Source organism: Opisthocomus hoazin, chromosome 8, assembly GCF_030867145.1.
Source record: "Opisthocomus hoazin isolate bOpiHoa1 chromosome 8, bOpiHoa1.hap1, whole genome shotgun sequence".
Taxonomy (NCBI): domain Eukaryota; kingdom Metazoa; phylum Chordata; class Aves; order Opisthocomiformes; family Opisthocomidae; genus Opisthocomus; species Opisthocomus hoazin.
Window position 1 is genome coordinate 3504692 of NC_134421.1, and position 256516 is coordinate 3761207.

Here is a 256516-nt window from a genome sequence, read left to right on the forward strand (position 1 = left end):
GCTGAATTTGATGAACAGAGACATGTCCACGTGGTGGCAGCAGAGGAGGAAAGTGAGACAACATCTGCAGGAAACCCCGGAGCTACACGTTGGTGACCTGAGCTGGAACATTTCTTAGTTAGATGCACACCTAGATGCACGCATCTTCTGTGAACCGATGCACCGAGCATCTGTGACTAGCCACATCCAGCCAGAAGACGTAAGTCTACGCACCATCGCAATGACAAGCACGTTGTCACCTGGCACTGTTTAGGAGTGAAGCTCCAAAGAGGGAAAGCAGACGTCTAAGCTTAAGAGCACGCCATGCCACCTACCGTAAAGACCCCTTTTTCTTCCTGTGCCTCACAGATTGCCTCAACACCCAGCAGCATCTGGAAGTGAGGAGCAGATTTCATCAGCTGGAAACAGCAGCAGGATCAGGCAGAGGGCAGCAAGAACTGGCAGAGGTTTCCTTCTGCACCCCAGAGGTTCAGGCACGCTGTGGTGTGCAGCTTGCCATGTACGTTAGCCATGGGGCATCCACCTGTAACGAGTCTCTCACTATTGCTAGTAAATCTGGGAAACAGAAATCTCAGCTTTAAGGAAAACTGCAGCTCACTTGCTTTTAATTAACCTGGATAGAAGAGCTGAGGGGGGAAAAAAAAAAAGCGTGGGGACCTGCTTGGACTCGCAGCCTTGTATGGGAACCACAGGACAAGGGTGGTCCATGTTGAACCCAAACTGTACAGCATCCTTCACGCAACAACCTGGCCCAAATAGCTGTTCCCTGGCTCCTCACCTTGTGCATGCACACACTCATCTTGTTTCTCCCAGGAAGACTGCTTCAGCTGTCACAGGTCACAGATATAGAAAAATGGACTTCATAAAAACAGAGGCAGGCAAGAAAAACCCTCAAGCAACTAAATCAGGGTTTTATACTCTGAGAAGTACCTGATATAATTGAGTCTGATGCATCTTTTTAAAAGTCAGCTCTGCTTTGCCTCTTGCAAGCCAGGTGGATGCAGCCTTTCTTCTGCCCCACCAGTCTGAAAGGCTCTTATAGCTAAATGAAGCACCCAGCAGTCCCCAGGCTCCCAACTGGTACTGGACTGTGCTGGTATTTCCAGCCAGGTCACCTCTGAGCAGGTCTCCCAAGGAGCTACGAGGGAGGTGTAGGCTACAGCACATGCTTTTGCTAAATTTAGTGCTTTTACTTTGGTCCCAAAAATGTACTGAGTACGGCCAAGCTAGAGAAGGGAGTGGTAGAGTAAGGTGCTCCTCTGGCTTTTCAGAGGAACGGTATTTCCTCACAAACTGCTGGGATGAGGAGAAGGACAATTATGAAGGAATTCAACTCAAATTGCCCCTATGTGAGTGTTTTCATTTCCTGATCAGAAAGCGAGAACAGCTCGCTCCCATCTGGCTTCATGACCAGATATCCCAAGCAGTGCTGCGGTCATGGGGGAAGACAAGCTCCTTTTCCAACCCACACAGTGCCAGCAGTAGACCAACAACAAAGCAAAGGCCCCGGCACCAGTTTCCCAAGCGCTTCCAGTTCCTCAGAAAGTTGTGCCTGTACCTTCATGTGTGATGGGGTATGTGTACCTGGGACACAGGGAAGCAGAAACATAGTTCTCCATAAGGGCCGGGGCTGAGAACTGACATTAATATTTAGGGTAGCTCTGTATCACGGAGATCCAAAACCCAGTCTGAACATGATCTGCAATTGCCATTAACTAGGATTCCGCTCCATGGCCAGGACAAGAAAGGGAGGAAACAGCAGTGATTAGGGACCCTGGGTCAACTATTATTGACTGTCTTCAGTGATCATCAGCTGCAAGTCCTCAGGACCCAGTTCCACTCTCCAACCTACTGCTAAGGCTAAAGAGCTGTCACTCCACATAAAACTTCTGTGTGCTCCTCCTATGAAATCTGCTCTCTTGCTTGCAAGTCTAACTGTGGAGACTGTCATGATCTTTGAGTACGGTGTGCTCTTGATGTCATGCCTACACATACGAGTCGCCATTCTCTGCACAGACTCCTCGTGCCTCTTCTTTGGGATTATTCACCATACCTTGTGATGTCCAAAGTCTCCTGTTCCCCTCTAAGTACTAAATCTGATATGCAAGTGCAAATTAAATACAATTTAGGGTGCATGCCGGACACATTTATCTGAAAGCAGTGGAAAGCAGCACGTCGCTTGCCAGGAGCCTCCAGTTACAATTTGCTGTAGTGAGCAGACACCTACCCATAACATGCTGATTTCCAGAAGGAAATTCAAAGCACAGAAACCTAGCACAACTCTACCTTGCTGGTCAGAGGCAGCAGCAATGACCTATCTAAACTGCCATAGACTGGACCTCCCTTGTACATCAGTGAGGGCAATATATGGCAATAGCATTTCTATGACATGGCTTAGAGAAGGGAGAGGAAGGACCTGGAGCTTCAGACCGTGCTTTGGAACAACATAGGAGAAGGATAACAAGGATGGACATAGCTTAACAGAGGACAAGTCAATTAACAACCGTATCAGAAAGTGCTGTCAGTTTTAAAAGGCATTTTTGAATCGAAGAGAAGCCAGCTCCTACCAGCTCTGCTGAAGCCCCAGGCGATTTCCACCTTCTATAATCACTTTTTTCAATGGACTGGATAGAAGTCAGTATTTACCAAGCCAGAGACCACTATTCTCTCAAAAAATCACACACTGAAACTATTTATGCTACCCTTGATGCACATGAATTTCAGGACCTGCTAGTCAGCAATAGATTTTTGCCACTTTTTTCTAGAGAAATATGGCATTTAATAGGTCCATTTAGCACTAGCAACCAAGCAGCTGTGAGGGGTTCTTGAGCAGGCAGGCCCAGCTAATTTCGAAAATGGATTGCTCTGTGAAGGAAGGATAGCACTTCCCAGATCACAGAAATGGTTTACTGGCCCAAGCCTCATATAAAATAGCCTCTTGGTGAAGAACTAAACAGTTTTAAAAGGTGTCAGAGAAACCATTGGGCAATAAAAAATCACAGAGCAAACGTAAAGAAGTGCATCCTTTCCCTCCCCGACTTTTTTTGCAAGTCAGCTAAACGAAGGGAGAGGAGAGACTACACCACGCACAGGTCAAATCCTGTGTGTATCTCGAGAAGAAAAATAGCAGCTGCTCCTTGTTTGTGCGTGGGTACATCCATTCTGTAACCAAAGAAAACACACACACAAAGAACTGGCTCTTGCAAGGAAATGCAGACACTAACACGCAGCTCCCAGCCACTTCAGGCTATTTTGCTTCAAGGGTATACTGATATGCTTTTTTAGTTCATCACTTTTAGTTACGTTAAATGTAACAGATTCTTCTTTGGAGGCCTTTTAGTCCATAGGCAAATATTACAGATTATTTTGAGCCTTAAAAGAAAGAAATCCGAGCCCCAATATTAATCATGAGCTATTCTGGGAGAAGCGTAATCAAAAATTTCAATTTTGTTTGTCTTTTTTTCTTGAAAAAACAAACAAAACATCACACCATCATCTTAAACCAACACTTGCTAAATTAAAAAAAAATATTGCTTATACAATCAGCAGCTTGTAGTTTCTAGCTAAGCTACTTTTAAACAAAGAGAAAAAAAAAATCCCCAAAGCGAGAACGGTGGAACAGGATAATAGCTCCACCGCAGTTAAGCAGAACATGCCTCTCTGATAGGAAAATCATGCAGCAGCTGCTAATGGAAGGACATTTCTGGAAGCATCAGAACGTGCTGTGTTCCCAGCTACCCGAGAAATTCTCATGAGAAGCCTATTTGGGATGTCATAGTCCCGTTTCTTGTGCCGTAAAAAGCTCTCACACAGCGTTCAGGCACACCCAGCTAGTGCCAGGCGGGAGCCCTTCCTCTGTCTCCAACCTTAGGACACAACCCCAGAGCCCACGGAACGAGAAAGCGAGGTTAGCTTGAACTGCAGCTTGGGCTGAGGGAGGAGTTGGTGGTTGGGAGAACTTCCTCCTGGTTTTTAATTCCTCTCCTGGCAATACAGTCAAAGGGCAGGGAAGAGTTATAACTGGTGCAGCATGCACTGGTCTTGTCCTCTTCAAGCAGAAAACCATCAGTGCTGTGGGATTTGTGCGCAAGGTATTTCTGAACAGATGAATCAGGAGTAATATTTGCAGCGTGGTAAAGCCACTGTCCTGGAGAGCAGAGCTCTTCCCCCATAAAGCAATGCTGTGTAGATTAATTCACGACCTGCTCTTGCTTCAGACAAGTCCAGAACTAGAGGAAAGAGCTCATTAGGGTTCACGCTTTGGGGAATTACTTGTTAGACTCTAATTATGCCATAATTTCCCCCACCATCTATGCCTCCTTATTCGGTATCTCAGTGCCTCTTCCTTCAAAAGGTGCAAATATCTCTTGGTTCTGCTGTTCCCTTTCCCCCAGTGAGTATATTTACAATATAAGAGCCAGACTTGCTTGTGAAAAGGTGGAGAGCGACAACTCCTCTGTACAAAGTGCTGCACCTCCCGCTGCACTGGGGCTCTCTGTTCTCCTACCAAACGTCTCTGCATCAACCAGATGGTCCAAAAGGAGAGGAGCATGCAGCAGATCTCGAGGAATGACATAAACAGCAGATACCCTACGTGTTCATTTCAATTCTAGCTCTGCGCTGAAGTCCCAAATATTTTATATTATATATTTTATATATTTTATATATTTTATATTATTTCCTTACCCAGCCACTAGTTACTGCTGCCCCATCCCTTACGACCGGGCTGCCCATTACTAGGTCAGTAAAGAACAAATGATCAGATGAATATTAATTTCTTCACTCCAGCTTTACCAGAAGCTTTCCAATACTTCTCCCAGTGAAAATTCAGCTACCAAATCCCCTGTGGCAGGCCAGGGGTTTCTGTTGCCACCACGAGCGTGCCCCAGAGCCCGGTTTCAGCCTGCAGCTCTGCCAGTCTCCCAGGGTGAGCGCAGGACCATGCCTGGGATGAGGCTGTCACTTCACCGGGCAGCATGCCCACTTTCACAGAATGACAGAATGTTGGGGGTTGGCAGGGACCTCTGTGGGTCACCCAGTCCAACCCTCCTGCCGAAGCAGGGTCACCCAGAGCAGGCTGCACAGGACCTTGTCCAGGTGGGTCTGGAATATCTCCAGAGAAGGAGACTCCACAGCCTCCCTGGGCAGCATCCTCAAAAGCTACTGGAAGGAACAGATTGATGCCGGTTGTATTCCCATGAACAGTGGCTCTTACAGTCCAAAAAATTTTGTATCAAGGGAACAGGTATGACACAGATGACAGAGATGGAACTCATCTAGTAAAGGCCGTGGTGTGTTTCCGAGCAATGTCATCAATGCGTTGCACAGTGAAATGTCAAGCTCTGAGGAAAATTGCTCGTGAAAGAGTTCACCAGGATCTCCCACAATATCTGCTTTAGAAGCTTTGTCCTTTGCCCAAATTTTCCTCTCAGATGGGAAGAAATGGGGCTGTTTGTCACTCAGCAGGCTCCATCCCTGTTGCACAGCTCCATAAATGCACCTTCTTGCATGTACGGAAACCAACAGCTAACTCACTTCTTGTCCATGATCTGTGCACTACATGGGACAACACAGATTCTATAAGAGATGTGGTTTTCCTTCTTTCCCTCCAGCTGGAGGCCAGTCCCTAGCAGCAGATCCCAGGGGTTGATAGTGGGACCAATGCTTTTAAACATCACAGAATCACAGAAAGGTAGGGGTTGGAAAGGACCTCTGTGGGTCATCTAGTCCAACCCCCCGCTGAAGCAGGGTCACCCAGAGCAGGCTGCACAGGACCTTGTCCAGGCGGGGCTGGAATCTCTCCAGAGAAGGAGACTCCACAGCCTCCCTGGGCAGCCTGTGCCAGGGCTCTGTCACCCTCAGAGGGAAGAAGTTCTTCCTCATGTTCAGCTGGAACTTCCTCTGCTTCAGTTTGTGCCCGTTGCCCCTTGTCCTGTCGCTGGGCACCACTGAAAAGAGTCTGGCCCCGTCCTCCTGACACCCACCCTGCAGATATTTGTAAGCATTTCTAAGGTCCCCTCTCAGCCTTCTCTTCTCCAGGCTGAACAAGCCCAGCTCCCTCAGCCTTTCCTTGTAGGAGAGATGCTCCAGTCCCTTCCTCATCCTCGTAGCCCTCCACTGGACTCTCTCCAGTAGCTCCTCATTTTTCTTGAACGTTCCAGCAGCGCCTCACCTTTCTTGAACGTTCTTTACAGACATGAGAAGTGGTTACCAGCATTTCGGGAGTCCTTCAAACAGGTTTTCTTCTCCCTAGCTCCCTGCCACCAAGAGCGGGCATGGTGACTCATCCCACCCCTGCATCTTTGAAGGTTTCATGGGTATGTTATTCACCTATTGCCTTGCACATCTTCACCACAGGAAGCCTCCCTGGCCTGTGATAGAGCACTGAATTACAAACCCTAAGCTGCTGTGTTTGCACAGCTGAAGACACATTAGGGAAATCACATCTTTGAGCCAAAACCCACAACACTTTTGCTGTCATGATGGCAGAGCAGTTTTTTACATTTCGTTATAACACGAGAAGACAATCATCAGCAACAACAGGCTGACAAAATACTGCAATTTGCAGCTCCGCTAGTTCAGGAGAACTATTATTTTTGTAAAGATTGACTGATGTTTTCTGAATTGTGCTAGAATATGAGCTTTTCTTTCCAAAAGCTGCATGGGATGGGGACAGGACAGAGAAGGATTTGTTTTAAGCAGCAGAGGGACTAGCATTTGGTAAGTCGAAAGATCACATGTGTAACTGTTGAATTATTAAACTTCTGTACCTAAATGACCTGGTGTGAGGGCAGGCTGTAGTTCTTCAGCCATTTTGGCAGCAGATAGTTCCCTAGTTCACTTGGCTAGACAACAGCCATCAAGTTGTTTTCTCACAAACACGCCTATGTTTGTATTTCCATATGTAAGTGGACCGCGATATAGAGCACGGAGATGGAAAAGAGCCTGCTGTCTTCTGCTGAAAGGACAGACGCGTGTGTAGAGCACAACAGCGCTGAAAGCAGAGGAGATGGATGGAAGCAGAGGTTTCCTGGTTTGTAATTCACTGATGCACGCTGATACAGCTGAGCATTAAAACCTTTCTTTGCAAATATGCTTCACTTACAAGTCTAGTTTTTAGCTACCATATTGTAGGAAGCTTTAGATAAGCCAGACACCACCTTTCCATCCCCCAAGAAATGATATTTAAACCCTTCCATTTCAGAAAAAAACCCAAGCTTCTGGCAAATGGCATTGTGGCAGTATGGCCTTCCTAATATGAGCGACCAGGCCAAGAGCTTGGCGTAGATAAAGCTCTCTGAAACCTGAAGGTGTATTTACAATGGATGAGCCACCGCACCAAATTCCCGATTGCTTCCTTTTTAGCGAAGTAACACTGCAGCTGAAGCAGTCCATCTTAGCTATCCTTTCTGCCGCAGCAGCTATTTCCCTTGGTAAATCAGGTTCTCCGAGATCAACGGGGCACACCAATTTTATTCTGACAGATGAGTACCAGCTGTGTAAAGGGCTTGACACTAAACACGCACCCGAACCCTGGAGGATAGTATTTCCTAGGCACCTTTCAGAAACCGAATTTATATCAGCGCTACAGCACCACAAGCTTCGCTGCAGTAAAGAGGATTTCTGAAACCAAGTGCTGAAGTTTGAACTTCCAAATGGGAAGGTTTTGCAGGGAGGTGACCCAAGTGATGGACATTAATCCAGTGTACATCACAACCTCTTTACTGAGGAAAAACACCAAAGCCCAATACCCTCCTGTTCATGTTAATCAAGCATTTTGGTTTGTGGCTGATGAAGTCCAGTGTTTGTAGGCAGAAACCCTGGTGTAGGCTGTTGGTGACTCTGGATGGCCCTTGTCGCTGCCCCAGCTTGCAATACCAACCAGCTTATAATGCCCATCAATCACACAGCTCAAAGGCCACCCAGAGTCTCCCTGACAGAAGGAAAAGAGGAAGGAGAAAGAAGGAGAAAGCAAGGAGTTACCAGCTATCAGCAGTGTCAAAAGCATCCACATCCAGGAAGCCAGAGGAGGGCATGGCTCTGGGTCCTGGCTGCGTGCAGTGCCACATCTCCACCCCATCAGTTACATACCATGTGAAGACCTGCCCTCGCAGCTCTCCCGCAGGTGTTGGCCTCTTCAATATTTTGTCCCCTGTAGTCCGCACAGTCCTCGTGGGAGAAGAGAGAGATCTCTGCTTGCTGGAGCCTGGCAGCCAGTTCTTCCTCTGGGAAATGCAATACAGTCAGTCAGGGAGGCTGCAGAGGTAGGAGTCATGGCCCTACAACTGCTCCTGGTAGCCATCCAACACACTTTTGCGGGCAGACCCCAGCCTGGGGGTGACTTCCCTTTGCACGTGTGTTATCCCTATGTTCTGCGCCAGAGGCATTCAGGCACGCGGACCCCACGTCTCCTGGCAGAGGGGTGCGTGACCATTTTGAATGAGGAGGTGGTATGGCTTTCTTCAATTTGAAGATGAAGGGGACAGGTTTCTCCTCCCCAGCCACCGAGCTGTCCCAAAGAGACACTGTCACCAGGAGATACGTGACCACGCTGCTGGGCACTGGGGGTGACAGGGGCCAGAGGCCCCAGGCTTTGAGACACCACGAGAGTGACCTCATCTCCCTTGAGTTGGTTCCCCTTCGCTTCGTCTCCAACTTTGCCTTTCCAGAAGTGGCAGCTTTCCGTCAGAAGAGGCAGCCCGGCTCCTATCTGGAAAGCGTTTCGCATGCTGCAAGCCACTTCTGGGGACCTGAGGGAGCCTCTCCTGGCGCTGCCCCCAGTCTGAGCTGTCACTGCCCTCGATAGGGTCATAGGTGCTCTCTCGTCCCAGAGTAACCCATACTTACTGCCAGCGCCTGTCTCTCCCCATTCCGCTGTTCAGCATCTTGCGGCAGCACTTCCATCCTCCCTGCTGTGCAGCGAGCAAGTTGTCACCACAGAACCACCTGTGTTGGGAAGCAAATTCCCATCCACACCAGGTACAGCCCCCCTGCTCTCAGTTCTGTCAGCCCCATGCTTTTCGTGCCTCTTGACTCGCTGCTTCATTTCCCCCTCCTCCCAAATATCCCGTAACCAGACTGCAAAACAGAGGAGACAGAGCTTTAATAATGTATGTGTTCCCTCGCTGTACTCACTGGATGCCCAAGAGCGCTGTTTTAATGAGTCAAATCTGGCTTTCTCCTAATACCACTGTCTGAGGCCACGGCACAGTCAAACTGAACATCTTTTGAAGGATGTTACAAAGAAGATGAGAGAAGAGACCCGCAAAAGAGGCACAGACCTAAGTGGGTTGAGGGAAGACACTTTGCTCAGGCCACTTTGCCCCAGGACCTCGCTCCTTGAGTGCAGAAGCCTCCCATCATCAGTGCACGTAGTTAGGCAGTTCCTGGCAGGACTGGGGCATTTTCTTTGTGGATGCTATTAACAAGACATGATGAGATCCATATGCTTCTAGAGCCTTCTTATTCACGTGCTCTGTTCTTGTGCACCGGCTCTGTTTAGATCACAGAATCACAGAATGTTTGGGGTTGGAAGGGACCTCTGTGGGTCACCCAGTCCAACCCCCCTGCCGAAGCAGGGTCACCCAGAGCAGGCTGCACAGGACCTTTTCCCGTCAGGGCTTGAATATCTCCAGAGAAGGAGACTCCACAACCTCCCTGGGCAGCCTGTGCCAGGGCTCCGTCACCCTCAGAGGGAAGAAGTTCTTCCTCATGTTCAGCTGGAACTTCCTCTGCTTCAGTTTGTGCCCATTGCCCCTTGTCCTGTCACTGGGCACCACTGAAAAGAGCTTGGCCCCATCCTCCTGACACCCACCCTTCAGATATTTATAAGCATTTATTAGGTCCCCTCTCAGCCTTCTCTTCTCCAGGCTGAACAAGCCCAGCTCCCTCAGCCTCTCCTCGTAGGGGAGATGTTCCAGTCCCCTCACCATCACATTTTCCTACTGCTTAACATTCGTCTTCAGTTCTTCCCCTTTCCTTCCCCCAAGTTGCACATAACAAACTGGAAGAAGTAACTTCTCTCAGCTCTGTCCAAGCTTTGAGCATTACTCTATAAAACCTAAGTTATATACTGCAGCAAAATACTCCTCTAACAAGAGCATTCTGTAGTTTAGACAAAGGGTACAGGCAACTTCTAAGTTTTCTCTTTAAATTTCAGCCCCTGCTATCCCAGACATCACTTTGGTACCAGCAGATAGGTGCATCCATACTAGTGCTGTGCATACCAGGCTCTGTGGAGAAAAAAAAAAATCAGAACAGCTCCCTTGGGACATGTGTGCTCATTTTCGGCTCGTTAACTTTAACGGTCATCGTGCAGCTGTGACAGGTTGGGGAGACAGGTAGAATAGGTGATCTCTGCTATTCTCTAGATCATGTCCAGCCTACACTTATACTTTAAAGTCACAGGCAAGTCTGCTTGGAGGAGGCTGGCTCAAAGCCTGTTCACAAGAGCAGAAGCGTTCCGAACCCTCGTGCTGTGTTTTAACTGGAGAACGGGAAGCCAGCCTCCCCGGAGGCTCGCTGTTCATTTCCCTCTTGGCATCCCTCTGTGTCTAAGACATGCAGATGCCTTCTCACCCCCTCCCCACACACATACTAAACACTGTGCCCCATGTCAGAGCCTTATTATAATCATTAACCCCAGCACAGCTGAATATGGCGGGCTCTAAGCAGTACCTGGCTGGCTGGGATTCTGCAGCTCCAGGAGTGCCAGGTCGTTTCTGAAAGGAAGCCCACCAGAACCATAGAGGGGGTGTGCATGGCCTTCACAAGCACGGGGTTGTCATCCTTCACATTTGAACAAGAAGTATTTTTCCCCCAGAACTGTTCTGTCCAAGCACTGGGCAAAGAAGCAGCAAAACAGATCCATTTTTCAGTCTAAAAATCCCCATGGTTCAGACGACGGGAAGAGTCCAAAGTTCACTTGTAACATTTGCTGCCAAGCAACGCTCCTGCTTCAAGCCTTGTAACCCGACATCCCAGGGACACTTTTGGGAATCCCAGCTGAGGTATCAGCGCTTTCTGTGCTGCTCTGATGGGGAACTTTGACTTCTACCTCTGAAGGCTGGCTGCTGTTGGAATTAAGGCAGGGGGTCCAGAGGTGAGTCAGTCGCAGAATGACAGAATGGTTGGGGTTGGAAGGGACCTCTGTGGGTCACCCAGTCCAACCCCCCTGCTGAAGCAGGGTCACCCAGAGCAGGCTGCACAGGACCTTGTCCAGGCGGGTCTGGAATATCTCCAGAGAAGGAGACTCCACAGCCTTCCTGGGCAGCCTGTGCCAGGGCTCCGTCACCCTCAGAGGGAAGAAGTTCTTCCTCCTGTTCAGCTGGAGCTTCCTCTGCTTCAGTTTGTGCCCTTTGCCCCTTGTCCTGTCAAACACAGGAGCCTGTCTTTTGAAGTCACTCACTTTCTCAGGAACCATACCTCAATACAGGCGGCGTTTACATCGAAGCTGCAGATCTGGGCTCTGCACCTAGTTTGACAAAACGTTCAAGACCTATGCCGCCGTGGTGGGTGTCTACATACGACAGAGATGAAGGTTCAACAGAAGCATCTGGTACCTCAGCCTAACTGAGGCCAGTAGGTACATAAAGGGGAGAGGGGGTAGAGATGTAATACAGGCGTCAGCATTTTGGAGGGGCAGAGGACCTGCTCTCCCAGGACTCCACTCATACAGTAATTACCAGGTACACATCAACGCCCATGCTCCATCTCTAGTGCCACCATCGCTAGCAGCACAGAAGGCTGCATGGGAAGGTTTGAGCTGCTGAAGGGCAGCTCTGGATGTATGTAGACATGTGGGGAATAGTAAGCCTGTCTGTGTTAGCTAGGACTGACAAGACAGCTTAGAAATTGTCCTGTCTGGAGACTAGCAAACCCCTAATGCTCTGGGGTGAGAGGACGCTGCCCACCTGAAGCTACAGTGTACAGCTGTCAGAACCCATTTTTTATGAGTTGGAAAGCTTCCACAGAAGCATTGCCCCTCCTACTGCAAGCTGGCCAGCCAGGGCCACTTCACCCACCCAGGGCTCCCCACATGGGTCCGCCAGCGATGCTGTACGTGTTGCAGGCCTCTCACAGGGAATGGATCCACTGCTGGAAACCCACATTTCTCTGGAATTACTTCCTCACTGTTAGGATATTTTGATTTGGTTTGGGGCTTTTTTGTTTTGTTAAAGAAAATTGGTCATGGCTGGGTGAACTGACATGCTCCAATAGCAAACATGCACCAGCCTTGTTCTGAGCAGCCATGTCCACTAAAGGTTCCACAACAGCCTGCTGGTGGGATGGAAGTGTCTGTACTGGAGAGAGTTGGGAACGCTTTGCTCCCATTTTCCGTGCAAAAGAGCAGAAGTTGTCCATACATGCTACACCGAAAAATAAAGACCTCAACTAATACCAGTTGAGGAAGGACTTGAACCTTGATGTCCCAGGTGTGCTCAGGCTGGCAACATGACCTGGGTAAGCAGCTCTCCACAGATTTTTCAGGAAGTCACTTTCTGCAGGTGAGAAGCATTTCCTGACCCCTTTTTTTAGTCAAACCTGGTATTTATGAAGTGTTTCTATTACAGTAAGTCTCCATTTTCTAAAAGTAGTTCACTAAAGCGTTCCGAACCGTCTCCAGTAACAGCAAATGAAACAGTGCATAAATAACCTGTTATCCCATCACCACCAGCTTTCACCGATTGCCAGAGGTGTCAGCATGAGAGAGGAAACAAACAGAACCAGAAGTGAACAGTATTTACTTTCCTCCGAAGCTGGTGATACTGAGGATGAGTCTAGGGTAGGAAAATGCTTTAACAGAAAAGAAGTCCATTAAAAGCTTGTCACTGGTAGAACTGGTTTGGAGAAACCTACTGAGATTTTTAAGGGCTGAGGTACAGAGCGTCTCCTATTTCCCCTCTTTTGGTGGCACTCTGGATCACACCGTGGGAACTAACCTTTTTACAACAGGCTCCCTCTATCCCTTCTGCATGCACCAGGAAAAGGCACAAGCCTCTAGTAAGGGCAGCCGAGCTCTCGAGCATGAATTAGCACCGATGGATTAAACTGTTTGGCATTCTGCTGCCTGTTTACAGTGTCAGCTTCCAGGCAGCGGTTATTAATTAATCAGAGGTCACTTACATGCTGAGACCAACCCTTCCTCCCAATAAGCATCTGTTCTAAACAAAAACAAGCCAACCCAAAAATTGGTTCAAATAAACAGTCATTCCTCGGGGACATTTCTGTATTTGGCTCGGTGACAGCAAGAACGGCAGAGATACGAGGACTCCCACCTAGCGTGAAGCGCCTGGGGTGAGCACTGAATTAACTTGCTGCAGTTTTGGATACATCAGAGCACGGAAGAATATCTTGAAGTGATCTCAGACAGTAGCTTTAGGGGAAGCACATTCAGCAAATAAACATTACGAATGTCCCTGCCTTTAGCCTTCAATACTATTTTAACAACAGGATTGTTTTGTGGCAGAGGCAGGGAAAGACCAAGGGCGTCACTTACACTGGCTGCTGCCTTCCAGCACACTCGGTCTCGGCTGCTCGTACAACTCTCGAAGAAGGATTTTGAAGCCTCTGCATCCCACAGATTCATCCGTTTTGAAATGCAGGGTCGGGAAGCTGCTGCTGGAGAACATGCTAAAGGACATTTTCTGGCCACGTAAGTCTGCTGGTAGGAGGCAGAAGAAAATACTGCAATTGTAGTCATTGCCAAGTAGTTTGAGACACAGCCCCTGCGCTTGTTTCCGAGACAGACTTTTTAATCCAAGCTTTCTGATGCTCAGAGGTATTAATGGCTGCGAGGGTTTCTCTGAGGTCTTTCAGGAGGCACATCTCTAGTAGCCTATGCAATAGCGTTCCCTAGCCAGGCTGAAGAGGTGAAGCCTAACCCAGTGGCCAAATTGTTCTCATGCTCGATGCGAGTGCATCTCTCATACTTTAGTGAGATAAAGACTGATAAAAGTATCCTCTCGGATACAGCCACGGTGCTGGAAGTCAAGAGATGCTGAGTCCAGGCTGCTTCTACTGAAGTAACTGTGGGTGACAAGAGCTGCCCTCAACCTCTCTCAGGAAGCCTGCTGCCTCCTGGCCCTGCCCTGCAGGCACTAATCAGTGTTGCCCTCCTCCCTGCCTCCCACACCCCACAGCTGAAGGGAATTTCACCACCTTCATTCAATAAAAGGGGTCAGAAAAGGAAGACAGTAAATGAACATGTAGTTCAACCTACCCAGAAGCCTTGAAGAGAGGTGTGGTCCCTCAAACACTCAAATGATCCCAAACGCAATCCGCTGCATCCTCAGGCACAAAATCTTTAAGCCTTCTGCTTCTTTACTGAAGTAGAATACATTGTCCAAGTGCAGTTCAGAATGTCAGGGTAAATTGCCAGGGTAATTGAGAGATGCTATTTCAGTGGCTCCAACTGGAATTAGATCAAAGCCTGGGCACTCTTAAAACAAAAAGAGAAAACTATCGTATCACAAAGAAAAACCTGTTTCTGCAGGAATTTCCTTAAGCAAGCCTACTACTATTGGGCAAAGAAGAGATCTTCGTGTTGGGTTTGAAATTCTGTTGGTTGAAGTGCACATTTGCATGGCTTCAAAGCACAAGTTCTACATGGCATTCACACAGAGAACTGTTTGGCCAGGGAAAGGGCTACAAGACTTGGGAAACTGCTCGAACTCTGTAGAGTGATCTAGAGGCCAGACACCGAGACCCTACACACACAGAATCGCTTTGGAGTAACCTTTCCTAATGGGCCAAGTTCAAACTTAAAAATTCATTAGCCAACTTGGGAGTAACCTTTCCTAATAGGCCAAGTTCAAACTTAAAAATTCATTAGCCAACTTGGGAGTAACCTTTCCTAACGGGCCAAGTTCAAACTTAAAAATTCATTAGCCAACTTGGGAGTAACCTTTCCTAACGGGCCAAGTTCAAACTTAAAAATTCATTAGCCAACTTGGGAGTAACCTTTCCTAGTGGGCCAAGTTCAAACTTAAAAATTCATTAGCCACTCCCAAAGTGTTTACTTTCTTACTAAAGATTATTACCTTGCATTTACAGTTGCCACAGAGCTGATCAAACCGCAGAATGCCATGTTGTATGCACGTTCATGTTTCAATTACATGTTTTTGTGGAATAGTCTGCGCTGTTTTCAGCAGTTCCCTAAATAAAACCGGCTACCATCGCACTCCAGGTTACCGAGGTGAAAGGAGAGCAGCGCTGACAGCATACGTCCCGGGGTGATGCGAGAGAGGAGACAGAGCCTGCTGGAAACACGAAAGATGTGGAAGCTTGACGGGGCGTTTAAACTTCCACCTTGAGGGTGTCTGTGGCTGAGCAGCTAAGAACATGCTTCAGGCAGCCTGGTCAACCTGGCTAAAGCTCAAATCCTCACAGAAAGTGCAGAGACAGGTTCAAGCATCGTGGATCCAGCCTATTTGAGATTGTTGGAATTAGCGAAGGTTTGGGATTGTTTGGTGGGGTTTTGTTTTATTGTTTTCCTTCAAGCAGACATTCATTTCTCCAAGCATACACAGCAGCTCTGGCAGCAGGAGTTGCAAGTGAATACAGCAGAACAGGGATGTGCTGAGTTAAGAAACTATATCTAGTACTGCCATGGCTGATGTTGCTGGTGACGTCTCACACCCAAGTGCTCACACTTGCCTGTGACAGAGGTTAACCTCCAAGCCACAAGTACAGAACGTGCATAAACGGAGGTGGGGCAGTTTTGGTTTTGTTTGGGTTTTTGGGGGGTTTGGTTTTTGTCTTTGTTTTTTTTTTAATAGGCTTTTTTCTCCTTCCCTCTCACCAGCTTTGTGGAAAGTTAATAGCAGCCTTACTTTGTCAGCAGCCTTGGTGTTTCCACATTCCAGACCTAAAAGGAAAGCACTGCCTTACCTGAAACACACAAAGAGAGAGGAGCTTACAGGGCTATTTCTGGTGAGGGGAGCCTGAGCCAAGAAAAGTTTTGAGCCAGGCTGCAGGTGAATGGAAAAGGCACCTCCTGGTCTTCAGAGCTAGGGCTTGAAGAGCATCTTGGAAATAAATGTGTGTGCGCACATGAACAAGCAGACAGGTGTCTGTTAATGGTGCTGTAAGTCTGACGAATTTTAATAAGATAAATTGCTGCGATATACTTCTGAAGCCTGACACACTTGCCTGATATGTGAACAAACAGACATGCTCGTTCACAGAGCAGCAAGGAGCACAGGTGAGACAGGAGAAAAGGGGATGGGGGAAGGAGATGACACGTGGCTCATGTCCCTAGAAGTGCAAAACGGTTTTCTTCCAAGAAAGCAGGAAAGTCAGACTGGCCACATCTCGCCAGCTCCCTAGTTTCTTTGATCTGAGGCATCAAAGCTCTAATTTGCTTAATGGTGCCAGGGCAGTGCTATTCACAGAGAGAACTATCCACCATGTCACCAGCCGTACCCTGGCCTGGGGAGCAAGAAAACGAGGGAGATTTCCTTTGGTCCTTAAGCTTAGAGCCTAATTAACTGCATAGCAATCTGGACATCTGGCAGAGGTGAGGTTTGGGGGGGAGCAGTGGGAACAGCAGCACCCAACAGCAGTGTTGCATACTAGGTGAAGAAGCAGAAGAGAGATTCTAGAAGTAACAACAGATGGACAGGGGATTCTCATTTTGTAGAGCAGAATGGGGAGGAGCATACAGAGAGCAACCGCTAAGTTAGTCATCTCTTTTTGCAGGTTTATAGTGGGGAGGCACAGGAGTTAGATCACTCCTTATGCATCTTATCTCTTATTCTTAATGGACGCTTATCTTCAGAACAGATAGATCTGAGACTATTTAATAGATCACTCAACATCTTCAGAAAACATCTAAACAGCATGGAAGGTTTTTGGTCTTAAATAACACCTTTTTTTTTTTTTTTTTAACTGTAGCAGCCATATTTTAGGCTCTGCTTCTCCACCCTTACCCCAAAGTCTTCACAGACTTCCCACATAATATATCCTGAACAGACTAGGTCAGGAGAAAGACTTTCATGGCTGCCTTAGCCCTGGAAGTGAAGGTCACTGTCACCACCGAACCTCAAGATTTTATGGGGTAGAGGGAGGCACCTCATCATACAGGCTGAGGGAGTTGGGGCTGTTCAGCCTGGACAAGAGAAGGCTCCGGGGTGACCTTATAGCAGCCTTCCAGTACCTGAAGGGGCCTACAGAAAGGATGGAGAGGGGCTTTTCACATGGGTGTGTAGTGATAGGACAAGGGGGAACGGCTCTAAACTAAAAGAGGGCAGATTTAGATTAGATATTGGGAAGAAATTCTTCCCCATGAGGGTGGCGAGGCACTGGCCCAGGTTGCCCAGAGAAGCTGTGGCTGTCCCCTCCCTGGCAGGGTTCAAGGCCAGGTTGGATGGAGCTCTGAGCAACCTGGTCTGGTGGAAGATGTCCCTGCTCATGGCAGGGGGGTTGGAACCAGATGATCTTTAAGATCCCTTCCAACCCAAACCATTCTATAATTCTACGATCTCATCACAACAGTTGCCTGCAACATAGCCCAGGATGGGACGCAAGCCTTCCACTTGACCCTTTTTCTCTTCAGGGCTGTAAGGCTAAGCCTTGCAAAATGCAGTGTCGGAAAATATTTCCCTTTCTAAAAGCCTCTGAATGATGGCATTCAGCTTTGCATTCACGCATTGGAGTACAGACGTGTCCAAAAGACAACCTGCTATACTTGTAACCAGAGTGGTAACTATTTGTTTGTTCTTCAAACAGAAAAATAGAGGTGCCCATTACAACCACTGCAAATCACTAGCGATGAGTGCGAACTGCATGGACTACTTTGGTCAGAAGAAATCCCTGCTCTGACAGGCAGCCCCCACCTCAGGCTCTTTTGTGCAAGACACTATGTGACGCCCACAAGATTGTGGGATATCCGTATTCCCTGGGGAATATGTCACTTTAACAGTACCTGAGACCTGGCACTGAAGAACCTTGAATCCATGAGTGCCTGAACATAGCTATATTTCCAGTCTATGGTTTCTCCTCCTGATACAGGAGATACTTGCACAGCTTCGTGTCCCCAGCAATATCTCATCTAACCAAGCCAATATCTCCTTAGACAGGGTGGGTAGGTGCCTGCCCTGGTGTGGCAGGACAGTAGGAAAATCTTCCCTTCCCTTGGCCCTGTCGCTTTGACCGCCTGCCTTTAGCACCCAGAGGCAGAGGCACACCGAGCAAGTCGTCGTGCTTGCAAGTTCAAACCTGGGAAAGACCAACCCAGAGAAACTCGTGCTGTTCTGAAGCACAGCCATGCCATGATTTGGACCTCACATCCAAAACATTTTATTGCAACAGTATTTCTAGGAAGTGAAAGATAATGAGCTAGCTGAAGTAGCTCCAAGCATTACCAGAAATCCCTCCTGGAACATGGAAGTGTGCCAGGTAAAACTTCCCATCTGTCTGCAAAAGGAACTTAGTTCAGCTCTGCTATTTCTCTCACCCCAGCGTTAAGGGGAGCTCTCTCACCTATTACGTCTTTGGTTAGTCCAAATCCTTCATACACCATCAGCTGGCCATGACAATTAGACAGATTTCTTTCAGTCCAGAAGTCCAGGACTTCAAGCCAAATAATGGATTTTAATGGGGCTACAATTCTCCAGTGGCAGCCGCAGCACAAAGCAAAGAACAAAGTCACAATGCCGGCATATTTTACAATTGGCTCTTATTTCCTAGGTATAGCTATCAAAATGTGAGCAAAGGCAACAGGGATGGTAATGTGCATTAAAAAGAGAAAAGAAAAAAAAAATTAAAGATGGGATACTGGTCCAAATCTATTTCAGTCATATTATTCATTACTTCTGAAGTTCAGCTTTCAAACGGTTCAGAAGTCTGTGCTATTGCCACGTGAATGGAAAGTTATCTCTTGCCCTAACTAAGCACGATAACGGGGGAAGAAAAGGAAACAGATGAAAGTGCCAAAAGATTTTTAGCGACATAGTTTAGCATTGCCATTGTTAATCCCTCGGTTACACCACGTTCAGGCCTTGACGTTCTTTGTGAGAGCTTCACCCAGAGGTGTCCAATTTGTCTGTTCTTTGATGGAAAGAAGGTACCGGTACCCCTCAGCTTTGCTAATTCTCTTTGAGGAACTTGCCCAGTTTTCTAATTGGCCCTGAAATACCTAGGGATTCATTAAAACACACATCACAGATATTTTCAGATTTTCATGTGGGAGTTACAAAAGCCAGAAGAACTTAGGTGCTCACCTGGTAGCATTTGCGTATCTCATGGGGTATGAGAGACTGGATCATTCCTTCCCGATCTGTAAGGATGACATCATGCATCGTGACAACTCTGAGCTCGTCTCCTTAGGATCTTTTTGGGGCATTGCCAGGTTTTCGTCCTGGAAAGAAGAAGAATTCAGAGCATTAAATTCAGTTTTAATATTAAGTTTTAAATGGACTTTTGCCGGGGACTACAGCAATTCCTATATGACATGTCACCCCCACGGAAAAGCATGGATCATGGGTGAGAGCCAAAATGAAGGGCAGAATCTTGAAATACCCATTTTAAAAGTTTATCTGGAAAAAGATATGTTCAATTAGAGGACAAACCAATTAGGAAAGCTACTATGTTCCTATTCTACCAGGCCAGAACTTGTTTGTCATAATCCTACAAAACTCACTTTAGCCTTGTCTCAAGCTTCAGTGTTTTGCATATCAGCCAGTTTCATCCAGGTTAGAGCTTCGGAGAGCTTTGATTTTTCATATGTTTGGAGAAATCTGTCTGTAAAGTCTCCAGAAAGCCCACAAAAGCATCTTGAAAACAAGTACACTCTTGAAGTTTTGGACAAGCAGGTCAGTTCATCTTTAGAGAAAGTCGTTGTACAGCTTGACTGTACCTTGGACACTGATCATCAGGTATTCAGTGCTGGAAGCAGCAGAGCCAATGGGGCAGAGCACCGTCTTCACCACAGGTCCAGGACTCTGGAGAACCACAGGAGACTGCACGGTACCACATAGCATGGCTAGAAGCAACTCCAAGCACAATACCACCACTGTAAAAACACCATTTGAAAAACACAGACAAAAGTCACACAAATTATTCTGTGGAAAGGCAGACAAGTGAGAAACTGTTCACATCTGCGAGATGTTCAATGCTGATAACGTGGCTGCTAAGCAGTCACCTCCTGATGAGGCAGCGGGCAGCACCTCCAGTCCCTGTCCTGCAAGAAGTGCCCTGCAGCTGGCCAGCAAGGGTTTGTTCAGTTCATTGCACAGTATCAGCTGCCCAAAGTCTACCTACAAGGCTAGGCATTTTGTTTGCTTTATGTGTCCTGAAAAACTGCTAGGACTATTTAAGGGTTCATTCTTGGACTGAAATTGAAAATGGGATGAGGCAGAGAATTTTTGCCATTACTCCATCTCCACTGATAGGTACTTTCAGTTAAGCACACTAAATTGTTTTCAGGTTACTTACTGGGTCTCGGAATTTTCCAGCGTCTTTCCCACCTGTCATACCATCAGTCTAATGTTTTAGCTCATGCTGATGTTAAAGCCCAAGTCTACGTCTTAGGTTCCTCAGTAAACGTAATTTTGTTTAAAGACAGGCAGTCACTGACTTCTGTTGCTCACCGGCTCTAGAGAAGGAGGGCAAATAAAAAATAAATCAGGCTGTTTCAATACGTTGGCATATAAACAGACATAGGAATCTAGTTTAATATACCCAACCTTGAAAAACTGCCAGCCATAACAAATGCTATTACATAGCAGAGAGTCTGTGTGCTGGAGGATGCTCCAGGGAGCTATCTGTTAGACTCCTATTCAGGGAAAAGTTTGACTGATGGTCCCATTTCTGACAGTATTTTCCTCTGTCCTGTATATAAATAGTTATGATAGTTAAACTGTTATTCGCAGCTGTAATAGACATACTTTTAGAATTTTTTGGTGTGCTTTTATAAATAAATTCTTGGAGGAAGATAAGAGCAAGGAGTCCTCTAAGAGCTCCTCTGCTGTCCTTTCACTCCCAACTCAGAGCTAACTGACATACTAAACTTTAGATTTGGTGGGTGGTTTTTTTTTTCCTTGATGAAAAAATATTCCTAGCATGTTCCATTACCCTAAAGGTCTTAATCTGGAAGCATTACTATTGTATTTGGTAACAAAAGGGTGTTCTTGTTCAAGTGTCAGGGAAAACCACCTTATTTCCCTTATATGAGAGCTATGATGATCATGCCCATAGCCCTCATCTACAGCCAGACAGAAGTTAAATAGGGCCTCTTCCCTAGAGCATTAGCCATCACCAGTGGTAGGATGCAAGAGGATGAAGGTCTACACAGAATAGCTATTACCCAAAAACTTTCTCCAGAGGCATCATGTAATTTTGGAAATATTTGGAGAACACGTACACTAGAATTCACCCACAGGACTCCCAAAGGCTGATGGTGAATTTCTCCACCATGCTTTGTCTACCAGGATGTCAGCGTGGATACCTACCTAGGAGAAATGCGTCTGTATAACTAGTTTATAACATCTGTAATCACAATAAATTAAACCTATACAGAGGCAGAATAAAGGGGGTTGAGGGAGGGGAAGAAACAAACGCACTGAAGAGCTGGGAGGAGATGCTGGGAGAGGGAACATCTTCACAGGTCAGAGATCCTTCAGCACACCTGGTAAAACCTCTGCAAGATCTAGCCTTGATGAGTTTTCCCCCATTCCTTCCCTATTACTTCCCCCCTCCCCGTTTACATTTTGTGCCAACAAGTCCCAGTTAGTTCCTTTTGCTTTCAAGTTGCTGTCTGTTGATGTCCCTGCTCCTTACCTTGCAAAAACTGGTGACTAAGAATTCCTTCGTCACCTTTCTGTGCCATTCACAGCAGTTTATAAAGCCACTGCAAATTTGCCTCGGTGATCTTTTCCAGCCTGTTGAGTCTGTTCGGTTTCTCCCTGCGGAGAGCCAGACCAACCCCTGGATACCTGTCATGCTCCTCTGTACTTCTAGATCCTTTTCAAAATGACTGTGTGCAAGAGGGGGACGAATTAAATCAACCCCCTCCACAGTATTAAAAAAAATTGGTTTCTCAGGTTTGTACAGTAGAGCATGTTTTATTCTTTACCCCTTCAGACATTGACACCTTATTTTGTATTTTCATGGCTATGAATTAGCTCCAATGACTCTACAATGTTTCAGTGACAGTAATGAAATTAAATCCTATCACTTGTGTACATAAGGGCACGATGGTCCTCTACTCTGGCCCAAGACTTCAATACAGTGAAGGTAGAGATTGATTTTATTTCTATATAGAAATGTTTCTATACTACGCAGCTTGTACAGCAGACAAGAAAATTGGCATTTAACTTGCTACTTCAAACAGATGCAGGAGTGTGCTACTGCCCTGCATCTTCTCTCTTCCACATTTTCCCCTACTCCGTGGACAGAGCCTTTAAACCAGAAAGCAAAAAGCATTTCCTCCATGCGTTTTGAAATGGCCCGACTCACTGGAGCAACCTTGATGCGCTCCTGCTCCCTGCCACGCTGCACCTTAACTAGATTTCACTGCACTGCACAGTGTGCAGTACATGAGCAAACCATACGTGCCTCCAGAAATCTGAACTTTTGGGTGAATCACAGAATCATGAAGGCCATTAAAGCTCTCACTTTCATTTTGTTTTAGCTTTCTTTTGATTCTGTGGATTGTGTTCGCCTAGACTGGTGTCTCAGTGACTGGACTGCACCTTGGCAGGGTCAGGGTGAGGAAGACCATAGCCCTCTGCACAGGAGATGATGTATTTTCTGGCATAAAGAGCCACACTCCTGTTTCTCAGACGCTAACGCTTCAGTGTCATCCATTCCACCTCCGAGAGGCAAATAATATGTACTGTCACTGCATCTCATTTCGTTGTCTCAAAGGGTATGGAGGAAGGGGGGTTGACTTTGAATAAGAAGCTACCAACACAGGAGGAGGTCACAAGTCACCTACATAGACAAGCGTCCGTAAGGGTTTGCCCAGACACCTCAGCTTGTTTCTTAGCGCTCCAAGAGGGCTGTTCTCCTCCTGAGTCAATGCAGCACACTGACACAGGGATTAAGGTCTCCAGACAAGTTTGCAGCCTGGGCTCTGAAGCTTAATTGAAGATTGCCACACATTGGGGCTGTGCAGCTGGGGCTGGAAACCCTTTCTGAAGCTGGTCCAGCTGAAAGTGAGAGATTTCTAGGACTGAGCATCCTCAGCTGGATGGTTTGTTGTTACCTAGCACTTTTCTTCCTTGTTGTCTCTCTTCATAAATCCCCAGAAACTCCTCTTGGCAGTTCTGTGATGCTGTTATTGACAGAGGCTTTACTATAATCCTTGCCATGACTTCAGAGACAGTCAGAATATCCAAGAGCACTCTGCGCTTCCCACGTATCCTGACGAGGAAGGAGCACAGATAAACCCCCAGGGCTCTTCTAACTCCACTTCTGACGCACATTCTGTGGCTAAATGTGCACCTCAGTGATAAAAGCATTAAGAAAAGACAGTAAGAGCTTTCTACAAAACCTGCCGGTTCTGCCCATGATTGAAGATAGTCTAGCAGGTCAACAAAGTTAGTGGGAAATGGTTTTCCAATATTTGGGTTTCTATTTTTTTTTTTTTTTAAAAACCTTTTCCCCACCTTGCCCCAGTATTACTGGACTTGCAGGAAGTCTGAATATCCTGATATCACCGGCAAGAGCACAGCAGCCACTGGAAAGGCCAAAAACCAAATGGATCTGATAAAAAGCTTAACCCTAGGTACAGCAGATCTCTACATATATATTTAAAACCCATTCCCATCAGCTGGATCTTTTCTTAGGGCCCGGCATGCAGCCTGGTACAAGCCTGCAGGAGTTCTCAGCCTCGCAGACCCGGGCAGCAGACACAAGCTCGGCAGCACACAGGAGCCAGCTGCTGTGCCTTAGAGGAAAGCAGACTTGCCTGCAAACCTGCTCTGAGCTGTGCTTTGAATCAGTGCCTGGAAAACAGATAAACAGATACCAGGTTTGTCAAGTCCCTGGGCTAACAAATACTCACTACTGAGGAAGAAATGTAATTTTTTTTTTAAATTGACCTTGTGACCAGCCCTTGACAAGAGTTACAAAATATTACTGCACTCTCTGGTTCTCCGAAACACAGGAGGAGAACAAGCTTAGCCCGTGGCTGCGTGCACACACAGCGCGTTCAGATGCAACACTCGTTAAATAAGAGACCAAACCAACAGGGGAATATTTGGGAGCATCTGAGTGGTCATAACGGAGCAGGAGGAGAGAAAACAAGATCGCTAATGAGAACTGTATGTCCCTTTAGCACCAAGCATAATTGGGTTGTTTGCTTCCCAAGGCAGCGATTTTTGAAGTCATACCCTCCGCAGAGCAGCTTAAATTCTGTTTAAGTGTGCTTCCTCCCACACCGACGCTTATGAGTTTTCTGCTCAGATGGGATGGCTGGCACCACGCCGTGCCTCTGCGTACCTGCCCGGCGTGCTGAGAGCGTGGAGGGGGGAAGAGCTGAGCCCTTCCACTGGGTAGAAAGCCCTCAGGCCCAGAAGGGAGATGCTGAACATTTGCCTCTCGAGGCAGGTGCTGCAGTGGGAACGGCAGAGCTTGTCAGAGGGCTGTGGGAATTGAGGGTTGGCTTAACCCGCAGTGGAAACTGCCTGGACAAGGTCCTCTACAGCCTGCTGTAGGTGACCCTGCTTTGGCAGGAGGGTTGGACTAGATGACCCACAGAGGTCCCTTCCAACCCCTACTATTCTGTGATTCTGTGAAAAGGGCTCAACGATGCTGAGTTACGGGGAGGGTACCGTTCCTCCAGGAGAGCCGGCCTTAAAAAAACAAAAAACCAAACAAACCTCTTCCACCACAGTCCAGATTGAAAAGCGACCAGTGACACAGAGTCACGCAGAGTGACACAGCTCTGCACAAGGGCGAGGGCTCCTGCGCGTGCTCAGCACGGCCGGAGGACGTGGGCCCTGTGCTGGCGTGGAGGGGAGCAGGGAATGGCAGCGCAGTGCGGGTGCGGCGGTGTGGAAAGGGTGCAGAGCCCGGCAGGCTGAGCCACAAGGGCTTGTCTCTAGGTTCCCTTTGAAAAAATGTTTTTGGATTCAGAGTGGCACCCCAGTCCAGGTCACTACAGCACCACGCGCTCGATGCGACTTCGAGCTCGCCCAGCGACGAGCGGCTCAGCTCCAGCACAGGCGAGAGCCTTGCACGCATTGCCAGCCCCTGCTGACAGCCTTGGAGCTGCTGCACTGCACATCCCCGAGGAGAGAAAGCATCCCCACCTCCTGTTGCTCATCGCTCCGGGGGGACCTATTTTTATCTCCGTGGTGTGATGTCTTGGAGCGCCAGCAAGGATTGCCAGCGGGAAGGGGAGGCCAGCACACACCATGTGCCAGCAGCCTGGCTGCAGCACGAGCCTGCGAGCAGAGCCGGTCACACATCCTCTCCTGAACAGATCGCTTCTTCAAGCCGTGAGCAACAGCATCCTCCAATTCGTCACCAGAGCTAATGTCACCCGGTAACGCAGGGGTCCTTCAGCCTTTTCATCAGTCTTCCTCCAACGCTGTCGCAGCATCGGGATGTGGGGAAGCATTTAAATGCTTAAGAGGCAGGAGGAGGCACAGCAGAAGGAGAGGGCTCTTTGCTGTGCTTTGAAAGCAAGCAGCGAGCTGACAGAGTGCTTCACCGGAGACCACAGCTCTCGTTATGCTAAGTACATGCATACGAGATGAAGTAACTGTCACTGCCCTGAGAAACTCAGTCCAAAACACAGAAGATAAAAAAAAAAAATAAAACAATACCTCATTCCAAGGATGGTAAGGGAGAGAGAGCAGATTAAGCAACATACCCGAGTGCACAGGAGACCTGCAGCTTCAGCGTTAGTGGGTCCTGGCTCCTCTCACTCACGCCCACAGCTTCCAGCTACAGCAGAGTCTTTCTTCCCTTGGCTCTGCTCACCAGCAGGCCTCCCTCCCCTCTCCCCACGTTTGCACAAACACACACACTCTTACGAAGACAAAATCTGTGTCCACTTGCACCGAGATATTAGGAGACTCAGACGTGTTACCAGGCTCTACCCAGAGCTGCTCCTGAACTGAACCAGTCCCACCACCTTCTGCAAACCAAGCACCGCAGCCTCCGGCACGCAGCAGCTCCACACGGTTCTGCAGTCACCCTGCACGCACGCCTCTCCCGGCAGCTCTGCGGGCAGCTTTGCTGGCTGCTCCTGTGCTGAGGTCTCCAGAGCACTGCCACTTCCCTGCAGCGTGCTCTTTTCAGCATCTGAGTAGATGCACGGCGTCTGCATTGCTACTGGAGGGAGCCCAGCGGGGGGCTACGAGGATGAGGAGGGGACTGGAGCATCTCTCCTACGAGGAGAGGCTGAGGGAGCTGGGCTTGTTCAGCCTGGAGAAGAGAAGGCTGAGAGGGGACCTTAGAAATGCTTATAAATATCTGCAGGGTGGGTGTCAGGAGGACGGGGCCAGACTCTTTTCAGTGGTGCCCAGAGACAGGACAAGGGGCAATGGGCACAAACTGAAGCAGAGGAAGTTCCATCTGAACATGAGGAAGAACTTCTTCCCTCTGAGGGTGACAGAGCCCTGGCACAGGCTGCCCAGGGAGGCTGTGGAGTCTCCTTCTCTGGAGATATTCCAGACCCGCCTGGACAAGGTCCTGTGCAGCCTGCTGTGGGTGACCCTGCTTCGGCAGGGGGTTGGACTGGGTGACCCACAGAGGTCCCTTCCAACCCCGAACACTCTGTGATTCTGTGCTTGGAGACAATTTAACACGAAACTCAGGAACAGTCAGCACAGCCAAGCACTTCCCGCAATAGAAATGCAATTCCATGAAGGTCAGATAAAGGAGCCAATGGTCAGTACCTGGCTCAAAGAGCCCTCAGGGCTTTGAACCTTTTGTATGAAGCCATACGTAAAAGCTGTATGCAATGCTACAGCCTCCACCTCTGGGAAAGATTTACAGCTACAGAGCTGAACAATTCCCTGCATAAACTGCCTGACCTACAGGAAATCCATGAAAGACATGAGAGCCTTCAGAAAGTCAGCGGTTAGCAGCCAGCTCTGTCAGATCCAAGGGTATGGACGATCTCCAGCCCGCTCACAGCTTATCTGTGGGGATGGTCTGGCTACCATACAAGTGATAACTTGTTTTGTTAACTGGTTGTGGTTTAGAAGAAAGTTCTCCTTTTAGTCAGCACCTGTACTAACATTTCTGTTGGGTCAGTGTGGGACTACGAACGATGCCACAAGGGAGAAAGACTACCAGCTGCAGCACAAAGCAGGACAGTCCAAGTGACCCGAGAGTGGACCGCTATCCACAACGTGCTCTTGTCTTTAATATATACTTTAATTTCCTGCTCATAACTGCAGCACACTTTATTCAGGATACAGGAACAAAATTTAAATTTATTCCTGTTAACAGAAGTCCTCCATTTTCTGCTGGCAACAACAGAATAAAATACAGGATGTGCAGGAACACAAAAACTCTGTCCAGGATTAGGTTTTTCCTCTTTCTTAGAAGCTCTGTGGGACAATCACAGCTATTCACTACATGGAGAATTACATTCTTGGCTGTGCGTGTGCACACGCAGGGAAGGAGGAGGGATAAAGCTCTGGAAGACATAGGTTTCGCATCAGCACTTTCCCAGCTCAACTGCTTTGAGCCAAAGTGAAACATTTCTCTAGAATGACAAATCAGTTTTGTCTAACACGGAAAAAAGACTCGAAGCTATCTGGTAGCTCTCTGAAACCTCTCAAATCCCACCAGATTACACAAGCTGAAGTGGTGGATTTCTCCATTTGCCAACGAAACTCTAAAGCCAAATTCACCTTGACCTGAGGAGCTTCAGCAGGAAAGAAACTTCTGGGAAAGAAGCAGCGTGAGCTGGTGCAGGGAAGCAGTATGACGATGCTGGGTTCACATAGGACACCTCAAACAGTTTTGCTCCCCTCATTTCTCTGCCTGGGGGAGCCCCCAGTTTAAGAATGGGAGCCTCTTCCTTTTGTAAGATACCCACCACTTTCACGTAATCAGTCCTGATTCACTAGTGTATGCTACTCTTTCTCTAGTGAAATTTGTCCTGCAGACTTCTGAATGCAGTGCTGATTACATCTACCTAGGTACACGCACAAGCTCAGCTTACAGCGTTGTCCCAACCTACTCCGCCCATCGTGTGGGGCTGGGAGGCATTTTCACAAAAAGCCTTTTTTTTTTTTTACTGATAAAAATATCTGTCCAGAGATGATATTCAGTTTGACACTCAGAAGTGTTCAGTACAAGTCTTCTGCTTCTGAAACTCCCATACTAATTTTCAGTAAGTTTTGTTGAGGGGGAAGGCATGGGGAAGAGGAGACAATGGAGACTTTCTGCAGGAAATCACCTAGATTTTTTTTTTTCTTCCTCAAATTGCCTCAAAAAAAATCTACCGGACAAAACCTCAATGCACTTAGGATATTTTATACAACGGGGTTGTATTTAGGACTCATCTCACTTAGACAAATAAAACTCACCTTCCATCAGCAGTCTCACCCAGTCCAGGAAAACCCTCACCCTTGAACGGACCCCTGGTTTCTTCGGGCTGGCACAGCCCCAGCTGACAATGCCGTGAAGAGCAAGCAGACCATTTTCCTTGCCGCAAACCAAGAGGCCACCAGAACTACCCCAGCAACCAAGAGAGAGGATCTGCAGCTCTGTCGTTTGGCTTCCACGCTGCTGCGGCGAAGAGCAGAGCTGTCACAGCCCAGGTCTGCCCAAGAGCAAGACTCCGGCAGGAACAGGGCAGGCAGCCGCTGGCGCAACTCAAGCCTGCAATGAAGAGACTGATTTAAAGGCTTGCTTATCAGCGTGGAGTAAAGAATGAGCACAGGCTGCAGACAAAATATGATTTCATAGCGCTCTTTAGTGTTACACATAATTTATTTGTCCGTCATAAGGTTGCGGCGTCGAGCAGAACCTGCAGTTTAGCTTGACAGTGCCTCAGTCAGAATTACTTTGCCTTTTGCTTACTCAGCTGTTCTTACCTGCTTGCCTTATGATTTCAGGGAGATTAGTTAGTTCTTGGACAGCACTCTGAATACAAGAGTTTTATAAAAACAGCAGAAGTCGTAGTTTATCTCAACAAGAGTGCCATGAAAAAGAGTTCCAAGCAAGCTACAATGGGAAACATTTCACTGGGATGAGAGACGGGACTCAGGAAGTGCAAGGGAAGGTCATCCTCTCCTCCACAGGTCTGATGGGAATTACCATCCAGACAAAGATTACAAAACTCTGTGGTCCCGCTTCCAAGCAACACTGCATATCGCACGTATCTTCCGTACAGACTGACTGCGTCTGTTGCTCTTCGAAGTAGTGTCCACTCCAGGGAGAGCAAGTTTTTTTTTGTTTTGTTTTGGTTTTTTTTCTCTTCTCGAATAGTAGGGGTTGGAAGGGACCTCTGTGGGTCATCTAGTCCAACCCTCCTGCTGAAGCAGGGTCACCTACAGCAAGCTGCACAGGACCTTGTCCAGGCGGGGCTGGAATATCTCCAGAGAAGGAGACTCCACAGCCTCCCTGGGCAGCCTGGGCCAGGGCTCCGTCACCCTCAGAGGGAAGAAGTTCTTCCTCATGTTCAGACGGAACTTCCTGGGCGTCAGTTTGTGCCCATTGCCCCTTGTCCTGTCACTGGGCACCACTGAAAAGAGTCTGGCCCCATCCTCCTGACACCCACCCTGCAGATATTTGTAAGCATTTCTAAGGTCCCTTCTCAGCCTTCTCTTCTCCAGGCTGAACAAGCCCAGCTCCCTCAGCCTCTCCTCGTAGGGGAGATGCTCCAGTCCCCTCACCATCCTTGTAGCCCTCCGCTGGACTCTCTCCAGTAGCTCCTCATCTTTCTTGAACTGGGGAGCCCAGAACTGGACACAGTACTCCAGATAGGGCCTCACCAGGGCAGAGCAGAGGGGAAGGAGAACCTCCCTCGACCTGCTGGCCACACTCTTCTTGATGCACCTCAGGATCCCATTGGCCTTCTTGGCAGCCAGGGCACACTGCTGGCTCATGGTTAACCTGTCGTCCACCAGGACACCCAGGTCCCTCTCCGCAGAGCTGCTCTCCAGCAGGTCCGCCCCAGCCTGTACTGGTGCATGAGGTTGTTCCTCCCCAGGTGCAGGACCCTGCATTTGCCTTTGTTGAACCTCATCAGGTTCCTCTCTGAGTTGTTGGAGCTTTTAACTGTCCCTTGCTACATGCTATGCTCCCCCTTGTCCTCCCCAGTCCATTTCCCTAGATGGTCTATGGACACCCGTATGCAGACATTTTCAAGAGCGCTCACCTTTAGTTTTACCTCACCTGACAGAAGTCCTGGCCTCTCACAGAAACAAAGCCAGCGCACAGCGTCCTGGCTGGGATCCCTCCAGGGTGACTGCGGTTGTAATTTCTCTCAGTCTCAAGTACAGGCACTCGTGTCAGCTGAAACCGCCTGCTCGGCTCCCATCTGCCTGGGAAATAAATTGGAGGTTAGGTCTGGGCAGAGGAATATAATACAGGATGGAAATGTAAATTCTGCTCATAATGGGCAAACATGCAAAATTAGAAGACCCATGATCCTCGTTGATCCCCCACGCAGACGCAGTGCGGAAGGAAGAGGAGGATCACGTCTCTGTGCTGTCGGGCAGACACGCTGGCCTCACAGCAGCGTCGTACTCCAGAGGGACGTCTAGCTGCACCAGGGCAATGTTGGAGTCATAGCTCAGCACGCTGAAGTGGGGACGCACCACAGTCTCATGTGTGACCAGGGCAGAGAAGGAACAAGCTGCCCTTTAAGTGCATCCTGAAACCACACATGGAAAGGAAGAGGGCAAAAATCCCACAGATGATGACCAAACTCAAAATAGGTCATGAAAGGAAACAAACAAGGTGCAAGGACTTTGAAGACAAATGCCCCACTTCTCCATTTTTCACTGGAGAAGATTGCTGGGACAGACTACGTAGACCTCCTGAGCCCAGAGGGAAGGCTGACCGCTTCACTGTGCAAATACAAGCTGCTAACGTCTTACAGCAGACTAGCAGTCACTTGTGCTTCTGTTCCACATGTATTTCTTCCTCTTCCCTATTAGGAACAAAAAGTCAGCAAGCTCTTTATAGACAGATATATTGCTCACCACCAAGAGAGTAAGATGCTGAGGATACTCAGTCATCTCTGTTAGATTTTAAGACTTTTTACTGCTAGTTGTAAGCACCAGATAGAAAAAGTACTTCTATAAACTGGAAGTTAGCTGAATGAGACCAGAGTTACTGGATTTCCTTTCTCGTTCCTCAACCTGTGCTACATATCTGTCATTTCGCCTTGCTGTCAACGCTGTTTTATCTGTGCATGTAGATCTGTTTTGAGAAATATTGTAGGGGCAAACACATCAAAGTCAGCATTTTTAATGGTATTGCTTGGGTTTGACCTGTTCTGTTGACTCTCTCAGGGCTCTGTCATGGTCTTCTACCATCACAGTCCAGTGCAAGGGTTTATTTGATCTGTATAATGAAAGCAAACATATTGGAGCTACTTACAGTCAGCCATGCAGCTTCCTTATTCAGCAGTCATGGATACCTTCTGGCTCTTCTCTAATTAGCCACTTATTCCCAGGACTGCTGAGCAAGAGCTTCTCCCCACGACAAATAAGTTGCATCAGTTCTGGCTTTGCTACAGCTCTGAGAGCAGACAGTCCAATTAACTTTAATGGATCTCCTACAAGCAAGACCAAACTGTTGCCATCTCTAAAATCGGTGATCACAGAGGAAGGGCAGAAGGAAGGTTTCGTAGAGGACATGAAAGTGTGAATATAACTCATAGCTCTCCAGTTGTTTGTGCCCAGCCTGGAGGAGCAGGGGGAAGCACACAGGGAGAGGAGCAGAGATGGCCTGGGAATGTCCTGGGCACGCTCACAGCTGCACACAGTGGGCGGCTGTCAGCAGCCATGTAGGGCTGATGGCAGCCCCATCGCATTGGTAGTCTCCAAGGAGCTGTAGGGCAGCTTGCCATGGCCAACAGTGAGAACAAACTTCCTGAGCCTCGCTAACATGCTTGAACAGCCACTGGGGAGTAACTGGGGAAGGCCACAAATATCTGCAAGAAAGCCAGAAAACTAGTCATATTTTCACAGGCATGTTTCTTGTTTTCCTAGATAACCTCACATGGTGGATACAGCAAGGCCAAAGATGCAGGAGAGACCAAATTTGTCTGCTCTGCCTGGAAGTGGTGGGGGAAGGAAAAACAGATAGGTGAAAGCTTGAATCGTAAGGACTTGAGCAGTTCAAAGAGCAAACAAGGTTCAGGCACTGAACGCAGGTCACTCTCATCCTCTACCCCGTGTCCCCACTCCCAGTGGGAAGTGCATGCAACCAGACTGGAGAGGATGTACCACATATATGGAGAATCACAGAATGTTCAGGGTTGGAAGGGACCTCTGTGGGTCATCTAGTCCAACCCCCCTGCCAAAGCAGAGTCACCCAGAGCAGGCTGCACAGCACCGCGTCCAGGGGGGTCTGGAATATCTCCAGAGAAGGAGACTCCACAGCCTCCCTGGGCAGCCTGGGCCAGGGCTCCGTCACCCTCAGAGGGAAGAAGTTCTTCCTCATGTTCAGATGGAACTTCCTCTGCTTCAGTTTGTGCCCATTGCCCCTTGTCCTGTCGCTGGGCACCATTGAACAGAGTCTGGCCCCATCCTCCTGACACCCACCCTGCAGATATTTATAAGCATTTCTAAGGTCCCCTCGCAGCCTTCTCTTCTTCAGGCTGAACAAGCCCAGCTCCCTCAGCCTCTCCTCATGGGAGAGATGCTCCAGTCCCCTCCTCATCCTCGTAGCCCTCCGCTGGACTCTCTCCAGTAGCTCCTCATCTTTCTTGAACTGGGGAGCCCAGCACTGGACACAGCACTGCAGATGGGGCCTCACTAGGGCACAGTAGAGGGGAATGGGAGATGGGGCACCTGCCTGTCACTTTTCGTCCATGCAAGAAGTGTACAAAAGGGGACCTGAGGTCAGAAACCATCTGCCTCGCTGCATAATCCTCTTATATGTTAGAGGAAAGCTCTTCAGACCAGATCAACTGAGCAGAATTTAATTTCTTTACCTAAGGGGACATCCTTCAGAGGCAACACCAGTGCAGTTGGTAATCCTGAATCGTCTCTTCTTGCCTCCTCTGCAAGAGAAGAAGTAAGAGTTAGCCCTGAGTCGGGTCAATAGCTCTGGCTTGTCCCCTGAAAAAAAGTCCCCACTCTGGAAGGGAAAAGTTATTCATCCCCTCAAGCAGCGGCTGGCACACCTTCATGAAAGCAGAAAGCAACAATAGCAGACTAGCCCCCAGGATCAAGACTCTCCTCTATAATGAGATTTTCAAGCGGAATATCAGACTGACAGAATTAACGAGGCTGCTTGCTTCAGGTTACAGAAGTTAGTCATCTTATTTCTCAGCAAGAAATAAAACCAAACTTGATTCATCTCCCTTATTTAGGGAAGGAAGCTTTGCCATAAGTAGCTATTCTGTTTGAAAGTTACCTTGACAGAATGCAGCAGGATTAGCCTGAAAAATAAGCTCAGGTGTCTAAGAATAGCTGCAGATGATGCAGACATTGTTAGACACAGCAAGCGTCTCTCTACTAACCTGAACGAACAAAAGTGAGCCAGGCTCTGAACCCTCTGAAGCTGTTCTCCCCATCACTTTCAAAATGTACCAGCATAGTATTCCCTGGACTCACCACTGGTTTGGGAGTTGAGAGTCCACAGAGATTAGCGGTGGGGATGAACAAGAAGCTCTGTTTCTAAGATGAGAAATGTCATCCTGTAAGCACTTGTGCTTTAGCTAACCTAGGTTTCTAAAAAAACCAAAACCCTAGAGTCTTGGTGACTTTCTGATTCGAACAAGAACTTCTGCAGAAGAGGAACCTGCAGAGCAGTGTTAATCAGGGACATCAGTAAGCAATAGTAGCCAGAATTAATCTACTACTCTTATGCTACAGGTACACAAAAGTAATGCTAATTTTCTCACAGTGGAATTACAAGTAATCTTCAACAGACAGTGTGAACGCCCTTCATTGTACAAAAAAACCCCACACTTGAGAATTGCATTTGCCACCGCTGAGGGGTGCAAGCAAAGCCTCTCTTAAATGGTCCACACATACAGGTTGAGGACCTAGAGACCAGCTGCTAGAGTTCTCTTCTTCCTATTGAGAGCAATCAGCTTGCACAGCATCTGGAAGTCCCATAACTGCAGCTGGATAGAAAGCTTGCACTGTATTCCAAAGGAGCTTTCCTGTAAGAATCTGAATTTCCGATGGCAAAGCTGTGCTGGGAAGCATCGAGTGAAACACTCCGAGATGCTGAAAGCTCTCCCCTGGAGGGTTCCAGATCCAAATTTGTCAGCCTTCTTCCCCCACTTAAATACTCCTTTTCCAATGGAAATCAGACTTCTTTTTAAGGGAACTGTAGTGTCAATACTTTTTCAGCATTCGGTAACCTCATGCAATCGAAGTACCACCACAAAACAAATGGGGAAAAAATAGAAGCAGTTTGCCAAAGATCACATGCCAATGGTAGGCCCAGGACTGTTCAAGCCTCTGATGCAGTTCGTTCAGCGTAAAGAAAAGAGCACCAGCCCCTCGCTATTCTACTCTGTCTTTTGGCTGACATAAAGGCCTGTAAAGAGGTAGCCAGAATTCAATTCAAATGTCTTCACTTCTGAGCACCAGACTGCTTTTCACCTTAAGAACAGATATCAAGCTCTGCTAAAGTCAGTGCGGTGCCTGGAAGCTGTTTTATGAAAAAAGCTGGGGTGTTACAACATGCTTTCCTTTCGTCCAAGTAGGAGGAACATCTGCAAATACAGATGTTTAAACAAAAAAAAAGGGAAAGTGAAGAACATTTATTTCACTAAAGTTAAAGATTTCTGTATTGATAAAATTGAAGCAGATTTAAAGTGAGGAATTAAAAAATACTTCCTCTGAAAGTGTGGGAAAGCAATGCCTCAGGTTAGCAGTTTTTCATTAATGAAATTCCAACAAAATCAGTTCAGTTCATAAAGAATTCATACCCATTTCAGTGGAATTAGAGACCCGTTGACAACCGCTTTTTTGCTACACCTTACTTTGAACATTTGTCTTCTTTAGTAACACTTCGTTCCAAGTTGCCCTTGCTCTCTCCTTTGACAGAGAGATACAGAGTGGAGGCCTGATCCAGCAGCACACACTTGTGTGCTCTCTGGCTCTGCAGCAGAACATGATCTATGGTCCTACATCCAGCCCCGCAACACCAGCCAGCTCTCCCCGAGAACACATGGCCTTGGACCGGGATGTGGGATCTCCCGTGCCAACGGCAGGCTTGGCAGGACAGATGGGCAAGCCACAAGGCTACTGGAGAAGCCCTTATATTGCCCTTTTAGTAGCACCAAGTACCATGTTACCAGAGAAAGGGTATTTTGGTGATAAAACACGCCTGTTTTCAGGGGGATTTCTCATATAAGATTGACTGGAACAGTTAGTGCTCACCCAACTGGTTTTCTTCTTCTTCATCACTGTAAATGCAGCTGGGCTAAATTCCACAGCAGTCTTCAAACTCCACCTGCAAAGAGGACAAGCAAGAGGGAATCATCAAGACTGCAACACTTACCCTTCTTAACCATGAGCTGGAGAAAAGCTAGATATCAGAGGAGTTAGAACATGACCGCCCTTGGCGAGTGTGTCACATTTCACATCTGAACAGCCTGTTGGCACTCTTGGCCTGACTGTTCCCTCCTGTGCAGGGCTACAGATAAGCCTAAGATTTGCCTTAAGGGATTTCAACTGTCATTTTTACTGCATCCCATATGGAGTGCCCTTCCAAAAGCTTTTCCTTCAAGCATGGAGAGTGTGTGGGGTTTTTTTGTTTGTTCGTCTGGGTTTTTTTCATCTAGACTGCAGGTTCTCACACCAAACAGAGCAGCAGCAACCCAAGCAATAGGTCTGCACGTCCTCAGGTTTAACTCTCATCCCCGGGTTGAACACTGGTTTTCCACCCCTGAGCCAAGGCAGCAGGCAAGGAGAGATGTTGCTGCTTTGAACAATGTAAATGGCGACGTGACTCATCGTGGGCTGGGATGAGCTCAGTGGGAGGCTTGCTGCACACAAGCAGTAACAGGCAATAAAAATAAAGCGAGATGCTGGCGCTATGAGCAGAAACTCTTATGAGACAGCCCGTGCACGATGAGAAGCAGACACCTTGGTGTGGGGCTAAGGAGTAGCTTGGGGGGTTTTGACACCGCCCTGAGCAAAAGGCTGACTGTATTGTTTGCAGCATGCTCTCTATTCTTCCTTTACCCTCAAATCTGTGCTGGGCTTCAAGATAAAGCTATTCTGAGATGAGATTGGTACCTACAGACTTCAAGCACTTAAAACAGTCGCAGCCCCTCCATACATGAGTTCGGAGGTGGTATCTAATTGACAAAATATGCCCTGCAAAGAAGCAGTGACCTGGAAACCTTACAATTTAGTGTCTTGTGTGTCACAGATGTTTCTGGCAGGGTTTTATTGAATCGCTCCCCTGAACAGTTCTTAGTGCAGAGGTTGAAGTGCAGTTTCTCCTTTTATTACCTTTACGACATACTCTGCCGGACCCTCAATGAGCCAGGGGCACTTGTGTGCCTGGGATACAAGCCAGGCTAATTAGCAGTATCAATCTTTCCCTCTTCCACTAACACTGCGACACTAGCAGAGCCCAAGCCTGCAATACTAAGATGAAACAGGAGACAATTTAACAGATGGGATTATACGGTACCTTTAATAAACCCATATCAACCACTTGATTTTTAAGGAACCCAGACACACTAGGGACAGTTGTTATTTTAAGGGGGTGGGGAGGGAAAAGAAAGGAGTTTCTACAGCATCAGTGAGGTCACCTGCTTCAGAGTCCTTATGGACAGCCATGAAGGTGAGCTCAAAGCCACAGCCAGTGTTGTTCCCATCAGAAACAAATTTAATGGGACCAGTCTGACTGCCAGCAGAGGGGCTGGGGGGACAACCTGGCAGGATTCACCTGAGGGATACAAGGAGTTGGTGGCAAGGGTGGGCTGAACGTACGTTTATTCAGGCACAAATCTCGCAGTGGTTCGTTAGGCTAGATCCCATCGGGAAGGTCTCTTCTTACATTGAGTGGAAACACTATTTGGCTTTCATTACCTATAAAATATTTATAGGCAGTAGAGAAAAAATGAGATGGGACTTCATCCAAAACAACCATATGAACAACCAAATATTCCTTGAGGATGAATCACATGGCTAAGGATTAACATTATTATCAACACATCGCCATTAGTACGAAGTCAGAGTGCAGCGGCAGCCAGTATTCACAGGAAATATTTATTCCCTACTGGTTCAGCATTAAGTGCAGCTTATGGAGGGACAACAGGCCACATTTCTTTTAGTCTCATCTGTACAGTTACCCAGTAACCTGCATGCTTGTTGTGCTGTATAGCCAGTTTTGATCCAAAGAAGAGCCAGCCTTCGGAGCTGCGTCTCCAAGGCGCATGACACTTGCTGGCTCTGCTAACGCATTGGAAATTTGTCTGGACATGCACCAGCTAAGCAATGCTAAACCCTCGGTTTATTCTGATAGCTGGGGTCCGTAGGAGCAAAATAGGTCTGTTGGAGACAAGGCAGAGACGGCACAGAATTACATACAGCTGAAATACATTTTTGAGATGCCCACCACGCTACACTAGATGCCATCAGAAATATGAACATGTCCCTCAGTCCCACCTGCCCTGCTCTGTTTGGGTGTTGTCTGTAGCTCTTTAAATTCATAGGGCAAAATACAAAAGGCTTCTCAAAAGCCAGCTAGATTTGCTGTTCTTCATGACAACGAATGACAAGAAATTACTCCCAGTAACCCTCACTCCAAGGCACCCAGACCGACTGATCAACTCTCTTCTGCTCAAACAGATGGACACATAGTCACGGTCACATCCAACTTGGCTCTCTACATCTAATTTAGTGAAGTGTATCAAGGTGATTTTGTCCAGCAGCACTATTATATTCCAGGTGCACAGGCTAGAAGCAAGGCACATATCTGCGTGGCTGAGCTTAGCCCTGGTCAGCCCCACCGCTGGCTGGGAGTCTCCAGCAACTGCTTTCCTGCAAGCATGCACCAGAAGCTGACAACTGATGGCACCAGCTCCACCTGGTAAATTTTATCATCTTCCCTCTTGGCATAAGCCATCTGGGAAGAGTTACCAATAGCAGAGGATGGCTGTGAATTTTCTCAGCACTCAGTGGGGACTGAGGCTTCCTTACAGCAGCGATAGCTTTGTGCTGTGTGACTGACACCGCCAGCCCGGTTCACCTCGTTCCCCCACCTCCTGCAGGAGCTGAAAGCTTCTTGGTGTGAGCTGACATCGACATGGCCAGAAGAAGGCTACAGGGTACAACAGATCTCTAGCCAGCTGCAGCCATTTCGTGAGCATGGCTCATACGAAATCTGTATTACAGAATCACAGAATCGTAGGGGTTGGAAGGGACCTCTGTGGGTCACCCAGTCCAACCCCCCTGCCGAAGCAGGGTCACCCAGAGCAGGCTGCACAGGACCGTGTCCAGGTGGGTCTTGAATATCTCCAGAGAAGGAGACTCCACAACCTCCCTGGGCAGCCTGGGCCAGGGCTCCGTCACCCTCAGAGGGAAGAAGTTCTTCCTCCTGTTCAGCTGGAGCTTCCTCTGCTTCAGTTTGTGCCCATGGCCCCTTGTCCTCTCGCTGCACACCACTGAAAAGAGTCTGGCCCCATCCTCTTGACACCCACCCTAGGTATTCCAAATATTCTATTTGGTATTCCAAATAGACTTTGTGTCTTCCTGCCTTCCCCCGCAGCGTTCTCCTGCCCAGCAAGCGTAGCTGGGGATTTGCACTGCAGGGAACACACAGCCTCTGTCTTCCAGACACAGCTGAGTGGTGCCTGGGCTGGTGGTGGTCAGGGCTTCCTCGCCCTGGGAAGCACTTTGGTGGGTGCCCCAAGGAAAATTCAGTGTTCGGGTACCATAGCCAAACTAGTTACCTGTCGCCAGGGTAATTATCCTCCAAAGTCTGGGGGTACCGAGTGCGGCCACTTTCTCCAAAGAGCAGGATGCCCTGGGAACTGCACTCCGCGGAGAGAGGGCTTGGCGCAGCAGCTAGGGCGAGGAAAAGAGTTGTATGGGACGTCACAGTACAGGCACTGTCGGTCAAGGCACTGACTATGGCACTGCAGTTGTTTCAAACAGAAAGTGCGTGACATACAGCTGAGAGAAGCCTCAGATGAGACCACACAATTTCTTTCCCGAAGTCCTACTTAAAAATCCCCAAACTTCCAGGAGCTGTCCCACCGACACAGTGGGCTCGCATTCTTTCAGCCTGCCAAGGGCTGACGTGGCTACTCCAAGCTCATTTTTAATGAAGCATCACTTTTATGCTGGCCTTCCCTTCATCTTCTGTGGGCGCTTGGTCTGAATCGATCTCAACAGCTCAGTTTTACAAAGGGTAATGCACCCACGTTGTAGCTCCTTGCAGTTACCACTCCCAATTAAGAGGCACCTTCTTAGCTGCAGACAGTCCCCCTTTGAAAGCATAATCATTAAGGATCCCTAGCAAAGCCATAATAGATTGGGTATTAGTTAATACCAACACCTCAACTTTGATGGCTACGACAGAAATAACACCAGCTCTTTAATAACTCGGATTAGCCTTGTAATCATCCGTACAGAAAAATACAAATGGCCAGTGGGGAGCTGCTAGACCTGTGCCCAGCTATGAAAGGCACTTTTGACAAGCCACAAAAACCGCGGCACTTAATGCAGCGTCCCTCTCCCCATGGGCACTCAAAGTCGTATTTGATCAGGAGATAACCCCCAATTCAAGCCTGCATGCCGTTTCAGGAGCACAACAGCAGTTCACATCTTGAGCTGGCAAGCCCTTAAAGCAAGCTTTTATTAGAGCGGGGCTGGTATGTGGCACTCGAGGGACACCTCGCTGAGCTGGAAGGGCTGCGTTCAGCCAGAAAAAGAGCAGCTTGAGCAGCCTTCTGCTGTTCCTTCAAGGGTTGCAGGGCTCAGACCTGCTATTATAACAGGGCTTCTGGAGGGGGACTTATTTGTTTAAACCTTTGGTTTTGCCATCCCAAATTATAAGATAATATACTTTGCTCGTGATGAAGCAGCTGGAAATTAAACGAAACTGCTGTGGGTGGAAGGGAGGGAGGCAGCAATAGCAGGGCAATTTGGGTCCCTACGGTGCTAAACAGACAGGAGAGGAATAAAACCTCCCAGTGCTCACACCTACCTGGTGTCATGTGCTGGGCAACGAAGTCCACGAACGCAGCCACCCGGGAGAAGATGCTCGGCGATTCCCGGGCCGGGGTGCTTCTGTTGAGGGTATCCCATCCTCTGTCGCAACAGACCCCTCGGGACACCACGCTGGCCAGAGTCCAGGTGCCGCTGGTCCTCGGACACGCAAAGTGGCCTGCAGAGTCACCCTGTCCAAACCCCCCTGGGGATGAAACGTGCCATTTATTCCCGCGCCCGCAGCCCTGACCTGCGGTGGTGGTGCGTGATGGGCCAGCTTTACTGCGGAAGCCAACACAGCCTTGCTTGTCCCCAGTCACAGCGGCCTGGCACCGTCCCTGCTCATTCATCTGGTCTTGTTTAATCTAAAACACACCAATCTAAGCTCTGTTGTTTCGCTCCCCCGATCTGACTTGCGGTTTGGCAACCTGCCCTTCCCCGTGCCGTACACAAACCCCTTTTTTCCAGGAAGAATGTAAAAAGGAAAGCCATTTCACTATCATCAGCTGCAGCGCTGCTTTGAAAACGTCCACACAAGGTATGACAGAGCGCAGGGAGCTTCCCAAACTACTGCTTGGTTAAAAAAAAAAAATATTCATGCAAGTACACCCCAAGGAGGCTAGTGACAGCCTGGTCAGCAGCCTTCCCTAGGGCAGGGCAAGACTGGCCCAGCTCACACTGTTAGGACCAGCAGAGAAGAGCGTGGCACTGAGCAAACTCCCCTGTTGCAGCCCATTGCCCAGTGGGACTCTCTGAGCAAACCTAGCAGAAGGTTTGAGCGCGTGTAAGGGGACATCAAGGGAGAGGTGAGAGCTGTCTTCTTTCCAACCTCCTGACAGCATTGCCCACATGCCAGGCTCCCTTGCCTGCTGCCCGGAGTCCCACCACTGAAGGTCCCCCACTGGTGTCGGCAGAAATGGTGGCACTTGGGTGCAGAGATGGAGGTCCTGCTGTTAGCAACGGCCAGGGCAGGTCTAGGCAAGGGGGCAATCATGCTTCAGTCTCCTGCCCACATCCATACTCGCACCCGCAAAAGTCTCCTGCCTTCATTATCCTGAAGCTCCTTGCAAAGCCCTTGCTCAGCAAAGTGCCAACAGCACTCTCGTTGCTGTTGCTTCTGTTTCTCCCCAGGAGAGACGAAGGTTTGCAGGTGGACAGGACAAGCCTGCTGCCCAGCAGAAGCCAGGGCAGACAAGCATGCATCCCCCGCTGTCGGGAAAGCCAGCGCAGAGCATGGAGCCCTGCACCGGTGGCAGGTTCCTCCCCTCAGCAGCATGCTGCAGGTCTGGCTGCCCCTGAGGGGCAGCTCCATCTTCTGCAGAACTGGACCAAGCAACCGGGCCATGCCCAGCATCTGCAAGACAGCTCACCCCTCTGGCCAAACAATAGCCAACAGCCCCATTGCCTAGGAGCCGCATCCACCCCTTCCCCAACACCCCGGCAAGAGGAGCGCGGGGTCCCACACCAGTTGCCTGCCTGGAGCGGTGATGTTTTGAAGCACTTTGGGGTCAACTGAGCAGAGGCATCCAGCAAGGCAGGTAATGGACTGGTTTGCCTCCAGCCAGTGCCTCAAAACAGGGCTGGAGCAGGTCATTCCCCTGCAGTTTGGACAAGGGACATTGCTTTCTTCTCCCGTGCACCCTACTATGGGGCTGGAGGCTTCCAGGGGCCGGGACAAAGCTCCCAACGAGCTGCTAGCATGTGAGACCAGCCCTGGCCGGGAGACAGCGTGCTTTCTCCTGGAGCGGTGCTGGGGAGTGGGGAACAGCCAAGTCTCCTCTACCGTGGATGAGCCCCAAACCACTGGGGACACAAAAACAAAAAGCAACGTTCACAGACATTCCCATCTCCTTTAAAACCTACCAGAACTCAAGCAAGCCCAATTCCTTTGAGGAAACAGCGTTCTGATATCTAGAGGAGAGAGTATAAAAGAGAATACATCTTTACATACGAGGGAACCACTCCCACTTTTGTAACACCTTGCAAGGACGGTTCTGCTGGCAAGAGACTCCGATACACGCTCATGAATATGCACAGCAGCTCTGCCAAGCGCGGCCTTCGCTGACGTGCTCCAAGGTGCCACGCTGCGGGACAACGCCGACCTGCGCATCCCTACAGGGGCTGGTCCTCGGACAAGGAGGCCTGCTGAGTAAAGGGGTACCTGAATTTTCCATCTGGCAGGAGTCACCTTCTCTTGCATTTCTGTTGCTGGAAGACGGTGGCTCTTTTCCCTTCTCCATTACCCCTTATTCCTGCAACCGTGACCAGAAGACCCTGCCCTTTGACTCACCCTCAGACACCTTGCCCAGCCACACGCTGCGTCCCAGCCTGGAAGGCTTCTTCACTGTGGGGAAGGCAGATGGGCTGAACCTCGTCCCCTGCAGAGGAAAGGATGCACAACTAAGCGCATGAACCCCATCCTTCCAGGAGCATGGCTGATTTACAGGTACAAACAACAGCCTTCAAGTCACACCATTCCATTCCTCCCCTTCCCAAAACACCGCAGTCACCTGTTGGTATTTATAAAATGAGAATACAAGCTGAAGTTAGTCGCATGTAATTGAATTTACAGATGGCAAATTCAGAGACAGAGATCAGGAAGATTGTTAGCTACCTTTGAGAGTTACCTTATGCAGGAGGTTACATAGGAAGGGGACAGAAGAGGAGGAACAGCATGGCAGGGATGAGGAGACCAGCTTGCCTCTGTATCGGTCTCCTGTAGCGTGGGAACAGGCCAGTGCTTGTGAGAAACTCTTTACATCGTTCTCCCCAAAGACCGGCACTGAGCAGACCAGAGGAGTCATGCAGGACATGGAAAACTCAGAAGATTCAGCTCCATTCAACCCAGGCTCATACTGGTTAGTTTTTCCTTGATATTGGGGGAGAAATGGATCACAGCTCACCTTGCCTTGATGGGACATTGGCAGTGCCCAGCCTCCAGAAGGGCTGAGCATGGAGCCCTGTAGTTCCCTCAAGGGTTGTCCACTCGGCTCAGATGCTGTCAAGCCCAGTCCACGCCTGGAGACGTAGCTGTTGAGCCACAGAGCACAGGCACAGAGGCAGCCCTTGAGCAGCCTTCCTCACGCCGCCTGCCAGGATGTCTGCGCCCCGAAACGAACATTTCTTGGGTCTTCTTTCCCTTAGTCTTGCCATTACGGGCAAACCGTAAGGATATCGCCATCCAAGCCAGTTATTTGGGACATGACATGGACAGAAGGCCGTTTTATGTTGGTTGATCTGCCATCTGATGGCCACAGGCAGTCATGGCCAGTTGGCTGTAACCCATCATAGCTCTACACAGCTCCGGGAACTGCCTTTGAAAATCCGAGGAAGCTGGAGACTTGTGCCATTTCTTCAACTCCAACACCCTAAAATTACCTCCAGAGGCTTTGCCTTCACCTGAAGCAGTAGTTGGAGAGAGCAGGTTTTAATCCAGCCTGCTTCTAGCCCGCTGCTAGCCGAGCATGACTGCCAAGAGGAAGCTGATGGCTTTCCAGCAGCTAGACAAGAGCTAGCTCAATGGGGCCGAAGGAAACCACACTGGTACAGCTGGTACGAGGGCAACACAAGGGCACACAGGAATCTGGTGCACGAAGAAAACATGGGTACATCCAAAGCACAGACCCTGACCGAGGGATAAACTTCTGAGACAATTAATCAAAGTCCTGCAGCCAGTGGAACGCGGGGCGAGACAGGGATGCTCTGCTCCTGCCTGCCCACCCACTGCAGGTGACTGTCCCCCGCTGTCACCATCAGGCTCTTCAGGAGTTGCCTGGTGGGGGGAAAAAACAGCCCCGTGGTGATGAAGGAAGGGGCTGCCGCCACAGAGCAGACCCCGAGATGGAGTCTGCAGCCCAGCAGTGCGCTCCTGCCCGGGGAACTAGGATTCTCTGAGGTCCAGCTGGAAAAGCTGGACTTGCTTTTAGATGAATAAATAGGTTTCTTGTTTCGTCTGCTGTTCACATCAGGACAGCGCAGAGCTGCCAGGAGTCTGGGGAGGTGCCAGCAGGTTTCATCGCAGCCAGCTCAGCAGAGGGAATAGAACAGTTTATCTTTCGCCTTGGGACTCCCAGAAGCCCTGTGCCATTTTTGGCCGTGAAACATCAAGCTCAGCCCTTGTTACCCGCAGTTTGAGATCCTAAAAGGCACATGAAAAGCCTTAGAAGCAACGGGAACTGATTGCCAAGTCATTCTGCCCCCATAAATCCTCCTTTCTAATTTTGTTATCGGTGCGTTTCGAAGATGAGCAGAGGCCCACGTTTGAGAGCTTCACAATTATTTCAGGAGCTACGCGTGGTTTAAATCAGTGCTAGACAAGTGTGCGCCCGTTATGGTTTTTCTGCATATTTTATAAGCAATATAACGTCACAGTTCAACTTAGAACAATCTGCTCCAGCAGATTTACCTCTTTTAGCAATTAAGTAGATCACTATGCTATCGAAGCAGAGTTACCCAGTAGATAGATGGGCAGTAGATCCCATTTTTAGCAAACCAGGTCTTTAGCAAAGGAGTTTACCCTCCTCTAGAGACGCAGCAAGTGCACTGGGGCACAAGGTGGGACAGTTTTGCCCTCAGTGGGAGACATGAACTGGGTTCATCCATCCACCCAGTACCAGGCACTGCCAAGAGACACCCACCAGAGCCACGCAACTCGGTTGTGTTTTGGCCGTCAGCGCTTCCCGTTACCAAATCTCACAGCACAGGGCACAACGCAGCAGCGGGCTCGTCTCAGCGCCTTTGCAATTAGGGCTGATTAAAAGGCCTGCCTGAACTGTTATGGAAACAGGACAAAACCTGGACCTGAAGCAACTGCCTTTTTGTTGCAGACTACGTACACCTGACAGCCCAGAAAACCCCAGTGCTCAGACAAGAGCTCTGAAGCCTGTTGATCACTGATTTTATAGTTTTATAGTTCTGGTTTTGTTTTTTAGGGTTTTTTTTTGTTTTTTTAAAAAAAACAACCCGCCCTCAGTCTCTTCTCTAACCTCCATGAGCTTGCACCCCTTCATGAAAGTCGAAGTGCTGTGAGATACCACCACACATCTCCACCCATGCCACCGTTGGAGGTGGCAAGTCCAGGCAGCCTGGCTTGATGGTGTTGGTAGGCATGTGCTTGATGACTGCTGCCTGCCCCAAGTGCTTCGAATCAAGCTATGGGAGGTTCAACCTAAGCCTTTGCTTCAATGCTTTGTAGTAAACTAAGATTTACACCACCCCACAAACCCTTCCTCTCATTCTCTAATCGCTTCCAGCCACAAGTACCAGACCCACTAATGGCACAGCTCAGCTTCAATCCCCAGAGGCTGTTTACTGGAACTGGAAAGTTCCCATACTTCTCAGCAAGGTCTGACACTGGGATTGCCTGGCAATGCAAATGCTGCAGTAACAGGAACACAGGAACAGCACCGGCAGCTCAGCACTGGAGAGTAAAAGCACTGGCTCGTTTTGCATTGAATAGAGAAACAAGGAGGTGCCTCATTATCAAGGTTAATCTTGCACATTGAAATTTTTATTCCGTAGCAGCTTTCTCATTATTCAGCATGAGTCCTCAAAAACGATGCTCAAGTGGAGCAAGAAACAGATGTGAAGCTGACTGGGCTGCAATCACATTATAATGGATTATAACAGGGCTGGCAAAGGGGCCACTTATATCATTGTCCCTGCCCGTTAAGAGGTCCGTAGCATGACCTGTAAAGCTGCTCTTGCATTAAAAGTACAGCAGCCCACGTGACTGCTAGGAGTAAGGGGACAGTTGCCAGGAAGCTGCAGTGCTTCTGCCTCGGAAAGGCTTCTCTGGTCTTCGCATGGAACAGGACATTTGAATTTGATTTGCAGTCCCCCTGTGCGAGGGAGCCCTCTCCCCAGGCCTTGGGCTGAAGCGTGCGGAGACCCAGCAGGAGCAAGGAGGGTGCTGGGGTGCTGCCCGAGTTGCTCCAGGACCCATGGCAGAGCACCAGCCCCACACAGCCCTGGGGGGGCATCTCTCACCCTGACTGGGGACCACAGACCTGGGCCCAGAAGCCCCCCCATGTCCTAGGAAGAAATTCTGCTGCAAGAGGCATCAAGAGTGAGGAGGTGAGGCTGACCACACAGTAAGCAGCAGTAATAACCACATCTTCTCAGACCAGACCACCACTACAGAAATGGAAACGACCCAGTTTGAGGGGCACCTTCAAAGAAAAGGTCAGGTACCTTTTGAGATGAGTTTAGTCCTGCTTCCTCCCAACGTGTGAAATAAAGATCAGTCCAGAAAAGAACTTTTTCCTCCCAGTATTAATGTGTGGGATTCCCAGCTGAATCATTTCCAAGCCACTGCTGACTCTTGCCAGCCACCTTCAGCCCCAGTAGTGCCATGAGAGGAATGAGACCCTGAAGCATCCCAAAACAGAGAGGACTGGACAGACATCTCACTCGTCGTCTTTGCTTTCCTGAGTTTCCCAGACTTGATGGTAGCCAGGGGTCCAGAGGATCAATCCCCCTGACCCCAGCAATCTGCCCTCTCCCTACACCACCCCCTCCTTAGCCCCCCTGCCACTACCTGCACAGATTTTCAAGCTGCCGCCCATGCAGAGACTGGGTTTAGGGGTGAGGGAGATGGCAAATGCTGTTTGCCACAGGTGCCAATGTTAGCTCTGGCAACATGCAAACGAGTAGTACTTTTCTAAATAGAACCATGCCCCACCAAGTCACTCATAAAGCATTGTCCCACAGTCAGCGCTCTGTGCTTTTTCCACAAACCACCAGGCAAGGTAGCTTTCCGCTGTGGCAGGGAACCACGGAGGTACCCTCCCTACACACCACTGCAGCCTCTTTCTATACCATAAAACCCAGCAAATCCTCAGCTTGTGCGTGCCACAGAAGCTCTGCAGCTCCATTAGCTCACACCAGCCAGAGATCTCACCTCAACAATTAGATCAGCTCATTCCCTCCCACTTTGGTAGGGGGGTCAGCCTGGGAAGCTAGGCAAGAAGGACTTCTAGTCCAGCTTCCACTCCTGAGCAAGCAGCGTTCAACAACCTGAGGATGAAAGGGAGATGGCTCCTGCCTCTGCTCCTCCTTGCCCAGGAGGAAGGCAGCGCCCTGCAACACAGACCTGCCAGGGCTGCCCTCCAGGCACCAGCTCTCTCCCACCAACAATTCAAGAGAAGAATCCCAGTGGCAAAGCGTCCTCTGGGTTCTTTGGGTCAACAGGACAAACTCCACACTTCAGGCCTACACAAAAGACAGAAACAAGAGTGTTTTGCAGTGAGACCACCCCTCACACACTCAAATGCATCACCTCAGGCTCTTCTGGCAGGTAGGGAATGAATGAGACAAATCCCAGGTGTCACAGCTTTCCTGGCTGCAGCCTGAGCTCCAAGCTGCAGGCAATTACATGGAGACAAATGAAAACACATGGAAATTGCATTTCTTGATAAGAAGCTGCTGTGTGCAAAGCTGAGGTCTCCTATGAGGTACTTTCATGATGTGTGTGCACAGTCATAAAAAAATCAAATTTGGATTTCATCCAGTAGCCTAATTAATCTTAATAAAATGCACCTGAGACTTACAAAATTAAGTAACAAGTGCAACTGGTTACAGTGATGCCACCAGACTTTATTCAAAGTTTATTATTTCAAAGCCTCCTGAGCAAGTAATCATGAAAGATCTTGTCTCTGAACTGAGCTGGCCCAGTACTTGGTCTTTTGTCTGAAGCACATCACAAGGAGACAGAGCTTTCTCACACCACTTTTGGCACTGCAGAAGCAGAACTCTGGTGTGAGGAGTTGCAACTGGTTCCTTTTGCCTCTTAGAAATGTGGACAGTGAGCATGGGGAAGTTTGACTTGGAGCAGGGTCCAGCCAGGGGTGGCTGCCTCTGGTTACGTTTTAGATGCTTCATTGAACTGGGCAGTCTGAGATAAATTCGTGGCCATCACATTGATGTTCTCCAGGAACACCTGCCTCAGCCCTCACCCAGCAGCAAGTGATGCACCCACTGATGGGCCTGCCAGCCCCCACGCTGGGTGCAGGAGGAAGGGGTGTGCTGCTCCCCTTGGTCAGCTCCAAAACGCGATTATCACAGCAAAGCTCACACAGGAGGGGTGATCTCAGGTACCTGGGACACAAAGAAAAGGAACCAGTTGCAACTCCTCACACCAGAGCTCTGCTTCTCCGGGCTGGGTGGTTTCAGGAGTGGGGCAGCATCAAGCTTCTGGGTCATTTGTTGAGAGGAGGACAGCAGTCCTTCCTCCACTCCCTTCAGCTGGCCTGTGTCTGCACCAGCTACAAATCACTTTGTTAATCACTCCTGTCCAATGTGTTTCTTATGCCAATAAGGGGGGGTCCCCTGCCCCTCCCAAGCCAAGGCTGGGATAAGAGCTCAGTTCCCAGCCATGCAAACACAAGCAATAGAATGCTCATGATTTAGGAGGTACTCACACCATGTTTGCTCTGGCAAGAGCCTGGAATAACTCACTGGAGTCACCAGTAGACCGAGTCTGGATACAAAAGGTTGCCATCTATCACAACCACAACACCACCCCTCCAGGCCTCTCTAACTTTGGGTCCTGTGTACAGGCTTGAAGGCAATTCTACTTGCTTAACCTTCTCATTAGGCTGAAGGGCATTAGAAAGCCCACCAGTCTCTCACGCCACTTCACCCAAGCAGCAGTGAACTGAGGAGCCCACATCTTTCTGCTCTAGACGGACAGCCAACCACCCCAAGACCTCAGCAGCAGCAAGTGGGACTCACCCCACAAGGTTGTGGGGATCCTCACACAACTCCTGCAGCACTCCCGGCTGTAGAGGGGTTAACTGAGCTCCTTGCTGCCCTGCTCAGCCCAGATCATCTTTCTCTCTCTCTCCTTCCTTCCTTTTTTTTTTTTAATAGCATTTTATCACATTCCCAGGGCACACTCTGGCCTCAAAGCATTTGACTATAGCAGAAAGCTCAGTCACAAGATCAGGCACAATTTTCTAAACCATTGACCTGGACCAAGCGCTGCCTAGCTTTTCCAACAAGAGACTGTGGTGGTTTTTGCTATAGCAGCAAGTCTACTGGTGAAGTAGAAAATAAATAGACTTTATCAAGGGAGTAAATGATGGAGAAAGCACCATTCCCTTAGGTGGGGAGAGAAATAACATTAGCAACAGCAGGAGGACCAGCATCATACTGGAGCAGGGTGGGAGGAATGGAGATTAGCTGGTTGCCCCAGCTGGGCAGACCTTTTTAGCACTAGTTTCATTACCAGGAGTGACTGACTCTGAAGATCACCATTCTTCTGCCCAACTTGGCCCCCTTTGCAGGCTGCCCTGTGCTTATTTCCCCTCTCTTTCCTAAAAGCATCCCTAGGAAAGAAATATTCACAGGGATGTGGGAGCGGGCCAGACAGGGAGCCATAAATACAGTAGCCACTGCAGGAGGCTGTGCAAGAAGGATTTGAGAACATGCTGCCGTACATTGCTCTCCCAGACACTTTTTCTGACCTGACTACCCCAGAGTCACCAGTCAGCAAGCTCAGAGAGACCAAGCTGTTTCTCTTCCTCACACAGCCAAGGGACCAGCCCGCAGCTGAGCAGCCTGCCTGGGGAGCAGCTCGCTCGCCACAGCAGCCAAGGAGAGGGCTACAGGGAGCTGCACCTAGACAGAGAGGGTGAGCAAGGCTTCCAGACCCAGCACAGCTACAGCAAGGGCAGCCCAGAATCGCTCCCCAGGGGCAAGCACACCAAGCCCCGGCACGATTTGTGAAAACTGACTGGTGACATTCGCTTATTTGGTACCTTGCAAGAACAGCTAACACCAGTGCTCACTGCTGTAGCCCCCACAGCCCCCACCCCACGCACAGGACTCACCACAAGCAGGGACACCAGCAGCAGGAAGGACCCTACTCCCACCACGACCCAGGGAAAGCAGCCAGCTCCAGAGCCCAGGCTGTGCTCTGCTACACACAGGAGAAACAACAACCTTCCTCCTCCCACCTGATGAGCCCCTTTAATAGATGAGGGGCCAATCAGTCCTGGCAGGTGAGGCTGCCGGGATGCAGCTCAGGTGGGTTTGGAGGCTTTCCAGCCATGTCTTGCTGGGGGTCACCAGCTCCCCCAGCTCTCCTCTTTGCAGTTTGCTTTGCTCCAAAGGGAGAGTGGCAGAATCTGACGTGTGTGTCCCCCCCCCCCCCACCATTGCCACCGGCCCTGAGCTGCCTCAGCCCTTGTGGTTTCAAACCAATGTCACGGCTTTTGCAGAGGAGGGTTAGCCCAGGCAAGGGTGAGACCAGCCAAGTTCCTCGCCCCATGGTCTCTCCTCGCCCAGGCCGGCCGGGAGGAGTGTGTTTGTAAGGCACGGTGGTGTGTTTGCCTCTTCCTTCCCACTGAGCCACCAGTGCCCTGGCTGCCAAGAAGGCCAATGGGATCCTGGGGTGCATTAGGAGGAGTGTGGCCAGCAGGGCGAGGGAGGTTCTCCTCCCCCTCTGCTCTGCCCTGGTGAGGCCCCATCTGGAGTCCTGTGTCCAGTTCTGGGCTCCCCAGTTCAAGAAAGATGAGAAGCTGCTGGAGAGAGTCCAGCGGAGGGCTACGAGGATGAGGAGGGGACTGGAGCATCTCTCCTATGAGGAGAAGCTGAGGGAGCTGGGCTTGTTCAGCCTGGAGAAGAGAAGGCTGAGAGGGGACCTTAGAAATGCTTACAAATATCTGCAGGGTGGGTGTCAGGAGGACGGGGTCAGACTCTGTTCAGTGGTGCCCAGCGACAGGACAAGGGGCAACGGGCACAAACTGAAGCAGAGGAAGTTCCAGCTGAAGATGAGGAAGAACTTCTTCCCTCTGAGGGTGACGGAGCACTGGCACAGGCTGCTCAGGGAGGTTGTGGAGTCTCCTTCTCTGGAGATATTCCAGACCCGCCTGGACAAGGTCCTGTGCAGCCTGCTGTAGGTGACCCTGCTTCGGCAGGAGGGTTGGACTGGGTGACCCACAGAGGTCCCTTCCAACCCCTACTATTCTGTGATTCTGTGAAATATCTCAAGGGTGGGTGTCAGGAGGATGGGGCCAAGCTCTTTTCAGTGGTGCCCAGTGATAGGACAAGGGGCAATGAGCACAAACTGAAGCAGAGGAAGCTCCAGCTGAACATGAGGAAGAACTTCTTCTCTCTGAGGGTGATGGAGCCCTGGCACAGGCTGCCCAGGGAGGTTGTGGAGTCTCCTTCTCTGGAGATATTCAAGACGCGCCTGGACAAGGTCCTGTGCAGCCTGCTCTGGGTGACCCTGCTTTGGCAGGGGGGTTGGACTGGGTGACCCACAGAGGTCCCTTCCAACCCTGAACATTCTGTGATTCTGTAAAGCATGGAGCTGCCTTTTGGTCTTGGGCAAGGATCCGCGGTGCCCGCCGGGTGCTGCGGTGCTTGCAGGCACGCGGGGCCCCGTTGTCACCCCCGCAGAGCAGAACCTCCAGCCCACCTCGGGAGCTGTGGGGCCTGGGGTAGGCAAGCGGAAAGGCCCCTCTCTCTCCTGCGACAGTAACAACGCCGAAGTCCAACCATATCCGCGGGCAATGGAGGGAGACAAGACCACCATGCTGTATTCCTTGTTCTGCTGGAAGGGCAAAACCTGCCCGCTGCTCCACGGGGCCGGACCCGGGCCATGGCCTGGCCGTACGCCTTGTTTCTTCGTCAGTACAAACGAGTAGCTGGGCAGGGGGGCGTTGGGTAGCAGGCGCCATTGAGAAACCCTCCACTCTTGGGATCGGGGAGAACTTCAGGGTGTATGGGCTGACTGCAGAGCAAGCGTGCCGTTCCCTTTCACGCTTCAGAGGGGTTTGCACACACCAAGATGGCAGGACACACTATGGCTTGTGTTCAGGGCTTCTGAGTCTCCTTCTGGTCCATTTTCAGGAGAGGTGTTTTATCACCGTCACGATCCCCTGAGTAAACCCAGGCCCCGGGAGCAGGCAGGAACATCTGGGAATGTCTGCCAGGAAGGAGGGAATTAGAATAAAGCTAGTTTCTTTCTAATTTCTGTTCTGTTCTTCTCTTTGCATGCTGTAGACTTGACACATTCCTGACATATATGTATATATACATATAAAGCCTGACATGAAGAGCTTATGTCAGTATAACATGTCCAATCATCAAGACCGTGTAAGTATCAGCCCTCATCCTTTCTCACTTTCAGGCTCCAAAAAATACCTGCTCCAATACGTTTATATGGCCAGACTCAAATATATGTGCCGCATAGCTGCTCCTCCATGACCAGTAACTGGGGCTCCTTGGGCTGTAAAATGTTTAAGTCAAGTGGAGGAAGAAAGTTTGGCCCTTCCACCTCCAGAAGAACTTCTTCATGGTTGGTCCTAAGGAACAGACTGACCCTATAGCCAAGAAAACAAAACCAGACACGGCACTTAATTTTCTTACTTTTTATATAAAATAGACATTTACATACATTTTCTTTTGCAAAGACTTTGAGCATAACTCCTTTATGTGAAATCTAGCCATAAACCCCACAGTGAACAAAGCAAAGACTTTGCAAGTTCCTGTACCGCTGACATACATCCAGCTGCTTGCTAAGTGCAAACTGATTTTTAAAAGATTTCTAATCCATGGGCTGTATTCTTGCTTTTTTAAAATAGAGATGCACAACTGATTAAAAAAAAACCCCACCTTAGATACAGAAATAAGAACCATATGAACAACAGGCAACGCCAGCAGCTCCCGCATGAGAGGACCAGGCAGCGCGACACCCGCTTCAGGCAGAGATTTCTACAGGAACACAGCTGTAGAAGCCCTAACTTTTACAGAGGATCCCACTGGGAGTATTTTCCAGGAGAAAAAACTTTCAGCAAGTCAGTACAGACATGGCAATGAGCTTTTGCACAAAGTTGTCGAGATTACCTGAAGCAGCTTTGCCACACTGAAACACTAGTGAATGCCAAGCACTTTTTTTTTCTTTTTTTCTTTTTTTTCAATATTTTTTTGCCGCTGGGTTTTAATCTACATGAAAGCAAAATGGTGCATTTTGAAACTGCTGGCAAGAGACTGAATGTTGGGGGGAAAAAAACCCTCTCAGGGCTATTTTTTTTCCAAAGATTGTGCATAATTACATATACGAAAGCTAGAAATTGAGCACTTGGTCAACTTCATCACAGACAGATTGAGGAGACTGAAGCGCACACCAACTGTTTCACCGAGCTGGAGGACAAGTGGGGCAAAAGATCCTACAATTACATTCCAAATGGCCTAATTATTAAAATTAGAATTACAATAATCCTCCTTTACCAAATATTGTACACTATATTTGGCCTGGTTTGTGTAACTGTTGAAAAGCTTTCTTGAGATAATTTTAGGGGTGTCCAGCCTCCCCTGCAAGTTCAGCTCTTTATTTTGGATTTTTTTGACTTTTAGACTTCTTCCACCCATGCGCGTGCACGCACACCCCCCCCATCCTCGCTGAGATCTCTGGAACGAAGGCCATTTGCACTGCTGCACTCACTCGCTGTTTGGCCAAAACAAGTTGCCTGCACATTTGTAGGAAAATCTATTTGAGGAGTCCAGGAGAGAGAGAAAGCCCCCCCCCTAATGCACCATTTATCCCAGGGGATGGAACGGGAATGGAAGCAAAGAATGCTGGACTTCAAATGAGCAAGAAAATAAAACGAAATCCTTCAGTTGAAAAAAGTATTCATGGGAAAAGGAAAAAGCAACACAATTGTTGTGTTTTTCATTTAGGATTCAGACGCACAGTGAGTACAGAAGAGCCCCGTCTAACCGGCTTTGCGTTAATTCTTTAATATTGGTGAGCACTGAGGTTTAGCCAACGCAGCTCGCAGAGGGAGCGAACTCTCCCTCGCCAGACAGAGCTTCAGCCATTCATTAATTTGTAATCTCTGCTAACCACGCCGAGTTGGCAGAAAACAACGTATTTAGAACGCATCATTTTAGAAGCTGTGCAATGCTAGACGCAGAGGCCATTTCCTATGATTAATTAGAATAATATCCAGTTTATCACAAGGTAAGTCGCTCTATTTATCTTCCACAATAGCATTCCGTTTTGGTGGAGGGAACCCATTTCATATCGTAGTCCATTCTTCTTCGCCTGCAATAAACCTTTCACAAGATTAATGTCCTGAACAAACACAGCATTTCAGCCTGGATTGCCAACAACACAGGGAATCGGCTCAGAAGTTCACAAGGGTTTAGCTGCTTCGGTAGCTCATGGCCTGAATCGTTCTCCAAGTACCCGGCCAGTTTACAGACCGTCACCCTGTGTAGATGGGGTATGAAGCGCTGGTTCAGGAAAGCTGGGTTCATTGCTGAGCCCTCCTCTCTCTCTAGCTACCGTCAGCCCGGCTCCAAAATGTGGAGAATCGGCCTTTTGGCATCTAAACATAACCTGGTGCAACTGGGATTAAACTCTGTGGGTATGTTACCTGCGTAATTACAGAATCACAGCATCACAGCATGGTCGGGGTTGGAAGGGACCTCTGTGGGTCACCCGGTCCAACCCCCCTGCCGAAGCAGGGTCACCCACAGCAGGCTGCACAGGACCTTGTCCAGGCGGGTCTGGAATATCTCCAGAGAAGGAGACTCCACAGCCTCCCTGGGCAGCCTGGGCCAGGGCTCCGTCACCCTCAGAGGGAAGAAGTTCTTCCTCATCTTCATCTGGAACTTCCTCTGCTTCAGTTTGTGCCCGTTGCCCCTTGTCCTGTCGCTGGGCACCACTGAAAAGAGCTTGGCCCCATCCTCCTGACACCCACCCTGCAGATATTTAGAAGCATTTCTAAGGTCCCCTCTCAGCCTTCTCTTCTCCAGGCTGAACAAGCCCAGCTCCCTCAGCCTCTCCTCGTAGCAGAGATGCTCCAGTCCCCTTCTCATCCTCGTAGCCCCGTGCTGGACTCTCTCCAGTAGCTCCTCATCTTTCTTGAACTGGGGAGCCCAGAACTGGACACAGTACTCCAGATGGGGCCTCACCAGGGCAGAGCAGAGGGGGAGGAGACCCTCCCTCGACCTGCTGGCCACACTCCTCTTGAGGCACCCCAGGATCCCATTGGCCTTCTTGGCAGCCAGGGCACGCTGCTGGCTCATGGTCAACCTGTCGTCCACCAGGACACGCAGGCAAGTGGATGAACATACGCCATGCCTTCCAGCCAAACGGCCTCCCTCGCCGGGAGGATGGTCTCATCTTTCTACATCACTCTGCAAGTGAGACAGTGTCGCAAAAATGGCAATCCTTCTCCAGGGTCTGGGAGGGGGGCACCCAAAGCTATGTTATACTTCTACATGTGCACTGCTTTGAGGAGGTCAAGATGGCTTTGATCAGGTTGTAGGACAAGAACGAGACAATCATTTCTACCAGGTCTCTCAGGAAAGACAAACTAAGATTTCAGCTGAAGCTAAAAACACAAAACCAAGTCATTCCCCTCACAAAGCACTGCTATAAAAAATACAACTTCTTTTATATTTCAAAAAATATGTTTCATTGGCCACAATTTAAAGCCACGCTGCTGCGTGGCTCGTAGAATATATAGTATTTATTTAATATATCTTTATGAGACGAAGTTTATAGCTGATACACATTTTTAAATGAGACGTATCTCCCCCCACCCCTATCCCCCACGCTTTGGGCAGCCATCGGAGCACCCTGCAGACGCCTGCTGCGTGGGGGCTTTGCAGGGCACCGGTCGGGGGCTGCGGGCAGGCAGCCAGCCTGGGCATGTGGGGCTTCGCTGAAGGTGCCCCGAAGGCAGGCTTGCTTTGGGGAGGGGCAGAGAGCTTCATGGTCCAGGTACCTCTGAATACCTCAGTAAGGAACCACCTACCAGCTTTGCAATGCGTGGTGGGGAACCAACTGCTCTCAGAGGCCATTTAAGCTCTGGTTTCCCCATCCCACGGGACTCTGCTGGCACGACCCCATCTCCTCCCGGCCACCCCGGCAGTGCCAGGGCTGTGCAACGCTACTCCGTGCACGGCATCAAGCAGAGCGCCTGCGCTGGGCACCTGCCGAAACGTCAGGTCAGCAAGTCCACAGCCATAAAAGTCATGTGAAAAGGCAAGGAAGGGTTCCTGACCCAGCCCCAGGACCTCAAACCTGCCCTCAGCCCCGGAAAGCAAAGTAGGCTGCTTGGGCTGCGCGGAGAAGGAAAATGCACCAGCAAAAGACTTGCTTATTTTGGACCCAGCTGCTCCCTTGGGAAGCTGGTTCGAAGGGAGAGAGACCAAAGACGTGTCACCACCTTCTCCCCACGATGGTCTCTCCCTCCCACCTTTGCCCAGCTGTAGGCACTGGCCGGTCTCCTTGGCCAGTGGGGACCAGTACCTCCCAAGTCCAGCCTCATCTCGGTGGGCGCACAGCCATGGCTCTAGTAGGTCCACAAGCCCCGCCGGGGCAGACATCTGCACCAACCTGGACTCCGACCTCCAAACACAGTTGGAGTCTCGTTAATAATTTGTCGGTAATTTTTTGTAACGTTTGACCAGCAGTAGTGGCCAGACACTCAGCTTTTCAGGCGAAGCCAGCGGAGCCACCAGCGCACAGCACGCTGAGCAAATTTGGAGCTTGACGAGGCGCCATGGCCAGCACCAACGAAACCCAAGCGCCACATGGGTCACTGCCACACAGGCTTTTCCTGACAGATGGGTCTCAAGGCGTCGCATACCTCACCTGAACTGTCCTTTACTAAGAATGCCAAACCGTGGGCTGCTCTTCTGCAGGGACTGGCCACCATCAAGCTCAAACATAACAACTTTTATGGCAGTTTCCTGCTGCAAGAGGAACAAACTGATGACATACCCTGATGCCCAAACCCAAAGGCAGTGGCACCGAGCGTGATGCCACCAATGCCCTCCATGAACCGATACAAGCCCTGAGGGACGCAGCAGAAGTGCTGTCACTGCAGTGGCAGTTTGGTCCCACGTGCTCTGCAGCACATTTGCTTTAGACACATCCTTTGGGGGAATTCTTCAAGCATGCCTCAGCGGTCCTGCGTTTTTCGAACCTCAGACAACACAAGTCACAACGTGCAGCCATGTGACCAGCTGTGAAGGATACTGCCCGATTCGTATAAAACAGAGAAAATATATTAATTATTTGATTATTATAAGTTAAATAAATAAAGCTCAAAAATAAAAGCCCCCATTCTGAAGAGAATTTGTTTTCCCACTTCAGTATTTAAAAATATAGATTTATGACTGCTCAGCTACAGGTCATTTTCTGTATCTTTTGGGGGAGGGGGTGAGAACACTTTGACAAAGTGTTTTGTCACTGTTATCACCCTGATAAATGGGCTTTGCCCTTGCACACCCATAAAAAAGCCTCCTTAGTAACTTTCCAGGCTACGAAACCATCCCTAACCTCTCTGTGACTTTACCTGCTATATTGATCAGACTGGTTGATTGTTTGGTTTTTTTTTTACTGGGGACTGGACAGGACAAGTAATCCTAGAGCTGCCCAATGCCTTTGGGTGCTTCCAGTTTTTTCAGAGTAATAATTATTTGGCCTAGAGGGAGAGGGCAAAGAGTAAAGCCATGTGATATTTGACAGTCCCGACATCATGAACCTGAATTATTACAAAATGACTACCATCTTATGAGTAAAACATTCAGCTGAGGTCGTCCCTCAAGGATCATTTGTCCTACTTGTAGAATCATCCTTCTAGGGTGATATTCAGACACTGTTTTCCCTTTCTTTAGAATAATTTTCAAGTCACATTTAGAGCTGTAAAAGTGGTCACCATCTCCTCAGCATTAACCCCTTGAAACCCTTTATGTGACCATTATGACCAGGAAATGGCTCAGAAGGACCTGGCAGCACTTGCAATGAAGCCCATCAGTGGTACTTCACATGGATGAGGCGAGCCTGTGATGAGTAACAGGAGGTGCTACTTCACCCCTGCCGCAGTGGATGAGTGCTTTGTCTCCACGGTTTCCCCAGTGACAATCAAGACATTGAAGGTACATGTCCCACCCACACTCCTGGTGTGATTAAAATGGGTTCAGCCTAAACATAAATCTTGATCAAAGGAAGGTTTTCATCCATTCTCCAGCACATCCCACATGAGCTGAGTTTCTCCTGCAACTTTGGTCAAACGTAAGCATGCATTTAAAATTTGCCTTCCGTAATTCTGAGTCCTATCCAAGTTCCTCCACCATCGCTTTGAGCAATGGGCTTCCACCGTACTCTTCTCCAAGGGGCGTGAGTTTCTTTCCACTGGTGACTGAATGCTATGTCTGGTCTTTCTCCTGGACTTCCTGAAACCGTTTCTCCAAGCGATCCAGTTTGGCCAGATTCTCCTTCAACAACTTGCTGTTTGGAACCAGCTGTAAGGCTTTCTCATAGTAGCCACGGGCAGTGACGTAGCTCCCCTACAAAGAAAACGAGCGACAGATCTCATTCGCATTCCCTGACGCAGAAAGTTCTTCCCTTGGGAATGGTAAAGACCGCAGCACAAAGCAAAAAGAGCTTATAAAAGCTGATATTGTTAGGTAACGGGAATACGTCCTCATTAAGAGATGGATCACCGAGTGACGTTAGCCTAAATTTGATCAAATACACGTGTAAGAAGTAGATTTACATTTTTCCGTTATGTTGTACCAGAAGAGTTAAATTTTACTCAGCAGTAGGATAGCTTGAGGATATCACACAATGTGACTCCTTAAGACCCAAATCATAATGATATGCTAAAGTATTCAAAAAGACAAACAACCACAGGATGGGCTGTCTTTTTCCATAATTTTATGCCAGTATTCTGCATTAGACTTCTTTATTAAATTAATTAGGTAGAGAGGAATCTTAAAACTCGACTCGGGATGACATTTTTCCGAGGTAGGTCAACAACTGAAGCGGGAAAATTTGAGAGATGAGCAGGTTGTTCCTTGCAGCCTGCCCTCTTACGAATATGGGATTTACATTACAGGATACATATTCACAAGCAAGCCGGCTGGGAAATTCTAGCTGGGGTAGACAGACTTTCCTCTTTTTCAGACAAAACATGTCAGGGTCATTCTCTGTTCACAAACATGTGGCTCTTGGCAGTCTGAAACAAATTCAGCTTTCTGGCCTGAGTAGTAGTAGTCTCTGCAGATGACAGCTTAAGGAAACACAAAATTGTCATACCTTGATGTGCTCAATGCCTCCCATATTCATCCAGGCCTGTGCTTGGTCTGGGTTGAGCTCCACAGCCCGTTTATAGCTCTACATAAATATGAAACATTTTTAGGTTAAGAGTCTGACTCTGCAAACAAAACCAGTGCTGGAAAGGAAAGAGAAATTAAGTTTTTTCTCCTTCAGAATCCATCTAAAATACAATTTTGAATTCTTCTCACGTACAATGCACACGCTGAATTTCAGTTTCTTTACAGCAGAGACAACATAACATACTGCTTCATGGCTGAGCTCATCTCGCAGGTTTTCCCTGCCCACGGCACCGCACAAGGAGCCTCACCAACCCCTGTGACCCTCTCCCTGCCACCCTGCACGACTGGGGTCTCCTGCAGGTCAGGGTCATTTCCCTGGGCAGGCACCTGCCAACCACAAGCCATGTGTGGACTGTGATGCTCCTTATCTGCAAGGCTTTAATTCAGAGCTGGCAGCAGACTACGGTACAGCCACCTGCGTGGAGGTTTCACCAGGACCTGAGGGCAGTGCTACCCCTCCCCATTGCTTCTGCCAGCAGGACGAGGGAGGTTCTCCTTCCCCTCTACACTGCCCTGGTGAGGCCTCATCTGGAGTACTGTGTCCAGTTCTGGGCTCCCCAGTTCAAGAAAGATGAAGAGCTACTGGAGAGAGTCCAGCGGAGGGCTACGAGGATGGTGAGGGGACTGGAACATCTCCCCTACGAGGAGAGGCTGAGGGAACTGGGCTTGTTCAGCCTGAAGAAGAGAAGGCTGAGAGGGGACCTTAGAAATGCCTACAAATATCTGAAGGGTGGGTGTCAGGAGGATGGGGCCAAGCTCTTTTCAATGGTGCCCAGTGACAGGACAAGGGGCAATGAGCACAAACTGAAGCAGAGGAAGCTCCAGCTGAACATGAGGAAGAACTTCTTCCCTCTGAGGGTGACGGAGCACTGGAACAGGCTGCCCAGGGAGGTTGTGGAGTCTCCTTCTCTGGAGATATTCAAGACCCGCCTGGACAAGGTCCTGTGCAGCCTACTGTAGGTGACCCTGCTTCGGCAGGGGGGTTGGACTAGATGACCCACAGAGGTCCCTTCCAACCCCTACTATTCTGTGATTCTGTGATTCTGTGACTCTCAAACAGCCCCGTTTTTATCATGTCACAAGAGGAAAGGATTCAAATCGTGATTAAAGCTCTCTAGAGATGCTGTGAATATTCAGAACTATCCCAATAACATAATTTTATTTCTGTGCTGTTATTCAGCATCAACATAATTTCTGAACCATCCAGCCCCCTGCTCCAAAGGATAAGCCAATCTCTCAGCTGTTAAGTAATGATGTGAGATATAATGACATGGTTGGCTCTCACAGGTCCCCAAACTTCCATCTGAGCCACCTGGAGTTGGCCATCGCCAGCAAGAGGGGCTGGGGCTGGATGGACCAAGGGTCTGGTCAGTGAGAAAAGGCCTAGGTTCCTCCACAGTCCCACCACGACTCTGTAATCCACCTCTGAGAGCAGGGAGCTGTATTTCCACCCAGCAATGAGGAAAAAAAGTTGCAACAAAGTCTGGCAAAGTTAGCTGCCCCATAGCTTTAGCTGTTCCACTGGTGAACTGCTGAGCTCCCAAGGCCAACAGCCAGGTTGCGTGCACCAGGGAGTATTAGACACAATGAGCTAACTCTGTCTTTTCACCTGTAAAACTGCCCATGGGGCTTAGAGCAGTCTTACCTCAAAAGCCTTGTCAAGAAGATTCTGTTCTCTTAGCTGGTTCCCTTTAGTGAAAAAGAGCTCTGATAAGACTTTTGGATCCTTTGGTTTTAGCTGCAGAGCTTTTTCTATAGCTCCAAGTGCCTGTGAAAAAGCAAGAGAACATTGCGTTACCGTGTTCTGCGCCTTTCCGCTTCTCACGCTCTCCTCACCACTAGGGCCTTCAAGCACAGTTAACCATGAGCCAGCAGTGTGCCCTGGCTGCCAAGAAAGCCAATGGAATCCTGGGGTGCATCAAGAAGAGTGTGGCCAGCAGGACGAGGGAGGTTCTCCTTCCCCTCTACACTTCCCTGGTGAGGCCCCATCTGGAGTACTGTGTCCAGTTCTGGGCTCCCCAGTTCAAGAAAGATGAGGAGCTACTGGAGAGAGTCCAGCGGAGGGCTACGAGGATGATGAGGGGACTGGAGCATCTCCCCTACGAGGAGAGGCTGAGGGAGCTGGGCTTGTTCAGCCTGGAGAAGAGAAGGCTGCGAGGGGACCTAATAAATGCTTATAAATATCTGAAGGGTGGGCGTCAGGAGGATGGGGCCAAGCTCTTTTCAGTGGTGCCCAGTGACAGGACAAGGGGCAATGGGCACAAACTGAAGCAGAGGAAGTTCCAGCTGAACAGGAGGAAGAACTTCTTCCCTCTGAGGGTGACGGAGCCCTGGCACAGGCTGCCCAGGGAGGCTGTGGAGTCTCCTTCTCTGGAGATATTCAAGCCCCACCTGGACAAGGTCCTGTGCAGCCTGCTCTGGGTGACCCTGCTTCGGCAGGGGGTTGGACTGGGTGACCCACAGAGGTCCCTTCCAACCCCTACTATTCTGTGATTCTGTGATTCCCTTCTTTGCCCCACACTGCTAAGACATGTTATGGCAAGAGTTTTTTAGATGCCTGCGGCTGGTGGGCAGTGGGGCTGACAGCAGCAGGAGCAGTAAGTGATAAGTAAACCACACTGCTTAGCTTCAGTCCCGGTACCTAGACAAACCGAAAGTTTTAGTGAAAAAATAGAAATCTACGGGATGTGTGCTAATGCACGCGATGTCTCTGGAGAGGTGGAATGTAAAACTCAACCTGAAAGATGCGTGTCAGCCCTCGGGACAAGGGTACCCCGTGGCCACGGTACCTTGGCATAGTGCTCCTGCTTGCTGTAGATGGCTGACAGAAGGCGGTAGCACTCCAGACATTCCACATCCTCGCTGAGTATATGGTTCGTCATCTTCTCAGCTTCCTTCGTCCGCCCCATCATTGCTAAAACCTGAGCCTACGGAGCCACATGATAAAGGGTTACGATCTTCAAAATCTCAGATCTCCTTCACAAACGATCCTGCGCCCAGCACCTGGTGCTCCACGTTTGTGGCCCTGCCCTGGCCGCGCTCGCCCCACACTCACCAGCGCCAGTCGGACCTCTTTGTTCGAAGGCTGCAGCGACGCCGCTTCCCTGTAAACCTGCAAGGCTTCTTCATACCGCCCTGTGTTGTAATACAGAGCCCCCAGCGGGGACAGGACTTCAGCCTTCCGGGAGACCTTCAGGGCCCTGGAGTTGGGGAACAAGAGATGCTTCCAGGTGGTGTGGGGATCAAAGCCGAAGAGCGACACGTGGCTGGCGCTGGGATGGAGCAGAGAAGCTCCGCATGGCACGCTCAACCCATCCCAGGGAGCACAAATTTAAGGTCCCAGGGAGGTAGGAGAGTGCCCACCGCAGCAACCCCTCTGGCCGCCTGCAGCAGGGGTGGGGATGGCTGACGGTGGCAGAACCTGGGGAGCGGGAGCACAAATTTGGATGCCAAAAAGGCACCAAAACCCCCCCCCCCCCAAGCCCACCCTGCTGCACAGTCGGTGTCAGAGCCTTCGTTCTGGGAAGGGCTGGAGTTCCTGACGGTGCCAAGGTTTTGGTGCTGGGCTGTGCAACAGTTATGGCTGTTACTGGTGTAGCACCCAGAGACCAGCTTCAAGCAGGGTGGGAGTCGTGCTAACAAGCTGCTCATGCCACCAAGAAACCTTCAAATTTCTCGTTAGAGTAACTCCCCAGCCAAAAGCAGCAGCGTGTCCATCCTGGGGGCTTGGGAACAGTCCAGGGAAGCCAACACCACCCGAGTCCATCCTGCCTCTCCAAGCACTCCCCAGAAATAGCCAAATAAGCACAGGTAGATGTGGTTTCAAAAGGATGGAGAAGGAAGGGAGGAAAACCCAAATAGGCACCGACAGACTCACATATCAGAAGCTCTTTAGCAGAGACAAGCCGTACAGGCGAAGGAAGGAAACCTCTGTCTCCTATCCCAAATTCTTACCGCTTGTACCACGCTTCGGCCTCTTTGTTCTGCCCCAGGGAGCGGTGAAGCCTGCCCAGGTTCACCATGGCCACGTGGTGAGCAGGGCTCAGGTGGATGGCCTGCCTGTAGTGGGACACAGCTCGCTCGGGAGCCCCTGGAGAGCAGAACAACTGTTAAACGGGAGCCTCAGAAAAATCCTTTTGCAAATTCAGCACAGAATCACAGAATGTTTGGGGTTGGAAGGGACCTCTGTGGGTCATCCAGTCCAACCCCCCTGCCGAAGCAGGGTCACCCAGAGCAGGCTGCACAGGACCTTGTCCAGGCAGGGCTTGAATATCTCCAGAGAAGGAGACTCCACAACCTCCCTGGGCAGCCTGTGCCAGGGCTCCGTCACCCTCAGAGGGAAGAAGTTCTTCCTCATGTTCAGCTGGAACTTCCTCTGTCTCAATTTGTAACAGCAGCAATGCTCTGCGTTTTCTTTCATCTGCTGCTCTATGCGCGGCAACCATTCTGAGAACGAGATCCCACCTCAGCCTTTTGAGATGAAAATTGCTGTCCAGACTAAGATTTAAGACCCACTATCCAGAGACGATCCTGAGAAACAGATTTTCTAGAGGTGGGATTTTGCAAGTGGAGGGTACAGTCACCAGAAGACTCCTCCGATCATGCTGGGGGGGCCACAACCCTCATGCTAAGGACAGAGCCCACCCCAGAGAGAGGCTGGGGCACAGGTCCCACACCCTGGCTCACTGGAGAGACGGGCAACGGAGACATGGAGAACAAGCCACTTGGTATTCCCCACAACCCCACCAGCGCTGCCAACGGTTTCCACTCCTTCCCAGCGGTCACTATTCCCTCCACCCCCGCGGCGCTGGCCCTGCTCCGCGCGTGGCTCTGCGGGACTGGGAGCTGCCCACCCTCGGGGCAATCAATCCCGGACCGGAGGTTGTGCAGGTGCCGGTTCTGGAGGGCGCAGGCAGGGCCTGACGTCACCCAGTGCCGCTGCAAAACACGGCACCGCACGAAAAGAAAGGTGCCAGGCCACCAGCCCAAATTGTGTGGGTTTCTTTACGTAAATCATGGCTTTCCTCAAGAGGGATCTGGCAGTGCTTTCTGCTAAATAAACTAACGGGGCACAGGTTCCAGCACTTCAGCAATGCAAATATCATATTTTTAACCCCGGAGCTCGTTTAATTGGTTTGCACGCTCTAGACCAGACAATCTCCTGATGAAAAGCAACGCTCACGGAGCTTTCTCCACCAACAAAGCTTCTGAGCATCGGCATTTTTTAAGCCAAATCACTTCACAGTGTATTTAATTCCATTTCTAGCTGGAAAGCAGAACTTGAAAACAGCCTGCGCGTGTTGGGGCACTGAACATATGCTGCTGTGGAAATTTTAGCTTCAGAGCTTTTCAGATCTAGTTGGGTTTTCCTGAGACTGTCTGTGCGATAGAGAAGTAGCACTGACACTTCTCAGCATCTCCTTTACAGGAGGGATGTCTGCAGGGAGTTTTTGAAGCACTTCAGTTTCATCCACGGCCAACAACAGATCTTTCAGAGGAGGACTTTTCCAAAACACCCAGCGGCAGCCTTGATCTCCTCCCACCGCTGAGCAGGCAGATGTTTTGGAAAATCGCATCCTGAGAAGCCGCTGGGCACGCGCCTCGGTCCCTAAGCCAGGCAGTGCCTCCGCTGCTCAGCACACAGGGTACCGCGCATCGTTAAGCGAGACGCACGGAGCGTCTACGACCACTGCAGAGCTGCCTGGAGCTACGGCTCCCCAGAGTCGACCCTTGCTGGAGGCTCGTTGCACAAAATCCTGCCAGTGACTTGGCGCGGCGCTTCACGGCATCTCCCGGCGCGCGCCGGGGCAGAGCTCGCCACCAGCCACGTCCTTCACGCCTTGGCGTGGCTCCAGGAGGGTTATTTGCACATCACGCCTGAAGTACCAAAAGTCAGCGGGGTTTTCTTCCTGTTGTTTGTGTGGAGGGAAGTGCAGGAGTAAACCAGGAAAAATGAGTTTTGACTTTGGCAGAATACGTAAGTGTAAAAAAACAGAAAGCGCGCTGCACTGTGTTTGAACCACAGCTTTTGGCAGGAATAGCGCAGCGTATCTGGGTTGGGAAGCAGAGATGAGTACAGCCTCAGAGTGAAATCACTGAGGAATTTTTATTATTCGCAAGCTTTAATTTTGCCAGGGCACAAATTCAGAACCTCAACCTCTCGTCACTCATGCCGCGCCGCCTTTTTCGATTACAAATACTCATTTTGCCTTTGTGTTTATTTCGCGCTGGTGCGACAGACGAGCGACGGCCGAGCGTCAGCTTGGAGGCAGGACTGACGGACACCATCACCCTCTCTATCCAAGCACCACCGGAGCCAGGCACAGTGTGAAAGGGGCAGGATGGGCAGCAACCACGTACTTTAAGCCTACGATATTTCACCACTGAGTCTCAGCTCTGTTCTGGAGGGACCGGAGTGAGACAGTAGATTGGTTTCCACCAGTCATTTGTCAAACTTAGCCTTGCTCATAAAGCTGTCAATAAAGCCGGCAACCACAGCAGCATTTTTTTGTTGTTGTTGTTGTTATGTGGACGCCAGGAAGTGCCGGAGCCCTGGGAAGTTGGATGGGAACCAGGAGCCCAGAAAAGAAAGGCTCCGGATGTCATTAGGGAGCTCCTGAGAAATCAGTTCACCCCACAGTATCTCCGGTATCGTTCTCACAGATGATGGTGGTTTAAAAGCCGTGTTTATTTTCCTAGTGGTGGCACCCCGCCTCGATAGTCACAGAGCTGCTTTGTCACCAAGCGGTGCTGCAAGTGCTCCGCAGACCCTAACAATCCACTCGTGTGCCAGGGATTTGGGCTGATGGAGCCAAGCTCTCCTGGAGAAGGGGTGCTGCCCGGCTGAAACTGAAGAGGACAACTGCCCGTGTGAAGATGGTGAGAAGCATTGAAGGAAAAAGCCGGGCTGAATGCCACTGCCACACAGTGCCTGCATTGATCACAAATTTCAGTACGCTGTGCCATCTCAGCAGCACAGGGAAATTTATTTCCAAGCCACAGCGGAGGCACATCTATTGCTCTGGAAGTCTTTGACACCCTTTCAGATGTGTACTGTTGAATAAAATAAATCAAAGTAAATAAGGTAGAGAGGTGAATCCCTTGCTGCTTCTCACTTACCGGTATCTACTAAGAAAACACCGTAGTTGTTGTGCAGATCGGAGCTCTCTGGACAATTCTCTATGCCAGCCTTGTAGACCTCCTCTGCTTCCTTCAGCCGTTCCTTAAAAGAGAAGGAGATCTCTTAGCCATGGCAGAAAGGGCGTCAGCGCCATTTGCCGCCTACCTGCATTTCGTGACAGCCCCCTCCCTGCGCCGGGAGCTCAGGGTGCCAGCCCACCCTGCCTGCCGGGACGCCCAAATTTCACCCCCTGGCATGTATGTGACACAGCTGCTGTCTGGCACCCCGGAGCAATTCAGACAGCTTTCCCCCATACATTCGCAATTGGAGCTACCTGTGGGACAAAAATAAGCTGGAAAAGGTGGGTCCTGTGCAGTGTCAGCGAGCCCCGGCTGGGCACGCACCCAGCCTGGAAACACACAGCGACAGGGGTTGTGTTGGTTCTGCTGAGAAACATCTGTCATCTGGGAGCTGACAGATTTTAATTGATTTGTTTAATGAGCATCTCGCTGGCCAACTTCTCCCCTCTGGAGCTCCGCTGTTCCCGCCCTAAGCATGGGGAAAAATATAAGGAACAAAAGCTTGGCTGGGGGATGGGGAGCTTGCGCAGGGGGTTGAGGGGAGCTGGAGGAGGATGGGGGGCAATGAAAGAGTGAGGAAAATCTGACAGCTTCAAACTAAGCGTCGTCAATGCACGAGATGCAGCTCACCGGGACCGACAGGACGTGCCACCGCACCGATGGCCACATGCACTAAGCCCGTACATTTTGCACAGATTTCAGGGAGGTTTGTTGGCGCTGAGCATTTCCGGAACACACGGATCTTTTCTTTGGGAACACCCTGCCTACAGAAGGTGTCCCGCTGGCTGGGCTCCATCTAGCCTGAGCTACGGGCAGCCCAGTCCTGAAATGAAAATAAGGTGTCTCGTCTGGATCAGCCAGGAACTTCATAAGGCCTCCATTTGCCTCCAGCCAGCCAGTGCATGCCCACTGCCTGCACGCTCGTTAGCCCGCGTTATCACGGTCTTCCTCCCTGCCTAACCTCAGAGCTTTGCTGTTGGGTGTATTTATGGAAGGAGGCCGTGACCAGCAGAGGCAAGCACGGTGCAGAGAGGTGTCAGGCAAGCCTCCAGCACCAAAGATGCCTTTTTCAATTCTTCCCCTTCCGTGGAGCGGCACAGCTCTATGGCAACAAACTCCACAGCCTCCTGATGATGCTCCCAAGCAAAAGCAGCCATCCAGGTCTCCGCTGAGGAAGGCCTAGAGCCACCAAGGCAGATCTGCTCGGTAACTGAACCCACACTGGAGTAAGAGGTCGGTCCATTGCCAGCTATGGACTCTCCTCTCCTCAAGTCCTGCAAATCCTGGAGCCTCCAGGGCTTTCTCTGGATTTAAAGGGTGTCCGTGACCGCAGCTTTTGCTCTGTAGCTGCTTAAACATGTGGACTCCTTTCTCACCTCCTTTTTCAGAACTGGAGACCTGGAATTAATCGCATTGGAAGAGTATGACTTGATGAAAGCACAGGGTTTGCCATGGTTAAATGCTTTCACATTTACATGATAAAGGTCAGCCAGCAGAAAAGATAAAACACAGAAACACATTTTTTGAAAGTGCTTAAGTTTGGGTATTTTGGATATATTTATGTGACATCATTACGCTGCGGGGTCAGGAAAAGTGTAGCAATCATCAGAGTTGACTAAAATGAAGAGCAATTTTTGAGAAAGCATCTGCGTCACTGAGACACAAGCATATTTTCAAAGCTTTCTGTATTAATTTATTTTCCTCTGATTTTAACTCTCAGCCAAGGAATGTGGCTTTGTGTGCATGTATGTCAGTTTTCTTAATTTTATTCAGTGACCATAAACCCAATCTTTAAAGCACGGAAGGGCTGTGTTAAACTGGATTAGCAGTGTCCCACGTCAAAACGTTCACGCTCACCAATATTGAGCACTTCCAGCATTTTTATCATGGCTGCCTTGCTTTTTTTGGCACCTAACACCCTGACCCCACATGCCTCAGGCTCAGCACAGAGCCTGGGATGATTTCTCTAATAAAGTGTGCGCATCAGGCGCAGTCACAAATCGGGGAGGGTGGCAGCAGCTCTCTGCGCCAGAGCTTTCTCCCTCACAGCCCCTCCTCTTCTTGGGAGAAGTGCTGGAAGTTCATCAAGGCTTAATTCTCATTAACACTTCATAACGCCGCTCCCAGACCTTTGTGAAACATTCATCAACCTCACAAAATTCAGGAGATCGGCTTAAAAAATGTATGAGATTTTTATTATATTAGAAAAAGTTATGCCTGTGAGGATGTCTCGGTTGAACTCCAGGGGTTTTAAGGCTGGTTCTTTTATGGCTCAGTTTTCCAGCCTGGTTATGCCTGAGTCGGCTCTCCTCTGAAGCAAAGGGGGTTAAAAAGTTTCTTTTTCTTAGTGTAAGGCTCATATTATTGCACACACACACACACACAGTCACTTGAATCCAGAAACCAGGGCCTGAAAAGAGCCATCAGTAGTGTGAGATGGCTGACGAAACCGCAGGAGCTGGGAAGAAGGGGCTGTTCAAGTGCGTCGGAGTAAATCCCGGGGAACCAGCATCACAGGAGTGCTGTGAAAACGGTCAGCAAAAATGCTGGATTTCTGATATTAGCACCGCTGCAGCGATCGTGGAATACAAGGAAAAGACCACCACGTTGTGACCGAGCTACGACACCAAGCAGAAAGAGCAGGAAGAAGATTTGTAAAAGGGACAAAGAAGCCAAACTTCTATACAACGTGGTGGTGGCTTTTCCACATAAGCTCTGGCTTCAGAATAAAGCATCAAGGAGAGAAAAGGGCAATTATATCGAGTTACAGACTAATTCCCTGGTGCATGAGACATTCCTCTTCAGAGTATTTTTCTGGCTGTAAGGAGCCATATTTCGGATTCATCGCCTTTAAGGTAGGGGGAAACACGCTGCGCAGCACCGATCAAGGCAATCCCAGCACTGCTCCACTGAGCCGCATCCGCCTGTTTCCCCCCTTCTTACCCTCAGCAGCAGTTTGTCACCAGCAAGGTCACCTCACTTGAGCCCCTTTCTCTCACATCCCGGCGAGAGGGAACCAGCCTGTGCTCCCTTCCCCAAAGCTCCGCAGCGATGCCGCCCATCCAGCCTACTGCACACTGCCTGGCATCACCCACACCCCCACAGCTGAGACAGGCTCCGGGCCACCAGCAGACAGAAAAACACGTTTGTAACTTTTAGCCATTTCCGACACTACTGCTTGGACAAAGGGAAGAACCCAAAACCGAAAAATGGGGTCCCCTCGTCATCCTGCGGGATGAAGATGCCAAACCTTCTGGCCAGACCCCTCCAGGAAGCGCGCGGCGTTAGGGTGGGCGTCCGCAGCCCACAGCCCCGGGCAGCAGCCCGTGGGCGCAGGACAGCCCCTGCCACGGTCACTAGGATGGGTGTGCGAGGCAGGAGCCGCACGACCAGGTAGTCGTCTGCTGTGGCTGAACATCAGAAGGTGTTAAAAGCCTGCAGGAAATTGCTATTTTCTGAGGAAATTGCACTACCTATCTTTTTTCCTCGCCACTTCTTCAAGTCACAAGAGGATGAACAATCCACAAGTAAAAGCAGGGAAATTATTGCTGGACTTACTCATGGCATTCGCTTTGGGCAGAAGGCCTCGGGACTCTGTAATGGTTTTATTGCTCTGTGACCTCACAATCAATGGTTCTAATTAATAATTTCAATTAATAATAAAACCAGGTATAACTGCGGAGGACTCATTTCCTATACTTGCAGGAGACTCCTCACTGACAGCTTATTCAAAACACAGTTCCCATTCAATAAGGTTCTTCTTTCAAGTCATACACCATATTTCTAGGTCTCTGCAGCTGACATTGATAATATTCAAATATTTGAAAGTCACTTAAAGGGGAAATTAAACTAGCACATCTTTCAGTAACCCTTATATATCCTGGGTGAATTTTGCGGAGTGCCTGCATCATTAAAGAAGCCTAAACCAGAAGAAGACTTTTGCTTATAGTTCTGCTGAAATTTTTCCACTTCCCTTACAGAGAGAAGGTTTCACTGACCAGATTAATGGAAAACAGTGAAAGACGGTACTCTTTCGCTTTGTCTGTATTTGCATTTGGCAAACTTTTAAGGAAGCTTTAGCATCCCATGCTATGGAACAGCTAGACCTGAAACTTGGAGGAGAAAAAAAAAAACCAGTTTTCAAAAGGTTTGCAGATGTCTGCTGGAGCTATGCAGTTACAAGGACCTCGTCATCCACCCCCACAGCCCCAGACTGGGGCCACTGGTTGCGGCCGCAGTCCATGGGAGCAACGCCCGATGCACAGCATCCCTCATCTGCTGCTGCAGGGGTGGAGGAAAGCAGGGCTTGGCAGTCTCCACGTGGCCACCTACACTTCATAGCTTCTTCCGAACTCCAGCATTTTGTGCCTCAACACCCCTTTTCCTCCGCGGGGACAACGTTTCACCTCACAGAGACCTCGCAGAAATAAATTACCTAACTACGGAGAGTAGGGAGAGCCCCGAGTAACGAGCATGGGGAACAAGCCCAAGAGGAAATGAGTAATCCTGCCTCCAGAGCACAGCCTGGGCCACGCGCAGTAAATAAGGCCTGGGGGCACAGACTGAGCAGTGAGGTTAAATAAAATATCGAACAGCTGCTCATTAAGAGTAACATGAAGCTAGTGAGCCTTCCCACTCCCTGTACGTGATCACCTGCCATGGTAATTACGGGCCATATATCGCTGCGTCCGTGCAAGGGGCAGAATTCAGGCCGCAGAGGCCACCTGGTTTCTGACGCTTCCGAGCTTTGGCGTGATTTATTCTGAGAATTCCAGGTTATCTACGGAGGCGTGCGTGTCTGAGGGGGACGCGCTCGCCTGTTCCGCTGTCACAACATTCACGGCGCAACGGATTAAGGCTTCGCGGGGAGCCGCAGAGCTGCGGAGAGGATATTTACTCCCAGCTTCCACGGCGACTTAATGCAGAGCCATCTGGAAAGCTGGGCAGAGAGGAACCTGATGAGGTTCAACAAAGCCAAATGCAGGGTCCTGCACCTGGGGAGGAACAAACTCGTGCACCAGTACAGGCTTGGGGTGGACCTGCTGGAGAGCAGCTCTGCGGAGAGGGACCTGGGTGTCCTGGTGGACGACAGGGTGACCATGAGCCAGCAGTGTGCCCTGGCTGCCAAGAAAGCCAATGGGATCCTGGGGTGCATCAAGAAGAGTATGGCCAGCAGGACAAGGGAGGTTCTCCTTCCCCTCTACACTGCCCTGGTGAGGCCTCATCTGGAGTACTGTGTCCAGTTCTGGGCTCCCCAGTTCAAGAAGGATGAAGAGCTACTGGAGAGAGCCCAGCGGAGGGCTACGAGGATGATGAGGGGACTGGAACATCTCCACTACGAGGAGAGGTTGAGGGAGCTGGGCTTGTTCAGCCTGAAGAAGAGAAGGCTGCGAGGGGACCTTATAAATGCCTACAAATATCTGCAGGGTGGGTGTCAGGAGGATGGGGCCAAGCTCTTTTCAGTGGTGCCCAGTGACAGGACAAGGGGCAATGGGCACAAACTGAGGCACAGGAAGTTCCGTCTGAACATGAGGAGGAACTTCTTCCCTCTGAGGGTGACGGAGCCCTGGAACAGGCTGCCCAGGGAGGTTGTGGAGTCTCCTTCTCTGGAGATATTCAAGACCCGCCTGGACAAGATCCTGTGCAGCCTACTGTAGGTGACCCTGCTTTGGCAGGGGGGTTGGACTAGATGACCCACAGAGGTCCCTTCCAACCCCTACTATTCTGTGATTCTGTGATTCTGTGATCATGTGGGTGTCGTTACTCACTGCGACTCTTACTCGGAAGAAGTCACCTCTAAAGGGTCCTGGGAGCTCTCTGCAGACAGCCGCGGACCCACGCCTGCCCCAGCACCCGTGCGAGGCGAGGGTGCTCCGTCAGGACGGGCCGGAGGCATCATGGCTGCGGCGGCAGCGCGTGCACACGTGCGGAAGGCACGAGAGCTCGAGCGACGCCCGTTACCTGTTCGGCCAGCAGCGAGGCCAGGCTTGAGTAAGCATCTGCGAAGTCTGGGCCGTACTTGATGGAGTCCCGCAGTAAGATGACAGCTTCGTCCTTCCTCCCTTGGGACCTGCAGGACAGGGAAGGAGGGGAAAAAAAGGAAGAAACATTCCTGTAAGCACATGTTTAGGTCATCCCACTGACTAACTGCTTCAAAGAGATGTGAAAGTCCCCAGCTTGACCTTTTCAGCAAAGACCCCACGATTCACTCGCGTCTCTTCTCCACAGCATCTCCTCGGCCCATCGCTGTTTCTGTATGTTCTTCTCCAGAGCTGGGAGGACATAGGCTGTTTAGGTTAACCATGAGCCAGCAGTGTGCCCTGGCTGCCAAGAAGGCCAATGGGATCCTGGGGTGCATCAAGAGGAGTGTGGCCAGCAGGACAAGGGAGGTTCTTCTTCCCCTCTACACTGCCCTGGTGAGGCCCCATCTGGAGTACTGTGTCCAGTTCTGGGCTCCCCAGTTCAAGAAAGATGAGGAGCTACTGGAGAGAGTCCAGCGGAGGGCTACGAGGATGATGAGGGGACTGGAACATCTCCGCTATGAGGAGACACTGAGGGAGCTGGGCTTGTTCAGTCTGAAGAAGAGAAGGCTGAGAGGGGACCTTAGAAATGCTTATAAATATCTGAAGGGTGGGTGTCAGGAGGATGGGGCCAAGCTCTTTTCAGTGGTGCCCAGCGACAGGACAAGGGGCAATGGGCACAAACTGAGGCACAGGAAGTTCCGTCTGAACCTGAGGAAGAACTTCTTCCCTCTGAGGGTGACGGAGCCCTGGCACAGGCTGCCCAGGGAGGTTGTGGAGTCTCCTTCTCTGGAGATATTCAAGACCCACCTGGATAAGGTCCTGTGCAGCCTGCTGTAGGTGACCCTGCTTCAGCAGGGGGGTTGGACTGGATGACCCACAGTGGTCCCTTCCAACCCCTACTATTCTGTGATTCTGTGTTTGGTCTGCTATTCTGGTGACTGTCATACTGAGCACTATGCAACGGTCCCAGTGAAGACAAAACACTCCCCAAATACTGCGTTCCTCAACCCCACACACTGAAGAGCAAAAAGTATTTTATTTTGGCTCTCTGGCAATCAGTACCGGCCACATGCTCTGCTGAGCCATAACCACTAGATTTTGTAAACTTCTCCAGTCCTACCGTACATCTCCTCTCGATATTTCTCTTCATGGCAAATACATAAAATTCTGCCCTATTTATCCCATCAGGAGTTAAAAGATACACGAAGGAGAAGATAGCAAAGGCGTCCCCAGGCATGCAGTACTGCACAAGATCCTCCCAGCACTGCCCTTTAGGAATTGCATGCCCTATGGGAAGGGAGGCTGTTGGGGTAACACCAGGTTTGCAGTCAGCTTCTGGAGGTCTGGCCCCAGTCATGGGATTGAGGCACCGAGTGACCTGGGAACAGGACATCTGCGCTCACCAACCTTGCTCTCACATCAGTAGGTTGGAGACATCGTAACCTTGGCATTTCCTCAAAAAAAAAAAACCACCATCTTTGCATGTGCCTAGACAACAAGTGCTCTTATAGATCCACAAATGCCTTTGTTAAATTAATACTTTGAAATTAAAATATTGCTAAGTTCAGTCTGCCTGGGATCTCTACATGATTCCTTAGCAGGTCCACAATTAGGCTAGAGGAGTCCGTTCTTCAGCTCCTAAGGATTATGAAGAGATCGTTGAGAGACGGCTATGCTGATGAGCTAGGTTTTTCCCAGCACTGCTCTGCATTTATTGCCATGGAAAACGGAAAAGGTTTCCTGAACAAAAACCTAAGGATGTTTATTTATTGGAGCTACAATTTCTCCAGTATCGCTCTGTATTTCTTTCCTTGGAAAAATGAGAAGGTTTCCTGAACAAACATCTAAGGCTATTTAGCTGGACCTGGAACAACATTTTCCTTGTGTTGGGTGTACAAAGAATCTGAACAGCAGGGCTTACAAAAAGAAACAAAGGGCTCTGGGACACAGAAAATACCGGAACACCTTGCTGCTTTGGCCTTAGATTTCATCCGAGTGACACGGTCAAGTAACCAGATCTTGTTTATAAGGTGCAAATTTCAGCTGATAATACGTGTGGCTTTGCAGATTTTTTCCCTTTCTAGTCGTGTAACTGGGAGAATATTTCGCCTGTGCATGAAGCTAAGTAAAACCAGTTGTGCGAGTCTTTTTCTTCTTCCAGTGGTGTTCCATAGAAATGACATGAATGAAGCAAAACCAAACAAAGAACCACTTTTCTCCTACACTAATTAAAGACTAGCTGGCTTGTCAATTCATAAAACTTTTGGATCCCTTGGCTGGAGTTTCACAACACATTTTTGTAAATCAAAACCAGATGACTGCTTTATAAAGGTATTGATGTTTGGCAAAAAAAATGTAGGAAATGCCAGCTACAGAAATAAAAGGATTAAGCGATCCACTCGGCAGCAGTAAAAGTTCCCCTTAACCACAAGCACGCACTCCGAATGTGGGGCAGCCCTCCTCATTACGCCTTCTTTCAAAATGACTTTTTTTTTTTCCCCTTTGATCCAAGAACAATGTTTGTCTCCTGAACGCGGGGGTAGAGAGGGAAAGATTACGGCATCTTTTTACGTGACAGACTGAATTGCGTTAAAAAAAGCAGACCCAGTAGTTTCTCAGAGGGTTCGGGCCTGCAGGATACCCAGCGCTCTGGCCAAGCACTTAAATGCACACTTAACTTTTATGTATGCAATCTGAAAATTAATGGCTGGCTGAAGTGCTTTCCTGGCTCAAGGCCAACGCTGTGCAGGATGGAGGCCGGTGCTCGTACAAATCTCCTGCAATCTGGGAGAGCACAGAGCACTGGAAGAACAGTCTGATACACTCATTTACCATCAACTGGGGATCTGCCGCAGGAAAAGCTAGGTAATGTATACAGAATCACAGAATGACAGAATGGTCGGGGTTGGAAGGGACCTCTGTGGGTCACCCAGTCCAACCCCCTGCCGAAGCAGGGTCACCCAGAGCAGGTTGCACAGGACCTTGTCCAGGTGGGTCTTGAATATCTCCAGAGAAGGAGACTCCACAACCTCCCTGGGCAGCCTGTTCCAGGGCTCTCTCACTTTGACAGAGAGGAACAAATTCACCTGACACGAAGAGTCTATGATCACTTAATCCAATTTTTCCCCAAATCACCTCGCCTTACAATGCCCCCTCCTGACTCCCTCTTCCACTGGAGCTCGCAGCCTCCCCTCCACTGTCCACGTGCTCAAGCCAAGAGCAAGGAACAGCTCCTTCCACCATGAGCATCTCTTCCTGCAAGTGCCCCGCAGTTGGAGAAGCATCGGTTTACCCCACCTCGCAGAGGTCTGGCGACGCACGGGGCTGCGTGTGGGCTGTTAGCACTGGAGCAAATTTCATTTGCAACAGAAAGAGTAACCTAGGAATCAGAGGAATTCTGAACTTTCAAGATTTGTTTTGTGCAGTTAGTTCGGCTGCATTAAAGCCAGAAATACAGAACTCAGTAAGGGCTCCACAACTGTTCTGAACATCTCATTTTGGTTTTAGACTATAATCCAAGGGGAGGTTGCAGTGTCTAACTCTGCCTGTCTGAGAGGAAGCTTCTGTGACTCTCTGGGTTAAAACTGATTCAGACAGTTTAGATGCAGTCCTTTGCCATCCATCTACACTGTGTGGATGACACCAACCTGGGGCAGTGGGCCATACACTGCCAGGCAGGGCTGCTTTTGAGAGGCACCAGGCCTCACGGGAACCTCATGAAGCTCAACAAAAGCAACTGCAAGTCCTGCACTCAGAGTGGGATAACCCGGTGCACAAGCACAGGATGGGGAACAACCCTCTGCAAAGCAGCTCTGCAGAAAAGGCCCTGGGGATCCTGGTGGACAACAAGTTGACGATGGGCCAGCAATGTACCCTACATGGCAAAGACCACCAACAGTGGGTCCAGGGAGGTGATCCTTTTGCTTTATATGCTACTGGTGAGACCACATCTGGAGCAATGTCTGTCCAGAGTTGGGCTCCCCACTGCAAGAAAGGCGTGGACATACTGGAGGAAGCCCAACACAGGGCTACTGAGGTGGTCAGGGCTAGAGCACCCATTGCACAAGGAGAGGCTGAAAGAGCCGTGTCTGTGCAGCCCGGAGAAGAGAAGGCTCCGTGCTGCCTGCAACCATCTGGTCCGAGGATACGTAGAAGCCAGAGCCAAACTCTTTTCAGAGGTGCATGGGTGACAGAGCAAGAGGCAACAGATGCAAGCAGGAACATGAGACGTTCTGATTAAATATAAGGAGAAATATTTTTCACTACAAGGGTGGTTACTGGAACAGGTTGCCTGGAGAGATTGTGGCATCTCTGTCCTTGGAGGTGTTCCAAGATTCAGCTGGACACAGCCCCTGAGCAACCAGATCCAGTTACACTTGCTTTCAGGAGTGGGCTTGACCAAATGATCTCCAAGAGGTCTGTTCCGACCCAAGCTATTTCTTTAATCTACTGTAAAATTGACACTACCAGAGGTCTGGGGTTTTTGGTAAACCCACTACAATGTGTATGTGACACTGACATATAGCTACACGCTTCATGCAGCGCAGAGTATCCCAGCCAGAGATCATCCACGGAGCCAGATGCAGGACCACTGAACATCATCGCTCTGTTTGCTCCTTCGGATGGAAGGGAGGAACGTTTCACTCCACGAAAGATCTGACATCTCAATACACGTAGTATCTACCTGATGTTTTTCAGCATCTTCAGACAGTCACACAAGCCTGTGTCAGCACACTGACAGACACACGTATCCAGAAGCCTCTATCAGAGAGGGCAGACAGTCCTCCTTCCTCTGAATAGACAGGTTTGCTAAACTGGGACTAAATCACGGCAGCAGATGCACAGGACATGTCGTGCGTTACTCTACAGTCAGCAGAGAATCAGTCCTTCGAATCAGGTCCAGAGTTCAGCGGACGTCGTTTCTAGGCATTTCACTTTCCCCTTGAAGATGCAGAATCACAGAATCACAGAATAGTAGGGGTTGGAAGGGACCTCTGTGGGTCACCCAGTCCAACCCACTGCCGAAGCAGGGTCACCCAGAGCAGGCTGCACAGGACCTTGTCCAGAGGGGGCTTGAATATCTCCAGAGAAGGAGACTCCACAGCCTCCCTGGGCAGCCTGGGCCAGGGCTCCGTCACCCTCAGAGGGAAGAAGTTCTTCCTCATGTTCAGACGGAACTTCCTGTGCTTCATTTTGTGCCCATTGCCGCTTGTCCTGTCACTGGGCACCACTGAAAAGAGCTTGGCCCCATCCTCCTGACACCCACCCTGCAGATATTTGTAAGCATTTATAAGGTCCCCTCTCAGCCTTCTCTTCTTCAGGCTGAACAAGCCCAGCTCCCTCAACCTCTCCTCATAGGAGAGATGTTCCAGTCCCCTCACCATCCTCGTAGCCCTCCGCTGGACTCTCTCCAGTAGCTCTTCATCCTTCTTGAACTGGGGAGCCCAGAACTGGACACAGCACTCTAGATGAGGCCTCACTAGGGCAGTGTAGAGGGGAAGGAGAACCTCCCTCGTTCTGCTGGCCACACTCTTCTTGATGCACCCCAGGATCCCACTGGCTTTCTTGGCAGCCAGGGCACACTGCTGGCTCATGGTTAACCTGTCGTCCACCAGGACACCCAGGTCCCTCTCCGCAGAGCTGCTCTCCAGCAGGTCAGCCCCAAGCCTGTACTGGTGCATGGGGTTGTTCCTCCCCAGGTGCAGGACCCTGCATTTGGCTTTGTTGAACCTCATCAGGTTCCTCTCTGCCCAGCTTTCCAGCCTATCCAGGTCACGCTGAATGGCAGCACAGCCTGCCAGTGTATCTACCACACCTCCTAGTTTGGTGTCATCAGCAAACATGCTGAGGGTACATTCTAACTCTTCATCCAGGTCGTTGATGAAGAAGTTAAACAAGACTGGGCCCAGTACTGACCCTTGGGGGACACCACTTGTTACCAGCCGTAACGCTCTCAAAGCGTGTGAGAGTTCTGAGGCTTTTCTTCATAAGAAGCAGTGCCCTGAATATTGGAGTGCTTTAGGTGTGGGCAGACACAGTACTGCAAATAAGAAGTTCCCTCCTGTTCTTCCTGCAGCAGAAGGCCGAGATAAATATTTACTTGAAATGTTCGTAACATTTTATTTCTCGTCTCTTTACAGAACATCCCACAGGCTGTCAATTTGTGAGGTATTCTGAATGCCATTATTTATGTCATTATTTTAAGCTGTATCTCCACAAAACCGAGTCTGTATAGACAAGTTAAATATTTATATAATGTGAAACTTCAAAACAAAACACAAGAAAGCAGCATCAGGCAGCTCGGTGTCACTGACCACGGAAGCGGAGAAAGAGGTTTCTCACTTTTAGGTAGGCCATCTTTTGGGTCTATTTTAAGCAAGAAATATGCTGGTATTGTTTAATTATCTACTCTCCAATATTTATATTAGGCAAGAAAATGATGACATACAACTTTATTTTAGGATACGTAAACAAAACCAGAGGCTTACGCAGCCATTACCCTGCAATGCTTCCTGAGAACATTCATCTTCTGGCACGTAGCTATCTTCATTATGTGCAAACAGAAAATGGAAACCTCCTTTTTAATCTAGAACTTGAGCAGAAAAAAACCTAAAAAATTCCACCCTGTGGTCTTCATAACAGATTTTTGCTTAAGCTTAAATCACAAGCAATGGGTGCTTAAATAACTTATTTAAAGGGAATAACAGGCAGATTCCCACATGGGGGTAGCAAACTCCTCCTTCCAAAATCCTGGCGTTCCCCTTTCCCAGCACTCCAGAGGAGCTGAAATCTAGTATCTGCCATCAGATTCCCATGCCGCGAGCACGGGTGGGTCTAAGGAACCCAGCAGAATTCCGGTGGGAATTCCCCATGTCAGACGGTTTGGTTACGTGTCCCAGCACAAGCAGTGCTGGTACTGGCCGTGCCTTCAGATCTGGATCTGCGCCACGCACTGAAGCCTCTGCAAAGAGGACAGCAAATGTCTTTATGGCTTGACCATTTATCCTCTCCCTGCCATACGTTTAAAAGTCAAAAGACTCTTCACAATGACTCAGAGCACAGCCAGAAAGTAATGTCTGCCTGTAATATTCTGCAGATTTTCATTTATTGCCTAGATTATACTAGCATTTAGTGTCTGCCAAATACTGGTTGCCCTATATACATATATATAAAAGGATAATTTGGAGAGCCAGGTAGAAAACATAAACAAAGACAAAGTTGTAGGAAGGGGAGAGCTTGAAATCTCTGCCTTGTTCGCATCGCTGATGACACCAAACTGGGAGGTGTGGTAGATACACCAGAAGGCTGTGCTGCCATTCAGCATGACCTGGATAGGCTGGAAAGCTGGGCAGAGAGGAACCTGATGAGGTTCAACAAGGGCAAGTGCAGGGTCCTGCACCTGGGGAGGAACAAACTCATGCACCAGTACAGGCTTGGGGTGGACCTGCTGGAGAGCAGCTCTGCGGAGAGGGACCTGGGTGTCCTGGTGGACGACAGGTTGACCATGAGCCAGCAGTGTGCCCTGGCTGCCAAGAAAGCCAATGGGATCCTGGGGTGCATCAAGAAGGGTGTGGCCAGCAGGACGAGGGAGGTTCTCCTTCCCCTCTACACTGCCCTGGTGAGGCCTCATCTGGAGTACTGTGTCCAGTTCTGGGCTCCCCAGTTCAAGAAAGATGAAGAGCTACTGGAGAGAGTCCAGCGGAGGGCTACAAGGATGGTGAGGGGACTGGAGCATCTCCCCTACGAGGAGAGGCTGAGGGAACTGGGCTTGTTCAGCCTGAAGAAGAGAAGGCTGCGAGGGGACCCTATAAATGCCTACAAATATCTGAAGGGTGGGTGTCAGGAGGATGGGGCCAAGCTCTTTTCAGTGGTGCCCAGCGACAGGACAAGGGGCAATGGGCACAAACTGAGGCACAGGAAGTTCCGTCTGAACATGAGGAAGAACTTCTTCCCTCTGAGGGTGACGGAGCCCTGGCCCAGGCTGCCCAGGGAGGCTGTGGAGTCTCCTTCTCTGGAGATATTCAAGACCCGCCTGGACAAGGTCCTGTGCAGCCTGCTGCAGGTGACCCTGCTTCGGCAGGGGGGTTGGACTGGGTGATCCACAGAGGTCCCTTCCAACCCCTACCGTTCTGTGATTCTGTGACACCCAGTTTCCATTAGAATTAATACTACTCTAATACACACTGTGTCCAGGTGCACTAGGTTTTTTCGGAAGTCTAAAAAGAAGTACAGAAAACGGGAGCAAAATGGTGCGGGAAAAGAGCAGGTAGAGCCTGAGAGCTTTCTTTTCATGAGTTTAGCACAAACATCACACACCTGTACCACGCTCCAATATATGGCACCACAGCGGGATGCAGAGCACACACAGTCCAACAGGACATGCAAGATCTTAACTGCCACGTCAGGAAAAACATAACATTGCACACAAAAACAAGCGGCAGCTCTAAGAGATTTTCCCACATGTGCCCTTCGTGCTTTGCCAGTGCAAGAAATGCAGTTTCTACCCATCTGCTGGGTCACAAGAGCCCATCAACAGGACAGATTTAAGCGTTAATGACATGGGATGTCCTGGTGCTGCTTCTGGCTTACGTCTTTTTGTATTAATATTTTATATTAAAAAAAAAATCACAGAGAATAATAACTAAGGCAAACATGATGGATTAAAAGGACAATATGTATTTTTAAACAGCATTGCCACTGAAGATTAATTTCAATCAACCAAATTTGTTAAATAATACAAAGACCTTCCATTTCTCTTGTAAAAAGACTGTCTTTACCATTCTCCTTTCTGGTGATTATTTCCAGTAAAGCACTCACCTACTTTCTACCTAAGAATTACTCAGCTGCCATATGCTAACCCCAGACCATCAGGTTTACTCGTAATATTCTTCTGCTAATTTCTCCACTACTGAGTAGACAGGCAGAACCTCAGCAACACACTTACTATCTGCCATATAAACTCACACTCAAAGTAACATTTCAGAACCAGAGAGATCAAGTGTGTCTCGAGGAGACGGTGCCACTTTAAAACCAGTCCAATGCTAAAGCCCGATCTGCTCTGAAAGATTTACCAGACACCTATTACCAGCAAAATAAGTGCAATTTATATTAGGAAAAATGTACTTTTACTGCTGTAGTTTATGCAGTTCTGTCAGCAAATAACAGGCTATCCTCACAAAAACAATGGATTTTTTTGCTGGTGCAAAATAGTAATGCAGGAATAGATTTTTTTTTGTTTTTCTAACTGCACCCCTAGCAGCTCTCATCCTACTGGCAAATCTGCTTGTGTAGATTTAAGTTCAGTCTTTTGATATGGTTAGTCAAATTAATTTCCATGATTACGATCGTCTGCTATTCTCCTTGCTAAAGCCTGACACTCTAAACAACAATGAGGGAAATTATTTGCTGATTAACTTGTTTCCTTGCTCAGCAGAGTAACGGTATAGGGATTTAAGTCAGCTTTCCCCTCAAATCCAGATCCACCCCCTCTGCAATGGGATGAACCTTCTGCTACTCCGAGCACCTGAGAGTTAGGTACTTCTGCCTGAAGTACACAACATCCACACAGCTAACGAGGTATTGTGGGAATAACGAGGTAAGTGGGAACTTGCAAAGAGGGATTTGCTGGATCTGTGTTACTTATTAGATCTGCATCAGATACCTGTCTTGGAACAGCATGGCTTGCTCCACTGGCAAGGCTTACACCTCTCCATTGAGATGAGCGTCTCAGGTGACCAGTTGGGTTTAGGCACCTCATTTTTCGATGCCTGATTTGGAGCAAGTGAATCCCCTCCAGCTGAAACACAATTGTGAACAGCTCCTGAAGTGATGTGGCAGACAGTAGAAGGATATTCAAACTAAGCCTCACCTTTGTGCTGGCACTCTTGGCCAGCAATGAGAAATAATGCCATTCCTTCACCAGCTGGCAGAAAAAACTACTTTGGTGATGTGTGTAGAAAAAACGTGAACTTCCCTGGTGCCAGTTCTGCTTTCAACTTACTTGAGCAAGTTGCCGAGATTGAAGAGAGCTCGATTGTGCTGAGGGTTTAACTGAAGGGCCCGTCTGTAGTAGTCCTTTGCCTCCACCACGTCTTTGGTCAACGTCCCCAAGTTGTTGAGAGCGCTTGCGTGACGAGGGTACAGTCTAGGAAAAATGAAATACCAAGTCACAGACACTCCTTAACTGACAGATAAAGCTGAGGTCACTAATGTTGCCACCACTGCTGTTTGGCACTCGGTAAAGCAAAGGATGCAGCTGGAAACACTGTCTTCCCTTCATCTGCTGCAGGTCCTGATGGGATCCTGAGGAACCTTTTCAGCTCCCAAAGAGACTGCGAATCAGATCTTCTCCTACAGTTCCTGTACGCCTCCAGGGCAAACGGGAACACCGAACAGCTTTGAAAGCCTATTTTACCCTTCACGCAAAAGGTAAAGTGACTAAAGCAGCTTGAATGTTTTTATTCAAAATGTTTCTCAAACAAGCAAGAACTGCTTTGTCAAAAACATATTTCCAGTGGAAACATATTTTGACATACACAGACACTAACACGACACTGTTTAAACTGATCTGCTTCTTTTTGTTTTTTTAAAATCAGTTTTCCACAATAAAAGTGATAATAGGAAAAGGAAACTTGAAATCAACAGTGCTTTCAGGACCAAGCAAAATGACAAAAAAAAATCTGGAAACAGACTGCTTAACAGTATGAATTCCCTAAGCTTCTAGTTGTATTTTTTTACCACTTGGTTCAGTTCTTCCAACTCATCTGTTGATCTTTACGTCGCCCTGTTTCAGTTATAACACTACGCACTGCGCCCAGTGCACCTGCTCAAATTCTCCACGAATTAAGCAGCACACCATGGTCCACTCCGTTGCTGAAATTCTCAAATTTGTTCTCCTACATTAATATTTTGGTTTGTAGGTCTTTCACCAGAGAACTCCAAAGGTGAAAGTGATCCAGGGCAAGATCTAGCACTTGGAACCCTTTGTGCCATAGATGGGTGAAAACTGAGGTTCATGATGATAAAGAAATAAATCCGTGACAGTAACCCACAGAGGTCCCAGCCAAGCTGGGAGACCAGCTGCGTGAGAAGGTCTGATGCTCTGGTATGAACCAGCGCCCAGGTGCTTGCCCACAGAACTCCTCCAGAGGAGCATTGCATCTGCCGTAGGGAGGAAGCAGGTTAAGAAGGTCAGGGCTTCGGTTTGAGAAGATCTAGATGCAATTCCTGCTGCCACTATAGGTTTTCTATTTAGGACCAGGACAAGTCATCTGACATTTCTTTGCCCTAGGTTCATGAGAAAGTAACGTGGTTAATGACATTAGAAGTAGTTGGCTATGATAGCCCAGGGTACGGCATGAGGAGGGGCATTTAAAGGAGTAAGAAGGGATTAAACCCCTGTAATACAGCCTGACGGTAAAGTTTGCAACTGTTTTTAATCTAAGACTTTCCATGGTGGGTTTTTCTGCCTGGAGTTTTTTCTTGTGTCTGTTTTTCTTGTGCCCTGGGATTTTCTGTGCTTAAGTACCATGAATAATTTAGCATTTTATACACTGCTGTAACATTTCTGTGTCACATTTTTGCTCCACCACATGTAAGTGATTTTGTCAAGGTCTTACTTGGGGGTGGAGCTGGGAACACATGCTGGAACTCCAGGAGAAGCGGACATGCACCAGTGAGAAACCCAGGATGCTTCCTATGACTAAGAGAAGAGCCCAAAGACCTTTTTCCACTCAACACCGAGCCTAGCAGACAAGGCTTGCAAAGCCACATAGTTGAGGAGAGATCATTCAAGGATGCAGCCACAGATGTTTTTTAAAACTTAGCCTATTATAATGACAAAAGATGAACATATTGACCACCACTCATAGTAACTAAGGACTGCAGACTCTGTCAACACCTCTCCCACACAGATAAGCATCCCCTCTCACAACCACTTCTCCTGTTCCAAGCCCTAGGTGCACTGCCCCATCAGGGCATTGCCCCGTGTCTCTGTTCACCCACACTACCTGCGTTTGCCACTCAAGTGATTTCTAAAGAGGTCCCTAATTGGTCTTGTCGCGGAGGAGCAAAGAGTAGGACATTCATGGTGAGATTGCAGTTGGCACAGAAATGGTATTACTTTCCATCACTGAAGCTACCCAGTGAGCCTGATGTGTTTTGGGATGCGAGAGGCCGCCCGTGCTTGGAGCAGCATCAGCAAAGGACAAAGATGGTGAGTGCAGAGTCTTGACCTCAGCCCCAAAATGCACTGGTTATCAAGGCTAAACCACCCCAGCTGAAGAAGGCTGGGGCAAATGCTTTCCACAGCATCAGCAGGGGAATAACAGAAAGAACCAAGCTTGCTTGCTTTTCACCACTTGGGACGTAGCTTGGTGCAATACTTTGACCAGGATCTTGCGTGTAGAACATGCTGTCTACCTTAGAGCAGAGGGCTCAGCCTTGCTTCCCATTTCTTCCATGGGATTTTGACATTGTTTGGGACCCAAAAAAGGTCTGGGAGTTGTATTTTTGAGGCTTTTTTTTCCAGTTGGCTATGATAAAAGCCATGCACTACTTCTGTCAGTACTCACACATAAAAACCACTCTAGTATCTGACATGAAGTTGCTTCAGTTATGAACAGGCAGAAGTATTTCAGGCAATTCTTGGGAAAGTAAGAAACAGATTAACATTTTACAGCCCAAAACCTGATGGTTTTGCTCTCAAACTTTCAGAAATTAATTCTGTTCTTGGCCTCTAGTGCTCCCACGACATTTTAGGTCCAGGAGATTTGCTTGCACCAACTTGGAGAGGAATGAAAATCCAAGATTAAAAAAAGAGAACTGATTTCACCTTTAAATTGCACAGTTCTGACCAGCAGCTCCATAAATACACTTCAGAGCTCAGCGCTAAAACCTCTCGACAGCAAATCACAGGGTGCAGGCATGTGTCCCATGTATCCCAGGCTCTATTTCTTGTGTTCTACATTTATTCATTACACCTCACTGCCCTTTCCAAGAAATGTGAGTGAAAAAAGCAGAACCTCAGCTAGCACAAACTGTCGGCTTAAACCCGCTTAGCATCTGGCCTGAACAACGTCCGACATTTGCAACTTTACATATCTGAACAAAATGTTAAGAGACAAATCAGAGCACAGTGAGATAAGGCAGTGGTGCTGGGCTTTGCTGTTCTTCACAGTTTTATCTGGAATATTACTTTATGACGGTGGCGGAGCAAGTTGCCACTCAACTGAGTTCAGCAGAGAGCATAACCGAGCCCTAAGAGAGCATCACCTCTAGCAAAGTAACCAGAGCCAGAGCCTGAGCCCACGACCATCCACGCTGTTGTACCAGTAACGTGATCCCTGTTCACACCACCCACCCTCCAACAGTCCCCAGGAGTGGTCCAGGGCTAAGCCCAGACCAGGGACTGGTCCCAAAAGCCAGCTTGGGCTCAGCCACTGTTTCTCAGAGGGTACAAACACTTACTGAACACTTGCAGGCCAGTTTATGCCAGTTGGGGCTAGAGAACAGGGATCAGACCCATTTTTATTTCTTAATATGGATGCTGACTAATTCAAACAACCCTCTGTTCATGCATGCCGACTGCTGTTAACAACAGCTTTCTAGGGATAAAAACAGAGTAGAACAAAGTCTTGTGGCTGGATTTACAGAACAGCGTAAAAGTTGACCAGAGCTGACTAATTAAAGCAACATTTACTCAAGAACTCTCACAAAGTTCCTGCAAAACTCGCAGATACACCATCTGCAAACTGGTTTGCTTTTGCTGCATGTAAGCTATCGTTTTAACGAATGGAGGCACACGTAGATTTTTTTTTTTTTTTTGCCATTTTTATGTTATCAGGAGGTTTGTGCTGTTTTTCAAGACTTTTGGAAGTGGTCCCAATGATTCCCGAAGTTTACTTTGCTTATTTTGCCAGTAAGCTCTCTGACACAAAGGGTGCCTCTTCCCCACATTGATTTCTTGGAAGGGTCAGAAACACATTACCAGGACAAAGAGGTCTCCAGTTAACCTGGAGCCTCTTCGTGTCACAAGAACGGTAATACTCAGAACCCCGACCTTGTTTTACAAATAGCCAGGACAGTCGGAACACGTCTACCTTGTTTGCCACTCCTCTTACAAAACAAAGCTTTCTATCTGGACACACAGGGACCTGGATTTTCTTTGTCACCACCACTGATAACGGTAACAGTCTGCAGGCAATATCCTTCTTGCCATGCATCTGATTAAGTGGAAATTCCTCTAGGCTTCACCTAATCAAATGCAAGTGCTGCATTATTTATGAAAGAAAGCTGAATTTCATTAAACTTCTTCTACAAGAAGCAGTTCGTGTAAAAAAATCAATTTCTCCTTTCTTTTCAAAATCAGAATAATTTTCTTTAAAAACCTACATTCACAGGTAATTATAACAGAAGTCTTGAAATGGCAAAATTACTTTTAAAAAACAAAAGAGACCAACCCATAAAAGTATATTTTAAATCAGACCGGGATTTCATTTCTGAAGTGAAGACAAGCGAGATGTTGCAGAATGAATAATTCAGATGATTCCTCCAATGCTGTACCTGCAATTGTCAGAATAAATTCAAGCAGCTATCTCAACTATTACAGGTAGAGACTGCACAAGAACTCCTGTTGGTAATTATCCCCACTTCTTTTAGGCCAGCAAAATTCCCTCTAATAACGCTGAACAAAAGCCTTATTGACTTGCACAGTCGAGAGATTTCCAGTTTCACAAGAAGATACCAGGCATAAAACACTGTCAGCGAAATGCTGATGACCATTTATTTTGCTTTTAAATTTGATGCTGTTATTACCTGAAACATTAGTTTAAAAAAAAAACCAACAAAAAGAGGGGTTTTGTTTGGCAACACATCTGAACTACAAGACAATTTCCAGCAAAAAGAGAAAGGGAGGGAATTTGTTGTCATGGCTACAACCTGTAATCCACCGAGAATTTGAATTCTTTTAATTCCCATTGAGAGAGACCACTTCAACAACTGGCAAGCCCTGCTGGCAGTCCTGCCTTTAAACGGCCCTTAGTCTGGTGCCAGAGGGATTCAGGGGGCAGAAGGCATCAGCGTGGCTGCTCCCTGCTCCCTTTTCGGAGGGTTACGTGGTTCTTGCACGGGCAGCGCTGTGCAGGGGCAGAGAGCAACAGGGGATGATGGGGCCAGGCTTTCCCAGGACACTGCCAGGAACAGCACTGGAAGGTCTGCAACAGCGGCTTCCAGGGGTCCGGGCAGCCCCCCCCCACGATAAAAGGGGTTGGTGAAAGCAGTCGAGATCCACCTCGCAGAGCTGGGACAGCCCTGAGATGTCGCGCACCAGGGTGACTCTCCCCGATGCCCCAGCCCAGTGCCCAGCCCCTCCCCACCCTCCAAGCGCTGATGATAAACCTGCTGAAAGCATGTTCCCAGCGACGGAAAACATGAGGCCTTCAAGCCATTATAAAAACTTATAAGCTTATAGATTAACCTAACGGCCACGCCACGGCAGCAGCAGCAAGAAAAAAGCAGTCAGCATCATCTTGCACAATATTCAAAGGAGCTCCAAGCGTATTAATTTCTGCTAGAGAGAAAAATCAGCAACGCGTTCGGCTGGGGAGATCCAGCACGCCTGGTTTTTGTCAATGAACCTTTTGATTAAAGAACGCCTTTCACAGAATCACAGAATCACAGAATAGTAGGGGTTGGAAGGGACCTCTGTGGGTCACCCAGTCCAACCCTCCTGCCGAAGCAGGGTCACCCAGAGCAGGCTGCACAGGACCTTGTCCAGGCAGGGCTGGAATATCTCCAGAGAAGGAGACTCCACAGCCTCTACGTCGGGTTGAATTAAAACTTGATGTAATTGTGAGACCAGTCACCCAAGAGGGAACAATCCTGCACTGGCAACAACTCGGGCCATGGCCTCACAACGGCGTGGCACCTTGTTCCAAGAGCTGCTCTACATGATGTGGAGATGTGCAGGACACGGAGCCAGATCCTACGTCTTTCTTAAAAAAACCTTCAATTTGCAGCATTTTCATTCCTTTTGTAGAGGGAGAGATGATCCTGCAATATTAAGCAGCAGCTGGTTTCTCTTGCAGAGCTTTAGTAGCTGCATCAATATTTCCTCAAAGGTAACACCCTTCAGCTGTGGCAGGCTGGGATTTTTACCTTTTTTTTTAAAAAAAAAAAAAAAAAGTGGAAATCCTGTTGAAAGTCAGGCAAGCGAAAGATCTAACACTTTTGGGTTCCTTTGAAAGCATCATCTTCACTGAAAGCATGACAAATCAGCCAGACTCCTGGCTGTACCACGTACTCCGCTACGAGGTGGTCTGGCTCAGTGCTTGATACACCGCTAGGGAGGGAGCGATCCCATCCCAGCATGGTGCCAGGGGGTCTCATGACTTCTCCAAGTGGTTCTGTGGCTCCTGTTACAGTCATTACCAGTGTTACATGGAGGTCTTGATGGAGGTCCTGCTCAAGAAGTCAGTGGGGGGTGGGGGGCCTGATCACCAGTGCCTACGGCTGTTTCAGACACCCACCCACGGTGTCCTCCCCTTGCTGCTGCTGAAGGGCAGTGGAGTCTGTTACAGATGCCTTGGCTACCCCAACCCACCTCAGATGCCTCCTACCTTCTAGTGGGCAGAAGTCACCCACATTTCAGCACCGAGCACCTACAACTTGGACACTGTGAGACAACACTCATCTCTGCCACAGTTTCCCACGTGGCCTAGGATAAGTTTGTCTCACAGGGTCTCCATGCCTCATCACTAAAGTGACAAGAAAAAAACTTCCCTTCCCCGTACTGTTGCCACCCCACTCACAGCAGAAGCCCTCTGCGGTGATGGCAACCTCCGGCTATAGCCAGTGGCCGGCGCAGCAGGATCTTGATCTCAGGTGGGATCTCCAGAGGCCAACTCAGTATAAATAGTAATTGCTGAACCACAGCCAGGGATCGGTGGAAGGAAGAAAGGTCCTGGCTGCATGGCTTCTCCCCCTTCCGCAGCCCAGCCGGTGGGAACAGCAGCCCGCCGGCGCCCTGCTGCCGGCAAAGCATTTTATCTGGGTGAGCATCCAAGGCTGAGCACAGGGGACAATAGCTGTGCTGTACCCTAATATTGAGGGAAACTTCTCCAGGACAGAGATGTGAAAAAAAGAGAAGCTGAACAGATTTAATCTGTAAATTGACAAAAGCCCCATGAGTGCTTTGAGCCTGGCATCCGTTAAGAAAAACAAACCAAAACCTATCCAGAAGCAAGTCATTCAAAAACCAAACCTCTAGCACATTAAACAGCACTACAATTTACAAATTTTCATCACATTTTCAAACCTGGGCAGGCGTAGAAGCTTAAGAGTTCGAGTTGAGGAGAAAAAAAGGATTTTAAGTCAAACAATGCCTCAGCTAAATATAAATAAATAATATCTTTCCTGCTAAACTCGCATGTTCCCTGCAACGCCAAAGCAAGATCAGGTTATCAAACTGGGCTGCCCGCTCATGCTCTCACATAACGAATTTATGTAGGATCCGTGTAAGTACTGAAAATCCCAGAAACCACCCAAGCCTAACAAAGGAGTAATCATTCACAACGCGCCTGACTTCCAGCGTGAACAGTGCAGGCACCTCCAGAGAGCCCACAGAAACCAGCAGGACACCACAGCAAACAGGGGACCATCGGGTGAGTTCTTCAACCAAGCTGTTACGTAAGGGGATGAAATAATACACATCACGCCGAAGCAGATGGGGTGAAATCACGCCTGTCATCTCACAAGGTTCGCAGGTGCTGGAGGAAGCCCTGCAGCCCCATGCTGCCACCCGTGATCACAGAATCACAGCATGGTCAGGGTTGGAAGGGACCTCTGTGGGTCACCCGGTCCAACCCCCCTGCCAAAGCAGGGTCACCCAGAGCAGGCTGCACAGCACCGCGTCCAGGCGGGGCTTGAATATCTCCAGAGAAGGAGACTCCACAGCCTCCCTGGGCAGCCTGGGCCAGTGCTCCCTCACTTTCTCCAAGGTGTCTGGGGGTTGCCTCAGTCCTTGGTGTAAATCAGAGCAGCCCCATTCCAGCAGCACCCAAATTGCTCGAAGGGGCCGTGCAAAAGTCCGGGGATAAGCAGAGTGCCTCAGCTACTCCTGCCAAGCCTTCACAGAAAGTCTCAACGTTATCCTTGACAGACGTGTGCTGGGAACCAATCTTTCTGCTGACCCTCGCTAAGGACCAGCAAAGGCCAGTCTCCAATGATTTAGCACAACAATAATCAGTGCTACCCGGTCACTCTTTGAGCAAAGTTTTCATAAAGACGAGGACAGCAGGCTAGACAAAAAGAAATGGCTGCAGAAATGAGTAATTAACCCTCAGAATCGAAGCCCTCATTAGCCAAAAGTGAAAAGCAGACTTGAACACCTGCAAAGTACAGCCATAAGTTTCTCTCTGCATAACCCACATAAAAATAGATGTCTTGTCCCAAGAAGGCAACAGCTTTGCAGCATCCCTGGGGAGGCATTTTCCATTCCCCAGATCTTTAGCTTCAGTCTGCGGGATGTAAGTAGTCAGAGCAACGCCGCAGAGCCTGAGGAAGGCTATAGAGAAATCGTTCTCATAGCTGGTGGGGGTTCTTCTCTAAGAAGATGCATTTGAAAAGCCAGCAAGTCCCTGAAGGACAATGTGGAAGGACCTGCACCCACAACAGAAGCCACGGTCTAGGAGGGGACCCTGCCTCTACATAGCGGTGTCCGGGGGCGAGTTACACATCCAGCTTCTATCGCTGTCAATGCAGTTACGCTGCACATACACTGCCTCTGCATCAGGGCTCGTGGTTGCATCCTGGAGATATTCCAGACCCACCTGGACAAGGTCCTGTGCAGCCTGCTCTGGGTGACCCTGCTACGGCAGGGGGTTGGACTGGGTGACCCACAGAGGTCCCTTCCAACCACGACCATTCTGTCATTCTGTGACTTACAACAGTCTGGTTTTGAGTAAATCAAAGCTTCTGCCTTGATTGATCGGTATTTGACCACTAAAAAGCCGAAAAACCGAGCAGAGGTGGAGCACATCCCAAAACAAGCAGGGATTAGCGCTTTACAGAGAACAGGTTCAAAATGGAATCACGCTGCCTGAAGCGGTTTGGCCATCACCCCACACACTGCGTTGCAGAGGCCATTACGTCTCCGATTCAAATTATCAGGCAGCCTTTTCAGCCATCAATTACTATGAAATCACTCCACAATTTTGCCTTCCTTCAGGACGTCCACGAGAGCACCAATCAACCCAGAAGCCTGTTCACAGAATCACAGGAGGACGGGGCCAGACTCTTTTCAGTAGTGCCCAGCGACAGGACAAGGGGCAACGGGCACAAACTGAAGCAGAGGAAGCTCCAGCTGAACAGGAGGAAGAACTTCTTCCCTCTGAGGGTGACGGAGCCCTGGCCCAGGCTGCCCAGGGAGGCTGTGGAGTCTCCTTCTCTGGAGATATTCCAGACCCACCTGGACAAGGTCCTCTACAACCTACTGTAGGTGACCCTGCTTCGGCACGGGGTTTGGACCAGATGACCCACAGAGGTCCCTTCCAACCCCCACCATTCTGTCATTCTGTGACCTAAGTAACGTGGAAGTGTCAGAAGGGCACTCGCAGTTTCGGAAGCAGCCCTGGCAGTTGCAGCAAAGCAGCGCTGCACATTTCCCCCTCGCTGTAAAAACAGGCTAACAAATGGTGCCGGTATTTTAATTCTTTCCAGAAATAAACCACAGATGGTATCCAAGGCCACCTGCAGTCCACGCTGAGAGGCATTTTCAAGGCACACACACAGACAGACACACACACACACATAAAGGGCTGTATGAACACAATTTTTTTACTGCATGGAGAGTGCAGTTTAACCAAATTTAAACAACCCCACATAATGTTGATTTAAGATGTATAAAAATCCAGTAAGTCTGTGGGAAAGCTTAGCAAGAAATCTGAGTCTCCCTTACAGCATTAGGGCTTTATTTCTAAAGTGGAATGAGGAGAAAGAGCAGCCTTATTTGCTCCTTTTCTACCCATTCCAGCGACGTTATGCACCAACTTTACTACCTCAGTGAGAGACACAGATAAGGCACCCACACTGCTTCCTCTTCCCTCCTTCCACATCTAGCCTGCTTCTGAGTACGAAGTATAGATAAGCATGATCTTATACCACAAACCAGTATTCCCAGTTTCCATGCTGTAAGCGATGCCCTAAAGCCATATTATTTGCAAACTGCAAGAGCCAGACCACACATGTTGCAGTACCAAGTGCTTTCATACTGGTTCATCTGTCTCCTGGCCCGCTCTCTCCTCTCTCTCAAGGCTGAGCTTCAGAGCAGCTCCCTGAGCCACAAAGCAAGCCAGCGCGAGGGTTCCTGCTCGCTGCCCAGAGGCTCGGGTCTCTGGGGGATGCCAGAGGGACAGTGGAGGTTTCTGCACAGATCTGCTGATGGCAGGCTGGTCCTCTTCCTGCCCTGTTGCCCAGGGAGGTTGTGGAGTCTCCTTCTCTGGAGATATTCCAGACCTGCCTGGACAAGGTCCTGTGCAGCCTGCTCTAGGTGACCCTGCTTCAGCAGGGGGTTGGACTGGGTGACCCACAGAGGTCCCTGCCAACCCCTACCATTCTGTCATTCTGTGATTCTGTTCAGTCAGCAGTGTTTGGCAGGGAAAGTCCAAGAGGAACGTGTGGTTATGAACCTGCTGATAGACACGTACCCACACGCAGACACAATGCAACCGTGTGCACTCTCATCCACACACACCGGTGTATTTCTATGCATAAACTCCCAGTATTACATATATGGTGGATACCTCTCGCAGGACTCTATACCACCGGATGGTCCACCGATGGTAAGAGTCAGCCCACACACACTTGCCCACGCATCCCTTGGGAAAGAGCAGCACCCCAGAGAGCAGCTTCGGGTTGCCCCAGGGTGCCTGACGCTTGCAGGGCCAGCCTGAGCCACAGAATCACACAGAATCCCACAGAATGGCAGGGGTTGGAAGGGACCTCTGTGGGTCATCTAGTCCTCCCGCCAAAGCAGGGTCACCTACAGCAGGCCGCAGAGGACGTTGTCCAGCTCTCTGTCTCTCCTGGCCTTACGGTCTGTATTTCTTTCATCCCAGCACTTTTCCTTTTTTAGTCCCCCAATCCTAGTTCATTTCTGTGACTTTCATCTGATAAAAACCAGTTATGAAGAAATAATTCAGTTCACATTCGACCATTTTGAACCACTTGATGGTCACAGAGCCTGCCTTTACACAAAGATAACTCTCCCCTACTATGAACTTACACACAATACTCTTTCTGACATTTTTTAATTAAGGGCAAATCTATGTGTTTTATGCCCAAAAGTGCAAACATGAAATTTTAGATGTTGACCTTTTGCCAGACACAGAAATGCAGCTTGAATAGCACAGAATTATTATTAGCTCATTTAATCCCCCGGCTACAGCAAGAAACCCAGCAACCTCCTTCAGCCCCACCGGCCATTGCTCACATCGATCGGCCACCCGGGGCAAGCATGGCCCTGGCCACAAACCTGGAGATGGAGAAGGTAAGGCAGAGCTGCTCTGGGAATTCACGTGTTGAACGAGCGCAGTTGTAGCAGGGAAGGCGACTCGTTTTTCCCCCTCCATGGTTAAAGGGGTTATTAAAGACGTACCAAATGTTCATCAGGTGGGCTTTAAGGCTCTGTTGTTCTCCTCTCTCTGCATGACAGCTCACGAGCCTTCCTGAGGAACGACAAAGCAGTCTCAACAGCAAGGCCAAGCAAACAAGGCTTGGTAGCCATTGACAGCAGCAAAACAACGTCGCCACTAGCACATCGGAGCTGCTCCTTCATATTTGCCTGAGGCTGCACCACCTCACATTCTCACTCACAAACACGAGAGTGGCGAGATGAGTTTTATTTCAGACAAGACCAGCCCTGTTTGATCTCCAGCAGCAGGGGATCTCCGAAATTCCTAGCAACAGCCACAAGTCTGCAGCAGAAGCAGCAGCCAGAACGTTAAGGCCGGCTTTCAGAACAGCCACGGCCAACTCACAGCTCAGACAGAGCATTTCTGGCCTTTAGCTTTTGCAGGGAAAAACCCAAAGCAGTATCTCCCGGGGTCGCTACCACACGTCAGGCAAAACAGCAAAGCAGTCTCATCCAGCAGTGGGTTTTTCTTGTTTTACTGCAAGGTTTCTACCCCGCTGCTCTGCCTGCAGAACACCGGCCGTTCATCAGGTCTGCTTTCCGGGTAACTCCTCTTGCACCTCCCGAGGGCTCCGCTCCCATTCACCCTTCAGGAACCCAACACACAAGAGGAGCTTCTCCTACGTACACAGAACTTTTTTCTCCTCGTTCTCCCCCTCTCCAATTCAAACTTTGCTCTCCGTTTTTGCATTTCATTTCCATTTCCCCCGCTCTTGGACAGCAGGATTTGATTGCACCAATCACCTAAGCCTAAATCAGGCCGCCCTGAAGTTAGCAGAGATCCACCAACATGTGCCAGCAGAGGATCCTGCCTGCCTACGGCAGCAGGAATGGGAGCAAGCGATGAATCAGAATCACAGAATGGTGGGGGTTGGAAGGGACCTCTGTGCTGTCATCCAGTCCAACCCCCTGCCGAAGCAAGGTCACCCAGAGCAGGCTGCACAGGACCTTGTCCAGGCAGGGCTTGAATATCTCCAGAGAAGGAGACTCCACAGCCTCCCTGGGCAGCCTGTTCCAGGGCTCCGTCACCCTCAGAGGGAAGAAGTTCTTCCTCGTGTTCAGACGGAACTTCCTCTGCTTCAGTTTGTGCCCGTTGCCCCTTGTCCTGTCGCTGGGCACCACTGGAAAGAGCTTGGCCCCATCCTCCTGACACCCACCCTGCAGATATTTATAAGCATTTCTAAGGTCCCCTCTCAGCCTTCTCTTCTCCAGGCTGAACAAGCCCAGCTCCCTCAGCCTCTCCTCATAGGAGAGATGCTCCAGTCCCCTCATCATCCTCGTAGCCCTCCGCTGGACTCTCTCCAGTAGCTCCTCATCTTTCTTGAACTGGGGAGCCCAGAACTGGACACAGCACTGCAGATGGGGCCTCACCAGGGCAGTGTAGAGGGGAAGGAGAACCTCCCTCGACCTGCTGGCCACACTCCTCCTAATGCACCCCAGGATCCCATTGCCCTTCTTGGCAACCAGGGCACGCTGCTGGCTCATGGTCACCCTGTCGTCCCCCAGCACTCCCAGTCCCTCTCCGCAGAGCTGCTCTCCAGCAGGTCAGCCCCAAACCTGTACTGGTGCCTGGGGTTGTTCCTGCCCAGGTGCAGGACCCTGCACTTGCCCTTGTTGAACCTCATCAGGTTCCTCTCTGCCCAACTCTCCAGCCTGTCCAGGTCACGTTGAATGGCAGCACAGCCTGCCGGTGTATCCACCACACCTCCTAGTTTGGTGTCATCAGCAAACTTGCTGAGGGTACACTCTAACTCTTCATCCAGGTCATTGATGAAGAAGTTGAACAAGGCTGGGCCCAGTACTGACCCCTGGGGGAAGCAGGGGATCAGCTTCCCTGGAATTTAGTCTCAGCTGCTGTTATTTCACCACGTAACCTGTGCACGCTTCAACATCCTTTCCCACGGCTACGGCTACTACCTCACCTGCCCACCTCACCGGAGCAATGGGTCGCTTCGCTAAGCAGCTACATGGCAACCGACCCTTCTGGCAGAGAAGCAGCGCAGGGAAACGCATGGTTAGGTTGGTGGAATGGTAACGGCGAGCGGTTCAAGCGGCCCAGTGCGGACTGACAGCATCACTTTTGTTTAGGAAACAGTTCAACTCATTCACTGGAGATCAAGCAGACCTACACCGTCATTTGGCACAAGCTTTAGAAGCGAGCTGGAATGATGGATGAGCTATCACCCACGTGCCTCAGATGGAGCCGGTACGAGGCGGTGATGCTCTCCCTCTCCTACCTCCCGGGAGCGCCCGGGTGGCGATGGCGGCCGCCCATGTCCTTATTGACTCCATTTCCTTCTTAATTCCCTTATCGATCTGCTCACTGCGCGCTAGGCAGGTATGATGTTTTGATCTCCCGTACTTCTGACGGTGCTGCCGCTGGATTGCGAAGCCTCTTGAGTAGCTTGCAGTTTCTGTAACCTGGGCAGAGTGGATCCACCGAGAGAGCAGACCCCCGGTGAGGTTACCCGAGGGAAATCAGGGAAGCCTGTTGTGTTAGCACCTGAGCTGCTGGTCTGCCTACTCCCCGATGAGGACATTCGTGGAGCGAGCGGTGCTTCAGCTTCCCAGCTGTTCTTCCATCTTCAGGTCAGGCCAGTGGCCAAAAATACCCTGAACCATCAAAATCTGGTCAGGATATTCCAGCTGCTACTTCCTTCTCTCTAATTGTAGAGTAATTGGTCTACAATCAGAGCAGTGATTGCACAGCTGGAGTCCGTGAGGATGGGTAAACAGCTTGGTCGTGAAATCCGTTCTTATCTGCGCTGTCTAGGGTCCCCCACTTTATCCACCACCACGTTGCCTGTCCCTCATCCATCACCTTCCCCTACACACAACCCAGCCTACACACAACCCCAGGTGTTTCAGAAGGGGTATGGCTGAGGGGAAAACACAGAACACAATTCTCAGCAGGAGAACACGCTACTGTTGCATTGCTTATTACACAGCCCCCAAATAATTTCCCTGTGACAGGGGTGGGAAGAAGGGGTAAAAATAAAGAAAGCGTAAGTGCAGAGAGATGAGGTGGTGGGACCAAGTAACGCAGCTTCCCAGGGATGGAGCCAGCAGGAGACTCCCAGCTCCTGGTCTGCACTGCGGGTCAGAGAGCGAACGCACAAGGCGGGGACAGGGGCTCGCTTTTCGAAAGTGCCGGTTAATCCCAAAATCACTGAAGCAAGTGGTGCCAGCGAGACACCCGAGCACCCAGAGAAGAGCACAGTTGGTTCTGTGTGGCTCCAAGCCCCGATCAGGCTTCAGATGCTCTATAAACAATACCACCAGCACAAGCCGTGCCATCTAATAAAGCTGAGGAAATGTTTACAACCAGTTCTCAAACCAGACTCTTGCATAATTGAAACACTGCGGAGCAGAAGACAGCATTATAATGATAATAAATGGGTGCTGCTGAGTTCGAGAAGAGCAAAATCTTTTGTCAGCAAATGCCATTTGCACACGGCAGAGCCAGTGTCGGTAGGAGCAGTTATGTTACTCTGTACACTGGCACGTTCACTGGTGGGCTTGGATAATTTCTGTCGGCTCCTCTTCTTTTTAACTCGCACTGGGCTTTTTTGGTAAGTTGGAGAAAGTTCAGAGACTAGCTACAGGAACAACTGGAGGACTGCAGAACCTCACGGAACGCCGAAAACACCAGCAGCTACATCTGTGGGTTGTATCAAACAGGAGGAGTTGATCACTCTATGGAAAACAGACTTTTGGTAATGGGATCTTCAGCGTGGCATTCACAGATGTAAACAAATCCAATGACTGGAAGCTGACGTTAAACAAATCAGACTAAAAATAAAGGAGCACATTTTCAACAGCCAAGGTAATTAACCTTCAGTACGATTTATTGATGGTTGTGCTGGATTTTCCATTCCTGGAAACATTAAAAAGTAGGATGGAGGTTTTTCTAAATGACTTCCTAAATGCCCAGCATGGTAATACAGAACAGGATGCCACTCCAAAAAGCTAAAAATCACCTTCACCCAGGCTCAGGCCCTCCTCGGTGACAATGAACTCCTGTCCTGCCAGCTTAACCTGGGGGGGCTGGGAGCCCTTGGGAGTGGTGTAACCCTGTCAGCTGGCCAGAAGACAAAACATAGATGTCATTTCTGGAGTTTCCTGCCACACCACATGTCAGGAAAGAACACTTCTTGCACCTCCTGACATGCCCTATGGAGCTAAGCTCTGCCCTTGCTGTCCATCGGAGCTCTTCTTCACCTTGTCTGTCCTTCCCACATATGCTTTTCTTCCCAAATACATTATCTGCACCGTCCATGTTTGCTTTCCCTTGCCACCAGCCCCACCCCACGCCCCTGCCTCCTTTTCCGTGCACTCCTTCCCCTGAGGGGGTTGTCCCTTCTTCCAAGCCCCCAGGATGAGACGGGAGAGGTTTGGGGAACTGGGGTGACCTGCTTGCTGCACCCAGCGCTGCCCGGGCAGCGGGGAGCAGCCGAGGCCCCGGCTGAGCTGCACTAACAGCACCGGCAGGAGCAGCGAGCGGAGGGAGACCACTCGCAGGGACTGACCCCATCCCGCAGGTGGTCTGGAGGGTCCTTCAGACACACCACAGGAGACGTCCCATCTTACAGCCCAGCCCTGGGCCCAGACGTACCACGCATCTGCAGGGAAGGCAATTCACCCTCCTGCTTCAGCCTCCTCCGGTACAGAACCACAGTAATGATATTTACCCTGCTACTGCACAGGAGCATTTTCAGGATCAATTAGTTTAGTGTTCATGCAAAGCTGTGTGGACAGAAGCCTCATACAAGTAGTAAGTGCTATTATTATTACTGCACTTCAGATGGCTACAGCACCGGCATTTTCCAGGCACGCACCATTAACAATTTACAAAGATAAATGGCCCAGGAACCTGAAAATGCATTTATGACAACCACCTCCCGCTCACCAGCATACATTCCCTCGAGTAAATGACACCTCCTTGCTCAGCGTGTAGCTACGGCAACATTTCTATCGTCTCATGTGTTGAATCACAGAATCACAGAATAGTAGGGGTTGGAAGGGACCACTGTGGGTCACCCAGTCCAACCCCCCTGCCGAAGCAGGGTCACCTACAGCAGGCTGCACAGGACCTTGTCCAGGCGGGGCTTGAATATCTCCAGAGAAGGAGACTCCACAACCTCCCTGGGCAGCCTGTGCCAGGGCTCTGTCACCCTCAGAGGGAAGAAGTTCTTCCTCATGTTCAGCTGGAACTTCCTCTGCTTCAGTTTGTGCCCATTGCCCCTTGTCCTGTCACTGGGCACCACTGAAAAGAGCTTGGCCCCATCCTCCTGACACCCACCCTGCAGATATTTATAAGCAAGATGTACTGAAGTTCCACACACACACACGTGGAGCTGGAGGGCAGCCAGGCTCCCCCATTTACTGACAGGCAAACACCAAGCCAGGGAACTTCCCCAGCCCCGGGAGCTGAGGGTGAAGAGCAAGCAGCTCTCCCCACGCCCGGCGGGGATGGCTGGGCCAGGGGCATGGCCGGAGCCCCAGCAGGCCCTCGCGGGACTTACTTGAGAGCAGTTTTGTAGTGGTAGATCGCCTCAACGTTACGGCCTTGGTCTTTCAGAAAATTGGCGTAGTTGTAGTGCACCTTGGCGTTGTGGGGCAGGGTCTTCACTCCCGAGCTGCAAAGAGGAACAGAAGCGGGACGGCGTTAGCGGGTGGCGTTACCTCACCTCCCCCCAAGGTCTGTCTTCTTTTCACGGTCCCTTTTCTGAGAAGTTTACTTAGATTTTGAGTGCCTGGTCACCTCCTGCGCACTCGTGCCAACACAACTCCTGTTACAACCCCGAGCTCGCCCCACGCATCGGCACACCACGTGCCATCAACCTGTGGCAGAGATTCAGCTTGTCCTGGCTGCTGTCACCACAGGCACCTCTAGCACCAACACCGCAACGCTTCCTGTGGCCAGATGCTGTCATATTTCAAAATCTGAATTATTCAATTGAAACACCTTAAAAAGGCTAATATTCACGGGGGAAAGTATGTAGTACTTTCTAGACTACAGCCATCACAGCCTCCCTGCTTAAACCTCGGCGTCATGAAGAGCCTTATGAAAATCTTGATTTAAATCTGTCGGTGGAGGCACCAGAAAGAGGGTACCTTTTCCATACTCATCAGCCACTAGAGGGGATGCACAGCATACTCTGAGTACCCAGCCGGCACGTAGGCACTGAGCGGGGTACGGCCAGGAGGCGAGGGCAAACGGGACTCTCGCCCTTAGCTGGCAAACTGGACGCTCGCATGTTATAACCCGTGACTGTGCGCACGTGGCTGCACAGCCACCCTATCCCTCCCCTTCACCTCCCCTGCCACGTAGAGAGGACTCAACGTTTGGAATTAACAATGAGGGCACAAAGGCAAGAGGAGAGGAGCAAGCATATCACAGAATCACAGAATCACAGAATAGTAGGGGTTGGAAGGGACCTCTGTGGGTTATCTAGTCCAATCCCCCTGCTGAAGCAGGGTCACCTACAGCAGGCTGCACAGGACCTTGTCCAGGCGGGTCTGGAATATCTCCAGAGAAGGAGACTCCACAGCCTCCCTGGGCAGCCTGGGCCAGTGCTCCGTCACCCTGAGGGAAGAATTTCTTCCTCGTGTTCAGCTGGAGCTTCCTCTGCTTCAGTTTGTGCCCATTGCCCCTTGTCCTGTCACTGGGCACCACTGAAAAGAGCTTGGCCCCATCCTCCTGACACCCACCCTGCAGATATTTGTAGGCATTTCTAAGGTCCCCTCTCAGCCTTCTCTTCTCCAGGCTGAACAAGCCCAGTTCCCTCAGCCTCTCTTCGTAGGGGAGATGCTCCAGTCCCCTCACCATCCTCGTAGCCCTTATTGACTTAATTGCTTATTGACTTAATTGAGAGCACAGAAGGCAAGGTCTACCTTGCACGGCTAGAGGAAATGCCGTTTCAAGGTTAAAGAGAGAAAGAAATCACAGGAGCACGTACGCCATGGGAACATATTCCCTGCAAGCATCCAAAGAAGTTGTTACTCCATTTAACGGGGGACTCCTCTCCAGCACATAAATAGGACTCCCCAAGGTAACGGGAAACGAGGATGGATGAACCTGCTCATGTGAAAACAGGCAAAGTGCTGTTTCTCGCTCACAAGCAGATCGCTGCCAGCCGCTGTCTTTTCTCCCCCCATCATCTCTGACCCTTCTACCTCCGGTAGGAAAAGCAGGGCCCAGGAATTTCCCAAGCCTGGCTGCTTTGCCTTGTCTGTCTCTCCTGTTTAACTTTGGTGGGCATGGCAGTTGACTGGGGTCGCACACCCTCTCCCAGAGGGCTGGGAGAAGGCACCCACAGCTGCAGAAACCCTTTGTCGGGGATGTCATTGCAAAACGGCGCTGGAGAATTGCAGTGGCAAATAGGATAACTTTTCGGTTATTTGCAGCCAGTGGTCTCAAGCATCCCTAATGCCTACTTGTGAGAGCTTCCAAAGCTTCGCCCACGGCTGCCTTACAGAGCTCAGCACAACACAGCCACGGTTTGCCTGCTGAAATTAAAACTACACCCTGCGTTTGGCTTCCTAATCAGCAGGTACTTCCAAATTACTTACTGGGAGCACTACAGGAATAAGACATTTTGTGACTAATCGCTGAATTAAATCAGTTAATTGATGCTATTCTTAAGAGAATGATTTTCTATATTAGTTTTCACAAAGATATACCGCACCAGCAGCCAGTAATGTGTGACTGCCATGGCTGTGTTAATTTCCATTGGCCTTGGGAGCTATTAACTACACACTTACAACCTCTGGGCATTACTGGAATATTAATTCTCATACAGAGAGGGTTTCACGGCATCAGTGCCAGCGTTAGAGGCAGGGACACGGACAGGCCCTCCGAACGGCTGCTGTCTCCGAGCTATGTGCTCTGAGTTGCTGGCTCTGCCATAGCCCCTGCTGAAAGAGTGCAAACCGAGTTAACGATGAGGAGTACATTACATCTGCACAAGTACCGCGGTTCTAACGAGATACAGTTTTAACAGTAAGATGCATATGTTTAAATATTTTCATTCTAGACTGTTTGCCTTTAAGTAGAACTTCTTCTTAATCCTGCCGGTCCCATTTATTAAAACATCACTCCTAAAGCTTCTTCCGTCCGCGTGCTTTGGGCGGGGGGGACACAGGACAGACAGAAATCGGTTCGGGTTCTTACGATGTCCCCTTCGGCATCACGCCGCTCGCACTCCCTGACCCATTTCTTCTCCTCGCATGGGCAGGGAGGGGGGTGTTTCATTTTGCAAGTGCGTGTAGCAACGACCGGGGCTGCTCGGAGTCTCTGCACTGTGGGAGGTAGCAGCAAGCACGGCGCTGGATGCAGAGGGGATTTTTTAGGAGAGTTTAGGTAAACGCTCCTGCTAACTGATTCTTGACCAGCCGAGAACGCTGTTTGCTCGTTGACGGAGGAAACAATCATGTCCATAGCGAAAGCCAAGCAGGAAAGGGTGGAGTATAAATAACAAAGCAGAACACAATGTTTTTCCATTTCTGCTTCCCACAAGCCCCCAGATTCTCACAATTTCAATCTAATTTTCCAGTGTGCCCTTCCAAACTCTCCTCTTTCCCTCTTCCCCAGCCCAACACACACGTGCCCTTCTGAAAACCTACGGCACCAATCTGGCTCCAGCCAGAAACAAGCCCACCGAGATCGGACGTCACTTCTCTGGAGAATTTCCTTCCCTTCTGACTTCTACGGCAGCAGTACACGATGTACGTGGAAAATCAACAACAGGCAACCCCTTTTACGTTACACTTCCTCTCCATGGAAAGGCAAAAAGCCTATTAGCTGTAAACCAGAGAAATAAAACACCACTGGTATTTTCCAACCTCAAATACCCAAAGCGTTACCCAAAGACCACTTCAGCTGGGAAAGGTCTCCTGCGGTCCCCTCTGTTGTTTTCCTCAGTGCATGCTCTGCTCTGCAAAGTGACTCCGTGCAGGGCAGAGGCTTCATTGATTTTCTGAGATTTCCACATGAAAAGCGCTCAGTTTGCAAGGAAATGAGGCTGCTCCTGCCTCAGCAAGAGCCCTGGGAGACGGATGGGGTCTCCTCTGCTTTGGGAATCACTGCCATCAATAAAGGTTCCCTACAGCAAACGATTCTCTGGATGACACAACCAACCGCTTTCCTCGGCCTCCTACCCTTGTATCGATTTCACGGATACCAGTGTTGGGCCATATTCAACTGTTGTGCAGAAGATGCACAAAATGCAGTAGGACTTGCTCTCCTCAGCTGAGCTAGCTTTCAGGATTAACAAAATAGCACAGCAGTAAATACCACCTTTGGGGCCGGATTGGTTTTTGCAGATTACTGAAGTCAGCAGACCCGACTTGGGAGGGAAAGCTGCTGACTAAGAAAGTGCCACTTTTTATACAGCTCCTTTGCAGGTTCCTACTGTGTTTCCAGGCTCTGTCACGAACATGGGCAGAGCATGCAGATGCTTTCCAGGAGCAACAGGAAACATGGCAGCTTGACAAGCCTTGAAAAGGTCGGCACAGCGGATGCAGAGGTTAGCCCACAGCCTTCACCTCCCTCTCCCTGGCTTCAGCCATTAACACCGACTGCCGCTGGAGCCTGACCTCCGGGCCTGTGCCTTCGCTCCACAGGGTAGTTCCTTAAATATTTAACAAATAAGCCCTACCTGCCCACCTGCCACTACAGTAAGACAAACTGCTCGGGGCTTCTAGAGATCTGTTAGAATCATGTGCCTCAAATATCTAGATCTCTACTTATCTGGCCGCTGCTTCTCCTTGTGGTTCATTTGCTTCTCGTTTAGTCCTCACGCATACACTCGTGCACCCGCGTGGAGATGCACCCTTTCCTCCAACACCAGCATCCTCCGCGACGCTGCTCCTTTCAGCCAGGACCTGGCGGATTTCTACCTCCAGAACACTTGGCCCCTGGGCGGGAGACTGCGAGTCAGGATGGCCCAGAGATGGCAACAGCGATGCCGCGCAACGTCCAGGCGAGGTAAGCCTTGAGAACAAGGCAAAATGGGGTACGAGCACAAAACCAGTAACATGCTGAGTATATGAACGTCTCCTGGAGCAGCGCAGAGGAAGCGCGTGTAACACAACTGGTCTCAGCCAAGGGAACCGAGACAGATCAACCCCGAAGAAACACATCCAAGCAAATGGAGGAATGGAAATTAGAGGTGAAGGGAAAAAAAAAAAGTAAGAGGAGGGGAAAAAGCAGTAATTAATTAAAGCAGCAACTGGAGAAAGAAGAAAGAACCACCAGGAATGGGAGTAAACATTGTCTCAGCACATACCTCTTAAAAAAAAAAAATTCAATACACAGAGACTACCAAATAGGTTGATTTATGTCTCCTTTCCCATATCTATATATTTGCTCTGTTTCCTTATTCTTTTCCCTCGTACTTCTTTACTGTTGCTTATCTCCGCCTCCTGCTTTGTCCTTTCTAATTTATTGCTTTTGCACATGCCTCCATCCACTTCTGCCTCCTCTCCTCATCACCCTATATATAGCCTCCTCCTTCTGCCCCAAAGAGTGGACCTCCCATTCCTAGGATGACATTATCTTCTTGCTATACTATTCTTCTTCTGCATTTCCTTTCCACCAACAAGAAGAGTCCTACCATATTACAGACTCATGAGAGATGTATAACACCTATCACAGATGATCTTAAAAGGACAACAAAAAGGCCAATATGGTTAAATAGCATAGTAAAGAAGGCTATGAGAAATGAAAAAAAAGAACTTTAAAAAGTGAACGTTATAGCTACAGAAGGGAAAAGGAAAACAGTATAAACTTCAGCAAGTTAAACACAAACCATAATTAGGCAGACCAAATGAGATTTAAAGAAAATCTTGCTAAAGCCATCAAAGCTAATAATGGAATACAACAGATATAGGAAAGCTGCCAAAGAACCCTTAAGGCAAATAGATGACGGAGGTCTAAATGTAGTGCTTGAAGAAGAAAAGGCCAAGGCAGAGAAGCTAAACGGATTATCTGCACCAGTGCTCACTACAGGGGAACTGACGGAGGTTCCCACACGGGAGCCTTTCCTTACAGGGGCAAGTCCAAAGCACTGTCTCAAACCACAGTGGCAGTAAAAGAGGCTTTAAAACAAAATCAACACCAAGAAGAGTTCTAAATCCTTTGAGCCTAGTAGTATGCATCCGAAGGAAATCAAACGTGAAGCTGCTATGGGCTGCGGTACATAACCTAGCATTTAAATGTGGCCCAGTACTAGAGGAACGGGAGGTGTTGAACATGACGTCATTTGGCTCCAGGGGAGAGATCAGACCAGCAAGTCTGATTTCTGCTCCAGGTAATTGGGGGAAAACCTTAATAACAGACTAGTTCTAACAACTTCTGGATAACTACAATCCAACAGAGAATAATTAACTTTGTATTTTGCAGAAAGAAGTTAGGTGGACAGATCTGTTGTTCTTTGATGGACTCAACAGGTAGGTGGTACTGAAACTATGGAAAGGCTTTCTGAAAATCCAAGTATAGCCCAGTCAGTCAGAATCCCGTACATCAATGTTGTGCACTTGAATGTTCAAGAAGGCTTTTGATAAAATCCCTCGCGCTAAAGACTTCCAATTTCTTAAAGGCGTTATCGAGTAAGAGGGAAGGTCCTCTTGTGAATCAATACCTAGTTGAAAGACAGCAAGCAAAAAGAGCAGGAGTACGTGGACAGTTTTTACAGCTGGAGAAGACTTCAGGTAGGATTCCCAAGAGACATGCACTGGCATCTGAGTTGCTTCACGTGTTCACAAAGCATCTGGAAGAGGGAGTAAACAGCGAGGCAACACGTTTTGCTGATGACACCGATGTGAACCACACTGCACGAATGACAGCTAACTACAAAGAGTTGCAGAAGGATCTCACGGTACCGAAGGCTGGGCAAGAAGATGGCAGATGAAATGCAACTCTGGTACAGGCACAACTATGAGAGAGTGTGTACACACATGCTCTAAATCGGCATAAATGTGCACAAAGATTGATGTCTATAAACCAGACACTTCCACTCACAATAGTTATCTTGGAGTTCCTGTGGACAGTGCTGTGAAAATATCACCCAGGGCTTAGGAGAGGTCACAACAAGGCAAGTGAAAGATTAGGAATTAGTAGGAGAAGAGAACAAAAACCAGGAAAAAAAACTGGAAATGAGACATGAGCATTAACAGGCAGGGTAATTAACTATTCATGTAGCTTATGAAGATATGCCACAGGTCTTTGCTCGCTTGGAGCTCTTCAATCCAAAATGCAGGGGTTGACCCAGTGAATACTCCTTTTTCAAGTTACTGAGCTTTAGTGAAAGGTCTGTTGTGTGAACACCTAAGACCTGTGTTCTGGTGGTGGTCTGGCTAAACAGGCCTAACAGCGCTGCTCAGCACTGAAATCTCGGTCACTGGGTTGCACACATGGATGTGAGGTTAGGATTTGGTCTTTACTGATGAAGAAAATCTAGAACATTACTGTGCTGCACATATCTCTTGAAAGGTGATTCTGTTCTCCTTCTCCAAAGGACAGATTAGAGTTTGAAAGCATCCAGTGAACGCTGGCAAGCAGGATCAGAAATGCAGAACAGCTTCCACGCGAGGAGAGCTCAAAACCATCAGACTCCAGCACGAAAAATAGACAGCCGTGTGTGAGGGCATGGGGATAAAGGCATGGCAGGCAGAGGACGAGTGATGAGCTGATGGTCACTCACTGCTCATTCAGCACACCAAACAAGATCATCAGGCAGCAGGCTCAGAGCACACAGAAGGGAAATCTTAGCACACACTGTGTAATTTAATGACAGAGCCCAGCGCACAGGATGCTGTAGAAGCCAACACTATAAATAGATTTGAAAAAACAGTCGGAGACATTAATGGAAGAAAAGTCCATCAGTGGCTGTTAAAAGCAAAAAAAGCAAGTAACTCCTGACTCAGGAAGTCTTTAAACTGCAGATTACTGCAAGCTGGGAAAGGACTGGAGAGAAGCATCACTGTTGCTGGCCCTGTTCTTACGTTGCTTTTCTAGGCATCTGCTGCTCATTGCTCTCAGGGGCAGGCCATGATAAGAGACATCCCTGCAGGAGCACACTTACGTTCTTGTCTTCTCCTCAAAAGCCCAGGGCAGATCTGAATATCTCCAGAGAAGGAGACTCCACAACCTCCCTGGGCAACCTGCTCCAGTGCTCCGTCACTCTGAGGGTGACAGAGCCCTGGCCCAGGCTGCTCAGGGAGGCTGTGGAGTCTCCTTCTCTGGAGATACTCAAGACCCGCCTAGACAAGGCCCTGTGCAGCCTGCTCTGGGTGACCTTGCTTCGGCAGTGGGGTTGGACTAGATGACCCACAGAGGTCCCTTCCAATGCCTAACACACTGTGATACTGTGATCTCTCTCCTGGAATTTTCCCCAAAAGACCTGAGCTGAAGGGCAAGCCAGCTCGACCCAAGCCACTGCATACTAGCCTGGGCAACACCAAATCCCTACCTTGGGGCAAGGTGTATTCGCTCTGGCTCAGTGCTGCACTGAAGCAGTGGCAAGGTTTTTGAATTTGTGATGGCTTGTAGATGGCCACCCTGCTTTGAACAGAGGTAGGACAAACAGAAGTCCATTTGAGTTCAGCTAAGCAGACACAACCTTCCCCTTCTCTTCTGCAACAGACCCCCTGGCACCTCACGTCATCCCAAGAGTGCTCCTTAGTAGGAAGAGATGTCCTCCTGTCATCTGCTCCAGTTCCACTTCTTTGTTCTTAAACACGGGTGACCACAACGATATGCAACACAATACCAGATGATGCCTGCAACTCAGCATATGGAATTGCCATCTTTCCACCCTCCTTTCGACAAGGGAGTCGTCCTTGTCCACCTTTCCCCCGAGTGGCCACCGTTAGCCAGAGGGGTTTAGACGGGAGGTGTGCTCCACGGGGATCGCTGCGCGAGTCCAGCCCAGTCACCATGGCTGCTATTGTTTGAATAGCAAACAGCGTTTCAGGGAGATGGGCAATGAATCATGTCAGAGCGAAGAAACCCTTATTCCAGATATTTTTGAAAAAAAATCCCACTAACAGAGCTCCAACCACTTCAACAGAGTTTCCTGAAGACCGAAGGGTACACATAAAAAATAATTTCATACTCTTCAGTGCTGCGTAAATTAAACTTTGCTCTGGCCAATAAGTCAGAAAATAAAGCTAAGGAACCCGTGTGCAGATCACCTGTGTTTCTGCAATTACTTCACAATTAGACAACTGCTGAAAGCAGCTGGAGGCAAATGCAATACATTTGCTAGCAAAACACAAAATGAAACAGTCTGTTTCAGTGCAAAAAAATATATATAAATGAGGCTGTAAAGAGAGCCGTTTGGCAAAGAGTAATCAAATAGAATGAAATATGGCACATTAAGTTGGGCACCTCATGACATTTCGTTTTTGTCATTAAGAATATCACTAAAAAAATTCCATCTATTCAATACCGTTACTATGGTGTTCTGGAAGGTTGCAACAAACTTTTGCTGTCTTTAGAAAGGAAAATGTTACGTTACTGGTAACTCTACAGAACTGAAGTTATTTAAAAACAGCGTGTCTTCAACGCAACTGCCAGAACCAAAGTTTGCACATAAGCATACAAAGTGCTGACACCAGTTTTTGCGCAGTTGCCAGCGAACAAAAAGGACGCGTTATTTTATACTCATCAAAACGTTAATGACAGCAACACATCAATAGCAGGACTCGTGCTGAAGAAAAATATTCCATGTACCAAACCTATTTTAAACAATACGCAAATGCCAGCGTTGTCCCATGACTGCACATACCTGAAGAGGGATTCTCGTGACAGCCAGATCTCGTTCTGTTTCACGGTCTTCCAAGAGAAGAGCAGCAGCAGTAAAGCAAAGAGGGTCAGAAGAGCAATCCTCCACTTATTTAACCACGTAGACAGCTTTTTCAGACCATGGACAAAAAGGATGCAGTACCCCATACTGGAAAAAAAGAAAGGAAAAGGAAAAGGTACCAAGAGTCCTATTCCAGCGCTCTGGTTTATACGCAAGACCATCCAGCGTTGCATTTATTACACAATTACACGGAGGTTTGGACTAATTACATTTTCTGGGCTAACTAACTCCAATTCAACAGCGGTTTTCCTCAACTCACTCCGCAATTTCCAAATTAATGTCAATAATAGACCCAGATGCCAGAAGTACGGCAGCGTACATAATACCACCCAGCGTAACAGCAGTTTCCACAAGCCCACGGAAGGCAGCAGCTTTTCAGAACAGCAAGCTCAGAAAGCATCATGTAATAACAGTAACACCGAGCACCGCTGGAGCAGCAGGGAAGTGAAAGGCTTTATAACATAGAGAAGTCTCTAAACAACCCCTACGGTGGCCGCTACCGATTCCAGTTTACCAATTCCGACGCTGAGGTGGGAGAGGGAGCGTTGTAGCCAACGCCGTGGCAGAGCCCACGTCGAAAGCCAGCAGTCCCTTCTCGGGTCTTGCACACCTGCAGCAGGGCCAGCCCGTCCCTTCCAGCGCCCGGTGCAGAACAGTTGAGACGCAGTAGCAGAGTTTTCTTGCTGCCCTTCCATGAAACCACACACAGCCTTCTCCAGCTCCCGAGCTGCTGGCACCTTCATGGCTCTCCACGCGTAACTACACCGAGGCATTTTCTTTGAAGTAAACCGCATCTTCAGCTGAAGTCTTATTCCTGCCTAACTTTAAATCACTTCAGTAATTATTTACCTTAAGTGTTAGGTTAATTCTTCCAGTGATGCCCCTCTGAGTTGGAGATGCAGTGCTTTCAGTTGCTGTACTTCGTACCCCCGCTAATTCTGCTTTGCATTCTTAAAAAGTAATTTCCATTCCTATTGCTTGAGAAATTTCATTAGTTTATCTATAGCTGTTCAATGCAGTTGCTTAGCACCTGATTTAGTTTCAGACTTAAAAGCTATCTTGGTCCAGACAGAAAAAAGGGAGCAGAAGGATCTGGAATATCCCTTGGGGACCACCAATACACAGGGAGAAAAGAGCAGCCCTTCCCAGACACTGGCACACCTGCAGGTGGTCAGGTTCAGCCCCAGCTGAAGGTGGTCAGGTTCAGCCCCCAGCTGAAGGTGGTCAGGTTCAGCCCCCAGCTGAAGGTGGTCAGGTTCAGCCCCCAGCTGAAGGTGGTCAGGTTCAGCCCCCAGCTGAAGGTGGTCAGGTTCAGCCCCCAGCTGAAGGTGGTCAGGTTCAGCCCCAGCTGAACCTCACACTTGAACGCAGCCAGGCTGTGGACAGAGAGCTCACTGCACCTTCCTGTGCTCCAGCCAGAGCCCTGCAGGCTTTCCTGGCCTGTACAGAGACTTCTGAGGAGCTTGCCGACAAGTCTGCTACAAGGTAAGGAAAACGAAGAACATAATTCTGTCCCAGGTAGCCTCACAAGCAAGCACGTGATATGGCCAAAGTCAATCTAGAAATCAGAAAAAGAGAAGCATTCCCTCTTCGAGGAGCTGCGAGCGTGCTTCTCGGCACAGTTTCTCTGCCCTCTTGGAGGGCTGGGCACATTGCTACTGCCTGGGCTTCCTAAGGATGGAGAAGGACGATCATTCTTGCTTTTACTGAGAAAAAAGGTGCCTCTGTTGTACGTACTGCTCAGCACCGGGCAGTGGTGCTGCCTCTGGCACAGTGCAGCTGCCGGGTAGGACACAGAGAGGTACAGACATAGGAAGCAAACCCAAAGACAACATCAGATCTGGTGATCATTCGAAACTTTTTCCTTGCTGTTTGGGAGTTCTCCCATTTTTCAGAAGTGGGTATCTTTTTTTTTGTTCCCCTCACTTCAATACACTTGCGTTTTGCTGCAACACATTTCTTACAGCACTTGCACTGGTTTTTTTCCATGAATTCTTTTGCACACATATGTTTATTGCACCTATGTTAACTGCAAGCAGACAGTTAGAGCTACAAATCGAGATGCTGGTGCCAAACAATCCAGCCTTTATAGCTACTGAAACCTACTTTAAAACCTCTGAAAAGCTAATCTTGGTAATAAGCCCTCCCTTTCCAACAAGAAATGCCTCAAGAACCTGCAGACGGTTTTCACTGTTACTTTGCCTTTCAGCAATTTCATCCTTCCCTTGGAATTAATTATCTGACATAAACATTATTTAATTGCTTTACCACAAGGCTGTTTTCAAAGGAATTTCCCTACACCTTCACGTTTCCAAGAACAGGCCTTTTCTAACAGAATCGTGAATACGTCCAGAAAACAAAAAATGCACACGTCAATGTCTTGGTATTTCTCTCAAAAAATTCCCCAGCTGTGGGGAATTTCTGCCTTCGCAGCAGCACTCGGTCTGCTCACCCAGGGCACAGCCAGCGCCGCATTACAGCGGGCACGGGAAAAGTGCTGCTTCCAGGGGCTGTTCTCCTACATCTGCAGCGCGTTGCCCCAGTACTTACAGAGAGGTGCTGGGTGCTACAGAGGAGTCAGGGTTCATCTCGGACTGCAGCTCCCATCCCGGCTGCCCTGGCATCGGTGCCCAGCTCTGCATGGCACTTTCCATCGGGGGCTCCCGAAGCCCTTCGTAAGGGAGGTCTGCTGCAATTTTTTTACAGAGCAGGAACCTGAAACATGAAAGTTATTTGCTCTGCTGGCAGGGGACTGGCCAACAGGGCAACGAAGCTGCAGCCCAGGGCTCTGCCCACAACACAGATGAGTACCCAGTGGAAACCACAGTATCCTGGTGAAAAGGCCACAGCACTCCTCGAGAGACCAACAGGTAAATAACCCAAAGGCAGGCTCTACATCCACACTGAGCAAGGCAGCAAGCCTACAGGATTCAGCAGTAAGTACAAATGCAGAGGGGAACGGGTTCGCAAACAGCTGCTGGAAGGGGAGGGATCGTGTAGCTAACGTACTAGAATGAGGACATACTATGAGGAGCTACTGGAGAGAGTCCAGCGGAGGGCTACGAGGATGGTGAGGGGACTGGAGCATCTCCCCTACGAGGAGAGGCTGAGGGAGCTGGGCTTGTTCAGCCTGAAGAAGAGAAGGCTGCGAGGGGACCTTAGAAATGCTTATAAATATCTGCAGGGTGGGGGTCAGGAGGATGGGGCCAGACTCTTTTCAGTGGTGCCCAGTGACAGGACAAGGGGCAATGGGCACAAACTGAAGCAGAGGAAGTTCCAGCTGAACACGAGGAAGAACTTCTTCCCTCTGAGGGTGACGGAGCCCTGGCCCAGGCTGCCCAGGGAGGCTGTGGAGTCTCCTTCTCTGGAGATATTCCAGACCCACCTGGACGCGGTCCTGTGCAGCCTGCTCTGGGTGACCCTGCTTCGGCAGGGGGTTGGGCTGGGTGACCCACAGAGGGCCCTTCCAACCCCCAACTTTCTGTGACTGTGAATCCCAAAGCACAAAGCCACTAAGGGTAAGGTTAAAGGAGTGATTCTTAAGCGGGCAGGGCTGAAGCACGATTTACACTTTAAGAAGATCGAGATAATTGTGAGAACATTAGGACTGAGTCGCAGTTGTGCCACCATTACAGCCTTACTAGCCCACAGCCAATGTGCCTGCACTATAGGTGCACGGGAACCCAAAAGAAAGGAAAAGAAAAAGGATCAGAAAGCACAAAGTAGGTGAATACTTCTATTTTCAAAACCTGGCTTAAAACTTCAGACAATTTCCTGCCACAGATCATCAAGGAAAGGGTGGGGAGAACATGCCCGCATTATCTCGCCAGCGGACCTTTCAGTGCAGATGTTAGGCCAAGTTGCATCTTTTTGCACGGCATTTTTTATGCCCATGTCATTTCAAGCCCATCCCCTGGCTGAGGGCCGATGTTACGTTCCTGGCTGCGGGTCTTTCGCAGGCCAAGGACTCCCAGAAGCACAGAGAGCACTCGCGTGTCCTTCTGCCCCCAGGAAAGCATGAGTGTTGGTGATTTCATGCCACAAACTGTGTGCAGCACAACAACTCCCTGTCACATCCCCAAAGCGATCATCCTTACTCATCTTTGCCTCTCTCTTTACATTTCTGCCTTTCGGCTGAGTAATTATGGAGAAATCAGGGCAAATTCAGCCCTCTCCTCCCCATCTCATGGTCTGCTCTAAATGAAACAAAAAAGTGTCCACACCAATGTGTCAGCATCTGTCAAAAAACCATAATTATATTACTACTGCTTCCTAGTCCCAAAAGTGCATAGTCCCTCCTACCTTGCAACACATTTGTTTCACACCAGACTCAACAGTCCTGGTACAGAAATTAGCTGTAGTACAGAGACCGTGGAGTTTGGAGACAGTAAAGCACCAAGCTTGCTAAGATGGAGCTGCTGCAGCAGCAACACGTCCCGGTGGCTGCTGGACCTGCAGAACCCCTCTGCAGCGCTTCGCTCACGGGATGCAAGTTCATCCCATTGCCCCGATCCCAACCCCACCAGGCTTCAGATCAGCTGCCTGAAGCTGCGCTGAGCTTCAGCGAGGCAGCAACTGTCCTGGCAGCGGTGCTGTGGTGGGAAGAGCCCATACAGCTGAGACTGCAGGTATCTAATTAAAGTAACTTACAGAATCACAGCATGGTAGGGGTTGGAAGGGACCTCTGTAGGTCATCTAGTCCAACCCCCCTTCCGAAGCAGGGTCACCCAGAGCAGGCTGCACAGCACCGAGTCCAGGCGGGTCTGGAATATCTCCAGAGAAGGAGACTCCACAACCTCCCTGGGCAGCCTGTGCCAGGGCTCCATCACCCTCAGAGTGAAGAAGTTCTTCCTCATGTTCAGCTTGCCCCATGACTCTACGACACTTCCTTTCTGGTTACCTCTGCCATGACCCTGCCATCACCTACTACTTGTTAACTCCAGCATTTCTTAGGGAGGGGACCATTTCTCATGCAGGACCTTTCTCTTGGGACTGTCATCCCCTGTCATGCTAGCACTTTGCTGAAATACTTTGTAATGAAAACAAAACAACGGGAAACAAGCAAAATCCCCAACCCACTATCATTTTTCTAAGTCCATTTTCTACTGGATTACTGTAAAACTTTTTCTTCTGTGGGGCCAACAACAGCCTGCTACAGCAACTGTTCGCCACTGTGAAAAGCCCGTGCCAGTTTGGTCCCCAGGGTCAGATGTGAAGTAGGACCCGAGGCACAGCCCAACAGCTTAACACAGTAATAGTTTTTCTGTGGGCTCTCACCGAGCACACTTACTACAGGAGAACCCGTGGCTTCAAAAATTCAGTGACGCTGCAGGAAACGGACCAACACGCCAATGGTTTCATGATTCCTCACGTTTCGGACTCCAGCGGTACTAAAGCGGTCCATTCGGCACGTCCCGAACGGCAGCGAGCGCAGGGCTGGCACCCAGCAGGCAAACCCTCGGCACCACGGCCGCGTGTTGCCAGCCGATCGCACGCAGGGAGCTGTGCAGCGGCCGAGCTTCATCTATAATTTCCGTGATTCGTTAATATCGTTCCACCTGCACGGAAGTGAAGCGAGGGGTGGCACGCTGACCCCGTTTCCCACGGCGTGCTACACGTATCGCCCGACAAACAAGAGCTAAAACTGCAGGTACTTCATATTCACAAATGTAATCGGACCAGAAATTCAACCCTTCCTTTGGCCGTTAGGGCTCCCTTCCCAAGGGGAGGCTGTCACTAACCATGCTTACATACGGCTCCTCTCTCCTCCGTGGAGCAGGTTTATCATTCCTCAGCAGCAGTCAGGAATGGCTTCGCTGCCTTTTCTTCTTGGTGGTGGCATCTAATCAGAGACACGTGCGGTTAGAGCTGCAGCCCAAGGCTGTCACGATGCTCTGCTACGGCAATCTGCCTGCATCGGAAACCATCTCACCTCCTCCAGAAACTGCCTGTGGAGACCTACTGCTGCAGCAAGCTCCTGAAGACCAAGGCAGGTTCTAGCCACGTGTCTTACGGTATCTTCCGAGTCGCGACTTTGCACAGCGCAGGGTTTCCACTCCACAGAGGAGCTTGTGGGAGGAGCAGGCTGAGCACTGCAGCCCCAGCTTTTTCTAACCCACCCAGGCAGAGCTGCAAGCTCAGCAGTTAAAAGGGGTGGGAAAAACTACGCAGAAAAGATGCCTTCCTCACACTTTTTAACGGTTATTTTTGGGGATGTCAAATCTTGTGAAGTATTTTGGGTTTGTTTTTTTTTTTAAACTGATTTAATCTCAACTACATGCATATAAATTTGGAGTAAATCCACTGATTTCACCAAAGCAGTTACTCCAGATTCCAGAGCTCAGCTCAGATAAGAATCCAGATGCATACACACATACATAGCAGTTAAGAAAAGAGCTGCCTACAAGCAGCCTGTCAAAGTATGGAAGAAATACTGCCATGTTCGGGGGCTGCTGATGCAACAAAAGGGATTACCTCAAAACTATACTGAGACCAGAAAATGCACTTGGCTTTGACATTTCACCCCAGAGGCTCCTTCTAGGCTGCAAACCTCCTTCTTGATTTCCAGCACTTATTTCAGACGGCTCCCTTTCCCTCCATAAAAACTAACCCTCACATTCAAGCTGCTCCGAAGTAAGTTTAACCCTTGCCTGCATCACAGCATGGTCAGGGTTGGAAGGGACCTCTGTGGGTCACCCAGTCCAACCCCCTGCAGAAGCAGGGTCACCCACAGCAGGCTGCACAGGACCTTGTCCAGGCGGGTCTGGAATATCTCCAGAGAAGGAGACTCCACAGCCTCCCTGGGCAGCCTGGGCCAGGGCTCCGTCACCCTCAGAGGGAAGAAGTTCTTCCTCATGTTCAGCTGGAGCTTCCTCTGCTTCAGTTTGTGCCCGTTGCCCCTTGTCCTGTCACTGGGCACCACTGGAAAGAGTCTGGCCCCATCCTCCTGACACCCACCCTGCAGATATTTATAAGCATTTCTAAGGTCCCCTCTCAGCCTTCTCTTCTCCAGACTGAACAAGCCCAGCTCCCTCAGCCTCTCCTCGTAAGAGAGATGCTCCAGTCCCCTCACCATCCTCGTAGCCCTCCGCTGGACTCTCTCCAGTAGCTCCTCATCTTTCTTGAACTGGGGAGCCCAGAACTGGACACAGTACTCCAGATGGGGCCTCACTAGGGCAGAGCAGAGGTGGAGCAGAACCTCTCTCGACCTGCTGGCCACACTCCTCCTAATGCACCCCAGGATCCCATTGGCCTTCTTGGCAGCCAGGGCACACTGCTGGCTCATGGTCACCCTGTCATCCACCAGCACACCCAGGTCCCTCTCCGCAGAGCTGCTCTCCAGCAGGTCAGCCCCAGCCTGTACTGGTGCATGGGGTTGTTCCTCCCCAGGTGCAGGACCCTGCGCTTGCCCTTGTTGAACCTCATCAGGTTCCTCTCTGCCCAACTCTCCAGCCTGTCCAGGTCACGCTGAATGGCAGCACAGCCTGCCGGGGTATCCACCACACCTCCCAGTTTTGTGTCGTCAGCAAACTTGCTGAGGGCACGTTCTAACTCTTCATCCAGGTCATCGATGAAGAAGTTAAACAAGACTGGGCCTAGTACTGACCCTGAGGGACACCACTAGTTACCGGCCTCCAACCAGACTCAGCGCCGCTGATGACAACCCTCTGAGCTCGGCCATTCAGCCAGTTCTCAATCCACCCCACCGACCACTCATCCAGCCCCCACTTCCTGAGCTTCCCTAGGAGGATGTCACTTCAATTAAGTGCATGCTCTGCCGCTGCCCTTCAGAGATCGGAGAGTGCAGCCTTGGGAAAAGACGGTGTCTGCTGCCAGGTCCAAATGCTGAACACTAACATTCACCTCTCTCGGTTTTAAAGCTCCCCACAAGTTTCCTAGCCCCAGTCCCACACGCACGTTACCTGGCAGGACAAGATTTTCACACTGGCAGCCCAAGCCGCTCCATCCCTGCAGCCTGAGCTGAGGAACCACACTGCAAGGAAGAGCCAAAGTCAGCCAAAATGCAGCTTGCAGGCCGGGCTGTTGCCGCAGGGGAGAAATGCAGTTTGTCCCTGTTCAACTCATGGGCTCTGCTCACGCTTCTCTAATGGGGAGTAATTGATTGCGAACAGTGAGCTTGGCAAGCCACGTGGGCTGCTCCTGCCTCAGCACACAGAAGTCAGATGCAGAAGGCAGCGCTGGCAACAGCGAGCTTGGCCAGGATGGCTCTTTCTGCCCCAAAAAGCACTCTTGAGAACGGAGCTCCAGTGATGAGCAGTGCTGGCAAGGTAGCAAAGATGCTGGTTTATGAAAAACTTCAAGTTTTCCAAGGCTGGAGCTGTTTTGGACCAGGATAGAATCTGGACTTCTAAAAAATGTTTTTGTTTGGAAAAATAGTGTATTTGTATGTGCACGCTAGCTTGCAATCAGGTCACCCAGCAAAGCCCCAAACTCAGAAGTTAAGGCACTCACTGCAACCTGGATCATCCAGACTCAAACCACTGTGCTAGGTCAGGCTGAGAGCTGCGGATGCAGCGAGTGCACTGGTCGAGCTCCAAGCTTGGGGTCCCCAAAATTCTCCAGCCATCAAAGCCCAAGTGCTGATCTGGAGTAACCACGCTCCGCCGGTCCAAACGGATTCCAGAAATTTTGAGAAGTTAACTTTGTGCTGCCAAGGTTGCTGCTGGACAAGGATTTTCTCTCGCAGCTGGTACAAGGCTAGCCTAAGTTCAGTGAGTTATGGGCTGGGAATTGGACAGAAGAGCAAGCATGGGCCTGGATCAGGTCTGGATCAAAATGCCACCACTAAGTGATCCAGCAGAATGTAGATCCAGCACTATCAATGCTGGAAAAACACTGGTGTGTGGCAGATGGACCAGGACTTCCCAACTCTCAGATGAGCTCCTCTGCCAACGAGGCAATTCTGGGCCACCTCCATCCAACTGTTCATTTCTGTCATCCTCATCCTTTTGACCACAAACCCTGTCTTTGGTTGAAGTCTTTTATTTCCAGCCTTTTTATCTAAAATGTCACTGCAGTCAGCGCACCTTGGCAAAAAAGTTTGGGTTAACTAAAAAGTCATATTTTCCACGAGAAAATCTCGTACCAAAGCTTTCTCAACCAGTCGGGGCTATAAGGGAAAAACCTGTAGGAACAGTCACCTCTTTAGACTAAATGTCCAAAGGCAAGGTGGATGCGAGTTGTGCCTCCGTCACACGCGGACAGCCAGCAGCATTCACCATGTGTCTGCTTCTTCACTGGTACTGAGTTTTGGGGACAAAGAGAAAAGCGTTGTTTGAACAGCCTGTCTCCCAGTAACGATGACATAGAACTACATTTTTTTCCTTGGTTACTAGAGGTTTTAAAAGACGTCAGAACCTCCATCAAAATATAACATTTAGTGTACAAACTCGATCCCATTGGAGAAAAACAAGCCTTACAGCTCAGAAATATCAGCGTGACAACCAAGTAATGGGGAGCATACTTAACTTACTACTGAGTCTGCAGAATAAAACGTCCAGTTTTCACCAGAATTAAGAGGCCTTTTCTTGGAATAAGGCCTGCAAGTCATAATACAAATACACAGAGGCCCATAAACACGGGCAGAATACATCTAATTTGGAAAGGTACCTTGTGAGTTGGTGTTCGACTTTGTCCCTGGCTCTAAATTAAAAGCTATGCAGGCCTATATTAAAGACACTCAGGCATCCTCAGCTAAGTCATCAAGATGATTTACCTCCACTGGCAATGTGGTCCTCTAGTCAGAACATGATGTAATTAGAGAAAATGCAGGAACTTTTCCTTATTAGAGAGAAAATACGGACTAGAAATGAATGATTTCGCTAACCTCTGAATAGCTATTTAACATTTGGACACATTTCCCTTCCATTCCTTCCAGTAACCCACGTGCTAAACAATCCCGCTCCATTAGAATGCGTGAGCCCAAGATTTTCCTTCCAACAGACCCCTATCTGAAATATTTCCAGGTAATACAGAAACTTCTCAGGCTCCTGATTACTGTATGTGTTACGGAAAGAAAACATTTTATAAATGAAAAACCCGATATAATTCCACGGGGATTCCACAGAAATTTCCCTAAACCTTCTATGCTTTACTGGGGAAGGGTCTATATGCTACACTTTTAATTAAAATACCACAATAACTGCTGGAATTCTATATAATTTTCCATTCGATCCAATCACAAGTCTCCACAAACTTCATGTAACAAACTATTTTCTATTAAATTTCACAAGGCACCTTCTTAAGGGCAGCGTATTCCCTTGTAAATAAGAATTCCTCGTTTAATCAACATGACCAAATAGATTATTTCCACAAGATGACATTTAACTTTTTACTATTTTTAAAAGCAATATCCTAACATATCTGTATTATTTACAAGAGCAGAATAAATGTGTTTGAAGGTTTTCCCTTAACCTAATAATACCACAACGAAAACAAAATCTTTCCAGGATAGCCATTAATGCTCCTTCTCCACACAAATTTAGCTCCTTCTTGAATCGATTGTACATGGCCAAAACACAACATGTTTCTCAGAAGCATGGTTTAAATTTAGGTAAAATAACGCAAGACTGCAGTCTAGACCCAACGTGCCACGAGCTAATCTTTTTCAGCTTTGCAGAATCACTTCAGCTTTTATTCCTACGTCTTTACTGCCTTTTGCCAAAATATCTGGCACCAGCATCTCGCCATTTCTTGCCTGCAGTAAGAGAGGACGGCTGCTGTCATTTCTGCTGAAAGTGTTTAAGAGGGGTGGGCAACCTTCAAAAGCTAGCTTAGATTTGGAGACGCATCTGAAAGGTAGCTGCTTCCAGCATTTAGGCTTTCTACAAGCTGTTAATTCTCATTAATCAGCAAGAACTCTTTCTGTCTCCTTCCACAGGGCAGAGTGGAGTTGTTCTCCCTGTTTTAAAGGATGGGGAAGCAGAACTGGAGTTGCTCACCTCAGCCGAGGTCCATGCCACCTCGCCTCTAGCCACCAGCCATCTTGCAGACCGCTGCTGCAATCAATGTCCTGGAGCAGGCACAGGTAGAAAGGGACCAGACCAGGGCTGGGGTCAGGCCCACTGTCATCACATAATGCCCTCCCAGTCCCCTTCCAGTGCCCTCAGGTCCATGGCTGAATTACAGGGAATATAATCCAGTTCGCTCCTTCTACACTTCGGCTGCCCTGTGGCCCTCACAAGAACAGGAGCAACAGAGCAAGGCATTAAATCCTGTTTTTTTTAAGTAAATGGAACAGGTGTGACTTGGATTCCATCTCCGAATCCCAAATGAACTGTGGATTTAACCTCAAAGCAGGCAAAAAGCTTAATTATGTCGTGGAATTGAGATTGGGGAGCAGATAAACTGGCTCCATGGAATCAATGGGACTTCCTGCGCTGACACTGCTGGGGTCAGGATTTGACTCCAGCTGAAAAGAGAAGCTTCTTCTGGAAACCAGATGATCCCTTACTGGGATCTGACCTAATACTGAAGGAATTCTGAACAGGTAACCAGGACTTCAGCTCCTGTTAAACATGTAGCTTCAAACAACGTTAAAGAAAGGGGTGGCAAAGGAAACTGGAAATACACCACTGCCCCATTACACTACTGGTCTATAAGAAAATGAAGATAATGCGAAGAGCATAATCTGCTTTCACAAAAGAGAAGCACCAGTAAGTTCCATCCTCAAGCGGCTGCCTTGTAAGCAAAGGCGACTTCTGCTCACGTTCATATAAATGACAGACAATTCCACTCCCTACCAGGTTCAAAAGTTAATAACGTATGGAAATACACTAATTGGAAGGAATGCATTAGCACAAAGAATCAAGAGCACGCTCTATGCACGGAGAAAGCTTTAACATGACACGTTAAGTTCCTGAAAAATAGAAGCGCACTTTTTCCTGGATGCTGGCTTTCTCGCAGATTTTGAGACAGACGCTGAAGCAAATGCCATCCTGTATCTAGCCATGATCTCATCTTCTAGTATTGATAATTAGTGTTGCAACATCAGCTCCTGATATAGCGAGGAGCTGGTGAAAAAAATGACATCAGCCCGTAATTGCCCGTGCTGGGTACTCTGCACCCACTCATTGCAATATCCACCACGAATGAGTTGCCATAAAAACGGTGCAGGTACCAGTGGCTTGCCCATTGCTCTCAGCAAATTGGAAATAAACCACATAGCAATGTTTTAGTTGATTTGTTGGTTGATATCAGGTTGTGAAAACAGCTTAAGTTGTCCAGCTACGACACAGCAGCCCAGCCAGGAGCCACTGCTACCAGGGCAGCAGTGAAAGATGAGGAAAACACAGAAATTGCTCAGGTAGGAAAGGTCCGATCCCATGAGGTGAGAGCAACCCCAGCTCTGCTGGTACCTCAGTAGGGCAGGTAGCTCCAGGATGGCCCAAAGAGTTTGTGTCACCTCTCCATTTTCTGCATGGTGAAGGGCAACACGGAGGAAGAGCTAGTGCTCCTGTTTGAGTACGGGCAGACTGCTCACAGCTCGGAATAACTGGAGGCACAGTCACTCTGGATTTTCAAACCGTTGGGCTGTCGGTGCTGTTCTGAGCAGCGCCAGCAGATACACTGTAAGCATCACCACATCGACACTCTGCAGGGGGAAGAACCTGCCGTGGTTTAAATCTTCCACTGATCCAGCTGTTTATCGTGATGCCTCTTTGGAAAACCGTGGCCTGTGGAGCTGTATCCTGTTCACCGCTCCCAGCATACGTATCTCACACCCCTAGCCCTCCTGAAAACAAGTTTTCCCCTCTTAAAGATAAGAAAACAACAACAAATTTACAAGTTGAAATAAATTTCTTTCATATGACATTTTTCAGGCTAAAGTAATATTATTCTTAAAAATTCCTGATGTACACAAATATGTGCTTCTAACCCTCAAATGAAAACTAAATACAAACAATATTTTCTCCGAATATTTCTGTTTTGCTAAAGCCAATTAAAGAAAACGTTCAACCACTGTGACTTAGCCCACATCCCTCTCCCCCGAGGCACGGCCGCAGACAGAAGAGGAATTGTTCCCAATACCCATCAATCCCCAGAAGGCAAGGCCCAGCCACATAATTAGATACCAAGCAAAAGTCTTATTCCTTGTTCCTTTCTGTTTACAACATCTTTTACATAAATCCTTAGGTCCTTACTTCACTTTTATTAAAAAGAAATGCTTGACATTTTTCCTAGGTAACTATCGAGCAACACCAAATGAGGACTTCAGGCTGTGACACACACATGCAACTCTCACTTTCATAATTATTAATAAAAGGCTATTTCTTGAAACAAGAGCTAGAAATGCACCTTCCAGCACAAGCCCCAAACCACAGATCACCGAGTTCTCCGCGTCCGATTCCCGACTTTTGTCTGAATAAAGCTGAATGACAACCTCTGGCTTGCTAACTGCGTTTCAGAGAAGGAACTTCAAAGGATAGGAAAAGCCCTTTTCGAGATGTAATGTCAAAAAACTGCTAAAGGCTGTTCTAAATAAAGAACGTGAGCCCTTCCTAGAGCCATCATTATTAAACTGCCACGCTCTCAAGGGAAAAAACAAAAAGCCACCCACATTATTTTTATTCTGCCATAGTTGTGCATGTTCACAGCAGTCCCCCTCCCTGCTCACGGCATTTTGCACCCAGAGGATGTAAGAGAGCTCATTTCTTGGCAACTCGGAGCCAAGAGCTCAGCTCCCTCTGGATCCTTTGGCCGGACACTGCCCACCTCTCTCACAAACTGCCAGGCTTTGCCTTCGCTCTTCACGGCAGCTGCCTGCCAGCCTGGGGTAAGAGCAAAAACCAAATATCGCAAAGCAGGACATGAGTGATCTGAGCAAAGTATGAGCCCCAGCGACTCCGACACAGACTTCCTCTGGAGAAATCATTTAATCCTTCTGCCTCAGTTTTACTGCCTGAAAAAAAAGCAGCAACTATCAATTACCTGCTTTGTAGGTCATATATTTGCAAAGCCCTCAGGGAGATGAAAAGCATTCTACAAACTTTATGCACACATGTTCACGCTGATTAATTTTCTCTGTGCAAACATACCCTTTTTTCTTCTCCATTGCCCCTCCTCTCATTATGTCAGCAGTCTCATCTGGAGGAGGACGAGGAACTGCTGACGGCTGAAGTATTTTCCGCAGTTGTTCTTTTGAGATTCAGCAACGCAACCTCTCACCACAGCCCTGTGCTCAGCTGACTGTTTCCTTAATAGCTTTGCGCTTTCATGTGTTTCCTCATTTTCTGTTACATGAATTTAAAGCAATCTGATTTCCAAGTTAATTTGCAACGATGCAAGATCCATTAGTTGAGGGTATCATTTGCAAAATAACTCCGAGGGACGACTTTCACTCGCTATACTTTCAGGTGTACTCTCAGCAAACAAAAGCAGGGCTAGTGATATGAACAAAGTCAGCAGGATTTGATCCAAAAAGCAAGTCAGTGTATTGCAGAGCACAGAGATGCAGCCTAACCGGATAAGAAGCTTCTAAGAAATGCAACAGCTCCTGCACAGCCTGAGATTTACACCAACAGGCAGCCCTTCTGTGATAGTGCTTATACAAATGACGATCAGAATACGCATACAGCTTTGCAAAAGACCACCTATAAGCATTTTTCGTAGGATTTTCGGATCCACATTTTCTGAGGAACACAATTTAAAGATTTTGTGGAATAAAACTATCGTTTCGCTTATCACAAAGTAATCCAGAGTGAAATTGAGAACTTGTGCTTTGTCAACAGCTCCACAACGGCAGTTCCTATTAGAGGTAACGGACGCTGATCCTCTGCACCCAAGGGCAGAATTGGGCTTTCTGACTTGCAGCATCCAAGAACGACCATTTATGCTCATGTCTGGAACAAACTGTATTGGCACAGGTTGCCCCGAGAGGTTGTGAAGTCTGCTCCCTGGAGATACTCACAACCTGCCTGCACATGGTCCCAGGCAACTGGCTGTAGACGGCCCTGCTTGAGCAAGGAGTTTGGACCAGGTGATCCCCAGAGGTCCTTTCCAACCTCAACCATCCTATGATTCTGTGAAAGGGACAATGGTCTGGTGTATCTTGGATGAATGTCCTCTGACTGCCACTGCAGCCTCTGATCTAGGTACTGTGGAGATGTCAGAAGTAAGACCTCAAAGTTGTCCTTGTGTAAACGCAATTGGAAGCACGCAGACTGCTGGAGGGACAAGTGTCAGAGGCTGGAAGCTGAGGGAAATCCCAACTGCAAACCCTCTACTCTTCAATGCATATGCAGTCAATCGCTTACAGGCAGGAGGTCATGCACATATTCCACAACTGAAGCCAGCAGCCTTTTAAGATGACAACAGTCACCTTGGTTTCTACTGACCACCTAATGTAGTGAGAAAGCTGAGCATCACCACAGTAAAAGCATGACAGATTAACTTTTCAGCTGCTGTCCTTCAGGTAAAGGGCATTGGACAACTGAAGTTGACAATGCTACCAGGAAAAAAAGTCTTGGAGGACAATGCTCAAGAAACAACATCTCATCTCTGTATTGAGCAGTTTCAAGCACACCAAAAAAACTGTGTTAAAAAAAAAAAGAAGAATTTTGGGTAGCTTTGCTCCTGCCAAGCCATCTGCTCTCAACTGACTATAAAACCTCTCATGCTACCACGCCAAAACTCAAAGGCAGAGAACACACTGACTAGCAATATAATGTCTGAAGTATTGTAAAAGGGAAGCAGCAATCATGCCTGCTTTTAGAAAACGGGACGGTGGTCTCATTAGAAAGGAATTCAATTGCAATAGTTACCTCGGCATGTAAAGGACTCGCTCTGCCACCACAAATCCCACCCTGAAGAAGAGGTTGCTGGCTGGGATGAATGGGAAAACCAGGAACAACAAGCCAACCAAAACTTCTTTGTGTTCCAGTTTCTGTAATAACACAAAATTAAACAAATATCAACTAAAAAAATCCAACTTAATCCGCCACTAACTTTCCCCTTTCCTTTTGAGATTCTTATTCATAAAAAGAGCAACTTAGGTTAACGTTTGACACATTTTGCATTTCAAAGAAATTATTCCAAGCCACTGTTCTTCCGTCTTTACACACCGTTTGTGCTTCTGATATGCCCAGCAAGCGCGCAAACACTGCCCACAGGGTGTATTATTACCCTTGGTATCTTTTCCAAGGTCAGCTCTACTGTATGCAGCTCTCTTCAGCATAGCTAGTACTTAAGACATACCCCATATTGCTAATACGTAAGTATAGAATAGTGTGAATGTATATATTTGCACGTCTACCACAGCGTGGCTGTGTGTAAATACACAAACACGTATCACACACACGCACAGACTGCTGTGTTCAATCCCAAGCGTTTATAACTGAGAAAAAGCTGTTCAATCCGTCACATTTTGCGTGAAGAAAACTAGCCCCAAATGGCCCACTAATGCAGCCATTCTATCCCTTCCGAGACCACATCTAAACTTGAAATGATACTTTTGCACACAAGGTCTCAACAGTCAGAGCTGGAAATGTGAGACACGCTCTATGTTGAAATTAATGTCTCTCACTTGAGCTCGGTTAATGCCCTTCACTTGAGTACGTTGGCTCGCTCTTTGAGGAGAAATCGAATTGCCACACGCTATTCAAAACAACTGGGATCCGCAGAGCCAACGCAAGCATCTTGAGATGCCGCCATCAGCCGCAGCCACCGTCCCTGCCACGGAGAGACCCGAGCCTCCTCGGGCAAGCGGAGTTTCAGATTGAGCTCCACCCTAAGAGGGTGAATCAGCTCATGCTTTCCGCTGGTGATCTCAAAGAAGGACATCAGGCTAACAGCAGCGTAGCATTAGGTCTGCTCAGTCACCCAGGCAGACATCTGTGCTTCCCTGCCCCGCGACACGGCTGCCTCGTCAGCCGCTGCAGAGTCCTCCTGCAGCCGTTGGGAGAAGCTTCCTCATGCTCAGAAACAGATGCAACCAGAATCACTGAATGGTTGCAGTACTTTCTAATTGTTGTGGGCAATTTCTCAGCTTGGGAGAGCAAACTGACTTCTCTTTCCTGGAGGGATCTAAATATAGAAATGTTGAAGAAGACTTTTGAGTAGAGGAGCGGAGCCCGGTCAATGACGCGGGGCCAAGCGTTACAACCTGCCTGGCTTTCGCACAGCTACAGACTGTGACACCAGTTACCACCGGCCTAGCCAGAAGCTGAAATTCAAAAGTCCCATTATTAAAATCTAGCCATCCTATTCCGTGGTAAAGACAACGACCATCTTCCGTGGGTACCAAATGCAAGGGTACATGTCAGGAGGGTCTGGGGTCGCTTCAGAGGAGCTGAACCACAGGATCACAAGAAGGTGCACTAGCTTCCCCCAGCTCCGAGGAACACAAGGCAGAGAGGAGCAGAATTCACACAGAATCACAGAATCACAGAATAGTAGGGGTTGGAAGGGACCTCTGCGGGTCACCTTCAGACTTCTTTATCAGTGTCTGCTTTAAACAGCACCACAATCACCCGCTTCTATTTACTTCTTCACTGTGTTGAATCACAATTGCTAGTGCCTTCTTGCAGTCACCACAGCACCTAAAATACATTATTCCCAGAGCTGAAGCTGACACCAATCCATAAAGCTGATGACCAGCGGTGCCCAGTAATGGTCATTTTGGCTTCTAATAGCAATAGAAAATTGAACAGAAAAAAAAAAATGGGTTAAAAATAATTTCTCGACTCTGAATGCAAATTATCAGTCCTAGCTCAACTCCAGCTTCCGTCCCACCCAGCTCAGGACACACACACTCCATTTCTCTCCTGCCATTTGACACTTTCTTTCCCTTCCCACCTTGTCTGGCCTAATTATGGTGCCCATTCGCTGCCACCGCTCTACCCCAGGGGTTTGACAACAAAGACCCGGAGGCACAAGAAGGCATGTTGGGCCAAAGGGAGTGCACTGCTAATGCATAATATGTTCTCTGTCCCCAAGATACGCTCTTGCTTTCCAATGAATCAGCTATCAAATATTTCTCCAGTTGTTGTTCGTTAAATCAGTAATTGGGAAAGCAACCTCTACTTAACATCTCTATGAAGGACACCGAGTTATTCAAGGCTGCAGCGCTGCAGATAAGCGAAGGAAACAATGCTGGAGAAAGACAAATAAAACCTGGATATCAAATGGGAAACAGGAAAATGCGGGAATTAGCTCGGCTGAGGAAGAAAATGGATTTGTGCGCCTTTTCTCCCTCCACAACAAGTCACAGCTCTAGACTAACGCCGTTGAGGGCTGCCAGCTCAGTCCCTCGGGCAGAGCTCAGAGCCAGGAGCCCAGCAGTCCCCAACCAGCTTCACGGAGCAGCAGAGCCCTCTGTGGTGCTACTTATTTCTGAAACCAGAAACATCTGGCAGCAGCCTTTTTCAAGCATTCGGTTCAGGCAGAGGCTTTTGTGAAGACCTGGTCCTTGAAGGCCAGGCTTCAGCTGATCTTGTGCTACGCGTGGTCCTGCCTGTGAGCCAGCAAGGTCAAACTGCTGAGCTTGTGCTGTGGTCACTCCAGAGCTCAGTTCGGGCTTATCTCCTCTACCCAGCCATTAACTTCCCCAAAATTTGTATGGGCACTTCGTGTACTTGACACCTTTGGCCCTGTTGCTGGGTCCTGCCCGGAAGGAGAGGCTGGAGAGTGCCCCTGGGCGCGAGGAGCCGGTGGGGTTGCTGATCATCTGAAGTTCCTCTGTGGCCATTCATGAGATGGTCTGGATGCCGCCTCTGGTCCAAGCAATTCCTAAATCACTGGCTGCCCATAGCTGAGAATTTATACTGGAGGAAAGCTACCCTATTCACCACCCAGATCTTATTTCTCACTTCCCTAACTAGTTTCTACTGACCGATTCAATACTGAGTCAGTCTTGAATTTACAACTGAAAAATATCTTCCCGTGTTACATGCAAGACATATTCCTGAGCCACAAATAAATATTTATTGACTACTGTTAAATCACAAGCCTTCTATAAGCCAGAGCCCACAAAGTACAAGCACAGAAGGTACGAAGATTACTTCAACGTATCTGTCACAAGCTACGGAGTTGCATAAACCCAGCGTAAATTCCCCCATCTTTCCCACCAAGAAAGCACGGTCTTGAGGTGCCGGATCCATGAAGTCTCACACTGCGATGGCTGGATTCACGTTCGCATCCCCTGGCACCTCCGAGGGCTGAGGCGCTGGAAAGTGGAGCCATGTGGACAACCTTCCTCCCGGGTGGACAAAGCTGCCCCTCGAGGAAAACACCAGCTGGCCAAACAAGTCCAAGCAAATTCCGTTCTGTTCTATCTTGGAATGTTTCCAAAGGTGTTTAGACATGCCTGCCTGTTTGATAGGAAGGTGGAAATCAAATGGGTTTAATTTCTTCCTCTAGCAGTTTATTTTAAGAACGAGGCAAGTGCCACCTCTCCACTATTTACAGAATCACAGAATGGTGGGGATTGGAAGGGACCTCTGTGGGTCACCCAGTCCAACCCCCTGCCGAAGCAGGGTCACCCAGAGCAGGCTGCACAGGACCTTGTCCAGGCGGGTCTGGAATATCTCCAGAGAAGGAGACTCCACAGCCTCCCTGGGCAGCCTGGGCCAGGGCTCCGTCACCCTCAGAGGGAAGAAGTTCTTCCTCCTGTTCAGACAGAACTTCCTCTGCTTCAGTTTGTGCCCGTTGCCCCTTGTCCTGTCGCTGGGCACCACTGAACAGAGTCTGGCCCCATCCTCCTGACACCCACCCTGCAGATATTTATAAGCATTTCTAAGGTCCCCTCTCAGCCTTCTCTTCTTCAGGCGGAACAAGCCCAGCTCCCTCAGCCTTTCCTCACAGGAGAGATGCTCCAGTCCCCTCATCATCCTCGTAGCCCTCCGCTGGACTCTCTCCAGTAGCTCCTCATCTTTCTTGAACTGGGGAGCCCAGAACTGGACAGTGTACTCCAGATGGGGCCTCACTAGGGCAGTGTAGAGGGGAAGGAGAACCTCCCTCGACCTGCTGGCCACACTCCTCTTGATGCACCCCAGGATCCCCTTGGCCTTCTTGGCACCCAGGGCACGCTGCTGGCTCATGGTCACCCTGTCGTCCCCCAGCACTCCCAGTCCCTCTCCGCAGAGCTGCTCTCCAGCAGGTCCACCCCAAGCCTGTACTGATGCATGGGGTTGAAAAGCCAACAGCTCCAGGGAGTAAATACTACCTTCCTACCAAAAGCAGAAATCACCCTCTGCCAGCCAGTTCTGGATGGTCCACTGCAGCCAGTGAGATGTTCTGCTTGGAACATCCGACTGCAAGCGCAAAAAAGCTGGTATCCAGGAAAGTCGGTAGTGCATGACGGCTGTATAAAAGCAATGAAAGCTCTTACACATTTTCCAACGCATGCAGGCCTAGGAGTTAAGTGCATTATCCATCAAAAGAGACACTGAGATTCAAAGCAGCTACCTGACTGTCTGCAGCCCACAGACTGAGGATTAAACTTCTTCAGTTTGTTCCCTTTGTGCAAGCCCTTAGTGCAGACTGCACACAAACTTCATTCATGTATTGCTGTTGTGTCAGTCACTCGCGAAGCCACAGGCAGGTCGGCAACACGACTCCTCGTCGGCCTGCACCAAGCCACTGGCAGCATCTCACCTGCCAAGAGGTCAGGATCTGCAAACATCTACTGCACTAAAGATAAAAGGGACAGTGGTGTAGAAGCACGTCAAATTCGCTCTGCATTCACGCGTACGGTGATAAAAAGCAAACTTGAGCTAATTAGGAATCAGCCCTAGGGATCCATTCCTTCACAGGAAAAAAAAAATCTGTTGATGTAAAGCTCGCAGAGGCAAGCACTGGGTGCTCCCCAGTCCCACCTCACTGGGGCAGGCACAGACTGGCCATGGCAGAGCTGTGCCATGCTCCATATTCTGTCAGCACGGTCTCCTTCAGGCCACCAGCAGAAATCAGGATGGGACACAGAATCACAGAATAGTAGGGGTTGGAAGGGACCTCTGTGGGTCATCTAGTCCAACCCTCCTGCTGAAGCAGGGTCACCTACAGCAGGCTGCACAGGACCTTGTCCAGGTGGGGCTTGAATATCTCCAGAGAAGGAGACTCCACAACCTCCCTGGGCAGCCTGGGCCAGGGCTCCGTCACCCTCAGAGGGAAGAAGTTCTTCCTCATGTTCAGACGGAACTTCCTGTGCCTCAGTTTGTGCCCATTGCCCCTTGTCCTGTCACTGGGCACCACTGAAAAGAGCTTGGCCCCATCCTCCTGACACCCACCCTGCAGATATTTGTAGGCATTTATAAGGTCCTCTCGCAGCCTTCTCTTCTCCAGGCTGAACAAGCCCAGTTCCCTCAACCTCTCCTCGTAGGGGAGATGTTCCAGTGCCCTCATCATCCTCGTAGCCCTCCGCTGGACTCTCTCCAGTAGCTCTTCATCTTTCTTGAACTGGGGAGCCCAGAACTGGACACGTACATCTTTATGTTCCATGGCCAAACAGGAGGGCACTGTGGAGCTGTGGCTGTCTCACTGCTGCCTGCGCCACCCCAACTGAGTGAATGGTGCCAAAAGTCAGGTGTCAACAAATGGTCTGAAAAACTCCAACATTTGGTAAGTGAAAGGTAACTGCCCAGCTTCAGATCTGGCTCAGACACCAGGCTTAATCAGCTTGCTCCTACCAAGAGAGCCACAAATTCTGTAATCGCTACAATTTATCAGTTTTAGTCTTTCATCTCACCGAAAAGAACCCCAAAAGCTCCAGCATCTTCAGTAGCGCGAGGTGCTTGAATGCCAGGCTTAGCAACTCGCTGTCTTCCTGAAATAGCTCGGTTTTCCTCGGTGATCATCTAGTTCTGATAAAATCCCCCCCAGTTACTACTCACTAGAATTAAGCAGATTTTATACTGCACAGGTAGTCCAAAGCCATGGAGATTTACAACACTATTTTCATCACCACTGCTTGCTGCTCATTAACTGACACGTTGATCCTATGTCCAGCATCCGGCAACAACAGAAACTACTTTCCCATTCACCAGGAGCAGCATCTGCTCAGGAACTGGTGTACAGGCAAACGTGCACCAGTCAGACGCTGAACCAAAACCCCTGAAAGTATGGTTGGCTTCCTAAACCTGGGATTATTGGCAGAAAAATCCTTGGCACATATCTCCGACCGCCCCAACGAGACCGTTCACTTTCCCTTTCCAGGAGGTGGCAACTCCTGGTCTGTCCCACTGGGTAAAACAGCCTGTTTTTCAGCATGCTGAAAGTGCCTGAAAACTCTGTTTACTCTGCATCAGTGGGAACCGTGGATGCTCAGATACTCTGGGAACCCGGCTCTCAGTCATGGAATAAAGGCAGACAATAGTCCGTTCCTAATCCTAACACCCACAGCAGGGCACAGAATTGTATTCTACCAACGTTTTACTTTTTATTTTAGTACCTTCGCATAAAATTTTGATATCTGCTCTTTTCTTTTTGCCTGTAGACCTCAGCTACCCACCCATTCAGCTGTGTGTTTACAGCCCTTCTTATCCAGGATTCCAAAATTCCCTGAAGATACGAACTCATTTTCCCAATCTTTAATCTCGGCAGCCTCTCATTCCGCTTGAGAAGCCGATCTGAGCAGGATGCAGGAGCACATGCATCTTTGAAAGAGAAGCAGAACATTCCAAAAGGAAAGTCAGTGAATTGCTCCAGGAATTAGAAAAATGCTTTTGACCTTGAGGTTGTTTTTCCCTCTTCCCTTTTATTCTGTGACTGCAGGCTGCTTCACTACATGGGGGAAAAAAAAAAGCCCAAAAGAAAAATAAAAAAGGTAAAATTCAAACACGCGTGCACTGCTTGTGGTATGTACAAGAACGATCTTCGTAAAAACAACGCTGTTCATGGCGAGTTCCCTCTTAAGAGGTAACACTGAACAAGAAGGTCCTAATAAACATCACGCCATAGTTTGGCACCCTAATGTTTAACTCAGACCAGCTAGGAACAACCAGCAGCATCATCTGCTGCAGTGTAAATTTCTTGGTCCTCGTTCCACCTACCCTCTCCTTTCCACCCTACAACTGTGCCACTTCCAAACTTTCCAGTTCTGAGTGGGTCTTGAAATAATAAATCCAATCAGAAGAAGTGGTAGCAAACAAAAAGAGTCTCTTTGAAAATACAGTAATTCAGTGTTAATATGCTGAAAATGGCAGAACTGCCTAACCCTTTGAAAGTTACCTACCTAGCATGCCAAACTCCTGCGAGATTTCAGAGCCTGTTTAGTGAGATGTTGAATATCTTCATGGTGAGCCATATCAAAACTGCTTCAGCTAAGGCTGTATTTACTCAGACTACCGCACTCCAACCCTGTTATTTCAAACAGCTACTAAGACAAAAAAAAAAAAATCTGATGCAAAAGGTATTTTGATAGTTCTTGTGTTTGCTCTTTGAATTCAGAACGGCAGCTGCATACAGGCTGAGGAAGGTTTCTGCTTTTGCTTGTTTGTTGGCTGGCAGAGCAAGCCCCTTGGGAAGGCTTCCATGCTCCTTCCAGCCCCACCAGGGACCCACAGCTGATCCACTTGCCACACTCAGCGGAGCAGAAACACAGCCAGCGAGGCACACATGGTGCCCGCGAGGGGCTTCCCCCCTTCCGCCGGCTTTCACTAAACCCAGTCTTTCTGGCTTATTACTCTCTCCCCGCAGCAAACATTAACAACAGAAGCAGCACAGAAAAACCTCACTGCTAAGGATTAAGAACATCAGTCCTGACCTTCTCTCTATGTGGAAGAAATTCAAGAGGGCCCTCAGGAAAATGAAAGCGGGATTTATTTTAAATGGACCTTTTATGAAAATGACTGTGGTTTCCAGCTCGTCAGATAGACTCCATCGATAAATTGCTTTATTCACCTTGCCGTGCCTTTGAAGCAAGTCTTGTTCTGGAAGTGTTGTGGCGTATGAATTTTGCTAGGCATGCTTTCTAACTGTGCTGATACTACCGTAGAATATTATAAAAGGCAACTGTTCCCCAGAAAGGTCCATAAGTTGTGATTTATTAACGAAATGCCAAACCCAGGAAACGAGGCAAAGGTCTCAGGAGTGCAGGGTAAAGTAAATAGCATGACAGAACACACCTGAGGAGTGCTAGGAGAAACAACAGAAGCATGCACACAGAGAGAAGGTGCAAATGTGCTCTTCTCCTTGATGGTATTAAACATTGTCAGCTGAGAAACACAGTCTGCAAGTGACTGAGGAATATGCTTAGATGATACTCGTACAAACAAACCGCTGGATAAATGGCAATATGATGCCAATTACAGCGCAAATTAAAGTCATAATAATTTGGTATAAAATTGTCTTGGCTAAGAAGCAGTATGCAGAGAAATATAGAGGCAGCAGTACCTTTAAATGAGACTTGAAGCAAAACCCACCAACTGTAGCATATGAAAGAATAGGATAATTATATACCTCAGTTGCAGGTTATGAATATAACCTGAAAACCACCACAGTTTCCTGTACCACACGCAGCCACGTCACACACAGCAGCAAATCACGTTCCTTAAGAAGATACAGCCTAGACAACATTAGAGATTTTTTTTTTAATTGATGTGAAACGTAAGTAGCACTCCCTCCTCAGACATGAGCAGACTGCTGCACATCATTACGCGTTCCTGCTGAGCACGCAGACGGTGCTGTGAACCACCAGAAGGTACCTCCATAGCACTGGTCAGGAGTACAGATGCAAGGCAAGGGCCAAGCAGTATGAGACACAATAAATTCCCCCAGACTGGTCGGGCACAAAAGCTGCTGTTTCAAACGAGTTTTCCAGATCACCTTGCTCTGAATGACCCCATCACACACACGTGAGTTTTCCCACTATCAGCCCATATCTCAGGTACTGCACATCAAGTGGAATCTGATCCATCACGTGCTCTGCCCCTGCGTTCACAGCTACAACTACAGGACACGCTGCATTTTAGAATCATTAAGGTTCAAAAGACCTCTAAGATCATCAAGTCCAAAATCACACTGCTAATCAAGCAGCGACCTCAAAATTCCACGCAGAGCGGCGTTTCAAACACCTGAAAGGTTTTCTTTTCATGCTCATTGAATTGTTATGACTTGTCAGAGAAATAACTGTCGGCCAGAAGATACGCCAAGAATTGTCCTCTCTCCGGTTCACCAGGTGCTTGCTGCTTCTTCCAGCACTGAGAGGCAGCGCTACGGGCCCTTGGGTACACTAGTGGCCATTTGGAGCATCAAACAGATTACTTCTCTGGTCTTGGAACCGGCATGCTTGGCAACCAAAAAGAGAGTGCTTCATCCATTTCACCGGTACCTTTGCAATCTACCTAGTCCCAAAGCTGGAAGACAGATCACGGCCATTCCTTGCAGCTGAGGCTGTCTCTCAAAATGAGCCACAAACAAGTCTCATCCTCCTTTCCCAACTGTTACTATCTCTCTGTCATGTAGGCATTCCCAGCAGCATCCCCAGCCTCTGTCACCCCCCCAGCACGCTACTCGAGGCCCAACCAGACTGGGTGAGGAAGTTCAGTGGAAAGCGCTGAGCAGAACCTGAGGATTTCAAGAACCCCCCCAGTGACTCCTGATGCCTTGGCTAAAACAGACCAAGAGAGGCCAATTTGCAGAGCATGCTGGGCAACTGTGTGGTGAAAAATCAAGTCTCAAAAGGTTTCAAAACGCTGCTTAACAAAGAACTGCAGCTTTGCCACGTTAGTCACTACGAAAAAATCTTGGCCAGAGATGACAGTAAGGTCCTTTACTCCCCCAGTGGGAGGTGCGCCAAGGAGCAGGCTTTTTCTTCACTCCCTTCAGGCCTCCTGAAGACCGACATTAATTGCCACGTGTGACAGGGATGGCTGCACTGGATGGTGCCAGCAAGACACCTCCACGCTGTGCAGAGCAGCAAGGCCTTCTTTGGGAGCTGCTCACGGGGAGCTCTTTGGCCGATAAGCAACAGGTATTAGCGCTCCGCACACGAAATGACCCAGCGAATGGAAGTTCTATACAAGGAATCAACACAGCAACTTCTCCAGCAGCTTCCTCGTTATGTATGAAGGAGAACAAGAGCAAAAGTGGATGAGGAGGATGAGGAGGGAGGCTTCTCTCTCCAAACAATAGCAGAGAGCTGCCTTCTCTGTTTCTGCTGTTTTCAGCACAAACCCCCCCATCTAGTAACAGACACGACCCAAGCAAAGCACTGTTTCTTCTCCTTCTGAGGTATAATAATGTTCACAAAATGAAACGGAACAAGAAAGCTTCATGCCTTAGACGTCCTTTATCAGCACTACACATACATGCCAACAGGGTTATTGCCCCAATCAAACACGTCAACAACAAATTAGCCCTGTTTAAAATTCAGTGGCAACAAAGCCAGAAATCCAATACATGCATTCTCTAATTACAGTCCGTGTGATCTGTTCTGCAAGTCTCCTTGTTGGCTTGTTTTGTGGATCTAGTGAGGCCCCATCTGGAGTACTGTGTCCAGTTCTGGGCTCCCCAGTTCAAGAAAGATGAGGAGCTACTGGAGAGAGTCCAGCGGAGGGCTACGAGGATGGTGAGGGGACTGGAGCATCTCTCCTACGAGGAGAGGTTGAGGGAGCTGGGCTTGTTCAGCCTGGAGAAGAGAAGGCTGAGAGGGGACCTTAGAAATGCTTACAAATATCTTCAAGGTGGGTATCAGGAGGACGGGGCCAGACTCTGTTCAGTGGTGCCCAGCAACAGGACAAGGGGCAACGGGCACAAACTGAAGCAGAGGAAGCTCCAGCTGAACAGGAGGAAGAACTTCTTCCCTCTGAGGGTGACGGAGCCCTGGCCCAGGCTGCCCAGGGAGGCTGTGGAGTCTCCTTCTCTGGAGATATTCCAGACACGCCTGGACAAGGTCCTGTGCAGCCTGCTCTGGGTGACCCTGCTTGGGCAGGGGGTTGGACTGGGTGACCCACAGAGGGCCCTTCCAACCTCCAACTTTCTGTGATTCTGTGATCCACACACATAGCCTCTTGTCACTGAAAATCAGCTCAGTGCCCACTGCACAACTGTCTTCACTGCTGCCAAAATCATTCCTAGCGTTTCCATTCTCCATACCACAGCAAGGAGAGTGTTAGCACCAGTGAGAATGAACGTGAGGTTCTGTCCTCTCTTACCCCTGCAGACCTACACACTCCAACAAAAGGCACACAAACCGCATACCTGTTCACTCTACCACCATTCCTGAGAAAACTGCCAGCCATTCCCTCCAGATCAGGCTTTGCAATGAAAAAAAGGAGAGAAAAATGCCTGCTAAGACAGTGCTGTGTGTTTGCTTGAAAAAGAAAGCAGAACATCTTACACTTTATGAAATGTGAAAAATCACCTGACGCAGGTCAAGCTACTGAGAAACAGCCCGTCTGGGGCTTGACTGCAGGACGGTCCCTTCTTGGGGGGAGCAATGTCATACCAAAGGCCACTGCTCTTGCGTTTGGAAAGAAGCTTTCCTAAGAGCCTAATGTGAATTGTGCCTGCAGTTCGTGTGTCCTGGACTTCCAGCTCCTTGCTGTAGAAGACATTCCTGACAGTGTCCAAAGCCAAATGGGACAATTTATTTCCAGGAAATGTGGCTCTTCCCACTGTTTGCCTTCCTCGATAATTCATACAGCTCGGCACAACACAGTCACCTTCCTACCACTTCACGGCAGCATGACAACTGGGTTGTTATGAGAGTTGTCAGAAATAAAACAGAAACTAGCTTCAGAAATTGAGAATTTTCCGAAATATTCTGCTTTTCAGCTACCTCTAATTATACCCAGGGCCGGGGGAAGCATGTCCACGCTGCCCCCAGGAACCATTACCAGTTCCTTGTTCACAGTGGGTCTGCTGGGAGGCTGCGAGCGGAGACCGATTAGAGCGCTTTGCCAAGAATACGTGATGGTTCTGGTTTTACTTGGGTTAGACACAAAAGCAGCTCACTTCAGACCAAATTTATTCCGTGTTTGGGGTTCTCAAGGATAAACACAAAGGAATCTGCAAGATGAATTTCAAAGCATCCAGTAAGTAAATGTGTGGAGAGTGAAATTCATGTTGCTTAACGCAACATTAACAGTGGTTAAGAGCAAAGCAGTGAACTTATGCGGACAAAAAATGTGGAGCTGCAGTTTCTAATCAAACAGTGGTACCCATAAATCCAGACTGCACTGTTTTGCCTTTAAGAAAAAAAAAAAAAGGAAGATGATAAAATCTAGACATTTAATGCATAAAATGTTTTGAAATAGTTTGTTTTGCAGTTTGACGGAACACAAACAATTCAGTTACCAAAAGGAATCCTTCTGGATCATTGCTTTACCCAAAACAAAGTAGCACAAAATGTCTTTGGGTAATCCTGAAAGATTATTTTCCCAGCAAACCAACAACATTAATCTTGCACATAGCACCCATTCTGACAACAGGAGAAGAAAGAAAAAGCAACCGAAACTTCAAAGAACATGAGATAACATTTTTCAAAAGTGTTCAGTACTGGGATAATGAGAATTTTATCATTAACTTCTCTGGGAACAGGATTAGGTCCAACACAAGCACTTCTGAATATCTCTAGCAGTGAGTAATGAAAGCAGGAGGAACACAAGATGACGTACAGCCTCCAGGTAGAACCAGTGAGTAATTAATAGGGTATTCTCCCATATTTCCCAGACAGCATCTGTCAGTGTATAATCTAAATTAACGACTCCGCAGTCTCAAACTGTTGGGTTCATCTTCTGCCTCTTACCAGGAGCACAAGGAAGACTGGTAGGGTAGACTGAAGCACGTACACGACCTGCATGTTTTTAGCAGAAGATGGGTATTAAACACCTGCCGCTCCCCTGCCATGCTTTTCAGTGATCCAACTTTTGTGCTATTTCAAAACTGATTACCAACACCTTTCCTAAAGAAGCTCCCATAACACAGCTGAAGTAGGAATAGCTTGTAACTTCCTGTGATCCACAAAAAAAAAAATCCTTCCATGTAAGCACATACCTGTCCTCTGACAAGTCCAGTACTACCTCACTTTCACCTCTGCAATATGATTAATGGTGGATCCAAGAGGCTGATACGTGAAGCAAGGCTTACCAACTACATTATTTCCTCTAAATAACAACTTCCAGATCATTTCAGATTTCCCACATGCCATTACGCCACTGATGGGAAATCCTGTCATCAAGGTGTCTCCAACATTTTGGTTTTAGAAGCATCGCAAAGCTACAAACACAATAATTGATTTCATTTTCGAATGGCTCTGCAGCTGGCAGTTCCCAGTCCTGTCTGAAGCAAGTGACAAAGAGCCTAATGACTATGGCAGAGGCAGAGACGCTTAACAACTTCAGCGGGGTCGGGATCATTAACAGTAATTGAATGCAGGACTCCAGGCCAAGTTTTGCCCTCAAATCAGACCAATTAAGCGTCTGAGACATTCAACTACAGGGACATTTTCATCTGATAAGCTTGGCTGCATTAGTTACGTAGCAATATGGGTTTTTTCACCTCAATACGACGCATTTGAGAGGAAAATTTGCACTTGTTGACCATTTCAGCTGAAGATTCGGAAACCAAAAGATTTTAAACAAAACATTGCATTGCCTTTTGGTGTTACCTTGAACGCAGCGACGCAGTGTAGGCTGAGCAGCGTCATCACCAGCACCAGGAACACTGTGGCTAAGTTCCTCACATCCCAGACGGACTCGATCAAAGGGATGCTGCCGACCTGCCAGTCGTAGCACAGGGTGATCGGTGCCAGCAGAAGCCACGCATTGAAGGCCAGAAGATAGGAGTAAGTTAGAAACCTGCAAAAGAAAGCAGGTAACAATACATGGAATGACTGCCAATGCACGAATGTTTTCCTTTGGCAATTACCACTTACTACATGTGAGGAGGGGAAAAAAAAATTAGCTCTGCACACACAGGCAATACAGAATCACAGAACGTTCGGGGTTGGAAAAGACATCTGTGGGTCACCCAGCCCAACCCCCTGCCGAAGCAGGGTCACCCAGAACAGGCTGCACAGGACCTTGTCCAGGCAGGTCTGGAATATCTCCAGAGAAGGAGACTCCACAGCCTCCCTGGGCAGCCTGGGCCAGGGCTCCGTCACCCTCAGAGGGAAGAAGTTCCTCCTCGTGTTCAGCTGGAACTTCCTCTGCTTCAGTTTGTGCCCGTTGCCCCTTGTCCTGTCGCTGGGCACCACTGGAAAGAGTCTGGCCCCGTCCTCCTGACACCCACCCTGCAGATATTTGTAAGCATTTCTAAGGTCCCCTCTCAGCCTTCTCTTCTCCAGGCTGAACAAGCCATACCTCTCTGTCCATAAGAAAACACTAACATAGGTGAGGGGTGCTTCAACAGGTCATTTTAAGAAATAACATAAGATCAATAAATATTTACGTGGTTTCTACGCACCAGCCTTTGGAAAACTAAAAAAAATATCCATCTCCCATTCAAATGCTAGATTTTCAAAGTGACTTTCTACCAGCTTCAACAATAAATGAATGATAACCAAGCAGGTACGTATAAATATTGAACTGTTTCACAGTTCACTGCTTTCCTCCTGCAACACAAAATGTCCCTCTATCTGGGTTTAGCCTACAATTAAGGATTTCTCCTACGGGCGCAATATTGAGCAATTAAAGCCAGACCTCTCTGTACTTTCTCTTTGCACCCCAGCATAGACAGAAAATACAGAAGAAAGGAGGCACAGGGTGATTCTTGGTTGATCCCATCACAGCTTATTAAGACAGCTTGCATGAGATGTGCCACCAAAGTGATGAAGATGTAGAAAGTCTTTCAAATTGTTACTTATCTTCATTAATTTGTATTCTCAGAGAGAAAATTAATAGGGAATGGAAGTGGGAACTCTCTGGGAAGCACGGAGGGCTTTCAGCAGACTGAACACGAACAGCAGGTGTGCAACTACGCTAAAGAAAAGAAAACAAGAAAAAAATAAAGAAAACAAGGCAGGGGGGAGGGATCAAATCAATACCCCCTCTTCCTTCCAACCTTTTGCTGCTTGGCACCTACTTTCCCAAAAGCGCATCCTCCTCAAACCCCATTTACAGAAGTTCACATACTTTTGTACACAAGAAGCTGGAGATTATTCCAGAAATTGTGAAGTCAACGAAGCAAAAATGCGACAGGCAAGCCCTTCTTTCCTACACAAATGGAAAAACCCACATTGTACACAGCACCAAAGACAGCAAATACTCAAAAAAAAGAGGTTAAATTCTATTCTGCATAGGATTTCTTCCATCTGAGCCTGCTTGGGCTGTTGTTATCACACCCAGTTGCCATGGTACCTTCGCAGGTTTATTAAAATGGCAACAAAGGATGCCCAAGAGATGTCAAGCCCTGTAGACAGAGGATTGTTCCACTTGGCACTTACAAACATGCCTCTTTGGGGCCAAAATGCAGCCCCTTACAACAGCACTTACACCACTATGTCATATTTGTGGCAGCAGGGTAAGACACTGAAGCTAAATGTGACTCCAGGCAGGCAGGATGGATGTTCCCAGACGGGTGTTGGGCCACCACACAGGGATGAAACAGGCCTAAAATATTGGGAAAACATTTTTAAATAACCACAAATAGTTAGGCTATCAGTTTGTCTTCTCATCCAAAAAAACAAATGCCTCCAGCAGCACAGCAACCCGAAGGCAGGCAGGCTTACAGAGTTGGAACAGTGTTTCACTGGAAACATTCTCCTTTCCCCGCAAATCTTTCTAAGCTCCCAGTTCTGATGGAAAACGTAACATTCCCACATTTTGAAGGTTTTCAGCCATTTGGTACATTTCTCTTCCATCCCCCCACTTTCCTCCCCTTCCTTACCCTGCAGTAGTACGCAAGGGGAAAAGTGAGAGAAAATCCATCTTCTCTCGTGACAGCGGCAGTGATTAACAAGCCAGTTTCTATTTAAGAAAGCATCCCTCAAAAACCCAACCTAATTTTACTCAAACTCTTCTTACAGTTTTGACTGTTCACTATTTCTAAAGAAACAAATACGTCTTTTCTCATTACCAAGTCAATCTTTTCTGGCTCACATCACATACAAACACAGCAATGCAAAATCTGACGGACCTTAATCACGCCGAGGCGCTCACTGGTGATGTTACATGTGGCCTGGTCCCACCTCTGCTCTGCCACAATGCAAAAAAATCAACTTCTGAATCCGTCTCAGTAAGACGTCGGCTCAGAAAAGGTTGCCAGCAATTATTTAGAGCTACTTACTTAAAAGCCAGACAGAGATCCATTGCTAGCTTTACTTTTGAAAGAAAAACTATGTCCATCTATGTCAATACGAATAATGCCATGGCATATGATATCGTTACAAGCGTGTATATTAGTCAGGGTTTTCAGAAGCGCTGAGTTCATCTTGCACTCGATGCCTTAGGAGAGCCCAGTTTTTGGAGAGAGTGTCCTTTCCTGCTCTGGCATATTAACATTTTCAGTAAGTACCACAATACTCACAGAAGTTTGGATGCAAACCACAACGCGCAGCAGAACCCCTGCCCTGCGTACTCAGGCTGGGCCGCTGGGTGGGAAGGAACAAGACAACGTTTGGGATCTTTGCAAACTGCAGCACAGCAGCTAAAGGCGGACTAGTTGCTTTTCTGCATCTTCACCGATAAGGCAGGAGTTGATAAATCATTATGCAGCACAGAATAAACAAACACAGTTTGCTGCCGTAACAGACTGAGTCAGTTTAACCAATTTTGAGAGGAATTCACGACAGCCAGATGAGCATGCGTCAGCGCATTTCTGCCGGAAGGTTAGGAGAAACTGCTGTTGGAGAGAAGAGGACACGCTCCGGGACACGCACTGATCCGGAGAGCTTTGTAGACAAGTCTCTCCTTCCACGTGCTTGTGAGGTTTCCGTCTTCCTTGGGAGCCATTTCCACAAGTCACTGCCAGAGGCAGGTCCCCAAGGAGATGGAGTCACAGAATGTTCAGGGTTGGAAGGGACCTCTGTGGGTCATCTGGTCCAACCCCCCTGCCGAAGCAGGGTCACCCAGAGCAGGCTGCACAGGACCTTTTTTTTTTTTTTAACTGAGGCTGCTTGCCTGTAGAAGGCCTTATCAACTTCCTCCTCCTGGTCAGGTGGCCTGTAGTACACACCCACAGTAACATCACCCATACGAGGCTGTCCCTTAATTCTAACCCATAAGCTCTCAGCTCCTTCTTCATCTGTCCCCAGGCAAAGCTTCAATGCATTCCAGTTGCTCCCTCACATTCAGAGCAACTCCACCACCTCTCCTTGTTGGTCTGTCTTTCCTGAAGAGTCTGTAGCCATCCATGACAGCATGCCAGTCATGCGAGTTGTCCCACCACGTTTCTGTGATGGCGACCAAGTCGTAGCCATCCTGCTGTGCAATGGCTTCCATCTCCTCCTGTTTATTGCCCATGCTACGTGCGTTGGTACAGACGCACTTGAGCCACGCTGCTGATCTCCCCCCTGACCCTGGCAAGCCAAGCCTGGACTCATCCCTAGTGAGCTGGGCAATGTCCCCTTCCCCCTTCAAACCTGGTTTAAAGCCCTCTCAGTGAGCCCTGCCAGCTCATGGCCAAGAATCCTTTCTCCTCTTTGAGACAGCTGGACTCCGTCTGTCACCAGCAAGCCCGGTGCTGTGTGCACCTCCTCGTGATCGTAGAATCCAAAATTCAACCGATGAATCGCTCCATTCCATTACGGCAATAATTAGCGTCTTACCAACGCTCTGCCAACAGCGATGAGCCATTTTAAAGCCTGTGACAGTCACATGCCATCTCTGCACAGCCGGCTGGTTTGCCTCTCCAGACACCCCACTGGAGAACCCTTGGCCACATCTCTCGTCATCAAGCCTGAACACCCTCACTGACCGTGCCTGTGCCATCAGCCAGCACAGAAGCAAGATCCTGGAGGGCACTGCAGGATTTTAGGAGGCCTTTGTCAGCTGCAAGCGAGTGTTACGCGAGCTCTGATCCAAGCAAAAGTTTGGATTTCAGCATTGGTAACTCGTCCTTGAATGCAATGGATGGCTGTACAAAATACAGCACTGCAAACTATCGCTGTTGTAGGTACTAGTAACAGAAAAATAACAGGATACTAATCATAGTTACCGTCAATCCAGTGCTGCTTTTGACTTCTTGCTCTCGAAAGCACGTGGTGCTTACACCTCTGTGGCTCTAATATCACAGGGCTAACTGGGGAAAGAGCTGGAGGAACTTTTGAAAAACCCTCTCACCAAAGCTGACACCACAAGGAAAAAATGTGCAAATTTTTAAAAGATTTGAGGAATCATTCCAGGAGCTAATTACATTTCAGCAGCCTACCTGCAAACGGCAACAAAAGTATTTTCTTTTAATTAGTTGACTAAGTGAATTACATTTTAAATTAATGATCCTCTCTATATTGCTGTTCGTGTCTACTGGAATTCCAAGGGAGAAAAATCCCTGCCCGTAACACCTCCTGCTCTATCAGTTAATCCCAGGCAAGACACAGTACTACCAGTGAGGTGACTGGAAGAATCTGCCTCTTAATTGGCAATCAGTTTTCCCCCAGGCTCGTTAACCACATTTGCATTACAGCAGAGTCATTTTTTTAATTTGCAAATTGAAGATGCAAATCCAAGTTTCAGCGGGTATCAAATGCTTCTTTTCATTTCTCAGCATCTCTGGCATGTTCAGAAGAACAGAGCTCTTCCTGCAGGTAGCAGGGGTTGTCATGGCAATCAGTTTGTTTAGGTTTAATTTTTTTAGTTTAAACCTACTGTTGCGTGCTTTGTTTGAGATAAATACAGGACGACTCATATTTAGAACCTGTTGCAGAAAACAGCTATCTCTGAGCCGATTGCTTCTGCTGCAAAAATGAAAGGAAAGGGTGCCACTTCAAGCCACAAACAATACGACATCAAATACTGCAGGGGTTGTCCGTTACCCTTTGCTGTAACGGAGCCTAACGAGCTTTGGAAAAGCCTTAGTCTCAGCTCTGCCAAACCCAGGCAATCAGAGCACAAGAGGACCATGAAACCAGCTAAAAAAAAAAAACAAAAACAAAGAGATTTATAGAAATTCATGAGGAATTTCATTTACTTTCTGATTTTGGAGCATTTTAAGCTTTTCCCCCCAGCTTCCAGGGACTGAGATTCTAGCTTTCTCTCCAGAACTACACGAGTGATCACAGGACTCAGACCGTGCCCCACGGAGGCTACGTGGATGAGCGGGGGCCGGTGGCCTGTTCTTTCTAGGTGCACACAGTGGTGCAACCCTAGGACCCACCCAGCTCTGGGACAACCCATCTCATTCCTGATGAACAACAGGGATCCACCTCACTCCCCAAGGCCCCGTGGGGCGTGCACCTGCAAGTGGAAGATGCTCCTGCGCTTGGGGGGTCAGCAAGGCAAAGGCAAAATAGTCTCCCGGTCAGGGGATTAAAAATAAATTAAAAAAAAGGACCTATCTAGAAGACAGTTGATAAAAGTGCACTTAATTGGTATTTAGGAAAAGAAGGGGGTGTATGAAGAAGGGGGCAATCTGAAACAGAAGCAAGAAGATAGTCATTGCTCTTTCAGAAATCACAGACCTCGTCAATGCTCTTCCGAGAAGACCTGCGCACTGCCAGGGACTCAGGGTGGTTTGAGTTCACTGTCAGGGTGACGAGACTCACAGAATGCTTTGGGTTGGAAGGCACCTTTAAAGGTCATCTAGCCTAACCCCCTTTGCCATGGGCAGGGACATCTTTGACTAGACCAGGTTGCTCAGAGCTCCATCCAACCTGGCCTTGAATGTTTCCAGGGATGGGGCCTCCACTACCTCTCCGGGCAATCTGTTCCGGTGTTTTACCACCCTCATGGTAGAAAATTTCTTCCTTATATTCAGTCTAAATCTACCCTCCCTTAGTTTAAAGCCATTACTCCTTGTTCTGTCACAACAGGCCTTGCTATAAAGATTGTCCCCCTCTCTCCTACAAGCCCCCTTCAGGTACTGAAAGGCCACACTAAGGTCTCATCACAGCCTGCTCTTCTCCAGGCTGAACAGCCCCAACTCTCTCAGCCTTTCCTCAGAGGAAAGGTGCTCCAGCCCTCAGATTGTCTTTGTGCCCCTCCTCTGGACCCACCCCAACAGCTCCATGTCCTTCTTGTGCTGAGGGCTCCAGAGCTGGATGCAGGACTCCAGGTGGGGTCTCACCAGAGTGGAGTGGAGTGGCAGAATCCCCTCCCTAGACCCACTGGCCACGCTTCTCTTGATGCAGCCCAGGACACGGTTGGCTTTCTGGGCTGCCAGCGCACATTGCCAGCTCATGTTGAGCTTCTCACCCACCAGTACCCCCAAGTCCTTCTCGGCAGGGCTGCTCTCAATCCCTTCATCCCCCAGCCTGTATTGATAGCGGGGGTTGCCCTGACTCAGGTGCAGGACCTTGCACTTGGCCATGTTGAGTCTCATGAGATTCACATGGGCGCACTTCTCCAGCCTGTCCAGGTCCCTCCGGGTGGCACCCCGTCCTTCTGGTGTGGGAAGAAGGACTCCATTATTAGGGAAAAGAGCTTCTCACTTGCATTATCAGCTGAACTGATTTCAGCTCAAGGCTCTCTTTATCTTCTACAAAGCCCTAAAACCAAGTGTGTTTGACGAGCCACTTCACAATAATGTCCCCCTAGGACACACATGGCTGCAGATACAACCAGGTGGTGGTATTTAAGGATACTGCCTTAAAATTGCACATATTTGTGCTTCCCCTGGGGAATTACCAGTCCAGTCATACCTTCCCACATGAGTATCTTTTCCTGCTCTGTACGTTGTCAGCCTAAATATTTTCTTTTCATAGCCTTAGAAGGGAAAAAAAAATTTAAAAAAAAAAAATCACACTGTCTATCCAGAACATTTGGTGATGGTGGAGTAAGACTACACCAACAAGCACCAGACTAATTCCAATTTAACATCCAAATATGAGTATCAGCTAGACAGAAAACACTCTTAACAGGAGAAAGTGCCTGTGTGTACCCTTTCACCAAAACATCTGCATCTAGGGGAAAAGCGCTGGTGGTCAGTAGAGGATAGGAGCATGGAAGACAAAGACTGGATAAACAGACAGCTGCAGCTTGATGAGCAGCAAGGTAACTCCTCTGGAAGGTGGGCTTGTGTGCACCAAGGGGCACAGGAGGAAAGGCAGGCTCTGTGGTCCTCTATAGCCTCACCACCTGCAGAGCTCTCATCTGGTGAACGGGGCTCCCTCCGTCGTTTCAACTCTGTGGCTAACAATCTGAAAAATATCAAATTCTTGACGAGCAGAGACTTTCAAAGAGCCTGTGAACTTCCAGTGAAACCCAAGCCTGCTGTCAGAGTCTCAAAGCTGGAAAACCTGGGACTGATCTCATTGTTTTTCCTCCGCAAACCCCCGCGTGCTGTGGATGACAGCGTGCCTTGGGATCGGACGTGGTTCTCTGCTCGCCACCAACTGCAGCACGCTCCCGAAGTCAGGCAGCCCAAACCCCCAGCCTTCCCTGGGCAACTGCTTCAGAAGCGGCTCCCGAGGTGGCAGGGCATGGAGGGTCCTCTGGACAGCCGCTGAGATACTGGTGGCTGATCCTCAGGAAATTAAAACCAGAGCTCATAAACCCGCTGCGATAACGCTTCTGGAAATGGTCCATCGTACCCTGCAGCGTTACCTGCCCCACCCCGGCGGGAGCCAAAGGGGTGTCCCGGGCCTGATGCTTTGCCTCAGAGACTGGCCATGGTCTAGCCCTCCTGCGTGGAAATGTTTTGAAAAGCAAAACGCATTGCCCTGATCGAGGGGACTGTAAGAAACGTGAAACTATAACAAAAAAAGCCTTAATATTTTCTGGTTTTTAGTAGTCTTTAGTACTGTAACTTGTCTTCCTGCATGCATAGTGATCTAACGATGTAACTGTTACACTAATCCCTGTTTTCTCATTAAGGAACATAGTGGATGGACATGGGCACAAGCTATCACTTAGTTGTTAGACAAAATAATTAAGCGAGACAAGTGGCCTTGGTTCCCAGCAAATAATTGGGATAATTATGGGATAAAAAAGACTCCTAAATAATTCCACTCCAGACAGCTTGGCCTTGGGAGGGCAGATGCGCCAAGCTCCAGAGATAAGGAGGCACCAAGAGAGCAACAAGACCAGAGCCAAACAACTTGAAGGACACGATGGACATGATCCGAGAACTGAGTTTGCGCAGAAACAAAGGTCAATCAGCGAACAGCGTGATGAAGAGGATGGGCCTTCATCTTGGGACCCCTAGAGACGCTAACAGACATGCGTGAAAGATATTTACACATGCTAATTAGTTCTTAGAAATATAATGAATATTTACATGTGTGATTGTATTTAACCTGAAGTGACAGGGTGTCTGGCACGCACATTTGGAGGAGAAATCCCCCGTGCGCCCGGCGCCGCAATAAAGAATCCCTGCTGAACACCAGACATGGTACTGTTAGGTTCTTCCTACCGGATCTTCGGATCAGCCCGTAGGAGTCAATCGCCTCTGCTCTGGCTGCGCCCCCTCCACTCCATACGCAGGCTTTCAGAAGAGAAGGCTTGCAGCAAGTGCCACAACCCCTTAAAAACACCTGTCAAGCTGATTTCCAGAACAGCACTGCCTACCTGGGTGTGTTCATTAAAACAAGAAAACTTGAGAGATGCTGAAGTCTTTCACGTGGCTCTGGGAACCCACCACTGTAGGATGGTCTTTTCTTTGTAGCACCGTCTTCCAGGTAGGTTTCCCCCGACCCCCAGCCCCCTTGGAATAAAGAATAAAGAATATTCTACGCTTCATGTATGGACTGCCTGGCCCCTGGGTGGGCATGACAGCAGTTCTTACTGTGCTGCTCGTTCTCCATTTTGTTTCAAAGTGAGCTCCGAATGCCGCGTGCCTGCAGAGATCACCTGCAGGGCTGAGGTTAAGCACCTTTGGGCACACGACAGAAAGCACTGACAAAACAGGCAGAACTTTTCCGCTCAGAAAGCATGTGCAAGCCTGGCTAATTAAGAACTGATATGTCACAAGGGTCTATTTTAATGCTGGTTCCTAGCCTAAGGCCAGTGAAAATCCCATACCACAGTAGCTGCTGCAGTTGACTTCTATTGCCTTGGCAGGACTGGCTGGCACAAGGACCCGCTTACCCACTGTGCGCCTCTTGATAGTTCATTCCCTTCGAAGTTACAACTGGGGTGATTAAACACGTTGCTCAGAAAACAGTCACAGACCTCTACGAAAAGGAGCATGTGCCAGTCCTTACATATAAGCATTTCTTCAGCTTTCTGCGGTGCTGAATTCTCATTTACACGATCGAAACAGCAAAGAAATACAGAAAGTCAGCTTACAGAGAGAGCAGTCCAACCACAAGACAATGTTATCTCAAGGCAATCTTAGAAAAAAATGCATTAACTATTTAATGCAACAACACAAATAAGCCTGCTTCATGCCCAGAGCGACCAGCCAAGGGACATCACACGGCAAACGCCAGCAGAAACCAACATAACGTGACTCCCGAAGATAAGAGTTCAAAAAAAACCCCCACATTTTCTTCATTTGAAACTACCGGTAGGATTTCATCTGTTTCACACACCTCGAGACACACTGTACAATGGACTATTGCCTTTTCTTACCGTGGTGTTAGTAATACAATCTGTTTATTCAGAGGCCTCCTACTTCTTCCCCCTCAAGAACGGCAGAAGAAAGAAACATTGTGCAAAACGTCTGAAGCATGACAGCCCCACCGCTCAACGCCCTGCTAAGGCTCAAGTTGCACTCCAGCACACTATTTACCTAATGCTGGGTAGCTCTCGAAACCTTTCTGACAGCATTCTTCCTCAGCTTTCATCTAACACAAGCAAGAATGTTGTAACAGAGGTTTGGGATTGTTTTTTTCTATTGCAACAGCTTACCCACGGCAAGTCTCCACGACTGGAAATCTGTGCTCTGTAAGAATCACAGAATGACGGAATGGTCGGGGTTGGAAGGGACCTCTGTGGGTCACCCGGTCCAACCCCCCTGCCGAAGCAGGGTCACCTACAGCAGGCTGCACAGGACCGTGTCCAGGTGGGTCTGGAATATCTCCAGAGAAGGAGACTTCACAGCCTCCCTGGGCAGCCTGTTCCAGGGCTCCGTCACCCTCAGAGGGAAGAAGTTCTTCCTCATGTTCAGACGGAACTTCCTGTGCCTCAGTTTGTGCCCATTGCCCCTTGTCCTGTTGCTGGGCACCACTGGAAAGAGCTTGGCCCCATCCTCCTGACACCCACCCTGCAGATATTTAGAAGCATTTCTAAGGTCCCCTCGCAGCCTTCTCTTCTTCAGGCTGAACAAGCCCAGCTCCCTCAGCCTCTCCTCGCAGGAGAGATGCTCCAGTCCCCTCATCATCCTCGTAGCCCTCCGCTGGACTCTCTCCAGTAGCTCCTCATCTTTCTTGAACTGGGGAGCCCAGAACTGGACACAGTACTCCAGATGGGGCCTCACCAGGGCAGAGCAGAGGGGAAGGAGAACCTCCCTCGTCCTGCTGGCCACACTCTTCTTGATGCACCCCAGGATCCCATTGGCCTTCTTGGCAGCCAGGGCACACTGCTGGCTCATGGTTAACCTGTCGTCCACCAGGACGCCCAGGTCCCTCTCCGCAGAGCTGCTCTCCAGCAGGTCAGCCCCAGCCTGTACTGGTGCCTGGGGTTGTTCCTCCCCAGGTGCAGGACCCTGCACTTGCCCTTGTGGAACCTCATCAGGTTCCTCTCTGCCCAACTCTCCAGCGTGTCCAGGTCATGCTGAATGGCAGCACAGCCTGCCGGTGTATCTGCCACTCCTCCCAGTTTGGTGTCATCAGCAAACTTGCTGAGGGTACACTCTAACTCTTCATCCAGGTCATTGATGAAGAAGTTGAACAAGGCTGGGCCCAGTACTGACCCTGAGGGACACCACTTGTTACCAGCCTCCAACTAGACTCAGCGCCGCTGATGACAACCCTCTGAGTTCTGAGTCAGCCAGTTCTCAATCCACCTCACCGACCACTCATCCAGCCCCCACTTCCTGAGCTTCCCGAGGAGGGTGTTATGGGAGACTGTGTCGGTGTAAGCTAGGTCACTGGAGAAGCTATGTCCTTTCTGCAGCGCACAACAGCCCGTGTGGACAGGCTCTAGTGGCAGCGCGTACCAAGAGTAGGATTTCCAACACCTTCATTTCTGCCTCTGCTGAAGAAGAGAGTGATGGACAGATTTCATCTGCTCAGTTCACCCTTGCCAAGCAACACACTGAAGGAGATGGAAATGTGGCTTTCATTTATCTCACTGGAAGTTTTAAGGCATTTGGGAATATCAGAAAATCCAGTACCTTGCAGGGACTGAAGCAGTCATATTCTGACTTCCAAAGCTTCTTATTTGCATCTCCATTCACTTGTAATATTAAGGACAGTAATTTAATGAACGTACTGAACAGATTTTTTTTTTAAGACTGAAAAACTGTCACTATTTCAGCATGTTTCATCTTCCAATGGTTAAATAAATCTATTCTCTGTCTAATACAATGTATATTTTTGTGTTGTCCAAGACTGCAGACTGGTTACACAGAACATACAGTCATCTTCCAAGGCCAAACTGGACCACACCAAAGGTCTGCCCAGACCAGGATCCTCTCTCTCCAGCAGCGACCAAAAATTAACGCCAAGCAAAGCGGCTAGGAACAGGGCAAGAACACGACACTTTTTCCAGTTGCTAACTAGCATGATGTCCCTGAGTTAGATGTGGCTTTTGCATATTTAGTAGCCTAGATTTCTTTTTTTAACTTGGCAGATCTCTCTCCGAATCTGCATAAACTTTTGGCACACCCACAGCATCCTGCAGGGATCCTTGCAATCACCTGTTGCAAGCCACCTCCTTGGCTCATTCGGAACCTGCCTCCTCTCAAGATTTGTTCCATGCACCTTAATTTCTACTTGCTCCCCTTCTCCAGGCAATCACGGGTACAAAGACCTCCCACACCCTCAGTCATCTCATTTACACTACAAGCATAGTGAGGGCTGACAAAATCCGACCTCATTACTCAATACTTATTCAAACCCGTAACTTACACGTACCCCTAATCTTGGCCAAACTCCAGTAACCCTTGCCAGCCTCGGGACAGCCTGTACAGGTCACCAGCCAACACAGCAACCTTGCAAGAGTTAACAACACTCCTTTTTAACTATTCCATGGCAGCTCATTCTACGCTTGGCCAGAGCTGTGCGGTACTCTGTGCCGTCAGGGTCCTGCCTTCCACCTTCACTGATCAGCCACCAATGTTCCACCAAGCAGGCATGGTCATCCCCTTTTTACACACGCTTCAGCTGAATCTGAAACTCTGAAAGCTTGCATCCCATACCTCAGGGTCAGCCATTTTTAAGGTTTAGGATTAGGCCTCAGGATCTTTAGATTAGATATTGGGAAGAAATTCTTCACCATGAGGGTGGTGAGGCACTAGCCCAGGTTGCCCAGAGAAGCTGGGGCTGCCCCCTCCCTGGCAGTGTTCAAGGCCAGGTTGGATGGAGCTCTGAGCAACCTGGTCTGGTGGAAGATGTCCCTGCTCATGGCAGGGGGGTTGGAACCAGATGGTCTTTAAGGTCCCTTCCAACCCTTAACATTCTATGATTCTATGACCAGGCTTTCCAGTGCTGCGCTCAGGCAACTAAACTATATTCTTTGGACATTGCATAAAAATAACTCCACAGTTTTCAGTAAGAAAGCATCTGTAGCATAACTCCACAGGACCTGGAGCATGCTTTCGGCTTCAGATAATGCTAGTTGCTTTCTATTCTAGACAGAGCAATCGGGAGAAGTAATTAAGTTAAGACAACAAAGCAAGTCATCCTGTTTGCCACCCATAAAACATTTTAGTGCAGAGAAAAAACAATGTCAAGACTACACTTCTGAAAACTTTTGTTTGATTATTAGTGGCGTTGTACCTTGTCAGCAAGTATGGCGAGAACGAAGCTGGATTGTCCTGCTCCGAAAACATCGGCATGGATCCTCCCATTATCCAGAGGCGGAAATACAACACGAGAATCACCTTCAAAGAAGAACATCTCAGTGAACGATGCGCTACTACGAAGAACTAAGGCCTCCAGCAAATATTTTGTTGTGGTAGCTCTCCATGCTCTGCTCTATGCCCAGCAGCGAGTCAGATGAGTGGTTTAGGCAAAACTCAATTCTGCCACCCTATGCAGGGTGACCAGCTCTCAGCACAGGCAGCATACCGTGTTGTCCATCCCTCCCTTTCACGTGCGCATTACCGACAGCAGCAGGCTTATCTTGGCTACCCACAACAAAGGCAGCATTTTGAGGGACAAATCCATCACCCTGTGGAGTTTTGCTATTGACTGCTACCTAAATGCGGAGGGAAAGACAGGGCTGATGTCTTAAAAGCTATTATCATTCGCTCATGCTGGCATAGGTCTAAGGACAAGCTCCATCAGTGTTTCTCACGCCGGGTAATCCTAACCCCTGGAAGGACTTTGCAGGCTGGCACTCCGCACTCCTCCACCTCTCTGGGAACCACTTGTCACAGCAGGATGAGCAAGGGGATCCAGCTCCTAGGGCAGCACAGGGAGCTGCACGCCCAGCACAGCCCCGTGGAGCGGGTTGTTTTCTCCCCAGCAACACGTGAAGTCCTGCTTGGAGCACACCAAGCAGCAGGCATCTGCAGGCAGAGCTTTCCTGGTGACTTCTGCCGAGCCCTGCGCTGAAGCCAACAGCACGCACCCGAAAAGCCAGCCCAGCACCAGCAAGTCCCGCTGTATTTAGGGCAGGAAATACTTGCCATGATTACACCGCTTTCAGGGCAACCACTATAAATTAAAGGAAAATTTGAACTGAAACCACAGCAATATCTTGTCTCTGCCCAGCTGCACTTTTCTAGACTATTTTCCAAGACTAACTTGGTATTAAGATCTACCATCTAAGCTGTTGGAGTTTTTCGGGATACCACCAGGTAATATTCATTCTCATCACAGACACAGAAATACATGGTCAAGGCCACTCGTACTTACATAGCTTATCACCAAAGCAGCTCTCTTCAAAAAAGGCCTTGCAGTATACAAGAAATTCTGGTTGTTATTTGCAGTCAGGTAGCTGAAATAGAAGGAAACAAGCATTTGTTGAAACACTTTAAAACAGTAACTCATTTTTTAAACTGGAAAAAAAGCCGTACATTGTTTTAACCACCCTAATGTGCAGTAATAATCACATCACTCTTACTCTTCAAAGCTCTTTCTATATGACTTCAGTAAAATACTGAGACCACTTCAAAGAGCACACACTATAATACATTGCAGTTTCCCCACTAAAATCTGGTTTTGGTTTAGTTTGGTTTTTAAATCATCAATTAACTTCTTAATCCTCAGAAAGCCCCCACCTGTGTCTCACTAAGCTGGCTGTCTTCAGGCTCCCAGAAGGCTACACCTAGACACATTTTCAAAAGGTCACCCAAAGAGAGCAATTCAATTTTAGGCCACGATTAAAATGCCAAAACTCCTTGTTTTCAGCTCTGTGCTCAGTCTCTAGAGACGGGAATAACTCTCCAGCAGAGCTCAACTTCTCTTCAGCACTAGTTTTTTTAAAATGTATTCTGCCTGGCTAAGTTTCATGACAAGTCTGCTGACCAGGCGTTACGATCATTAACCGCACAGAGACAAACACACAGGTGGGCTTACTGTTGGAGGAGTGTTCATAAAAACCTCCCTGTTTCTCCATCACTAAAATTAAACTGTATCTGGAGCCAAAACTACACATTTATTTTAATATAGGGCAGCAGCACTTGCCAAATTCTAAGGAGCTTTCTTAATATAACGAACAGTGCCATACCTCTGACATTCATTCAATGATAATTCCATTTCTATTGAGCCTTACAGAGGCTTAGTCACTGTAATAAAGCGATGAGAAACAAACGGAAACACAGAAGAGAGAACAGGAATATTTTAAGAGTAGACGAGACAGAAAACTATTGAAAAAATGACAAATAATTTTAAGAAGTTATAAACATCAAGTAAACAAAATAAATTCTGAACGAAAACATTTGCAGGTTCCTCTGCGCAACGTACAATCAGTTTTGGGATACTCTGTTGAAATGATTTACAAAAACTGCAGCATGAATTGCAACACCTGCACACCAGTCACCTTTCCAAGCATGAAACCGTCATACGTTTCTCCCGTGAACATCTAGCATACAAAAAGCATCTTGTTCCTTCTCCAAATTCCTCAAGACACCCTACCATCTGATTGCTTCCACCCTTCAAGTCTTTGAAAAAACAAGCTTGCAGCACTTCCTAATGCTGCCCAGAGTCTTTACTATCTGGTTTTTTGTTCAGATTTTCTATAGTAGGAAGTTTGCAGGCCTGGTCACCATGGCAAGATGGAGAAAAGATTACACTGCAGACAAAAGCTCCGGGGGCAGAGCCAGCAAGCAACAGAGGCAGCGTTTAACAAGAAGAAGAAAGAAAGTCTGGGTGCTCTCTACAAAATAACTGCTCCGCAGAAAGCTTTCCCTAAGCGTCGTGCCTAAATCTTAAGAACCAAACCATCCACTATAAAGCAAGCCAGACGACTTTCAGTCTTTGGTGTCTACTTCTTTACAAACGGTGACATTTCAGCACCAAATCCGACTTAAATGTCAGACTAGTCTTCAAGGGCTGAACTCCACAAAGTGCAAAGTTTTTTGAGCTCCTGCCGATTTTAATCAGGCTCCAGCAAGCACAAGCGAGATGAAACCAAGCCTTCCGCTTTCTCCCTCCACGAAAGGTCAGGCTGGCCTTCAAGTGTTCACCGTGGCCCTGCTCCAAAGCCCACCGGAGCCAAAGGGAAAGACTCTTGGTGACTTTAATAGCATTTGGATCAAACCTCCGTCTTTTGTTCCCTACTGGAACCTTCTCTGAAACTCAACCCCTTCATCATTTGCAGCAAGCACAGAAGCGTTGGGTTGTGTTTTGTTTGTATTTTTACAGGTGGAGGGAGGGAGGAGAGGTCTATTAATCACGCTGCCCGACTCTTTTCAAGAACCTGCTTTCACTCACTTGGAGTTTTAGCTAACTGCAACACTTTGGGCAGAAATTTTCCATTACAAATATTTGCTTTAGGTGGAATTATTCTGGGAAAAGACCAGAACAGTTCAGCTTTTTCTCCAAGACTTCAATTAGAGACAGAGGAGCATTTTTATTGCTATCTAGAAGTCTGTCAACGTCATCACCTCGCCACCAGTGACCTAAAACTCATGAGGCGGCCATCATCTCCGGGCCCCGTGTTTGCCACCCTCCAGAACAGCCACCCGCCGTCGGGCAAGCTGCAAGCTCGGGGGCAGCGGAGACACGCAGACCCTGCTGCTTTGCCATGCTTGGAGGGATCTGGCTTTTAACGGATCAAGTTTGCATCAAGGATACTCCAGCTGGAACAACTCCCAAGGACAACTCGTTGTTTGTAAAGGTAGCCCTTCAGCAAGGAGGGCGAACTTCGTTTTGGGCTGCTGAGGTTCAGGAAAGCGTGTCTGCGCTTCAGGGTCCTGCAAACACTGATCTAGGTCTGGAGACCACCATAAAGCATAGAGGAACCCTCGTTATTACCATCATTCTAGTCCCTCTGAAGCCTGGCCCAAGGAGAAGATTAAAGCCAGAAAATGAATGTAAATGGCAGGCAGTAGTTGCCCTTTCATCCTTGGTGGTACAGTGCAGCACTTCTTACTCTTTAAACATCTTGATTTTGACTTTTTTTGTCTGCCTATGAGTAACTAGAGTTCTGCCCACATCTTGCACTTCCCTTGCAGCAAGCATAACACGATGCAAGCTGCCAAACACAGTTTCAAGGCAGGAGTTTATCTGCAAGTCAAAGCTAATTCGAAGTTCTCCACCAAACTGCATGGTAGCTCTGGCCGCTGCAGAGCAGGCCTTTGGAAATCATTTGAGAAAATCCTGACAGCCCTCTCACAGTTTATGTTATGGAGCAGTAACATCTCCAGGAAAGAAAGAAGCCTCTACATTGACACCAACTGCAAATCATCACTGTGCTGAAGAGCAGATGGGCAGCAAGCAAGAATGAACCAGAATGAATGCAAAGGGTAACTGGGAATGGGCGAAGCAAGAGAGTCCAGAGAGCCCTGAGCTTGCCGATCCTGCCCCCAAATGCTTTAGCTACTTTGCAGCTGCAGTTAAGAAATGTTTCTTTCCATGATAGTTCAATTAAGAAGCCAAGCTTTTCCATTTTGAGAAAGTCTTGAAGTCTGTCTGGAAACCAGAAAAGATAACATCGTTCATTGCTTGATAATCCAGCTGTCCGCCCACCAGACCAACCTGTAGGAGCAGCATAAAGGTATGGGTTCTGCTCAATGCATCAAAGCCTTACAAGAATCATGAGGTTTTCCAGAGTACTTTGCTGAGGCTAATACTTGTTCCAGGAAACGTAACTAGGAAAACTTCTCATGCCTGGTGCAGGCAAAGAACAATACAATTATTTATTAAAATCAGATGATCTGCAAATGGGACCTGGATGAGGACGTTTGCTAAATGTCAGTAACACGCAGCATGTAAAGTGCAGTAGCGTTTTACAGGTAAAACTGCAGCTTGCCAACACTTCTGAAGTTACGTTGGACTTGCTCAGACAACAACCTTAAGATCAGCCAAAGCTCTTTATTTTGTCTTTAGCTGGGACAATCAAAGAAATTACCATTACGACTCTTTAACTGTTTTACACCCATTTTAATCAGCTGCCTTGCGTGAAGTCATTTACAGGTCAGATTCCCAAGCCTTTGCTAACGCCACCAGGCTGCCAAACATCCCGCTGTTCACGGGAACCTCTCGCTATCACCCGCTCCACCCTGACCAGCGTAACGCAGCTCCCCACACCAACACACACACGCGTTAATTCCCACGTGACGGCAGGCGTGGGACGTACGTAGGAGAATTGTACCGATGGCAGCTCCACGCAGCAAAGTGCTACCTCCAGAGCAGGCGAATATTTCAAGGTGTGGGTCTCCCAGATATTCATAACGAAATGAGAAAATTAGAGGAGGAAATCCAGATCACCAGGTTTGCTAAACAAGTGTGAAAAGAGCCCATTTGGGCAGAGGTTCCACCTCCGCTTTGTGCCAGCCCTTCCACAAAGCAAACCAGTATGTAATTGCCTACTTGCTATCTTTTAAAAGCCTTTCAGGAATACTCCCCGAAGCAACCAGAATCACAACAAACGATAAATCCAAGAAATGCTTAATAACGCCGGGACTTCTCGCACAGTTCGAGCGGAGGCCAGGACAGATATTTGGCAGCTCCGGCTTCCTGAAAAGCACAGCTCATCCTGAAATCACTGACATCATCAGGGCACTGGGAGGTTTTCTAATTGAAGACAGCAGGGTAGGTGGCCTAGTAAAACTCAATACCACGCAGTTTACAGGAACGTAAACTTTGCTGGTACCAGATGGACTGACTCTGTGTTAATCAAAACAAACTTCTCTAAGAAGCAGGCAGCTTTTTTAATTTGCCTGTACCCATGGAGGCATCTAGACTTCACAGAAAGGAGCGGGGCAGCTCCTCAGCTGCCGTTCGTTGCCACAGCTGGGTGAGCTATCACAGACCCTTCTCAACAACACATTTATCCTACACTGCAGCTGACTCAGCTTCGGTCTCAAAAGTGAACTCGCTCTTGTGTTGTCTTTGAAGGTTTTCCCAAGGGAAGCAAACAAACAATTAAGATGTACAATGGATGCTCTCTATCAGGGGACATCTAAGAGACCAAGCTAAGTACACAGTAGAACAAGCCTTGCATTTCGAGAGCTTGTTGTGGTCAGGTCCCTCCGTAGTGAGAGGATCATTGCTCTCATTTGTATTCTTCTCAGGTAACAGATCCAACTCACAGCAACCACCAGTGTTTTGAACCAGCACGTTCAAAACCCTAACACTAAAGGAAGACATTAGAAGGGTGAGTATAAAAACAAGGCTCATAACTTATTCTTCATTACTGATAACAGTAAGATATCTCTAACCAAGATATTTTTAAACTTAGAAGGGGTTACTCTAAGTGAATGCCAAAGCTTTAGTTCATTGGTAGATGCACGTCTAACTCCAAACCAGTCTGACAGACTCCCCTGCTGAGAATGCAGAATTTTTACAGGAGCCGTATTTTGTCTCTAGAGACCATCCTTACCTTTTGAACTTAAAGATGGCTTCCTTACAATCTGTCCAGCCAGCTACACCCTACTTTAGAAAAGTATCTTTTCAACCTAGCTTGGCCTACCTTCTTCCTTGAGGACAACTGTTGAGGGGCAAGTGGGTGTGATATCCCAGGGAGAAAACAGGAGGGAAAAATCAATCATGGAGTAAAAAACAAAAAAAACAAATTAAAAAAGAAAAAAACCATACATTCCAGACACATTTGTATTTTTAACTTGCTTAAAATACCTGTCAATGCAGGGAAATCATGTACCAGTCCTAGCTACAGGTTTTACAAAGAAGAAAGAGAAGCCCTCCTGCTTCCTTCTCCTGAGCAGTCTTGACACTCCCCACAGCGTGGGGTGTCCTTGCTCCTTATCTCCCTGGAGAGCCCTAAACCCCAGCCACCACTATCCCCGCAGACCCAAATGCATAAACACACCCAAACAGAAGCAGTTTTGCCGACTCTTAGGGGAGCCATAGAGAGATTTTATGAAAGCCACCACTGTTTTAACTCATTTGCACTGACAACAGCACGTAGTCTTCGCATGCGTGTTCAGATGTGACCGCAGATTTGGGGTTCTCACCGTTTACTGCATTTTTGGCAACAGCAGAGCAGGGCATAACTGAGTTGGCACACACAGCAGAGAAGGCGATCCCACTCATGGCTTTTCCTTATTCTTTGAGGCCCTACGTACCTCATTCTGTGTGGGACAGAAGCAGAGGAAGAAAACTCGGGGGAAACGGGGAAAGGAAAATAGAGAGGCACAGTAAGGGAACAGAAATAGAGAAAAAAAGGGGAGTAACAAAATGCCTTTAGCGGATCAAAGATGTGACCAAGAGGATGAAAAAGGCCTTCCCTTCATACCAGACATTCCACCAACGCCATGACAAGGTGGAGCAGGGCCAAGAGGAAAACTAAGACCTCATCAAAGCCCAGTCACCTTCTGCCAGACCTCAGGAAACCGAAGCACCGTGCCTCCAATTTAAAGCTCCCATCGTTTTCAGCCATTCAGCCATTTTTTTTTTTTCCTCTGCATCACATGCACTTGAGGCAGCAAAATCCACCATTAGGCTTGTTAGTCCCTGTCCCAGGCCACTTAAGGGCTGGTATAGAGGTATTTCAGTTAACTGCATTATAAGCAGCACTGATAGCAGCTTTGGCTGCTCCACACTCACCTACAAACCCCTACTTTCAGCTCCTTGCTTTTTTGACCAGCCCCATTCATTCAGGCTGAAAGTTTTCCCTTCCAGGAGCTCGTGTGAAGCCGAAATTGTTTTCTTGCTTGGAAGTCTCGGGTTAAACAGTTCGGCTGTTCCTGAAAACGATTTGCCCATACCGACAAAGCAGTGCAACCGCTTTAATGGGAAAACTTCCGCGGTTCCGTACTCTGGAGCGGGGATTTGAAATTTAGCAGAGGGACTGCAGAGATGCTCCCGTCGCTCTCAGCGGCAACTCACGCCGCTGCCGGGCATGCGACAAGCCACTGGGGAAAAAAAAAAAATTTAAAAATCTCCATTTGTAACCCTCAGCAGAGATTGGTATCAATTCCCCCGGGTCTCTAGCCCTACCAAACACCATCGAGCAGGGGCCTGCACGAGCGGCATCAGAGTCTCCTCGCGTTGCTCCTGCAAAGCCAGTGAGATAGAAGATTCTCTCCCTCCTGCAATCCTTGTATCCAGCCCAGAGGTGACCATTTGCTTGCATGACAGAGGGCTTAGAATTTGTGGCTGAGCAGAGGCTCCATGGGTGTGTGTCACAAGGAAGAGAGGGGATAAAAGAGAAACAAAGGAAGGTAGGGATGAAGAGCAAACGAATGGGAGCAAACAGGAGCCAGGAGTGGAGAGCAAGGAAGAGAAAGATGGAGACACAAGGAGATAATCGGAACTCTGCTGCTGTTAAAGAGCCAGAAGCAGCATCCAAGAAATCTGCTGCCACTGGAGCTCCATTCACTTGTGTCCCCAGCGAGCACCTGAGCTGGATGGCAGCCGGGGAGGCAGGGAAGAGCCCACCTTCCCCAGAGCAGCTCCGCTTAAGAAAGCGGCTGTGCTGTCGGCGAACCAATCTGGCACGAGCAGATGGACCCGAAAACACAGAGGACAGCCAGGACTGCCACAGACTAGGGCTACAAGGATGAGGAGGGGACTGGAGCATCTCTCCTACAAGGAAAGGCTGAGGGAGCTGGGCTTGTTCAGCCTGGAGAAGAGAAGGCTGAGAGGGGACCTTATAAATGCCTATAAATATCTGCAGGGTGGGTGTCAGGAGGATGGAGCCAAGCTCTTTTCAGTGGTGCCCAGTGACAGGACAAGGGGCAATGGGCACAAACTGAAGCAGGGGAAGTTCCAGCTGAACATGAGGAAGAACTTCTTCCCTCTGAGGGTGACGGAGCCCTGGCCCAGGCTGCCCAGGGAGGCTGTGGAGTCTCCTTCTCTGGAGATATTCAAGACCCGCCTGGACAAGGTCCTGTGCAGCCTGCTGTAGGTGACCCTGCTTCGGCAGGAGGGTTGGACTAGATGACCCACAGAGGTCCCTTCCAACCCCTACTATTCTGTGATATTCTGTGACTAACGGCTGCCTTTGTCTCTCTGCACAGAAAAGAGCTGGCGGCTCGGGAACAGTGTCTTCTCCAAAAGGCAGCACCACGGGCCACGGTCGCTGTGCGGGGCCAGGCTTGGTGAAGGGGTCTGCCTGCACCCAGGGGCCTGTGAGGCATCCAAAACACGCTCCCTCATCGCAAAACACTGGCTGACTGGCCAGCTTTTACGTGAAGAGGGGAGGAGGTTATCCCTCCGCTCACGCCCAAGACTCTGCTGTCACAAGGGGAAATTACTGAGGTGTCCCTGGGAACCCAACGTCCTAGCAAAAATTTACAAACAAGCCGTAAGCGACGCGGAGGCCTGCCACATTGCTGTGATGGTCTCCACAATGCATTTCACGTCCGTGAACACACCAAGCAGTCGTCTGCTAATTTACAGAAGGAACCACGGCAGCTTTAAAATTGTGTATGTGCAATCAGGGAATTAAAGGTCTAACTTTTTGCCATTGAGTTTGCCCAGGATCCCAGTAAGCAAACTTTTTTTTAAAAAATAGATAAATTTAAAAGTTTACCACAGGACCGAAGAGGAGGAATAAATCCATTCTATGAGTAAAATACGGCAGAGAAAGAGCACAGAAATTAATGGCTGTGAGACTGTCGGTCTCCTTCTGCTGAGCCTCCTGAACTCCACACAGGAGAAGAAAGACACACACCTCAAAGTAGGAAAAAATACCACTGCTAGCAACAGCAAACCATCCTGGATTCGAATACAATGCCAGAAAAAAGATCAAATAAGGAACTGGGGGGAGGAGGGGAATGAAAATAACAGGACAAACCAGAAACCACCATATTCAGACAGTCTACCTGCTTCTCACGGACAAATGCACAGCACCACACAGGCAACCGGTCCCCAGCAAACGCAGCGAGGGCTCCGTGACGAGTACAGCCTGGCTGCAAACACGCCCAGCAAAGGCAGGAGCCCAAGCACCGAGCCCCAGGGTGGGAACGGATGCGCTCACCCCTACACACCCACCAGGACACGCCAGCAGCAGCAAGGAGCTCCCCTGGAGAAAAGGCCCACCACCTCCTTCCTCCTCCACGCATCGGCCCTAAAAAAAGTGACAGGCACTGGTGAGAAGCATAAGGACAGCTAAGGGTCAGCTGTTCCCAATCCCAGCTCCTGAAACAACCCTTTAAGGAATTTAAATAACTTACTGCTACAGAGTTTGACTTGAGGGAGGAGGGGAAGAAAGCAAACTTTTACAGCTGAGCCTGCTTTCAATCAGGGCAAATGCTCAGCTGTTTTCTTGTCTTCAATACCTTTGCTGAACTGCATTACATTTTTTAAGTCATCATTTGGGGTCAGCCCCAAAAGAAACTTTTTGCAGTGCTTGGAGAGGCACGTAATTGTTTGAGTTGTCAGCATTTCTGGTAAATCAAGTGAAAGTCTGGTTTCAGAAGGAGATGTGGGCACGATCTGCAAAGAAATGCAATGAGAAAATCAGCACCTGAAACCCCCTGTAAATGTAGCCTGAGGAGCACTGCTTTGTTTCAAAACCTATTTGTTTCGATTTTTTTTTTGATTCTTCCATAATTTACTTGTAATCTGAAACTACTTGTCAAATTCAATTTAAAATCTTTACTTCATTGGAGAGGGAGGGAAAATCGCACATCCAAAGTTTGAATCCCTGACTTTGAGGATGGGGAGAGGAGCAGCTATCAGACCTCTGTGATGGGCTAGGGGGGACTGTGGACCTTCAGGACAGTAAAACAGAGGTCATGTGGGGAGTTCAAGAACCAATTTACGGACATCTAGAAATAAACAGCAAGTGATAACAAGAAACGAAGTGAAAACAAGTGATAGGCAAAATTCAGGGGGGGACACTCACGCGTTTGGTAATCTTCCCTCCTCCTCGTCCCCTGGCTGCCTCTGCCTCAGGACAGCGAGGTCTAAGACCAGGGGCTGGATTAAACAGCCATGTTAGCACAGACTTCGTGCGAGCGGGAGAGAGCAAGGACTGCGAAGGAGCTGGTGTACGAGGGACCACTGCAACAGCAACAGCTCGGTTCTCGAGGAGTTAACGAAGATGGAAAAGCTTGCATGGATTCTCCTGAAAATGGCCTCTAAATTAGAAGAGGTTATCACCTATTCGTTTCCCAAATTCACACCATGGAAAGGCAAGGGATGGGCCTTATTTGGATCTAGACTTTCTGTCAAAAGCCACCAGAGGCAGAGACACTAAATCCAGCTGCATCATCCTCAAACTGGAGCTTGGCCCGTTTTCCACCAGCCTTCCTTCAAAATGAAACCCATGCATCAGCTACTTAAAAAACAGTTTACTGGATGTCAGTGCTAACTACCTCAGGAAGAAGGTATTTCCTTTCCGGAAAATTCTTAATCTGACATTTGATCTACCATGTCCCTTTGCTTCTGTCAGATTGAATAAAGCGATCTGTAAACACGTCGCAGCCATCTCTAAATACAAAATAAATGGTAAAAAAACCCCACAAACCCTTCCTCACTCTCTTCTTGTTAGGAAACCATCTGTTATTTTTAACATCCTCAAAAATAGCTTGTTCTTTTTAAATATGAATGACACGAGTCTGTTAGCAATATAGCGAAGAAGCAAAATAACATTCTTCAGAGCTGGTATCCTTTCAGAGAAACTTTTTGATGTTTGCAATCAAATGCAACTCGATGCCAAAGTTATACTGCAACACAGAAAGAATCTGAAAGAAAACAATTCCAAAACTGGCAGCAAATTACTTCTTTTGTCAGCAGCCCTGTAAGTACATTGTGCCTGTGCTGTTACTGTCGGCATGAAACACCACACACTACACTTCCAACAACCTTTATCTCTGGTGCTTTTCCACACAATCATCTACACACAAATCCTTGCATTCTTCAAATTAAAAACGGACCGGTCCTTTCATCACAGGCACTCATGGTTCGGTTATGACAGGGTTCATCTGTGAGAAATAAAAATTAAAATCCACAAGAGCCAGTAAAGATTAGTGGCTTACTTTAAATGGATTTCCTCTGCAAAGCTATTCTTTATATCTCATCTAAACAGACAATAAATGGTAAAAGCCAAAAGCACATCAATAAAAGAATAATTCTGAAACTTGGCAGAATTAGAAAAAATAATTACATTTTATCCTATTTCGACCACAATTCAGTGTCATCTGTTGCCAGCAAAATCAGACCGCCAATGTTCCAGTCTCCTTTAAGATATTCGCTTTGAACTGCATTGGCAACTTCCAAAAATAAGCAGTAGCAGGAAAACTACCTCATTTTGTAGTCTCCATCTCCACACAAGGGGGGTTAAATCCTGATATTTAACAGCCTGGCAAGCATGAATGATCCTGCACAGTTGCTCCAAGGAAAGCTTACGGGATGTTGTGCTTAACCAAAAACCCCAGCAGCTTCTGCCTTGGGGAATCTGCAGTAGCCCATAACGCACCCCCCAACCACATCAAACTCTACAGGACAGGGCTGGAGCTGACGCTGAGAAACCAAACCTTCCCACACAACTGGTAGCTTGTCTTCCCCAGATACCCCATGCGAGAAGGCACAGCACCCGCTTGGCTTGAGGGAAACCCATGAAAACACATCAAGAAGTTTGTTCAAGGCTTCGTCACCCTCCAATGTAGCCACGGTCTGGGTCATCATGGTACACCACAACCAAACTCACTTTAGCAAGGTCATCTTGTAGTGAATGTCCCTTCAACAGCCCCACCACGCAACACATCTCTGCACTGCCGAAAGGACACATGCCCTGGCACCGCGTGGGGCATCCTCCAGCAGCGGGCCTGTCCCACACGCCAGCCAAAAGGAGGTGTGAGGGTGGGGGCAGACAGGCCCTGGCGGCCAAGGAGAAGGAGCCAGACATCATGGGAAAGGTTGTAGGTCCCTCAGAGGATGCTCCTGTGGTCTGTGCTTGTCTGGGCTCCAGACAGTGCTGGGATCTGGTCAAAAACAATGCCGATGTCCAGCCAAGGAGACACTGGTGATGGAGTTCAGTCCTGGGCTCCCCAGTTCAAGAAAGATGAGGAGCTACTGGAGAGAGTCCAGCGGAGGGCTACGAGGATGAGGAGGGGACTGGAGCATCTCTCCTACGAGGAGAGGCTGAGGGAGCTGGGCTTGTTCAGCCTGGAGAAGAGAAGGCTGCGAGGGGACCTAATAAATGTTTATAAATATCTGAAGGGTGGGTGTCAGGAGGATGGGGCCAGACTCTTTTCAGTGGTGCCCAGAGACAGGACAAGGGGCAATGGGCACAAACTGAAGCAGAGGAAGCTCCAGCTGAACATGAGGAAGAACTTCTTCCCTCTGAGGGTGACGGAGCCCTGGCACAGGCTGCCCAGGGAGGTTGTGGAGTCTCCTTCTCTGGAGATATTCAAGACCCGCCTGGACAAGGTCCTGTGCAGCCTGCTCTGGGTGACCCTGCTTCGGCAGGAGGGTTGGACTGGGTGACCCACAGAGGTCCCTTCCAACCCCAACCACTCTGTCATTCAGTGAGGAGGGGAAACCCAAGGAGTGGGATCAGAGCTACCACAAACACATCTGCTCATTCTTAAGGGACGGCAGTGGCTCTTGGGACCACTGCTGCACAGGTGCACGGACACAGCCAGGACCTTGGCCTTGAAGGCCACCAGAAGAGTCACTAGGGAAGAACAGCAGAGCAGCCTCTGCTCTGCAGCGTGGTGGCAGTCTCATTGAGGCTAAGGCAGGAGAACCCACTCTCCCAGCTTCACTTGTAAAGATGCCTCACAACAAGCAACGCTGCAACAAAACCGATCTCCAGACTCGCAAAAATTTGCTCACGGAAAACAGACATTTTGATTAAACTAACCGATTCTTTTTCTCTTCTTATTCCACTTTAATATTTGCACTGTATATGTTTGATCCTTTACTTAAACACAATAACTAGGCACTTGCTGAATAATTAAGAAAAATGCACCAGCCAGTGCGGGTAATGTTGCCAACCAAGGCCGCAGACAGAGAGCTACCGTTATTTCTGTATTTGAGTTATTGATTAAATGTAACATCTGTAAAGCAGCGCTCAGCATTGCTATTCTGCAAACATTCCCAGAGAAGGAAAGGCTTGTTCCAAGTGCCAATCACACAGACTTCTGCGGTTAAAATGCAATTAAACAAGGAAAGCATCCAATATACCCACAAGCTAAACAACAACAACAAAAAATAATCCTGGAACCTGAAGTGCAGAGCAAAAGCGAAGGCGAGATTTTTAAAACATAATTCAAAACTGAAAAGTGTCGATGCAGGCTGTTGTTTGTGAGCCGTTGTAAAAACTTTCAAATTACACGTATACGTGTTATTTATACACAGGGAAAAGGGTCTTTTTCCCAAATATGTCTCCATAGGAAAAATCTTCTGAAACAGTAATTCTATACTTCTTCCAGAAAACTGTCTTTCTTTCTTATGCTTCCTGGTTTACTTCTGAAGATTTTTTAAGCAGTGAAATGGATGGGAAGAAAAACATTCTTGAATTAACTACGTAGAACTCTTGCCCTCAGACCCTGCGGCAAGAAGATCATTCTGAGAAAAATAAGAGAGCAAGAACGACACCGAACAAATGTCCTGATTTAGCAGTCGAGGAGCCGAGGAGCAGAGCAGCAGTGGAGGGGAGTTCACCTAAGTGGCTGCCGCCGGCCGAAGCATCCTCCGGAGAGCGCGGGCTCGCCCAAGTGCCCCTTACTTGAGCAAAGCTATTGCGTCTGCTTCAGTTTTGCGTCCTCCAGTTGATAGCTCGGGGCTATGATGGAGCAGGCTGGAAAGGGCACTTCTCACCAGGGCCAGAAAAAAAAAGGGATTTTACAAGATGGATGGAGCAAACCTAGGCAAAGTGTTGATGAACACGCTGTGCTTCGGGCAGCTTACTTACACTCACATCACAAAAATCACTACAAATCATCTGCAGGAGCTTAAAGCCTTGACCAAACCATACGTGCTGCGTTACCCCGCAGGCTGCTCGCCTCAAGTAAAAAGAAAAATTCTGTCCAACTCACCAGTCCCTACTACACAGCAATAACCCACAGCTCCCTTTGCTGTTTGCTGGGGTTTTTTTAACCTCTAACGAGCTTGTTTGAGTGAGCAGATCCAGGAGTCTCTCCCTTTGCAGCCAGCCACCGGCCGGCACAGCAGAGCGGCTGCTGCCAGAATTAGGACGGAGACGTCGAAACACACAAAGGTAAATTGATCCGATCGATCTCCAGGAGAGCCGAGAAGCACACGGTCCTCAGAGACCTTTAGTTTTTCAATCTGCAATGAAAGGGCTCGGCAGTAAACTGGAGAGAGCCAGTTTTACAAGCTGGGAGGGAAATGATTATAGAACTGTAGCAGTTTGGGGATCTTCCAGCTGGTTTAAATGATTTGGCTTCCTTATAAACATCCCGAAGGAGAAAGAAAAAAGGAAAACTCCTGAAGGTCAGACATGAGGGCTACAGGTATCACATGAAACCGAGTCCTCAATTTATCCTCAAATATTTAATGCAGAGACGGACACAGGGGGAGGAAGGAGGAATACAGAAGAGGAACAGAGGTTATTGCATCCATCTCTAAATACGGATTATTAGTATACAATAACTATATTATACACTAATATATAATAGTAGTATACAATATAGTTATAAATAACTAATATATAAGCTATATATATACTTATATATATATAAATTATATATAAGCATCTATATGTATGCTTATATATATATAAGCATATATATATATATGCTTTTTTATATATATATATATATATAAGCAGACTGTCTCCTGCAATATCTTACACAAATGAGCAGTATCATTTGTGAGAGATGAGAGGGACCAGAGAGCAACACCATCTACCCCAAGCTCCTCTGACCACGGTGGGCAGCACTCGGGTGAGGTGTGAATCCAGATTCCCCCAGAAAGCACTGACTGGACCCCGCGCTGCCACCGCAGAAGAAGGCGGCTTGGACTGCTGGGTGAAACACCACTGCCCAAAGGGAAGAGAAGCTGACTCTTCACCTTCCTCCTTTGCTTCTCCCTTTTTATTACACAGGCTGAGCTGTTCTACGTGCCATACCGACAGTTTTGCAGGGAAGCAGTAAAATTCCTAAAACGCTGGGAGAAGGAGGGAGCATTTATTTCAGTTGAAGCTTTTTGGTTATTTCAACCCAGTTTTGCAACTTTGCCAGCCCCACACTGCACTTCTGTGAGCTCCAGAAAAACAAGTAGCGTTGCATTGACCAGCTTTCAGCAATCCAGGCTGGTGGGGACAAGGAGCAGCATCTTAATAGCCTCCTCTTTCTGTCCCACCCCTGGGAAAAGTGTGACTGTTACTGACTTTAAGTCTTCTCCTACATTATTTATTTAGAAAAAGCCCAAAATAGAAACAAAACATACTGTTCACTGAGAAAAGCTTATTCTTTCTTTTTGTTTTGTGGGTCTTGGAGGTTTTTGTAGATGTTTAGGGTTAATGAAACAAACAGTTTGATTTAAGCAGAGCTTCTTAGGTTTCTTAAGTTTTTTAAGTTTTTTTCTCATTAGGCCAAATCTAATAATTTCCACCCTGGTGGGAGTCAGCAGGAGCTCACGCTTGTTCCCTCCTTCCTCCAAGGTCAGCAGGCTGCCCTCTGCTTCGGTTCACAGCATCACAGAATGACAGAATGTTCGGGGTTGGAAGGGACCTCTGTGGGTCACCCAGTCCAACCCCCTGCTGAAGCAGGGTCACCCAGAGCAGGCTGCACAGGACCACGTCCAGGTGGGTCTGGAATATCTCCAGAGAAGGAGACTCCACAGCCTCCCTGGGCAGCCTGGGCCAGGGCTCCGTCACCTTCAGAGGGAAGAAGTTCTTCCTCGTGTTCAGCTGGAGCTTCCTCTGCTTCAGTTTGTGCCCGTTGCCCCTTGTCCTGTCACTGGGCACCACTGGAAAGAGTCTGGCCCCGTCCTCCTGACACCCACCCTGCAGATATTTATAGGCATTTCTAAGGTCCCCTCGCAGCCTTCTCTTCTCCAGGCTGAACAAGCCCAGCTCCCTCAGCTTCTCCTCATAGGAGAGATGCTCCAGTCCCCTCCTCATCCTCGTAGCCCTCTGCTGGACTCTCTCCAGTAGCTCTTCATCTTTCTTGAACTGGGGAGCCCAGAACTGGACACAGCACTGCAGATGGGGCCTCACCAGGGCAGAGCCAAGGGGAAGGAGAACCTCCCTCGTCCTGCTGGCCACACTCCTCTTGATGCACCCCAGGATCCCATTGGCTTTCTTGGCAGCCAGGGCACTGCTGGCTCATGGTCACCCTGTTGTCCCCCAGCACTCCCAGTCCCTCTCCGCAGAGCTGCTCTCCAGCAGGTCCACCCCAGCCTGTACTGGTGCCTGGGGTTGTTCCTCCCCAGGTGCAGGACCCTGCACTTGCCCTTGTTGAACCTCATCAGGTTCCTCTCTGCCCAGCTCTCCAGCCTGTCCAGGTCTTGCTGAATGCCACCACTGGTTCCTTGCTGGCAGAGGCTGCGCACTGATTGCGGTGGCTCCCGTGCCGGCTGGGGTGCTGCAAAGCTCAGGGTGCCCCGCCGCCTGCTCGTCTGCTCAGGCAGGGGTGAGCTGGCTGGCAGCCTCCGGCACACGGCTCCGCACCGCGGGCTGCACGGAGGGTCCCCGTGCCCTTCACCCATCGCAAGGGCAAGGAGCAAGGCTCGCGGCCGACGGCGCGGTTTTGAGCCGATGCAAACGTCGCTGTACGTGGAAGTGTTTCAAACACGTAACTGGGATCCTGGGTATTGCCTCTCTCGTATCGCTTCCAAAATCAGGACTGTATTATAGCAGATCACACCCCTTGCCTCAGCCAACCATCCCCCAACTGCACCCAAACTCACTTCAAAGCTCATACGTGCCAGATATGTCATTTATTTCTACCTCCATCTTATTGACTCTGCAAGGCCACATCTGATAGAAATAACATCAGCATCCCCCAAGTTACGGAAAGGGAAGCCAAAACCCTACGGACTCCATCCCACTTTCACTTCCGTCAACAGCCGCCTCTTGCCTATTTCACAGCAGGAATCAGAACTTCTTTCCACTTCTTCATTATTGTCTTTTAAAACAACTTTTGGTAGAGGGCCAGCACTTGACGAAGAATGAGACAATCCCACCGGGTGCTGCTGGTCCGTGTCCTGCCAGCACTGCTGGCACTAACCGACCCACCGCTCGGGATCCACACTGCTTGAGTGAGAACATCACCGGGAGGGCGTGCTCCCTCGCCTCCGCTCTTCGCTCTGCCCCTGCAACCACCACCGGGCAGCACGCACCGGGAGTCCCACCGATCTGCCCTCCCCACACGAAGCACTCCAAGCCGCACACTAAAACCCTGGTGAAAGCTGTCGGAAACTTGGACGAGAAGAGCGGCAGCAGCAGCGGGGGTATTCAGAAAGGTTAACTCTTCCCAAGGGAAACAAGCCTCCCCACGTGCCCTTCCTGAGCAGCAGAGAACGGGGAGGGCTGGTGCAGAGCCACCCTTCCCTCGGAGTCACCCTCTGGGGACCCACCAGCTACCGAGGCTGCTCGCCTCCCTCGGCCTCCGCTCCCTCCAAACCCACACTGCGCAGACACAGCTCAGGCTCCGACAAAAATAATCAGAACTACTGATGGAGAAAAACCACCTTTGGGGTCTGGTATTCTTTGAGCAGAAGAGTGCAGGACACTGTGACCCTCTTGGCAACCGTGCCTTTGAGTCCCCCAGCAACTGCTGCCAGCTTTGATGGAAAAATATGTTGCCGAGCCTCAGAAAGCATGGGGCTTTGCTGCTCCATGGGTCAATTAAAGAGGCAGATTCGTACACAGAAGAGCTTCTGCCATCTCACGATAGCAGTACACAGACAGGCTGCCTCTTGACAGGAGAAAAAAGACCACTCCAAATAACACTGATATGGTAATACGTGTTTAAAGTCAGTAATGAGAAGGCCAGAGGAGAGCTTTCCCAGAGCCCCAGCTGCCAGCCAGTCTCACAGCACTTTGCCAGAGACAATTCTGGAACAAGCAAGGTGAGGATATATTTTTTTTTTTTTTTATGGCTTGCAGATCGCCTGTGTCAGCGCAGTCATACCTCAGTCATCCGCTTTAGCCGAGACCCAGAGAGACCAAACAGCTCCCAGGATGCTGAGCTCGGCCAGGCTCTTTGGGACCACACGCACCTCGGGTCTGAGAGCGGGGCGCCGGGTGGCCCCACAGCGGCTGGAGCTCACCAGAGAGTCCATCTCTTGAGGAGCACTGCTGAACCCAGCACGAGCCACGCTGCTGGGCTGCTCCTCAGGGAGACAAGTGTTGGTAACTCTCAGCTGTGTCTCTGCGTGTGCAAGGAAGCCACCAAAGCACAGTCTACGACAGCACCTATCGGATGGCTCTCCAGAAATCTCTCACCCACGGTCACGCTTCCCATCCGAAGTTTCAAGGGCTTTGCCTCCAGAATGGCCGAGTGGATTAAACCCAACAACCCACAGCAACACCTAGCGTGGAAAAAGCTGCAACGTCACCACCGCTGGAAATGAAGCGGGAGGACACAGGACGCAAAATTCTTTGTGCTCCTGAAAAAGGAGCTCGTGAGCGTGTTTGGTGCAATGCATCTTCACCAGCAAGCACATTTTTTGTAACATACGGCTTTCCATCCCAAATGACTTTCCTGCTTTTTGCAGAAGTACCAGTTATCCAGCCTTCCAGATGTCCTCAAGCTGCTTCACGGCCACTTTCGGGAGCAAGCGTGTGTAAAATGTAGAACTGTTCCCGAAATGAAGCTAACTGTTTTACAGGAACCATGGGAACGTCAGGAGTGGCATCTAACACAGACACTAGTTTCCTTAGGTGTATTTTGTAAGCAGTCAATTCACACAACACAACCACGCCAAAAATGCCCAAACCAACACTCTCATGAGAATGATACCTTTTAAAAAAAAAAAAAATCCACACTGAAAAAACACCAGCAAAACAAACACCTGCCCAACAAATGTTTCTTCAGGACTTCTCTATCCATGCTGTTACAGGGAACTTGAAAAACTATTTCACAGCTCATAGCATCTGCTGCGTACGCGTCCACCCCACAGCAGCTCTGTGCTGCTGGGGCTTCGCAGGAGCCGGGGCTGTCGGAGACTCTGGGGCACCACAACAGCCTCCCCGGGACGCACCCCAAGCTCCCTTCTCACATTCGGGTTTAACACTGAGAACTGGGGCACCGCGTCGCTCGTTTTGTCCCGCTGACGACTTCACGACTCAGCGGTGCAGAAACAGCCTGCAACGGAGACCCGTTTCAAAGCCTTAACACGACTGACTAAGGAAGAAGGCTGGTACAGACAGACAGACAGCCCTGGCACGGGTTCTACGGGATACGTTCAGGTTCTTTACCCCGCTGTGGACCGACAGCAAGCCAGAGGGTTCTGTGGTTTCCGTTCCTTGGACTGCGTAGAAGAGGACGCGCTCCGCCTTTGTCACGGCAACGGCCGCCAGGTTTCAAAGTTTCTCGTTTCTGTCATGAGAGCACAGAAGCGCAGGGTAAGGCTGCATAAGGAAATATTGTTTTGCAGGTAAATCAGTGCAAAATGAACACTGTTCCTGAGATTTCAAGAGGGGTGACTCCCAACTCCGGGAGGAAAGACATCCCATTTACTAAAACATATGCTGTTATGAGACTAGAGCTTCAGATTACAGGAGTGAAAGAAGAGCAATTTTTTTAATCCCACTAACATTTTTTTAAAACCTGTCTGTTTCTAACCCTAAAAACCTGTTATTCCTTTTTCCTAGACTCTAAGGCATACGCTTTTCTCCAGGAGACTGAACCACTGCCAAAACCACACTGCTATCCGAGGATCTTAACACATTTCGCAAAAACATTAATTAAAACTCACACAGCAAGAAGGAGAAAGTAAGGCTGGATATCTTTTGTTTCACAGCAAGGAAAACATCACCACCAAAAAAAAGAGAACAAAAAGATCTGACAGCATACCAACCACCTCCAGGAAAACAAGCTGCAGAGGACGGCCGAGAGGCGAAGCTGGGAGGGCAGAGAGGCAGGGGAGGAAGAGTAAAACCCAACATTTTATCTCTTGGCAGCGCTTTTACTAGACTGTACTTCTACTACGCAATATTAGGTTGGCCGAGATGGAAAACTGAGACTTAAGAGCCGGTTTTCTTAATCCTGGCCCTCCTCTGCTTTCTCCCCCCACCTACACAACGCGCCTCCAAATACACCACCCGCACCATCTGAAACAAAGCAGTTGCTAATTATCGCGTCTCGTTGTAAGGACGCCTCATCTGTACCACTTCCAGGATTTATCACAGAGTCATTACTTCTCTCTGCAGCACGATTTCCCACTCCACTGTGGGAAAATCAAGGCAATAGCTATTTAAACACCATTTGCAACATGGTCTGTATGTAGGGCTACGAGGATGAGGAGGGGACTGGAACATCTCTCCTGTGAGGAGAGGCTGAGGGAGCTGGGCTTGTTCAGCCTGGAGAAGAGAAGGCTGCGAGGGGACCTTAGAAATGCCTATAAATATCTGCAGGGTGGGTGTCAGGAGGACGGAGCCAGACTCTGTTCAGTGGTGCCCAGTGACAGGACAAGGGGCAACGGGAACAAACTGAAGCAGAGGAAGTTCCAGCTGAACAGGAGGAAGAACTTCTTCCCTCTGAGGGTGACGGAGCCCTGGCCCAGGCTGCCCAGGGAGGCTGTGGAGTCTCCTTCTCTGGAGATATTCAAGCCCCACCTGGACAAGGTCCTGTGCAGCCTGCTCTGGGTGACCCTGCTTCGGCAGGGGGGTTGGACTGGGTGACCCACAGAGGTCCCTTCCAACCCCAACCATTCTGTCATTCTGTGATTCTATTAATTTCTTACCACCTTCTGGGAAGGTTTTCCTGCATCGTGTAGCTAACCCATAAATATACATCCATTTGCTTAACAAAGTTGTGGACAAAAGTAGAACTAAGGCGACAACGTAATTTCTACTGAATAGCACACATTTACTACTTTATGATACGTAAACACCAGTCCACCAAAGCAAACTAAAGTTAAGAAAGCCATTAATATATCCATTAATGAATCCTTACCAACGCGGCAGGGCTAGAAAGTAAAATAAAGGGGATTTGTTCACATCAGACATCACTTGCTGGTTTTGTAACAGTTATTTCCCTTAAAAATAACAACAAAACCGATCGGCAGTGTTGCAGATGGGAAAAGCACCCTGCCAAGCGGCGAGTTCGGCACCAAAGCGGCGACGTTTTCCGGCAGGCGGCAGGTCAGGGGCCGTGGCTCCGTCCGACGCACGCGTCCTGAGCGCAGAGCCTCTCCGTCGGAGCCACCCAGAGCCGGGACAGCTCAGCGGCAGGAGGAGAGCAGGGCAAAGAGAGGAGCAGAGCTCTTCAGGCTCTGTTTCTAAACATAAATAGCTCCATATGAAAGATTATACTGAACCAGAAAAAAAAACAGAAGACGGAAAAGGAAATCTGAAAGCCCTCACGCTCATCCATTTTCAGCTGTTTGGACAAGGGGCAATGGGCACAAATTGAAGCACAGGAAGCTCCAGCTGAACATGAGGAAGAACTTCTTCCCTCTGAGGGTGACGGAGCCCTGGCCCAGGCTGCCCAGGGAGGTTGTGGAGTCTCCTTCTCTGGAGATATTCCAGCCCCGCCTGGACAAGGTCCTGTGCAGCCTGCTGTGGGTGACCCTGCTTCGGCAGGAGGGTTGGACTAGATGACCCACAGAGGTCCCTTCCAACCCCTACTATTCTGTGATTCTGTGTGACCCCAGCACCCAACCGATACCGTGGCTGCTACATAGAGCAGACAGCGTGGCGTCCATGCGTGGAGCCGTCTACTGCCGGGCACCGCAGACGCCTCCTCACAGCAGAAACATCCAGCCCTCACATCAGGTCTACAGGCTGTACCACACAGGCTATTTTTATTATGGAAAAGAATGTTTTCAGACCACACTTGTTTCCAAAACAAAGGAATTCACCTCCCAAAGCCTGCCAGGAAGAGGGGAGGACAACATTCCTTCCTCTGCGCTCAGGAAATTAAAGTTCCCCGACTGCTGGGAGGTGTTAAGCAGCCTCAGTCTCTTCCTGATGCCAATGCTGAAAGGTGTCAAATGCCTTCACCTCCCACTGCCATCAGAGGACGGTGAGGGAGCAGAGCACCAGGCATCCAAGCTCATGCAGAAAGTTTATTTTGCACACCCTTCCCCTGGAGATCCAGCAGCCCTTTTAGACTGTCTAGCCAAAAAGGAGCGAGTCACTCCTGCTCAGTGAAAGGCACTCTTTCTGCAGGACTTTGTGGATGGAAATCCACGGCAAGGACAGCAAAAAAGACAGACGTCCCTCTGGGAAGACATCCCTGTGGGAAGTACACTACCAAGAAAGGAAAGACTCATCCTTTTCTTACACCATGATTCATATTATCTTTGCTTACTGGCTACATCGTTTTCTGACAATCATTCAGACTCTGACACTATGGGCAAGAAGCACGGCACCAGCATGGCAAAGGGAGCCTGTCCAACATGCTCATGAAAACGGGGCTGAGGTCTCTGAAAGGCCCGATATAATGAGAACTAACACCTCTGCGAGTCCAGAAGAAATCAAGAAGCAACAAGTTTCTTAACTAACATGATGGAAAAGTGTTGATATTTAAGTTTTAAGTCCAGTTCAAGTTTCAGTTCTCACCTCACTTCGACTTGTTTTGCACTAGTGTGCAACAGGGCATTAGCAGCAGCCACTATCCAAAATAATTCAACTTCATTTTTCCTGTTCGCCAGTTCCCAAGATAAAGCAGGAGGTTCTCTACTGCTTCGTTCTCCTATAAAGGGACCTTGAACATATTTGGTGGGGATACTGGTGGTATGTTTTGTATCCCACGCATTTGCAGTTGCTGGTATTTTTTGTTCTGTGCCTTCTCAAAATGGCTGCGAGTCAGAACGAAGAGCATACGTTTCTGAAGCTGCCGAGATTTTCATGGCACTTGACCAAAGGAAATAAACAAAAATAAAAACAAGCACTCCAAACATATCCTTCTCCTTGGCAAAAAGGAAAGGCAGCTTCTCTGGAGAGCCTCAGCTGCTGTCACTACAGAACTCTCGCCTAGACAATGCCAGTAAGAAGGTTATTACAACTTATAGTAACAACCCATGGCGATCCTCTGCATCCCATCCCCAGGAAAACTTCTGAAATAAAGAGTTGCTCCTGGATTCTCACACTTGAACACCAGTTCTGTACCTCACTTGACAGCCTCTTTATTGTCGTGTGCCACACAACACGCAGGCACACAAAGGAAGGAAGACAAAGAGAGATGCACAAACACCAAGGGTTAAGTGGGCATCAATTGGCCATCAAGGCATTTAGGCTGGGAAAGGAACGCTTTCCCAGCAAACTTGTCAAGACTGTGGAGCAGCCTTCCAAGGGGAGCCATGGAGAGGATCCAAGGCAGCACCAACCCAGTCTGTGAAAGGGATCAGATACCTGGCTGTGCATGGTAACCGAGGACTATGTCTGAGGAGCCGAGCAGCCCCTGGCTATCTGATGTTCCTCTGACAGAAGGAAGGAGATTACTTGAAGTGACCACTTGCAGACTATCTTCTGGATTGTGTCGGTTGGTTTTGGTGCTTTTCTTTTACTGAACCAGAGAGTATCCCTCTCTTCTTGCTGAAGCCATGGTAACTCCCATCAGAGAAGCTATTTAAGAAAATAAGCATTAACAGATTGCAAAAGGCTTTTAAAATTAATGGTCTAAAATTCACCAAGCCAAGATTAAGAAGGTGAGAAGAATCCCACAGGCAGGCTTAGCGAGGCGGCCAGGTTCTCTACCGTTAGCCATGCCATTCACTAAGCACGCAGAGGCCTGAGTCTTGTCAGAGTCTTGTCATGAGGACACCAGAGCTGTGGAAACCTCAGCTGTACCAAACGCAAACAGAGCCGCCGCGATCGACACCAGCTGTTTGGTTGCAATGACCCAGTAATCACCGTGATTATGTGTCCCAGTTACTAGGGGACTCTACTGGAGGGATTAACAGGTTGTGATCGTCACGCTAAGCTCTACTCAAAAAAGCATTAAATGTGAGGACTAAACGTTCAAAATAATTTCCTGCTTAAGCACCTCAGTGTTCGGGAGCCCGACAGATGACAAGTCCTAACTGGCAGACCGCCTTACCACTCCAAGTGATTGCTCCAGGAACCCCACGTCTCAAAAGCAGGCCCTGGAGCACCATCTGGACTCACTCCAGAGCCCTGCAACTTTATCCAACCGGAAACTAAAGTCTTCTTCAAACTTCACTTGGGGCAGGGCCACACCATACCGAATTCCCAGGACTCCCGCCTCCCCAGAAGCCTCGCCAGCAGCCGCCTCCGTGTCCTGGCAGAGTTACCAGGGAGCCAATGACACACTGAACCACCACGCTAAATCAAAGTCAGTAACCTCAAACTCTGGGCCATGGCAGGGAGGCACTTTTCATGACGATGCAAAACATCTCCCTTTGATAAAGAAACGTCTCCCTTTTTCAAGCTCTCATGTATGTGTTTTCTTCCTTAATAGTGTTTTAAATAAGATCTTGAACATAAGATCTGCCACCTGTTAAAATATAAGCTTTGAAGGTGGAAAACACTTTTAGAAATTATCTTGGGAATCTTGCTGAACTTTATCATATTTGCAGTCATCATTCTTTTTGTACAAGTGTGCACTTCATTACTTGGTAATGGAACAATAATTGCTCTTCAGTTATGCAAGATGCACCTCTAATTTGTAAGGAGTTTCTGAAGAGGTAATGACAGATGCTTAAAAAAATGAAATGTGAGAACATGAAACTTGTTATGTAAAAGATAAAGGTACCCACGGAGTAGTCTGCCAGCTGGGTCACAGTCTCAGCTGGTATAAAGGGACCATGCTGATGTTCTGTCTTCTGTATTCTTAAACACTGATCCTGAAGCCAAATTAATCATATTACTTTGTGCTTTAATCTGACTAAATCTCACAAATGAAGCATCATCAGCGTAGGTCAATGCCTGACATCTCTGCTTTCCTGACAGCTTCCTACACACTCTAGGTGAGGCTGCCAGCAATTCAGCAGAAGGTATTTTTCCCGTCTGAAATTATACTTCCTGACCATAAAACATACTGACTGTGAAATAAAGATATCAATCTATATCTTTACTTGTTTCTAAAACTAGATTCAATATAAAACCTGCTAGGAACCATATTGTGAGGGACAATCTGGTGTTAAAAAGGATGATCTATCCAAATTTTCTCCATTCTCCTTCCTCCAATTTTACTACTGTGAACCAGGGCTCAGCGCAGCATTTCAACGACCGCGTGTTCACCCCTAGCCCTTCCAGACAAAACTCCAACTCCAAATTCTGTGTGCTTGCATTTGTTAACGCGCGGCAACGCTCCTAATGTCAAGAGCAGTACACCACCCAAACGTCATCTGTGTGTGCAGATGCAGCACCAAGAGCACCTCCTCATATGACTGATTTTCCAATTAAGATTGGAGCTCCGTTGAGCTAGAAATACAGCAAACACATGGGAAGATCTCATTCTTGCTCCATAGGGATTTACTATCAAAGATATGCTAATTTTACTCTGATCTGCTTGGTTGCACTCAAAGTATTGACTTTTACAACGTGTAAATTCTGTGCCGCAAAGATGAACTGTATTTTACTGTTTGGAAGCAGTTTAGAATGACATCAACAGGAAAAAAAGAAACAAATCAAAAAAAGGACGACTGGCAAACCCTTTGCAAGCTTGCTTCATCTGCTCTGACCCTCTGATCTCCACGCCATTGCAGCTGTATTCTCAGCAGGACCCAAACTACCTAATCTGAGACTTGTTCAGATCTGAGTACACGAACCGCAGCCCAGCAGCGACTGCTGGGTAGGCAAACCCTGCGGAAGCCCAGCCTTTCAGTCTGTCTGGAAGAAGAGCAAGACGGCTATCACAGACAGCAAAACTTTCAGCTAGGAGAGCCCTTTTTAATCTAGTGGAAAAAAGATGTAATGAGATGCAGTGCTTCGAAGCTGAAATTAGATAAATCAGACTAGAAATCGGCGCACATTTTTAACAGTGAGAATCGCATACCACTGCAACCATCCACCCAAGGATATTTCAAATACTCCATCGCATCAAGTCTTTAAAGTCAGGGCTGCTGACAGATGTGCGACACAGCTCAAAGAGAAACGCGAGCTTCATGCAGTAATTCTTCGGTGAAGCTCTGTCTCTTGCATAATGCTCCAGCTCAGATTAGATGATCATAAATGGTCCCTCTTGACCTTAAAAATCTACAGTGACACTCCTAGTAACGGTAAAAACATCTTCAAGGAGTTGTAGCTCTGCAAAACTGTGACAGTTCTGCGCCGATAGCCCGTGTCATTTCCATCCTGTACAAACTGCCGGAGGGCCGGAGACAGAGCCGGGCTGGACGGCTGGCATTTGGTGACCAAGTTCAGTCCCTCGCTCCTGGGTTGGCAGCAGCTAAAAGAACTGTAAAAAACCTTCATGCACCTTGATGAAGCTGCTTCCCCCCAAAACATCAGCTGCCTGACAGTGTAAGGGACTTTGAAAAGAAAGAAAGAAAACCAGGTCTAATTCGCATTTCCCAGCCGAGAGTTGCTACAGTGTGGTCTTCATAAAAGTCACACAGCAGGACCAGCAAATCATTCTCTCCTCCCCAAATAACAAAGCAATTTTAAAATAGTTAATCCTGGACACCGTCTCAAAAGACTAGCCGTGGCTCAACAAACTTTAAAGATGCTCATTTTTAATTTAAAGTTGAACATCCTTGCATGATAACGGCAGAGATGAAGGACTATTAGAGAATAATCTTGTTTACGGATCAGTGAACTCAGAAAATTGCCAAGCCACTGTGAAACATATTCCTCATTCACACCTCATAATTAACCGGGCGCTCTGCAGAGACAGGATGCCGCGATATTAAAGTTGTCTTTGTTATCAGAAAGCTGCTCATTTGGGCCGGGATGCCACCGAGGCGGTCTGGCATTTCCAGAGTCCCACTGGAAAGCACCTTCAATCCATCAAAACAGCAGGCTCCCAAAGCGTTACGGAGGGCAGAGGGCCTCTGGTCTACGACAACAGCATGGCTTGGGCAGAGAGCAAAACACTCTTTCCTTAATGCCATCTGGGAGCCTTTCTCTTTTAAAGGCAACTGAAAGAAAAAAATACAGTTCTCTTCATTAATTCACATTGAATCACAGAATCACAGAATTGTAGGGGTTGGAAGGGACCTCTGTGGGTCATCTAGTCCAACCCCCCTGCCGAAGCAGGGTCACCCCGAGCAGGCTGCACAGGACCGCGTCCAGGCGGGTCTTGAATATCTCCAGAGAAGGAGACTCCACAGCCTCCCTGGGCAGCCTGGGCCAGGGCTCCGTCACCCTCAGAGGGAAAAAGTTCTTCCTCATCTTCAGACGGAACTTCATGTGCCCCAGTTTGTGCCCATTGCCCCTTGTCCTGTCACTGGGCACCACTGAAAAGAGCTTGGCCCCATCCTCCTGACACCCACCCTGCAGATATTTGAAGGGTGCTTCTGATGGAGTCAAGAGGCCACATGAGATCAAAGAAAATAACGCAACAAGTAGTGACATGCAAGCGCTGGGACAGCAGCCATCATGGCTTGCACTGTCTAGATCTTCGTACCTAAAAACAACAAATGCTGAAGCTTTCGGCTTGCAGGAGAGGGAATGCGGGGTAGGGCGCTCTATCTTTCCAGCAAATTTTAAAAGAAATTGTCAATTTACTGGCAAAAATAGGAAGACTTTTGCCAAGGCAGATCTGCTTAAGATTTGGGAAATCCTGGGTGAAGTCTCTGCTTTTCTGTCAGATTTTGTTTGTGAATCCAGACTTTGGGCCCTTCAGTTCGGAGAGGTAACGCCTCTCCCCGGCTGACCGAGCGCGGGCGCTCGGATGGAGAGGACACGTACGCCCTGGGTCCTGGGCAGCGAAGATCGTCGCTGCAGCCCCGCTGCACTGTAACCAGACCGCAGAGGGGAAGAGAAAACTGCTGATGCCAAGAAAAAGCAATGAGAAGGACTCAGTCTTGAGGAAGCCCAGCAGCTTTGCCCAAGCCAGGTTACTTTGAGTTATTACTCATCCCCAAAGAGCAGTTAAGAAAGGGAGGATATATTGTAAACCCATATCTAGGTGACGGAGGCCCAGACACAGCAGCTACAGAGTTCGATCCTGTCTCCTCTGGCCCTGAAACCAGCCAGGCCCATCTTAGCTGAGCTCAACCTCCTGCTCCAGCCTTTCCCCTGCAATGGGGAACCGGCCAGGCAGTCGCACGCTGCTCTTCAGCCAAAGCCAGTGCACAGGATTCAAAACACAGTAATAAAAGATATTCAGATCTTCCATTTAGGTTTTTACTGTACATCTCAATGACCTACACAGACTGCAGTCAGAACAAAAGAATAAATAACAAAAGAAAAAGAGGGTGGTGCCATAAGTCAGCACTGAAAATGCAGCTTGTGAACAGCATAAGTATGCAGCACATTTAGAAAGGAAGAGAAACAACAAGCAATAATACACTCAATAAAACTCCACGGTGTCCCTGCATCTGAAGTATGGCATGTTATTCCAAGATCTCCCCTTCCTCTGCCCAGTTTTCAAAGGATGCAACAGAGATCGAAGAGGAACAGGAAAGGGTAACAAGGCTCATCAGACACACGGAATGGCTTTTGTGTAAGAAGATATTCAACAGAACAGGGCTCTCCACCCTAGAAAGGGAGTTCACATATACAAGATACTATAAAATTATGAAGGGCTTGAAGAAGTGAACCAGAGAAATTACTTTCTACTTCTTATCACACAAAGTCAATGGTCTCCCAATGAAATTATCAGTTTTCAAGCAAAGGGAAAGACTTCTTTGTATGGTGTATAATTAAATCACTAAACTCATTGCAACAAGATGTCCTCGAAGTTGTCAGAGAGAAGGGTTCTAAAAGGGGAATTAGGCAACTCCATAAAGGACAGGTCCATGGAGACCCTTAAACACAGTGCTCCTGATAAAGCATCCCGATCCATAGACTCTAAATCACTGACTGGCACACATCCAGCATGCATGGTGAGGAAAGATAACCCTGCACTGGCCCCATTCCCATTCTTTTCTTCTCTGTAAGCATCTAGTAACGACCACAGTCAGAAAACAGATACTAGAGCTAGATGTACCACTGGTTTTATATGGTGTTCCTATAATGTTCTTTTCTGTCTGAACATGAGGAAGAACTTCTTCCCTCTGAGGGTGACGGAGCACTGGAACAGGTTGCCCAGGGAGGCTGTGGAGTCTCCTTCTCTGGAGATATTCAAGCCCCGCCTGGACAAGGTCCTGTGCAGCCTGCTGTAGGTGACCCTGCTTCAGCAGGAGGGTTGGACTAGATGACCCACAGTGGTCCCTTCCAACCCCTACTATTCTGTGATTCTGTGATTCTTCTAATTATGTTGAATATACTGGTCAGAGTTCAATAGACAAATCCTAAAACAAAGTTCTGTTTCTTTTTCCCCTGAAGAAACATCAAGCAAAAATTCCTATATTCATATTCATGCATAGCAGTAGACCAAATGCATGAACAAACACCTTCTGGGTGGAAAGTTATCCATCATCTCCAAAAGTTTATAAGGGCAACGCATGAAGGAATTTGGCTTTCCATATTGAGTAATTCCATGATGGAGGTACCATTCAGGATCACAGTAGTGAATCCACAGTACATGAGCCGAGATCAGCAAAGGAATGCTGATCTGTAACAGACAGATGTGACGGACCAGCATTAGCAGCCATTTCGATCACAGACCAGGTGACAGCTTTCTGCAGATCAAAATTCCTGATGCTTGTACCAAAAACATTTGTAAGCAATTCGTCTTCCGAAATATATGCGTGACATAATGAAAACTGGAGAGAACGGGGGAGAAGAACAGCAACAAATCACCTGAGCTGACTACCAAAATACAAACGAAACGTCTCTGCTTCAGACATTTACTGAGAACTCCCAGGCGCAGCAGTGATACAAGCTGCTGTCACGAGCTTAGGCAGAGATTACACTAAATGCAATTAAACCAAGCAATGTCAAAATATCGCAGGAGAACCCAAGGCCATCACTTAACAGCAGCTTTGTCTCTGCAGAAATTCCTAACGCGGTCTTGCAAGAACAATACGTGTAACGGTATGGTGAGACTGGATAAAACTCCATTTAAGGGGAGGGAAATAAAGGTAGCATTCCCTCTCCCTTCCACCCCTGACTGATAATTACTCTTTCCCTGATTTTTATTTTGAACAATCAATAAAGTCCTTGTCTCCATGGAAAACGTAGAAGAGACAGATTTTCCTTCTAATTTTCCTCTTCTCAAATGATCTGCCAGCAGGTTTGCTGGCATCTTTCACAGATCCACAGGAACTGTATTTTATTCCATAGTTCTTGTACTAGATCAACCAAAGGGCAACCACAGTTGGCCATAGTTTCAAAGTACAAATTTTACACTTAATATTTCCTTACTCTACGGCTGATTTGCAAAAACAAGGGATTCAAAGGTCACTAAAGGAGAGATCCAAGCAGACTTTCAGCCCGCAGCCTGAACAGAGGACCTCCAGCAAACACGCTGCCAAGCAAAGCTTCAGACAGAGGGAACAACTGCATTATCCATGCGACAAAAGAACAACACTTTAAGACAACCAAACCTAACTTTAAGAAAGGAGGTTAAAACACAACTACCAACACACACAACACATTTCAGTGGAAGCTTTTCCTTTAAGCTGCTCCATGATCAGCTGTGGCAGGTAATGAGAATTCAGAAGGCAAGCAGAGCGTCGCCAGATGCCGCGGGACCTGTCAGACCTGGACAGCAAACACCCGACAGCAGCGTTACAACAGCCCAAGCGCAAGCCTTGCCTTTCAAGGCTTACTTCAGCCGGGTACCAGAATTTCAGCACGGATGTTTGGGAATGTGGAATCATTCACAAGAGTCCCTTCTGTGCTGCAGCTTCGTGGACAGTCACATTCTGCAAACTGCTTAAAAGAATAGCAACAAAAAAATCTGCATTTCAAAGATAGGCAGTCGGGAGAGAAATGTGCGTTCCAGCATTTCCAAGCCAAATAGGGGATTAAGGTTTCTAATGCACTAGTTGGAAAAGAATATTGGGATAACTGAATTAGAAACGTGAAAGTGGATCTACTACTCTTCTTCTTTAGATTAAGCTGAAGATTAAGTTTCTAGTCCAGGAAGGATCTATTTGTCTTGGAAAGCATACAGGGAAGATGGGAGAAGCATTAAACATGCTAACAGATTTTGTCTTTTTAAATAAGATATTGAATCTCAACAGCTACTTCACATTAAAAAATCAAAATAACACTCATCACACAACTGGAATCATCCACCTAAAGTCGTATTTGATGTGACTGGTATCATCATGGTTCTGAGCAAATGATTGCTTGTATCGGCCTGAGAAAACCTAAAGCCACTTAAGATAGTCCTGAGAGTCTGCAGTCCTTCACTCAATACGTGCTGCGATCACCAGGTTCAGAGAGGAGACCCAGACCAGCTCAGAAAGCATCAGTCACTAATGAAGTAGGTAGTTACAGCTGAATCCTTCACTCCTGAGAGCAGCCTAAAAGTTTCCGCTAGATGTCCAAAAACGTGCCTGGAAGTCAAAGATGTAAGAGAGAAACTGCTCAATAAGATTAGCTCCAGGGAAATAGCCGTAATAATCTGGGCATCATCTATCTTCAGGTGTTGTCGGTTCTTTTTTATTTCCCTGGTGACTGAAATACCACTCTGTGTCAAACTAACCCAGATTTACTGCAAGGAAAACGACCTGGCAAGCCATTAAGGTTTTTCTGTTTCTCAGCCACTGTTAATTCCTTGACACTGGTTTACAGGGCTTTCAGAGAAAGCCAATGAACAGGGGCACGCTACTATTTCAAGCGCTGGTTTAATGAGACTGCCACGAACTGTGAATGGAAAGGCAGCCCTGGGAAGTAAAGGGAATGAACAGAGTTCTCCTGTGAGTCAGCTCTGGGACACGCAGGCTGCACCTACAAACCGGGGCTTTCCAATTGGCAACGCGGGGAGCAGAAGAGGCCGGCGTACGACGAAGGGACTGCAACTGCAGGGCTGAAACGCCACTCCCAGTAAGGAGAGGAAAAAACAACCCACTCCCTCTGCACACAAATGAATAAGCGATCAGCATCTCTCAGAAAATGGGGAAAAAAACCCAAATCCAGCCGTTAACTTTCCCTCCTGATTCTGTTTTGCACAGCGTGGTTGGTTGTCCCAGGCACAGTTTCTGCTCACGCAGTCACAAAAATGGATTCTCATGGAGTAAATGAAAGTCTAAGGGATGTTTAAAAGACTAAAATGTCTTCCCCCACCAAAAAAAAAACCACCTAAAACATGTTAAATCATCATCAGCTAAGAAAAGTAACACCAGACTCAGTCTTGCCCCATTTTTATGACTTTTAATGTTTATGAAGCCAAACTACCTAAGTTTATTTGCTGCTTACGGAAATAAACAGGCCTTTTTGATACTGCCACATATTAACAACCCAGGGGATATTATTTACTTTCCACTTCCTTCTCTTTAAAAAGAGGGAGAGGTGTTTTTCTGTACTGCAAGACAAAAAGCACTATCCAGAACAGCAGCTAAAAAGATCCAATGAAGGAATTCAAACTCAAAACAAGCAAGCAACGGTGGCTCTGTGCCACGCTGAGCACCAGAGCAGAGCAGGCTCCCAGCTTCCGCCCGGCTCTCCACGCTCCCTCCTCCTCCTCCAAGCCATGCAGCAAGCACAGGGACAACTCCTGAGCCAGGCACGGGGCCGAGCAGAGCCAGACCCCCAAAGCTGGAGAAAAGAGGTCAAAAAGAAACTGGGCTTTGCAGCCCATGGAGCAGAAAGCCGTGCAGAGGGGAGGAGGAGATCAGTGAAGAAACACCAAGTGCTGATAGCTGGAAAAACCCAAAGGCACCTTGTCCCCTTGCTGGGCAAAGCTCCCGCAGCAGGAGACTGACCCTGAAAGACAGGAGGAGCGGGGAGCACATGGAGGACACGATACGCAGTACAACGACATAGGTGGAGGCCCTCAAATTGGCTGGGGAAGGACTTTGGGGCTCGGAGCACAGGAGGGACCCTGGGAAAACGAGTTTATCACAGTAGCTTTTAAGGAAAGCAGCAAGATCCAAAAGGCAAAGTCAAAAGATCCAGAAGGCAAAGCCCGAGGAGTAAAGATTGAAGCAATTAGATGACTAAGGAGAAGCAAGCAAGGGAAGAGATGGGGGCAGGCTGAAGTCGAGGAGGCAGGACAAACCTGAGAGGGAGGAAGGATGCGGCTGCCAGAAGAAGCTGCACATGCCGGGGCTTACTCCTCTCCAAGTCTGGAGGGGAACATCATGTCATTATGCCTCCTGTGTCAGCAAGTATCTCAGGGGAATAGTCCCCCATCTCTTCATACTGACTCCTGTAGAGCACAATCCACCGCTGCCACCAGCTCCTCTGCTTGCTCAAGCGGCAGACATCAGTGAGGTGGATCCAAAGGTTTCGGTCCAACTGCTCACACCCAAGTGCCTCCCCACCGCAGAATATCTGGCTAGTCACTTCACCTGCTTTGCAAAGCACGGAAATTACACATCCAGAAACTATGCCAAAAGTACTTTTTAGAAGATTACAGACTGAAGCAACAAACCGTGAAGGAAATGCCAGCACTTGCTCGTTTGTACACAGAGAAATTATTGAGCAGTTGTCGTCTGTCTCAGAGCGGGACTTAAATAACATGAAGTAAAGAGGACACGGGGCCATGGTGTGGACAAGGAAGAAACAAAACATTGAATGCTGCTCGTTAAGCGAGCACCATCCATTCCGGGCAATGAACAGAGCAGGGATCACGCAGAAAAAAAGGTATGTGATAGCGTAATTAAAGACTGTCATAATATAAACACACAACAGGGCCTTTCTTACCTGGTGAGCGCATAATTTTGCAGCCTAATAATGTCTAAACACGTCTTTTTCTGTGTGCAGGCACCATTAGTCATCGCCATACCAAAGCGGTGCTGTTTTTAACTAAATTGTCGTTAGCAACCAACGAGTTCGGTTACTTGTATCAAAAGAGCACTTGCAGATTTCAAAGAACAAGACAACATCACGAGCGTGCATCAGAGAGATGGTCCTCAGCTGTGAGTACTAGGCCGGGTTGAGAAAGGCCCAATTCCCTCTGAGGGTGACGGAGCCCTGGCCCAGGCTGTCCAGGGAGGCTGTGGAGTCTCCTTCTCTGGAGATATTCCAGCCCCGCCTGGACAAGGTCCTGTGCAGCCTGCTCTGGGTGACCCTGCTTCAGCAGGAGGGTTGGACTGGGTGACCCACAGAGGTCCCTTCCAACCCCTACTGTTCTGTGATTCTGTGATTCTGTAATTACGTTTCGGCCCTGTTGTGTGTTTATATTATGACAGTCTTTAATTACGCTATCACACGCCATTCCTTCTGCGTGATCGCTGCTCTGTTCATGGCCCGGAATGGATGGTGCTCACTTAACGAGCAATTATTCAATGTTTTGTTTCTTAAATCAACAATCGCAATACACACAAATGGAGGTGGATAAGAAGCATGCACTACTGGACAACAAGCTGACCATGAGCCAGCAGTGTGCCCTGGTTGCCAGGAAGGCCAATGGGATCCTGGGGTGCATCAAGAGGAGTGTGGCCAGCAGGGCGAGGGAGGTTCTCCTCCCCCTCTGCTCTGCCCTGGTGAGGCCCCATCTGCAGTGCTGTGTCCAGTGCTGGGCTCCCCAGTTCAAGAAAGATGAGGAGCTATTGGAGAGAGTCCAGAGGAGGGCTACGAGGATGAGGAGGGGACTGGAGCATCTCTCCTATGAGGAGAGGCTGAGGGAGCTGGGCTTGTTCAGCCTGGAGAAGAGAAGGCTGAGAGGGGACCTTATAAATGCTTACAAATATCTGAAGGGTGGGTGTCAGGAGGACGGGGCCAGACTCTTTTCAGTGGTGCCCAGCGACAGGACAAGGGGCAATGGGCACAAACTGAGGCACAGGAAGTTCCAGCTGAACATGAGGAAGAACTTCTTCCCTCTGAGGGTGACAGAGCACTGGAACAGGCTGCCCAGGGAGGCTGTGGAGTCTCCTTCTCTGGAGATATTCAAGCCCCACCTGGACAAGGTCCTGTGCAGCCTTGCTCTGGGTGACCCTGCTTCAGCAGGGGGGTTGGACTGGGTGACCCACAGAGGTCCCTTCCAACCCCTGTCTTTCTGTGATTCTGTGATATGGTGCCTCATCTTCCAGCACACGCTGTGGGTACAAGAGATGTAACTATTTTCCCAAGATTACCCAAGGCTTCTGTGGAAGACAGTCACAGGCCAGAGCGCATAAATCCTTGGCCGAATCCAAGGCTTTAAGCACAGGGGCACCCACCTCTCACGTGTTTCTAGACTCTATCAGAGTCTTCTGGTGGCCTCAGGTACCATCTGAGCATGACAATAAATATCATCGCTGACTGCAGGCAAAAGAGACGATTCATGTACTATTGCTAGCAAGCATTTCCTAAAAAGAGAGGACACAGACACAGCAGTAGCCAGAGCCGCTGCTCGCACTCACAATGCAAAAATGGTCTAAAGGACTGAGTTCAGAGAAGAGCAGACCACAGGCCAAACCCACCTCTGCAATACACTTCTCCAAAGGGGGCCAAGCTTCATTTGTAATTTAAGCTTGCTAAATAGCAAGAATAGCAGAGCATTAGCAAACCTTCTGCAATTAAAAAAGAGCTTGAATTGCCACAGGAGAAGGATCCCATAGTTACCAGGATAACAATGACACTTCTCTCATCTGCCATCTTTCAACACGCACCGTGCCTTCCTAGGCCTTGGGACTCAGGGTCCTCCTACTTGTCTGCTGGGGTGAGACTGTGTTGTCCTATTCTCAGTTCAACTCTAAACATCAGTTCTCAAAAAAAAACCGCCTACGGCCAGCAACAAATCAGCACTTTGTCTTCTCTCCTTTCACCTGGAGGCAATCCAACACCAGCCTTTCCTCAGAGCACCACAGACTAGGAGCTCGCTCCTTCATTTTCAAAGCCTCACAACCCTCCGATGGTGACCAGTGAGAGAGGAAGGAAGGGAAAAGCCTAGGCTGGCTCCATCACTTCATGCTCCAGGTTAGCCATTTTGCTCTCCTACAGAAGAAAACCATTCTGACTGCTAGACTCCCAGACCTTTTTCACCACAGGCTGAATCCCAAACCAGGCCACTGTCCTGGAGTTTCCCCACTAGCTATTGCTGCGGCGTTTGCAAAGCCCTCTCTCCCTTCCTCGCTATCTTGCCGTTGCACAGCAAGGACCTTCTAGGCCAGCGACAAGTACCCAGGTTTTTCTTTTGCCGTGTGCTTGCCCCTGACCAAAGCAATGCCTTAATAACAGGTACCTCAGTGTTTCTCCGAGGCATGCAGTGCTTTTTACTGCTGGGCTTTATGTATGAACGCAACCACCGCCAACCCTCAGGGTGTGCGAGTGCAACTAAGAACAACTTCAACCAAAGAAAGTTGTACCAAATCTAACAGAAAGCGTCTTCCTCGCACTCCTATAATCCAAGCAGTTTCATATTCTGAGCCACACCTTCCTCTAAAATTCCCTCCAACAAATGCAAGAAAAGGTAAAGCTTGCACACACGAAATCCCGGCTCCAGGAAACCAGTCCCAGCATTCTGCGTGTACCGGCTATGGATCTCGGCAGCAGCATTACACTGCGTGGCAAGGGGAAGCATCAGAAACGCAGCTGAGACTTCTGCTTGTTGAACAAGAATCTCATGTGAAAGCAGAAACGCGCTATACTGTCAAATTAGCTAAAAAAAAAAAAATCATTGTTACACAAGAATTGGAAATATAAGTCCCCAGTGAGGAAAATCCAAATCGATACCAAGCAATGGCTATATAGTCAGACACTGTGTCCAGTTCTGGGCTCCCCAGTTCAAGAAAGACGAGGAGCTACTGGGGAGAGTCCAGCGGAGGGCTACGAGGATGAGGAGGGGACTGGAGCAGCTCTCCCGCGAGGAGAGGCTGAGGGAGCTGGGCTTGTTCAGCCTGGAGAAGAGAAGGCTGAGAGGGGACCTTAGAAATGCTTATAAATATCTGCAGGGTGGGTGTCAGGAGGATGGGGCCAGACTCTTTTCAGTGGTGCCCAGTGACAGGACAAGGGGCAATGGGCACAAACTGAAGCAGAGGAAGTTCCAGCTGAACATGAGGAAGAACTTCTTCCCTCTGAGAGTGACGGAGCCCTGGCCCAGGCTGCCCAGGGAGGCTGTGGAGTCTCCTTCTCTGGAGATATTCCAGACCCACCTGGACAAGGTCCTGTGCAGCCTGCTCTGGGTGACCCAGCTTCGGCAGGAGGGTTGGACTGGGTGACCCACAGAGGTCCCTTCCAACCCCGAACATTCTGTGATTCTGTGATTTTCCCCTCTTCTCCCTCCGCTCTTCCTTCACCCCGGAGAACAGCATCTGCTTCAGCTCAAACATGGACCACGCATGCTGCGCGGGGACGCCGGGAAGACACGTTATGACCTCAACATACTTTTCCTCATAGTCTATCAATCTTAGGGTTAGCGCAGCCATCCCTGGAATGCACCACATTCTGTAGAGCATTTCCACTTTTTCTCCCGTGCTACTGCAAGAGGAAACAACATTGCTGCCAGTTTAGTCATCAGATCACATTTATCCCTGCTATAGCCTTAAGGATTTCATTGAATTTTGGATCGATGGGGCTTTGTGTCTGGATCCCACGGTGCTAACGAGTAGCGAGCTCCCTCACTCTCTTTTGCACATACACAGGGATTTAAAGTTGATGCTGTTGGGCACAGCTCCAAGTACACCTGCTTCTTCTCTCATTCTGCGACTCGGCAAAAAATTAAATTAAAAAAACATGCAAAAAACTAATGCAACAGTTCATGTACATGAAAAATGGCTGCAGTCTATTGTCCAGTCTAAGGGAAGAGATTCACCAACAGCAGAGGCAAGAAAAATCAGTTTCTGGGTCACCAAACAGAGATTTCAGTTTCGTAAGTGTGCAAGCTATTGAGGAGTCTTGTTTTTCAAGAGGCTCATTCACAGAGCTCAGAATCATCAGGGTGATTAGGCAGTATGAGGGTGTCCACAGGCTGGACAGCATTTAGCAATGCTGAGTGTGAGGCACGTATCACATGGCATGACTATAACTATATGTAGCCTTGGAATTTTTTTTTTTAAAAAAAAGGTCAAAAAAGCAGATCTGTTTTCAGTGGGTTCAACAAATGAAGAAAATGAGAATGAGTGACAATAACTACGGACACAACTTGCACAAGGGACTGTAACAACTTGTTTTACATCTATCTTCCTTGTTAAACATGTTTATGGATCTAACAGAGTATCACTGGTGAGCAATGAGGTGTTGGCACTGATACTGCTTTTTAATAGGACACATACGTGTACATGCACTGTCATCGTGCAAGCACTGAAGCTCTGGCCTTGTCCCCAGCAGAAGCACAAGCCTGGTGTGACAGTTCCTGTCCGCCCTTCTTCATTTGTGTCATACGGGAGGGCACACACAGTCACAAGCCTCTTCCAGGTCTTCAGATTCAGGGAGATGGATCAAACTCAGCAGAGATCCTAGTTACCTTGTTTCACTAGTATCCGCCAGCATCCCCCAAAACCGCAATAAATCGCAGTGATAAAGCCTACAGTTTCACCCAGACTAACTCATTCCTTACTCCTGAAGGCACCCAGGACTGCAACCCACACAGTCACTGGATAGCCAACGGTAAGAGCAAGTGACAATAAAGAACAGAAATCTCTCCACACCAAGAATTTACGTAACTAGTTCCAGTTACTGCTAATTAGACTGGTTCCCTTAACTCCTCCATTACATTTTCCTGCATTTCTCAGTTAGCTCTAGTAGCAAGATATATAATAAACTATTATTAAATAGAAGCCTATCTGATCACATTACAAGTACTTAAAAGTATAGACTAAGCAGTGCACAGCTGTTTTATTCCAATGAAGACCTCACAGCTAGCAGCCTGGTGCACTAGATAAAGGTACCTGAAGCTACTTCACTGCGCCCAATCTGCCTCCAACTTTGGAGTTTTTGAAATGGTTAAAAACCTTTCCCCCTCCTTTTTTCCATGGAAGAAACCTGCACAAGTCAGAGAAACATCGATTACAGAGGAGAAATTGTGTAATTAATTTTGTATATTCGACACGAACTTCAATGTTTTTCCTTTTGTCTTTTTTCATCTACAGCAAGGATTTACTTTTTTTTTTTAAAGATGGATTTTATTTTAATAGAGCAATTGCCTTGAGTGCTTCCTACTACATATCACAAAATATGCTAATAGCACTAAAGAAAGACTGTGTACAGAGAGTATTTCAACTATTTTAACCCGTCCTGTGAAAGGAGTCAGCAAATGGAAGCAAGGAGAAGACCGCAGTCCTATGATCAGGTTGTGGTCCACAGACCTCCACGTGACGTGGACGTCATTTTGAGAGCCAGTGAGCTGCAACACATTTATTCGTGCTGTTCCATACTACTGCCAGCATGCTCCGTGTGGCTGAGGACTGAGTAGATCTCTTGAAATTACAAACGCTGCAGCAGCACATTTATTTTTTATAGTGACTAGCAAACATTGCTATTCAACAAGCAGGCACCGGTCAAATTGCCCAGGCTCTACAAGGCTGTCATTCCATGCAAAATGAAGTTATCCGGCCTTCACCTGTCTTCAGAGTAAACAGGAATTCAGAGCAAGGGATAAACTAGCAAAGAAGGTTGCCAACAGTGTTCAGAGCAGTTTCTTTCAAAGCAGCATCCATTAACCCATCCCAGGCTTTCTCCTGAGGCTCTCGGGCACAACTGTCACACAGCAAACCATCACACACCAGCCTGTCACAAGTGTGTTGTACACACTCATCGTCATTTGAAAGGGGAAGCCGAGGGGCTGACACCACGAGAGCCCCTTTTTAAAAAGAAAGCAGCTATGTACGTGTGGAGCTTGATTTGCCACGCGCAGAAATCCTTTGCAAGACTCGAAGAGGCAGCTGCTGAAAAGCAAGCGCCGGTTGGCAGCGTGGACGAGCTCCCTCCGAAGCCATCCCACGTGCAAGGTCTTTCCAACACAACTTCTGCAGCCTCTCCTGAAGGGGCTGGAACACCAGAGGCTTTCCCCTTGGTGTAAGAAAGGGACGTTCCCCAAAGCGGGGGCAGAGGAAGGGTGTCTGGAAAAAGTACAAAGCAAAGGAGGGAGGAAAAGGAGCAGTAGGAAGAAAGAGAAAAACAGGGTTATGTTGGGTTAAACCACCACAAGGTGAAAGAAACAAGGAACAAGAAGATGGAGCAAGACAGGAGACATTTTATATATTTATACTCTACACCGTAGTATCCATCACAGAAAATGGAAACAATACAAATATCAAAGAGCACTGAAAGAAACTTGGAGAGAGCAAAGGCCAGGAACAGCAGCTGCACCAGTGTCACGCTCAGGTTACTCCTCCCCACCACGTCCTAAACTCCAGAGGCAAGATGTTAAACGAGCCTTCTGGACAGTCCGGTCTGGCCTGGCGTATCAGAAGGCACCAGGGTAGCGCATGCTTTCTAACTGTGCTACTCATCTGGGGATACAGGAGGTGGGGAGAAAACAAACAAACAAACAATTTTGGAGGCCGTTCCCAAGGGCCAGAAGAGTCTCTGTGCCCGAGCAGGTGGCACTTACCGCCTCCGAGAGCCTTGACCCCTACCATTCTTGTGTGATGGGTTCCCACCAGGAGAGGCAACACCACCAAACTGAAACTCAAACCCTGACCACCCCCCGGTCAGATCAATCAGACAAAACACCTGCAGGGCAGAACCACTGAAACCACAGGTAGAGGAAACAGCCTCTGTGATCGGAGAAGTTATAGCTCTCACCTAACACCCATCTGCCAGCAATACTGACCCAGCAAGAAGATTCTTAAAGCCAAAACCAAACCCACAACAAGCAAACAGCTCCTACTGAACTTGTTGATGAGGGGTGCTATGTGGGAATGAAACCCTCCCTTTCCCAAGCTGCAGCAGAGCTTCAGGTGCCAACCATTAAACGATCAGAGAACTGCAGCAGGTAACTCCTGATCTCCTCCACAAACAAAACACTTTCTCCAAGGAGTAAGTAGTGCAGGGCAATTCACTACTACAGGTCTCCACATTAAATCCTACTGTGACTATTTTTGTAGTTAAATCCAGAAGTCAGCAACAAAGGGCAAACTGGGCAAGGGCCACCAAGCAGACTGTACAGAGGCCAAGGTGAAAAGAAAAAAGCCCCAGACGGTGGCACAGATGTACGGGGCGGCTGCTGAGTCGCCCACCAGGAACACTCTTACTAACTCGCTGCTGTTCCACAGTAGTAAGGGTGCCAAGCGCTGGTCCCGTGCCAGAGGACGGCCCCGAGTTACAGGAGAGCCCTTCCTTCCCCAGCGAGGGGCACCAGGAACACGCTGAGAACTGCGGGATGCAACTGGCAAACATCCTTGTTCCCACCTTACCGACAACCTCGTAATCCCCCAGCTCCCACCATTATAGGCACATTCCTAGACATAGAGCAGAAGCAGGCACCACCTCTGCTTTCATACATATACATAAACATGCATACACACACATTTACACGTATGTATATCCATGTGCAGAAACTACACCTACAAAAATGTCCATATAGCAACATATATATATATATCTCTCTCTATATCTAGCATCATCATATAATATGCTGCTCACACGGCACTCGCCTCACGTCAGGCGTTATTGCATACGTGCACACAGTCCCCCTCTTCTCACTCAAACTAGCATTAGAGTTTTGGCTTTCTCCATGGAGAAGCTGGGAAGAAGAGCAGTGCCTACCAACATCACATTAGGACAGACAGTCTCAGGACATGGACAGCCCTCAGATATTCTCCTCTTCCCAAGCAGAAATGCATTTTTCAATTCCCTCCTCTTGCTTCCCTTAACCTTCCTTCCACCTTCCCCTCTCTTCCCTCTCCAGTAGCACAATTACAGCACATTTCAGGATAAAAATGGCTAAAAAAGTGAACGGCTCGACATTTGAAAGCAGGATTTAAAGGTAAGGCTGCAAAGCAAACAGCAGCAGAGTGGCAGGTAGCCAGCAGTACCTCCGAATGGCCCACATGGCTCTGCCGGGCACGGAAAGGCCACCGCTCCGCGGCTCCTCGGGTGACGGCGGGTGGCAGGAGCTCCAGGCGCCCCGGTGAGCAAAGCGATGCTTCCCGTTCTCCCGGCCGGCCGGAGGGACCTGCAGCGAGGCCACGGGCTGCCGGGCAGGTCTCTGGTGGATCCCCCCATTTCTCCTGATTACGCATGCAGAGAAAAGGGGAGGGGGGAAAAAAAAAAAAAAAGAGGGGAAAGGGGAAAGAAAAGGATGTTAGGATTTTTATTTTTCACTCTTACTCATCAAAAGGTTGAACATTACGAAAACAGCACAACATGGCATCTAGCTACAACAGAGAACATTTTATTTAATCCAAAACACAAAGTCTTTGCACACTGGGAGGACAGGATTTATTAGTTCCTAACTAGATGTAGAGGAAGAGACCCGACAGCAACAGAAGATGAGCATTCCCGTGTCAAGCTGTCCTCTGGATCTCCGGTAGGATGGGAAGCGCTGTGAGGCAGACTATGGTGCCATTCCCAATTTTTCTCCTGTAGAAAATAATTGGTGTTCTGCCTCACTTAAACAGAAAATAAATCCATACAGGCTGGAGGAAGGAGCAGGAGGAGACGAGCTCCAGCAGCGTGTAGAAGGCTGCTGGTTTTCAGCTGCCCCCTAAAAAAAGTCAGAGAGAGTCATAAAGCCCCGAGCGCCACGGACAGACCAGAAAGTGGTCAATACAGGCAACCAGAGCAAATGTGAAAATGCCCCACATCTGGACTACAGACCTTCACTCCTGCAAGCTAAATAACTGCCACAGCTGGGCAAACATACGCCACGGAAGCAAAGAAATCAGCTGAAGAGGCCACTGGAATGTGAACCGATGGGAAGGGGGAGATGGAGGGGAGGGGGAAGAAGGAGGGCACCGCTTTGCCCCCGATCGATTAACGTTTGTGTTACATTTAGCCAGGCAGCTCCTGCAACGAGCCTGGCAGATTGCAAGTGTTCACCAGCGCGCCGGCTGCCAGTCCCCAGAAAGCTCCTTGCTGGCTCCCTGCCCACCGGTCACACTGCTACGCACGACTCCTCCAGTCAAAACTGGAGAAACCCTCTGCCCACCAGTTGCACCCGCCCTCCGACCGCGACCGCTGCTGGAGGGAGGGCAGGTGGACCCGAAACGCGGTCCCTGCCCCATCCCCTGCCCCATCGGGACCTGGAGGAAGGGGCTGGAACGGGAGGGAAGCCAGGATGCCTCCGGAAGAGGAGAGTCCCTCTGCTCCTCCCTGCATTTGCCGCTCTCACGTTGTGCCAGCTCTGGCGCTCCAAAAACCCATCTGGGAGCTGATTTAATTCACTACTGCAGAAACACGAACCCAGCGTCCTTTTTTTTTTCTAACCCAGATACACGAGCTCCCGCAGGGGTGTGCCAGGCTCCAGAGCCCGCGGGGCAGCACCGGGGGGATACGAGCAGCGATGGAGGAGCGAGACCCCCCCTTCTCAGCGGCAGTAAGCTCGCCGACAGATCGGCACCGGGTACGGTTTGCGAGAGAAATGGATAAAAAGCAGCTTCCATCAAACAAAAGACTTCTGACTTTTAATGGAGATGAAGACTAGCATAGTTATTTGTGACAGTAAGCAGGGGAGGGATACAAACTTCAAAGTGTTTGATTTTTCTCCAGTGACTGCCGAGAGTGGCTAATTATTCCAATCATTCCAGAACTGGCCGGATATTTTCCCTCTTTTTCCATTCCATAAGGATAGAAGGGATCAAATCTGATTTTACAACTAAATATTACATGATATTTCTACAACCATGACATTATGACTGAATAATCAAGCAGATGTTGCAAATGGAAGGAGTTCATCCAGAGAAATTTTCAGACGTTGACGCTTCAGTCGGAACTCCCACAGAAGAAACAAATGTTAGCCCTGCCAGAGTGAACCGAGCATTTTAGACAGCAGCTCTTCACATCTCATCTACCCAGCAAAAGTCCTCAGGCAGCAGTAGAGTAACAAAAAAAAGAGAGAAAAAAACCAGAATGAAACCTTGGTGTCCTCCAAACTTGTCAAATGTCTGACATTTAATTCAGAGGGGCAAGTCCACCACCCACAGCGCTGTATATAATGATATATATTTTGCACACACAGGTGGTAACAGTTGAAAAGCAGAGTGAGCATCGCAAGTTACTTACAGTCTGAGTCCATTGCAGGAGAGGGAAAAGAAGTCATAAACCAAGCACACCCCAAACACAGTGACTCCAGTTTCTTTCACCAGCATTGCACACGTCCCGAGGAATAAACTGAGCAGCAAAAAGAACGGGGAGGCGGTGGGAGGGAAATGTTCCCCAACATAAAGCTGATCCACGCTCCTGAAAAACAGATTTGACATAAATGTTTTAACTTCTCTCTCATTTTCGTGTTTACTACATTCACACAAATATTGAGTCACTTTTCCTAAATTTCTTCAGAAGCTGGCAATAAGTGACACGAGCAGCCTACACCGCGCGCTGGTAAATGAGAAAAGGTTTTGACACAGGACAAGAAGGGAAAACATGGATTTTGAGAGGTGCACCAAGAATTTGAGCAGAGAAGGGAAAAAAAGACAAGCAGAAAGATAAAGCAGACTTGAAACAGTCAGAGGAAGGCAGAGTAAGTACAAAGAGAAAAAGGGCAGAAAAACACCTGCTTTGCGTCATCTAGAACACACACATTTATTTCTCCTTACGTGACAACACGCACTACACAAGCAAAAATTCCTCCATCCCACCCACACTCCCCTGAGTCAAAGACGTGTCCTAATCATTAACAGACTGGGCAGCCAGCCTGTACGAGAGGGAAGAAGGTAAGAAAGAACCAGAACCGAACAAGCCAGCAGCGTGCCCTGGCTGCCAAGAAGGCCAATGGGATCCTGGGGTGCATCAAGAGGAGCGTGGCCAGCAGGTCGAGGGAGGTTCTCCTTCCCCTCTGCTCTGCCCTGGTGAGGCCCCATCTGCAGTGCTGTGTCCAGTTCTGGGCTCCCCAGTTCAAGAAAGATGAGGAGCTACTGGAAAGAGTCCAGCAGAGGGCTACGAGGATGAGGAGGGGACTGGAACACCTCTCCTATGAGGAGAGGCTGAGGGAGCTGGGCTTGTTCAGCCTGGAGAAGAGAAGGCTGAGAGGGGACCTTAGAAATGCTTATAAATATCTGCAGGGTGGGTGTCAGGAGGATGGGGCCAGACTCTTTTCAGTGGTGCCCAGCGACAGGACAAGGGGCAACGGGCACAAACTGAGGCAGAGGAAGCTCCAGCTGAACATGAGGAAGAACTTCTTCCCTCTGAGGGTGACGGAGCCCTGGCCCAGGCTGCCCAGGGAGGCTGTGGAGTCTCCTTCTCTGGAGATATTCCAGCCCCGCCTGGACAAGGTCCTGTGCAGCCTGCTGTAGGTGACCCTGCTTCGGCAGGGGGTTGGACTGGGTGACCCACAGAGGTCCCTTCCAACCCCGACCATTCTGTCATTCTGTGATTACTATTTGGTCACTACCAATTTTACAGCTTTGAACCCTGATGAAAACAGCGTTGCAGATTTGTGGCAAATATGCCAAGAGGGACATAAGCAGTTTGTTTCCAAGCAGCCATAACAACCCAGTGCTATTCCTGAATGAAACAACAATGCAAAAGGGGCAGAAAACCCATCTGAGTAAAGCTATTTCTTTATCTATATGTGTTCAGTCACAGTTTTAGGACACAGACCAGCAAACGGCGCCAAGTTTTCATCCGAAACAGATGACTAACGGTCTAGACGCAACCCTGAGCTCTCCCAGCCCGGTATCTGGAGTCCCACAGTCACAGCACATATTTCAGAGGCAGGCATGTGTCTGTCCTTCACCCTACAGACAGACCATTTGCTGTCCGTCAAAAACTTTTCTGTAGAATTTTTAGCTCCAACTCTACAAGCCCTTCCCTGGCGTACGGTCAGCTGTAATGTCAATGGAAGAGGGGAACCTAAACGCTGAGCTCTCTTTTCATGTTTATGTGTTCTCATAATCACAGAATCACAGAATGGTGGGGGTTGGAAGGGACCTCTGTGGGTCACCCAGTCCAACCCCCTGCCGAAGCAGGGTCACCCAGAGCAGGCTGCACAGCACCGCGTCCAGGCGGGTCTTGAGTATCTCCAGAGAAGGAGACTCCACAGCCTCCCTGGGCAGCCTGGGCCAGGGCTCCGTCACCCTCAGAGGGAAGAGGTTCTTCCTCATGTTCAGCTGGAACTTCCTCTGCTTCAGTTTGTGCCCGTTGCCCCTTGTCCTGTCACTGGGCACCACTGAAAAGAGTCTGGCCCCGTCCTCCTGACACCCACCCTGCAGATATTTATAAGCATTTCTAAGGTCCCCTCTCAGCCTTCTCTTCTCCAGGCTGAACAAGCCCAGTTCCCTCAGCCTCCCCTCGCAGGAGAGATGCTCCAGTCCCCTCACCATCCTTGTAGCCCTCTAAGCGTCACTTCTTCAGCACTGCAGCTGGAAGCAGGGGCCAGGGCACCTACAGACAGCAGTGCCGGGGGAAGTACCTCTGCCGGCAGCTAACAACTGACGGGTGTCCCATTTCCCCACCCCCCCCCTAAGACTAGAGCATCTCACCGTACGATCACCCCCGACAGCGAGGATCCATACCTATTATAGGAGAGAAAAGCCAACAGAAAGAGTAGACAGGCTAGGACGTCCGCTCTGCCTACTATACCTGTTACCTAGAAGCAAGAGAGACACACAGGTGTAAAAGCACATCTATCCAAAGGCACGCGCGTTCAGCGACTGCTTCACCTGCTGCTATTAAAAGCTTTTTATCTTCCAGTGTTGCCCTCCCTCCGCACACTAAAACAGCGTAGGACACGCTTAGTTTGTCCGCTGCACTTCTCACTTGGCAAAACAAATGAGAACACCAACAGTTAAGCCATCCTTGACTTTCTTAAATTATTAATAAAGTTGCATAGAGAAATGCCAGTTTTAGGGATCTGTTTTAATTCTGTATAATAAGGATCAAATGAGAAACGCATCCAACTCCCAGCACTGAGATTTGTTACAAAAAAAAAACAGACTAAAGAAAGAGCAACTCTTTGGAGAAGATTCGTTATATAGGAATGAGTTAATAATTAATATTTGAATAAACTTCATCACCAAAAAGTGATGAGTGGTATGTAATTTACTATCTTTCTGAATAATCTGAGTTTGTGAGCGTTTTTTCTACATAGTAATTAATCAAATCTTTTTATAAGAAAAGGAATACTGAAGAAGAATGTATAAACACTCTTTTTACAAACTATTTCAATATTCCATTTCATAAAGATCTAAAAACTGCCCATAATGCAAATAAAAGGCCCTTTGAAATTCTGCCTCTTTTGAGATTACATAATTAAGATACATTCAGCGCTCTGGCATTTATTTTAACCTTTTTAAGTTCTAACCCAGACAAAAATAGATTCAAAGAGTGCCTCTTCTAAAACCTCCCCGATAATATAAAGCTGTATTATCCAAAGGAGCCTGGCTGATGAGTTCACATTCAACAGCACAGGGAGCAACTGTAAAGCTCGTGGCTTTTTCTTATTAAGGCAATCTCTCCTCCAAAGTTCTCAGCCGCAGCAGCAGTTTCCCTCGCTCATTTACAAAGGCTCCTAACGAGAGCGTGTGATGTCAACGGTATCGCAGCTAACGAGCGTGTTTCCTTTTTTAAGTACAGATAGCTAAGCCTTGCATCTCCCTCTCAAAGACAGCAAGATGCATTTTACCTACACAAGTGTCTCCCCCACGCTAAAAGACTGCAGTTTGGGTGTGAGCATGTCTTTTAAAAGTTTCCTTCTCAGGAACAGAAAAAACTCCAACTCGAGCTGTTGCTCTGTAAATCCACCACGACGTTTATTAAGCTCACAGTTTTTTTCTGAAGACGATGCTCCAAGCTTTCAATTGAAATCAATATAAATTAATCCACGGGTCACATCACCTCTATCTGAGCCATCTCCTCCAGAACACACACCAGTGCTCCCTTCTCTTTTTCTCCCTTAAACTGATGACGATAGGAGATGACTGAAGGCATGCAACAATATCCCAGCAGGAGAGCGCGGCCTCACCGAGGCCTTTGGTTTCAGAAGGCTCGACATTTTCATTAGCTGACTGCCTGTCCGTTTATTCCCAGCATCGCTGATTAGGACCATCGACAAGAATTTAGTGCCGGGGCAGAAAGATGGCAAGTATGAATACACTTCTTTCTTAATGACTCCTGCGAATTATTTTAAATACAGTATATTCTCACCTTTGCTCCTCCACAGCAAAAATCACAAGTACCATATTCTGTATGAGTCAGAGGTTTCTTTAAAAAAAAAAAAAAAATTTAAAATATGCGCTTTTAGCTTCTGTGTCACCTTGTTTTTTTGGTGTCACATACTTACAGCCTCGGTGTGAATAGGATGCACAGCAAAGAACAGCGCCGTGACAAAAGCAAGTCGGCAGTCCTTGAACACAGCTTTGTCACAAGTGTACATCAGCACAAGGGTCACCAGACAGTGTAAAATCACGTTCACCGCGTGGAAGTAGAAGGGGTTCATGCCAGCCAGCAAGACGTTTAACCTGTAAGGAAACAAAACGGAACCATTATCGGACTGCGGAGGTCTCATAATAGCAGGACATCTTGCAAATACTCTAAATGATGCTTTTTGCCCAATCTGCAGCCTTCTAAGTGCTATTAAACTAATTAGTGAAAATCACTTTGCGCTTCTGGTTTATCTGATTAAAGAGAAACCACTTCCCCAGTTTTTCCAGTATGAGGTTGAATTTGCCAACCTTCTTGACCCAGAGGTGGGAGAGGCTCGCGCCCTCCCGGTACAGTTTACTGCCACGAGGCGATGTCTCTGCTTCCTTAGCAGCAAACACCACCGGCCAACATGAGCAGCACGGCACTCGTCCCGCCTCCCTGCTGGCACCTTCTGCGGCTGTCGCAGCCACGCGGCAGCTTTACAATACGAGTAGTTATTTTCTACTACAGAATAGATGCTCTCACTTGGGAACAGCCTAGACAAGGGCTCGGTAAGGGGCTGGAGCATCTGCTCGGCATTACAGGCGCACTGATTCCCGTCTAACTTTCCAAGGACTTTCACTTCCTGCAGGTTAAGCGTTTCTTTAAATGCTTTCTGACATCAGGACTACACTAAGAAGCTGGTCTAACAGTTACCAGCATTTTTATAAGGACATTGATGCTAAAAATAAGTTAGTTAACATCGCCCTCGACTCAACGAGACAATCAGGGTTCATCATTCGTGTCGGTCATAAAAGAAAAACATAACAAGCTGTTCTGACATTTGTTTTACAGCATGCATTAACACACTTTTCTGGACACTGTTTTTTCACAGCCAGCTTGCTCAACAGCTGCTGACAGGCGTTGCCTTACATGCAGTCACAGATAACTCGTCTCTCTTTAGAATTAACTGCATCTGTACCTTTGGACAAACAGATATAAACAGACACATCCACACGCACATACACACGGCGTCTCTGTCGAGGGAAGGCTCCATATATGAACAAGGAATTTGGAAGTACCAATGTTAAAGGCCATTTAAAAAAAAACAATAGGCAAGACACTCCGTGAAATATTTAGATTGTTTTGTTTTCCTTTTTAAATGATACTGGGGTCCTTGAAAGAAAGCAGGGAATTTGGTTTTTAAATTTTCCTTTACTCATGCTGCTTGCAGAGATCACAATTAAGACAAGATAATCCTCCATTTGACATCATAATAATTTCCATTATAACTGACTGACAGAGTTTTACAGTGCTCTGAAATACTACTAAAATGAGGATCAAACTGTTTTCTCATTCTAAAAAAAGTGCAAATAAAGGACAGATCTTCCTGAAATTTTCATGGTACTATGCACTTGAGAAGGATAAGTTTCTAGTATTTACTTTAGGGACAAGCTTGTAAAAAATAAATCAGTATGTAACACTTGGAAATTTTGGCAATATAAGTAGAGATTTATTTTTACCTTACTGTCCCAAATGCCTTTAGATTACACGCAAGAAGATAATTAAAAGAAGGTAATGAAAAGACTGCTTTAATTTTGGTCATCTTCAGATGCCCACTTGCTTCATGAAGAGTTCATGCTATTATCCCATACTGACTCAATCTAAATATTCTCAACGCAGCTGTAAACACGCCGAAGGGTCCGTAACCCTTCCTGTCGTTACCAACAGACTCCAGGTCTCCCACAACACTCAGGACACAACAGCAAAGCCACCGAGTAGTTGCTACTACTGCCAGCACCAGAGGTTTTTTTGCAAGACAGAGGAGGTGCGGTGTGTCTGTGAAGGCCAGACAACATATGCTTTTTATAAATACCCTTCACATTCCTTACTTATAAGCAACAGAGTTGCTATCTGTCCTGGGCTGCATTTTCCAGGCCAATCTAACTTTACCAGACCCGGAGTCTTACCCGCGCATTCCTGCCCTGCTCCCACCGGACTTTGCGTTTGTGGAGGCAACAGCTGAAACCCAGAGAGCTTGGGAAAAGTGAGATTTTAGCATGACTTGCCCCCTTCCTTTGACACATGGGTTGACACAGGTACATTTTAACAAGACGTCAGTCTGTGTGGTTCAAGAACACATGAGGAGTTGGGGCTTTTCTTCCCCCCCCCCCCCCCCCATTTCTCCCGCAAGCCACTTCAGGGCAGCAGCATCCATCCCTTTCCACCCCTCTCCCTCTCTTCTGCCAGCACAGAACGACACACCACGGCAAACGGGAGCAGCAGGCACCCAGCCCGAGTTTCAGCAGCAGCCCCCGGGCCAGCACGTGGCCACCCTGCCCCAACGGAGCCACAGCCCAGAGGCACCCGTGGGTGCCTGCAAGGGCAGGGCCTGCACCGGCAGGACTCGCTCTTTACAGAGCTGAATCATTGCTGGCTGAAAAGCAGGCAGATGGAACACAACCATCACCATCACAGAATGACAGAACGGTTGGGGTTGGAAGGGACCTCTGTGGGTCACCCAGTCCAACCCCCTGCCGAAGCAGGGTCACCCAGAGCAGGCTGCACAGGACCTTGTCCAGGTGGGGTTTGAATATCTCCAGAGAAGGAGACTCCACAGCCTCCCTGGGCAGCCTGTGCCAGGGCTCCGTCACCCTCAGAGGGAAGAAGTTCTTCCTCATGTTCAGCTGGAGCTTCCTCTGCTTCAGTTTGTGCCCATTGCCCCCCCCCCCACTAAGTGCCAAAGTGTGCTCTGGCAACCTGATTTCTGGAGAAAGCAGACATGGGCAGGCGAGGACAGCAAGGACAAGTGCTCAGGCTACCAGGTGATACCAACCCGTTCACCAAAACGTGAGAGACTCTTCTTTATTTACTTATCTGGCCAAGGTGTGAGGGCCAACCACTAAAAACATGACATCTGACAACCTTATTGAGAAAAAAAAAAATCTTTCATTAGTCTCCACGCATCACGTCTGATCACTTCCCACCCTGAGAAACAGGTCTACTGGCAGGAGACAGAGAACCTGGTCGGGGACAGATCTTCCCGCTCTCGTCAGGTCACCTATCGCAAAGGCAGGGTGTGCTCGTCACACCCCTTCTGGAGGCAAACATCAGGTCAAAAAAGGCTTGTGAACAGCGAACTACCTGATGTAAGTTACCGAAAACAGTTACATAAAAGCATCTGTGGACAGGGACCTGGGTGTGCTGGGGGACAAGTTGACCATGAGCCAGCAGTGTGCCCTGGCTGCCTAGAAGGCCAATGGGATCCTGGGGTGCATTAGGAGGAGTGTGGCCAGCAGGGCGAGGGAGGTTCTCCTCCCCCTCTACACTGCCCCAGTGAGGCCCCATCTGCAGTGCTGTGTCCAGTTCTGGGCTCCCCAGTTCAAGAAAGATGAGGAGCTACTGGAGAGAGTCCAGCGGAAGGCTACGAGGATGATGAGGGGACTGGAGCATCTCTCCTACGAGGAGAGGCTGAGGGAGCTGGGCTTGTTCAGCCTGGAGAAGAGAAGGCTGAGAGGGGACCTTAGAAATGGTTCTAAATATCTGCAGGGTGGGTGTCAGGAGGACGGGGCCAGACTCTTTTCAGTGGTGCCCAGCGACAGGACAAGGGGCAACGGGCACAAACTGAAGCAGAGGAAGCTCCAGCTGAACATGAGGAAGAACTTCTTCCCTCTGAGGGTGACGGAGCCCTGGCCCAGGCTGCCCAGGGAGGCTGTGGAGTCTCCTTCTCTGGAGATATTCCAGCCCCGGCTGGACAAGGTCCTGTGCAGCCTGCTCTGGGTGACCCTGCTTCGGCAGGGGGGTTGGACCAGATGACCCACAGAGGTCCCTTCCAAACCCCACCATTCTGTCATTCTGTGATTCACCTCACAGCTTGGCTAGTCCCCTGCGTACTCTTTTAGGCAAAAAAAAGGAAAAAAAGGCAGAACAAAACACAAACATCACACCACCACGATATTCAGATCAACCTCCCATTAAGCAGCAAAATGTGACTGCAAGCGTGCCTCGGTGTGCGTTTTAAACACCATCTTTGGCGGTCCATGAGCACCAAACGTGCCTGGGTGCAGGTGCTGTATTCACACCAGTGGTTTTTGCTGCTAAAGCTCTTTGTCATAAGAAATTAGGCCATGTGGCAACGAAGGAAACATTCTTTTGTCCTGAAACAATCCCAGCAGAATCATTTTGAAATGTTAGCAGCGGTTGAGTTTATTGTATGTCAGACGGGCGAGCAAACCTGGGGCTCCAAACAGCTCCAACCCAAATCACGAGAACTTTGCAAAACTCCCCTGCGTGATCATCCACCCGTGGGGGAAAAAAGGCAGCCTACTACCGAAAGCCAAATTCGCTCCACTGTGGAGCAACTACGGAGCAAATTCTGGGCAAGGGAGCAGGAGGGGCTGGGTAAATCAACCAGAATAACCTCTCCCTTCTTAAACTTTAATACCCTCAACAGAGATTCAGTCTTGTCTTTGTTTTCTGGCAGCAAGATTATCACGGCGTCGTGTCGTAATTTTACACGGTACACAGCCCAGCAAACAAAGAAAGTAAAACGGAGATACGAATCTCAAAATTAAGTAAGCAGTGATGTTTCTCCAAGATGATGTTCATGAACAGAAGCTCCGAGGCAATAACTGCACTCTGTTACAGGAGAGGAGGTTTACATTTCCATATCGAAACTGGCTCACACACTGGGAAAATCTCTCTTTTTTGTTTTTTTTAATTTCAAGCCCAACAGACTCCAATACTAACATCATTTCTAATCTGCAGCTTCGTGTGGGCTGGAAGACCTTAGCGGCTTCTGCGTCAAAATTGCAACACCCATCCGAGCTAAAGCACAACTTGCCAGGTAGGTGCTGCGGCCTTGGTGGAGCACACAGCAAGGAGAGCAGATGCTTTGGGCTGGCCAGGTTTTCCGAACTGACTGCCTGTCAAACCAGAGAGGTATCAGCAAACGGTATTCTAAAGATCTGGGGCTGAATAAAGCAAGTGACCACACTCACAGGGATGGAGACACTCCAAAGAGGAGACGCTACCATCTCAAGGTCTTTGACCTCAAGGAGGTCTTTCCTCAGGGAAGCCACCCGCGAAGCACTCCACGCTCGGAGAAGAGCTTTGCATTGCTTCAACACCTCTGCTGGAAGAGTCCCTGGAGGCAAAGCGTGTGCTGAGCTTCCTGAGAAGTGGCCAATGGGACTTCAAACGCACAGGCCCTCAAAGGGCCCAGGGGAAGAGGACGGGGAGAGCACATACGCCAAGGAGCGGCCTCTTGATACTGGGTGACATTGTCAGGTATCTTCTAATAGGGCTGATCAGCATCACCCAAGCTACCACCAAAATAAAAACTCATTACAGAAATCTCAGCATCGATCACGTGCCCCATCAGGGCAGAGAAGGCTGCACCAAAACATGTATTCAAGGCAAAGACTCTTGTCCCAACACCGGTCTTCGTGTCCAAGCGTTGCAGCATCTGTGGTTCAGCATGTCACACCCAAGGCAGAGCACTGCCAAAACTACAGGCCCAAGCAGCAGTTATCCCAAAATAAGAGGTATATGCCCTAACACAGAAATCCCTTCATTTTGTGAAGCCTAATGGATGTTTTCCAGGAACAACGGTGTACTTTGCCTTGCCACCTACAGCAGCTTCTCTGTTCCTCCACCATCCACTCTAGAAAAAGCAATTGCATAGCTCTGCGCTCGGAAAGAGACTTTCAAAGGCACCAGCTGCTGAAGGTCCACTGAGCAGAGCTCGTGAAAGAGCCCTCCAGAAGAAAGCAAATCACTCTTGCTCTTAAAAGAACAAGCAACATCTATCAGAACCCCCAGTTAACCACTTGCCCACCCTCCCTCCCCCTGGCACAGCCGCCCCGTTTGAAGAATGGCATTGGTAGAGCAGGGACCACGCACCATGCTACCCTCAAGCCACGGGCACTCACTGCTCCTCTAAAGAAGTCCTCAGGCAGGGACGCATCTCCTTGGGTAAGCAATTCCCCATACAGAGGGCCTGGAAATCGAGTGGGATTCAGTGACTTCATCCTCGCAGACCCAGAACCAGAGGGGTCTATGCCACAAGAGCACGGGCTCACAGACAAATCCCGTTCATATCCCGTTATGGCATATAATCACCAGCACCCCCAGGTTCTCATATAGTGCTTTTTATCCACTTGTACACAGAAAGACTCATTCAAACTTTTTAAAGACCTCTTATGATTTAATAATATTGTAAACCATAATTGGAAAGTTTCTCTTTTTATAGACTTCATTATTATCCCTGGGCAGCTCTTGTTTAGTTTAATCTGCTTTATTATTTTCAAAAGACTAACAAAAACTACAACAACTTATGAAATAGAAATGCACAGGATAGTAATGGTAACTTGTTATAGTGAGTAACACTTAATGGCAAGTCTTGGAGCATCCCACACCTCATAAAACCCCCACAGTTTTTACAGGGGAAGGCTCACATGCAGATTTATACAAATTAATCTAACATACAAGGACGGCTTAAGTTTCCCGTGATCTTCCCTTCCCTCTGGAATTGTATGATATAAATGCCAAACTTTTTGCAAACTAATGCCCAATTTCAGCGCACGGTGGAATCCCCTTATAAACTCCACAGATGCACCCACTGCATGCCAGGAGAACGAGCACTTGCCCTCCAAAAACCGTGCAGCGGCATCAGTGGCAATAATGGTTAAAGCTCTGTGTGGAAACAGCTGAGAGATGAATGAGAAACCTGTAGCGGTAAGAAGAAAACCAGACCCCTCGCAGCAGCGTCCGTGCGACGGCCAGCGCAAGCAGAGCAGAGTTTCCACCGCGGCGCAGCAGCACCTTGTGCTGATAATCTGTTTATAGCACAGTACAATGCCTCAGAACTAAAAGGAAAATAAGGCTTAAATGGTTCGTTACTCGATTTGCTCTAACGGGGACGGGTGAGACGAGAGAGGCCATACCCATTCCCAAGCTACAGCAATTCCCTTACAGCACCGCGGCCATCGCTTACCAGAGCGCTCGTTACGTATCAACATTCAAAGCAGGTTATTGCTTCCAGTTAGGGAAAGAAAACAGAAATCACGATCAGACTGGGAAGCAGCAGTACCTTGGAAGCGGCAGATGTGCCAGGGCAGAAATTTCTCGGGAAACCCTAGGACATGTGGCTTGATAATCATTCCCGTGTTATGAATACCAAAAGTATCATTCACGTGGCTTTAGATCTGTCCCTGAAAATGGCTTTGAAAAATGAAAAGAAGCCAGACGATGGCAATTTACAGACTGGCACGCCAGGTCTCATTTTACCCAGATTTTGAACAAAAAGAGAGTTTGTCACCAAAATAATTCTTAAGTATTACTTCAGCAAGAGCAACGAACGGAGGGGAACAAACATCTCGTGAAACTCTTTGGCAGCCATCACGCAGCCCTCTCCCGAGCGCAGAGTCAGAGACGAGACGTGTTCAAGCTCCTAGCTCGGACACTCGGTCATCAAGAAGAAAAAACAACACTAACAGAAGTTTAGTCTAAAGTGATTAGGCCTAATGAAGACAATATTTCAAACTGGGTACCAGAGTTTTGCGACAAATTTGAAATAAGTTTGGGAATCTTTCAGCTCGGATCTGCAGACCATGAAGGAAGGGCCACTTTAATTTATATAGAAGCAAATTTAAAAATAAAACCCAAACAAGTATAGCGAGTGAAAAGAGAACAGCCTTTTCTTTTTTCTCCTTTTTTTTTCCTTTCAATCTGAGAGACAATAAATGAGAAAGCCCAGGAAAGCAGTCAGAAAGAGCGAGTAAATGCAGAGCAATGCCTCTAGCTAAGCGGCAGCAGCCAGAGCACTTCGTTTTCATGGACTCTAAGGAGTATCGACAGGGATGCTCCTGCGGGGAGGAAGGCTGCTCCAAAGCTGAGCCTTTTAGGTAAAAGAAGACAAAAGAAAATTAAGGGTGACATTGGTGCAAGAGGAATAGGAGAGAAAATCCCCAGGAACGGGTAGGTGTTAAATAGAGACAAAACAGCACTGGAGCCAGCAGCAAACACAGGCGTGACTGGACTCACATCAGCCAAGTCTTTCGGGAGAATCCGCCTAGACCTTTTAGTGAACTCTTCTCTCAGAATAAATGGCTTTTAATTCAACCGACAGACAAATTTGGCTGAGTATTACTTCGTGACTAGGCCAGAGCCCAACGCGTTCCATGCACACCTCTCCCCCTGGGCAGATCCTCGCCTCGGGGCTCAGCTGCAAGCGGCGCAGCACCACGGACCCCAGCCTCCCCGGGCAGGGAGCTTCCCCCGACCCTCCCCGGGAGCCCCGGCCTCCTTCCACGGAGGGCAAGCAACCCCTAGGGAAACACAGCCCCAAAGCCTACACCCCACAGCATCAGGCACCTGCTACGAAAATTACACTGGGACGGGGGGGAGATTCCTCTGCGCACCCAGCACCGGGAAAAACCAGGCTTTGAGGCACACAAACCCTCTCCCAGACCCGAGATGGCAGCAAGGCACTCTGCTCTGGGTCAGAAAACAAGCTTACGTGTCCATATATTCCAGCTATAACGCAACCAGTCTAATAAAAGCAACCACCTCACCCCGTGTGGCTACACCAGTACGACCCCAATTTCATGGCAGGCATCACAGTATCAGTACGGAGAGCGATCGCTGTAGCTGGGGTAGAAATATTAGACTAAGCTGTGCAGGAGAAATACTGACACAGTCTTAAATATCATGATATTGCCCTAATATAGATGTACAGAGCGAAGAAAATACTTGCGCACTGTGTATTTAACCTGCCACGTTATAGCTCCACTATATTACCCCGCGATGTCAAACTGTAATACAGCATTAAATCAAGAACAAATAAAATCTAAGGTCTTTTTTTTCTTCCCCGGGTTGTTTTGGCTTCCTTAAGCTGCCTGTCCTTGAAACTCACGCCACCGACAGAGCTGAAAAAACAGAAGGATCAGCGGTAAGCAACCAGATAGATCAGCAGGCTGGCAGTGAATTATTGAATTAATTCTCTCCCTGGCTCTGTATTTACACCTAACCCGAGCTCACAGTCACTTCAGGCTTTGATCTGAAGCCACTGGCATTCTTACACCCGGCTCTGGGTGCCCACAGAGAGCGCGGCACCGCTGCCGAAGGGCCCCATGTACTCGCTAGGCGTGTATGGACCCAGGCCGTCGCTGGCTAGCAGAGCGCGTAGGGCACCATTCTGCGGGCGGCAGCTGAGCACGGCCTGCATCTTGTAATTTCTCTTTTTACCCCATTTTTTCCAGCCAGAGCACTAGCGGGACGGTTCTGTGCGCAGATGGCGTGTCTATGTCATTCCTGGCAGGAGAGCGGAGGTCCCCGTGATGGCTGTCGCCCCCAGCTCCCCTCCTCCCGGGCCACCAGAGCCACCCAGCAGCAGCAGCTGGAGCGGGCATCCTCGCGCCCTTCCTCGGAGCCACAGTGAGCACTGACTTCCACCTCCTTTGAGGATGACCAGGTATCTCCCATGCTTCTCTGCCCAGCGTCATCCTCTCGGGTCTCTGTCATGGCTACCTCACCTAAACCTGCCACTGCCTTCTCCTTTGCGCCCAGTCTTTTGTCCTCCGTTACCCGAGGCACCTTCCGCACCGGCATCTGCCTGGGCAGCCACCTCCACCCGGCTGCCAAAGCGGTCGAGCGGGCAGGGCGCTTGCTTCTCCTGGGCCTTCGTTCCACCACCCCCACAACCACAGGCTTGGGGTGGACCTGCTGGAGAGCAGCTCTGCGGAGAAGGACCTGGGTGTCCTGGTGGACGACAGGTTGACCATGAGCCAGCAGTGTGCCCTGGCTGCCAAGAAGGCCAAGGGGATCCTGGGGTGCATCAAGAAGAGTGTGGCCAGCAGGACGAGGGAGGTTCTCCTTCCCCTCTACACTGCCCTGGTGAGGCCCCATCTGGAGTACTGTGTCCAGTTCTGGGCTCCCCAGTTCAAGAAAGATGAGGAGCTACTGGAGAGAGTCCAGCGGAGGGCTACAAGGATCAGGAGGGGACTGGAACATCTCCCCTACGAGGAGAGGCTGAGGGAACTGGGCTTGTTCAACCTGGAGAAGAGAAGGCTGCAAGGGGACCTGATAAATGCCTACAAATATCAGCAGGGTGCGTGTCAGGAGGATGGGGCCAGACTCTTTTCAGTGGTACCCAGTGACAGGACAAGGGGCAACGGGCACAAACTGAAGCAGAGGAAGCTCCAGCTGAACATGAGGAAGAACTTCTTCCCTCTGAGGGTGACGGAGCCCTGGCCCAGGCTGCCCAGGGACGTTGTGGAGTCTCCTTCTCTGGAGATATTCCAGACCCGCCTGGACAAGGTCCTCTACAGCCTGCTGTAGGTGACCCTGCTTCGGCAGGGGGGTTGGACTGGGTGACCCACAGAGGTCCCTTCCAACCCCAAACATTCTGTCATTCTGTGATCTCCAGTTAGGAGTCTTTGAACCTTGGCAGCGGGGGTTTTCAGCAGGCTTTGTTCTCACCGCTTCCTATCACCGCACACCTGCAGCTGTGTCGCTGGCCACATCAAACCTCCATCAGCTGTCCGTTCCTGGGCTGAAATTCTGTATAAACGGGGGATCCGACAGACAAGGAGAAAAAGAGGGAGGGAGACAGCGCCGAGGACTGCACCCTCTGCTTCAACAGCTGGGAAATCTTTTTGCAAAACCACTGGAACCAAGGAATAACTTCAGTGCTGCCGAGGGAATAAATGATTCACCGAACTTCTGTTAGCGGAGACAAGGTGTAAGACAGCAAGCACCCAGTTTAAATATAAAATCCCAAGTGAATTACAGAACTGGCAGTGCTTTTTTTCTTTTCCATCCTTCGTCTTCACATTTTATATGGAAGACACCAAGAAACAGTATCTCCTGAATCCAAGAAGCCGCCTTCTTTAGAAAGGAGTATACTGAATCACTTCTTGGAGAAGAAAATAGCTGCAGGTAAACATCTGTGAGTGACAGCACCGGAGAAGAGGGCGTGAGGTAAGTTTTTCCCGAGGACTAAGCTAAACCATCGCAGACCACCCCAGCTTCTGTGCAGGTGAGGAGCTGTGCTAGACCTGTCACCTAACAACAGGAATGTCAGAATGACAGCATGGTAAGGGCTGGAAGGGACCTCTGTGGGTCATCTGGTCCAAACCCCCTGCCGAAGCAGGGTCACCCAGAGCAGGCTGCACAGGACCTTGTCCAGGCGGGTCTGGAATATCTCCAGAGAAGGAGACTCCACAACCTCCCTGGGCAGCCTGGGCCAGGGCTCCGTCACCCTCAGAGGGAAGAAGTTCTTCCTCGGGTTCAGCTGGAACTTCCTCTGCTTCAGTTTGTGCCCGTTGCCCCTTGTCCTGTTGCTGGGCTCCACTGAAAAGAGTCTGGCCCCATTTTGGAACCGACTAGTTTTAACACTCCTTTACTTTATTAAGTCAGGAGAAAAGGTGAGAGAAGTTCAAAGACACAAAGCAAACATTGTTTCATTGAGCAGCCCATGTGCAGGGGTTCTTTCTCCTCTTCTTCTGTTAATCCACACTAAACAATGTGAACATTTTAAGTTCTGTGTAATGGTTTCAGTAACACAGGCTGCTCTTCTTTTCCTCTGATCATTCATGCTGACCGCTCCGGTGTGAATAATGTCAAATACTTGAGCTCTTTTCACTGTTTGGCTCCAGATCTTTAGTCTACTGGTACCAGGACTGTCATTTAAGATTTCCAATACGTGAGGGACACTGAACTGCCTAAGAGTTTTCTGACAGACGTGATACATTTTTTTAATTGAGATCGTTTCAAGAACGCGTAGCATCTATGCAGGATATGTTCAGCCTAATGAACAGCCTACAGGGCTTCAGGAGTCCTTCCTCTTCATTTCACAGCCACGAAGGACAGAAAAGAGACCAAGTTTCTGTGGACTGATGGATCTGGAGACCCAGATTTCAGCCCACCCTTCATATCTGTTCCGTACATGCAGTTTGGAGATCTCCCAGATTTTTAATCTTAGTGCAGCTAGACTCAAAACGAGCCTTTACAGATCACAGTTTCACGCAACAGAAGCGGAGCCACTGGGCAGGTGTAAAGAACCACGTTACTGTTAAAATGCCTTGGATTTGACCAAATGAGCACAAAAGGAAATTAAATAAAAAATATAAATAGATCAGAATACTTTGGTCCCCCCTTTCCGTTCCTCAGCAAGACCCTGCAAAGTACACGTCGCAGTTTTCTCAAGCATCCGACGTGGATGCATCCAATCCTAACGGAATAACAAACACCATTCTCTCCCATGCTGCTAAAAGCCCATTTCTGCTGAGCATTTTACAGGGATCGGGGTAAATCCTTTGTCCTTCCGCAGGAGGACAGGGAGCAACCACCAAGCTGGAGCTGGGCAGGGCTGGGGGCTCAGGCGGGCAGAGCACGGCCCAGCCCCGGGCTCGGGGTCGCTTGGCAGGAGCTCCCAGCAGGCTCTTCGGAAGCGCGCTGGGTTCGGAGGATCCGCTCCACCCAGATCTCAGCATCTCCCTCCGACGTCCGACTGGTAGAAATGAAATGGGAAGAATGTGGAAGCTGGAGGGCTGCAAGGGTACTTGGGACGCGGTGGAAATCATCTTCCTTCGCAGCCAGGGAAGATAGATGATTCCTTCCCTACTGCATATGCAATGCCAAGCAGTGAACAAATGACTCTACCTTTGACACTATGTCTTATTTGTATGGTTATTATAAGCACTTGAGGACGAAATCTTGCTCATAAAATTAGTCTCACTAATTTCCGAGAAGGGCTAGATGGGGACAGCATGTCATCCTTTTTCCTTTTTGTACATCCCCTCCCACCTTTAAACAGCAGAGGCAAAACCAATTCAGATTCCAGACACACAGACGGGAACCAAAGCATTTAGTTTCCATTCCGCTATTAAAGCTTAAGATTCTTTTGCTAATTAGCATAACGTAACCTCAGTCCCGCAACCTGAGCCAGGAGGCCAAGCCCAGCACCACCACCCCACGCGGCACGGTCGGTGGTGATCCATGCAGGTCCGCTCACCTCTCACATCACCCCCGGATACACGGCTGGAGGAATGGATTAATTAGACAACACGGCTCCCCCGACTGCACCAGTTTGGCCGGACAGCGAAGGCACTTTGTGTGCACAACGCTGGCTCTGCCCGGGGCTGCCCACGTCCCCGTCGCTCTCTACAGAAACCTGCCGAGAGCCCCTTCCAGCAGAAGGTGCAAAACCTGCCCCGAACAATCCAGCTTACAAGGATTTTTTGCTTTATCGAGGACGCGTCACCCCGCGTCCATCCAGCCCTCCTTCCCCAGACAGCCGGCACGGACGGCTCGCGGCTCCCGCACCACCGACGGGCAGCGAGCTCCGCACGGGAGCGCGCAGGGACGCCGCATCCCCCGAAGCTGCTCTCGCCTCGCAGAAAACACGCCGTTCTCGCTGAAGTTCGTGAAATGTTACTGCTAAATCAGGTATTTTTAACGAACAGTTAATCAGCAGCGTCGTGAGGCTCCAGCAACTTGGCAGGCTCACCGCTGTCTACGCGGTGCGCGCCTCGCAGCGAGCACCCACCGACCACCGACCGACAGCACCCCGCGACGCTCGCCCTTCAGCGCAGCTCCCCGCAAACACCGCGTTTCAGCATTTAAAGGTGATGCGGGTGACGGCTCACCGTCATTTACGTTTCCCCGGGATAAACTCAAAAAGAGAAGCAAGCGGATGGGAAGGACAACAACCGGCGTGAATCGCAACGGAGCGGATCCGCTGTGAGTTGTGCTCCTTGGAGAGCGAGAGAGGAGTCTGGGTTTTGCTGCCAGGACCAGCGATGGGAACTGCCAGGCTACTTGGCCGCCGCTCGGCTTCTCTTCGTTCCCGTGAAACCCAAACTCCCCTGGCAGCTCTGCCCGGCGAGAAGCCGGGGGGCTGGGGAGGGGGAGAGGAGGGGGGCTCCGCGCCGGCCCTGCGGAGCCCCCCTCGCTTAGCATTTAAAAAAAAAAAAATGAAAAATAATTTAAAAAAAGAGGGATGGCTACGGGTCTGCTGCAAGACGGCGCCCGGGAAAGTCTCTGCCGCGATCATTGAGCGGCGGTGAAGCCGCGGAGGAACTCCCGGGGAATCCGACCCGTCAGAGCCCTCCGAAAGGCTCCGCTTCCCCCCCGCGCCCCGGCAGCGCGGGGAAGAGCCGCCCCCCCCCCGCTCCCCGGACCCGGCGGGGAGACGCGGGGCGGCTGCGGGGAGAGGGGCAGCGTCCCCCTCCCCTTCCCCAGGCAACTTCCACCGGGCCGGGCGGCGGGACCCCCCCCGTCCCCGTCCCCCCGCCGCGGGCGCTTACTTGAAGGTGAGGACGCAGAGGGGCCGGTAGGACTTGTGGCTGGTGTTCTCGGCCATCCCCTTGCCCCAGAAGTCGTTGGCGAAGGCGGCGGCCACGGGGGCGGCCGCCCGCACGTCGGGGTTGTTGACGATGGCCCAGACGTCGTCGTGCACGAACTCCCCCCGCAAGGAGCCGCCGTAGCAGAGGGCGCAGAGCCCCGCCAGCACCGCGACCGCGACCGCCGCCGCCGCCCCCCCCCCCGGCCCCCCGCCGCGGCGCGGCTCGGTCCCGGCTGCGGGCGGCCGGCGCCGGGCCCGTCACCATGGCGCGGGGCGCCGCGCCGCCTCCCGCTGCCCCGGCGGCCGCATGGTGCGGGGCGGGCAGCGGGACCGCCGCCGGCCGCCCGCGCTCTGCCCAGTCGCGGCCCGCCCGCCCGCAAATAAACAGCGGCCGCCTCCCCGCGCCATCCCTCCTCCTCCTCCTCCTCCTCCTCCCTCTCCGCCCCCCGCACGCATGCTCCTTGCCGCGCCGTCACCCCCGCACGGCATGGCACGGCAGCACCCGGGCGGGGCCGTGCTGCGGGGCGACCCTGTCCCCCGCGGGAGAGAGGTGCGGGGCTGCCCTGCTCACCCGGGGCGCGGGAACGTCCCAGCCGCCTCCACGGCACCCACGCCGCTCCGCTGCACCCACGGCATGCGGGATGGACCGCAGCATCGGTGCTGCTCCACTGTGTCCATGCAGCTCCACAGCACCCACAGCACCCGTGACGATCCGCACCCACAGAGCTCCACAGCACCCACAGCACGTGTGATGGTCTGCAGCATCGGTGCTGCTCCACTGTGTCCACGCAGCTCCACAGCACCCGTGACGATCCGCACCCACAGAGCTCCACAGCACCCACAGCACCCACAGCACGCGGGATGGTCTGCAGCATCGGTGCTGCTCCACTGTGTCCACGCAGCTCCACAGCACCCACAGCACGCGTGACGATCCGCACCCACAGAGCTCCACAGCACCCACAGCACCCACAGCACGCGGGATGGTCTGCAGCATCGGTGCTGCTCCACTGTGTCCACGCAGCTCCACAGCACCCGTGACGATCCACACCCACAGAGCTCCACAGCACCCACAGCACGCATGATGATCTGCACCCACAGAGCTCCACAGCACCCACACCACCCACAGCACGCGTGACGATCCGCACCCACAGAGCTCCACAGCACCCACAGAGCTCCACAGCACCCACAGCACCCACAGCACCCACAGCACCCGTGACGATCCACACCCACAGAGCTCCACAGCACCCACAGCACGTGGGATGGTCCACAGCATCGGTGCTGCTCCACTATGTCCACGCCACTCCACAGCACGCGTGATGATCTGCACCCACAGAGCTCCACAGCACCCACAGCACGTGTGATGATCTGCACCCACAGAGCTCCACAGCACCCACAGCACGTGTGATGATCTGCACCCACAGAGCTCCACAGCACCCACAGCACGCGTGATGATCTGCACCCACAGAGCTCCACAGCACCCACAGCACGCGTGATGATCTGCACCCACAGAGCTCCACAGCACCCACAGCACGCATGATGATCTGCACCCACAGAGCTCCACAGCACCCACAGCACGCGGGATGGTCCGCAGCATCGGTGCTGGCACGCGCCACCCGTGGCACCAAATGGCCCCCACCGTGTCCTGCTGGCACAGAAGGCATTTTGGTGCCGTGGGACTCGTTTTCTCTACTCTGGTCGGTCACCTGTCCCTCTTCCAGAGTGACGTGAAGAGCAGCGTTCTCCAAAGCGATGCGCTGGTGGCTGCAGGGTGTCCGTCCCCTCCCGTACGTGACATTTCTCCCAGTAACTTCTGCTGAAGGAAAGGCCGTGTTCAGATCGTCCGTTCAGTCAAGTATAAAAGCTATGCGGCCATGGCTTTTGCAGAAAACAGCAAACACAAGGACTCTATTAATGGTTTCTACCATTCTGGAGAGCAGCTCTGTGGAGAGGGACTGGGAGTGCTGGGGGATGACAGGGTGACCATGAGCCAGCAGTGTGCCCTGGCTGCCAAGAAGGCCAAGGGGATCCTGGGGTGCATCAAGAAGAGTGTGGCCAGCAGGGCGAGGGAGGTTCTCCTTCCCCTCTACACTGCCCTGGTGAGGCCCCATCTGGAGTACTCTGTCCAGTTCTGGGCTCCCCAGTTCAAGAAAGATGAGGAGCTACTGGAGAGAGTCCAGCAGAGGGCTACGAGGATGAGGAGGGGACTGGAACATCTCTCCTACGAGGAGAGGCTGAGGGAGCTGGGCTTGTTCAGCCTGAAGAAGAGAAGGCTGAGAGGGGACCTTATAAATGCTTATAAATATCTGCAGGGTGGGTGTCAGGAAGATGGGGCCAGACTCTTTTCAGTGGTGCCCAGTGACAGGACAAGGGGCAACGGGCACAAACTGAAGCAGAGGAAGCTCCATCTGAACATGAGGAAGAACTTCTTCCCTCTGAGGGTGACGGAGCCCTGGCCCAGGCTGCCCAGGGAGGCTGTGGAGTCTCCTTCTCTGGAGATATTCCAGACCCGCCTGGACAAGGTCCTGTGCAGCCTGCTCTGGGTGACCCTGCTTCGGCAGGGGGTTGGGCTGGGTGACCCACAGAGGTCCCTTCCAACCCTGACCATGCTGTCATTCTGTGATGCTGTGATAACCAGAGGAAGAAATAACATCGCGTGGCAAAGCAGCTTCGATTCCGTCAGGTGAATGAACATGCTGGACACGCTTTGAGTTTGTTCTTGAGGAAAAGGACACCGGGCACGGTTCACCGCCAGCCCGGGCAGTTCCGAGCCGCTCCGTGCGTGCGTGCAAGCGTGCCTGCCTGCGCGGGGGACAGAGGGGAGCGGAAGCCGCGCAGGGTTCCTGCAGACTGTCCGGGGCGAGCCCTCTCCAGGAATGCTTCTTCCCCCGGCGCATTTGGCACTTGGAGTGATCTGGTATTTTCCAAGTGCGACAGAACAGGCTTTTCAGATGCACTTTTGTCATGGCTAAAAATAGCAGTTAACTCCGACTGGGACAGCGTGTTTCTGTCCGGGACAGAAGGAAACTCCACCAGGAGCACGGCCATCGGCTCCAACTTTCCCTTTAAGTGGCTGATGACGTTTTGGCACTCAGCTCCCTGGCGCTTTCCCCGGCGTGGGAGACCATCCGTGGTGGCGTGCTGGCATTCGTTTTCACCAAAGCTTCAAAGCCCAGGCATGTATAGCCAGACCCCGACACCGGCACAGGGGCACAGAAGGAGAAACAGCCTGGTGTCCAGAGGCACCGAAGCCCCGAAGCCCACGAGCGCCCAGCAGCTCTGGGAACAAAGTCGCTATTGCAGGCATGCCTAGAAAGTGGAATCGGGAATTTTTGTTGACATAAATTAAAATGGTGGCAGTTACTGGGAGAGGGGATGAGGGGAAGGATGGACTGTGATGCTGATGACAGCAAAAACAACACGTGTAAGATTTAAAGGTTGAAATTCACAGAATCACAGAATAGAAGGGGTTGGAAGGGACCTCTGTGGGTCACCCAGTCCAACCCCCCTGCTGAAGCAGGGTCACCCAGAGCAGGCTGCACAGGACCTTGTCCAGGCGGGTCTTGAATATCTCCAGAGAAAGAGACTCCACAGCCTCCCTGGGCAGCCTGGGCCAGGGCTCTGTCACCCTCAGAGGGAAGAAGTTCTTCCTCATGTTCGGATGGAACTTCCTGTGCCTCAGTTTGTGCCCATTGCCCCTTGTCCTGTCACTGGGCACCACTGAAAAGAGCTTGGCCCCATCCTCCTGACACCCACCCTGCAGATATTTGTAGGCATTTATAAGGTCCCCTCGCAGCCTTCTCTTCTTCAGGCTGAAATTGCCTCAGAGTAGACTCCAGGTAATACCTGAAATCCTAAATGACCCCACTGAACACAACCTGCATACCCTGTTCTCTGGGGCAGACGTCCCACAGGTGGGTGGGCTCGGCAGCCTCACCGGGGGTCAGCAGCACTGCTGACGTGAGCCTGGCAAACCCAGTGCTCCCAGCGGGGCCTCGGCAGGCTCTCCCTCCCGATAAGACCCCCATAATCCACCCTGCCGTGGACCAGGGTCCACACAGCCTTTCTCAGTGATGTCTTTCTGTCCTTATCTGGAGTACTGTGTCCAGTTCTGGGCTCCCCAGTTCAAGAAAGATGAAGAGCTACTGGACAGAGTCCAGCGGAGGGCTACAAGGATGGTGAGGGGACTGGAGCATCTCTCCTACGAGGAGAGGTTGAGGGAACTGGGCTTGTTCAGCCTGGAGAAGAGAAGGCTGCGAGGGGACCTTATAAATGCTTACAAATATCTGCAGGGTGGGTGTCAGGAGGATGGGGCCAAGCTCTTTTCAGTGGTGCCCAGTGACAGGACAAGGGGCAATGGGCACAAACTGAGGCACAGGAAGTTCCGTCTGAACATGAGGAAGAACTTCTTCCCTCTGAGGGTGACGGAGCACTGGAACAGGCTGCCCAGGGAGGCTGTGGAGTCTCCTTCTCTGGAGATATTCCAGACCCGCCTGGACAAGGTCCTGTGCAGCCTGCTGTAGGTGACCCTGCTTCGGCAGGGGGGTTGGACTAGATGACCCACAGAGGTCCCTTCCAACCCCTACTATTCTGTGATTCTGTGATTCTCCTTGGGGGCAGCCCGCCAGCAGCCCACCCCTACCGCAGAGCAGGGCCCAGGGCAGCCCTCAGGCAAGCCGACCTTGGGGCAGGGGACAGGATTCTCCCTTCGTTACCCAGGACTGCGGCACACGTCCCTTGCTGTGTCACAAGTCCTGCTGTCCACCCTTCGAGGCGAACTAGTTCACCGCATAAAGCTCACAAAAAATGCAGAATTTCAAAATGGTAAATTAGGAAGAGGCTGTAAAACACCATTTTCTGATCAGGGGATTTGCTGTCACTATCTTCTGATGGTAACACACAACACCGCATAGTAGAACAGACAGTACCCTGCAGAATAAATAACATTGCTTCCTGTACAGATCTGTGATTTACTGTTCGCTTTCATAACCCTCCATGCTTGACAGCACCAAAAAGCATGGAAAGAGGTGGCAGTCCTGACCCATTCTGGACTTTCTGCCCTCACTCACCTTAGGAAGGCACCAACACTGGCCACGGGCTTTCATCTGGCACGGAAACCTAGAGTTTGCACGGGAGACAAACCCTGTTTAATTTCTCATCTGTTTTCTTATGCGCGCTTATCGAAATGTTATACACAAAGTGTAGTTAACACTAATTTGTCAACTTTCTCCTACGAGAAGAAAATCTATTCTCGCTTCTCCAAGATAGACCAGATCTTTCCTTTCCTCCCTCAAGCAAACATCTGAAAGAGGAAAAGCCATGCTCCAGTCAGCCGTGGAGGAAGACCACCTGCTCTTCACACCAAGACCTGCTGAAATACAAGGACATAGTCTTCTCCTTTCCATCCACAAAGGGAAAACATTACCTCATCAGGCAGCAGTCACCATCACAGACTGAATTCAAGATGTTGTCTACTGCTAGAAGCCCTGACCACCTGTAAAGAAGCTAACAGCAAAAAGTCGGCATTCAGAGAGCAGGAGAGCACACACTGAGCATCACTGTGTGTTGAGTCTCAACTCTGTGCACACATACGCAGTCATATACATAGAGGGAGAGGAAAGAGAGAGAGAAAGAAGAGAATGCAGCAACGGGATGGTTTGCTCCAAAGCTGCTTCGCCACTTCTAAAAATATCTGGTCCAATACGCAGAATTTCCTCCTCCTGCAAGCCTTCATTCTTCCTCTACCTAAAGTAGCCACGTCATCGCTTCCGAAATGTAAAGCCAAATTGCTTCTCCGAAAAGCCTAGCTGAGTTCTGGAATCACGAAGCGTTCCAGCCATTTGACTGCCCACTTCTATTGGAATCACAAGATTCACGCCAGCTATGTAAAAAAATTGCTAACAAATGGCTGTTAAAACTAGAGACCTTGAAACTAATGACGTGCGATGCTCGAAAAAAACCTTGCTGTGCTAATTGAGCAGAGCTCGTTACTTCTGAAGTAGGGAAGCTCAGCTTCCGCTCGGAGCGCAGCATACGGCAGGGTATGCAAGGCAGAGACACATTTGAACTGTTACACTTCAAAGGGCTGAGCACTGATTGATCTGTTGTTATCTGAAGACGGCAACCGCTCACAGGCAGAGAGAAACCGCGGAAGTTTTGAGCTTCAAGCTTCAGCGTGGAGTTCTGAAGAGTTTAGCTTTGCATTGACTGATTAAAGTAGAAGAATGCGGTAAATACAATTTAAAAGTTAAATTACCATATGGTCATAGCTTGAGGTAAATTTCAAAAGTAGCACATGTAAATAACTTCTTGCTGTCTGAACAAATAATTTTACATTTAAACTTAGTCATTTGTTAACTGGTACAATTGATTTCTGCTTGTAGCCAGTTACTGAATGGTTTTGCGGTTCATTTCAGTAGCCCCAGGATGAAACTCTGTATCTGCCACGCATATAATCTTTGGTTGATAGAGATTATGTTCACATGGTTAAAAGCTGGGGGGAAAAAAAAGAAAAGATAAAAAGTTAAAGAATGAGCCAGCCACCAGGTTCTCCTATCTATCAAACGAAATTGCCATCTTCAATGAAGGAGCGTTGCAAAACCTGGAAGCAGGTTCAGCATCTTTAACCCAGCGTGCCACCTGTGCTGGAAGAGCTCTGAAGACAGAGCGAGCAATCCGTGTGGTCCAGAGCCCCTCCGGGGAGTCCAGTGCAGGCATCGCTGTGTTTAGTCAAGCAGGATTGGAATTTTGGCCTTACCGGGAGCACTGCAACGGGGCAGTGAAAGGCTGGACTGGACTGGGCTGGAAACCTCCTAATTATTATCCTTTTTGCTTGTTACCAAATTGCTTTTAGGTCTGTGCAGGCTACAGTAAGTTTCTCTTTTGCGAATTCTTCCCAAAGCCCAGGGAAAGCTTCTGTGTTTTTGCTTTCACTTTCAACGGTGGCCAAGAGCCAGAAGTACCACAAGCAGAAGAGAAAAACTTCTTGCCCTTAGTACCCCGGTCCTGTGATCCTTTGGAGACAGAGCAATCCCGCGTCCTCAGGACGGCCTCTATGTTTCAATAGAGTTGTAGGATTTCAAGTTCAGTGCACAGCTCCCTAACAAACCTTCTCCCTGTGGCAGTCACAGAGCACGCTAAATATCGGCCCTGAAAACTCCAACCCCTCAGCTCTGACAAAGGTGCACACACAAGGAGATACCGCATAGCAAGCACTGCTTGGTGGATCCCCGTGGGGTTTCCCATCCCCGACACAGATGGCAAGTGACACAGAATCCTCCACGACCCCTTTTTAGGTGGTTGTCACCTGTTTCGTATGCTTGTGTAAAACCAGAGACTTCAACCTGAGAAGAAGCTTGCCATACTGGTTACCTGACTAGAGGGAATCTCCGTTTCAGTTCATACAACAAATGCATTTCCTGCGTTTGAAAAGCCCAAGGTTAAGCCTTTCTATGGGCAGGATCGTACAGGGTCTTTGAAGCCCCCGCCGTGGGTGGAACATCCACAACTCGACATGGAAGAGACAGCCAGCAATCAGTACGGAGCACCTTGGGTTGGGTAGTCCGGGACAATACAAAAGTGGGACAAGTCCCAGTAATGAGAATAACGGGATTCTTCGCCGGCAGAGCGGAGGCAGACTGTGGCACAGGCTGCTGAAGTCATCCACTCCAGCAGGCTCACTCGTCGGCTGAGGACATCAGTATTCTCCGTTTCTGTGTGCTTGATTTGGGTGTTTGGAACCCCATGATGGAATGGGGCGTGGAGAGGCAAAGGCATTTTTCTTTCCTTATGGAGCATGGATCCGCACTTCTCCTTCTCTAGCGGCACCGCAGAAATTTCCCAAAGCCAAAGCGAGTTCTCAGTCTTGCCCTTGCCTGAAAGATCTTTTTTATGGCATCGGAGGAAGGAAAAAGTGCAGCCTATAGGGCCTGAGTCGTAAGAGTTATCACTTGTAACATTCATCTATTTAATGCTGGTTAAGTACAAGACAGTTTAAGTTGAATTTTTACGTACTTCACGGAAATCAGCTAATGACTCAGAATCACAAAAATTAAAAAGGGAAACCCCAGCTCAAAGATAGCCCCATTTCTGGGTGAGCGAAGGAGGGACTCTTAGATGACCCAACATTTTTTTCAGTGACAGTGCAGAGCCCCAGACTGCATTTCTGCTCTGCCTGGAGCCCTGTTTCTGAGTACAAGCAGGTTGCAATGCATGTGAGGCTGTTTAAAGAGGGGATCTGGCTAGAAAGATGTTATTTTAAAAGCATAACTTTCATGAGAAATAGACCTTAGTAACTCAGACACCATAGGCTTCCCAGGAGGCTGCGCAAGGACGCCTGTAAATTGTCACATGGCTGTGAAGGCGGATGCTGAGGGCACCGGAGTCCAAGGCAGCAGGAGAAACAGATTCGGGCACAGCACCCTGACCAGCATTTAGTGGCTGGGGTTCACATTGCTCCTGCAGGGAGGCACTGGATGCGGAAGGAGAATCCGATTTTGGCAAGACAAAGGAGGCATTTCCAGCTCGGACTGATCCGGATGAGTTTAATTTCACCCTACACTCAGCCTGCAGAGTTGGCTGTATGTTCCTAAATGTAATTGTCTCTTGGAAGTTTATATGGCAAAATAAGAAGGGAAATTAAAGACCCCCAAGTCTGTTCCTTATTCAGCTTCAGCTGGTTTTGTTTTCTGGGCATCTTTGAGCTGGAATTCAGTACCAATTCTCTCAGAAAAGTAATTGATTTCTATAAAAGATCTTCTAGCACTGCAAGTTTCGATTGAATTGCAGTCACTGCAAATGGTCTGATAAAATCAGACAGCCGGGTAAAATCAGGAAATCTCTACATTTATTCTCTGATTACCAAGCAAGCTCAGTTTCATCATGGTGAAGTAGAAGCCAGTGGTTACAATGACTTTTCTTTCCTTTCATCTCTTTTTTAATATTTGAGTTTAAGATGGAAAAATTACAAATGAATAAATCTGCACCAAGTCCAGTCAAGGCTTTTCTCTGTATAATAATATTATTCGTATCTCTATGATTTGCAACAGCTGGAATAAATTTTAGCAAAAATATTAAAATCTGTATTCTACATAAGCCACATGCAGTCACTGCAATTTGAGGAGGGTGAAAGTTTCCACAGAAGCTACTGAGGAGGGGATACGACACATTTTTTTTTCAGGCGACTTCTCTGGATTTTATTTTTGCAGATACACTTTTATTTTACAGTGCTTAACTTTCTCATGTTTATGTCGAACAAACACTCCAGGTAAGGCACCAACCAGCCACTCTGGGCACTGCTTCGTCTCACCAGTCCTCTTAAACCGAGTTGTACCGAGGAGCTCTAACTGGGTTAAAGCAAAAATAAGTTTTCAAGCACAATTACAGCCACCTAAGCCAAGCTAGCTGGAAAGCCATCAGGCAGGTCTGCTTTTCACCAGCAGACATCACCATGTGCCAGCTGCTGTTTTCCCAGAGTGTCCGAGAAATTCCCAGACAGCTAACTCAATTCATGCAAAAATCAAAGCAATAAAACGCTGAACAGCTTCTCAAAGGAAGCAGCGTGAAAGCCCGATGGAGAAGGGCAGTGTCAGGAGGAAGCAGGACGGAGGAGGAGGCTGCTGGGAATGAGTGGAGTAGCTTTTCAGTGTTCCCTTTTCCCTCTCCGCTGTTTCCATAAACCACGCATCGAAGTCACCCTCAAACTGGTGGTAGGATAAATTGGAGCCTCCCCAGTGATCCTTGCTCTTCAGCACTCATCTGCACTCCTGTGAGTCTGTTGTGGACAGGCAAAATACATTGCAAAACTCGAGGAATTTTTTATAAAAAATATGAAGACCATTATGAATGAAAGTGATTACCTAGGTATGGAAGCACCGGCAGAAGAAGTGCTGCGAGAATGGTAGGTGCAGATGGCACCGAGGTCATCAAGACACCAGCACATCTGCGTGCAGTTTACTAGGACCTCCCTAAACTGAAGACAGACTATACATGGAGTAAAACAGGGGACAGACTACAAAGCAAAGCCCTAAAGAAGTGATGCAAGGAAAAAAAAGAACAGGCTCAGAGCCATCAAACACCCAGATAAGGACAGAAAAATAAATCCTAATCCAGGGGTGGAAGAGGATGAAGAACACGTGAGGATGTGAGAGCGTGGTGTAAATCCTGTTTTCTTTTGGGTAGAATCCCCTTTCTCTCCTATATTGGCTCACCCTGAGCTTTGTTGTGCTGTTCCTGCAGTGTTGCAAAGTTAGTTTGGGGGCTACAGACCTGGCGCTGTTCGAGTTAGGAGCCATACGTGCTAACAGTAATCACGTGAAGGCAAACTCTTGGTTTGCCTGGAGACACGCGTGTGATATCTCTCGGTTTTCCCCAAGAGGAGTGCACACGTGTGAGCTCTGGATTTTCAGCTCCTCCTGCTAATGGGGACCGCAGGGCTCCCTCCTTTCAGAGTCTCTCTCCAAGGAGCAGAGTCTCTCTTGCTTGCTTATGCCCACCCACACTCCCTTCATCTGTTGCAACTGATTTCTCCTGCCTGATTCCACTCCAGCTTTCTTCTCAGCTGGTAGGAACTTGTAACCTTTGAATTTCTATTGTTCAACAATTTAAAAAACAAATTACTAGTTGGGAGCTTACAAAATTTGCCACGGCTTCAGCCCAAAGCCAGAAGTCATCTGCAGTTCAGCTGAGACACTCCTAGGATCCCTGCAATAGGAGTCCGAGAGCTTTCTGGACCACACTTGGAGCCTAGAAGCTGTACAAATCAAAACAAGCCACAGTCTGAGAGCAAATCTAGTGTGCTCGCTGTTACTAAACCTGCTCAGCAACACCTGTCCGTAGGGTTTTCTGTCACCTCTAGTAGACCAGTCCCAGCGCCCTACACCTGCCCTTTTCTTCCACACCCGAGACATCACATCAGACTCAGGGGCCTGGCTCCAGGTTCATCTGGCCTCACCGCCACTTCCTAGGTCCTTCTTAGTTTTTGCTGTGGGCTGTCTGGAGGCTTTCAGAGATGCTCCACGGCCCACAATATGCTATTATCGAGTTCATGTCACAGCTCTGTTCCTCGGGCACAGGCCAACCTTTTCCTTTGTAGATCAGAGGTCGCGTATGCTGACTCCGACCATCCCTGGAAGCTGCTTCAAGAATAATGAGTGATTCTCCACAAGACTCAAGGATTTTCGTGACCCTCATCATCATCATCTTCTCATTGCAAAAGGCCAATGCTCTCCAGCACAAACAAAAAGCATAATAACAGCAAACCACACCACGCTGTCAAACCACAATACTCCTCTGTACTCTTAATTCTTCCTTGGGAAAGATGGAGAGGAAGAAAATTAATTACCTGAGAGTCAACTTAATTTATATCACTACTGCTTAAACAGACTCGTTGGTAAAAATGGTGAAAACATACCAAGCTTGTTCTGATTGGTGTTTATAAGGAGAAGGACTGGAGAGGAGCCTGAAGGAAAACTTAGGCACAGTCCAACTTCAAAGAAGTGCTGCAGAGATCCACGCTCTGTAATTCGGGCCCATTTCTAGTTATCTCTGTGTTTATACACATTGACAATTGTGAAGAAGAGAAAAACCATAAAGATGGGGTTAGTCTTTTTTGGCATGAGGCTGGCATCTGCCATGGGAAGTTAATCCACGCTAAACTGCAGTAAGCTGAGCCGCTGGCTTTGTATTCGTGTCACTGAGACCGCTTCTACTCACTGCTGGTCTATAAACTCTTATTAGTCCGACCTGACAGTGGGTGACAACTTGATGAAAAGAATAGCCTATGGATCACGATCCACTCAATAATGGTTTATAAAAATGATATTAAATGAGCCATTTTTCCTAAGACCACATACCAAAATATTTTGGGGAGATGAATAAAGTGATAGTGGGGAAAATTTTTTTTTTTTGGAGTAGGGGATTAGAAGGTCCCAAGGCACCTTGTCACTGAAATAACCACATCTGTCAGCTAAACTGGCAGAGGTATTATATTTAGTTTCTAGAAAGAGTTCCTCAGACACTGAGGTCTTGGATACCTCCCAAAAGATTTGCTCTCTGGACGGCTGAAGTAAAATAAAATTAGGGGGGGAAAATAGTTCACAGCCACAGCTAGCATTTTCTTTTTTTCTGACAGTCACATGGTCCAAAACGTTGACGAGAAACGACGGGCTCGTGAGGGATGGTTTGACAAGGATAACATTTTCATTTCCTTCATAAAATTTTGCAGGCTTTCCTCTCTCTCTCCAGTGGTCACCTTGCTGTTGTTGCCTTTTGGGCGTCCACATGATCCTCCCTAGGAGGGAAAGATATCCCAAGGCATTTCCTTTTTCTTTTGCAAGACGCAGTCAGAGGTTCCCATTAAATTTTTTTAATTTGTTTAGCTGCCTTCTAACTTTGCAGACTCCTGTCATGCCATAAAACTGACTGATGACTGACAGGGCCCTGCTAGGTTTGGCTAGGGTGTAATGTGAGCTCCCAGGGCTGGAAACAATAAAACACAATTTTCTGAGAAATGGGGTTTTGCAAGGGACGTGCTAGCCCTGATTTCACCACACCCTTTCATTTTCTTAGCTGCAGTTCAGCAAGTCATGGCTAGATTTTGTTACATTTTCTCTTATTCTGAGCCCTCTGTTCGCAAAGGTAAGAGAGGGTCCTCCACGTAGCTCCAGGTCATCGAGGAAGAAAGCTGATGAGTGCCTTGCTGGGAAGTTGCTCTGCGTGTACGGGAGCCAGCGTACGGGTTGTGTAATGACACAGCCAAGGCTCATACAGAGCAGTTTGGAAGAGGGAAGAATTTCAGATGAATCAAAAGGCAGCCTCTCCACTCCCACACTGACTGCCTCTGGAGCTGCCCTTCGCTGAAAATCCTCTCTCTATCACAGAATCACAGAATAGTAGGGGTTGGAAGGGACCTCTGTGGGTCATCTAGTCCAACCTATCCACCTATCTCTGCATTTTCAGAGGACCATGTGGTGAAAAGAACAAAGAAAGAAACATTAGAGTTCGTCTTTCAGCTATCATTGTCGCACGCTGGTTTTGGAAACCAGGCAGCGAGATGCTGAAGCCACGTTTCAGCTCACTCTCATCAACACAGCCCGGCTGTCCTGGGGGAGAAGCTTCCTCAAAACTCAATACTGTTTCCTTGGCTTCCTAGGTAAACCTGACCAGATCTGACTCCCTCCTGCAGAATATCCTTCTCACCATCCAGGCAAAGACAATGATAAACATTTTCACCTTGTCAGGCTGCCCGCAAGTAACCTAATCAGACCTGGAACATTTTAATTAATAATGAATTGATGCATCCAGCTGAAAGTGTCACCGAGCAACTGCAACAGCGAGCCTCCAACTTCGCGTCCCACCCTGCCAGCTGTGCCAGCCTGGCCTCCCAGCTGTGCCATCGGCTGCACAGCCATAGACAGACACTGACCTCCAGCCAGGATGCCAGGGACACCTCCACCCAGGCCTGGCCCTCGTTACAGCCACCCACTGAGATGCAGTCCCTCACACCTGCCCCGTAAAAGCCTCCTGCTCCCAATCCGGGCAGGGGAACAAGGCAAAGAAACAGTGGAAGGAAGCAAGCCTTGGCTTCATCATGCAGCAACAGAGTTATAGGAAGGCTACGAGGTGCACCCAAAGCGAGAAGGGAACTCAAGCAGGAGGTGAAAACGCATCTCCTGATTGCGAGGCCATCTTCTGCCCCGAGAGCACACAGGGACCGGGAAGGGACAGACCTGCACACAGCAGGCTGTCCACTCCGGATTTCACTGGCTCTGGTTCACATTGGGACGAGGAGGCGGGAGGGAGGAAAATGGGCAGCAGCGTGCTGGTGCCTCTGGGAAGAGCTTCAGTGGTAGCTGTTGTTACGGGTCTGAACAGAGCCAGCTATTTCTCTGCCCTGGCCAAGCACTGCTTCAGTGCGCAGGAGAGGCTGGAACAAGGCTTTCCCCGACCTCTTTGAAGCTGTCACTTAGACTTTTTCAGTCTTTGTACGTCAGGATTTTGAGATAGGAGTGGGGTGGGACTTTGCTTAGCAGGCAAAACCCCATGCCCCTCCACTGCTGACCCCAGGACACCTTTATCCGTAAATCAATCGCAGACCAAAATCCCTAACGGGGAATATGATGGGATGTCACATCGCTAGAGCATCTTGCAGCGGCCGGTACTTGTGCCCAAGCAGCAGGAATGCATATGCCCTTACAGTGACAGCATAGGAGATTTTGTTTTGGTTTTGAATAAATGATTGATACAGCAAAGGCAACGGGGGGGGAGCAGGTCAAACACAGCTAATGACAAAAGTACACCCAGTCGTCAGCCTGTTGCATTGCTTGCTAATAGAGTGGTGTTCAGCAATAGCTGGTGTGTTGTAAGGCTTAAGGTTATCAGCAGAGTGACTGCAGAGAGCTCGTTAGAATTCAGCCCGCATCTGTGACTGTAAGCCGGCAATTTAGACAAAAACATGTACTCTGCATAGGTGCATGACACAGACTATTACTATTATTAAATACAGTAATAGTCATAATAAATCACATATTGAGTGTGCTTGTTATTCCGAGGAAAACTTAATTATAATTTCCAAGCTGGCAGCATTTGATTTACTTTTTGCTATCTCTGAAATTGTATAATTAGTTCCCAAGCTACAACTCCTGCGGAATCTCTGCCTCATTGGGGGCAGGACATGTGGAGTTACAGCTGCAGCCATCACTCTGGCAAACATAGCTTTCCCCCGAGAATATTAATTTTTAACATAAAAATGAAAAACGAGTAAAATTCCCCCTACAAGAGGGGGGGATGCTTGGAAGGCGCCTCTCGGGGACCCTGCCCTCGAGTTGCTGAGCTGTCTTTGGTAGAAGGAGCTCTCTAGTGTCCAGCTGTAACACTGCAGCTCGGGAATCACAGAATGACAGCATGGTCGGGGTTGGCAGGGACCTCTGTGGGTCACCCAGTCCAACCCCCTGCAGAAGCAGGGTCACCCAGAGCAGGCTGCACAGGACCTTGTCCAGGTGGGTCTTGAATATCTCCAGAGAAGGAGACTCCACACCTTCCCTGGGCAGCCTGTGCCAGGGCTCCATCACCCTCAGAGGGAAGAAGTTCTTCCTCATGTTCAGCTGGAACAAGGAAGGGAAGCAGATGCTGTGAGCACAGGACCTAACCAAAGAGGTGTGCAAAGCAAATGGAAGGCCGAGGTCTCTTCTGCTAGGTGCTTGGTGCTAACGTGTGATGTGCAAAGTGCTGCTTAAACATCGCTGTCACCCGAACCAATACCGTACGCAGAAGTTTCAAGGCAAGGCACGGAGGTCTCCTTCATTCCTACCAATCTTTCTCCACCTGTTTTGCAAAGGAACCTCTGCTGCACTGACGAAGCGGCTCCTGCTCGGTCTGTGGGGCAAGGATGTGTGTGCGTGTCTGCCAGCATCCAGGCCACAAAAAAAAAAAAAGGTTTAAAATTTTACCGAGCTCCTCTCCAGCAAAGCGCCTGCCATTTGGATATCTGAGGTCACGTGCACACACCGGTTTGAGGCAGTAATTTGAATGCCTAATTGCGACTTCTGACTTTTAGCACATACCCCTGATTAAGTGGAATTGCCTCACGCCAGGCAAAACAAGCCCGTGGTCAGTAATCGTAGAAAGCGCGCTGCCAGAAAGACGCCTGGCTAGCAGGGTACAAAGGCAGACAGCCCCTCTGTCTTTCTAAGGCGAAGACCTTCATATTCTAATTGGCAGCTACCACACAGGTTTGAGCACATGCTAGAATAACAGTCTTTATACTGCTTTTCAGGCTTGCATCTTGTTTTCTCAACACATTAGTGATGAGCTCACTAAGGTTGATAAAAATGAATTAAAAAAAAATCTATTTGGTTAACATCGGATATCACAAATCACAGAATAGCAGGGGTTGGAAGGGACCTCTGTGGGTCACCCAGTCCAACCCCCCTGCCAAAGCAGGGTCACCCAGAGCAGGCTGCACGGGACCTTGTCCAGGCGGGTCTGGAATATCGCCAGAGAAGGAGACTCCACAACCTCCCTGGGCAGCCTGTGCCAGGGCTCCGTCACCCTCAGAGGGAAGAAGTTCTTCCTGCAAACTGGCAAACTGAGATTATCTGCAAATATTATGAGAGACACTGGAAGCTCTTATAAAAGACCACCATTTTTAACAGCATTTCGCTATTACACTGCCTCCCTTGTGGATGCTGTAGTTCAATACTGCAAATATGTAAAACAATGCCACAGTTGAAGCTTTGCCACTGAAAAGCCCCATCTTGTGTTTCCCATGCTCTGCCTCCCACAGCAAGGCTTATTCTAGAGTAGGAAATAAATGAAGATGCAATAATGACCTAAATGTGTTTCAAAGGCAAGAAATGCCACCCAGGGATAAGTTGCTCACCTTCGATCACGGCAAACAAAGTGACGGTGGGTTTCCTGCGAGTTACTGCAAGCCAGAGGTTTAAACCTTTTGCCTTTCGACGGGTTCGCAGCCGTCTTTTCTTCTCCTGTTACTGACCTTCATCTTTCGATCTCAGCTTACAGAGAAGCTATAGTTCTAGTAGCTGAAAAACAATTTTAAAAATATAAGCCACAAACAACACAGAATCCTGTCAGATTCAGGTCACTCACGACAATAACAGTTTTTTCTCCACTTCGATTTTCAGCTCAGTATAAAGGTGATCACTGCTGACAAACACAAAACCAATCAGTACATTATTACGTCCAAGCACCCTGTGGAATATCTAAGACACGGTGCCCATTTCGCCTTTATTTTCACAAACCTGCAGGCACGATGGCAACGGCTTTACCATTCTCATGGCTTTTTTTCAAAATAAAACAGACTGGTGATATTTTCAGACCAGAAAACTAAAACAAAGTGCTTCTTGCCTCCTCAGAAAACTCTTTGCTAAAAGGTCCTCTGATGCTTTATTTCGAAAACACGGGTCCCTTTTTCACTGAGATTGAAGTCAGAAGGGACTGTTACGATCTTCTTGTTTGAACTCCTGCATAATGCAGGGTGCAGAATTTCAGCAGAGCCCGTGACTAATCTCAGTTTTATTTGCAGTATTGGGTCCTTGCGACGCACAGAGCCCTCCCTCCCCCCTGCTGAGGGGGGGGTTGCTGGTGAATTCCAGCACACTGGAGCAGAGCCTTAGAGAACAGAGCGGTTCCTGGAGTCCCACCACCATTTGTCAGGTAGAACTTGGCATTTTACGCTGTATCATCTTCAAAAATAATAAACCAGAAGATGTGTAAACTGTGTTTTAATGAGAAGAATAAAATTCATAATTCAGGACAGCACAGAAAGCACCTGGTTTCATGCTTCATTTCCGTTTTTAAACATGGATGAGGCTCAGAGAAGCATCTGCTGAGCTTCTGAATGGGTTTGGATCAGCAAGTGCCCACCTGTCAAAAGCAAGTCGAACTCGGACATAAAATCAGGCAAATCTCAGTGATGCTGGGTCAGTTTCACGTTTACATCCCGAACCGACAGCAAGTCTGGATTGGTGGCAAATGTATCTGACAAAAATACGCAGAAGCTTTGCATGTCCTTCACAACATGAGACTCCTAAATACCAGGCAGTTGCAAAAAGGATGCACCTAACCATTTGCTGTTTCATTTCTGTTTCTGATACCCCCTCCCTGGCAGTGTTCAAGGCCAGGTTGGATGGAGCTCTGAGCAACCTGGTCTGGTGGAAGATGTCCCTGCTCATGGCAGGGGGGTTGGAACCAGATGATCTTTAAGGTCCCTTCCAACCCAAACCATTCTATAATTCTACGATTTATGGAATTCTCCATTAGACAAAGGTTTGCAAGTGGAGAAGAATATTGTTGTTCTGTGAATAGTTTCAGTCCAGTAAATTAAGTATGTAGCTAATGTAAAACTTCAGACTCTGGGGCGCCCACAGCATCTACCTGAGATCACTGAGTTACAGCCTGAGGGCCACCACAAATTTGGTGGAAACTCCAGAGAGCAAATCAGAAGTTTCAGAGTGCCACTGACCATACGGAGAAGAAATGTCTTAATTTGGTTGGTGTGAAGGGCCCCCTGGAAAAAAAATTACTTATAGTACAGAGTCAACAAAAACTGTCCCTCTTTCTCTCAGCTCAGCTGTGAGATTTTACTCTCCTCAGTGGGGTGCAATATTTACTTCTGTGGTGGCTATCTGATGAAGGAGCAGATGTGCTAAGTCTGGAATCACTTCAGACCTGCCACAGCAAGCACGGATCAGCCAGACCTGGCAAGAGTCAAGTTATCTGTCATCCCCCTGGGACAGTAGACACCCACCCGTTGCTCCTGCCACCACCTCCACAGACACCACCCGAGTCTAGGCAGGGTCACAGGTCTCAAATCAGAAGGGAACCACTGCAAACATCAGCCCAAGGCACGCTAGCAAAACGGCCTGTAGGAAACAACCATTGCTGCTGTTCCTTCTGGCTGGCATTACCACCACGAGAAACCAGAGACTTGGGGACACGGGCTGACACCGCTAAACGCGGCAGCACAAGTGTCTTCTCCAGAAACGCCCGAGTCACAGAATCACAGAATAGTAGGGGTTGGAAGGGACCTCTGTGGGTCACCCAGTCCAACCCCCTGCCGAAGCAGGGTCACCCAGAGCAGGCTGCACAGGACCTTGTCCAGGCGGGTCTTGAATATCTCCAGAGAAGGAGACTCCACAGCCTCCCTGGGCAGCCTGTTCCAGGGCTCTGTCACCCTCAGAGGGAAGAAGTTCTTCCTCATGTTCAGCTGGAGCTTCCTCTGCCTCAGTTTGTGCCCATTGCCCCTTGTCCTGTCGCTGGGCACCACTGAAAAGAGCTTGGCCCCATCCTCCTGACACCCACGCGCCCGCGGGCGCAGAGACGGCGGGACACCTCCACGGACATCAGCTCCAGAACATCAGCAGCGTCGTGCTGCCCCCGACCTCACCACCCATCTCAGCGGGGCTGCTCAGCGGAGGCACGCGGTGCGTGGGTGGGACCGCAGCTGCGGAGCTGGTTCGGTCTCCGTTGCCAGCCCTGCTGCTGAGTCTGAGCTGTCTCGCGGAGCCTCGCAAGGTGTCTCTGCCCAACACTTCCCACGGCTTCTCTTCCCACGGCGGCAAATGTTTGCAGATCCGTAACATCTGCCTTTGCCCTAAGCGACAGCGATACTTTCAAGCGGGCTTTAGGCTCTTTTGAGACTCGCATCCCAATACACAGTTATGCCAAGTGTGTCCTCCCCATGCACATAACACGTAAACAACACTAGCAAATCCTTAAACAAGGGCAGATGCTTTAAAACTCATACTAATTAGGAAGCCACTAGACAGAGCAAGAAAAATGTGAATTGCTCTGCTCAGACCAGTACTTTGGAACAGCAGTGCATAGGTGAAAAATATTAATGTCTAGTTAGAAACTAAACAATAATTAAAAAACACAATCCTAATAGCTTGATACCTGTCCAGTTCTGGGCTCCCCAGTTCAAGAAAGATGAGGAGCTACTGGAGAGAGTCCAGCAGAGGACTACAAGGATGGTGAGGGGACTGGAGCACCTCTCCTACGAGGAGAGGCTGAGGGAGCTGGGCTTGTTCAGCCTGGAGAAGAGAAGGCGGAGAGGGGACCTTAGAAACGCTTCTAAATATCTGCAGGGTGGGTGTCAGGAGGACGGGGCCAGAGTCTTTGCAGTGGTGCCCAGCGACAGGACAAGGGGCAACGGGCACAAACTGAAGCAGAGGAAGCTCCAGCTGAACATGAAGAAGAACTTCTTCCCTCTGAGGGTGATGGAGCCTTGGCCCAGGCTGCCCAGGGAGGCTGTGGAGTCTCCTTCTCTGGAGATATTCCAGACCCACCTGGACAAGGTCCTGTGCAGCCTGCTGTGGGTGACCCTGCTTCGGCAGGGGGGTTGGACTGGGTGACCCACAGAGGTCCCTTTCAACCCCTGCCATGCTGTGTTTCTGTGAATGGAACAAATGTAACATGTAGGGGTTGTTATCACTTCAGGCAGTCAGAACCATTGCACAACCAACACAACTTTTGGTTCTTTGTGAATAATTGGGACGGTTGTAAGACAAGAGACTCCTGAATGATCCCTTTAGGCCTTGGGAGAACAGGTATGCGAACTACAGAGATAAGGAGGCCGCAAGATGATCTCAAGAGCCCCAGCGATGGAGGGACATTAACACCTACGAATGAGTTCTTGGAAAAACCATTACTATGATAAGCATTTCTTGGAAATGTAATTAAGATGTATGTTAACATAGCATCAATACCTAGCAACTGTGTCTCTTCTGTGCACACGTTTGGAGGAGAGATCCTGCGCCATAATAAAGAATACCTGCTTAATAGTCTTCCGACTATGGAGTCTTCATTTCCAGCTTTTCACGGCATCAGCTGGTTGAAAAGTTCTCAAAAGAATTGTGGAGCCTTTCCCTTGCCAACGAGCTAGACACAACAGCACACCCTTTAGAGCCTCTGCCCATCACCTTGCAAGCTTGCTCCGGTTTTCCCGTGCTCTCGTTTGGAGCTGCTACGCTTAGCGTGGGCATCATGCCTGAACCCCTGCTGTCCTCGGCAGACCTCCCCAGCCGGCACCGCTGCGGTGGCAGGGCAGATTTCCTGCTGTAGGACGGTGGGAGATGCCAAAAGGCAAAGGATCCGGAACTTGTTGCCAGTGTTGGTGTTGACAGGGAGGCACCCAGCTGCCTCTGCTGAAAATTAGTCTCTCTCTCTCTCTCCAGCCCTGATGAATATTGATGAACTTCACAGCGTCAAAAGGAGCAAAGGCAGGACAGCTGTTTGAGGGGACAAACACCCTGTTCTGGACTGGAAAAAAAAAAGAGACAGACAGGGGAGGGGTTGTGATGAGCCAAGACAGTCTTCTCCCTCGTTTGTCAAAATGTGATTTACAGACACACTTCCACTCACCCAGTGGCTGCCAGTTTCCACATCCGATGTCCACAAATCTCTCTTGCTAATTGGACAGGCAATATGTGGGCTGCCTCCTCTATAAAAAGCTTCTCTGAACGGGGACACTTCCCAGCTCATTTTAATAAATCATGACTGTAATTAAATTCTTTTGCTGCATATTTCTACCATAAAATCTGTATCATTCGCTTATTAGCCTTCTTTTCTGACTGGCAATCTTTTTGTCTTGCTTCTGAAGCTGCCTTTCCTGCCTGGTTGTTTGAAGAATGCCATTTGTTTTGAATCCCCTATCTAATTCATCTGCTTTTTCCTTATCCTCATCTTCACAGCCTCTCCCCATTCTGTCCACCTCAATAGCCCCACTCATGCCTCCAGGCACTGCCCCTGCCGTCAGTGACCACTTCAATTCACTCTGGATACTTCTGCTCAATACTGCGGTCCCAATGGCCCCAGGAGCCACTTCCACCAGCATGCCAACAAGTGCATCTGAAGCCACCCCTTCCCAGTGGCCAGCTGGCAAAAGCACTCATTTACAAGAGAAGACCTCTTTGTCCATAGGATTTGTTCCTCTTTTCCTCTTTTGGGGCAGTGTCTGCGCTCCCTTATGGACTTTCCCCGGGTTTAGCACACTGCAAGGTTACTGCAAAGCAAACAGAGCAACAATCTCCACCCAAGCAAAAGACTCTGCCCCAGAACTTTGTCTGATGCTCTACAAGAAAGTGCAACCCGGAACTGCATTGCCCTCAGGGCTGTCAGACCCTGCAGGCCTCCGAGTCTTGTAGTGAAGGGACACAGAGCCCCTGAAACACTTGTGCTGGTTGCTGTGAGGCAGAAGTCAAGAGATTCGGTATGCCAAAGCTCCTCACAGCTGTAACCTCTCTTTCATGCAGGCAGAACATGGGGAGGAAGCCCTGAGCTGGATGCTCACGCTCCTTTTGGGTCTGGGAGGGGACAAGGCTTGGATGAACCTTCAAGCTCGGCTGGTAGCTGGGGTACCAGCTTGCTAGCTGTAGGCTAGAGCCATCTCAGGGCAAAGGAACCACCTCAGAAAAGAGCCAGTACTGTCAGTCACGATGGACAGGCACTGCTCTGACTAAGCAATATTTTTCATTATGCATTTTGCTAACACACCTGAAAGATTTTGGTCAGGAGCAAAAAATCCCCGCATTTGGAAATTCTTCCGTATTTCTTCATGGGAGCCACAGTTTTGAAGCCTCAGGTGGCCACGGGTGCCCGCTGGATTGCACCTGCCAGGACAGACAACGCTAGCTGCCCCCCCCGCCCGCAGCCAAGCCAGGGGCAGGACACCAGTGGCCGAGGGGAGGTTTGTCCGGGCCCAGAGTCCATCCTGTGCTGGAGACCGTGGCACCAGGCACTGCAGTCACGGCTCTCGGAGACATCGCGGTGACAGTCCCCAGCCAGAGCTCCCAGCCTGCTGCAGTTTGTGGCTACTCATTTGAGGGTCTGGACAGAAATTCATTTTCTTTTGTTTTTTGACCCACCAAAGTCAGAATTTTTCACGGAAAGAAAATTATTTTCTAAGTGGTTCTGCCAGCAGATGTTGAGGCATCTGGGCAAACTGAAACATAGACATTTCAAGCCATTTGCCCACTGATGATGGGAGTCGGGAGTAGATCCCAGGAACCCCAACCCTTAGCTATAAATCTCTCTCAGTCATCACAAAACTTCTCTTGGCTTTCATTTTACTAAAAGTCTTGTCAATTCTAGCGTACAGAGATAATAGGACTGATCTTAGGAGCCATGTTCAGGAAAAAATGGCAAAAAAATAAACTACAAAGAAGTAAATGAACTGAGAAGCTGGATGGCAAGCAGGTCAGATAAAGCAGTGTAAACACCCAGTCTTTTCCTTGCTTTGAAATAAGCAAAGTTTCAAAGACATGGATGCGTGAAGTAGCATCTTGTTTCACACTTCTTCAGAAAATAAATCAACTTATATTTTTTTAAACAGGGTCATTTTTAAAGGGTGGAGTCTTTGTCTTCCACCGCCTCAAAAGCATAATGTAAAAAGTTTTAATGCGTAAACGTATAACGTAGGGTTGGTTTTATACTGACACTTTGTTGGTTTCAGACTCAAAATAGACTGAGATATGCCTCTCTTTTTTGCATAACTCCAAGCTCAGCTTCAGACATCTAAGTGGGAAAATTAACATTAAAATGAATCCTTAAACTGCAATTACTTGGAAGATGCAGAGCACGAAGCATTCGAACAGCTCTCACTCGGTGACCCAGCTGAAACGTACAGGGCAGTACTGCAATTTGGTTGCAGCGTTTCGGAGACTCGGGGATGTGGGGGCTCTACCCTGCTCCCAGCTGAACTCTGCTGTTTTTACTCTAACGCAGTCCAAAGAAACAAATGGATGTCCAGAACACTGTTCCCTGGAATGCCTTTCCATGAGGTTGTGATCTTCCTCAGGGCTTAGAAGGGAGCAGGAAAACACTGGAGATCGCAGGCGAGCTTTACCGAGGTGCGTCAAGGTATCGTACGGTCACTGGCAATACGATGTCGGTACCGTTTACGCTGGCACTGAAAAGGCAACTACTGTGCCGTGTTAGTATGAAGTAAAAATGTGTCCTATTGGCTAAAAGAGAAATAAAATCTTGGTATTTTCTATTATGTAAAAATGGCTGCGTGAGAAGTGGCGTTGGTGAAAGTATCATCTAAATTCTAAGAACGGAGTAAATGAATTCCTTTTCTTTTTAGCTATTAGAAAACGCATATTCCAAATACACCAAGCAATGAAGTGAGCGAATATAAAGCATTATAGCGCTGTGTTAGCACGAAAGCAGAGCATCCTTGCCCTGCAAAAGGGTAGCACAGCACACAATCTATGTGAAGGACCTCAGGAAACTCTGCCCTCAGGATCCCCAAGTCACTTGACTTCCTCCAAGAAAATTCACAGACCATCACCAAGGAAGCAAAAGCGACCAAGCTGTCATCTCTCCCCCTCTCTCTTTCGCCTGCTTGTGACTAGCCTTGCTGTTTTCAAGGGAACGCGCAGGAATGAGCAAAGCTTACAGCCACGGTAGCACCCCTGGCAGCGGAACGCGGGCGAGGAGGGACTCGGGGAACTCCAGCCTCAGCCCTGTCAGTGAGAACCAAAGGAACAACCTCATCAGCTGCCAGCTACAGCAAGGGCTTGTTTCCCCTGTGGACTATAAGCTCGGGGAAAAGGAGCAGGGAGTAACTGGCAAGCGTACAGGTTCCCGACGCAATCACACGTCGCGGCTGCATTCTCCTTCTTTTCATTACTGGCTCCGGGTTTCGTTTCTTTTTTTCTTCCATATTCACTCGCAGCTGCTGGGCAGGGTCTGAAGGAAGCGTCCGTGCAGCAGTCACGAGCGTGACCTTTCCCGTAGCACAGCAAGGATGAGCTGCGGCTGAGATAAGCAGCCTGATGCTCTCCAGGCATGTCTGCTGCAGCTCTCCCGCTGGCTTCGTTAGGGGACCAACGCCAACACCTCCCGACAGCTCCTGGTCACGTCCACCTCAAAGCCCCTGCGCTCTCCCCTCTCTGCTCAGCAAAGCAGGCTCTCGCAGCACACTTTTTAATTGCCTTTGCAAATGACAGATTGTCCGATACAGATGAGAGCTGTGAAGCGGTAACCTGCCTGCTGATGCCCCTGTGGGAAAGCATCCACCGGCTTCTCCTTTCGTGGTTGGTTGAAGGTGTTCCCACCTCTCCTCCAGCCATCTATGCTTGGCCCTCACCACAGAGCTTTGCTCTTTCCGTTGGATCAGGGCCACACAAGTGGTCAATCTGACGTTTGGCACGGGTGAGGTGCCGAGAAGGTTCTTCAGGGGTGCAGGGGCACACGGCGGGAGATGGCGGCTCACTGGGAACCTACCAGTGCAGTTCCACAGCCCTGCTCCTTTTCAGCTACTTCTGATCTTCTCAGTAGACTTGTACCACAGCCCTGTCTACTATGCCAGGGGACTGGAAGACAAGCGAAGGAGTTGGAACCGCTGCTGAGGGAACAGGAACTGTAACAGGGGCATTTTTTTCCCCAAATCAGTTTTGGGAATCAAATGGCAATTATGGTTACAAGGCAAAATGAACACACCTCACACGAAATGTGTATTTAAGGAGCAGCCATACAACGCTGTGAGGCAAAGGGTCACGTCTGAAAGCTCCGATTTCTGTAGAGAGTTAACTTTTTATTCTGTAAGAAAGCCCTATTGACACCCATGAAAACTAAATACTAAGGGCAAGAGACCCAGCCTCTCTGAAGCCACTGAATACCGAACCACGGCATTCAGTGAGGGTAGGACTAGACATACAACGCATAGTGCCAAGACATACAATGCACAGAGCCAAGACATACCTAGGTGTTCACAGGCTTAGGTCTACACCTGTGTTTCAGGAGCTGTAGGCCATACATATTTCCCTTTTAAGATACCACAAACAGCTCTAACTTTAATATCTAACAGTCTGATAGAGAAATCTGATGGGCCAGGAAAAGACTCAATACAAGGCCACTAAACAAAAGTGAAACATAGAATAATATGGACAATATTTAGTCCAACCATTCCACTCAACACAGGGCTACCAGCAATATTTGCTCAGGTTTCTCAGGGCCTTGCACAGTCAAGTTCTGATAATATTCAGGGCCTCCAGTCTCTCTGGGCACTTCTTCAGCTTTGCATCTCTCTCCGGGGGAAAAACTTTTTCCTTAGGTACAGCAGGAACTCCACTGGTACAAGTTGTGCTTGGTGCCTCCTGCCATTTCTCCCTGAGCACCTCTCAGCAGCTCTGTTGTCTCTGTAACCCCCATTAGGTAGTTCAAGGCAGCAACGAAGTTCCACCTGAGTCTTCTCTTTGTAAGGCTAAACAACCCAGCTCCCTCAGCCTTTCCTTGAGCATTACGGACTCGTGCCTCCTGACCACGTTAGCGGCTGTCCACTAACGTTGCTCCAGTTTACCAATGTCTTCCTCATACTTTCTGGGAGCCAGAACCAGATGCCTTCTGCCAGATGTGGCCTCACAAGTGCCGAATAGAGAACACTCACTTCCCTCGACCTGCCAGCTGTACTGGTATTAATGTGCCCTGCGTCTGGTGTGGTTGGCTCTCATTGCTGAAATGGCACATTCTTGACTCATGTTCAGCTTGATGTCCATCAAGACTGCCAGGTCCTTTCAGGTTAAGCTGATTTCTAGCCAGCCAGCCCCCAGCTTGTACTGTTGCGCGGGGTTATTATTTCCCAGGTGCAGGACTCCGCGTTCACCTTCTTGAATTTCATGATGCTTCTGTCATCCGATTTCCCCAGCATGTCCCCTTGAATGACAGCAGCCTTGCCCTCCAGCATATCAACTACTCCCAACATACAAAATAACTGGAAGCAACATTATGAAAGCGATGATAGTCAGCTTAATGGTACTGTATAAAACTCAGAATGGAGCAGGACTGACAGTTATACCATATTCATTTTTCTACTGGAAAACACCCTGTGCTGCTGTCCTTCACGGGGTAGTTAATGCCCTTACTTTTGAAGATGAAACCAAAGGATGATGCAGTTTACAGAATGAGCTTACAGAATTCCTCTGAGAAGATTTAGCAAGGACTAGTACAGTTAAGGTGCCTTTTTACCTCTACCTCTAGTCCCAGAAATCAAAATTATTAGCATCAGCCCAAAGCGTGAAGCACGTCATCTAATACAGGAAAAAAGATGCACTTTCCTGTGACCTTAACTCAGTCATATAGGTCAGGCAGCAAAAATGAGCTGCTTAAAATAACAACTAAGCTGAGCTTCGCTGCTCCTCTACACATGCATTTGTCCCCAGGAAAAGAGAAAAAAAACCAAACCCCCAAACAGCTATACTTCCTCTTCAGAGCTGCTTATTCATTCAAATAAAAAGACAACAGCTAAGCAGCAACAAGCAAGAGCTAAAGGGAAGATAATGATGCATTCTTAGTCATGCAAAACCTAAATATATGTTGCTTAGAGTGAAGAGCAGAATGGTTCCTCTCCACGAACTGTGCTGACAGCACTATCTGCACCTTTCTCCTTCTGTTTTCCCTCTTGCACACACAGCGGTTGCTTTTACTTGGCCCATTTGGATTGTCTATCACAGCACGTTGAAACACCACACAGCAAATCAATGCAAACCAATTCTTAAATCCATTGGAATGACTCAAGTGTATGCTTGGAAAAATCCAAAGAAAATTAGGAGAAACGTACAGTTCAAAGGGAAAGATGGGGCAGCTTCCAATGTTAAGACCTGGATGGCAGGAATAGCAACCGTGAGGACTCACCCATCTGAAGGAGCGGGTCGACAGCCTGTCCTGGGGATGGAGACTCCTGCTGCCACTGTCCGTTCAATGGACGGTCCCCTCTTGAGAAGGGCTCACCTCTGCGCTGAGCTTCTCTAAGCCAGGAGACTCAAACCCTTTTCCTTCCGTTTCAGCACTTTTCTGGATTGAGGTCCAACACAGATGTGCCTGAATTGTCCACAACAAAGAGCTGTTGGAACAACAGCAGCTGAGTTAGGCTAAACATACTTGCTATTTACCTACAAAGTCCCCAAAAGAGGTGCTAAAAATTGAATTTGAGGCAAATAAATAAGCCAGATAATAAGAACTCCATGAAAGGTTCCTCACAGCTACCTCCCCCTTCAGTTTGCACAAAACTGAAGGGCTCAGAAACCTCTAGTGTGCTCACAGCCCAGAGCAGACCACCAACCCCTTCCTGGCCAGCTCTGAATGCCTCACTGCTGGGGGGGCAGGGGGACGTGGTGGTGGTGGTGGGATTTTATGACATTCTTGTGAGGGCTTCTGGCCTACGGAAACATGTTTTCCAATTCCCTGGCAGTGTAAGGTAAGGAATACATAGCAAAGGGAGAGAGCCAAGGAGGGTAACTATGCAGTTAGGGGAGAGAAGGAGAGAGACAAAGGAGGTAGGGCACCGAAGCAAAGCACTTGGTAGTTTGAAGAACAGTCATTTCATAAAGCAAAAGGCACAGGGAAATAGCGCAGCAACTAGCAAGAGGAATTGTATGTGGAAGGAGCTCTGTTTCTCAGCCTGGTAAGCACATGCCCAGCCAGTCTTCAAAGCGGGAGATGTGCACCCTTACTCCACACTGCCTTTTCTTTCTTCTCTCTCATTCTCTCCCAGAAGATGCAGAGCTGGGGGTGACTGCAGGACCTCTTGGTCAAAGCCTGCGGGCTCTGGAAGTGGAGTGGCAGTTCGGGAATCATTGCCTCTCGCTGCTGCAGCGCGGTGCTGAGGCAGCCAGACATCACCTTGAGGGGCAGCAGCTCTGGATCACCCTCCTTTCTTCCCCCTCCCTGGCCTTCTCTCTCCCATGGCTGTTGAGCTGAACAGGGCAGGAAAATCCTGCCACTTCCAAAGCAAGATCATAGATTTTCCTGAGCTCAAAACAGAGTAGGCACTTTGGATCCACAGTCTTGCTGCTGTGAGAGAAGTGGCAGAACTGCAGCAGCTCACTGGCACAAATGGCCAGGGACAACCACCTGTGGTGCTCAGGCATCTGGGACACCCTGCAAGCTACGTGTCAGAAGACCTCTGCACTCACCCAAGGCAGATCTCATCTCTGCAAGAAGCAGATTCCTGACATCTGTCTCCCACTGATTCCAGGATTCAGCAGATTCCTGCCTCTCGTGGCATCTCTCTGCTGTGAGAAGCAGCTACTCGTGGCTGCTGGCTCCCGAAACTGTTTCCTGCTGAGCCCGAAGCCACATCCCTCTCCAAGGTTTCTCATGCCAGCAGCACTCTACAATGCAGGGTAGGAAGGAATGAATAATTTTGCCACTAAAAAGGCAATTTCAGTTTCCTTGAAACCCCAGGAAGTCTGCAAGCACCTTCCACCAAAGCAAAAACACAAATTTCAGCTTCATCAAAACAAACTCTTTCTCTTAGAGGATCTCCACGTGCAACAGCTCTTGCCCGCAGTAAAGAAAGGAGATACTGCCACAGACCACTTCAGTGACCAAGTGTCTGGCAGAGTCAGCTGGGATAGGGGAAATCCCCTTCCCTGAATTAGGGCTGGACCCACAGACTCCAGTGTCCCTGCTGTACCCTGTCAGGCAAAGGGGGAGGTTTGGGGATCTCCCTGTTTTGTGGGACACTGCTGTCACAAAGCCCCATGAGCTCCGGTCCTGAGATTTAAGAAGCAGGAGCTGGAAGGTTTGTGCAGTCTTTTGAGACAGTCTTTAATATTCAGCAGCAGAGGGTCATTCCTACGGTAGGAAACAGCCCTTCTATTGGAGTCAGGATCAAAGCTCAAGGAGTTTTGCTCTGCTTTTTACCCTAGACCGTTTCCTCAAAATAATCCTTTTGCACGTGGCTGTTTCTTTGGCATTCCTGCTTCCTTGGCTCTGCCTGCATATACTCTGAACAGCTACCTTGCTTTCCAACAAGCATCTCCCTCTTTCCAGAGCGCAAGCTAACCTGCTCACTTCTTCATTCTCACTCAGTGAGCCATTAAATCCAGGGAACAGAGTCTGTGTGGTGGATACTCGCTGAAGTGCTGGCTGCTAGACCTGCCCGAAGGATATCTTTTGTCCCAGTTTAGCTGCTAGGCTCACTTTATCCTTTGGATGCCATGTACAGCATGCAAGTGCTGTTGGCTTGTTACCCCTGCAACAGAAAAATAATCAGTACTGTTGGCTTGTTATCCCTGCAACAGAAAAATAATCAGCCTAACCACAGAGAAATGACATATATTGGCTTGTCAGGCATTTCCCCTCCTCCACAACTCCTTTTATTACCAAAAAAAAAAAAAGAGTGCCAAAATGGGAAAGCAAGCCCTTGTTTATCTTTCAGACGCAGTGAACACGATCTCACTCACCCTTTGAACCCACAAGGACACCCGCCTGTCGTTCTCTCCGCTAGCACAAAGCCACCAACTTCGCTCGGTCTCTGCCCGACAGACACCCAGAAGGATCCAACGCAAGTGGCAGAGGCTCCGTAAAACAGAAGCTGTGCCTCACCCTGAAAGAGATACGGCAAGATGAGCTGGCGAGGAAGAAAGAGCCAATTTGTCTCCGGCCCCTGTAAAATCCCAGACTGTGTTCTCAGTAATATGATCAGATTTGGGGCTAGATGATCAGCTTTGGCATTTCTAACAGAGTCTGTCTGCCAGCACTGTAATTGTAAACACAACCAACATCTGAACATAATAACAATAATGATAAAAAGTAATGTTACCATGGCCCATACCCACTGGGACGTCTCATTTTTGCTTTGGCTTTAGGATAAAGGATGATCAGGATGTTTGGATCCACAGCTTCATTTCAGCCAGTGTTTCTGATAAGTCTGTCACCACATTCGTCTCTGGAAAATATTAAGCACAACAAAGAGCTCATTCCTAGACGATATACAAGCAGCTTGTTTTTCTCATTTCACCACAAATCTTATTTATGCATACATTGCAAATAGATTGATACCACACACAGAGCACATCTATAGGGCCTGATTTTCCCGTGTTACATTAGATTGATGATCTTGTAATTCCACAGACTTTAATGAGTTTTACCAGAATAAAGCTGCTTCCTAGAGAGAAAGGATACATTAGGAGCTTGCACATACTACTTGTGTATCCACCCCGAAACGTTAGTATAGGCAGACACCTGGCACAGATGACAATAATTAAATTTGCCTTGTACTCCCTTTTATAAGACCCTGATTTCAGTTGCTGGCCACTGCCAAACATTCAGGCAGAAATTTTCCCTCTAACGTGCCTGCCTCAGGCTAAATATTTTCACAAAATCAGTCGAGCCATCTTGAGGATGAACTGAGGGAAGACCACAGTGTTTCACCAACATTAAGAAAGTCTCCAACTGTGTTATTCAGAAGCTCTAGAAACTTTGAAGCAAGGCTTCAAAACACTGAAAGGAAGTCACGCTTTGTATCCCAGAAGCGGATGTGCTGCTGCCTTGGGAATCAGTCCCCAACCCAAGAGAGAAGTGCCCCAAACCGGCCGCTCCCACTCAGCCGGGGACCGTGCACAGGGCCCCGAGCCACCCACACGTGCTCTGTCACAACGGGAGACCTCTGTGCTTGCGCCAGGCACGCAGCAAAGCCGCCCTGGATGCTCATAAAAGCATTTACCAGGGGCTGATCGATGCCGCAAGCGTTCCGCTGCACAACCGCGGCGTGTTCGCTCTGCAGGCTTCAGCGAGCAGAGGCTGGCTGAGTTCAGAGGGCCCCAGAGAGAGCAGCTGGGCAATACGGGCAAGCAGCAAGCTTTAGAGCAGGCCAGAAAGGGGGAATGAGAAAGCTGCCCTAAGTTAGGGTTGTGTTGTGTTTGTTGTTTCTTTTTTTATAAACAGCTACCGGCAACGCCCTGGTTGCAACGCACTGCCCCAAAAATCCCTACTATTGTCCCCGCTTAGGCAGGGCCACACTCATTTCAGCTGCTTACCCCTAAGGAGCTATACAAAATACTGCAATGTGCTTTTCTTGGTGCACGAGTAGTCTTTCGACCACACAGAAACAGAAAAATTTAGGGTGGACCAGGCCTGTGGAGTTAAAAGGTCCAACAGCCCACCACCAACTCAAAGCAGGGCCAAGGACCAAACAAGGCTTTTCTGTAATTCTCTGCTGCTGGGGATCACTGTAGCACAAGACAGAACAGCAGTGTGCTCGGATGGTAGCTCTCCTTCCCTCACCTCACTCTTGGTGACAGCTCCCAGACTGCGCAGGTAGAAGGAAGCAACCGCCTTCACAAGCAAGAGAGCGAGAGACGGGAGCTGAGACAGGAGCACTCTGGATGCACTCTTACACAGCAACTGAAATCAAAGCCCAGGTTCTTCAACCACCTGAAGAACTCTCTAGCAAAGCAGGTGGCCCACCTTCTTCTAGAAGTTGGCCATACAGACCAGCAGTTCCCAAACCCTGCAGCCCAGCGGTTCACAGTAAACCCACAGCACACCCTGTGTGTTTCAAATAGTACGTTCCACCTTTAACTTAAATTATTTTGATGATGATGAGGGGACTGGAGCATCTCTCCTATGAGGAAAGGCTGAGGGAGCTGGGCTTGTTCAGCCTGGAGAAGAGAAGGCTGAGAAGGGACCTTAGAAATGCTTATAAATATCTCAAGGGTGGGTGTCAGGAGGATGGGGACAAGCTCTTTTCAGTGGTGCCCAGCGACAGGACAAGGGGCAATGGGCACAAACTGAGGCACAGGAAGTTCCGTCTGAACAGGAGGAAGAACTTCTTCCCTCTGAGGGTGACGGAGCCCTGGCACAGGCTGCCCAGGGAGGTTGTGGAGTCTCCTTCTCTGGAGATATTCCAGACCCGCCTGGACAAGGTCCTGTGCAGCCTGCTCTGGGTGACCCTGCTTCGGCAGGGGGTTGGACTGGGTGACCCACAGAGGTCCCTTCCAACCCCCACCATTCTGTGAGTCAACACAACTTTCTCAAACTAGCTGCTGACCACTCACCACAGCCACTGACATTCACGGACTGCGGACCACTCTGCCAGAGTGAACAGCTCTTCAGCGCTCTTGCTGTGCACTCTTCACTCAAGTGGAGGTCTCTGCTAAATCTTAGTCTAAATAACTCTGCCATTTTGCTGACCTCTGTGAGGGTACATATGGTTCCATATGGTGGGAAAGCTTTTTTTTTTTTCAGTTTGTTCCCAAGACCAAGTATAGGAAATTATATACAAACCAATGTTAAGAGAATATTAAGGTTGCAGAATCCAGCAGTTACAAGCCAGGAATTGGCTGACAAAGTCTTACTCACATGAAAGAAAGATGTAAATAAATGTGTTCTGATAGTCGGAAAATGTTCTCTGAAAGACAGGCTAGATAAACAGAAATAGAAGAATGAGGCTGCTTTATTTGAGAACAGCTTCTTAAATCATGGCCGTCTTTCCAGACTGTTTCCTTCCCTCCTCCCTAAACTCCTGCCAAACTGCAGCTAGGCTTAACAGGAAGATTTCACAAAAGGTTAATTTTTGCACTTGAGAAGTAAGCAAAGTTTGGGCTTCAGGGGTCATTTTCTTAGATCATTTTGAAGAGTTATAATGGTGTAAATTGAGTACCTTAAAATTACCACACTAAAAAGCTGCAGCACTGCATAATTCTTCCTGTAATTTTTCTTCCTCTATAAAGCTGACATTCATCCCTGCGGTGGGTCCGCTACGGTTAAGGGTTAGACTCACCAAGGTGAAATCTGCTTTCAGCCAAAGCAGGAAAAAGGATTTCAGAACAGGTCTGTTCAGGGTTGCGCAGACAAAACCCAAATTTCCACACTCCCCCCCCCCTACTTCTCTGCCATCAGTGGCATCCCAAATAAGCACTGCATTTGTTCAGTCTCTGTAAGGGAAAACCATTTCCCAGAAACCCAAGGCAGGGTGCTGGCTGTGAGGCCAACAGAAACCTCCCCTGGCCAAGCTGCATCTCTTCTGGAGCAGAGCAGCCGGCGACCGGTGAGCGCTGCAGCCGGTGATGGCTGCGGAAGGCTGACCGGCCGCGCGATCCCCGCCACGCGTTGCCTACATGGCAGCCCACGTGGGCAGCGGACGTTCATGGGTGGGCACTCGCATCCCAGTCTGAAGCGTTAAATCAGCTCACGCCGGGGGATAGAGGGGGATGCTGCAGTTCCAGCTCCTTGGGTGAATTCTGAGCAGTGTTGTGCTCGGCGTCCTGTTGCGAGAACAGCGATGAGGGCCTGAACAGAGGAAAGCAAAGGTGACGCTGTAGGAGATGCGTTTGGAGCCAGTGCCGAGGACCTATCAGACCCCAACCCGCAGGAGATGCTCATCAAAAGGCTTTGACTACTGGGCAATACCAGAGAGGCTAAAAAAAAAAAATATACCAAAGAAAGCAGTGTGGCAAAACAAACAAGGAAGTCATATGGACTCAAAATAAATTCAAACCTCTTTCCCTGAGAAGAACTCCCGCGGACTGCAAGCCCTGCAGCAGCCTGTCTCCAGCAGCTACGGCCAGAGGCTTCGCAGAGCCTTATCCGCAGGTCAGAACGGGCAGCTGAAGCGAACGCTCTCGAAATCCGGCAACACCGTTCCCACAGATCCTGCCGAGGATGTGAGCAGGGTTTTCAAACGCCACTCAGGTGGGAAACCTGACGAGGAAATGAGCCCAGGATCAGCACAGGCGGCAAAAGGCTGAACCTAAAAGGAGCGACCTGTAGGACAGCCACAGCTTGAGGCAGGGACGCGAGTACAGAGGAGAGGGAGATTCGTAAAGGAAGGCCCATTTAACATTGGAACAAGTCATCATCCTACACGTCAAGTTCTGTCTTTCACTGACAGAACCGATGCTCAGGAGCATTTTTAGAAGACCCCCCCAAAACCGCAGACATCGGTGCAGGCAAGTTCATAGCTCTGGAGAAGGGCCAGCAGAGTTCAAAGCCCCTGGTTGGAAACCAAAGCAATGCTGACAAGTGTTGAGGGAAAATTTATGAGGTCCTGATTGCTAAAAGCGTATGTTTGGGATATAAAAAAGTAACAATTATGCCACCCACACTGTTTATTCTTTTCTTATGTGTGGAGCTTTGGGCTAGCATGTTGAAACATAAAACAATCTGAGCACTTTTTAGATAGGATTTATGGCATTCCCAGACTGACATTTAGTACCACGGCTTGCAGTTGAGCATAATATTCAGCAAGCCACCTGCCTCTATAAATGTCACTATTTGGGCTCAAACTTGGTTTATCTATAACTCAAAGGAGCTCCTGTTCTTTCAGTTCCCGCCTGTTTATGGGGAGGCTTCACGGCACACAGCGCTGAAAAAGACAATTTGTAGAAAATAAGGGTTAAAGTCTTGTGTGATTCATCTTCTTTGCAAGCGGTAGAAAGAAGCACACGACAACTTCATCCCAGTAAAGATGCAGGATTGCCCACGGAATAAACTGGCGCTGGCTCGTGCAACCAGCAGCCCTGTGAGAAGCACCAAGAATGACCAGCTCACGGCGAAGAGCAATGGATCACCAGGTGGGGGGGGCAGACGGCCTTAGGTTTTCACATCTGGAGATTCCTCAGCCTTTCACAAAGCACGAGGGCTCCCCAAAGGGGCTCTGCCTGGCTGCAAACATTCTTCTTCGGTGGAAGTACTGCAGAAAGGTGGTCACTCAGCCACATCCATGGTGGCAGGCAGAGAACCGAGCGTGGGATGCAGGGAGGCAGAGACATGACAGGACTGCCACGTACTGGAGCATTCAGACTGCACAGCTGGCCACACCACAGCACAGTCCCAGAAACCGTATCTCCAGGGGCCTCCACGCTCACTGGGAGAAATGAAGGCAGCACTTGGATGGAAACCTCTGCCCAAGCGCAGCTGCAGCAGCAACGGCTCCGACACTGGTTGTATAAAGCACCCTTGATGCTGGCAATATGCTCAGGCAGCTGTATTAGAATCACTGAATAATTTAGATCGAAAGGGACCTCTGCAGGTCATCTACTCCAACATCCTGCTCACAGCAGGGCCAACTAGATTAGGTAGGTCAGGGCCTTGCCCTTGTTCATTAGGATGAAACACATGCTGTCACAGCTAATCCATTGTCTCTTTAATCACAGAGACGTATTACCTAGACACATGCTCCAAAACCAGAACATTTGCCGCATGGTCTCAAGGTGGGGATTCTGTTGGGCAGCAGAAGCCTCTGGAAAATTTGCTGCATAGCCTTATATTACAGTGGAGCATAGAGAGCTCTCTATCAAACTCTCGTTCCTTTGCTAATATAAAACTAGCAATTTCCTGCTTTACAGGGAAGAAGAAGTTGCCCTAGGCAATCAAGGTGACGGTGGGTGTCGAGATTTCTTTTTCCTTGAGCCTGACTGGCATATATACTCTCTTTGAAGGAATCCATGAATGTGCCAGCAAAGTGAACAATAAATCTATAATCTTTATTCTAAAAATGCTAAATCTTTAAATGTTAGCCACCCACAGAATGGTACAGCTGAGCCAAATACTGTCTTCTGATGGACACAAAGGTTGCTGTAGACCAAACCACAGTGTCAGAAATATGTAATAAAACCTGTAGAAATGTCTTTTGCTATCAGCTTTCCTAGGAAATGCCGGACTTGAAGCAGCTCTCCAACACCATCAGAGAGATCACACCAACTTCGCAAGGAGCTTTTAGTACTACAGACCTTTGAAGGACAATCTGGTCCAGCAAGTTAGAGAAGCAGTAAGGGAGCCTCTTTCTTTCAGTGTCGCCCCTGACTGTCTCTCTCCCTGCCTTCTGGCTCCTGTAGCGAGTCAGGCGCATGGTGAAAAAACGTTTCATGCCAGTGGGTGGCATCCAGTATTATATGCTGGATGTGTCGTTGATAGTTTGAATATATCAGATATTTTTAGCAACTTCAAGCAGTTCTAGGCAATCAAGCATTGTAATCAAGACAGAAGCTCAACACAGAAGCTCAGCTGTATCAGTCCAGTCAGGATTTTAAGGATTTGGTTTTTGCAGCTCTGTCGGTTAATGCGCTGGGATGGTACGTGCGGAGTTGCAGCCATCTCCAGCGGAATGATGCTCCCGAGGACTCCCTGCTGTGCTCAGCTCAGCAGTTGGTCATTTCAGCAACGGCAGCTCTCTTCCAGGACATAGGGAAGGCAGCCGCGGGGGGGGCTGTTCGGGGTTATCCCCCACGGCGAAAACCTCCGGGTTGCGGGGAGCCACGAAGCCACGCTGCTTGAGCCACGACACGGGGGGTCACAGAGCAAGGGCCACCACAGAGCAGCCCAACGAGCGGGAACCCTGCAGCCACCCCGCGCTCAGCACCAAGGACAGCGCCCTCCCCCTCTGCTTTGTCCTCTGGGAACGGGCTGAGAGCGCGGGGGGTCACCACCCATCTCCTTGACGCCTCCAGAGATCCCCTCCGCCCATCCGGTTCTCCCATGCTCAGACCCTTTTGTCAGCCAGATGCTCCTTCTGGTGAGCAATGAGCCGCCTCCTTCCCCCAGCAAGAAGAGACTACCAGACACCTGCTGACACTGCAACCCGACAGCGATTCCTCATGTAGGTTCTCCTTTTGTGCCTCCTCCTCCCACACAACTCTTATAGTTCATGCTGTAGAGTTTATACCTTTTGCACCTCCCCCTCCCACAGAACTCCGTAGTTCCCGGGAGGTTGTGGAGTCTCCTTCTCTGGAGATATTCAAGACCCGCCTGGACAAGGTCCTCTACAGCCTACTGTAGGTGACCCTGCTTCGGCAGGAGGGTTGGACTGGGTGACCCACAGAGGTCCCCCCTTCCAACCCCGACCATGCTGTGATTCTGATTCTGTGATTCTGTGTAACACAGAACTCTGTAGTTCACACTTCAGCTTCTGGACTGCTCGGAGGCAGTAACACACCCTGGCCATTGAAGCTAACGCGACTCCAAGCAAGCTGTAGTTTCCAGGGTTGGAAGTCACACAGTAGTGGGACTCGTGCCTAACGCTTATTGCTTTTTCTGCTCATTTCCTTTCAAATGCAAAGTCTAATTGCCCTCTGACCGTCTGAAGCAGAGCTGCTCCATTCAAGATTATCACCGTTAGCACATTTTGAACAAGTCAGACACCTGCCTTCCTGATCACCTCTGCCCACACAACTCAGCCAAGCCACTCTGCCGCTGCCAACCCCCAAGTCCCCCTGCCCAACCTACAGAAAGAACAGCGGGGCTGACCGGATGCAACCCTGAGCAATCCTATCTCATCTCCGAGCTGACCTTGCGTTGGGCAGCAGGTTGTCTAGAAACCTCCTCAGCTCCCTTCCAACCTGAACGATTCAGTAGTTCTAAGTTTTGAAGAAGAGAACATGATAGAAATTGATAGAAAATTCAGTTCTGTAAGATACTCCCCGCCATGGGTTATGTTTCCCTTCTTTAGGGTTTTCCCCTAATTCTGAAGGACAGGCTAACAGCCACCACACGCCCAGGGGCTTGCCACGTCCAGCAGCTCCTAGTCAGAACCTTACCTACCTTTAGGTGCTTCTGTGCAGCAGATCTCCACGCTGGTCCTCCTGATTGCCTTTTTTCAAGGTCCTACAAATTCGACGTTCATAGATTATCTTTCATAACGCTCGCTGATGAACTGCTGACCTGAACAAGTCTCCTGAATGCTGCAGCATCATTTACTTGGGTTGGAGCATCCACAGTAAAAGACAAAAAGGAAAAGCACCAAAAATGTCACAATAGATGGTGCAATTAAGGCAACGTAGCAGACTGTAAACCTGAAAAAAAGCTATAGCTCAGTTCCTGGGCAAGGAAAGGCTGTAATTTACTGTAGCAAGACAAAGCATATGCATCAAATTACTGTGTTTCAGAATCTCTCTTACATTGGAGCATCACCAAAACTGCCTATACACTGGCACACAATCAGCAAACAAGAAGTGGAGACTTTTCGTCTCTAATTACTGCTGGTGATAATCCTCTTGAGTGTTTCACTTTCCCCTCCAGATAAACCCAATGGGGTTATACTCACATTGGCAGAATTACCCACACAACCTGGAGGGCTCGTTTCCCTGAGCTCGCTTTATACCAAGAGAAGGAAGCAGGCTCTGCCAGAGGGCAATTTAAAGCATCTGATGGCTTAGGAGCACAACTCTGGCTGCCCCCCACCCTCCTACAAAAGCCTGACGAGGTCAGCCTCCTAACCTAAACAAGGTGCCTAAAATCAGGTGGTGTGCTTATTTCTTTTCCTTATCTCCCCATTAGCACTACACATACTAGTGCTCACCTGTATGTCTTTAAGGGTCTTTTCCACAGTTGGTGATTTTCTCCCCTGTTTGTCTTCAACCAAAAAGGGGATATTATATAAAAAAAAGTATGAAAATGAGATTGTACAAAACTATATTGTGAAACAGAAACCATTCAGGAAAGGATGAAATGCTTTCCAGTGCTTTAATATGGCTTTGGAAATTCATTAAATTATGAACTGTTAGGCAATCTCCTGCAGCAGAATAAATCTTGGACTCAGGCACCCCATAACACAAGTGACCTTGGATCAAAGCCACAAAGATGGCAACAAAATAAACTACCACATGTCCTTTAACATCATGCTTAAGTAGCCAGTGCTTTTTATTCCTGCACCAGTACTGCCATAAATTAAAATAAGGAGTTAAAACTCAACTACAACTCCATTCCAACATCAAAAGAAAATTAAATCTTTGTTCCCCCCCTAAAATCAGGAACAGAGCAAGAATATGAAGCCATAAAGTGAGTATTTACAGTTAATAAACAAAGCACTACTCTCATTTTCTTGTCATAGTTAACCTCGGATTTGTTTGCCTCACATTTTCTGTATCCTCCCCAACCTGCTGTACTGTTACAGAATTTCATTCCATCAGGATTTGGGCCCTGACTGAGTAATTGGGCCCTGAAATGCTGAAAATAATTGCTCTAAACCTATTTGAAAACATTTTACACAATACTGTATCTGAAGAAACAGAATAATAAGAGAATCTTGTGATTAATAATCCATGCTTTGTGGGACTACCTATCGACAGAAAAATTTGGCGCCGCTCCCCAGTTCTCCCTAATTCAGCAGATCACAGCCACAAACCCCCAAGAGCCGCACGTGTGAGAGGAGGAAGACAGAAGAATCCGGAATCATGATTAAGAGAGAATATTGCCTTGATTACAAAAAGCAGAAGCTGAAGATGTGAAGCAAGATCCTTACACCCTGGAAGACCACTGCATCCTAAAGCTACCGAACAGACAGCAAAGCCAGAGTAACGCAGCCTAATCACAGCAGACCGGAGACAAATGCAAGCACTCTCCCCCCCTCCGCTGTGACAGGCAGCCAGGCTTGATTTGCAACCACAAAGAGCTGCTACTTCAGCTAAGCAGTGGCAGCAGTTCTTCAGTATGTGTATTTTATTAGAAGAATATCAATCACCAAGTAATAGAAAATCCTATTAAACAATCAAATGTGCCTTCGCAACAGTTAGGAAGCAGCAACGGCAAGGACTGAGGCAGCCTGAAACTGTGTAGAATTGTCCCTTCTTGACAGGACAACCTTTGGCAGCCAGGAAAGTCCTTTAGATCCTCCAGCCTGGTGGCTCATATGGTCCTGCGATCTGAAATTGGCCATAATTACAGAGGAGAGGAGCACAACGGGGAAGTATTAGCAACCTCCTTACCTTGGTCCCACCTTCAGGAGATTGGTAAACCTTTCGATTAACAACACAATGGGATAAATATTCTGTAACTGAACATCAGTAGCAGTAACTCTTCCTTGGAGCAACTTCCACACTTGCTCTTCCAGTGAAATCAGTGCTCGGGGGACAAACTGTGCATGGACTCTTTCTGGCCAGGCTGGGGCTTTCTCCCCCCACAACGACGCAGACAGATTATGCCAGTCTTTCTTCAAAACAGTAACACAAATTGGGCTAATCATGCCATTCACCCTAACTGAGTTGATTCTTTGGCAGAATTCAACCACTATGATCCTTGTACTGAGGAACTCCACGTACCTGCTTAATCTCACCTTGTGCTGACAGGTTTGAGTCTACACATAGAGACGGATGGCGATAGCTGGCTCTGTTCAGTGCACGTCCAGATGCGTTGCGATGTTCTCCAGTTGCTCTTGCTGTGGTTTTGTTTAACCCTCTGCACTCTCCACAAAGATATTTGTGGCAAGAGGAAAATGCAACACAGGGTTTGCTTTCTGCATACAGATGTAGCTCTTCCAGAGCGCAGGCACAACTGCTACCGAGGTGTAAGTGCCAGCCCCACAGCTGTGGTCAAATCCCTACACAGAGGTGCAGCCACTTCGCTCTGTTACCGCATTTTGCACAACCTGGCGAGGCAGTGAGGTGCAAGGCAAGGCACGTCATGCTAAAAAGGACTGTATGGATTATTTATGTTTAGCTGAGT

The 256516-nt window shown here is 48.9% G+C and overlaps 1 protein-coding gene across 1 annotated transcript; it reads right to left on the reverse strand.

The window, feature by feature from the left end:
- Positions 1-52654: 52654 nt before the first annotated feature.
- TMTC1 (transmembrane O-mannosyltransferase targeting cadherins 1) lies at positions 52655-216098 on the reverse strand. Its single transcript, XM_075428669.1, is given in 21 exon segments — positions 52655-58610; positions 59362-59439; positions 61087-61209; positions 62231-62368; positions 62497-62641; positions 63396-63531; positions 66561-66663; positions 72603-72711; positions 82665-82808; positions 99878-99991; positions 109148-109312; positions 125008-125129; positions 138792-138981; positions 152103-152206; positions 153186-153267; positions 195018-195212; positions 197206-197382; positions 199656-199729; positions 201422-201599; positions 215796-216047; positions 216049-216098. Coding segments are annotated over 21 exon segments (2820 nt in total). The 3' UTR covers positions 52655-58469.
- Between the last annotated feature and the right edge of the window lie 40418 nt (positions 216099-256516).